Here is a 245,731-nt window from a genome sequence, read left to right as displayed (position 1 = left end):
GTTTATACTCCGAGTATAGTTTGGCAGGGGTATATTTTGAGCTAGTCCTGTTTATACTCCGAGTATAGTTTGGCAGGGGTATATTTTGAGCTAGTCCTGTTTATACTCCGAGTATAGTTTGGCAGGGGTATATTTTGTGCTAGTCCTGTTTATACTCCGAGTATAGTTTGGCAGGGGTATATTTTGAGCTAGTCCAGTTTATACTCCGAGTATAGTTTGGCAGGGGTATATTTTGAGCTAGTCCAGTTTATACTCCGAGTATAGTTTGGCAGGGGTATATTTTGTGCTAGTCCAGTTTATACTCCGAGTATAGTTTGGCAGGGGTATATTTTGGGCTAGTCCAGTTTATACTCCGAGTATAGTTTGGCAGAGGTATATTTTGGGCTAGTCCAGTTTATACTCCAAGTATAGTTTGGCAGGGGTATATTTTGGGCTATTACACCGGTACGTATCTTCTTTTTTGTTTCATATCAAATTCATTTTGAGCCACTACAAACATCAGGACAACCAGAAAGACATTGGATTTGACAAAATTGGTAATTTAACTAAAACGTAAGTTCCTGTTCTGAATCCCACTGGCTTTTGTATCTATTAAAATTACCAATGTTTTGTGAACATTTTAAGCCCATTTTAACAGTCTATTAATAGAATTAATTTTATCTTGGAAAAACTCCAAGACTATTTGTGTTTCTTTTGTTTGGTTAAGACTGCCTGTAATAATTATCGTATGTTCCTTGGCTTTTTATCTTGAAAGTGGGCGGGATTGAATGCACCACAACTGGTCAAAGACCATGGTATTTGCTTTCCTGCCTGGGAAAGTGCATATAAAAGATCCCTTGCTGCTAATGGAAAAATGTAGCGGGTTTCCTCTGATGACTACGAATCAGAATTATCCAAATTTTGACGTCCAACAGCCGATGATTAATTAATCAATGTGTTCTAGTAGTATCGTTAAACAAAACAAACTAACTTTTTAAATATTTAAATTCAGTGTGACTCATTCAGCATCTCATGTTTATTCGTTATAAAACAGTTTTAAAGGCATACTGTCACAGATTTAAGGACCTTATTTCTCTAAAAATGGGTAATAAATAAAAATTACATTAATTGTTGGAAACCAAATCTACCTATTGCATCACCTTACCTGAACCATGATGGAGTGAAATCCATGCCATCCCTCGCGACAATTTTAGTTTTTGAATTATGAACCATTGCTATAATTCAGTTATTTTTACAAAATGAAATTAATAAATGGAGTATGGTGGTTATGAAGATGGTTGAATAAAGTACATTTAGGGACAAATCAAGTTATTTTTATTCAGGTAATACTTTGTTAGACCATTAAATAGGTCAGTGGTCTGTGACAATATGCCTTTAATATAGGGATGTCTTCAGAAATAATTTGTACCCTTTATTAGTTCCAACCCGATTGGACTTTAGGTTTCAGCTCCATCCTTTGTCCATCCGTCTGACCCACAGTTTTCTGGAAAAAAATTTACAATGCCTAGAGATATTGAACTGAAATTGTGTGTATAGTTTTATCATGTACTGTTAAAGATCAGGTTTGACTTTCATAGAGTTATGGCCCTTGAACTTAGGAGATATGAAAATTTGTTTTGTAGAATTCTTTTTAGCAATGCCAGAAGATGTTGAGAAGTTTTGTACATATATACATATATATATATATATATATATATATATATATATATATATATATATATATATATATATATACACATATAGCTTTATCATGTACTGTTAAAGATCAAGCTTAACTTTCATGGTAAATTTTACAGTTATGGCCCTTGAACTTAGTTGATACGGAAATGTTTTGGGCCTGGTACGGTATAGCTTTAGTAGTTCTCTAAGAATGAATGCAGGCGGGACCTAACCCAGTGATAAAGAGTCGGCTTGATGCATGGTCGGTCTAGGATTGATCCCCATCTGTGGGCTCATTGGGCTATTTCTCATTCCAGCCAGTGCACCACGACTTTTATATCAAAGGCTGGTGCATATAAAAGATCCCGGGTTTCCTCTCTTAGGATTATGTAAAAATTGCCAAATGTTTGACATCCAATAGCCGATGATTACTAAATCAATGTACTCTAGTGGTATCGTTAAACAAAAACTTTTTTTCTCAGAATGCTTGTTTGATTTAGCCATACACACACACACATACATATGTTCCATTTATTTTGTTGCCTTTGTTGTCTCTCTCCACTGATTTATTTGTTTAATGGTCTGTTATTTGGGTTGTATTAAAATTGTAATAATTGCTCTGGTTATATATGAATCACTTTAACAAACAGAATATATTGGCACCAGTTGGAATGATAAAACAACATTGACAAAAATTATTCTGGGATGTCCAGCTGTCATACATAGTATCCTTTGATGCAATTTTGTCATGCCTCAGTAAAAATGACAGATTGAATCTGGGACCTCGCAGCGTGACGTCACACATCAATTCAACGTCCACAGAAACATTATATGGCACTTATGGCAAGATATCAACAAAACAACCAGGTCAGGGACCGTTCCCGTAGCAGCCGACCACCCGTGACAACCCCTTGCCAAGACACATGGATCCGAACCACGCATCTGCGAAACCGGTTCCAGCCAGCAAACCTCTCAGCCCATACTATCCCTTTCTCCAGTGTTCAGTGGCCTGAATGAGATGATGGTGCCAGGCCTGTATCAATGGTCAAGGTGGACACACTCACTACTGACTGTGTAAACGTCGCTGTGGACCCCCTCTAGTGATGTGCTCATTTGCATATAGCAGCTGTGTCCTTTTCATGGACTTGTTCGTTTCCATACCTTCGGACATTTCTCTTTCCATGTTATAATGTTTCATACAATGCAGTAAAAACTTATCATCAATTATCTTTGTCTTTTGTGTTTCACAATAACTTTTGCCTTTTAGTATACATGTATTTTGATGAACTGATCAATGTACAAATAACTTCCTGAAAGACTTTAAAGTTTATTTTAATAATGAATTCAATATAACTATTTCAGAAAGCGACCCTTAATGAAATTGACAACAGAATTACTAAACATTATACACTTCAACAGTCAGTAGGATTTTTTACATTTAGCTTCAGTCACGGATGTGGTCACTGGTCTGGGCTAGACCACTATCTCAAAGCTTGTTGCACGATTTTGTGGGGCCAGTGTTGCTTCAATACTTGACACTTAATTATTATCTATGAATAGGTATTCCTCAAGTTCTTTGCCATTTGTCCATGACAGTACAATGCACAAGATCAGTATTTTTACAAGGCAACATCAATTTCATTGACAGGGCAAAAATGTGTTTTGTTTAATCACACCATTAGAGCACATTGATTTTTTAATCATCAGCTATTGGATGTCATACATTTGGTTTTTCTGACGTAGTCTTAAAAAGGAAACCACCTACATTGTTTTATTAGTATGTTAATAGTAGCAAGGGATCTTTTATATGCACTATCCCACAGAAAGGATAGCACATACCACTGCCTTTTGATATACCAGTCGTTTGACAAGGCAAAGTCTAGCTGATTAAAGCAAAGTTTTTGCCCACAGAACATGATACATTGATGGATTTGGATGGAAGGAAGAATGGGTGTATGGATGGAAGGATGCAGTGGCGGATCCAGGGGGGGCCCCAGTGACATGAGGTGGAATACCAAGGGAACTTTGGAGGGGGGCTGTTAAAAAATTAAAATTATAATATTAAAATATAATAAAATTATAATTATTGCAAAGCCGCCTCTGGGATGGATGGACGAATACCAAGATGAGACCCTACGTATGTCCTGGAAGCATTCTTCATTTTTTTTTTTTTTTTTTTCCAACTTGCTAAATTCTTCTGCCCTGGGGTGGGGGAGAAAAAGCCATGAGGTTACCATACTATTTAACAGTTAACTAAAAACAGGCAAGCTAAAAATTAAAACAAGCTGTCTCAAAGTCACGTGATATAAACAGGTCAAGATGGCGGCTGGAATAGCAAGATGTGGAACGTTCGAGGTTTATATTCGGCAGCAGTGGTGTGGCGTGAACGTGACTCTCAACGAAGATTCACTGACACTGTCTCTCACCGAAAATCCCGAACAATCAAACGCACTAAATGGTACAACCGATAGTCAACAGGGACTTGCAAACGGCAGCCCCGAAATGCCAGAAAACATAGCGGGCCAAAAACGAAGTGTCAAAGTTGTAAAAGAGGATCAGAATGGATTGGGTATTAGTATCAAAGGTGGGAAAGAAAACAAGATGCCGATTTTAATAAGTAAAATATTTAAAGGAATGGCAGCTGATAAAACTGAGAAACTTTACGTGGGAGATGCCATTCTGTCGGTGAATGGTGAAGACCTAAGGGAGGCAACTCATGATGAAGCTGTCAGAGCATTGAAACGAGCAGGGAGAATTGTGGAAATGGAGGGTACGTGTTAAAGTTTGTTTTGTTTAACGCAACTACAAGAGCACATTGATTTATTACTCAGTGGCTGTGCACTGGCTGGAACGAGAAATAGTCCAATGAGCCCACCGACGGAACGTGCATCGGGCAAGTGCTGTACCTCTAGGCTACGTCCTGCCCCAGTAGGTATTAAGGGATTACAGTATAAGGAAAAATATCCGCCGGGTCCCCACCTCCCCTAACCCTAACCCCCAAACCCCACCTCCCCTAGCCCTAACCCGAACCCCCACCTCCCCTAACCCTAACCCTAACCCCCACCTCCCCTAACCCTAACCCCCAAACCCCACCTCCCCTAACCCTAACCCTAACCCCCACCTCCCCTAACCCTAACTCCCAAACCCCACCTCCCCTAACCCTAACTCCCAAACCCCACCTCCCCTAACCCTAACTCCCAAACCCCACCTCCCCTAACCCTAACTCCCAAACCCCACCTCCCCATACCCTAACCCTAACCCCACCTCCCCTAACCTAACTCCCAAACCCACCTCCCCTAACCCTAACTCCCAACCCCACCTCCCCTAACCCTAACTCCCAAACCCCACCTCCCCATACCCTAACCCTAACCCCCACCTCCCCTAGCCCTAACTCCCAAACCCCACCTCCCCTAACCCTAACCCGAACCCCCACCTCCCCTAACCCTAACTCCCAAACCCCACCTCCCCTAACCCTAACCCGAACCCCCACCTCCCCTAACCCTAACCCCCAAACCCCAAACCCCAAACCCTAACCCTTACTAAAAATAATAAAGGAGGAGGGGGAGACCGGGCGGATATTATACCCAGTATTAACTGACTTGTGATAGCAGTACACAAGCTACTATTTCTATTGATATGATCAGTTAACTCAATCTGATTATTTAGATGTGTACTAGTCAGGTTCATTTTTGAGGGCTGAGGGATTTGAGCACCTCTGTTTAATCTGACAGATGTAAAACAACCAGTACCCCACAACATGTATCAAAGGTTGTGGTATATGTTGTCCTGTCTGTGGGAAAGTGCATATAAAAGATCCTTTGCTGCATGTGGAAAACGTAGTGGCAGACCTCAACATGAAACTAAGTGAGAGAGAAGTGATTAATTTCTCACCTAACTTAGATTATGTGGAGATATTTATAATTATCATTAAATTATTGACATAATATGTCTAGCTAAAAATTATTCTCTTTGAACTAGGGGATGGGGAGTGAATCATAGCTCCTTAAATGGCAAGGTCTGTAGCAGGTTTCAGTTGACTTAGCGTGAGTCCTTCCCTTATTGATATCTTGTAGGGGATCGAGGGCTAGAGAGGAATGTGTGTAATACTTCGGCAATTGTCAACGACCAATGGTAAACAACTATTGTGTTTAAGATACAAATTGTTTCCTAAATTTGATGCCACAGAGCTTTAGTTTAATTATTCTCGAGTCCAGTCATGACATTAAATGTATATGCTGTTAACCAGTACCAATGCTATATGAAGAAACCCAATGCCTGTATGCAAAACGAACCCGCACTGTAATTTTGACATATAATTTTGAGGAGATCTATATGTGATTCTGATCTGATTATGTTGAGGTGTGTGAATTTTCCTGCTGTAATAATTTAACGAGTTCAGCTTTTCACTCTCCAGGGATTTTTATACACAAAAGTCTTGACTATAGATACACCATTGGTGTGGTTTCAGAATTTTTTTTTAAACAGTTCAATACTTAATTATTTCTATATCATGTTAAATAAAATCGGATATCTTTTACCATATAATCATGCAACATATACAAACATTGCACTGTAAGAAAGTGCTTATAAAAATCCATTGCTGCATTAGGAAAAATGTAGTGGGTTTTCTCTGAATAACTACGAGTCAGAATTATGAAATGTTTGACATCCAATAGCTGATGAGTGGTGTCGTTAAACAAAACAAATCAATAGCTGATGATTAATTAATCAGTGTGCTCCAGTGGTGGCTTTTAACAAAACAAACCTTAAACTTATGTGTAACTGTTAGTTACTATTTAGACATTTGTGTAATTGATACAAGAGTTCATGATTTTGGTGTGTTGTTTTATCATCATTTTCATCATCATTATTAAATATTAAAATTCATATATTCTATTTTTTTTAATTTCAGTGAAATATCTAAGGGAAGTAACTCCATACTTTAAGAAATCGTCTCCCCTGAATGAACTAGGATGGGGAGCTCAGGAAGCTCCTAAAGACAGCTATAGAGCCAACTGGGCAGAGTCCAAGACAATCCCTCTAAAACAGTGTTACCTCTGTCGCAATCTTAACATGGTCGATGCAGAAAAAAGAATTTTAGAACTTCATTCACCCGACGGAAAAAGTTCTTGTATTCTGCGATTTCCCGACCCGTTAACCGCGAGCGACTGGTTTAATGCAATACACTCAAACGTCACTGTCCTCACGCAGCAAGCGATCGAGGATGCTAACCTCATCATGAGTACAGCGCCAAATCAAGGGGAGATAAAACATATGGGCTGGTTGTCCGAACAAGTAGGTCATGTTTTTAATTTCCCCAACAAATTTGTTAAGACAAAGTATAACATATTAACTGTGGGCCTTTACATGTATGGTAGGGCTCTTTTAAACTTCTTTCTTTTAAATTATTTTCATGCTTATATTCAATTAAGGTTCAAGCACACTGTCCTGGGCACACGCATCTCGGCTATCTGGATTGTCTGTCCAGGACAGTGGGTTAGTTGTTAATTGTTAGCAGTTAGTGAGAGAGCTGAGGGTGTAGTGGTCTTGCACCTACCCACTGAGTTGTTAAAACTCACTCTGGGTGGGAGCCGGTACCGGGCTGCAAACCTTTATGTCCACTGAGGCCGGCTTTTAAACTTAAAAAGTTTCAAGTTTAAATAATTTTATTCTATTTTAAATAATTATAGTTCAGTTTCAGACCTGATTATGAAAAACAACTGTCGAGTGATTAATTGCTCCCGTAACTTATATTATGGGGAGCCATATATATATATATATATATATATATATATATATATATATATATATATATATATATATATATATATACCATATGAATTCACATGCTAAGGAGATATTACTTTCCTTGAACTTGTCTCAGGGGAGTTATGGGGAGCGAGAATGGTAACTCCCCTTAAATAGTGAGGTATGCGGTTCATGTACACATACCAGGTATATAAAATCTCAGTTGGTTGAGTGATCGCTTGAGGTGCTTGCATCGCAGGATCGAACCACCTCAGTGGATCCATTCAACTGAATAGGTTTTTTCTCGTTCCAATCAGTGCACCACAACTGGTTAACGGCCATGACATGTGCTTTCCTGTCTGTGAGAAAGTGCATATAAAAGATCCCTTGTTGCATTAGGACTAATGTAGCGGGTTTCCTCTGATGACTACGTGTCAGAATTATCAAACGTTTGCCAACCAATAGCCAATGATTAATTAATGTACTTTAAACTTTATAAAATTTAACAGCAAAAAGCTAACCACTTCTTGATTATATATTTTTTTTTTTAAAGATAGATATGTAATGAGTGTTCAGTTGTTTGAAATGTGAAATATAGATTCCCTATTGATTTACATTACCTCTCTGTCTGTTGTCTGTCTTTATCTTTGTCTGTCTGTCTGTTTAGCTGTGATACTCATACCGTATGTGGCTTAATGTTTGAAGTTTTCTTTCCTTTTGACTTTAAAAAAATCTGTTTCTAAATTCTTAATATTTATATATTACAAACCAGAATACATAATGTATTTTTTTGATTATGAAAAACAGTTAGCGAATGAACAAGGGACGGGTAGCTTCAGCTGGAAACCGGTGTTTATTGCTCTCACCGACAAAGACATGCTACTATACGACACCGCGCCCTGGAGCAAGGAAGAGTGGGCCACACCATTCCAGAGTCATCCACTTCTTGCTACCAGGTCAGAATTATGTAATGCAGAGAGTAGATTCGTGAAAAATAATTCACGAGCCCCGTAGTGGTGAGTTAATTATTTTTCATGAATCTACACTTCCAAGTGCATTCTCCAACTTAATCCATTATTCATTAAAACAAATTACGTGATTGCTGAATTAACTTCTATTTTATATTTTTTAATGAAAATATTGGTTAAAATGGCAATGACTAATAATTCAAAACGATAGGATCATTTCGGACCTAACCAGAACGATTCGGTCAGGAATCTGCAGCAGTGGATGGCTGGCATTTAGCATGATGTACGTACTAAGCGTGTAATCTCTAATTCCCAATTTTGTTTCCGACAATCTTCACTGTGTTCCGCCAGAATACTTAACTATTACAAGTATCAGGTTTATGAGGCTTAAATTACATAGTTCAAATTGCATTGTTTCGTAAGTGTTGATTCTTGAAAAATAATTTACACCTAGAACAATAAAAAAAAGTAAAGTTTGTTTTATTTAACGACGCCGCTAGAGCACATTGATTTTTTATCTTATCATCGGCTATTGGACGTCAAACATTTGGTCATTCTGACACTGTTTTTAGAGGAAACCCGCTGTCGCCACATAGGCTACTCTTTTTACGACAGGCAGCAAGGGATCTTTTATTTGCGCTTCCCACAGGCAGGATAGCACAAACCATGGCCTTTGTTGAACCAGTTATGGATCACTGGTCGGTGCAAGTGGTTTACACCTACCCATTGAGCCTTGCGGAGCACTCACTCAGGGTTTGGAGTCGGTATCTCGATTAAAAATCCCATGCCTCGACTGGGATCCGAACCCAGTACCTACCAGCCTGTAGACCGATGGCCTGCCACGACGCCACCGAGGCCGGTCCTAGAACAATAGTGTGACATCACAGGTATGGATTATTCAGTTATACACAGTTAAAGGTCAACTTTATAATAATGTAAAGTTAAAACCAGACAAAAATTGTTTTTGCCAAGTTGTAGTCAAATATCAGGAGACGACATTTCGTGTGTTTTCATTTCCAATAAAGGCTATTTCATTTTCATAAAAATGTATATTGAAAATCCTGCATTAAAAATTGCTTTTTTGGCTAAAAGATAAAAGAACCAAGAGTTAACTCTCTTGAATAGTGACCGAGTCCATATGATTTTCTTTTGAATGTTGATATAATTTCTGTGTTTTGCTGTATAATGCACACACTGAAAAGATTATAAATGACTTCAAATTTAAGGCATCCTTCTTTTCAGATAATGTTTGAAATTATTACCTGTCCTCAAACAAGTGCATCCCCACCCCCCCCCCACACACACACACTAGTGGACTGGTCCGAACATCCCAACAGTGAATGGGATGGCCTAAATCTTCTACTGTATGCTCCCTTGTAGTTCTGGTCATGTGACTATAGCTTCCTTCTTTTTCTCTTCGCTGTTACGGTTCAGACGTCTTTTCTTTAGCTCTGTTTTTTAATGGAGTCATATTTTTTTGGTAAGACACTTTGCAGCACTTATATGAAAGTGAAAATAGGAATATCACGTTTTACATGTTATTGGGAATACAAAGTACTAGTATACAGTAAAATAGATTTGAACCGTACAACTCGTATTTCATAATTATATTAGTTAAAGTTATCATTTAATATTATGCAGTGTTCTAGAACATGTATATGTTATGTCTTCTTTGGAAAGTTTATTCATAGACATAACTTATTACATGTCTAGTATCCATAGCTTTACATCCAACAGTGGATGATTAATTATTCAATGTGCTGTAGTGGTGTCGTTAAACAAACCAAGTTTGTGTTTGCACCGTTGTATTTTTGTGTGTTTCAGACTTGTCCATTCTGGTCGTCAAAATAACCGCACATCAGGGGCAGACATTCTAACGTTTGGAACGCGTTCTGGAACACGGAACGGTGTCGAGACGCATATTTTTCGTGTGGAAACACAGCGAGATCTGGCGTACTGGTCTCGATCTCTGGTCCAGGGGGCGCATGGTGCTGCCAGTCTTGTCAAAGAAGTCTCTTCACGTAAGTGAAAGGCTGTTTCCATTTCTACTAGCCATATGTAGCTTGTTTTGGTATAAGGCCTGGCACTCTACCACCCTGGTGGGTCTCCTGAGTTTCTCTTGTTATCTGTAATTATTATGAGTGAATGTGCACTGAGCTGCAGGTAGACACCTCTTTACAAGTAGTTTGGCCCAGCTTATCTGTCTTCAGCCATATTAGTCTAGTCACTACCCTTTGACTGATCTAGCTTGAATGACCAGGAGTGATCCATATTAGTCTAGCTGCTACCCTTTGACTGATCCAGCTTGAATGACCAGGAGTGATCCATATTACTATTATTAGTCTAGCCGCTACCCTTTGACAATCGAGCCTGGATGACCCTACCAGGAGCCAAAGCTCCTGCTGATACAGCTCTCTGGATCACTGAGATATACACGCTACCACACACACGTCAAGAAATGCACCATGAGATACACTATGATTAAAACTAAACACTGTCACCTTTGTAAATGATTTGTGGTACATACTGTTAACAGTATGTAAAATGTATATGTATGGAAAAATGTATAAAAGATCCCTTATTGCTTGGTCATAAAGAGTTTAACCATATTAGATACCAAATAGCTATAGTTTAAAATGTGTTGATGTGTTGTTAAACATTACTTTTGTTATGTAATGTACATTTATTGTATCATGATGATTTCAGAGTTTATGGGAACCACTTTTTTATTTCTCTGTCCTGTGATTGGAAACTAAGTGGGTTTTTGGTAATTATGGTGATGGTTGATTATGTTTAGTTGATAATAACACTGTCTTTTGTTCACAACTATAGCGATTTAATAGAAACAAAAATTAAGATTTTGCAAGACGTTAAATTTCGATTTAACACAAAAATTAATCAATGAAAAATAGCTCAGGTCAGGTCATAGGTTTTAACATGCACATTCAGAACAAGTTGTTCATGGGTGCAGGTATTGACTTTCGCCAGCTCCTCCGTCCAGGATGAAAAATAGAAATATAATGCTAGTAGAATTAGAATACATGATAAATGTACATCAGACTTTTGGCACCTTCTATGCCAGTTTAGTCACTAATATCTCCAATCTAATTTTTCGTTTAGCTGTGATCTGGCAAGGTAAAAAATGCAAACTGATTCTGCACTGTGATAGTGGGTTCGTGTTGCTGGAGGAGAAACCTGCGGAGGAGAGTGCGGAGACGCAGGTTCTGTGGTCGCACACCCTTGACCAGCTGCGCATGTCGGCTGATGACGGCCACCGATTGTTGTGGCTCGACTTTGGTTCTGATGGAGAACAGGTATGTACATGTGACCCCCTCGACCAGCTGCGCATGTCAGCTGACGATGGCCACCGATTGTTGTGGCTCGACTTCGGTTCTGACAGAGAACAGGTACGTATATGTGACCCTCTCGATGGCCACCGATTGTTGTGGCTCAACTTCGGTTCTGATGGAGAACAGGTAGTACTTGTGACCCTCTCGACCACCGTCGATGGACATCAATTGTTGTGGCTCGACTTCGGTTCTGATGGAGAATAGGTGACCCTCTCGACCAGCTGACGATGGTCACCGATTGTTGTGGCTCGACTTCGGTTCTGAAGGAGAACAGGTACGTACATGTGACCCTCTCGACCAGCTGACGACAGCCACCGATTGTTGTGGCTCGACTTCGGTTCTGATGGAGAACAGGTACGTACATGTCACCCTCTCGACCAGCTGACGACAGCCACCGATTGTTGTGGCTCGACTTCGGTTCTGATGGAGAACAGGTACGTACATGTGACCACCTCGACAGCCACCGATTGTTGTGGCTCGACTTGGGTTCTGATGGAGTACAGGTACGTACATGTGACCCTCTCGATGGCCACCGATTGTTGTAGCTCGACTTGGGTTCTGGTGGAGAACAGGTACGTACATGTGACCAATTGTTGTGGCTCGACTTGGGTTCTGATGGAGTACAGGTACGTACATGTGACCCTCTCGACGGCCACCGATTGTTGTGACTCGACTTGGGTTCTGATGGAGAACAGGTATGTACATGTGACCAATTGTTGTGGCTCGACTTGGGTTCTGATGGAGTACAGGTACGTACATGTGACCCTCTCGACGGCCACCGATTGTCGTGGCTCGACTTGGGTTCTGGTGGAGAACAGGTACGTACATGTGACCCTCTCGACGGCCACCGATTGTCGTGGCTCGACTTGGGTTCTGATGGAGAACAGGTACGTACATGTGACCCTCTCGACGGCCACCGATTGTCGTGGCTCGACTTGGGTTCTGGTGGAGTACAGGTACGTACATGTGACCCTCTCGACGGCCACCGATTGTCGTGGCTCGACTTGGGTTCTGGTGGAGAACAGGTACGTACATGTGACCCTCTCGACGGCCACCGATTGTCGTGGCTCGACTTGGGTTCTGGTGGAGAACAGGTACGTACATGTGACCCTCTCGACGGCCACCGATTGTCGTGGCTCGACTTGGGTTCTGATGGAGAACAGGTACGTACATGTGACCCTCTCGACGGCCACCGATTGTCGTGGCTCGACTTGGGTTCTGATGGAGAACAGGTACGTACATGTGACCCTCTCGACGGCCACCGATTGTTGTGACTCGACTTGGGTTCTGATGGAGAACAGGTATGTACATGTGACCAATTGTTGTGGCTCGACTTGGGTTCTGATGGAGTACAGGTACGTACATGTGACCCTCTCGACGGCCACCAATTGTCGTGGCTCGACTTGGGTTCTGGTGGAGAACAGGTACGTACATGTGACCCTCTCGACGGCCACCGATTGTCGTGGCTCGACTTGGGTTCTGATGGAGAACAGGTACGTACATGTGACCCTCTCGACGGCCACCGATTGTCGTGGCTCGACTTGGGTTCTGATGGAGTACAGGTACGTACATGTGACCCTCTCGACGGCCACCGATTGTCGTGGCTCGACTTCGGTTCTGGTGGAGTACAGGTACGTACATGTGACCCTCTCGACGGCCACCGATTGTCGTGGCTCGACTTGGGTTCTTGTGGAGTACAGGTACGTACATGTGACCCTCTCGACGGCCACCGATTGTCGTGGCTCGACTTCAGTTCTGGTGGAGAACAGGTACGTACATGTGACCCTCTCGACGGCCACCGATTGTCGTGGCTCGACTTGGGTTCTGGTGGAGAACAGGTACGTACATGTGACCCTCTCGACGGCCACCGATTGTCGTGGCTCGACTTGGGTTCTGGTGGAGAACAGGTACGTACATGTGACCCTCTCGACGGCCACCGATTGTCGTGGCTCGACTTGGGTTCTGATGGAGTACAGGTACGGAGCAGGATGTAGCTCGGTGTGGTGGAGCGCTTGTGTGATCGATTATCTTGTACGGGTTATGGGTTTGTTCTGTCCCAACCAGTGGTATGTACTGTATTGTTTATGTTTATAAAAGATGCTTTGCTGTTTTATTGGTAGGAGTAGCTTAAGTTACAGAATTGGGTTTCGTATTTCTTTCAACCAAATGTCAAAACAACCCTATGTTAGACACCAAATAGCCATCGTTTAAAATGTGCTGAGGTGTCATTAAATAAACATTCCTTTCTTTTCCTCTCAGGGTTGTTGTTGGGGGAGGGGGTTGTTAGCACTTTGACATCATCTGTTTTGACAATGTCATCTGCTTCACAGAGTTTTTAATTACAATTCTTGGATTTGTTTTTCTATAAAAGTACAAAATGGATTACTAACTAGTAGAGATAGATTAACAGAAGAATAATCAAATACAGAGTTAGATTAAACAGTCAAGAAAGTATAATTAAAAATGCTGTGGAACTCTAAATATAGTTTACCTATTTTTAGATTTTATTGATGCTTATCATCTATTTTTTTTATTCATTTACCTTTGATTCAAACCTAATAGCCAATACATTCTGCATGCTGGGGTGTTTTTAATCATTCATTCGTTCCAGCCAGTGCACCACGACTGGTACATCAAAGACTGGTATGTGCTATCCTGTCTATGGGATAGTGCATATAAAACATCCCTTGCTGCTAATCGAGAAGAGTAGCCCATGAAGTGGCGATAGCGGGTTTCCTCTCTCAATATCTGTGTGGTTCTTAACCGTATCATATGATATGTCCGACACCATATAATTAAATAAAAATGTGTTGAGTGTGTCGTTAAATCAAACAGTTGCTTCCTTCACTCCTTCATTCATCAGTTTATCCTGTTTCTGTTAAACGTATGTTTATATTTTTCAGGAACTCGACCTGAACACTTGCCCGAAGCCGCTGGTATTCGTCCTTCACACGTTCCTCTCTGCCAAAGTTAGTCAGCTGGGCCTTATAGCTTAGAGATGGCAGATCTCCGAGCATTACCACGAAATTGCCAAACAATAACCACAGTCAGCCTGACTGGAACTTGTCTTTCCATGATGTATAAGCCAAACAACAATCAGTCACCAAATTAGACCCAGCTTGCCTTTAAAATACTGTCTGTGGCATAATGAATCAGTAAGGATGTTCTTAGGCAGTATTAGGTTATATGTATTTGTTAAAAAAATCAAGTCATTATATAGTTTGTCACAAATTCAGCTTATGTTCGCTAATTACAAAATGAATAGACAGTAACATTTACCAGATTTTTTATCATCGGTTTATCCCAACAACATGGGGCGGTATTTCCTCAAACTTTGGGCTTTGTTTCCCCAGCATCATTGTGATGTGTTTCCAAACAAGGGGCTGTATTTTCCAACATCATGGGTACATGTTTTCTTAAAACAACAATAGGATGTGTTTCTGGACAACATGAGGTGGTATTTGCCAACAATATGTGTCTGTGTTTTCCATTAATTTGAAGATGGGTTTTTTTCTAACAACGTGTGTGTTTTCCAATAATTTGAAAGGTTTTCTTTTTCTAACAATGTGAGTCTGTGTTTTCCAATAATTTCCAGCTGCATTTACCAACAACATAGGTCTGTATTTCCTCATAATTTGGGGCATTATTTACGAATGACGTGGGGCTGTTTTTCCCAATAATGTGAGGCTATATTTACCAAGAACATGGTATTTCGTAGTAATTTGAGTCGGTATTTACCAACAACTTGGATCTGTATTCGCATAACATATGGAGCTATTTTGCAAAGAACATTGTTAGCAGACGTCGGGCTGTATTTCCCTACAGTGTGAGGTTGTACAGTGAAACCCTTCTAAACCGGACACCCTCGGGACCAAGTAAAATGTCCAGTTTCAAGAGGTTTAGAGAGGTTAATTTCTGTACCGAGGTTTTAAAAAGGACAGTGAAAAATGTCCGGTTTACAGAGGGTCCAGTTTTGAGAGGTTTCACGGTACATGTATTTCAGTTCAATATGAGGTTGTACATGTATTTCAGTTCAGTATGAGGTTGTACATGTATTTCAGTTCAGTATGAGGTTGTACATGTATTTCAGTTCAGTATGGGGTTGTACATGTATTTCAGTTCAGTATGGGGTATGTATTTTATAACATGAACTAATACATGTGATGTCCATTAGATAGGACTAGTCCAATTCTAAAAATAAGAATACTACCTCACTGGAAAAGAATATTCTAATTTTTTGGTCCATATAATGAACAGTTGTGTAGTGCACAGTATTACTGCTGAAGATGCTGCCACAGATGTTCAACAGTATATATTGCTGGTTTAAAAGTTATCTACTTGTTCTTGAATCAAGGGTCACACTGGAACGAAATTTATTTTGTCCAATTTTCGGATATGTAAGTTATTTGTTTGAAAATAAATAAAAAGTGGCTAATTTAAACAACTTTTTTTTTTAGCCAGATACTAAATGTTGTAGCCACTTTGCCAAATTAGCCAATTGCTAATTTTTATACAATGTACAGGGTGAGCCCAGATTAATTATATGTCTGGCATTTGAGGAATCTTTTTAAATAATTAAGACCTGATTTATAATATATATCATTGGAAAATAATTCAGGTTTTACATCCTTTGAAAAACTGAAACAAATGATAGTTTCTCCTGAAACACAGAAATAACTTGTAACTATTAAGAAAAGTTAAAATTGGTTTTGTTTAACGACGTCACTAGACCACATTAATTTATTAATCATCGGCTATTGCATGTCAAACATTTGGTAAATTTGACATAGTCTCAGAGAAGAAATCAGATAAATTTTTCCATGAGTAGCTAAGGATCTGTTATTTGCACTTTCCCACAGACAGGGCAGCACATACCACTTTTTTGATATACCAGTCATGGTACACTGGTTGGGATGGAGGGGGGGGGGGTCCACTGATTTGATACTACAACGCAAGCACCTCAGGCTAGTGCTGTACCAACTGAGGGAGATCCTGCCACAACTTATAACTGTAGTCTAAAGATTGTTAATCTTATATGTCATGTATGGTAAATATAAAATTAGTCACCATAATAACAGTGGAAATGTTTATTCTTTAAATACCTATTAATGTACTGGTATATATTAAGCTTCTATTGTAAACGAAAAGCATAGTTGGAAAAATATATCCAGTCAAAATATTATGTTGTAGACTTAGTTATACAGTTTTTGGTAATGTATGATGTTGAAATAATTAAAATGCATGTAGATCTACATAAATAGCTGGAATTGTAAAGGGTATTTAACAGCAGTATGTTTTTACTTAACAAATTGCTGTTCGAGTTTTGCTATGGCACTTATTTTCAAACCTTTTTCTAATTCAGTGTTTGCAATGTATTGTACAAAAGGTTTATATAATTATGTTTATTTATTTTGTGTGCACGTCTGTTTAAAGATTCTAGTCAAAATGTTGAACTTGCGAGTACAGACTTTTTTTATGTGTTTGTGGTCTTTCCATTGTTGATGTTGTGTTTTTTTAACAGCCAATCATGTGGCCTTTTGCATTCATTGTGTTGTGCTTTTTGACAGCCAGTCACAGCTTTCAGTATATTGGTCAACATCCAATCATTTTCTTTGTATGATAGCAGTCTTTGTGCGTGTTCATGATCATAGATTTCATTATTTGTAAACATAATGGGCTGAATTTGCAAAGCCTGTTTTTCTTAAATGCAGGTGTTTTAAGCATTGCAAATGTATGGAGTTACATGTGTATAATAAGCCTGTTTTTCTTTAATGCAGGTGTTTTAAGCATTGTAAATGTATGGAGTTACATGTGTATAATAAGCCTGTTTTTCTTAAATGCAGGTGTTTTAAGCATTGTAAATGTATGGAGTTACATGTGTATAATAAGCCTGTTTTTCTTAAATGAAGGTGTTTTAATCATTGTAAATGTATGGAGTTACATGTGTATAATAAGCCTGTTTTTCTTAAATGCAGCTGTTTAAGCATTGTAAATGAATGGAGTTACATGTGTATAAGACTTAGACAGGCTTTGTAAATTCGGCACAATGTATTAAACAAAGCTTCTTCTTGTTTTTTTTGCAAACTTAATGTGTTTACTGTGGTACCGGTAATTAGTTTTTTGATTTGATAGCAAATACATAAGATAGTTTTTTCCCCAAAATTAATTTTTATAATAATTATTCTGCATAATATTTGTATATTAAAGATGCTGACCCTAGGTTCAATCCATAGAAAGGGACACTAAGTTTGGTTAACCTGGGCCCCGCTCCACGAAAGAATTGTAGCTAAGGTTAATTGTAGTGACGTACGGTGAATTTTACAACTGGCACCGTAAACTTTACAGCCGTTCCACAAAGCAACCTTATGGTAGTCATAAGTGCCACTTTAATGATTAAAATATTCTTTACGAAGAAGTATGAATTAGTTAAATAATGAATTGGTTACCGACTTTTCAGAACATCTTAGATGTATTTATTGGTATTGGACATCCATGAAGTAACTTTGTCAATTTATTTGCAAAGCGATAATTGCCCAGTGCATTAGACGTGAGAGTTATCTCCCGTATTTTCGTGTGAAAGTCGTATGGCCTAGAATGTTTTTTCATCGAAAAGGTATTTGCTTATATTAGATCCATTTTAATACAAAAAGTTAGTATCTTTCTTAGAAAATGTTCATCATTCAACTGCCAAAAGGTAGTGGCTTACAACCGGCTCGTACCTATAAATTAGATTTACAACGATAGTTACGCCGCGTCATGGATACGAAAAAAAATTAGTATGGTTATTACAGCGAAAATGACCAAAATCATCATTCAAGCGATGCCATTTGAACGGGCTGGCGATCGTAGACAAACATACGTTATGGTAGGCGATTACAAGATCGCCGGGAACTGGTACAAACTATCGTGATGGTAAATTTACAGCGATAGTAGTGCTAAGATCGCTTCGTGGAACGGGCTGGCGATCGTAGACAAACATTAAGGTCGTGATGGTACGTATTTACAGCGATAAGCTACGCCGCGGGCTGGCATGGAACATTAAGGCGTGATGCGATCGTAGTAGTGCAAAAATTAAGGTCGTGATGGTAGGTATTACAGCGATAGTAGTGCTAAGATCGCTTCGTGGAACGGGGCCCAGTAACACATTTGAATAAAGTTTGTATGAAACAAGAGTGTGACATTGAAACAGGGAAAATACCCTGAAACATAGACTAAAATTTGACTCCATAACCTTTACTTCTCAGACACATGTGCATTTAAAAAAAACAAAAAAACAAAACATTTTGTGGTATTAGAAACACCAGGATGACCAGAAACATTTCAGTTGTACGGAAATGGATAACCTAAACAATGTAGGCCTATTATCTAAGTAATGTTTGATTATATGATCATAAACAGTTCTAATAGTAAAAAATATGCCTTAGTGTTTAAAAACTAGGGTCTGTCACTTTAAAGAAATGTGGTCATCTTACAACACTTCTGCGTGGAACTTGTTTTCTGATTTTACATTCACTTCTGTACACCCACACAGCTTTAGTAAAGTCTCCAGATTTTAACTACATTCTATTTGTAAGACTGTATTAAAGCAGTTTGTCTAGCTTTTAAAAAATTGTTAAATGTGGGGCCTATTTGGATGTCTGGGCTTTAAAAATATGTTCTCTTTATTTAAAGACCATAAAAATAAAAGTGTACCATATGTAAGAGTTTTTTTGGGGAAAAAATTCTTTTTATTTTTTTATTAATTTTGTTTTTGGCAAGGCAGCTTGATGTATGTTTAGCAAGGTTGTATTTGATTATTCCATCCAAATATTTATTACTGAAAAGATGTATTTGATCATTGCTTTTGTGTACAAAGGTGTATTAAGAGTGATAGTAACTGTGATAATTTACGAGTAATAAAACATGTTACATTATTTCATCTACATCGCAGGGCTCGACCATAACGGTAGCCCGGGCTGTTTTGGCTACCAATATCTCCCCCGGGATACCAGAATTCTAAGCCCGGTAGTCCGCCAGGCTACCACTTTTTTTCTGCCTGTTAAGTGACTACAGTTTTCACGACGCTTCGATGATCGGGGCTCACACTAGAAATAAGTTAGTTTTAGCCATTGTTAAATATCTACATGTATAGAGTATTCCTTGAAAATTATTGAAAAGTGGCACATTTTGGCTAAACAAAATTGTATTAGCCAAAACTTATGTTGCAGCCACGTTATATACTGATGTATCATTTGGCTAAGTTGGTTATGGGCAGGGTGAGCCTTGCTCAGTGTTAACAGAGTGAACAAGTCTATAGTCCGTCCCATCCTCCTACAAAAATTATTTTAGTTTGGTTTGACATAAGAACAAAGTAAAAGTATTTTGGAAATAACAAAAAAAAAAATTGTGTGCAAGTTACAAAACAATTAGCTGAGAAATAACTAACTTGTAGTATGAAAAAAGGCATTCTCTGTGGGATGGACTATAGAATATGACATTTGTTTTTTAACCATTGTATACCGTGTAGATTTACACACATCATCAAATGGTAAAGCTTGCATTCATTATTTTACAGTCTGTTGTCAAACCATATGTTAATTGTCGACTTTTAGATGTTGTATCTCATAACCGATACCAGCTAGAATTTTGTATTCTGTTTTGCAATTTGTTGTGGATTATCCTGACAGGGTTTAAAACATTATTTTCTAAGAAGGAATGTAGGAATGTTTAATGACACCCCAACACAGAAAAATAATTGGCTACTGGGTGTCAAAGTTGTCAGGAATGGAATATGTCATTCACCTAATACAAATGCAAATTTAAGTTATTTATTTACCAAAAAGCTGAATTAAATTTAAAATAAGATAAATGTATTAATGTATCCCCCATTGTTAAGTTAAAAGCTGAGAACTTCCAACTGATTGCTCTTAGAATTCATTTGGAACACCTCAGCCTCTGATACATTTAAACATTTATTTGAGATACTGTAAATCATAAAATATTAGCGATCTTAAAATTTAACGAAATCCAAATAAGTGATATTAACAACATAAAATGTTAGCTAGATCGTCATATCAGAAACTGAAAAAAGAAAACGCTCAAGCTGTAGGATCAGGTTAAATAATACTGTTGATCTATTTTAACGTTATGCAGCTTACAGACAGCTGAATTGAAGTAGTAAATTGCAGAATGTGCATGCTAATTAACTATTGTTTGCTATCCATTGTTGTGTGTTCAGTTACATGTAATTGCCAGCAATTTAAACAAACATCTTTTGGAACAGTCTGTTGTACGTCTCTTTAAATTTAGCGTCACGAAATATTAGCGTCTTGTATGGCCTCTCTAAATTCGCTAAAGTTTTGTGCTTGCTAACATTTCCTGATTTACAGTATCAGATATATGGAAACACATTTCTTTATACATGTATATCTTTATTGTTATATTTTATTTGACCAATTGAAATCTGAATTTGGCTAAAGATTTTTTTACCACGTTCACCATTTAGCCAATAGGTTTTGTGCCCCAACTGGAACATTGCACGTGCTGTCAAAATGATGTTTACAAATTATTTTGACCTTCTTGCTTAATCCCTCCACCACAATGGCAAATAGAATAGTACTGCTGGATTCAAAATGCAAAATTGTGTGATTTGTTTGTTTGTTAAATATTCTTTTTTGCAGTTGTGAAATATTTTTAATTTTGTGTGCATGAACCATTTGTTGTGTCCTAACCTATACAATCTTCTGCAGAGTATGAATTTGTAATCACCACTGTCCATTTTATTTATTGTACCTTTTTATAGCAGCGAATAAATATTTTTATGACAAAGAGAATAGTTTTGTTCATTATTTTCTTAACATTACTTAACCAGACTTGGGGGTCGTTCAGCAATTACATAATTGATTACGGTTGTTTTTTTATAAATTGATTTTACTTTCTTAAATCTAATTTATTAATAAAGAAAACAAAAGGAAAATACAAACAGAAAATGGTATAACATGACAAGTGCAGCGAGGGTATTTAGGAGTTTCGAGAGGGGGATGGTATATATATATAAAAAGAAGTAGATTTTGCAACAAGCATTTGTTAAATTATCTCTTGGAGACGTTTTAGTCTATCCGTTCCTGTGAACTTTCCGTTTGATCATACCACATTTGTATAACTTTTTAAAAGAAAACTTTTATAAATCAAGGGAGATAGTGTAGTGTTGAACAAATTTATTTAGGAACAAATTTTCCAGTACCCCGTAAAATAAAGTGAGTCAATTATTTATTAGATACGAGGTGATACGTAAAATAAAATCTTACTTTTTAAACTTATATGCAACATGGAACATTGAACGCAGAAAAACAATTTATTGTGGGGATGGTTGGAGCTTAGTGGTAAAGTCCTCACCTGATGCACCAGGTGTTGTATCGATCCCCTTCGGTGGCACCATTGAGCCATTTCTCATTCTAGCAACTGGTGTAACAAAGGCTATGGTATGTACTATCCTGTCTGTGGGATGCTGCATATAAAAGATCCTGTGCTGTTAATCAAAGAGAGTACACCATGCTATGGTGTCAGCATATTTCCTCTCTCATCTGTGTAGTCCTTAATGATATATCCGACACCATACAACCATAATTAAAATGTGTCGAGTACGTCTTTAAATAAACATTTGTTCAGCCTAATTCACAAAGCTCTCTTGAGCAACATGGGATCATCCTTGCAAATCTTTTTTAATTGGACTACGATTACAAAGTTAAAACACTTTAGTGCAGTAGGTCCCAGGTTAAGCATTCATGGAAAAGAGATAACACCGAAAGTTTTCTTCAATTCTTTTTTGATATAAAATGACACAATAAATCACACACTTGTCTACACATCAATGTTCTTGCAAAGTTCATAGGCCTTGGCATTAACAAGTTTCATCAGTGTCCCCAGCTGCTTTCCGGGTCCTAATTCGTACGTGAACGGGAAGTTCTCTCCCTTGTCACGAGAGTACAAAATGTGCATGGTCTGTTCCCACTTCACTGGTTTATAAATCTGTTGTCCAAGAAGATTTATCATCGACTTGACGTCACGGTAACGGTTACCGTTTACATTACAGTGTACGGGTACGAGCGGTTTTTCAAGCTGTATTTCCCTGAGCGTTCTAACCAGAGGACCTCTTGCTGGCCGCATCAAGTCCGTGTGGAACGCACCGCTAACCGGAAGACGTTTCAGACGGCGAATTCCAAAGTCTTTGTAATTATTCTCCAGGAAATTCAGTGCCTGCAAAACATTAACGACTAATTTGAGTACAGTATTACCAAATGCTAGAGAGAAAAAAGAAAAGAACTATTTAATGACACCAGAGCACATTTTAAAGTGCTCGTCTGATGTGCAGTCGGTCTAGGATCGATCCTTGTCGGTGGACCCATTGGGCTATTTCTTATTCCAGGCAGTGCACCATGACTGGTTATCAAAGGCTGTGGTATATGTTATCCTGTCTGCTGTGGCTACATTTTTTTTCTTTTTTCCTCAATCAAATTAATGAGAGAGAAAAAACACCAAAAAAACCAACATATTTAGTAAAGGCTGGGACTGGCTATAGCTATATTTTTGTTGATTTCTCATCATAGTAGAGCCTAAGTTATCCAGTGTTGAAAAGATCACAAATGATTACCTCATCATGGCCCGCGATGACCTTACAATCAGCATACAGGTAGTTGGCGACACAACACACAGCACCAGACAGGCCCAGTTTGCGTTGACAGAACTCACGCGCTGCAAGTAGGGCAAAGTTCAGTTTCGTGTCGTGACCAATGAAAACGCTCATCATTCCACTCGGCTCCGCCTCTGAAGCAGTCTGCATGGCCTCCGCTCTCACCTTCACCACCCTCACGGCTGTCAACACAAAAAACATTCGTGAAGTTCATCAAGTAGTAACTGCTTCCATAAAATGTCACATACATGTCTACTGTTAGTACTACTAGCGAAATACTTTTTTTATTTCATACAAAGTTGTAATACGCCTTCAATATAGTATGGAAAAAAACACTAATGGATTGCACAACAGACATACAAACAAGTTTAAAGAAACAAGTGATGAATAAAATTACCATCTTCAAATGTCAAGGATCCAGCAAAAACCAGAGCTGCATATTCACCCACACTGAATCCTGCCGTCCCCACACAGTTATCAACAGCCTGGAACACAAAATATACCAATTTGAAATTTGGTCATCTCGCAATGTCAATACTGTACCAAAATAACAAAGCAAATACTGGTATCCAATGTCAAAATATCTTACGGGCTGCTAGTTTCTCAAATTATATGGGCTAATCTATAAAGTATGAACACCCAGGGGAAGGGCATTACGTTGAAATGACAGAGCACATTCGTCGGTGTTATAAAATAGTCATTTATTCTAAAACAGACTTTTAAATCCCAATCAAAAGACAATTTTGTTTGCAACATTTAAATATTTTAAACTTAATTTTTGTTATTCCAGGCATGTCTAGAGATTAGGGACATAATTATATCAAATGTACAAAATGTGAACATACAGGGATTTTGTGCAGGTACATACTTCATGCATGGCTCAATAAAACTCTTCAAGATTGAACTCATTTGGAACATCAATTGACTGGTCATCACAAAACATTATCTAGGCAATGGGGGGGGGGGGGGGGGGGGGCAAATATCAGACTGTTGCCCTCCTATTTTGGTTAGTATGGTTAGGGTTAGTTTTAGGGTTAGAGTGAGAATGTAGTTAGGGTTACTCATTAGGTTACAGTGAGCTATGTTCCTCTTTATACATGTATCAATATGTGGGGTAACAGGTGGATATCTTTCTGGCAATGGATCACATCAAATCTATGCAAAGGAAAGACTGGCAAAAACATCCAATTTTAATCAGACTGCCACCACCCTTAAACCCGATGGCATACACTTAACTATTATGCTGTCAGACAGGCAGTAAGTTATACATATTTACTACAGGGCACAATATTTCACGAGAACCTCTGTTCGCGTGTCGGTTACGCAACTTTAAAATAACGAGAACTGCCAATCGGTTACGTGGTGAACGATTACATTCTAAAATTAAAAGTACCATATATCAGTCATGAAAGTGAAAATCAGTTTGTTTTAAATACATTTGAATCACTAATGTAATACAGAACCATAGTTCAAGTGTTTTAGGATTAGGTAGGCATAACTAATCGGTTACAAGAACTATATTCACGTAACCGAACAAGCGGTTACCTAAGTAAAACTCATGTGAACTGATTTCCGGTTACCTAAAATTTTGAACTGTTGTCCCCTGTTACTAGCGCCTCCAAAGAGTCCTCGAGGGTCAAACTCGGCTTAGCGCCTAGTACCCAACACTTACACTAGATGATAATGAGACCAAGGAACAAAGTAAAATAGCATTATGCATACTGATGTACTGAATTCCACATATTCGACTTTTGTTTTCCCTCCATGTCTTATAGCCCTATAATGTAACCGGCTACAAGCATATGGCAAAATGAGGTAAAAGTTCTATAAATGAGAGTGCTCTTCCTGTAAACAGACTCTAATCATGCTAGACTTGGCCTGTGCCAGAGTACTTGTAGAGACCCCAAGGGCAGGACGTAGTCCAGTGGTAAAGCGCGCACTCAATGTGCATTTGGTCTTGGATCAATCCCCATCAATGGGCCCATTGGGCTATTTCTCATTCCAGCCAGTGCACCACGACTGGCATATCAACGGCCACGGTATGGGCATGTACTACCCTATCTGTGGGATGGTGCATATAAAAGATCCCTTTTGACAGCTGGTTTCCTCTCTCAATATCTGTGTGGTCCTTAACCAAATGTCTGATGCCATATAACCGTAAATAAAATGTGTTAAGTGAGTCATTAAATAAAACATTTCCTATTATGGAGACCCCAACGTTTACTAGTAGTATATTCACATCTAACTGTATGTACAGTGTGTACCTCTGGATAGTCTTCCTTCAGTTTTTCTATTGCAGCAATGGACGTCACCATAACCGCTGGTTGACAGTGAATGGTTTTATCAAGGACATTCTTGGGTCCCTTTATGCAAAGTTGTAACAAATCGTATCCAAGAATATCACTTGCAACTGCATACAATCGTTCCACACCATCATAAGCAAGGAGTTTCTCCCCCATCCCTACAAACTGACTTCCCTGCCCCTGGAACAAAATAACTGATGTTTTTTTAGGGTCAACTTTTGGCCGCATTGCTTTTCGACCTTGATTTCTGAACCAGTTTTGATCTTTTATAACATCAGATGGAAACTCTGGTATTCTGGCTTGTGTGTCAGGCTCAGACTTTAAGCTTGTTACAAGATGCTCAATGTTCTTCGAAGAATGCAAAAATTCATTGTGATCCTCAGTCTGTTCAGGTAATTTGTTGTGTTTATTGTAACATTCAACATGTTTTTCAGACAATCCAAGTTTTGATACTCTTTTAAGAATTCTTCGTGGAATTCTGGTTTTACGTTCCGTTTTGTCAATGTCAGTGTTAGCTGACTCATCGTTTTGATTGAGTAAACAAGGCGAGCTTGAAAAGGATTTATTCAAAGAACATTGATATTTTTTTCTCGTCACCGATTCCAAGACAGTTTTGACACATCCATTAAAATTAGAAGTACAAATATTTCGACAAAACTCTCCAGGTAGAACTCTGAGAAACATTTTAAATATTGGAGTATTTTAACGATTGCCGCTTTTTATGTCAATAAATCGAATACTTCAATTTTCCCGTTTCTTATTAAATGATAAAACCATGACAAACACCAACATGTGCAATCGACACACGTTAAGAAGTTTGCCATAAATTGTTTTAGTTGTCGTAAAATCAATGTCGTAATATTCTTCTTGAAAAATATTAGAGATTTTTAAGGATAATAAACATATTAAACAACTAATTTAGTACCTAGGGCGTTATCAATGCAAATACTTATTTTACATACATATTAATCGAAAATAAATAATGAACTATGGGTTATTATAAAAATCGGCGAACCAATAAATCGAAAGCAAACCTTTTTCTTTGGCCGTTTTGACTTACATGTTCAGGGCCGTTTCATCATGGGGCCGTTTTGACTGCATACCAACTAACGTCTCTAGACGGCTTTCCAGACGGTTCGTCCACTGGACAATTTGTCCACTCACCTCGGACAATTCGTCCACTCGATGACTGCATTTTTTTTCAAACATATTAATAGTTATTTCTTTGACATTGTAATCGTTTCTTAACATTATTTTGTGGTACACTATAACCCAAAAAAAAAGTAAAATAGAGTTAGAATTCAACATTAATATCTAGTTTTTATTAACTGTTTGTATTCATTATTATGCGAACGATTCGTCCACTCGCTTGTACATTATCAGCGCCTCTCCCGGTCTGACGAAGGCATGAAAATCAAATGCCGCTGTTCGTTTATATAAACGGACCCCTGAAAGAATGTCTCTCACTCCTGCCAGTACTCGCAAATATGTCTTCGTTGAGAGCAGACGTCGTTCTATGCACTCTCGAGCTCCCCCCCCCCCCCCTCCGGGGGAGATGATCGCCTCGTACGGCAAATTGATTGAGTACAAAGTCGCGTACACTGGGTCACGGGCAACCGTGACCCTAGTATACGGCGACCCCAAGAAGAAGAGAAGGAGGACCGGTTTCAGAAAGAGGCCGTGCGCGCCAGGAGCGGCCCGGGAGGAGGCAAAGCCAGCAGCTAAACTGCTGGCGGCGGCTCCTTCTGTGTCGCTGCCCCCGACCCGACAGAGTTGCCAGATCTACTGACAAACCCGCCAAGCCAGCTGTAGTCCCACATGTTGTTGTGGTCGACCCACCAGCCAGCCCGGACCCGACTCCACCAGCGGCTCGAGTTGTGACTTCCCTACATCAGAGGAAACCACCAGTCGAGCCGGCCCGTCAAGCGGCCGTTGGGAAACGAAAGGCCACCACTCCACCAACAACTAGACAGGAAAGGGACAGGCCTCCCCCACCACAACAGGAAACGGACAAGTCTACCCTCTGGTCCCTACAGACAGCCAAGTTACGTCACCCATACCAGCATTACCTGGTGGCGGACACCAGTGACACCTCTACACTGCAGCCCGGCCTCAAGGAGAGTAGGTGACTTTGCTTACCACCGCACGGTGCCTGGTGCCAAGACTCCTGGAGTGATCCTCACCTTTCGCCAGCAGGGAATCTATAGACAGGGCCTGCTAGTAGCGCAAATGGACAGTGCGACTATCCACAGGATGATTAAGATTCTCTGCGGCAAGGCATCGTCTTTTGTTGCGAAATATCTGGTGGAATGGAACAACTACCTACCCTACTTCGTCTTCCAGGAGTTCATCACCACACCTTAGACAACTTCCCTGCCAACCTCCCTGCCAACATCCTTCGCCTCCGTGAGTATGGACTTATTCAGACTTTAATTTTTAGGTCGCCATTTCAAAAACTTTGTTTATTTTTTTTGTAAACAGTCTGTAACCTTTTATTGTTGGCAGTCCGTCCAAATTGCTCAAATCACCTTAAAACCTTTTCGGCCGAGCAGTCAAAACTACTTTTGGGTTTAATTTTAGAGTCCAGACATGTTTGGATGCAGTTATTCTATGTAGACTTAGGTTTTTGACAGGTTTTGCCAAGGAATCGAACTTCAGCCAATCACAGCACGGCTATCACTTGGTGTCTGCTAATCGGTCCGCGCTCTCGCTGGACTTCACTAAATGGTTTCATTCCAAATTCCGCCCACCTCAAAATCAATCCTCCCCCCCCCCCCCCCCTCCTGTCCCGGAATTGGTCACTGGCAAAGTCAGAAGCTAAATCCGGGGTGGGCGTGCCTGAACCTTGATTGGATAGGGGCACGTAAATAGAGTTCCACTTCCACTTCCACTCCTGCCAGAAACTTCGGAGAGTGAGGTAGTGCTTTTGATGGTTTTAGGTACATCATAGGTCACAGTATGTTCACTCGTAGTACAATGGGGGGTCACATGTGGTATTTGGCTATTTACATCATACATATCAATGGTTTTGGGTACATCATAGGTCACAATATGTTCACTTGTAGTACAATGGGGGGGGGGGGGAGGGTCACATGTGGTAATAAATAGAAACGCCAAAGAATTATGCCTGCAGAGCATTGTTACAAAAACATCTACCAAGCGTAATCTAATGCAATATAATTTATTTTCACCTTTGTACATTTATGACACAACAAAAAAAATACGGGGTAAAATATATCTAATAATTTATTTAGCCCCCACGTACATGTAGTACACATTATTTAGTCCGTGGACGAAATGTACTGGGGAAATAAAAACCCAGTGGACGAATCGTCCGGAACTGATTTTTTTTGTAGTGGACGAATCGTCTCGAGTTCCTCAGTGGACGAATTGTCCAGTGGACGAATCGACTGCATCCCTCTAGACGTCGGCATTCTTTGAACCACTGCAAGTGCCTATAAAGTATACATGTTTTATTTAAAGTTATATTGATTACTGGATATTAAACATCTGACACAGAGTCTTTAAAATTTCTATTAGCAGCGATAATCTTTCATTAGTGCAGTGCGTACATTAAGGCAATACTTTTGTTAAGAACCACACTTTAACGTCCGTTCGGACTAATCTTTCAGATGCTGTTTCCTACAGACACGACAACACATACCATGACTTTTGCTATAGTAGTATTGAGGAAATGATCCAATCACATCAGACGAACGCATCAGACCGTGCCATGATTTTTTTTTTTGAGGAGTGAATTAGGAAACCCACTATACATTTTTGCATTAGCACTATCAGGAAGGGGTCTTTAATTAGCCATTTTCCTATCGAAAGAATGGTTGAGACTGGAACACTCCAATTACTGAATGAGTCCACTGAGGGGGTTCGATCCTCCGACCCAAACACCTCAGACGAGCCCTCTACAGATTGAGCTGTAGACTACGAATCATAATTACCAACTGTTTAACCTCCAAAAGCTTATGATTAAACAGTACTAACTTTAAGTTTTATAGAGATCCTATTTCGTTTGTTTGTTGTGCTCTAAATTTCATGCATACCCTTTCCCGCGTTTTTTGAACACGTGATATTATTGCGGGAAAGTTTATCAAGGTATTTACGATTTATTTATAAATTATTATGAAATGAATGTAATATTGTCCAAGTATTAACATCAAGATTTGTAGTGACTTTCTGAATGGTTTGTTTTATACATTCCAGGCGTATTTTGTTGCGTTTGTTTTATTGTTTTCATTGACCATTAATTTTGACTAATTTTTGTTATCCATGGCCTAAGCTCTTTGTTAACTTCAAAGCAGTTAACATGCATTCGAATTATTAATTAAATTTGTTACACTAATCGAGTTTAATGTTTTGTTAACAATGCATTATTTTCATTAATCATTATAATTTTTGTGATCAGTGCATCTTGATACTCGAACCATATTGGTCATCCGATTAGGCCGACTGTCAATATAATGAATATATTTTTTTTCTTCTAAATGTGTTCTTCTAGTTCTAAGTTCTAACGGAAGATGTCATCGCCAGGTACAACTCCTCGTCGTAGCAAACGAGGCAGATCATCGGAACCAGGGAGTCCAAATGAAAATCAAGATCATGAAGATGGTAACAAAACACGTAAGATATATTTTAAACAAGATGTTCAAGCTGAATTTTAGACAAAAACTGTAAGGAACATGTATAATGTGCAAAATTAACAATCCAGTTATTATGCTAATAGGATTTATGTGCTCTTTTTTGTCTGTCCCATTTTTTATAAGATTTGAAAAATCAATGCAATTGAGTCATTGGGATATGTTTTTTTTAGAGATGCGGTGAACTCGTATGGAAACTAACTCATATGAACGGAAAACTCATATGGAAAAAATAACGGTGAACTCGTATAGGGATGTATGGATATGCAGATATACTTTTATATTTCTCTTAAATGTGTATTTTGACACTTGTTTTGTATACATGCTTTTTATTTATGTCACCATCAGTCAACTATTTGCGTGTCAACCGCAGTTTGTGTGTCAACGACAGTCACCTATTTTCATGTCACCCGTATGTTCAAAGTTAGCCCGAGTACTCTGACTGTAAGAGAGCTAGACGGACATTTGGACATAAATACGCTCTAATGATGTCCAAATGTCCGTCTAGCTCTCTTACAGTCAGAGTACTCGGGCTAGTTCGAAGTATGTTCAATCATGTTTAATTTATTCTGTAACAAGCATCCAATGAATAATAAATAGTGGGCTAGCGGATTTGTCGAACTCTGCATAAAAACTACACACAAGTTCTTGAAGTTGCTATATAGTATACAGTATTGGATATATCAGTTTGTAATTTCCTTACGAGTTCACTGCATTTTCCCCCATACGAGTAAGTCTTCCATACGAGTTCACTTGTGGATTTCCATACGAGTTCACTGCATTTTCCCCCATACGAGTAAGTTTTTCATACGAGTTCACCGCAAGCCGGTTTTTTATGCCATTGAATAATACACAATAATAATGAATATGATTCAAGTTAGAAGGAGGCGGCTAATTTCACATGGCTTGCGGTGAACTCGTATGGAAAACTTACTCGTATGGGGGAAAATGCAGTGAACTCGTATGGAAATCCACAAGTTAACTCATATGGAAATTACAAACTGATATATCCAATACTGTATAGCAACTTGTGTGTAGTTTTTATGCAGAGTTCGACAAATTCGCTAGCCCAACGTCCGTGGCTAGTGGTTTTTAAGTTTGGGCTAGTGAGAAACGCAAAACATGCATGCATTGTTTACGGTTTCTGTCGCAGGAAATAAGTCTAATGACATGCATGTTTTGATTATAGGTGACTGCCGTTGACGCACAAACTGCGGTTAACACGCAAATAGTTGATTGATGGGGACATAAATAAGAAGCATGTATACAAAACAAGTGTCAAAATACACATTTAAGAGAAATATCAAAGTATATCTACATATCCATACATCCCCATACGAGTTCACCGTTATTTTTTCCATACAAGTTTTCCATTCATACGAGTTAGTTTCCATATGAGTTCACCGCATCCCATTTCACACACTGTGGCCGGCATAAAAAACGTAAATTTTTTGGCATGAGTTCGACCCATTGCCCCTTTCAACGATTACAGTTTGTTTTAAGGTTAGGCTTAGGGTTAGTCTTAGAGACTTTGATATAGAGGGGTACAGGTTGAACTCTTTCTAAAAAAAATTATAGTTGTAAAACTGAATTGTAATACACAGACATATATTTATAGGATATTAAACAAGCTTCCGTTTCGTATTATGTTTATTCCATGAGGGACATAAACATGATACAAAATGGTAGCGAGTTTAATATCCTGTTTATTACTCATGATGGATCTCAATTTATATTACTCGTTTTGGTTGACGGCCCTGTAAGGTTGTAGGGCATCAATCAGTGACGTCGAAGTATTGACGACGTCCTACTTAGTGTTTTGGTAGGACGTATCACTTTAATATGTATCAAGATATTTTTAACCATATGGGTAATAAATTTGTTTAAATATTATTTTATTGATTTATATATTTTGTTTTACAGCATCCAGACGCAGTACAAGGTCTGCAGCCAGCACACGTAAGAATTATTATCATAAGTTAAATCTCCCTTCACACCCTATCCACCCATCAAAGTTAAATCTCTTCACACCCCACCCTCCCATCGAAGTTAAATCTCTCTTCACACCCCACCCACCCATCGAGGTTAAATCTCTCTTCACACCCAACCCACCCATCGATAAACTGACCAGCAGGATATAGTCTGTGATTTGTTTTTGTTTTATAAAATCCCAGATAAACCATGCCATGCATCAATCTTTGCCAGCAAATACTCCCGCTTTCCTCCACACTTGCCCCGAAAAAAAAGAAAGCAGCAAATGTATCGCCTCGGAATAATTTTTTTTAATAACTTTTATTTCAAACTTCGTGAAACTGCTTGCCTTGCATTATTTTAGGAGAGTGATCTTCAGCTCATCTTGATTTTGCTCATGACAAAGACTGATGCTTTATATATAAATATTTCAAAAACTTGATTTTGAATCCTTGCATTTTGTCCCTTCTTTTTTTTACTTCACCTGAGGCCGTCATGGATGTATGAATATTTACCTGAAATTTCTTTGACCATTTATACAATAACAATAATACTTTGTTTTCTAGCATCGGGTCGAAGTACAAGATCAGGGGCCAGTACTCGTAAGTTGAATATCTGTTTTCATCAGCAAAACATTTTTTGCAAAATATAGTATTTATTTATATTTATTTAGGTAAATGACCATTACAGGGCTCAAACTTAAAATATTTTTATCAATAGTAATTTTGAAAGGTTTTTTTTTATCAAATTGTGAAATGTTTTTGCCATAAGCAAAATGCTCACCAGTGGCAATTTTGGTCCTGCCTAGAGGAATTTTAAACAAATAAGGTGTAACAAATAAGTTAGTAAAATATTAAAACAAAACAATTATCTTATCAGTCGATGGCATTAATTTTGGTTCAGCTGCAGAAAACTATAATCAGTAAAGCCCCTGAACTATGGCAGTTCATATCGCAGCTACAGCAGTTGCTGTTGGGGCCTAAGTTAAGTTCTGAGTCCTGTATTAATGAATGACAGGTCACAACATAAAGATTAAATGCTTAAAAGCTCATATATGACCACATTTCCACTTGTGTTTTTGCCTCTTGTTTACAGACATCAATTTAAATAGCATATCTTGCATGTTCTCAGTTTTCACAGAAACAATTATTTCCGGTACCGTGTCGGTAAAATCATGGAACCAAAATTTCGTTTCCCATGATTATTATATCGAGTATGATTATTTAATGAAAATAAAATATACTTAATTATTTTTAAAAAACAGTTTTCGATGGGTTCCCATTATCACAAGGCACGGAACCAAAAAATATTTCCAGATGAAATTTGAAATCCTATGGCCTGATCTTGGTAATATTTTAGGATACATTTGCAGAATTGTATTCAGTTTTAAGCATGTAAATTGAAATTTCTTTTAATTAGCATCATCTTCCCGAAAGAGTGCACGTAAAAACAAGAATGACGAGGGTGCCAGCTCCCCACCGTCGCAGAGGAGACGTGTCGATGCGTCACCCGGCAGTGAACTCGCACAGATGCCGATGACCCCGTTGTCCGGGCAACAAGGGGAGGAGTCGCTGTTTTCAAGTCCTCAAAATAGAGGTTTGTGTTGTACCATAGTTATGCTTGAGTCAGACCGTACCATTTAATGGGAGCCAACATACTTGCTCCCTCTTGTCTCATACTGGAACTCATTTAGTTTGAGCCAGTTTTCAGATATGTAGAGTATTTCTTAGAAATTTTGTGAAAAAAACCCAATATTAAATGTGCTCTGTCCCAATCACTCTCTCCTTTGAGTCTATAGTTCAAGGAGAGTAATTTTTAGATTGCCATACCATGTGAATTTATATGGTATCATTATGGAAATATCTTAAATATTTAATATATATAAACCCTTACAGCAACGAATCCCTCTGTATCAGGATCTGCGATTGTTAAAACTGACGACGAATCCCGCTATACCGGGATTAGGAACTTGCTTTGAATTTCCCTCCAAATTAGTAATAACATTACACACAATGACTTCCGTTTTATACTACTTCCGTTCAAAATAAGCATGGCCGCGTACTGAGAGAAATTCTTTATCAAATTGGTGTATTTTTCGATTTTTAATGATATTTTTTTCACAAAGTGTTAAAAAATTGTCAACAATGTCTGAATCCGAGGACAGTACATCAGACAGCGAATTAATGAGGATTTTGTTTTATTTCGTGATGAACAAGACGTGGGGTGAAAACATATTTTGGCCATGTTGGAAGACGACGATGAGGAAATTAATTTTGATGGGTTTTTTACCGGACTTTGAGAAGGATCCGCATTTTGATTTTCGTAATGAACAATCGGATGATATGTCAATTGTTTATTCAGGATGACCAGGTCCAATGCGGATTTTCGACGGAAGCTGCTTGGCACTTCAGTACTTTCAGTTGTTCTTTACTGATGAACTTTTTGAACAAATATGCGACTGGACTGACAAAAATGCGTGTTCCAAAATAGCTACCGATCCAGGAAACAAAGCTGAATGGATTCAGCCATCTTTGCTGGAAATAAAAAGCTACTTTGGTATCCAACTTGCTATGCTGATGTGTGTTGACTGCCCCAGAATTGAGAGCTATTTTTGTGAAATACCAGACAGATGGATCTTTCATACACCAGGTTTTGGAAAAGTTATCACGTACCGCCGATACATTCAACTCGGTCGATATTTAAATTTTTGTGATGAAACTGTTGCAGACAAAACTGATGTATGAAGTCGGACCTTTCCTGTCGTACATTCAAGATAAGTTTGAGTCTGAATATTATCCCTCCCAACACATATCTATTGATGAATGCATGATCCGTTTCAAGGGCAGACTGGGGATGAAACAATACATCAAATCAAAACCGACAAAATGGGGAATAAAGGCATTTTTACTTTGCGATTCTGCAACAGCATACTACTACAGGTTTGAAATATATATTGCAAAGAACAGTATTTTTGAAGGAGAAAATATTGGCCTAACAACAGCTGTTGTTCTCAATTTGATGAAAGGGATTGAAAATACGGGACATATTCTGTTTTATACAAACCCTGTCCTTGCTCACAATATAAAGTGTCGTGCAATAGGAATTGTTGGAACTGTTTGCAAGAACAGAAACGGTTATCCTCAACAGCTGGCCGATGTCAAAGATAGATACCTTAGAAGGGGCGAAAGTAAGTGGATGATGTCAGATGGAATGTCGATGTTGGTTTGGAAGGATAACCGACTGGTGCACCTTCTTTCAACAGTGCACCAGCCAGATATTTAAATCGTTTCGCATCGAAACAAACGAGGAATTTTTGAAGAAATTTGCTGTCTGAAACTAATAAAGGAATACAGTGCAAAAATTGGAGGCGCTGATTGGAATGATCAGATGTGTCATTATTGAAAATCTGCAAAACAGTACAGGTGGTACATCCGTCTGGTACTGAAGGGGGATTATTGTGGTGTGTTTTCAATGCTTATGTCATCGAGGGTCATGTGATCAACCACACACCTGACAGGGGAAGAGCAAGAGATTTTCAGCAGTTCATTGATGAATTGGTTCATTCTCTGGTTGGCGAGAACAGAGCTGTTCGGAAAAAAAGGAAAAGAGCAAGTGTGGATAATGAGATTCCTGGTTGCCTGCTGGATGTAGGCTCTCACTTTCCAACCACAGATGATACAGACAGCACAAACCACACCTGTGTCGTTTGTACAAAGAAGCACCATGTGCATTCAAATGCACATGGAAGGTTATCCCGAAAAGATAACCCCTTCAAACTAACGAAGACAGTTTTCAAATGTAGTGGTTGTAACACCTACCTGTGCATCAAGAAAGGTGCCACATGCTTCCGTGATTTTCACACCAAAGTGGTATACTGGAGATAGTTCACCTGTGAACATTTACCTGTATAGTTCACGTATTTACATGTACAGCTACTTTTTTATGTTTCTAAACTGTGACTGTAATTCTTATTGATACATGTACCTATATATACTAGTGTAACACGATTCTGTGATATTTGGATTGTTTATTCACAATGTGAACAAATTATGTGTGGAGACGCTAATTACAGTTCTGCTGTTGATGTTTACCTAACAACTTTTTTGTGTTTCTAAACTTTGGCTATATAAAATTCTTATTGGGACATGTGGCTGTTTCCATGTTATAACAAATACAGTTCTGACTGTATAAAATTCTTATTGGGACATGTGGCTGTTTCTATGTTATAACAAATACAGTTCTGACTGTATAAAATTCTTATTGGGACATGTGGCTGTTTCTATGTTATAACAAATACAGTTGTGTGAAATTTGGATTGTTTATTCATAATGTGGACATGTGGCTGTTTCTATGTTATAACAAATACAGTTGTGTGAAATTTGGATTGTTTATTCATAATGTGGACATGGGGCTGTTTATATGTTATAACAAATACAGTTATGTGAAATTTGGATTGTTTATTCACAATGTGGACATGGGGCTGTTTCTATGTTATAACAAATACAGTTGTGTGAAATTTGGATTGTTTATTCATAATGTGGACATGGCACTAGTGTGACCTCGCTAATTACTTTTCACCTGTTGGTATTTACCTGTTCAGTTCACCTGTTTACCTTTTTGCAGGGTGCTTCTAAATTGTAACTATGCAATTCTTACTGATACATGTACCTGTATTATATATATAACGAACACAATTCTTACTGATACATGTACCTGTATTATATATATAACGAACACAATTCTTACTGATACATGTACCTGTATTATATACTCTTCAAAAGAAGAAACGCAAAACCACATTGTCGTAACATTTGGAGAATTGATTTAATTATTGAATGGTGAGTCCGATAATTACCAAATGTTGCAGGATTGTTCACAATTCACTCTAGTCCATTGTGAGTAAGTGATAGGACACACCACCAAGGTCAAGGTCATCTGGAGTCAATACCGGGTGTGGCCTCCGCGTGTGTTGACAACTGCCTGGCACCGCCTGCCCATTGAAGCAACCAGAGTACGGATGACGTCCCGGGGGATGGTGGCCCACTCGGCCTGCAAGGCTGCTGCCAGCTCGGGCAGGGTCTGGGGCTGTGGTTGTCGCTGTCGGAGGCGTCGGTCCAACTCGTCCCATAGATGCTCAATTGGGTTCAAATCCGGTGATATCGATGGCCAAGGAAGGACATTAATGTTGTTGTTCTGTAGGAAAGCCGTTGTGAGACGTGCTGTGTGAGGCCTGGCGTTGTCATGTTGGAACACTGCGTTGGCGTTGGCCATAACTGGAACGATGTGTGGCCGGAGGATCTGGTCAATGTAGCCCTGTGCATTCAGGTTGCCCTGCACGTGGACCAGGTCAGTTCTGCCAGTGTGTGAGATGGCTGCCCACACCATGACACTACCCCGCCGAATCTGTCCACTTCCTGCACGCAGTTTGCCGCATAACGTTCACCACGACGCCTATACACGCGACATCTTCCATCATGACGTCGGAGCAGAAATCGGGACTCGTCACTGAACCACACCTGTCTGCATCGCAGTTGAGGCCATTGTCGATGAATCTGGCACCACTGCAGTCGGAGTCGACGGTGTTGTGGTGTTAAGATGACACCTCGAACTGGACGTCTGGCACGAATTCCTACCTCACGTAGGCGGTTCCGTACGGTCTGGTCGGATATCCTGCGCAAACCTGGTATTGCTGCGGCTGTGGAGGTGGCAGTAGTCAATCGTTCCCGAAGGTGGCGTACCCGGATGTAGCGGTCCTGCCCGGGGGTAGTGACCCGTGGTCGACCGGATCTAGGGAGGTCACGTGTTGATCCATGTTGCTGGTAATGGTCCCACAGTTTGGAGATGGTGCTTGGGGACACATGGAATGCCCTGGCAACGGCCGTTCTGGATTCGCCTGCGTCTAGTCGGCCGATGGCATTGTTTCTCTGCGGTTCACTGAGACGTGGCATGTCCTGGATTGTCAACTGTCGGCCAGATACAGAGGCCAGGCAAGCGAACACCCTGCACTTTTATACTGTCGGTGTTCATGTTGCACGTGCAGACAACGCACGTGCAGTGGTGACATGGTTTGCACGTGACTGCGTTTTTGCGAATATTCACATTTTGGAACTTTATTGTACAGTAGCTGCGTTTTATCGAATGTAACCGTGGGAATGTGTTTGGGACATGCAATGACCTTATATTCACAAAGCATGAACCGGTAGGAAACATAAAATCGGAGTTATAACCCATTTGTACCCTTTTGCGTTTCTTTTTTTGAAGAGTATATATATAACGAACACAATTCTTACTGATACATGTACCTGTATTATATATATAACGAACACAATTCTATGACATTTGGATTGTTTATTCACAATGTGAATTGGACAAAATGTGTGTACTTTGATTTCAACTAAACACAGGTAAAAAAAAAATTAATATAATAAATGTGTTTCTAAATGTATACACTGGATAAAAACTATTTGAAATGTATTTATATTCACTCATATTAGAAATTGGACTTAAATTTAGTTAAAAACAGATTGATTTTGTGTGACTTTTTTTTTTTTTACATCACTAACTCTCTTATCCTTCCATCCTACTAAATCCAAAAGTTTGTGCATCTACGTACAAAATTTAATCTATGACAGCCAAATTAGTAAAGACAATCAAATTATGCTAATTAGGTCAAGGAAGCCATCGTCAGGGGTTAGCCAATTAGCCGGGAGCAGTCCGTGAAAAGGTTAAATGGCAATTATTGTTTGTTATATCTAAATTAAGAATAACTGTTTAATATATTTTAAAGAAAGTTTGTTAAATTTTCCAGTGCCCACGAGCGAGATAGATCTGAGTTCTCCGTTGAATTACGGCACCCCGAGTTCCCGTGGGGGTCTTGGTACTCCAGGCACGCCCGGCTTGGGGGCCACACCAGTGAGACAACGGACCGACATCAGAAGCACAAAGAAGATGAAAACTGTCGTCATCGGAGGGTCAGAACCATCGGTAAACTAACAGTTTGAAAATTTATTAGAAACTACTGTTTAACATTTTAAAGTTGTGTAACAATCTCTGAAATTTGTATAGCAAATAAACTGATCAAGATGTTCCCCGGAATTGTTACTAACAGGTTTTATGATAACAATGTTGGGAACTGGTTGGATGTGCTATTCTGTCTGTTGGATGGTGTATATAAAAGATTCCTTGGCAAATTACTACTAATGGAAAAATGTAGCGGGTTTCTTCTCTAGGACTATGTGTCAGAATTACCAACTGTTTGACATCCAACAGCCGATTAATAAATCATTGTGCTTTAGTGGTGGTGTTAAACAAAAACAATGCAATCATCTTGAGCAAACTAGGAAAGATATATTTGATACAAAAATGTGATGAAATCGTTTTGATTCCATCCTGAACTTTTGTTGAAATTTCTTCGTAATACTGAATTATATTCAAAATTTTAATTTTACTTATCTGTGATATTTGTATTTTTGCACAGTTCTGTACATTGCATTTTAATTTAACTGTTGACTTTTTATATTGATGTTTTAACTTTATTTTTGCATTTACCATAGTTTGACACCCAATAGCCGATATATTTTTTCTGCTGTGGTGTCAACAAACATTCATTCATTTTCTTCCAAAATAAACTTTTAACTTTTGAGTTTGAATTTCATCATCAATCATCAGTTATGCTCAGTTTGCACCAACTTATTAAACTTTTGATTATACTATTGGGTTAAACTTACACTAACATAATATGGACTTAAAGTATTAGGATTGGACATTTTGTTGCATTTATCAAGATAGTCCCTACCGACTGCTAATTTTACCTCTAATACCTTTTCAAGAGGCGGAACGTAGCCCAGTGGTAAAACGCGTTTAATGCGCGGTCGGTGTGGGATCGATCCCTATTGGTGGGGCCATTGGGCTATTTCTCGTTTCAGACAGTGCACCACGACTGGTATATCAAAGGCTGTAGTATGTGCTATCTTGTCTGGGATGGCACGTGTAAAACATCCCTGCTACTAATGGAAAAATGTAGCAGGTTTCCTCTCTAAGACTGACAGAATTACCAAATGTTTAACATCAATAGCTGATAACTAATAAATCGGTGTGCTCTAGTGGTGTCGTTAACCAAAATTAACTTTAACTTTAATATCTTTTTAATATTTGTTTGCTTTATGTACATACTCTAACACTAGCACATGCACATCATTTAAACCACATAAAGCATTACAGTTAACATGTCGTCAACAATCCATTATGAATTTTTATTATCATTCATCACATTGGTGAAGCCCACTTGATCAATTGTAATCCATTATCTCCAGCTATTTGGTTTGGTCCCTTTAACACAAAACTAACAACTTTTTACTGGAAGTAAAAATGTGTTTATTTGACTATTTTTCAGGAGCCGACACGTGTGACAAGTGAACTGGGTTCCGATGTGACCGCCGGTCCGCAGCTTGTTATCTGGGGGACTGATGTCGTCGTCAGTCACTGCAAGGAGAAATTCCGTCGATTCCTCACACGGTTCGTTGATCAGTCCATTGACGAGGATGAGCAGTTTGAAGGGATGGACATCAATGAACCATATTATCTACAGAAACTGGCCGAGGTTTGTTACAATCATAATACAGGATGAATCAAACAGTGATTTCAGCTTGTAGGTGTACTTTATAGATGTAATTATTGTTTTAAATACTTATAGTATTCAGTCGTTAGATGAAACTTCAAAAATATTAGCAATATGGCATATTTGGACAGAAAAATCTTGTCTTGAACATTTTAGGAGAGTGGCAAATTGATCATCTTGTAATAAAACTTTAAAATAAATTTTATTTAACAGGGCTAGCCCTGGCACTTGCTAACTTGGTTGGGATCGATCCTCGTCGGTGGCCCATTGGGTTATTTCTCCTTCCAGCCAGTGCACCGTGACTGGTATATCAAAGGCCGTGGGTATATACTACCCTGTCTGTGGGATGGTGCATATAAAAGATCCCTTGTAACTAATGAAAAAATATAGCGGGTTTCCTCTCCAAGGCTATCACAATTGCCAAATGTTTGACATCTAGTAGTCAATGATTAATAAAGCAATGTGCTCTAGTGGTGTCATTAAACAAAATAAACTTCTTTTTTTTTCCGCCTTTTAAATTACAAATTTTAAAAACATCCACAGCTTGCCTTGATTTTACTCATGGCAAAGACTGAAATAGAGTATTTATATTAAAATAAAAAATCATCATGTTGTATTATGGTTGATTGTAACGACTTGAGAAATCAATATTTAAATCTTTGGCAATTTATATTTAGGTGTACAACATATTATGCAACCATTCTTTCACATCTGAAGATGGAAATAAGCTTATCAAAACTTTTAGCTACTATCAGATTTATAAGCCACTTTTTGTCTCACTTTTGTGAGATATAGGTATTACGTTTTTGGTGCAGACTGCAGCAACTTTTGCCTTTAAAGTTCAACATTGAAGTTTTCAGTTTTTTCATTAATTATGTATGTTATGTCCTGACATTAATTCTGTGGAATTCTTGTAAAGTTGCCCATGGTTATAGTCTATTTGCGTTAAAAGGGAACTGATGAATTGGCATATAAATCTATAATGAATAAAGTTGAAACTTATATTAAAACAATTCTGAGTTTTAAACCCATACCAACTCCAAATTTTAGTTTTTTTACAAAAAAATTCATTGTAAATATAAAGGTTTCTTTACAAATTGCCATCAAATTACATAGATTAATCTCATTTTCATACCAGTATTGTAAAATAACATTTACACGGAATGTTTTGCAATTTTTTTTATCTCAGTTGGTACAGACTATAATGAGTATGACTATTTACTTATTTGTGTGGCAGATTAACGTGATTGGAGAGCCGTTCCTGAACATAAACTGCAAGCACCTGAATGAGTTTGACAGCGAGTTGTATCGACAGCTCGTGTGTTACCCGCAGGAAGTGATCCCCACGTTTGACATGGCCGTCAACGAAATGTTCTTTGATAAATATCCCGACACCGTTCTAGAGCACCAGATTCAAGTTCGGCCGTTCAATGCGGAGAAAACGAAGAACATGAGGTCTCTTAATCCAGAGGGTAAGTGTTAGAGGATAAGTGTTGGAGGTTGAGTGCTGGAGGGTGAGTGACGGAGGGTAAGTGTTAGAGGATAAGTGTTGGAGGTTGAGTGCTGGAGGGTGAGTGACGGAGGGTAAGTGATTGACGGAGGGTAAGTGATTGACGGAGGGTAAGTGTTAGAGGATAAGTGCTGGAGGGTGAGTAACAGAGGGTAAGTGATTGACGGAGGGTAAATGTTAGAGGATAAGTGTTGGAGGTTGAGTGACAGAGGGTAAGTGATTGACGGAGGGTAAGTGATTGACGGAGGGTAAGTGTTAGAGGATAAGTGTTGGAGGTTGAGTGCTGGAGGGTAAGTGACGGAGGGTAAGTGATTGACGGAGGGTAAGTGTTAGAGGGTAAGTGTTAGAGGATGAGTGCTGGAGGGTGAGTGACGGAGGGTAAGTGATTGACGGAGGGTAAGTGTTAGAGGATGAGTGCTGGAGGGTGAGTGACGGAGGGTAAGTGATTGACGGAGGGTAAGTGTTAGAGGGTAAGTGTTAGAGGATGAGTGCTGGAGGGTGAGTGACGGAGGGTAAGTGATTGACGGAGGGTAAGTGTTAGAGGGTAAGTGTTAGAGGATGAGTGCTGGAGGGTAAGTGATTGACGGAGGGTAAGTGTTAGAGGGTGAGAGGATGAGTGCGGAGGGTGAGTGACGGAGGGTAAGTGATTGACAGAGGGTAAGTGTTAGAGGGTAAGTGTTAGAGGATGATTGACGGAGGGTAAGTGATTGACGGAGGGTAAGTGTTAGAGGGTAAGTGTTAGAGGATGAGTGCTGGAGGGTAAGTGATTGACGGAGGGTAAGTGATTGACGGAGGGTAAGTGCTGGATGGCGTTTCTGAATTTTAAAAATCTGTTTCAGTTTACAAACAAGTACCTTAAAATATATTCACATTTTTTGTTCCAGCAAGTGCTCTTAGGGGGTAATATTTAAAAATTGTAGATAACGGGAAATTTGTTCATGTGATTTTTAGCTACATAACTTAATCAGTTGTCTCAAAATTGCATTTGAATTAGGTGTCTTCTGAAACCTTGAACTTTTAATTTCAGAATGTAATTGTCAACTACTTAACTGATTGGTGGTTCATTTAAATTTAAACTTGCATAACTGACCTGTTGACAGAATGAATGTATGTATGAAATATTGTGCTCCGTGTTCCGCAACTAGTTTAGTAAAGGTCATGGAATGTGCTATCCTGTCTGTAGGATGGTGTGTATAAAAGACCCCTTTCTGTTAATAAAACATGTAACCATGGTGTTGCACCAACAGGTTTTCTCTCATCTGTGTGGTCCGTGACCATATGTAACAGAATTTCATTTTTGATGTTTGTACACGCTCCTCGATGTAATCTGAGATAGGCAAAACACTGCACCACCTTCGTTAAGGGCCATTCCTTCAGTCGCGAAAAAAGCTATTTATTGATATACAGTAAAGTACTGTTATAATGAACAAGAAGGGACCCTGATAATAAGTTTGTAATAGCCAGGGTTCGTTTTACACATTTGCACAAGTTGGTTATTAATGTATAGGGAGATAAAATGGGACTTCACAATCAGTTCATTCTAAGCAATAGTTCGTTCTAAGCATGTTCGTTATTAGTGTACATTACTGTAATTGCAGACCAATGCGCCTTTATAGGGAGTTATTGTTCTTGCTCCACATCACTTCCCTGAGACCAGTACTGGGAGAGTAATTGTTAACTCCTCTTAGCATGGGAATTTATTTAATTTGCCATCAGGATCACACAAAGTAATTTTTAGTGGCCCGAATCTAAACACCACTGGTCTCGGGCATTAGGCCACCATATTCCAGAGCTTCTGAGTATGGTAACTTCTTAAATGGCTCCCCATAATCTAAGTTGGTGGAACAAGCGATCACTCCCCTCATTTTTGTTTACAGTGAGACCTAATTGTTAAGAGGACACACTAATCTATAGTCCATAGATGGACGGACTACAGTTTTAGCAGAGCTTCTCGATTATAGTAGCCCCACTCCCATAGCTAGTGATATTCAGTGTTGGGCTAGTAAATGACTAATATCGCTATGCCCGACAGCTAGTGAAAAAAAGAAAAAGTCAAATGTTGCAATTGTCTATTTTGTAAATATAAACATCCTGGCGCCCCCCCCCCCCCCCCCCCCCCCCACACACACACACACCAATGTTAGTGTTTTTAAGCTATACCTCTCTCTTTAGGTGACATATTCAATATTTACTATTCATTAGTAAAATTGTATGAACTTAAAGTAAAGTAGGCCTAGTGAATTTTTTATCATGGCTAGTAAATGTTTGAATCACTGATCTCACGGCTAGTGTATTTTGTAAAAATTGTAGAAGCCCTGGTTGTTAGGTAAAACCAAGTGTTGTGGTGTTATTTCCAGACATTGATCAGCTGATTTCCATCGCGGGTATGGTGATCCGCCTGTCTCCGCTGATTCCGGAGATGCGCGAGGCGTTCTTCCAGTGCAACGTGTGTGGCAACAGCACGATGGTAGAGATTGACCGCGGCCGCATCATCGAGCCGACGCTCTGCCGAAACTGCAACACCAACCACGCGTTCATGCTCATCCACAACCGGTCCCACTTCAGCGACAAACAGATGGTCAAACTACAGGAATCGCCAGGTACTGTGACTCATGTGACTCAAAATTAGAAGTAATATGTGGTCTACTTTTTTCTAAGATAACATAAAATTAAATAATCTGTCCTGCTAACGAAAAATGGTGCTGGATAAGTTACAGTAGGCAAGACATTTAATTCTGCGGAATTCTTGTTTTGTGTTAAGGTGTTATTAAAGAAATATCATTTGTTTACTTTCTCTTTCTACTGAAGTTTAAAACTTTATGGAGGTGTCTTTAAGCTTTCCTTCTTTGTTGTAGAGGACATGCCCTCTGGGCAGACCCCCCACACAGTGATCTTGTACACCCACAATGACCTGGTTGACTCTGTCCAGCCGGGCGACCGCGTCACAGTGACGGGGATCTACCGTGCGACACCGCTCCGTGTCAATCCACGGATGAGCAACGTCAAGTCCGTGTATAAGACTCACATCGACGTCGTGCACTTCCGCAAACTCGACCAGAAGAGACTCCGCGAACAGAAGGATGAGGATATGGGGTGAGATAGCAAGTTTCTTTGGGGTTTTTTCCATCTTCACCATCACCTTGCATTTTTAGGGGCATGACCATGAGGGTATATACCACAAAATCAAATCCTATAGTAACATACGTGGCTAAAATTCCTACCTGTGGCATATCAATCGATATACACATGATGGATATAAATATTACCACTCCTCGCCCTTAAAGTAAATCAGAAAAAATTGGGGTTACGCTGCTCATTTCAGAAATAACTGGTAGCATCTGTAACTACCCTAGCTCCACACGAAAGTTTAGTACTTTTTTTTCAAATATAGGTATCCCATGTTTCAAGCACACAGCTGCTTGACATAGTGGTACTAGATGAAATAAAATTGCATACATTCTTTGCCTAGATTAAACTAAAAAAAATTATACAACAAATACACATTTATCACCATTGATAAGACTTAAAAGTTGGGTGCATTTCGAACTTTGACCCAGCCAGATTTTATTTAGTTTAATACTACCATGATTGTGCCATGGAGCCCCTATAAATTCAATCCAAGGAGTGTGAAATATCAAACCCCCGTTGTTGAACAATTCACGTATCCTCTCTAACTCCCAAGTATTTTGAGAAGTTGCATTTTCGAAGCACACATTGGTAGTTGATAATTTTCTCTTCAGAAAGGACATGCTGTACCCCCCTGACACGGTGGACATGATCAAGGAGCTGTCACAGAAACCTGACATCTACGACAGACTGGCTCGGGCTATCGGTGAGTGCTTGTAAAGATATTGTGGAGATCATATCAGTGTCACACCAGGCATAGTGCCGGCTAACAGGTTGCCACAGGGCTCAAACTTAAGAATTTGTCTCCTGCTGCAATTTTTTAAACAGATACCATGGGTCAAATGGCTTAATTGTGGCAATTTTTAAACAAATATCATAGGTCAAATGGCTTAATTGTGGCAATTTTTTAAACAAATACCATAGGTCAAATGGCTTAATTGTGGCAATTTTTTAAACAAATACCATAGGTCAAATGGCTTAATTGTGGCAATTTTTTAAACAAATACCATAGGTCAAATGGCTTAATTGTGGCAATTTTTTAAACAAATACCATAGGTCAAATGGCTTAATTGTGGCAATTTTTTAAACAAATACCATAGGTCAAATGGCTTAATTGTGGCAATTTTTTTAACAAATACCATAGGTCAAATGGCTTAATTGTGGCAATTTTTTAAACAAATACCATAGGTCAAATGGCTTAATTGTGGCAATTTTTTAAACAAATACCGTAGGTCATATGGCTTAATTGTGGCAATTTTTAAACAAATGCCGTAGGTCAAATGGCTTAATTGTGGCAATTTTGAGCCTGCCAATGGCAATTTTTACAAGTGACATTTGCAAGAAATAAACATGACTAAAAGGTTATTTTGCTGTATGTAGACCTATTTCAAATGTGCAAATGTTAAATATTGGCAGATAGGTGAATACATTTTGCCATTGTTGAGGAGCTTTATCGATGGTACAAAAGTGCTGTCGGTGATGCTTTCTACCGACGTCAATTTATATCTCTGTGACAAATTGCCGTTGTTAAGTTCGAGCCTGGTTGCCATGAATTACAGACCTGGAAATCCATAGCTTACGACACATTTATCAAGATTACAATTTCCATTATCATCCATTCACAGACCTTTCGATACTTTATTCATATAACTATTTTCATTGAACTGATACGTGTGTGTGTGTGTGACTTATAATGAAAAGGAAACAATTGTTTAAAATTTAATTGGTGTTTTTGAAAACATGGCTTTTGCAACAAGTTTAAAAAGAGGTTTAAGTTTAAAAAAAAAAAAAAAAATTCTCTTCAGAATATGTAAGTTAAGGTAAAAAGTTTGTTTTGTTTAACACCACAACTATAGCACATTAATTAATCATCGGCTATTGGATGTCAAGTATTTGGTAATTTAGAGGAAACTTGCTAAATTTTTTCGATAACTCGAGGGAACTTTATGTGCACTTACCCATAAACAGAACAGCACATAACATGACCTTTGATATACCAGTAGTGGAGCACTAGTTGGTCCACTGAAGAGGTTTGATCCCATGACCCAAGCAAGAGCTCTACCAACTTAGCTAATTCCATCCCTGAGTACGTAAGAAATAGAATATAATGGTTGAAGTGGTAAGCTATTGCAGTTTTTATCACAAATTATTTCACGGGTATCTCGATTTTTTGTTTCAGCTCCAAGCATTTATGAAAACGATGACATTAAAAAAGGAATATTGCTACAGCTCTTTGGTGGATGTCGTAAAGATTTCACTAATTCTGGACGAGGAAAATTCAGGTATATTTTAAAATGGATTGCTTGAAGGAAGGAAATGTTTTATTTAACGATGCACTCAACACATTTTATTTATGGTTATATGGCATCGGACATAAAGTTATGGGCTACACATATATTGAGAGAGGAAACCCGTTGTCGCCACTTCATGGACTACTCTTTTTTCGATTAGCAGCAAGGGATCTTTTATTTGCACTATCCCACAGACAGGACAGCACATTCCACAGCCTTTGATATACCAGTTGTGGTGCATTGGCCGAAATGAGAAATAGCTCAATGGGCCCACCGACTGTGCATGAAACGAGTGCTTTACTACTGGGCTACGTCCAGTCCCTGGATTGCTTGAGGAGTTGCAGGTCCTGGGGTGGGTGAGGAGTTGCAGGTCCTGGGGTGGGTGGGTGAGGAGTTGCAGGTCCTGGGGTGGGTGGGTGAGGGGTTGCAGGTCCTGGGGTGGGTGGGGGAGGAGTTGCAGGTCCTGGGGTGGGTGGGGGAGGAGTTGCAGGTCCTGAGGTGGGTGGGGGAGGAGTTGCAGGTCCTGGGGTGGTTGCGTGAGGAGTTGCAGGTCCTGGGGTGGGTGGGTGAGGGGTTGCAGGTCCTGGGGTGGGTGGGTGAGGGGTTGCAGGTCCTGGGGTGGGTGGGTGAGGGGTTGCAGGTCCTGGGGTGGTTTGAGGAGTTGCAGGTCCTGGGGTGGGTGAGGAGTTGCAGGTCCTGGGGTGGGGTGGTTGCAGGTCCTGGGGTGGGTGGGTGAGGAGTTGCAGGTCCTGGGGTGGGTGGGTGAGGAGTTGCAGGTCCTGGGGTGGGTGAGGGGTTGCAGGTCCTGGGGTGGGTGAGGGGCATTTCTGATTAACACAGGCTTCTAACAATAGTTTCATCCATATGTTGCTTGTATGAACCTAATTTTGTGTAACCCAGTTTTTATTCGACATTAAATTCAGGACATCATTTACATGGTTATATGGCAAGTTATGCAATAATGAAATGGGTTATTTCAACTTGGTTTTTAGAATATCAATGTGAATTTTTTCTGTGTTTCTGATAATCTTAATGTTATTAGTATCACAAACAAATGTGAACCAGTACCAGAATGTTAACCAGTAGTCTGACCACTTCGGGGAGTGTTCAGTAATTACTTCTGGCATTGTTAAGAGGCACTTGTAATCACCTACTATGCACCCCTACTACAGCGGTTGTTAGTGCCGTGGGACAGACCAGCTTTATTAGCGGCAGAGGATGTGGGTGCAGGGAAATGCACAGAAACTGCACCCGTGGAGGAAGTTGAGACAGGTAGCCGATGGTGTGGACAGCTCAGAAGACAAAGTCGGAGGAAACTGACAGAAAGGGTTGAAACAGATTGAAATGGTGGAAGAAATTGGAAAGTTATTTTTATATTAAGATAATGAGAATGATAGGCAGGGGGTGATAGATGAGAAAGATTAATGAAAGTGTGAGCCAGCTTTGACGGGATTTGAACCATCTGTGGGTTTTTTATATGATGTCCAACGCCGTATAAACCTGTTTCTTCCTTGCTGTGTTGCAGGTCTGATATCAACATTCTATTGTGTGGAGACCCGGGCACCAGCAAGTCTCAGCTGCTGCAGTACGTCCACAACCTGGTCCCTAGGGGCCAGTACACGTCCGGCAAGGGATCCAGCGCGGTTGGCCTCACGGCGTACGTTACGAAAGACCCCGAGACCAGGCAGCTAGTATTACAGACGTAAGTGAGCAAGATGTTAATAGTGTAGGCAAGATATCCTGGTCCGTATTTAAATAACGGCAGCAATAGTTAGTAACAGTGAAGAACACCGTCTGCTCCATGAGTTTGAAATCATATTTTCTTGATTATCTATGTATTTTTACATGCATAAATATTTGCAGGGCTAGCTTTGTGTGAGCTAAACAATTCGCCAAATTGTTTATTAAACTTCAGAAATTGTCAGTTATTTTCTCAAAAATATCAATTATTACATGTAATTATTTCGCCAAACTAAAATAAATTTGCCAACTGCTTTCAAAATTTGCAGTTGGCGAATTTGGTGAGTTCCAGAGCTATCCCTGCTTTGTTATTAAAAATTTGTGCATGTCAAATAAAATAATACAAATATATTTTAAATATTTGTTATTCATTACTGCTACTTACACTGGGTTTTTTTTTACAAAATAATTATTTCAACTTTTAATTTGTTTATATACTTTTGTTTGACCCCAATGGGTGATGTTCCGTAAGCATTCATTCATTCATTCATTCTTTCATTCACCGTAGTATGTACTGTCCTGTCTTTGAATATAAAAGACACCTTGCTGCTAATGAAAAAATGTGGCATGTGTTCTCTAAGACTGAGAAATTACCCAATATTTGACATCCAGTATCTGATAATTAATACATCAATGTGCTCCTGTTGTGTTGGTAGACAAAAGTATTGACTTTTAACTTCCTTCACAGAGGCGCTCTGGTTCTGAGTGACAATGGTGTGTGCTGTATCGACGAGTTCGACAAGATGAGCGACAGTACGCGATCAATTCTACATGAAGTTATGGTTAGTAGCAGTTCTCCGGTTTTTATTAGGAATTTTGAACATACAGCATTATTAAAACAGAAAAATATCACATTGCAGAAGAACCTTATTTTAAACACTGAAATCATACAACAGACATCTTTTTTGTGTTTGTCAAAAATTACAGTTTGAGAACAGAGAATATTGATTTTAGATTCTCTTCCACCTCCATTGGCATAAAATATTTAATGTACAAACTTTTTTAGTTTTTTTTGTTTAATGCATTGATCGCCAGTTTCAAGATGATTGTGTGCCATTAAGAAATAAAGTATTGGATTGTAGCTGGACTCTATATGGGAGTAATATTCATGCAGTGTGCGATGTTGGTTTAAAAAATATATGTGTCACAAGGACTCACTGTTTGCAAATCTTTAGAGCCCGCCACCAACCCAGCAAGCCCTGCCATGCGTCTCCAGTAAAAGATTGCTATTCAAGACTGGTTTCCCAGAAGAATCAATGTAATGTGTACAAATAATTTTTATGAGCCATGCGGGCTCGTATGCTAGCCAAGCTAGAGAGTCCTATATTATTTTTGCGAGCTTCAGGCTCCCAGACTCCTCAAAATCGCACACTGATTCATGCATATATATAACTGGAAAATATCACTGTATTTTGTCTCTTCTTGATAAAGTTAAACGGTGAGATACAGGGTGTACTCAACTTCTGCATCGTTCCAAAGGTTGTGGTTTGTACTATCCTGTCTGGGATTCTGCATATAAAAGAAGAGCCATATCTCCAACGAGATATAAATATTAATGTGTTGACTGTCTTTAAATAAAACATTCCTTCCTTCCTTTTGCATACAGCATCATTACGTTTTCATATTTAGCTCCATTTCTCACGAACCACAAGTCCTAGATCAGATAATAGTTGTATCTATCACTGTCCATCTTAATGCATGTTTTAAAAATACATTAATATCAATTTATTATGATTATTAATTTAAAAACATTTAAAGTAAATTATGTTGAATGTTACATTAAAATATTCTCTATATCAACTTATGGCAGGAGATTTAATTCTGTAAAATTCTGATTCTTCAGGAACAGCAAACCCTGTCGATAGCGAAGGCGGGTATAATTTGTTCTCTGAATGCGAGGACGTCCATCTTGGCAGCGGCGAATCCCATCGAGTCGCAGTGGAACAAGAACCGCACGATCACCGACAATATCCAGCTTCCTCACACACTGCTGTCCAGGTCAGTCTGCCGGGAATTCTCTTCTGTGTGCGGGCCAGGTCATAGCCAAGTGGTACAGCATTCGCTCGATGCGCGGTCGATCTGAGATCGATCCCCATCAGTGGACCCATTAGGCTGTTTCTCATTCCAGCCAGTATATCAATGGTCGTGGTATTTGCTGTCCTGTCTGTGGGAAAGTGAATATGAAAGATACCTTACTACTAATAGAAAAATGTGGCAGCTGTCCCCTAAAGACTGTGTAGGAGTTGGCAAACTGTTTACATACTATAGCTGATGATTAATTAAGCCAGTGCACCATAACTGGTACATCAAAGGTCGTGGTATGTGCTATCCTGTATGGGATGGTACATATAAAAGATTCCTTTTTGCTAATTGAAAAGAGTAGCCCATGAGGTGACGACAGCGGGTTTCCTCTCTCAATATCCGTGTGGTCCTTAACCATATGTCTGATGCCATATAACCATAAATAATATCTGTTGAGTGCATTGTTAAATAAAACATTTTCTTCCTTAATGATTAATTAATCAATGTGCTCTAGTGGTGTTAACCAAAACTCTCCACTTTTAAACTGTAATGGTTATAATAGAAATTTTATTATATCACCGTTCATTTGCAGTTCAAATAAGAAATATTTGTGTTTTCAGATTCGACCTGATCTTTTTGATCCTCGACCCTCAGGATGAATTGTTCGACAGACGTCTTGCAAACCATCTCGTATCTCTGTACTTCCGCAGCCCGGAGGAGGACAAGGATGAATGCATGGTATGACCAACACATAATTTATTAAAGGGACATACCCTAGTTTTTAAACACTAAGGCATATTTTTTTCTATTAGAACCGTTTTTGTTAACTAAATTCATACTTTACTTAGATTTTATCGTTTAGATTATCTATTTCCGTACATTCGAAGTGTTTTTGGTCATCCTAGTGTTTTTAAAGCATTTGTCATATTTTTAAAAACACGTGTGTGTCTGAGAAGTAAGAGCTATGAAGTCCAGTTTTAGTCTATATTTAGAGGTTATTTCACCATTTCAAAGTCAGACTCGTGTTTCACTCAATTGTAACTTATCCAAATGAACTTAGTGTTAATTTTCACAGGTTGATAAATAATAAAGAAAGTGACATACAAAATTCTTAGTTCCACCACAAAATAAATGCTGTGTAAAATTGAAAACACTGCGACATTGCCAACTGCCATGGTTAACCTTTAGACTACTGGATTACTTTTTAACAAAAACCACGTTGAGTGGGTACAAGTTTATAATTTTTACTCACATATATTCACTTAAATGTTTTATAAATACATGAAATAAAGTTCATATATGAATCTGTAAGTATTATTTTTGTGGGTTTTTTGTCATTTTTATTATTTTTAGATCAGCTAATGGTGATTAAAATTAGGCAAAAAAAAGAGAAAAATTGTGTTTACTTACGGGCATTTGTGGCCAGCTGTCCAGTATTTATGTCCATTATTCCCAATAACAGTGGTTTTCTGACCAGAATTTTTTTTTAAACCTGAACTACGATTCATATTGCAATATTTGGTGGGGGTTTTTTGTTGGTAAAACGATCAAATTTATTATCAAATTAGCTGTCACAATCAGCTATCGATCCCTGAAAATTACGGCGACGTGCCGCCATTGTTGTCAAGCGAAAATACTTGCCGAAAACCACTTTTTGAACTCAAAATTTCAAGGTATTTTCAATTGAAAAAATCAAATCAAAAGCCACCATTTTGAAAACAAATCTTTTTTCTTTTATTATATTTCCGTTTCCGGGGAGTGTCGTGTGCAAAACTGCAGGAAATATGAATTGGGGAATGCACTGTATACAGTGTACAGTATGTCGACTGACGTGATGTCGGGCGAGATATCTCGCCTGCAGTACTCGGAAGGTTAATGAACAAGACCTATATGCTTAGCAAATCTTTTGTTGTTGTTGTTGTCAGGACATGAACATTCTGAAGGAGTACATTGGCTATGCCAAGCGGTACATCCAGCCCAAGATAAGCGAGGAGGCTGGGCAGGCGTTCATTCAGGCGTACGTCGAGATGAGGAAGGTGGGCAGTAGCCGTGGACAGATCTCCGCATACCCTCGACAGCTGGAGTCGCTCATTCGACTTGCTGAGTCCCACGCCAGAATGAGGCTGTCGGAAGTTGTTGAAATAGCTGATGTCGAAGAAGCTAGGAGGTAAGCACATTCAGTGCACAGTTTTGGGGACATTACCAGTCTAGTGAGCCCTACCAATCATAAAAAACTAGCATACATTAATTTTATATTGTAAACTTGCAATACTGTTTTAAAGATATACATCAATTATATATTGCCATCAGACTTGATAAAAGTTTGAATGTGTGACATTATTTTCCAGACTAACCTAAACATTTAGTTTGGATGTTGCCCACTAATCTTTAGTTTTACTAACTTGCACATCAGGTGATTTACAAATTAAAGAAAAAGCAGAGTATTTTGTATCGGTTTTCTCAAAGAATCCAAGAGGTACACATAAGAATCCAAGAGGTACACATGTTGATATTTTGGTTTCCGATTAGTCCTTAATTTTGATAGCATGTGCATTTTGATAGCATGTGCATTAGGTGATTGACAATTTACAAGAAAATGGTGAACATATCTGTTCCTTAAAGAAGGTACAGTTCAATCAATCATTACTGGTGGATAAATCTTCAAAAAGGTAACAGTGTGGAAACCAACAGTAATTAGGGGTACACTGCTGGTATGTTTTATCAAGACACAGAATGATTAACCAGAGTTAAAAATTATTTGGAGCGAGAAGTGACTTTTCCCTGGGGGGGTTTCCCCCGATATGGTTTCAACTAGTGGAGAATATAGATTTTGTCTTCATCTCTCTGTGTCTGTCCATCTGTCTGTCTTAGTTTTCCGGATTAAATTTTGTTTATAAAAATGCCTCAAGATAGCTGAAATATTGTGAATAGCTAGAGATAATATTAGACTTTCATGGCCATTTACCAGTTTTTTGACAGAGTTATGGCCCTTGAACTTAGAAAGTGAAAATAGTTTGAGCTAAATAAGGGACATGTATGGCCTTTGCATCACTTTGATAATGGGTGTTTTTTTTCCTAGACTGTACAGAGAAGCTCTAAAACAGGCTGCCGTTGACCCGTCTACTGGTAAGATCGACATTACGATCCTGACGACGGGAATCAGTGGAGCGGCGCGCAAGAGAAAGGCCGAGGTGTCGCAGGCTCTCCGGAGACTCATACAGGAAAAGGGAGAAAAGGGCAAACTGGTCACGCTCAAACACCAGAAACTCTATGAAGATTTCAGGGAGAAGTCCGACTTTGTAAGCATAAATGACGTCGTATATGGGCTGTGAATTTATTTTGGTAACTTAAGAATGAGACGGAATCCTAAATGATCTGTATTACATAATTTTTTCACTGTAGCAGAATCCTAAAAACAAATCCTAAATTCAAAGCCTGATATTTTCTTTTCAACATTACCTGTCCTCAAACAAGTGCACCCCCCCCCCCCCCCCCCCATGGTTAGTAGTCTGGTCCAAACATCCAATGGGATGGCTTAAAATTCTTCTACTGTCATGTGACTGTAACGTAATGTAGGAATTAAGTAATATTTTTAATTTTTAAAACTTAAATATAGTAGGAGGTGAATATACAAAATTTAAAGTTTGTGTGTACGTTTGCATGTATACATCAATATACACACACATCTTCTACACTATTCATAGTTTTTGTCAGTTTATAATTTTGGAATTTAATTTTCACAGTTTGATTAGATTTTCTTCCCAATAAAAAGGTGCAGGTGTTTGTGGTAATCTTAAGAAAAATAATTGTGAAAATCATTTTAGTTTTTTTGTTGTGTTCAATCCTTTAATTATTAATTTGTTATTTCAGCCAATCACGAAGGATATGTTCGATGATGCCCTACGTGAACTTCAAGATGAAGACTTCCTGATCGTCACTAACAAGGTCATACGACTCTGTGCATAGTTCAAAACAAAAGAAAGAAATCTGCATTGCAGATTGAAAGAACAAAGAAGAAATTTAATTTAGTAAATTGAAACATTTGAGAAATAACCAAATTGTTATTTCTGTCATAATTAAAAAAAGAAAAAATCCTCAGGGATATAAAAAAAACACCATTTAACCATTTGACAAATAGCTGAATTGCTATTTCTGTATATAGCTCACGTAGAACACTTGAAATAATGGACCCCAGTTAAAATAATAAAAGTTAAAATACTGTCTTTATATTCTTACTAATAGCGTCAAATACCAGAACATTGCATTTACTTGTAAATAAATATTAAAATTGGAAATTGTATCGACTTTTATTTTGTTGTTTGTCAAAATATTTCATTAAAAAGTTTGAGGAAACAACTCTATATATTGCTTGATGCAGCCTAAGGGCAGTGGATTAAAGTTACGAGCGCTGAATTTAGCATTTTTGCTAATTTTAAAACCAAAACCGATTCAAGTTTATGTAGTTTAGAAATTATTCCTCGTCCCAGTACTGTAGATCTTCAGACATTTCCATTGTTTATATAAATAATTACATATTTATAGGATATTAAACGAGCTTTCATTTCGTATCGTGTTTATGTCCATTGTGACATAAACATGATACGTAATGATAGCGATTTTAATATCCTATTTATTACCCATATTCAATCTTAATTTATATCACTCGTCTCATTTCATTGACGTTCCTGTAAGGTAGTACGCCAATCGATGACGTCAAAAGTGGGACATATCACTTTGATATGTACCAAGATAGTTTTAACCATATGGGTAATATTAATCGATTCAACACTAATCTGTGGTTCAGATGCAATCTGTCTCAATTAAATTACAGGCTGTACAGCACACCCTTATATATAGCAAAAGTAGGAAAATGGAATGAAAAAGTAATGTAGAGCAATTGACAAATTACACTGAATTTGAAAATTATTAATAGCCCTTATTTTCACACTAGCAGACAAATTTATAAAGCCTGCTTTTGTCTTACACAAGTGAACTACATACATTTACAATGCTTAAACACCTGCATTTAAAGAAAGAAAGACGTGTTTTATTTAACGACGCACTCGACACATTTTATTTGCGGTTATATGGTGTCAAACGTGGTTACGGACCACACAGATAATGAGAGAGGAAACCCGCTATCACCACTTTATGGGCTACTCCTTTCGATTAGCAGCTAGGGATCTTTTATATGCACAATCCCACAGACATGATAACCAGTCGTGGTGCAGTGGCTGGGATCGATCCCAGACCGACTGCACAGCGAGCGAGCACTACGACTGGGCTACGTACCGCTCCACCACCTGCATTTAAAGAAAAACACTTCTTTAATAACACTAGCAATATGTACTCTTTACAGAAATTTGTGGCAAACTAGAAAATAAAATGGGCCAGAGACTGAAAAGTAGGATCACTGGTCGGCCTGCATTCAGGACTTCAGATTACTGGAGCAGCCAGATAATTCACTGATTGGAAGAGGGTACATATGCCAAATGCTTACGGACATCAATTCACTCATGTACAATAAGCAGCATTTCTTAGTCTTCGAGTATGCCACTTGGTTTAAAAAAAAACCCACCTAACAACAATACCATCCATCCATCTCACAAATACATTTCAATGAGTAGAACAAAAATCAATGTAGGTCCCTACTCTAGATATATTTGGCTATACCAAAAATAAATTACAAAATGCTCATAAAAAACTGGTAATTTTTTTATTTAATATAAAAATAAGGCTCATCTATTGTTTTACCTTGTGGTACCAATACACATTGCTGTCGAGAAGTCTTGGTGATTAATAAAAAGCTACTGCACAATATACCAGTGATAACTAATAACTAGTCATTCTCAGAATTGTCTTGGTGGCTCTAGTGATACAGAAATTTGCACAATAATATTGTCAATATACCAGTAAATACTACACATTCTCAGAATTAACTTGGTAGCTGGTGATACATGAATTATTTGCACAAAATACCAGTGATTACTAGCAACTAGTTCCTGTTAGCTCTGGTGATACATAGATTTGCACACTACACCATTGATTATTAATAACTAATTTGTGGAACTGTCTTGGTAGCTCTGGTGATACATAGATTTGCACACTATATCAGTGATTATTAATAACTAATTTGTGGAACTGTCTTGGTAGCGCTGGTGATACATAGATTTGCACACTATATCAGTGACAACTAGTAACTAATTTTCAGAATTGTCTTGGTAGCTCTGGTCAAACATGGATTTGTACAATATACCAGTGGGAACTTGTAACTAATTCCCATAAATGTCTGGTTAGCGCATGACACACAAACATTATTAGATTTGAATAGTGTATCATAACTAATCACTATTTTTCTGGTAGCTGATGATACACACACGGATTTGCATAACATTGGTGATTGTTAATAAATAATTCTCAGAATTGTGTTGGTAACTGGTGGTAAACACATGGATTTGCATAACATTCCAGTGATTATAGTAACTTATCTTAAAGGGTTTTGGGACTTGTATTGGCAGTTGTGATCATTATAACCGTGTTGTACCCTGGCAGCTGATAAAACTAGTCTGGCCTCTTCTTCAGCTGGTATTGCTTGAAGTAAGCAGAAACCAGAATAAGACAAAGTTGATTATCTTGTACGCTTAGATTTTTTCAGCATTATGTAAACCAATACAGATTTCAACAAATATTAGGTTTGGGCAATTTTCTAGGAATTGTGCCATTAATGGGACAAATCTTTATACGGTCCCGATTCCACTCTGGCATTTCACACCATATAAAATGAGTTTGCAAATTATTTGTAATGATAAATTTTTCACCTTGAATGGATTTTTTTTTAGAAATGAATAAAAGCATTTTGAGGTACTTTTTTGTTCAGCCAATGAAATTTCTGTATTTGGGACCAGGCCTGGTGCTTACAAGTCTTTTAGAGTCTAGACCGAAGACTCCTATTAGAGTCTAGACCGAAGACTCCTAATAGAGTCTAGACCGAAGACTCCTAATAGAGTCGACGTGAACGTCATGGCAACGCAATACAAATTGTATGCGTGTCATGTCATTAGAGATTGAGTCTGGACTCGAGTGTTATAAGCACGGGCTCAGGTCATCTCATGATTGATGAACAGCAGAGGTTATCCTACCATATTTATTGCCAAGATGGAAACTGCCGACCGGATTGCTGAACAATGCTGGCTCTTTAACGTCGCATGAGCCCAACATAAAATGCTTAGGTGAAATCGGAGCCCGAACATTAGCATTTGAAAACTTACAAATATTTCTTTTCTTAACTTTTAACAGACCCTTCACAGAAGAAATAAATATATTTGAAAGAGTAAAAATAAGAAGTAAAATATAAATAGAGATGGTTCAACAAATATTTATTGTTAATATATACTATTAAAAAAAATATAGGGGAACCTGAAATATTAATGTTAATATCAACTATTAGATAGAACATAAGTTTTGACCACAGACATCCTAGTAAAGAACGTTCAGGTCTGTTTATCAACACACCGAAACACATTCCATAGTTTGCACGTGCATCACGCAATTGCCCCGTATACATGTGCGTGGGGGGTCATTCTTGATTTTGACAATTTCCAGGAAGGTTGATTAATCATTGCGGAACATTATTTCTGTCAATCTTTTTCATTCTGTTGATCATACAGTTGATATTGTTTTGTTTTTAGTAATTTTTATTGTTTTAATTTGCGATTTACTGATAAAAAAACATCAACTTTAAAATTTCACTTCTGACTCCAATCGTCCTTAAAAATCTTTGGTGGTCATAAAACCTACTGTAATACTGAACTACCGGTTGTAATGTTTGCCCAATTAATTCACTAGTATCATATAACCATTCCCCACAGCTAATATACCTTACAATTTTGGCAATTGTAAATTCTTATTAAGAGTTCCCCTACTTTTTTTGATGAGTATATATTAAACATTTTGAGTGGCACGGTTGGTCTTCTGTGTGGCCCTAAATGTGAATAGATTTATGCTAAATAGCATCCCTCGTTTGAACAAACTGCTCTTACTAACACTAATTAATTTGCAAAGTGCAATTACCCTGACATTTTGTTAAGTGTGATTTTACGTGCTCCTGAGGTTTTTAAAAATAGTAACCTGAAATTTTGTGAAAGACTTGCAGTGACTTGAGTAGAACATTAAAATAATCCGCTGACTAGCCTACTTGTGTTGACACAGACAGTCTAAGTAGAAGGAAAATGTAGTTTTGTGAAATCTACATTAACATAATGTGGATATTTTAATAGCATACAGTTAACTTTTAACAAATGGAAATTTCCACTGGTGTAGGTTTTAAATTAAATTAAAATTCATAATAAAACTTGATCATGGAATTTTTATTTTAATTCAAAGTATTCAATAACCATAACCAAAATGGGTGTTAATTGGATCAAGAAGGGCAGGTAAGAGGTGGAATACCTTTTTAAAAATACAAATGAGTTGTAGTTAACTGTTTCTGCTACAATGTCATACAACTGCCTCATTCCCCTACCTCCTCCCATCTGTCTTCCCCTCCGCTATAATAACACAGGAATGTAAAGGGCACGATCAACAGTGGCGTCGGGGGGGGGGGGGGGAACCAATCTAAACTAGGAACACAAACGACACATGGGGCCCAATTTACACAGCAGCCTGGTTTTGTCTTACACCCGTGTGAATACATGTACAATTATACATGTATTTACAATGCTTAAAAACCAACGTTTAAGAAGAACAGGCTTCATAAATTCAGTCAATGATTTCTATCACAGATGATATGATTACCATACCGAATTTTGAATAAGCTTCACCAGTTGCTAATTTTTAAAATAATTGGCGAAGAATTTTAATTTGGCAAAATAATTTTATGTAATAATTGATGTTTTGTTAGTAAATATACTCAAAGGCAAAAGTTATTGTGACACACAAAAGACAAAGATAATTGATGATAAGTTTTTACTGCCGTGTTTGAAACATTATAACATGGAAAGAAAAGGTATGTATACAAGCAATAGTCCATGAAAAGAGCCACATCACTAGAGGGGGTACAGCGCGAAGTTCACGCAGTCAGTAGTGAGTGTGTCCACCTTGAACATAGATATAGGCCTGGCACCGTCGTCTCATTGAGGCCACTAAATGCTGAAGAATGTTCCTGGAAATGCCATTCCAGATCTGAGGATCAGCATGGTTTGGATCCATGCGTTTTGGTGAGGGGTTGTCACGGGTGGTCGGCTGCTACAGGGACGGTCCTTGACCTGGTTGTTTTGTTGATATCGTTGCCATAAGTGCCATATGGTGTTTCTGTGGACGTTGAATTGACGTGTGACATCAAGCTGTGAGGTCCCAGATTCAAGCATCCCTATGACTTCGCCAACTGTCATTTTTACTGAGGCATGGCATGATGAAATTGCATCAAACAGTTCACTAATGGTGTTTTTCTGACTTCTGAAGGCTGCACAGAGTGCTAATGATTTGCGACTGAATGTCTGGCCTTGTTATGGTGAACACTGGACAGGACTTCTCCCGAATATTCCATGTCTCTTGCACAAAGCATGCAATCACTGCAACAACTGCTTGGTTGCATTTCTTCGAGCTGTTTCATGCACATTTTCTCTGGTTTACATCCATAAATCCATTTACAAATTTATTACCCCAAAACAATCCATGTCACAATAACTTTTGCCAATGAGTATAAGAGGATATCTGTAATTTTTGAAGATTTAACAGAAACTTTGTCGAAATGTTCACTCCGAGCTAGCCTGCTTACCTGACAACAAAGCTTATTCAAGATTCCAGTCCAAACTGGTCACACGTTGTTCTCAATGTAAACGGTAAACAAAACTGATTTATGTACAAAAATTATCACAGGTGATTGCTTATAAACACAACTGAACACACTCGCACCAACCATTCATTCCTTTCATCCAGCTAACACGTAAACATTAGGTGGGAAAATCAATATTTTTGCATAATTTAAAATCACAGGTAAGAATGAACAATACTTGATGAATGTTTACTTTGATTCTCACTGTTTGGCCATCCTTGAAGAAAACATTGCTTTGTTGTAACCTGAAACATGGACCTTTCGTCCCTTTCTGCTCCCTGCACCCCCCATCCTGACCACCACAACATATAAATATTAACCAAGGCAGTATCCAAAAGTATATGTATACCATGGGGGAAGAGGGTTGTGGTTCGGACATAACAAAATGAATCGATGTGGGGAAGGGCATCACCAATTACGCTGCTACTGTTGTGGGTCAGGTGACTGCAAAGCAAACTGTTTTTATCAAGGAATGCCATGGCAGTATTTTCAAACTACCTCAGAACAGTAAACTAATATCTGTACAAAATATGCATAATCGACAATAAAGTAAAGATGTTTCAATATGAAACAATTTACACTTAGTCTTAAAATGTAATATCTTTGTCATTGTTACTATAGACATTTATTAGCTTTTATTTCCTATTTTAAGGGTGTAGAGTTTTCCACCATTTCTAAATTATATTTTGACTTTTATTAAAATAACTGGAAATTAAAACCAGTTGGAATAATTAAACTAGCAGAGTTCCAGTTCACTAAACACGAATTGTGAGTTATATTTGACGAATATACTTACTACAGTAAAACCTGTCAAAACACGAATTGTGAGTTATATTTGACGAAAATACTTACTACAGTAAAACCTGTCAAAACAGGATCTGGCAATTAGAGGGTAGCATTTTATCATTTAGAAAATTCAGGACGATGAATCTTGGCCAGTTTTGACAGTATTCTGGTTTGTACAGTGTCCAGTTTAGACAGGTTTCAGTGTATTTTTATTGTTTATTATTTGTGTACCAACTTCAACAAGGCTAATGGTTTATGAGATGATATTCGAGGCCATTTCTGGTTACAAATTCCGATTATTAAGAAATAATAAATATTAGGATACCTGTTATAAACATAAACTATAACTGTGTAAATATTGTGCTAAAAGGTATTTTTTCACCTGAGTGAACAGGCAAATAAGTAATGTATAGTGGATAACAAAATATAAATTAGGCATCCTGTTCAGTTCAGGTTATAAAACATAAATAAACCAAACAAAACTTGCTAAAAAAAGCAAAATATGGTGGACTAACTTAAAATCAACATGAAATGATAAAATATTTTTCTTGTATAATAACATAATAACATAACATAATTTAACAATTTTTTTGTTTAAATTAAATTTTAACTTCATAACCAATGTTTTTTTTTGTATTTTGTTCTGCGATTCAATAAAACGGTCATATAAAATTATTTTAACATTTTATTTCGACTTGCCATGTCTATCATCATGTTTTGGCAGAAAGTACAGTTTTAAATAATGATAACAAAACAAATGAACAAAAAATTTGTTTCATTAACTTAGGTGAAAATTCTGGTACTTTTGTGCTTTCTATCATAGTCACTGACAAAACATGTAGGGCCGTGACCCCAGTATTCGACCAGTACCCAGTATTCGACCAGTGTATTTAATTAATTACCATACTCATTTAAACTGAATAGTATATAGATTTTCCCAACATATTTTGAACATACGTGACAGGGTGAACATTCTTACTTCTGTAAACACAATAGCAGACGATAACCATGTGAATGAACTTAAGTATATATTCATCAGCTATAGTGATAATATGAACGTCGGCCATTTTTATAGCATGCTATTACACCATCGAACATTCCGTGAACATTTGCAATACTTTTAATCCATTTGAAATCTTTGAAAATGTCTTTAATGTTTTTATTTATAATCAAATGAAGCTGGCAATGCAATGTGACCTCAGTCATTATAATTTCAATAACGTGACCCCGTGATCAAATAATGGCATATGATAAAGAGGATTACCCCAGTATTCGACCAATAGAAAAGCTTGAGGATACATTCCCAAAATAAAATCCCAAAGAACCACAAATTTACTACTTTTATGTCTTTTGGTGCTGTGTGTTAGGACTTACACAATTATGTTTTCTTTTATTTTCAGTCTAATATCATTATTTGTAAATTGAGATAGGACCAAAGAGACTGTTCATCAGAAAGTAATTGTGTGTGTGTGAATATGTATATAAGCATGTGCGTGTGTGCATAAATGCATGAATATGACATTGTGTTACAGTTGTTAAAATCAAAACTTTTTGGATTTAGTTGTTTGACATATGCTGCATTTACTATAAAATAAACTTCAAAGTTTAGTTTTATTAGTTAATTAGAAAGTGGTCAAATACTGGGTCAGCTGGTCGAATACTGCATACACTTCCTTGCGGCACTCAAACCTACTGTAGTTGGCGCATATCGCATCAACAAAACATTGGTCTATTCAGTGAATAGCATTGCCAGTAAGTATTTACGAAGAAAAACAAATATTAATAAATGCCAATAAAATGAATCTGTTATAATCCTTTCTTTCATAAGTGGTCGAATACTGGAGTCGTTGCCCTACCAGAATTTATACTTCACAACACCCTCAATGTATATATTTTTATCTATAACTTTTCACTCAGTAAAATATACTGGCAACATTAAAATAGTTTTGAAAATATGTAGTGAAAGTGAAAATTTATAACTATCAGATATTTAAATATGTTTTTTAGGCTGGTTTTTTTTTAAAGTTAATTATGTTTTAACTTTGCAGCCGCCATTAGTGTTCTCATTATGCGATTAGTCACACAGACAAAAATTAGAACATATAAGACTAAAGTTGTTCCGATTTAGGTGTTCTCACAGCAAGATTTGATCACATGCGACAATTCGGTGCGATTAATCGCGTAATGAGAACGGCCCTTAAGGTGGAAATCGCAGAACGTAAAAAAAATTCTGGATTAAAATAATTTTATATTAAGTACATCTTCTAAATGCAGTTAGTGTGTGTTTGACTCTTATTATCCATTAAAACCCTACTGTGTTGGTTCAACTTGGCAGAAGAACCCACATAAATAGATCTGGAATATTCCCAACAGCTTGCAGCTCAAAATGACAGCCACAATCTGCCTCATGTTTACCAGGTTTTCAGTCCTCATAGCGGTAACCGTCTCTTAGATGAAGTACTTCTGCAAGTAGAGTTTGTTTTGTTGTAATTGTCCTATCCAGCCCTACCATAACCTGCATGGCCAGGGTTTGAGAAAGTTCCGGGTCACACACGATGGGCGGCCTTTCTGTCAGTCCACTATAGGCTGCTACATTTCCGATACAATCGGTTACACAGTCGGGATCATGTCTCCTGTTAAAAACAAACCCCAGTAATAATTATAAAAATGTCATAAATTAAAAAAAAATATTTTCCACTTTATTTTGAGAATAGATGGTAAAAAAAGAAAGAAAGAAATTTAACAAAAGAAGTGAAGTAATGTCATGCCTCCTGTATACTGACACTGCAAACTTAAATAAAAATAATATAGAGTTTTGATGTGTAATGTTTGGTGTTATATTCCATGCTTGTGAGGTTAAATATCTTCTGTCTTGAGATGTTCAATTCACATACATGGTTACAAATAAATGCTTGTGAGGTTAAATGTCTTCTATTTTGAGATGTTCAATTCACATACATGGTTACAACTAAATGCTTGTGAGGTTAAATGTCTTCTATTTTGAGATGTTCAATTCACATACATGGTTACAACTAAATGCTTGTGAGGTTAAATGTCTTCTATTTTGAGATGCTCATTTCACATACATGGTTACAACTAAATGCTTGTGAGGTTAAATGTCTTCTATTTTGAGATGTTCAATTCACATACATGGTTACAACTAAATGCTTGTGAGGTTAAATGTCTTCTATTTTGAGATGTTCATTTCACATACATGGTTACAACTAAATGCTTGTGAGGTTAAATGTCTTCTATTTTGAGATGCTCATTTCACATACATGGTTACAACTAAATGCTTGTGAGGTTAAATGTTCTCTATCATAACATGTTCATTGTATATGAATGGTTGTCTCATCTAAACATTTATGAGGTCAAATGTCTTCTTGAGATGTTCTTTGTACATACATACATGTAGTTAAGTCTAACTGTGAGGTGAGATGTAAAGCACCTGCTTGGTGTGCGGTCGGTGTGGGATCGATCCCCGTCAGTGGGCCCATTAGGCTATTTCTTGTTCCAGCCATGCACCACACTCGTATTATCAAATGTTGTGGTATGGGCTATCCTGTCTGTGGGATGCTGCATATAAAAGATCCCTTGCTGCTAATGGAAAATTGTAGCGGTTTTACTCTCTAAGACTATATATGTCAAAATTATCAAAAGTTAAATGTCCTCTATCATAACATGTTAGTTGTACGTACATGGTTATGTCTTGTCTAAATGCTTGTGAGGTTAAATGTCTTCTATTTTGAGATGTTCAATCTTCAGCATGCCTCGTTTTGATTCAGCACGGAATTTCGCAAGGTCTTTTCTTGTTACCATGCCAAGAGGCTGAAACAAAAAAAATCAACAACTGTATTATGTGTACTTTAAAAAACCAAACAAAAAATTAAAAACATAACTTGACAAACCAAGTTATAAATACTGAACATGTTCACATATATTTGTGAAGGTTTATCTGCCAGACTGATTATAAAGTACGATTTGGCAATGTACACCTCTTAAACTTTGATTATAAACTTGGTGTTTAAACTTTCATAATGTCTTGTGACAAGTGGCTGCTCAACATAGGTCAGTTTATACTAAAGGTAGTACTCAACCAAATAACTGGGTCAAAGTTCGATGTGTACCCAATTTTTGATAAAGCAGTTAAAACCTCAAGTCCTGTAATTGGTGATAAATGTGAGTGTATTGCTTGTAAAAAAATATTAGTTTCATCTAGGCAAGAAATGTATGCAATTTTATTTCATCTAGTACCATTGTGTCAAGTAACCTTGTGCTTGAAACATATATTGGGTAACTGTAAAAAAAAGTAGGCCTACTAAAATTTTGTGTGGAACTAGGGTAGTCATAGACGCTACCCGTTATCTCTGAAATGAGCAGCTTGACCCCTAATTTTCTCTGATTCACTTTAAGGGTGAAGGGTGGTAGTATTTATATTTGTGGTGTATATGTAGCTGCAGAGTTTTAGCCACATGTTACTATTATCGTCTATGGGATTAAATTTGGTGGTATAATACAAATCTGGCTTAATATAATATACATCCTCATCACCATATTATTAATCAAAATAAGCCAACTTATCATGACACTTATTTAATAATCCATGCTTGAAATGGCAATAACTATTATGTCATTCCTAATATTATAGACAAAATACATGCACCAACAAAATAGGAAATGCTTACCTCATATCTGTCATTGACAATGATAATATGGCGTAACCCGAGACCACGGAATAGTCGGAAAACTCGAGGCATTGAAAACTCCTACACAAAGCAAAAACAAAACAAAACAAAGTTAACATATTAATTATTTCTTATTTCATTTAAAGGGACTACGGTACCCTGAGTTTGCATCCACTGTAAGATGTTTTTGACTAATACTTTTTGGCGACTAAAATTGCATATTAAATATATTTTCTTGTTTATAACACCAGTGTCTGCATATCCAATGTGTTTGTGGTCATGTGCTAATTTTTGAAGCAGTCATTGTCACTTGTTTTCTCAGTATATATTTGTTTTCGTACTTAAAAAATCATTGGAAGATAAAATCTGGTTTGGGCTGCTACAAACACTAGGAAGATAACAAAACACCTTGTTTATACAGACACTGATATTGTAAACACTAGGAAGATAACAAACACCTTGTTTATACAGACACTGGTATTCTAAACACTAGGAAGATAACAAACACCTTGTTTATACAGACACTGGTATTCTAAACACTAGGAAGATAACAAACACCTTGTTTATACAGACACTGGTATTCTAAACACTAGGAAGATAACAAACACCTTGTTTATACAGACACTGATATTGTAAACACTAGGAAGATAACAAACACCTTGATTATACAGACACTGATATTGTAAACACTAGGAAGATAACAAACACCTTGTTTATACAGACACTGGTATTGTAAACACTAGGAAGATAACAAACACCTTGTTTATACAGACACTGGTATTCTAAACACTAGGAAGATAACAAACACCTTGATTATACAGACACTGGTATTCTAAACACTAGGAAGATAACAAACACCTTGATTATACACACACTGATATTCTAAACACTAGGAAGATAACAAACACCTTGATTATACAGACACTGGTATTCTAAACACTAGGAAGATAACAAACACCTTGATTATACAGACACTGATATTCTAAACACTAGGAAGATAACAAACACCTTGATTATACACACACTGATATTCTAAACACTAGGAAGATAACAAACGCCTTGATTATACAGACACTGATATTCTAAACACTAGGAAGATAACAAACGCCTTGATTATACAGACACTGATATTCTAAACACTAGGAAGATAACAAACACCTTGTTTATACAGACACTGGTATTCCAAACACTAGGAAGATAACAAACACCTTGATTATACAGACACTGGTATTCCAAACACTAGGAAGATAACAAACACCTTGTTTATACACACACTAATATTCCAAACACTAGGAAGATAACAAACACCTTGTTTATACAGACACTGGTATTCCAAACACTAGGAAGATAACAAACACCTTGTTTATACAGACACTGATATTCTAAACAAGAAATTATTTATAATATGTACTTTTAGTCACCAAAAGGAATCTTTCATAAACACATTACAATGGCAACAAACTCAGTATAATCCATATGACAGCTATACAGTTGCCAATTTTTGTATTGACTTACTTCTTTTAACGATCTTCATAGACCAAGGGTGGATCCAAAATTACACATTAAATACTGATATCTTAACCAGGAAAATATCTTTAATATGTAATTTTAGTCATCAAAAAGGCTTAATTTGTATATGTAGTTGTAAAATATTTTCAATGGTAGAGCAGTCCCTTTAATAAACAATAGATCATAAAATATTACTACTGTAACTCAAAATACTTGCATTTTGAATCTTACGAAATTTAGTGAAGCAAAGCAAAGCAAAAGTAATATTTCCTTGCACAATGTTAGAAGTTAAAGTTTGTTTTGTTTTAAACGTGTTCATTCTATGTGCACTTTGCTGTACTTACAGGAGACACTGTGTACGGTGTTTTGTTCATATAGGGACGGAAATCAATCACACACTCTTTTTCTTCATCCGTCAGCTTCTGATCGATGTCCTGGAAACAGATTAACATAAATAAGTCTCAACAGGTGCCAGTAAGTCTTAACAGGTGCAAATAAGTCTTAACAGGTGTAAATAAGTCTCAACAGGTGCAAATAAGTCTCAACAGGTGCAAATACTTCTCAACAAGTGCGAATAAGTCTCAAAAAGTGCGAATAAGTCTCAACAGGTGCAAATACTTCTCAACAAGTGCGAATAAGTCTCAAAAAGTGCGAATAAGTCTCAACAGGTGCAAATAAGTCTCAACAGGTGCAAATAAGTCTCAACAGGTGTGAATAAGTCTCAACAGGTGCGAATAAGTCTCAACAGGTGTGAATAAGTCTCAACAGATGCAAATCAGTCTTAACAGGTGCAAATAAGTCTTAACAGGTGTGAATAAGTCTTAACAGGTGCAAATTAGTCTTAACAGGTGCGAATACTTCTCAACAGGTGTGAATAAGTATCAACAGGTGTAAATAAGTATCAACAGATGCGAATAAGTATCAACAGGTGCGAATCAGTCTTAACAGGTGCAAATAAGTCTTAACAAGTGGGTAGGTTGGGTAAAAACCTGCCTTCTCAAAACAAATTTTCTTTTTTAATTTATTGTCCAGGGGAGCATGACTCGAACCCCTCCTTAGAAATTGTAGTTGCCACAGTTTAAACTTTGCACTACAAACCGACAATTGTACTTCTTTGTATGATATACCAGTAACTGCACTTCACTTCAAACTATGGATAATTTTACTTCATTCTATCTCAACAGTAATTGCACTTCACTTCAAACTATGGATTTTTTTTTACTTCATTCTATCTTAACAGTAACTGTACTTCACTACAAACTGCTGACAATTGTACATCTTTGTATCTTACCAGTAATTGTACTTCACTACAAACTATGGAAAATTGTACATTTTTGTATCTTACAAGTAACTGTACTTCACTACAAACGTCTAACAATTGTACTTCTTTCTTTGTTCCCAGTAATTATACTTCACTACAAACTACTGATATATTTTGTACGTCTTTGTATGTTACCAGTAATTATACTTCCCTACAAACTACTGATATATTTTGTATGTCTTTGTATGTTACCAGTAAGTATACTTCACTACAAACTACTGATATATTTTGTACGTCTTTGTATGTTACCAGTAATTATACTTCTCTACAAACTACTGATATATTTTGTACGTCTTTGTATGTTACCAGTAATTATACTTCACTACAAACTACTGATATATTTTGTGCGTCTTTGTATGTTACCAGTAATTATACTTCACTACAAACTGAAGATACGTTTATGTACTCACTTCTATTTTAATTAGTTCTGTAGGGAAAGGATCATTGAAATCTTTCATTCTCACGTTACTTGGACACGGCATCCCTTCTGGTGCAAAATTCTGTAGAAACGAGTTCAAGATGAATTACAAAACACAAAAATATGGATAATACACACCAAATCCAGTTCAGCCTTTTGTGACATTACAAAACAATGAAATGTGGATCATTTAAAGATTGTCTGTTATTTCTTTTACGTTCATCGGGGTATGATAAAAACAAATCATCCGCAAACTGTGTGAAATGGCAAAGCCATTCTCACATAAGTCTGGGATTTTTATTTTTTATTCCCAGATGAACATAAAAGAAATAACAGACAATCCTTATAATTAAATCTGAAACATATACTTACTAACAATAGCACTAAAAGCAACTTGCCCACATAAAGTGACATCATCAGATATGATCAGTGCTGGATTTATAAGGAGGCAAAGGGGGCAATTGCTCAGGGCCCCCCTGTCAGAGGGGCCTCCCAAACTAGGACTTCATTTATAAAAAAAATTAATAATTATAAAATTAGTTCATTTTTTTATTTGTCATGTAATTTAATTTCTATGTTGAGGGTCCCCCCAAGGTTTAAATATGACATTCCCTGACAACATTATTTTTACATTCATCGAGAAATGAACAAACTCGTGATGCTATGTGTGGATCAATGGGATGGCGTTACATTGTAATGAATGTAACTGAAATTTAATCATGGGAGTAAGTTCAAAACATTTTTTATTACATTACAAAACTGAACTGAAAAAGAAAAAACCATTTCAGGTTTAATAATGAAAAAAGAATCAATGTACAGTGAAATCGCTCAAGATCGAATGTTTTTCATGGACTGTTTTTAAATATCAGTACAGGACAAAACTTCTCTAAAGAGAATACCTCTTAAAACCAGACTTTTTACTTGGTTCCTTGGCTGTCTGGTTTAGAGAGTTTTAACTGTATTTCAGAGCTAATTAGGTTGGATTGGGTTTTTTGTTATTGAAAAAAGGATTCTATTTTCAGGATTAACCATTAAAATATATCTGGGAATTGTTTTGGGAATGAAACAAACGTGTACATAACACAACAAACACAACTTACCTTTTTATGAAGTAACGTCAGCAGCTGACTGGATAATATTAAACCTAAACACAACTTACCTTTTAACGAAGTAACGTCAGCAACTGACTGGATAATATTAAACCTAAACACAGCTTATCTTTTTACGAAGTAATGTCAGCAACTGACTGGATAATATTAAACCTAAACACAACTTACCTTTTTATAAGTAACGTCAGCAACTGACTGGATAATATTAAAACTAGGTAAACACAACTTACCTTTTTACGTAGTAATGTCAGCAGCTGACTGGATAATATTAAACCTTTCAACTTTCCTACCGATTGGTCTCGCTTCGACTGCAAACATAACGAGCAACATTAAAATCAATCAGTAAGTATGCAATAAACATGAATAGAAGCAACGTAAAGCTATATAATTTGAATAAATTAATAAAATTGCAGTTGTAAAAAAAAATGTCTTTAATTTGTTCATACATTAAATTAAACTTTTTTTTCATATTTTTTTTGTCTTCTTTTTTGAAAAGCATATCTTTGGACCTAATCAGCTTTGGTTAGCCCTCAATACGAAATATGAATTTCTCTCTCATTTGACTACAGTACTGTAATTTATTCATATGTCATAGTGCACTAGGAAATCAAAAACAAATGACATGTTGCTATTCTAATTTTGCCTCTGTGGCATGGTGGTTAAGTCATTAAGTCTGAAAGGTACTGGGGTTCACATTCCAGTACCCGCTCCCACGTAAAATTACTTTTAAAGACTCAAACGAAAGAGTACGGCCAATACACCAACTTCTCTCACTAACCATTAATCTTCTTCTTAAAGGAAAGGACAATTAAGGCATTTGGCCTGGTATGCATAGTCAACGATATATAATGCACATTATTGCTTAATATCAACATGTATAATCGTATAGTTAATTAATAAAACGGTTAAATGTGATGGCGCAGCCATTTTGTACCATCCCAGTGAAGATGCCCTCTGGTGAGATGGTGGTTACATAATACCTAACGTGTCACGTCAGGAATTAGTTTTCGAACATTGAATAACAAAACATACTTGATTTTTGCGGATGCATCGCAATGTTCGGTAATAATATCCAACCCAGTAAGCCAGCAACAAGTATATATTATTTTTCAATACAAAATAAACCACCATTGTCAAAGTGTCGAAACAACGGTATTATGTTTTGTACATAAATTAACCCATGTACTGAAATAATAATCGGAGTGTTTTCTTGGTTAATTGGTCTTTTCTTTCTGTGGCCTGTACCTGTGGTTCCTGATTGGCAGGTGTATATTTAGACTGTCCCCAGACACTGTGTCTAGACATACTAAAAAGACGTGCCTCTTTTATTAAGATCACAGGGTATTGTGTGATAACCGCACGGACACCCCTCAAATCATAACGGACATTATCAGCCGTCCTGCTTTATTACTGTAAGTAATTCTGTAAAATCCTTGATTAAGTAGATTTTCCCCATCTAAAATCACAAAACTGACCAATTACGTAGTCCCAAAGAAAAGAAAATTACCACTGGGGTATCGTGAGTGGTCGTTTTGGCTCAAACATACCCTACCAATAGGCCTAATAACATGTATTTTTTCTTTGGATTTTTTAAAAGAGAAAAATACTATGACTCCATTTCGTTCTATTGATGCAAGTTAAAATATATTTAGTTAAATAGTTTATTATATTCTCAAGTCATTTATGTTGTTTTACAAGTCAGGTTGATGAAAGCGAAGTGCCTTGTCTTAAATTAGAGCGTTTGTTTAAACTGTGCATAGAGGAGTTGGACAGACCTGACGTCACTTTGCCCCAAGCTATACCACCCGACACCTGACGTCACAAAAACAAAACAAAATGGCTGCCCCCAGTTAGCAAGAATAATCATGTTTTTTTATTAACTCTAAAATTACGAGTTTTTCATTTATTAAAGTGACAGTATGTGTTGGTGGTCCGGGTATGCATCTTTCCAACACATAAGGCTCTTGTTTGAGTTGACTGTCCCTTTAATTTGTCTAAAATCCTGTTTATATCCAATTAAGATTCAAGAACACTGTCTTGGGCTGTTTGTGCCATCTTTCCAGGACAGTGGGTTAGTGAGAGAGAAACATCACGAGTAAATTCAAGGTGAGCTACAGGTCACTCTTCTAGGCTAGGCGAGCTATCGCATGAAGTTTCAAATAAAACGTATTGCCACTCTCCTAAAATTGTCCACATGCGTTTGGACGAGAACGTGAAGACTGAGTGTAGTGATCTTACATATTCATATTGAGTCATTCAAACTTGATTTTGGATGGGAGCCGATACTGGGGTGCGAACCCAATACCTCCTAGCCTTAAGTCTGATGGCTTAACCACTACATCACTGAGGCCACTGTCCAGGACAGAGAACCCACATAGCTGAGGTAATTAATGCAATAATGTATCGGTTAAAAACGTAAAGTCATGTTTTTTTACTCACACGAGGTTCTATTATGGGAAATCCAGAAAATGTTTCAGCTATCAGCACATCGATGATGTATCCAACCTTCTCTTTCGGGTACAGCGACAATACGGGCTGGCTCATTACCTCACTGGAATAAAGTTAAAATTTGTTTGTTTAAGTTTAATAACACCACTAGAGCATAATAATTTATTTATCATGGGCTACTGGATGTCAAACATTTGATAATTCAGACATATAGTAATGAAAAGGAAACCTGCTACATTTTTCTATTAGTAGAAAGGGATCCTTTATATGCATCATCCCACAGACAGAATAGCACATACCACATAATGGTCTTTGACATACCAGTCGTGGTGCACTGGCTGGAACAAGAAATAGCCCAATGGGCCCACCAACAGGGATTGATCCGAGACTGACCTTGCATCAGGCGAGTGCTTTAACCACAGGGCTACATCCCGCTCCGTCACTGTATTAAAGTCATGAGTAAATATCTAGTTTTCTCTTTTGCTTTTCATGTGTAGATCCAGGATTTTATAAAGCAGGGTGGTGGTCACAAACTTCCAAAAGGGGCAACTTTAAGTTTATTGAAGGCAAATAAGCTGAGCTCCCCAAAAGAGTAGATTGGTTATGGGGTGGGAGGGGAATGCTCCCTAGGAAATTTTGAAATGAAGATGCTCAGAGATGACCCGCAGGACCCTGAAGAAAAAACCTGTAGTTTCCTCAGTAGAGGACTATAAAAAGCTCTGTTAGTCAGAAACCTCTCAACAATGGCAGAAAACTGGGGACAGTCTCTTTAACAATCAACTTACCTCACTTTGAGGTATTCAAACATGGGTGGAGGTTCCGGCATTAATAGAGGAAACACACTAACCTCGATGTTTAACAATCGACTTACCTCGCTTTGAGGTGTTCACACATGGGTGGAGGTTCCGACATTAACACAGGAATCCCACTAACCTCGATGTTTAACGATTGACTTACCTGGCTTTGAGGTGTTCACACATTGGTGGAGGATCCAAAATTAACAGAGGAATCCCACTAACCTCAATGTTTACGACTTATGGCTTTGAGGTGTTCACACATGAGTGGAGGTTCCGGCATTAACAGAGGAATCCCGCTAACCTCGATGTTTACGACTTATGGCTTTGAGGTGTTCACACATGGGTGGAGGTTCCAGCATTAACAGAGGAATCCCACTAACCTCGATGTTTATGACTTACTTCGCTTTGAGGTGTTCACACATGGGTGGAGGTTCCAGCATTAACAGAGGAATCCCACTAACCTCGATGTTTACGACTTACCTCGCTTTGAGGTGTTCACACATGGGTGGAGGTTCTGGCATTAACAGAGGAATCCCACTAACCTCGATGTTTACGACTTACCTCGCTTTGAGGTGTTCACACATGGGTGGAGGTTCTGGCATTAACAGAGGAATCCCACTAACCTCGATGTTTACGACTTACCTCGCTTTGAGATGTTCACACATGGGTGGAGGTTCCAGCATTAACAGAGGAATCCCACTAACCTCGATGTTTATGACTTACCTCGCTTTGAGGTGTTCACACATGGGTGGAGGTTCTGGCATTAACAGAGGAATCCCGCTAACCTCGATGTTTATGACTTACCTCACTTTGAGGTGTTCACACATGGGTGGAGGTTCTGGCATTAACAGAGGAATCCCACTAACCGTGATGTTTACGACTTACCTCACTTTGAGGTGTTCACACATGGGTGGAGGTTCTGGCATTAACAGAGGAATCCCGCTAACCTCGATGTTTTTGACTTACCTCACTTTGAAGTGTTCCCACATGGGTGGAGGTTCTGGCATTAACAGAGGAATCCCACTAACCTCGATGTTTAACAATCGACTTACCTGGCTTTGAGGTGTTCACACATGGGTGGAGGTTCCGACATTAACACAGGAATCCCACTAACCTCGATGTTTAACGATTGACTTACCTGGCTTTGAGGTGTTCACACATGGGTGGAGGTTCTGGCATTAACAGAGGAATCCCACTAACCGTGATGTTTACGACTTACCTCACTTTGAGGTGTTCACACATGGGTGGAGGTTCTGACATTAACAGAGGAATCCCGCTAACCTCAATGTTTATGACTTACCTCACTTTGAGGTGTTCACACATGGGTGGAGGTTCTGGCATTAACAGAGGAATCCCGCTAACCTCAATGTTTACGACTTATGGCTTTGAGGTGTTCACACATTGGTGGAGGTTCCAGCATTAACAGAGGAATCCCACTAACCTCAATGTTTACGACTTACCTCACTTTGAGGTGTTCACACATGGGTGGAGGTTCCGCCATTAACAGAGGAATCCCGCTAACCTCGATGTTTATGACTTACCTCACTTTGAGGTGTTCACACATGGGTGGAGGTTCTGGCATTAACAGAGGAATCCCACTAACCTCAATGTTTATGACTTACCTCACTTTGAAGTGTTCACACATGGGTGGAGGTTCTGGCATTAACAGAGGAATCCCACTAACCTCAATGTTTATGACTTAGCTCGCTTTGAGGTGTTCACACATGGGTGGAGGTTCTGGCATTAACAGAGGAATCCCACTAACCTCAATGTTTACGACTTACCTCGCTTTGAGGTGTTCACACGTGGGTGGAGGTTCCGGCATTAACAGAGGAATCCCGCTAACCTTGATGTTTATGACTTACCTGGCTTTGAGGTGTTCACACATGGGTGGAGGTTCCGGCATTAATATAGGAATCCCACTAACCTCGATGTTCATGTCGTACAATCCCTGGGGAAACAAAAACACAACAATACCATGGAATTAAATATTTCATCTACCATAAACGTATTCGGTGTCGCCAATAGTTGCATCCATAGATGTTCATATTTGTGGGCATGGCAAACAAAAAGTACGGAAAATAAATTTTCACATCTCCTAAGTTCAAGAGCATGTCAATATATATTTCAAAAACAAGCTTTAATTGATCTAGGATTATAGTTTGATTATAGAAAAGAAATATATCCTGCTAACAAAATAGTGGCCTGCTGGCAATAAGACAGCACTGGATGAGTAGAGGGTTTGTGACAGTGTGTGGATAATTAGGACCTCCAAGATGTATTATAGAGCAGTATGGAATTAAAATAAGACAGAATCATAAGCTAAATAGCAGATAAGACAATCATACATACAAAATGTATATATATATATATGTGTGTGTCTTGAAAAATTACCTGCAATTGTTTTTTAGCAGGTGAATTTCTATTTAATCCTCACGCCAGCCAGTGCACCACAACTGGTATATCAAAGGTTGTGGTATGTGCCATCCTGTCTATGGGATGGTGTATATAAAAGATCCCTTGCTACTAATTGAAAAGAGTAGCCCATTAAGTGGCAACAGTGAGTTTCCTTCCTGAATATTTGTGTGGTCCTTAACCATATAACCGTAAATAAGAATGTTGAGAGCATCGTTAAATAAAACATTTCTTTCTTTCTTCTATTTAATCTGCTAGGTCTAGAAAATGGAACTGCTTTTCGCTGTTTCGAGCCCTGGTTTTGAGATTATTCTTTCTTGTTTTCCGTTCTACTGACCGTGGTGAAGAAATCTCCGACCCACTTGGAGACCATGAGGGCGATCATGATACACAGGCCGAATGAAATGTCCCCCGTGCACTCAACAATGATGACAGTCAGACTGATTGTTGTGCGCAGAATCCCTCCCAGCTGGGCGGCAGCACCAATCAATGCGTACTTCCCCAAATCCTTGGCCTGAAAAATGAACAAACAAATGACAAAAACAACTTAAATCTGAGAATCTTTGACAGAACTATTTCTTTAACATATATAAACAGCTTTAAACTGAAATCAGTTATTGAATTTGGTGATTTAAGTTTACAATTCCACTGGAATCGTAAAATGATTTAATATAGATATTCTGGGATCCCATCTTATAATCTTACACTTCTGACCCAAAATCTGAGATTCATGGAAGCCTGAAAATATAAATTAACACTGTAAATTGTAGAAAAAAGAAGAACTTTGTTTTGTTTAATGACACCACTAGAGCACATTGATTTATTCATCATTGGCTTTTGGACGTCAAACATTTGATAATTTTTGACATATAGTCTTAGAGAGGAAGCCTGCTACATTTTCCCATTAGTAGCAAGGGATCTTTTATATGCACCATCCCACAGACAGGATAGCACATACCATGGCCTTTGAAATACTAGTCGTGTTGCACTGGATGGAACGAGAAATAGCCAAAAGGGTCCACCGACTGGGTTCGATCCCAGACCAACCACACATCAAGCGAACACTATACCACTGGTCTACATCCCACCCCTTGTAAACTGTAGAAGTACATACAGGTGTTCTTTTTTGTCTTAATGTACTCATTCTTTTCATTTTGTGTTAATGTTAATTGTCTTGCTCAAATATTCTTGCAACTACAAAATCACCAATATTTTATTGACCTTGACATATGACATAACATATTTCCAAACTAGAAAATGGTAGTATGAATGGAAATTAAGACAAATCCTATTTATAATAATAATTATTATTAATAATAATACACTGTACATGTAGCAATAACAATAACATTAATAATAATAAAAAGTTCTTAAAAACATTAATTTTTAACAATAAAATAAAATAAATTTAATAAAAACATTCAACTGAAAATACACAAAACAAATTCATTCACTGAAAATATAACATATAAGAACTGCATGCCATGAAAATACAGATTTTGTGTTATTTTATGAAACAAATACTGTTTAAGTCTATATTTAACAATAACAAGATTGACTAGCATATTAATACTGTTCAGCTTTGGATGCTGATTCCATATTACAATGAACTACCGGTAGACCAATGAGAGCTCTGTCATCAAATATATATGAATATGCATAAGGCAACCGCAACATAAAAGTGAGTTGAAGTACCTGCATGAGTCTATCATATATAGCAGACTTCTACGTAAAAAAAATAATTGATGACAGTGATGATTTGCTCCCTTAATTAAGGCATTTAAGACACATGTCTTACTATACTTATAGCATACAAATTCACATGCTAAGGTGGGTTAAAAATCACTCTCCTTGAACTAGTTTCAGGTGAGTGATGGTGAGGTGATAGCTCACCTAAGATGGCAAGTTCTGATATAGCAAACATTTTTAGTTTTTTAAAGACTAGCCTCATTGTGCCAAAACTCCAAACCTCTAAAATACTAACATTCCTAGACTAATAACTAAACATTATCTCTGTATAATAATGAACAAAAACCCAACAACCATTAAACACTGGAAAAACACAGCTAATCATTGCTAGTCTGCATGAAGGCCAAACATCACATGTTGACAGCCTCATATGGCTGTTTCCATCTATCTTAAGCCCCGGTCACACTGTCAAAGATCAGGACACCGGGTTAGCTACGGATACGATTCGGCATCATTTGTGACAATCCGTTGTGGTCCGTACTAAACTGTACTGATCCTTAGCGATCCTTAACGATCTGTAGCGACCTCTAGCGACCAATAGTGCTCTCCGTTATCAACTAACTTCTATCCTTAATAATCCTTGGTTTATCCGTCGAAAACCGTAGTTAAACCGTGGTATATCCATAGATAGACCACTATCCAGGGTCATCCATGAGGTTTTCATCCATAGTGGATCCGGCCAGACGATCTTTGACAGTGTGACCAGGGCTTAATACAAAAAAACACTAATACAATACAAAAATACAAAAGCAATTTTATTCGATAATAATTTGTACTGATGGCAAAGGAATATTCATTAAATTACGCTGCAATAAAACTGATTTTTTTTTAATTAGACTACAGTTCTGTTGATAGTTACTGGTACATATGATTTTATCACAAATTTGGGTTTGGGGATGAAACCAAAAACCTAAATTTTTTATGTCAGAATTAAATAGTTAACAATGAAAATTAACATAAATATCCCTATATGCTAATACTATAATTTTCTTCCTTCAGAACAACAATGAGGATACTCTGTTCTAAGTTTCCCTGGCAACAACATATTTACCATAAACCAAATCAGATCAGCTGTGTTTGGGTACATTTTTCTAATATGTGTGAAGGTAAAAAAAAAATTTTTAAATTCACTTACAATTATGACAGCCAAAACAGCCAAAATTAAATTGAATTAAATTAAAAATAAAGTTTAAATTAAAATAAAATAATTATAGTATATTAAACGAGCTTCCATTTCGTATCATGTTTATGTCCTGAGTGAAATAATTTTCAATTCTCATGAGCTTTAGCGAATGACAATGAAAATTATTTCAAGAGGGACATAAACATGATATGAAATGGTAGCGAGTTTAATATCCTATTTATTACCCATAATCGATCTTAATTTATATCACTCAACTCGTTTCGTTGATGCTCCTGTAAGGTTGTGCGCCAACTGAAAGTGTTACGTCCCTCTTGGCGTTCTAGTGGGACGTATCACTTTGATATGTACCAAGATATTTTTAACCATATGGGTAATAAATTAAATTAAGGCACGAACAGGCAGAACAATTAAGATAAAGCAACAATAACTCAAATAATTATGTCTTCATGTTACTGCCACTACTAGATTACAGGGAAGTGACTCATGTGGAACATCTGAAATGACCGAAACAGTGTGATTATTGCATTTTCATTTTTTAATCATAATTTCATTGCTAGGTTAAAGGTGCTGCCCTGAGTTTATTGCCATGGTAACATGATTTTTTAATGGCTACAATTACATAACTGAATGCTATAACTGACAGTGTTTCTGCCAGAAAGACATTTTGGGTATGGTGCTATGGAATTGAATGCAACCAGTCAACGGGGGTATGGGGCACATCCCCCAGAAAGAAAAATGGGTTATGTTTAGGGTTAGGGTTAAGACAAGCATACAGCAATGATACGAGTAATTAATTTTGTTAAAAAGTTCACTTAAAAAAATATACTCTGCCAAAAAATGTGGGTATTGCACCATACCCGTTTTACCCTCTGTCAGAAACTCTGACTGAATATCAGTATATAAGTATAGAGACACTTAAATGAATTGAATTATTTGGACTAATACACAAAATGTTTGGTTTAAAAGTTTGGTTTGTTTAACAACACCACTAAAGCACACTGATTAATTCATCACCAGTATTGGATGTCAAACATTGGTAATTCTGACATGTAATCATCAGAGGAAACCCGCTTCATTTTTCCTAATGCACTATCCCAGGAACAGGACAGCACATACCAAAGCCTTTGATATACCAGTCGTGGTGCACTGGCTGGAATGAGAAATAGGTCAATGGGCCCACCGACAGGGATCTTTAACATTTATATTTTACACAGCTGGCAAACAAACTTCAAAAAGAAGAAAAAGGAAATGTTTTATTTAACGACGCACTCAACACATTTTATTTATGGTTATATGGCATCAGACATATGGTTATGGACCAGAAAAATATTGGCAGAGGAAACCTGCTATCGCCACTTCATGGGCTACTCTTTTAGATTAGCAGCAAGGGATCTTTTATATGCACCATCCCATAGACAGGATAGCACATACCACAATCTTTGTAACACCTGTCGAGGTGCACTGGCTGGAACGAGAAATAACTCAATGGGCCCATCTATGGGGATCGATCCGAAACCGACCATGCATCAAGTGAGAGCTTTACCACTGGGCTATATCCCGCCCCAACTTCAAAAAGAAGACACCAGTTTTAATCCTGGAAAACAGAAACCTTCATTTACATGTACCATGTTTTATATCACTACCTGAATGTTCACCCCCCAAAAAAAACACAACCACAAAAACAACAAAAAACAACAACAACAACAACAACAAAAAATAACACAAAAAAAAAGCACAAAAAAACCCACACACCAAAAATACAAAAAAGCAGAAAAACAAAACAAAACAAAAAACACATGAATAAGGCGTGGCTGCTGGTAACAGTCCAAATCCATTAACCAGAAAGCATCAGTTATTACCTCGTTAGTAAAAACATTAAATACACTTCGCCTTCAAAATAATTTTAGCAATATGTCTGTAAAACGCTTACAGTTCCTTACTAAAAATATTATTGTGCACATTCAGACATCCCTTTATATGCGGAAGCTGTCGCAAACAATTTTGTCGCCTGTACTGATGCATGTTATAAAGTGTCAATCCTCCTACAGATGGAGTTGGAACTGTATATCATGGTCAAGACCAGATATCGTCAAGTTCTATAGACAGGGAGTCATGGCTACATAACCTTGATCACGACTATCATAACTTGTTTTTGAATTCGTCTTGTACAGAGATGTAGTATTGAATATGCTACAGAAATGGTTTTGGTGGCAGTCCTCCTACAGACAATGTTGGAACCATATATTCAGTCTTGAATAGAGGTGTGGTATTGAATATGCTAATTACAGATCATGATTAATGTTACAGCTTCTATTATATAATTTTAAACTTTCATATTGTTTTGGTGCATTACTGGTAAATATATTCAGTCAAATTAAAAACTTGTAATGGCAATGTCTACACTCCATTTGAAGCCTATCACAGCCCACGTGACCCGATCCATAGCACGTGCACAGCACCATTGAGGCAAAAGTGTTTTTGCACGTGCCACTGGTCACGTGACTACAATAGCACATGTGTTTTTATCGTTACTTGCTCACAGTAGTCTGACAAAATGAAAAAACACATTAAAACGAAATGTGCAGCATGAATGTGACTTCAGCATGTTGTATGTGGGAATGTCACTAGCTGATGTTGCAAGGGTGTTGGGTTGCAGTCGACGGGCAATTTATGATCTGCGGACACGAATACAACAAACAGGCACCATAGCTGATCGCCCCTGACTGGGTAGACCACATGTGACGTCACAGGCAGATGACCGTCATATCATGTTACATCACCTCTGCAACCGTTTCATGACAGCTACAGCAACCAGTAATGAATTTTTCAGATGTCGGGTGTTCGCGCAAATGATCCGAATGGTTGCAAACTGCTCAACTCCACGCATGGCACCCATATGTTGGAACCATTTTGACCCAATTTCATTGACGTCAATGTCAACTGTAGGCACAACACCACTTGTGATGGACTCAGAGGGAATGGAATAGAGTCGTGTTTAGCGATGAATCAAGATTCACAATGTGGTGAACGTCATGCTCAGTGTTGTGTCAGTGAAGTTGATAGATTCGGAGGTGGAAGTAATGGTTTGGGGTGTTTTCTGTGGAAATGGCCGCAATCTCAATGTTGCTGCATACTGCGACCAGGTGCTGACCCAAGAACTTGTGCCCTTTATGACAGCTCATGGTCCAGGCCTGATTTTTCAGCATGACATCGCCAGACCACACATGGCCATCTTGACAAGGGATTACCCGACCTAAATCCCATCAAGCACGTCTGGGATGTGCTGAGAAGACGCCTGCACACTCTCGGGAACCCTCCACAGACTTTGCAGGAACTTGGTGCCTCATTAGTGGAACAATGGCACCGTATCTCTAATGCAGTCTTTACATGCATCAGGCAGTCAATGAGGAGGCGTTGCCTTGCAGTTGTGGGTACACATGGAGGGCATACACGCTACTGAACCTGTGATTTGATCAGATGACCCTGCTTGTTAATTACCATTTTGACTATTTGTGGTCTTGACGAATGCTGTGGGTACATCGAACAGATTTTTCACTCAACATTTATTCCTATTCTTTCTTTGAATGTCATACAAATGCCTTATTTAACACGTTCTTCGTCATATTTGCTAATTGGCCAAGATGAAACCGTTGTGAAGTTTTTAATTTGATTAATTGATAGATTGACAAATATTATTGTAAATTTTCTCAGGGTAAAAAAACCCATACCTCCATTTAAAAGGCGAAGTATCTTTAACACAAGACTTAAGTGATCAAACTTGTACACAGGTTCTCTATAAAAAAAAAAACTAAACATGCAAAAGTGACACATAATTAACTGCAAACACAGTGCCTGGGACGACTAACACACCAATGTCAGTTTTATCAACAGTATTGAAGTGTACGAAAAACATATAGGACATCTGGTTTTAGTTTAAAAACTACAATGTTCTTGGTGGTGTAGTGGTTACGCCATCAGACTTAAGGCTGGTAGGTACTGGGTTCACCTCCCGGTACCAGCTCCTACTCAGAGCAAGTTTAACAATTCAATGGGTAGGTGTAAAGCCACTGCACCGATTTCTTTCTCAATAACCATAAACAACTAACCACTACTCGTGGGCTACTCTTTTCGATTAGCAGCAAAGGATCTTTTATATGCACCATCCCACAGACAGGATAACACATACCATGGCCTTTGATATACCAGTCATGGTGCACTAGCTGGAGCAACACTATGAATGGAGTAGCGTATTAGAGTGAAGCTTGTTGACTGTAAAACTCTTTACTGCCAAAAGCAGAAGAGTTAAAGCATTCTTAAACATCTTTGTATAGCCTTCGATATTGCAAGGATTTCCTACTGCAAGAAGTCTGATGATGTTCATGGATTTCTATTGGTTTTTAAAGTGGACCAAACATGGATTTTCTTTTCTTTTTGTTAACATTTCTAATAGAGGTGCACAAACATACACACACTCACCCACCAAACTCACCCACACTCACCCAACCAAACTCACCCTCACAACTCTCTCTCACTCACACACACACACACTGACACTAACCCACTAAACTCACTCATCCACCAAACTCTCTCTCACTCACACACACACAACACTAACTCACCAAACTCACCGACACTAACCCACCAAACTCACTGACACTAACCCATTGACACTAACCCACCAAACTCACCCACACACACGCACGTGCACACACACACACATACTCGCACACTAACCCACCAAACTCTCTCACTCACACACACACACACACACAGACACTAACCCACCAAACTCACCCACACTATAAATAAAGTCAATGAGTGTTGAAAGCAGGTATTTTTCAGGAATAAATATTGTAATGGCAATGTCTACACTCCATTTGAAACCCATCACAGCCCACATGACCCAATACATAGCACGTGCACAGCACCATTAGGGCGAAAGTGGTTTTGCACGTGCCACTGGTCACGTGACTACAATAGCACACATGTTTTTATCGTTACTTGCTCACTGTAGTCTGACACAATATAAAATACATTAAAACGATATTTGCAATGTGCAGCGTGAACATGCTGTCGGTATGTTGCATGTGGGAACATCAGTAACTGACTTGCAAGGGTGTTGGGTTGCAGTCGATGGGCAATTTATGACCTGCAGACACGAGTACAACAAACGTGCACCACAGCTGATCGCCCCCCAACCGGGTAGACCACGTGTAATGTATTGTGTTATGTCACTTCCGCAACCATTCCATGACAGCTACAGCAACCAGTAGTGAACTTTTTAGACATCGGGTGTCTGTGCAAATGATCCAAAATCGGCTATGAACCGCTCACCTCTACGCATGGTGCCCATATGCTGGACCCATTTTGACCCAATTTCATCAACATCAATGTAAACTGTTGGCACAACGCCACTTGCGATGGACTCAGAGGGAATGGAATAGAGTCGTGTTTAGTGATGGATCAAGATTCACACTGCGATTTGCCAATGGCAGGCAGAGGGTTTGGAGATGATGTGGTGAACGTCATGCTCAGTGTTGTGTCAGTGAAGTTGACAGATTCGGAGGCAGAAGTGTAATACTTTGGGGTGCTTACTGTGGAAATGGATGTTCTTGACTTCTTGTCATCCGTGGCAACCAATACGCTGCTGCATACTGCGACCAGGTGCTGGCCCAGGAACCTGTACCCTTCATGGCAGCTCATGGTCCAGGCCTGATCTTTCAGCATGACAATGCCAGACCCCACATGGTCATCTTGACAAGAGATTACCTGAGAAACGCGGGCATCAATGTCATGGATTGGCCTTCAAGGTCGCCTGACCTGAATCCCATTGAGCACATCTGGGATGTGCTGAGAAGATGCCTGCGCACTCTCAGGAACCCTCCACAGACTTTGCAGGAACTTGGTGCCTCATTAGTGGAACAATGGCGCCGTATCCCTAATGCAGTCTTTACATGCATCAGGCAGTTGATGAAGAGGCATTGCCTTGCAGTTGTGGGTACAAAAGGAGGGCATATGCGCTACTGAACCTGTGATTTCATCAGATGACCCTGCTTGTGAATTACCATTTTGACTGGGTTTTTTTTTTATGAATGCTCTGGGTGCATCGAACAGATTTTAGACTCAACATTTATTCCTATTCTTTCTCTGGATATCATACAATAAAAAAAATACCTGATTTAACACGTTCTTCTGTCATATTTGCTAATTAGCCAATATGAAACGGTTGTGAAGTTTTTAATTTGACTCAGTATATATTCTTTGGTGGTACGTCTCACTAGTCAAGCCAGATTAATAAACAGCTGCCTCTTTTAACCCTTTCAATAACTTCAACCACTGGTCCACACACAGAATCAGGGCTCCGGATTCCACAGAAACTTTCATTTCTGGTAGCATGCATGTGAGCAAAATCACAGAACTGAAAGCCTGCAACATACTGCACCATTACCATGACTACATAAAACCAGTTTCCATGGGCTCCAATCATCACAGGTCATGCAATCAAAAGAACTGTTAACAATAAAATATGAAATCTTAATGCTATCTGGGTATTCTGGGTATATATGATTTTATGCCTGTGTGACACAATATTCAGTCCACACACACTCCCCCCTCTATTCCTCCCTCCCTCTCTCTATCTGTGTGTCTCTCTCTATATGTCTATCTTTCTCTGTGTGTGTCTATCTGTCTGCCTGTGTGTGTGTCTCTCTCCACCCTCCCCCTCTCCCTCTCTGTCTGTGTCTCTCTCTCTATAAGCATATCCGTCTGTCTCTGTGTGTGTGTGTGTCTCTCTCTCTGTCTGTCTGTCTCTATCTCTCTCTATCTATCTCTCTCTGTCTCTCTCTCTCTCACTCTATCTCTCTCTCTCTTTCTCTGTCTGTCTCTCTCTGTCTGTGTCTCTCTCTATTTCACTCTCTCACTGTCTATCTGTCTCTCTATTCTAAACATGGTCTGTTATTAAAACAACATGTGGTGAGTGGCAACAAATGCAGAAACCAGAAACCAAAAACCAAAAACCAACATGGAATACATTAGCTTACCTTGCCCAAATGTAGAGCAGGAAATGCTTTCGTTATTACAACAGTTGCGTTTGGAAGCCTGGGGGACTATTTAAAGATAAACCCATTCCATTAGTACAAATGGTAATTAACAAGTTTAATCAATTGTACACAATGTTCACACTCACTCACACACATGCATACATGCATGCACACAAACATGCACACCAGAGAACATTTTGTTCAGTATCACATGGCACTTAGCTACAGAAATTTCAGATATCGCTACACGATTATAAAATGTTAAATAATAATTGCTACTCAATTTTCAAATGATCACCACCCATTGCTAATCAAATTTAAAAAAACTAAATGTTCCCTGCACACACAATTTGATAACCAGTGTCCCATTCCATGAAGCGATCTTAGCGCTAAGATAACCTTAAGTGCATAAGGTGGTTCTGTACCTTAATGTGATCTCACGGCTAAGATCGCTTTGTGGAATGGAGCATTGAACTGCTGCTACTGAGAGAGAGGACGAACCAGGCAGAAGGGGCAGTTGTAACCCCTACAGAAAATTAAAGTTTCTTTTGTTTAACAAAACCATTAGAGCACACTAACTTATTAATCAATGGCTACTGGAAACCCACTACATTTAGTCTTAGAGAGGAAACCCGCTACACTTTCCATTAGTAGCAAGGGATCTTTTATATACACCATCCCACAGACAGGATAGCACATAGCACATGCTTTGATATACCAGTCATGGGGATCTTTTATATACACCATCCCACAGACAGGATAGCACATACCACATGCTTTGATATACCATTCGAGAAATGGGCCCACTGAAGAGGATTGATCCTAGAACCGACCACACAACAGGCAAGTGCTTTATCACAGAAAGTTCCTAGACCGACCACACAACAGGCAAGTGCTTTATCACACAAAGTCTCCAGGTAATTATTTACCTCATTAAATATTATTTGTAAAAACATGTGTAAATAAAGACAACATTTATGGCTCATTTCTGCTATACACTCATTTAAAATACTTTGCTATCTGTGTCCCATATACTGATCCCTGGTGAAACCAGGATACCACCACCCCACCTCCGAGAACACAGTTACAGGCCTACTACTCTGGAGAAACCAGGATACCACCACCCCACCTCCGAGAACACAGTTACAGGCCTACTACTCTGGAGAAACCAGGATACCACCACCCCACCTCCGAGAACACAGTTACAGGCCTACTACTCTGGAGAAACCATGATACCACCACCCCACCTCCTAGAACACAGTTACAGGCCTACTACTCTGGAGAAACCAGGATACCACCACCCCACCTCCGAGAACACAGTTACAGGCCTACTACTCTGGAGAAACCATGATACCACCACCCCACCTCCTAGAACACAGTTAGTTACAGGCCTACTACTCTGGAGAAACCATGATACCACCACCCCACCTCCTAGAACACAGTTAGTTACAGGCCTACTACTCTGGAGAAACCATGATACCACCACCCCACCTCCGAGAACACAGTTACAGGCCTACTACTCTGGAGAAACCAGGATACCACCACCCCACCTCCGAGAACACAGTTACAGGCCTACTACTCTGGTGAAACCAGGATACCACCACCCCACCTCCGAGAACACAGTTACAGGCCTACTACTCTGGAGAAACCAATACCACCACCCCACCTCCGAGAACACAGTTACAGGCCTACTACTCTGGAGAAACCAGGATACCACCACCCCACCTCCGAGAACACAGTTACAGGCCTACTACTCTGGAGAAACCAATACCACCACCCCACCTCCGAGAACACAGTTACAGGCCTACTACCAGGATACCACCACCCCACCTCCGAGAACACAGTTACAGGCCTACTACTCTGGAGAAACCAGGATACCACCACCCCACCTCCGAGAACACAGTTACAGGCCTACTACTCTGGAGAAACCAGGATACCACCACCCCACCTCCGAGAACACAGTTTTACAGGCCTACTACTCTGGTGAAACCAGGATACCACCACCCCACCTCCGAGAACACAGTTACAGGCCTACTACTCTGGAGAAACCAGGATACCACCACCCCACCTCCTAGAACACAGTTACAGGCCTACTACTCTGGAGAAACCAGGATACCACCACCCCACCTCCGAGAACACAGTTACAGGCCTACTACTCTGGAGAAACCATGATACCACCACCCCACCTCCTAGAACACAGTTAGTTACAGGCCTACCACTCTGGAGAAACCATGATACCACCACCCCACCTCCTAGAACACAGTTAGTTACAGGCCTACTACTCTGGAGAAACCATGATACCACCACCCCACCTACTAGAACACAGTTAGATACAGGCCTACTACTCTGGAGAAACCATGATACCACCACCCCACCTCCTAGAACACAGTTACAGGCCTACTACTCTGGAGAAACCAGGATACCACCACCCCACCTACTAGAATACAGTTAGATACAGGCCTACTACTCTGGAGAAACCATGATACCACCACCCCACCTACTAGAATACAGTTAGATACAGGCCTACTACTCGGGGGAAACCATGATACCACCACCCCACCTCCTAGAACACAGTTAGATACAGGCCTACTACTCTGGAGAAACCATGATACCACCACCCCACCTCCTAGAACACAGTTAGATACAGGCCTACTACTCTGGGGAAACCATGATACCACCACCCCACCTCCTAGAATACAGTTAGATACAGGCCTACTACTCTGGAGAAACCATTATACCACCACCCCACCTCACAGAACACAGTTAGATACAGGCCTACTACTCTGGAGAAACCATGATACCACCACCCCACCTCCTAGAACACAGTTAGATACAGGCCTACGACTCTGGAGAAACCATGATACCACCACCCCACCTCCTAGAACACAGTTAGATACAGGCCTACCACTCTGGGGAAACCATGATACCACCACCCCACCTCCTAGAACACAGTTAGATACAGGCCTACCACTCTAGGGAAACCATGATACCACCACCCCACCTCCTAGAACACAGTTAGATACAGGTCTACCACTCTGGGGAAACCATGATACCACCACCCCACCTCCTAGAACACAGTTAGATACAGGCCTACCACTCTGGGGAAACCATGATACCACCACCCCACCTCCTAGAACACAGTTAGATACAGGCCTACCACTCTGGGGAAACCATGATACCACCACCCCACCTCCGTGAACACAGTTAGATACAGGCCTACCACTCTAGGGAAACCATGATACCACCACCCCACCTCCAAGAACACAGTTAGATACAGGCCTACCACTCTAGGGAAACCATGATACCACCACCCCACCTCCGAGAACACAGTTAGATACAGGCCTACTACTCTGGAGAAACCATGATACCACCACCCCACCTCCGAGAACACAGTTAGATACAGGCCTACCACTCTGGGGAAACCATGATACCACCACCCCACCTCCTAGAACACAGTTAGATACAGGCCTACTACTCTGGGGAAACCATGATACCACCACCCCACCTCCTAGAACACAGTTAGATACAGGTCTACCACTCTAGGGAAACCATGATACCACCACCCCACCTCCTAGAACACAGTTAGATACAGGCCTACTACTCTGGAGAAACCATGATACCACCACCCCACCTCCTAGAACACAGTTAGATACAGGCCTACTACTCTGGGGAAACCATGATACCACCACCCCACCTCCTAGAACACAGTTAGATACAGGCCTACCACTCTAGGGAAACCATGATACCACCACCCCACCTCCTAGAACACAGTTAGATACAGGCCTACTACTCTGGGGAAACCATGATACCACCACCCCACCTCCTAGAACACAGTTAGATACAGGCCTACCACTCGGGGGAAACCATGATACCACCACCCCACCTCCTAGAACACAGTTAGATACAGGTCTACTACTCTGGGGAAACCATGATACCACCACCCCACCTCCTAGAACACAGTTAGATACAGGCCTACCACTCTGGGGAAACCATGATACCACCACCCCACCTCCTAGAACACAGTTAGATACAGGCCTACTACTCTGGGGAAACCATGATACCACCACCCCACCTCCTAGAACACAGTTAGATACAGGCCTACTACTCTGGGGAAACCATGATACCACCACCCCACCTCCTAGAACACAGTTAGATACAGGCCTACTACTCTGGGAAACCATGATACCACCACCCCACCTCCTAGAACACAGTTAGATACAGGCCTACTACTCTGGGGAAACCATGATACCACCACCCCACCTCCTAGAACACAGTTAGATACAGGCCTACTACTCTGGGGAAACCATGATACCACCACCCCACCTCCTAGAACACAGTTAGATACAGGCCTACTACTCTGGTGAAACCATGATACCACCACCCCACCTCCTAGAACACAGTTAGATACAGGCCTACCACTCTAGGGAAACCATGATACCACCACCCCACCTCTTAGAACACAGTTAGATACAGGCCTACCACTCTGGGGAAACCATGATACCACCACCCCACCTCCTAGAACACAGTTAGATACAGGCCTACTACTCTGGGGAAACCATGATACCACCACCCCACCTCCTAGAACACAGTTAGATACAGGCCTACTACTCTGGGGAAACCATGATACCACCACCCCACCTCCTAGAACACAGTTAGATACAGGCCTACTACTCTGGGGAAACCATGATACCACCACCCAACCTCCTAGAACACAGTTAGATACAGGCCTACTACTCTACATCAGCAACAGGTACTACAAATATCTAACATTAAAAAACCCAACAAAGTTTTAATATAACAACTGTATCTTAAAATACCACATTCTAGAACTGTTTACTATGTAGATAATTTTATTTTCTATCAAATAGGATGCATTTTTGGAAAAACTGCAGATAGAACTTCGTAATTTTCAGGCCACAAACTACAAATATCTAAGATTAAAAAACACCACAAAGACTCAAAACAATTCTGATCTCCTACATTCAAGGGCCATAACTCTGTACAAAAATTGGGTAAATCGCCATGAATGTCAAACTTGATTTGTAATAGTACATGATAAACACAAACACAAAATTTCAACTGAATATCTTGAGGCACAGCAAAAACAAAATTTGAAAAACCGAATGTTCATATCTTCTAACTTCAAGGGCCATAACTCTGTCGAAATTGGGTAAATTGTCATAAAAGTAAAACTTGATTCATAACAGTACACGATAAAGCTATAAACAAAATTCCAGTTCAGTAGCTTGAGATATTGTGAAGAAAACGTATGTTAAACGTATGTATGGGAGACATGGACAGACAGACAGACAGACAGACAGACAGACAGGTAGACAGGTAGACAGGTAGATAGAAGGATGGAGATGAAACCTGTAGTCTCCTCTGGTTGGACCAGTAGAGGACTAATAGAAAAGAAGTGCACAATACTAAGATTTCAGTCTGTATTGTAGTAAACTGTGTTCAGCCATGCAGAACTTCTCAGTCAGTGACGAATGCACAACCATGAATGGACTATATTAACTCATCATTAAAAATAACTGGTCATCACATTTTGGCATATGGTCTATTCATCACGCTATATATCTAAACAGTAAAAGTATTTGAATGTTTTGGTGGAAAGATCAGGGGCAGATACAGTACATGAATTTGAAAAGGTGGGATATATATGAAATGTTTAGTGTGCTATCTATACTAAAAAATGACCCTATATACATTGGCGTAAAACATCAAGAAATAGAAAATATGTCAAAAACGTGGTGTGTACAATCTGTCTATGGATATATTAGTAAGTTAAAGTTTGTTTTGTTTATCGACACCACTAGAGCACACTGATTTATTAATCATCAGCTACTGGATGTCAAACATGTGGTCATTTAGAGAGGAAACCTGTTATATTTTTTTTACTTACAATTTTGAATCTGTTGCTATTTTAACAATATTTGACCTATGGGTCAAACATTTTCTGTGAAGGTGTCAAATATTCACATACAGGTAGTAATGGGTGTGAACTATCAAAATTACAAATAAAATAATTCTGTGGTCAGAAGGGTTAATGTTTTATGGGGGGGGGGGGGGGGGGGGCACCTGATATATGTATCCAACACCAAAATTAGATGACAAGTCAGTTTTAAGATATTATTGAACAGGTGTGTGTAATGAAGGCAACATGTAAACCAAAAAAAAGCTGTACGACCCTGGACTTTATTTGGTGGACCAGGTCAATGTTTACATGCTGCAGGTCAGACATAACGTAAACAAAATGCAACATTGAGTGGATCCATGAATCGTGGCAGTACTCGGAGAATCTACAGTGACCAAACTTCCACAAAGCTCTATGAAGCTAACAAAATAAGCAGACAACGGAACGACATCACGTCCTTAATGTAAGATGACAAAAATATGACACGGGGTGTGCAGTGGGGGTGGGGGGATGTCATGTCATCCCATTCCAGTTTCCAAAAACATTCAGACATTTAACCACCATTTAAGCCATTGCTGTTATGAAGACCGAACAAAACTGACTGCAAACTAATGTTTAAGCAAAATATTTCTGCTTCATAGTCCAATAAAATTTAACCTTGTATGTCTATTCATAAAAATAAATTGTTATGGTGATAAAGGTGCCTTCTTAAAGATGCAAGTGTCATATTTTGTTATTTTTACCTATATTTGTGATAAAAAATTACAAATTAATCAATCCAATACACACTCAGTAGTATTTGCATATTTTGTTATTTTTACCTATATTTGTGATAAATATATTATAATTATAAATTAATCAATCCCACATATCTAGAATTTGCATAATTAATTCAAGAACATCAAAAGTATAATGTGCTGCCACCTGGCATAAACAGTGATTTCATGGAGAATTGTTTTGTGAAAAAAAACCTAACTAATAATTTGTATACAGAAAATATTCATCGCATAGCCATTAAAATAGCAACCAGTTCTTTGTCATCATGCATTTCAACAGAAAAACAAAAAATGTTTTTCTTCATTATGCAATTTTGAAACTACCCCTTTAAATTAAAAAAAAAAAAAAACCCAGACAAATTTATATATCCAGTATATTCATGACATGTTTGTGATTTTCAGGTTCATATTTCATACAGAACACATGAAAACTGTTAATTTATTTATGACCAGGACATTATAGTAAAGTAAACTTTGTTTTATTTAACGACACCACTAGAGCACATTGATTTTTTATCTTATCATCGGCTATTGGACGTCAAACATATGGTTATTTTGACACTTTTTTTTAGAGGAAACTCGCTGTTGCCACATTGGCTACTCTTTTACGACAGACAGCAAGGGATCTTTTATTTGTACTTCCCACAGGCAGGATACCACAAACCATGGACTTTGTTTAACCAAGGACATCATAGATGACCATGCATGAAATGGTCGCGTATAACATTACATCGTCTTACATTAAGGACTCAACATTAAACAATACATTACCACACAGGAACTGCCAGTGATATTTATGACCTATTCAAACATAATTGTCAACACTTTAACACCCCAGAAATAAAGAATATCCCTCATTCGATGTCAAAATTCTAGATGTCATTTTAATCTACTACTTAAATTAAAGTTGACAGACTAAACGATATCAATATACTCTCTCTCAACTCTCCCACCCTCACCCCCTAATTATATTGATAAATAAAATTAGAACAATCTTCCTTGTGGAAGGAAGGAAGGAAATGTTTTACTTAACGACGCACTCAACACATTTTATTTACGGTTATATGGTTGAGGACCACACAGATATTGAGAGAGGAAACCCCCTGTCTCCACTTCATGGGCTACTCTTTTCGATTAGCAGCAAGGGATCTTTTATATGCACCATGCCACAGACAGATAGTACATACCCTGGCCTTTGTTACACCAGTTGTGGAGCACTGGCTGGAATGAGAAATAGCCCAATGGGCTCTTCCTTGTGTATTGATCGTTCATTGCACCACTGAGTATCCAGTACCCAACCTCAATTACTGCTGTAGATCATCAACACCAAATCTGTATCACCTGCCATGTGGATTATCTTCAATGCTGACAACTGGTGCATCAAAGGTCATGGTATGTGCTATCCTGTCTATGAGATGGTGCATATAAAATCGAAAAGAGTAGCGTATGAAGTGGCGACAGCGGGTTTCCTCTCTAAATATCTGTGTGGTCCGTAACCATATGATGATGATCATAGAGCTTGGTGCATGTACAGACATTTCCTTTCGGTTTCCATGCTAATGTTTATGCATAGCTTCTGTACTCTGATTTCAGTGGACTTGGTTTGATTTTGGAGTTTTCCTTCTCCTAGGAGTTTCCTTACTAGGATTCTGGCTCTGTATTCATAAACGTACTTAAGTCAATGTATGATATTTATTGACATACTTAAAGTATATATGTAAGTATTATACTTTGACTTAAGTATGTTCATGAATATGAAGCCTGAGCCTCTCAAGCCCAGTTTTGATTTTGGAGTTTGCTTCTCCTAGACAGTTGCCTTTCTTGACTCACGTCCTCTGTCTGTCCGGTCCATATTATTCTAGTCTCTACCCTTTGACCAGTCCAGCTTGGGTGACCCTACCAGGAGCTGATGCTTTAGCTGGCATAGCTCTCCGAGTCATTGAGACATGCAAGCTACCTCACCATATCAAGGAATGGACCATGAGATAGCCGTAACCATATGTCTGATGCCATGTAACCGTAAATAAAATGTGTTGAATGCATCGTTAAATAAAACATTTCCTTCCTTTGAATGCTGACACCAATGTCCAATGTTTTTGTATTGGCATACCATCAAATATGTTTTCACTGATTTCTTTCATCTACTAATAATATCTACATTTATTACATACTAGTCAAGCTAACACATTTCCCATTGTAAAAATGTTATTGTTATGGTGACATGTTAATGGGAGAAACATTATTTAAACTGGCATGCAACACTACATTTTATTTATTCTTTTCCAACTGTTCACCATGGTTCAAACCACCGTTTCATAGTCAATTCAGTGCTTTTGAACCAAAAACAATATAAAACTTTTGACACAGCACAAATGTTTTAAGTCATAACAATCAGTGTTTAGTGGCATCAAGAGACTTGCATTAAGCGTTTTGTGAATAAAGTTAAATTAACAGAAGTTATATAGATGAAAAGAACATTTGATATTTTCAGTCAAATATGACCTGTATCTCATCTCAAGAAATCTACAGTTTCATATGATCACTTGTCACTCGGGGAAGGTGTGACCTGACCGCAGTCATCATGAGATGAAATAGAAACCATATCAGACAGAGAACACAAAATTATACACGGCTCGACATTAACGCTTGTCCACTGCCTGCCCACTTAAATTTACAATATATTGAGGTCATTACATGGTGAATGACATTATATTTTTTAGCCAATTTTTAAATTTCAAATACCTGTATTTTCATCAAATCATAGCTTGCTGTTACGTTTATATCAGATGTCTAAAAGATACCTAATAGGCTACTAACAGTAAAATTCATAGACAAGGGTAGACATTTAACTGACAGTGACTGATGTTACAAAAAAGTAAAATTTCTGTAACATTAGTCACAGTTAATTAAATGGCCACTAAAGACCACTTAAGGCAGCTTGATGCATTTTTTATTGCACAATAACTTAACCATGGTCTTCAGATATGAGACCTGCCCCGGAACCACCCACTGGCTGGATCCGTGGCAGATGTGCCTGAACCTTCATTGGATATGGGCACGTAAATAGTTTCCATTCCCATTCAGATGTGAGCTTAACAGAAAGACATGTTTAGATACAAAAGTAACCAAAATGCAGGTATTTCTAAATTCAAAATTGCCTGAAAACATAAAGTCTGTCATTGTGCAATTTGCTGATAGACAAAACAGTCATGAATTTATTCATGAATTTGACACTGTGTCATATGTTTAACAGTTCTGTTTTGATCAAACAGATGTTTTGTTGTGTGACGAGAGACCATTAAAATACTGCTCACCTTTTTCAGTGGAAACACTTGGGTGGGTCAGGCATATTTGAAATAGGACAATTAAAAGTGGACAGACATATGTCCTATAGTACAGGCTGATGCTAAACGTTAAGGTAGAGCTCTGATATATCCTGTACACTGGCTGAAGGTGGGTTGTTTTTAACCTAAAGCTGTAAGCACACAATTAGCCCTAGTACGTCTGCCATTAAAGAGCTAGATGGACATTTTGATGGTTATAATAGCTTTCTGCCAAGAGATAAACTCTGTAAAAAATTGATGGGAAATTTTTTCCAATCACCGAGTAGGCAAAGATTCCTGCTCTAATATAATAAAAATCCTGTTTGATGTTAAATACAATTACACTGATCATTTTTTAATTCACCAGTAACAAATATTTGACATATTAACTACTAATACACAGACCATAGGAAGAAACCCAACAGCATCCCTTTCAATAATGTTTTGGTTAAATACATAGTTATCTCTGATGGCAGAGAGCAACAATAACCGTCCAAATAACATACCTGTCAACTCTCACGTATTTGGCAGGAGTCTCACGCATTTGTAACAAACATCACGTTCTCACGCAACATTACTATAATCTCACGCTTTTTCTAAATTTATAATCGTGATTTATATTTGAGAGCTGAATGGAATTATATACTGATTATGCAGGTCTCTGAATTCGTTTCCTATTAATAATAATACAGCATATCGGATCAAATACCAACAATGACTCATGGGTGCTACCGATGATCGACTTGTATGGTTTAAATTAACCGTATTAATTAGTAAAACTTGCACTCGCTCGATTTTTGTTTTGATTTATTTTGATTTTTTTGTTTTGAGATTTCCATTTTGGATTTAAACAAACAACAACAAAAAACTTCGCCCTGAACCTGACCAAGAGCCTACAGTCCCTGGACCCCGACTTCTAACTTTCCCACACCTAAGAATTGTCACAGGTTGACAGCTCTGAAATATTCGTCTACCTCTCAAATGACAGAATACTCTGGCTAGCACACAATATGGATATACATACACACACACACACACACACACACACACACACACACACACACACACACACACACACACACACACATACATATATATATACACACATACATATATATATATATATATATATACTGCTATACTATACATACAAATATATATATATATATACTGCTATACTATACATACAAATATATATATATATATACTGCTATACTATACATACAAATATATATATATATATATATATATATATATATATATATATATATATATATATATATATATATATATATACACACATACATACACACTGAACATTATTAGACTGTTGATGACTGACCTGATCAGGAAAGAGCTGTATGACGCCCATGCCGACGAGGCGGCCCCAGGCGGCACCGATGGCAAGCGAGGGGATGAAGACACCGCTGGAGACGCTGAGGCCGTACGTCCACACGCCCAGCATGAAGAAGACGACCACAAAGGCCACCAGAGACGTCGCACTGAACGAATCTGTCAGGACATACAACACACGGGTATAGGCATTTAATGAGTTATTACGTGTCGCACTGAACGAATCTGTCAGGACATACAACACACGGGTATAGGCATTTAATGAGTTATTACGTGTTGCACTGAACGAATCTGTGAGAACACACAACACACGGGTATAGGCATTTAATTAGTTATTACGTGTCGCACTGAACGAATCTGTGAGGACACACAACACACAGGTATAGGCATTTAATGAGTTATTACGTGTCACGCTGAATGAATCTGTGAGAACACACAACACACAGGTATAGGTATTTAATGTGTTATTACACATCGCGCTGAACAAATCTATGAGGACACACAACACACAAGTATAGGCATTTAATGAGTTATTACGCATCGCACTGAACAAAACTCTCAGGACACACAACACACAAGTATAGGCATTTAATCATTTATTAATAATAATTTTCTAATGCAACCACAGTCATATTATTTTGTATTGTAAAAAGAACGCTGTTATGCCATGACATCAGTCACATTACGTCATGTAATGTGTGTAACATTAGATGACATAATGGCTGATGGCTTTGTAGTAGACATCAGAAGAAGAAGTTTGTTTTGTTTAACGACACCACTAGAGGACATTGATTTATTAATCATCAGCTATTGGGATGTCAAACATTTGGTAATGTTGACTTATAGTCTTAGAGAGGAAACCCGCTACATTTTTTCATTAGCAGCAAGGGATCTTTTATATGCACAATCCCACAGACAGGACAGCATATATCACAGACTTTGATATACCAGTCGTGGTGTATTGGCTGGAGCGAGAAATAGCCTGTAGACATCAGAGGAATTTTTATATTAAAAACCAGTTAAAAGTGACAATGAGTAATAAAGAGAATAACCAACTCGCTGTGAGGAGTTATAAAATTACCTGTATCAGAGACTAGAGTTTACAACATTCATTCACTCGGGACAAATAATACATAGTTCAGTCATTAACAAACCTGTAGGAGATTATTTAACAGGTTACATTTACTTATAGGTCTACAAATGTTCTGAACATTTCCAACATAACAATACAGACATCGAGAACATATCTTTAATATAGCTCTTTTTTCACACCTTAACAGTCTGCAATATATTACAATACATACTGCAATACACATAAACATGTCGCAATATATCACAATATAAAAATTACTGACAATACCTAATCTAAGTTTTAACACCGTTAGCAATGAAGAATGAAATAAAACCTATTAAATCAAATCTAAAGACAATACGTACCAAACGGATCGTGAAGCAAGGCTTTAAGACAACCTTCTGGAGTTGTTAAAAACAGAGAAGACATAGAGTTGTATTTTTTGTCTTCACAGAACATCTGCAACAAAATAACAACAACACATCATGTCTTTAATTTCTGTGGTTACCAGGTATTCATGCTGACAAAGGTTAACACAACAGCCATATTTCCATGCAGGATTGTCTCCTCTTAACAAAACAACAGATGCACAGGCATTCCTGGTATCATTTTAGAAACACTTTTTAAAGTTTCTGTAATCTTCATGATATGAACCATAGCATGTTGTTTTATTGACTTATATTGACTTATATTTTATATCAGTTAAGAAATATGCTCCTTTCTCAAAGTGAAATCTATTTTAATTTATACCGGTCTGTCTATTGATCAGACGGCATATACATTTTTCGTAAGTATCTGTGAGGTATATTTTACATAATGTTGCCAATATTTGGCAATGGGATAATTATGAATAAGATGAGATGTCAAAAAAAAGGAAACACACAGACCATTTAAATATATATATTTACTCTGTCCTTTTTTTACGGTGGTAAGGATTGGTTGACATGGTTTCTGCCAGATGGTAAAACGGGTATAGTGCCATACCCAAATGCTTTTGCAGATTTTGTTTTTAAGTAACTTTTGACAAAATTAATTACTTGTAGCATTACTGTATTATTTTCTTAACCCTAACCCATTTTCTTTCTGGGGGAGGCCCCCATACCCCCTGTTGACTGTGGTTGCATTCAATTCTATAGCACCATACCCAAAAATTTCTTTCTGGCAGAAACTCTGAGCTGCATATATTAGGACCTTTCCCCAAAAATTTAGAACAGATACATTCATGTTAACAAGATGATGGTCTATAGTAACAACAACTGAAAATAAAGTAGTCAGTTATGATACAATATTGACTGCAGATTATAGAGAAACAGGAAACAAAGAAGAAGATCAGATGGAGAGACATGAAGAGATAAACGAACAGCTACTAAAGGGACATTCCTGTTTGCTGCATTGTAAGATGTTTCCGACTAATAAAATATTTCTACGATTAAACTTACATATTAAATATATTTTCTTGTTTAGAATATCAGTGTCTGTATATTTAATGTGTTTCTGGTCATCTTAATATTTGTAAGAAACCCAAACTGGATTTTGTCTTCAAATAATTTCGTACATAAGAAAAAACAATATTTTAGGAAATAAAATAAAATTTAACCTAGTACAAATATTAGAACGATCAGAAACATGTTTAATATACAGCCACTAATATATTATGCAGAAAAATATATTTGATATGTAATTACAATCGTTAAAATGTCTCTGTTAGTCGATAACATCTTAAACATTGCAGCAAATTCAGGAATGTCCCTTTAAGTTTCCAAACGTTTACGCTTGCAATAAACAGACCTTGCTGGTGAGGGCGTGGTGACTGCTGGGTTTTGACTCAACACAATCATTCAGGCCGTACATCATCATGAAGCCGATGATGGCGCTCACCACGGCAACCAGTCCCGCCTCGGAGATCTTGATCCACTTGTATCTATGCAGGTATCTGCAAACACAGACAGGAAGTAAATATCTGCGTTAACAACACCTCAACACCATGGTAATTATGTTCAACTGCAAGCAGCATCTTATTCTCGATACTGGTTGTTAACGTTAATTAATTGATTTTATTTATAAATTATTCAATTAAAATAAAAAAATCAAGGTCATGAAGTCAAATATCACAAGTGGAATTTGCTGTTGTGAAGTCACAAGTTCAGAGTTGATGTCATGTGATCAGCAGATTCCCGATTGGTATTAATAATGCATAAACACGAAAATAAATTGGATTTCTTACTGAAAGCAAATATTTAGAGAAGTATATATTCACTTCTGTCTAAAGACTATGAATTATACTTACTTCTGTCTAAAGACTGCTGGTTTATAGTTGAATAAAATATACTCACTTCTGTCTAAAGACTGTGAATTTATAGGTAAGTGAAGTATTCTCACTTTTGTCCAAAGACCAAGTTTATAGTTGAGTATACTCACTTCTGTCTAAAAAATGCAAGTTTATAGTTGAGTATACTCACTTCTGTCTAAAGACTGTGAGTTTATAGTTGAGCACCACAAACAGGGCACCGATGAGACCTCCTATCACAGCCATCACCATAAACACGGGGATCTCTATGAGGTTGAACGACAAACTCTGCAACAAATAAACAAAAATACTTAATTTCTAGTGGCAGAAGTTCAAACAATCAATTTCACAAAATATCAAAACCAAATTGGCAAATCACAATATTTGCAAGTTGACTGCCAACAGCTTGACAGGGCTGTCAAACACAGATGAGTTGCATAAAGACAGCAAAATTGTCAGCAAAAGCAACCTGGAATAATTATCTTACCCACTACAGATCCTTCAATTAAAAAAAATTTCTTCTATTAAGTTAAATTCTTCTATTAAGTTGTAATTTTTTATGGCTTTATAGATGACGGAATAATGTTTTACATTTCAAAACAAAATTAAGTTAATAAATAATGTTGGTGTAAAGCCATCATTATGCAAGTTAAAACTGCATCTTTAGTATCTAGTATTTAGTATCTACTAACAATTGCTAATCTTGACCATTTGACAGCAATTAAAAATGGATTAAAAGGGCAATCTCAAACTCTACAAAAACACCACTTTGTTTTCTAATGGCAGATCATAGTGAAGTTCAAACAACCAATTTCACAAAATATCGAAACCCTACTTTTGCATATAAATGTAAATGTTATCAACTGTCAAATTCACAATAACTAGTGACATCACTGCTTTATGTTTTAATATTGTAGTTTCAACTTTGACATAGGACCTTTAAAACAGTGTATGGACTTATCTGATAGGACCTTTAAAACAGTGCATGGACTTACCTGATAGGACCTTTAAAACAGTGCATGGACTTATCTGATAGGACCTTTAAAACAGTGCATGGACTTATCTGATAGGACCTTTAAAACAGTGCATGGACTTACCTGGAATGTATCAAATCGGACGAGACCTGGATTCGATAAATGCGTCGGGTCACCATTGAAGGCACTAATTAACACGTTGGTCGTAAAGCAGGCAACCATGGCTGAAAAAAACTAAGAAGATGCACATATGAGTGACATACGGTGTCTTCGCTATGGATACACTACAGTATACAACACTGCTTTTTGTCCATAATTTTGTTGAATTTGGATTGTACAGGGTTTTGTCACCCAAATTGCTAGACTCCAATATTCACCACAATAAGCCAAACACAATTCCAATTTTTATTCCCAATGTTGAAAAAAATAAATAATAATAATCATTCTGTGAGTACTGCTAAAGCAATACATGTCCCTTACTGGGTCCCACAAATTTTCATATTTCTTAAGTTCAAGGGCCATAACTCTGCCCAAAATGAGGATATCGCCAAATGTGATATGTAACAATATATAATAAAAGCTATACACAAAATGTTAGCTCCATATCTTGTAAAAAATGTCTGGAAAACAATATGTGCGACAGACAGACAGACAGACCAATGGCCGGTAATGAAATGTATAATCCCCTCCGGTTGGACCAGTAGGGGACTAGTAACAATACTCGCCCATAAAGAAGAATGTCATCTGCTCATGCAGTTAGAATTGTTATTTATTTATTACCGTATACGCAAATATGTTCGCGAATAAAATATACCACGAAAATCGCTAACACTTTGACAGCACGAACTAATTACGCGCGAACTTATTTCCAATTTGGTATAATATTATTTACGTTATAATATATAGTGTTATCTCTACATGCCCAACCCATATCAGAATCAAGCAGTCAGAGATCCACAAGGTCACGTGATTCTGTAAACCTGCCTGGTCACGTGGATTTGATCGAAGTGACACACAGTTGTGCGTAAGTCTGTTGTTATGTAACCTCAGTTTTGTTTGTTTTCTTTGTAACCTTGAATGGAAGTTTTTGGGTATCACCAATAATTAAAAGTTATTTCTTCTGATATTTGTGTTTTTCAATTTTCTGTATCGCATGTGCGTGTTACATCAATAACATGTCTTATCAGACATACATACAACATTGACGTCTCACTGACAGCATGTGCGTAAAATCATCATTGAAAAGAGTTTGGCAAATGAAATATGGGTAATTTTATTATCGGGGGACACAATCGCGAAAATAATTCCTCGTGAAAATGTAAAATGAAAGGCCGATCGTGAATTATTTTAGCCTAGAAAATATTTGTGTATACAGTAGTCTATCTTTTTATACTCTATATATATAATTCTTTATTATTATTTTGTTAATCTGTCTGCTAATTAATTGGAAATCTGTTTTATGTGTACATAGCTTTAGAAGACAAGGGAAGATTACATCTCCTACTGAACTGACATGATTTAGTAACCAATATGCAAAATATATTAAAAAAAAAAAAATGCCCATCACTGTAAATGTGGCCTGGTACGGAATTTGTAAACTACAGAAATACGCACCACTCTCCACACGAGTTCTGTGTTCCAGAAGCTAGCCGCCTCCTCTACACTGAACAGTGTGCCCCCGACCGGCGCACCAAATGCTGCGGACACACCCGATGCTGCCCCGCCCGCAACGAAGTCACGGATTTCGTGATCAGACCGGAAACTCTCGTACACCTTTAAAATATAAAACAAGACTAAAGTGGCGTTCTCATTATGTGATTAGTCGCACCGACTTGTCGCATGCGATTTGTCGGCCCTACACAAACTGACACAAATTGGGACATGTGAGACTTAAAAGTCATTCTGATTTAGGTGTTCCCACAGTATGATTCGACCGTATAAATGAGACTAATTGCATAATGAAAACGTCCCCTAAACAGCACACTTGAAGGCCAACACAAACTGCATGGAAAACAAATTAGGAAAACAAAAAAGTGAAAAAGCTCAGTGACAAACGCTTACTGCAGACGGACTATATGAATCTTAAGAGTTATGTAACAACCCTATTAGTCTGTATCTGCAATCTGCTTTCATCAAGATACAGTTAGAACCTACTCTCCATTAGCGTTAAGCATTAGTTAGAAATTCATCATCGATTATTGGTTAAAAGAGTATGAATATCATAAGAATTTGAATTATAAGCATTATGCATTTATATTAACCGGAAAAGACCATACAAATTGCTAATTTCATATTTAAGTTGTTGTTTTTTTCCTTTATGTACACAAGGAATCAAACATGATCCCCAACATATTTACATCAATTCCATCATTTAAACTCGAGGAACAATTAGTTAACATTTTCCCACATAATCGATTGTGGATTTTTATAATCAATCATCACATCGGTAGAGCGAAACCAATCAATTATTTAAATATTAATCTATCACTGGAACGTCACTACTCTCCATTTAAAAAAATTATAATTTAAAAGCAGATTGTTGTTTGGTTAAAGGTTATTAAAGGTATAACTTTATAATAAAGAAAAGTTAAAACCAGACAAAAATACTTTTTGCCAACTTGTAGTCAACTACCAGAAGAGAACATTACAATGGTTTTCATTTCCAATAAAGGGTATTTCAATTTTGTACAAATTATTGAAAATCCTGCATTAAAATAACTTTTTGGCTAAAAGGAAAAAGGACCAAGAGTTAACTCTCTCGAATAGTAACGAAATTCATACAATGTTCTCATAAATGGTGACATAACATATATGATTTACTGTATAGTGTACATATTAAAAACATTAAAATGACATCCTTGTTTTCGGATAGTTTGAAACATATTTTGTAAAACATTTTGCAGTGCTTACATAAAAGCACAGTAGGAATAACGCTTTTTACTCATGGGGAATACAAAGTATACAGTTAAATAGATTTAAACTGTACAGCTCCTATTTAATTATTTTATTTTATTCAGACATTAGAACATAATTATGTGACCGCATCTGCGAAGAAGAATACAAATAATGCATGTTATTAGCAATAAATATGTGAAATGAGGTCATGCTGAGTGTCCATGTGGAAACAATGTTTGTCCCATCCCTAGCCATGCAAAACAGACCCATTCCATGACGCCAGCCCATGCGGAATAAATCGGTCTTGCATGGGCTATGACGTTATTGAATTTAACATGGGGAGTATTACGGTGTTGGTAATATATGACATCATATTAATGCGAGTTGGTTAGTTTTAGATCAATATTTTGTTATTAAAACCTTCATTATAAAAGCTATCTTGTTAATTTGTAGTGTTTAATTATATTTAAATACAAAGTATATTATATTTAACACATAAAAGAGATGCAACAAATATGATAGTGTAGTTTATTTATGATAAAACGGTCAAATAAAGATGTTACTTTTTCAGCCATCTTTGTTTGTTCGTGTAAAATAATGTTTTATTTACCGAATGAATGAGAGAAAAAAGACTCCATCATATAAAAGTATACCCTTGGTAGTGGAAATTTCGACCCTGCGACTCGGCAAGCCTCATCCCGAGTCAAAACTTCCACCACCTTGGGTGTACTTTTTCTATCCCACATGACCTCATGTGATGTAGTCTATTATTCAGGTACCTGATGGTTGGAAATGTTATCTGATGTATTAAATCAAAGGAATGTTACTATTAGTGGTCATCTATTTATTATATTTTAATGATGAATGATGTTTCATTATAAATGATGTTTCATTGTATTTTAATGATGAAATGATGTTTTATTGTATTTTAATGATGAAATGATGTTTCATTGTATTTTAATGATGAAATGATGTTTTATTATATTTTAATGATGAAATGATGTTTCATTGTATTTTAGTCACCGGAAATACAGATAATTAATCTCTTTGCACTCTCGACTCTTTTAAAAATAAAGACAATTATAGTACTGTCGGAAATAGAATAAAAATGATTTTCGTCGATTATTTCTTACATATTAAACTGACAAGTAAATATTTTGAAAATATCTATTTAATGATAGTCTACCTAATTTAGCATTTACTTGTTTGGACGTTCATTGATGTTCAAAGTGGTGTTTACTCTTGAAATTAAAAGAAAAATGTCAGTAAACAGGTGATTTGTGCACTTAATTTGAACAGACTATAACAATTTTTGGTCAACATGTGTCAATTTCATTGCTGTTATAATATGTGAAGGACTGTTTCTGATGATGGTTTGCCCCTATCCCTCTCAAAAACAAAATATCTGTAGTCATTTATAAGTAACTTTTGAGCAAAACTGTCAAGAGCCATTATAACGATCCATTATTCCGGTATTAAAGGTGCTATCTCAATATTACCCAATGACAGCTATTGCAAATTAAAAAAAAAAAAATTTTTTTTAAAATTAACTTTTGATTTAACATCTAAAGAAAACACCTTTAACAATATGCCCTTAAATGATTATAGGAAATAACTTTATCTACTGGTAGAAAATACTTTTTTATTGGAGAATCTTTATCACAGCTCCCATTATATAGCACCTTTAAATTGTTTCAAGATTGTGTAAATTTCTAATGTACTTATATTGAATTTATATTCAATAAATATGCTTGTCATAATTAAACATGTATGCTGCAATTCAAAATAATCAGTTAACTTACAGTTTTAAATTAAAAGTTAAATGAAATTAACACATATCGATCAAAATGTGTTATAGTCTGTTCCAATAAAGGTCACAAATCACCTGTTTATTGACATATTTAGTTTAATTTCAAGAGTAAACACTACCTTGTACATCAATGAGAGCCCAAACAAGTACATGCTAAATTAGGTAAAGTATCATTGAATCAATATTTACAAAATATTTACATGTCAGTTTAATATAAAAGAAATAATCGACGAAAATCATTTTTATTCTATTTCCGACAGTACTTTAACTCTCATTGTTATTACAAATTCAAGATTCCTAAGATGTGCAAAATGCAATATACATCAATTTCCAAATTTTGGAGTTAGCAGTGAAGATATACTAGCTGACATTAGTACAACTCAGCAATACAACAATAAAGGTTCCATCAAAATATCGTCTATGCTGATTGAACAGAATCTTAAAAGTGAGCTTTGTGTTAAACACTACATAATATTACAGCAAAATCATATTTCTCTCAAAATGACAGAAATGGATACATTTTAAAAATTAAAGGGACAGATCCTCGTTTCAGCGCGTGAATATTAACACTAAGTTTAGTTAATCTACAAACCTGTAACACATTTGGATAAAGTTACAAATGAGTGAAACATGAGTCTGTGAAATTGTGAAATGCCATCTAAAAATAGACTAAAACTCGACTCCATAACTGTTACTTCTCAAACGCATGTGCATTTTTAAAAACATGAAAAATGCATTTTGTGATATTAAAAACACCAGGATGGCCAAAAACACTTCGAATGGATAATCTAAACCATAAAATCTTAAGTAAAATATGATTTCAGTATATAAGTAAAATATGCCTTAGTGTTTAAAAACTAGGGTATGTCCCTTTAAGTTTTCTTGTATCTTTGAGCTGAAATACAAATGTAAGTAGACATCATACTCTGACTAACAATATATATTCTGCCAAATTTCCTCACATATGGTCACATATTATAATATGAATATAATATTGGATTTTCATAAATAAAAAAAGTTTAAAAAAATTTGTTTAATGACACCACTAGAGCACATTGATTTATTAATCATCAGGTACTGGATGTCAAACATTTTGTAATTCTTGACATACAGTCTTAGAGAGAAAACCTGCTATGTTTTTCCATTAGTAGCAAGGGATCTTTCATATGCATCATCTCATATAGAACATAGTACATACCACAGCCTTTGATATATCAGTCGTGGTGCACTGGCTAGAACAATAAATAACCCAATGGGCCCACCGACAGCGATCCCAGACCTGTCAACCCTCCCGGATTCCGCGGGAGTCTCCCGGTATTTGATCAAATCTCCTTTCACCTGTGCGGGAGACAGTTTCTCCTGTTAAATGACATTTTTGTAAGCATAAAAAAAAATCGATCCTCTTTTGTCAAAATAACATAAGGGAAGTAACTCTACCTTTTTTTTCTCATTCGGAAAATGTTGACTACTTTTGGTTTCTGAGAATGTAACAGGCCGAATTGTCCTGACTGTTTAACCTTTGCCGAAGTGAGAATTGTGGGATAGCCTATTTATATTGTTAAAAAAACACATGGCGTTTATAAAATGACGTATTATTATGTTTGTTGTCATCGTAATGGCTACGAAGCGTGTTTCCGCTAATTCAACAGGCTGTGTATTGACATTCAGTGTTGCATAAAAACAACAACAACTATCCAATTTAGTTCTAATAACACCTCTGAATTGTAAAATGTCTTCCCACTGGATTACATAATGCAACTATGACGAATCTGAACTGCCAGACTCCCGAGTTGACAGCGATACACACGATGCATGTTAAAATCACATGTCACAGCAAGACAACGAAAAGACCAATTAGATGTATAAACATACTTGTGTCAGTTAATTTTGTATGTTTGTGCAGTAAAATGTTGGTTATAAGGGTACTCTTCAAGAAATTATTTTTGTACAATAAAAAAATGTTGTGTTTGACATTGACATAAAGTTACTCACGGAAATGGGTATAATTCCGGTATATTTCATACGATGTCCGTAATGAGGTTTTACTTATGATTAATAAAAATACAATGTTTATTGCATCATTATAATGATTTTAAATAAGTACCACGCCACCGTTCCTCATTATAGTAAAAACTGAATATTAATTTATAAGATTTATATAAATTTGTCTTTGGTACTTAGGTACACTAACCACAAATGATAATGTAACGCAACCTGTAAGGCTGTAAATGTAATACCGTAAATGTACTAATTAAAAATTTTATTTCTTGTTCATGTTCTTAATTTTTTTAAATGCCAAGATCTAAGGTTAAGAAGTATATATGACATTATATAGTATTCATATAATTTATTGTAATAATGTTTTTTTTAAATCTTGCAATTTTGGGTTAAATTGTGTGAATTTAAGAAATCTCCTGCTTTTTGACAAAATCTCCTGCTTTTTCAACACACACCTCCTGCTTTCTCTTGACTAAAGGTTGACAGGTCTGAGCGATCCTAGACTGACTGCGAGTCAAGCGAGTGCTTTACCACTGGGCTACGTCCTGCCCTTTGATAAATAAGTGCAACCGAAAAGAGTTAAGTTGGATGGGGATCATGATTAAATCAGAAAACATCTTGATTTACAGACCATTAACAGAAAATTCAGTGAGAAATTTGAAATGTGACTGAACTACAACATGACTGTTCTTTTTATAAATGGACAGACTTAAGAAACACAAATAAAATGCAGAAGAAATTATCAAAATCATTCTTTTATTTCATTTCCTATGAACTGTTTTTATATTTTTATTTTAGCCTGTTTTAATGACTAGTCACATATAAACCATCACAGTTTGTAAAGAAATATACTGGGTGGGGAAGACAAAACAAAAACCAACAACAAAAAACCCCAACATAATTCACACGTCCTTTTGTTTGAAGAGTGAACGCATTTGTGAAAATTAATATAATGAAACTCAATATGCATAATTAAAAATATATTTTAAACCTTTTTGCCTTTGGACATTGTACAAACAAACTGAAAATCAGGAACTTATGAAACAATACCACTAATAACAACACCACAACATCTTGTACCTTCACCAAAATATTAGTAAAACTACGGTACATAAATTAAAGTTTTAAAGAATTAATTAGTGATGTTATGCTAAGAAAGTTACTATCAAACAGGGTTATCTGTAGTGCAAGACAAACTAACAACTACGGTAATAATGTGAAAAATATAGTGCAGTCACCAAATGATTGAGGTTGAGTGAAAACCGCTTGCTGTAACCACACAGTTAGGCAATCATTCTGATTGAGGCACCTTTTTCTGTTCTTTATCTCATTTTATAAAATGCATGTACATGTAAAACACTAAAAAAAGTTTAAAAAAAATGAAATTAAACACTTTTTACTTCAAGAAATAAAACTGTTTACCTAAAACTAAACTTTCAACTAAAATAAAAAGGTAAGTTTGCCTAAATCTAACCTCCTGTATATTTTAAACCATGATCAACAGGCAGATTTAAATTAATATTATTCTAGTTTTCTTCTTTTTTATCACTGAATAGGTAAAGTATTAAAGGTTAAAAATCAATAACTATATAAACTAAACAAGAATTTTGCACAATTAAATGTCTTACCTACCATAAACCTGTTGGCGTACTATGATGAATGTCCATAGGTGCAACTATAAACCAAGTTTTATTGACCTAGGACTCATAGTTTTTTGAGAAACTGATCTAAACTTGAAATGTTAACTTTAAAGTTTAACGCAAAAGTTGATGCCATTGCCGCAAACACTGCAAAAGTAATATCTCTACCGGTATATCAACTGTTTACTTCATGAAGGCAGGCAAGACAAAATTTAACTTGCCTATTTTGTTTTCAATGATTCAGTCATGCTAAAATGGTGGTTACAGCAAAGCAACATCATTTTTAAAAAGAACCACTCACATGCAAGTTGTTAAGTCTCGTTCTAACTTGCACAACAACTAGTCTTCCTACGTCAGTTATAATGTGAGGGTGGCATACGAGTGAAGAAAAAAAAAAACCGAACATAACAAAACTAAAACATTTCTCAAATATGTGTGCAATTCTAAAACCAATAAAATGTTTGACTATGTTAAAACAAAAGGATAAAATGAAACTGAAATGCAAAACGTGAACCAAATAGAACTGTATCAAACACTGCTGTCGAAGCAAATGGGTTAGTAACATAAACCAATTTCCTCTATAATTACAATTCCTATCAAATCTACATTTCAAACTGTCATATCTAATAAATGTTAATATTCCACACCAATGACAACAAATGCAATTCTAAAATTATTTTTACTTTACTGAGGAATGTAAGACACTTATTGTTTAATTCTAGGTTTTATATTTTCCCAGTAATATGAATTCAAAATGTGCCTGCAATTTCAAAACCAATTTATTGACAGAACAGTCTTCCTGAGAATGAGTTCAAGAAATACACTGAGTAAACGTTTTTGGTCTGAAATCGATTACTATACACAACCAGGCAGGAAGTAATTCATACAAGGTAATAATTGCAGCATTTATGTTGCATTGAGTTTCCGTCTATAGGAAGGAAGGAAATGTTTTATTTAACTACGCACTCAACACATTACGGTTATATGGCGTCGGACATATGGTTAAGGACCACACAGATATAGAGAGAGGAAACCTCCTGTCACTTCATGGGCTACTCTTTTTGATTAGCAGCAAGGGATCTTTTATATGCACCATCCCATAGACAGGACAGTACATACCATGGCCTTTGATATACCAGTCGTGGTGCACTGGCTGGAGCGAGAAATAGTCCAATGGGCCCACTGATGGGGAATGATCCCAGACCGACCGCGCATCAAGCGAGCGCTGTACCACTGGGCTACATCCCGTCCCTTGCTCTATAGGATTTTGTGTTTAACGGATCCAGTTGATTTTATGTCACTTTCTTTGTGCTTATATCCAATTACTGTTCAAGCACGCTGTCCTGGACACACACACACACACACACACACACACTCACTCACTCACTCACTCACTCACTCACTCACACACACATACACACTCACTCACTCACTCACTCACTCACTCACTCACTCACTCACACACACACACACACACACACACACACACACACACACACACACACACACACACACACACACACACACACACACACACACCTCTCAGCTATCTGGGCTGTCTGTCCAGGCCTGTGGGTTAGTGGTTAGTGAGAGAGAGACACACCTCAGCTATCTGGGCTGTCTGTCCAGGCCTATGGGTTAGTGGTTAGTGAGAGAGAAGTCGGTGTAGTGGCCTTATAACTACCCCCTGAGATATTAAAATTTGCTCTGATATACAAATCAAGTACACTGTATCTATTAACCTCAACTCTGATAGACTAACCACTGTACCACTGAGGCCGGTTAAAACAAATATACCCCAACCTACACCTAGTTATGGTTTACTTTTGTCAATATCACTAATTATAATGACAGTAAATTTTGTCATAATTGCATAAACCTCAACCCATACATAGCTAAGGTTTATTTATATCACTACCAGTAATTAAAATGGCAGTACATTTTTAAAATAAATTACTGACTTTAAATCTTGTCATGATTATATAAAACCTCAATCTATTCTCAACTAAGATTTATTTTTATCACTAACAGTAATTATAATGCAGTAAATATTTGATAAATTACTGATTTGAAATCGTGTCATAATTAGATAAACTTTGACCCATACATAGCTATGATTTATTTTTATCACTACCAGTATTTATAACGAAAGTAAATTTTAAAAAATAAATTACTGACTAGAAATCAGGTCATAATTACAAAAAAGTCAAATTATACTTAATATACATGTACCTGCTGTTTATTCTGACCACTACCAGTATTTATAACAGTAAAAACTAATTATATAAATTACTGATTTGAAATCTGGTTATAATTATATGTAAAAAAAACCTCAAAGTTTACTCACTGGAGATTTACCTTGATAAACTAATAATAACAACTTTGGTTGTAATTATAGAGGAATTACAGTAATACTGCACAGGACTACTGTTAACAAAACTAATCTTACCTCATCTGACCACATGACCAGCTAGAAGAAAATCATGTTATTTATCAAATCAAACGGAATGTTCTGTTTATCGGATGAAAGACTCAGCATATAACACCGTGTACCTCCATTTTCATATCACTTCGTTACAGGTTCTGTCTTGAGCTTGCAGCCATCATAAGATGTTACTGACTAATGGAGATTTTTTGGCAACTAAAGTTACATATTAAATGAATGTTCTTGTTTGGAATACCTGTATCTGTATATTCAAAGTGTTTGTGGTTGTGTCATAATGTATGCAGCAGTCATTTTTCATTTTACTTTGTCAATAATGTTTTTCATATGTATGAATGAAATTATTGGGAGGAAAAGTCTGGTTTGAGCTAATATAAACATTATGATGACAATAAACACTTTTTTTTATTACAGACACTGATATTGAAAACAATATTATATCTTTAATATGTAGCTTGAGACATCAAAAAGGCTCGGTTAGTCACAAACATCTTACGATGGCTGCAAACTCAGGACAGTCCCTTTAATAGATATATCACGACATGTTCATTAAAATTAAACTTTAGATGCATATAATCCCATACCCCTGCTTAGATACCATTCATTTATAAAACTACCTTTCATAAAAGAAATTAAATTCTATTATTATTTATATTATGCTTGAAAAAACAAATAAATAAAATAAAAAAATAAAACCAAAACACAAGCCTATCAGTTTTTTCATTGACACCAACTTCCACACAAATTATCCATCAGGATTCATCCACTGTTCAATTTTTAACAAACATTTTTTTTTCATGAAGAACACGTTCTGTTAGTAGCCAAAAATAGTTTGCACTGTTCTAATATCTAAAAAGAAAAGGAATGCCATCTCAGCACATTTTAAACTGGCACAGTTGGCCACAAGACACAAGCTCCTGTCACAATTGGAGAGACAAGGCCTCGGATGTAGAGGTGGACAATAGAGAAGTTTAAAGTTAGGAGGAGCTGCCAGATCTAGAAGAAATAAGATGAAATTCAAAAAGAGAAGAAGGAAAGGGGGCAATGGAGGGAGGAGATAAAAACAAAGAAGATAACTATTACCTTAATTTCCTTTCTTTTTTTGCCACACCAGTGTATTCTGCCCTTGCCCAGCCCTGCTGCTATAATACTTCCCGAGTGAGCCATAGGTCCTTCCTGAAATACAACAAACACATACAGTCAAGGGAAGTAACCCACTTGAAGACGGGCTGGAACGAGAAATAGCCCAAGGCAGGTGAATGATATAGCAATTTGTAGGAATAAATTAGTAATTTGTGGGAATGTATTAGTAATTTTTATTTTTAAAAATATAAAAATATTACAAGAATTTTCTGCTGAGATGACATGTTAACAAATTTAATAGTGGACTTTCAGACATACAGGGGGTGGGGCGTAGCCCAGTGTTAAAGTGGGATCGATCCCAGTCAAGTGGGGCCCACTGGGCTATTTCTCATTATGGCCAGTGCACCACAACTGATATATCAGAGGCCCTGGTATGTACTATCCTGTCTGTAGGATGATGCATATAAATGATACCTTGCTACTACCTAACCGTATATGTCAAAATGACCGTATGTTTGACATCCAATAGCTGATGATTAATAAATCAATATGCTTTAGTGGTGTCATTAAACAAAACAAACTTGAAAGTTTTTTTCAGACATCCATTGTATAACTGCAAATCAAACACTTACTAGACATATTTGGTCAGTTTTGCTAGAGCAGAAAATAGTATCATTGGTTATGTGTGTGAAACAGTTCACAATGTCCTGGAGGTTTAAACGCTCATACGGTATTTAATACAGTCGGCCAATTTTTTTTTATACACACTTAGCACTTAAGATGACCATGTACAAATTCGGTTTTATCAAACTTTGTAGAAAATCTTCCTCACATTTTATTTCATTTCAACTTATATCCAATTAAGGTTCAAGCACACTGTCCTGGGCACACACGTCAGCTATCTGGGCTGTCTGTCCAGGACAGTGGGTTAGTGGTTACCTACCAACCTTATGTTTGATGGCTTAACCACGACACCACCGAGACCAGTTCTTCCTCACAAAAACTCTTTATTCATACTTTTCTTAAGACCTGGGCCCATATTTTCCAAGCTATGATATCGTAAAACAATTGTACATCACCACGATATGCACTGCAGGGTGTACACCACCAAATCAAATCCCATAGACGACAATAGTAACACGTAGCTAAAACTCCTACCTGCAGTGTATCAATCAACATAAACATCATGGATATAAATAAAACCACCCTCACCCTTAAACAAAATCAGACAAAATTGGGAGTTTACTGCTCATTTCAGAGATAACGAGTAGCATCTATGACTACCCTAGTTCTGCAAAAAATTTGAGTCCTTTTTTTTTTACAGGTATCCCATGCGTGTTTCAAGCACAAGGCTACATGACAAAGCGGTACTAGTTGAAATAAAGTTGCATACATGTTTTTGCCCAGATGAAACTAAATGAATTTTACAACAAACACACATATTGATCACCAATGACCGAACTTGTGGTGTTAACTGCTCTATCGAATGTTGGGGTGCACCTTAAACTTTGACCCAGCCGGAAGTTATTTTCAGTTTAGTACTACCTGTGGTGACATCATAGCTTACAATGGTTTTATGATATCGTAGTGCTAAAATAACTGAAAATTTCTCTGTAGCAATTAAGAAAATGCCCACGGCAAAAACAAAAAAAACAACGTAGAAACATACGTCACCATGGCATTTTTCATGGCAGTTTTGCAGTTAATGTGTACAAGAGGAATTTAATTCATCAGCATTACAATAAATAAATAATTAAGTGAAACGGAAAGTTCCACGGAAAAATAAATGCAGCGTAAAATTGAAAACATGGAGGCAATCTCCACCGCACTGCCAAATGCCAGGGTTGAATAATATCACCAATTCCATACTGGGGGTTTTGATGATTTTCAGACTGCTTACAAATCGCGAGATAACCGTTTTGGCTCTGCTTACCTTTCCACAGGCCAGCCCACCGAGGATTGACAGGACCACGCCCACCGTCTTGGCTATAAAACACTGTAGAGACAAGAGACCTGGAATCTTCACACCGTTGAGGTAGGATTTGATGAGGGGAATTCCACTGCCTGCTGCCATTGGCTGAAAGTTAAAATCAGTACTTTGTTAAATAGTAAATGATTGGTTAAAAAAATATATATACATTTATGTGACAGCTGTTGTGATAGGTTAAAAAACAATTCCTAAAGATAAAGATTGGGTTAAAAACATATATATATATATATATATATTCATGTAACAACTGTTGCAATATGTTAAAAAAACAATTCCTAAAGATAAAATAAAGATTGGGTAAAAAAATATATGTAACAACTGTTACAAAAAAATACAATTCTTAAAAATAAAACAATGATTAGGCCAGACATTTAAAAAAAAATGTTTTACAGGATAATTATTACACAAAAGAATATCGGGAATCGCAATGTAATGTAACATGTTACTTTTTTCACACTACATTCATCTAGTGAAAACAGTGTCTAAACAATGCTAACTTGTTAAAAAATGTTTATTTGACATGTGCAGGTAATAAATTGATGGTATCTACGGCAATGAAAATTTTAACTTTTTCAAATTCATTTTAAGAAAATTCATGTCGCATTGTCAGGTGGATCTGAATAAAAAAAAAACAGTATAAAAAAACTTCTGACTTTAAATTTAAAAAAACTTAAAATAAAAAACCCATTCATATCAAGTTATACAGTATTATAAGACAATGCCTAAACACAAAAGTTAAATGTTGCTCATTTTTTCAAACTTCTTTTTCTTCAATACCACTCAAATCTCTAAACAATAGGTGACCGACTTTGTTACTCTTTAAAACAGGGTTCACAGCCTTAAAGACCAAACAAATTGAAAGACTTTCAAAGACTTTTACAGTGGTAAAAGACAATAGAATGCGATAAAAATACCAAATCAGTTTGTTTACGTTGCTGTCTATGGCAAAAAATTGAGCTTTTATACATGCATCATGAAAGATTAAAGATTGTAATTGGAAAATATCAAGTGCGTGCAGCTGTAAAAGATGTTATCACTGCTTTGCCATGATTTGTGAGAATTTAAAGACTTTTAAAGAGTTTTATTACAATGCAAAGACTTTCAAAGACCTAAAAAGTTTAGTTTTTTTCAAATTCAAAGACTTTCAAAGAATTTAAAGACAGCTACGAACCCTGTAAAAATATACCAATATGTTACAAAAAACTAATTTGCATGAGAAAACTAGAAGCCTGCCTTGAATAGAAGAAGATCTCAAAGCATTGTGGAAAAAACAGAAGCCTAGGCTTATATCCAAGGATTTACGGTATACTTATCATAGATAGGTTATCAGAGGTAGATCCAGGATTTTGTAAAGGGGGTGGTTAAAAAATTCTTAAAAGGGCAATTTGAGTTTGTGAAACAGAGTGGGGGGTTTGGGGATATTCTCCCTGGGAAATTTTGAAATAAAGTTGCTCAGGAATAAGTTTTCAGCATAATTTAGTGTGGCATATTGTGGATGATAATTTTGTTTTAAAACAAAAAAGTAATTAAAAAGGACACTTTAAATGAGCAGGGGGAGGGGAAGGGTCAAGGGACCCTTGTGAACTTACTCTGGATCCACCAATGGTGACATATACTCACTAACAGACAGATGACAAAATAGACTGACAGACAGATACAGTGGCATAGGAAGGTGCCAAAAAGTGGGGGGCACACTTTTATATTTACACACTTTTACACTGTTATAAAGCAAATATAATACAAAATATCTGAAAAGTGGAGAGCACATGCCCATCCCCACCCCACCCACTTCCTACGCCAGTGAGATATAAACACACACAGATGGACAGAGACAGACACACTAATACTTAATAAACACAGACACACATAAAAAGACAGACAAAAACACAGACAGACAGACAGGAACATACAGAGATAAACAGGCAGACACTTACTCACAGATAGACAGACAGACAGACACAAAAAACACAGATACAAAAACTCACAGATGGACAGAGACAGACACACTAATACTTAATAAACACAGACACACATAAAAAGACAGACAAAAACACAGACAGACAGACAGACACTTACTGACAGACAGACAGACATTCACTTACCGACAGATACGTGACGAGAGCTGCAGCTAAGAGAGATACCACTAGATTAATTCCTGACCAAATTAGCACTGGAATGATTAAACAGTTTTCTTTGGCACATTTATCTATATCTGAAACAACCGTCAAGGAAAAAACTCTCACTCAGATCAGCAGCTGCTGCTATTTGTCTAATATAGATATATGTTTGAGTTTCACTTCATTCTTTTAACCTACTGTGTTTTTAGCTAATTAACATTATGACAGACAAACAAGGAAACAAGGAAACAAGGATGGAAGGAATGTACGTTTTATTTAATGATGCATTCAGCACATTTTAATTAGTTTATATGGCATTGGACATATATAATTAAGAACCACACAGATAATGAGAGAGGGAACTCACTGTTGCCACTCAATGGGCTACTCTTCCCGATTAGCAGCAAACAGGATAGCACATACCATGGCCGTTGTTACACCAGCTGTGTAGTACTGGTTGGAATGAGAAATAACCCAACGAGCCGACCAACAGGAATCAATCTTAGACCGATAGTGCATCAGGCAAGCGCTTTACCACGGGGCTATTTCTCACCCCCTTACAAACAAGAAAACTGAATCTCTACGATGTGCTATCAATTTAATAACCAGCCCCATCTACTTTCTACTCTGTGTTGATATATATATACCTTGTTGGTATACAATGAACTATCACCAAGACAACTGTCCACAAGATGAAAGCCAAAACCACACTGTTATATATGGATAACGTTGATCCGGACATCATGGAAATCATACAAACGCAATCCACAGGGAGTTCATTGGCTTTGAAAGCAGCCCTGGCAATTAACCGCGGCAATCAGCAATGCCGTGGGAATTGTTGCGGGGTTTTCAATTCTTTGCAGCACATTTTCTCTCTCTTTTTGGCCACGGAAACCTTTATTAGTTTTGATTATGTTATCTTTTTTCATTATTGTTGAAAATAACTTACACCTTATGAATAGGGTAAATATACGGTGAATAAAAAATATACCAGTAAATACACAAGAGAAATAGCCACTAACTAATGCCAGATGCAGGTTGGCTCGCAGTAAATACACAAGAGAAATAGCCACTAGCTAATGCCAGAAGCAGGTTGGCTGCAGCAAGTTGAATGTTTACTGTATTCTTGTTGGAACATACCGTGTCTCTATCTTGGCTCCGTATATAAAAGACAAATCAAATTCCACTGCGGAGATTTGAACCACAGACCCTTTATAAGAGTCTGGAACTGTACTGAGCTAGTAGGGATGTTCAAACTAGCTACTGCCAGTAGGAGCACTTTATACAGATGTAACAGGTACATCAACTTCAACTGAAGGGATTTGAACCATGGACCATCAGTATGAGAGTCCAGCACTCTACCCACTGAGCTATTTGAGAAGTTTCCACTAGCCAGTAGGAGTAATTTATGCAGACAGGGGCGGGACATAGCCCAGTGGTAAAGCGCTCGTTTGATGTGCAGTCGGTTTTGGATCAATTCCCAATGGTGGGCCCACTGGACTATTTTTAATTCCAGCCAGTTCACCACGACTGGTATGTCTAAGGTCGTGATATGTGTCATCCTGTCTGTGGGATGGTGCATATAAAAGATCCCTTGCTACTAATGAAAACATGTAGGGGGTTTCCTCTCTAAGACTATATGTCAAAATTACCAAATGTTTGACATCCAATAGCCGATAGTTAATAAATCAATGTGCTCTCTTTTTTGTTGTTGAGTGGAACTGTTATCAACCCTGACTGGGTTTTAATTGTATTCTTGTACTTAGTAACAAGCCCAGTCCCTACGTCAGCCCCAAATGTAGCAAATAAACCAACTTCCACTAAGGTGGTTTGAATCACAGGCTCTCCGTGTGAGCATCCTGGGGCTTAATTCACTAAACTTTCGCAACTTTGCAATCTCGCAGTGCAATGCCAAAAGACTTGCAAAGAGGATGCTTTGTTGTCTAACAGAGCCTAAGAGACCTTTGTGAATTAGGCCCCAGCACTCTACCAACTGAACTAATAAGGAAATTGCCACTAGCTACTGCCAGTAGGAGTACTTTATGCAGACATCAACTTTAACCAAATGTTGATGGTGGACAGACAGCTGGATAGACAGCTGGACAGACTCAACACTGACAGAATTGTTATTGTGTTGGTCCACAAAACGTTCTGCAAGCAAGCTGAAGATCAATCACTCAGATGTGTTATTATCCTGCATGTTCCCGATCTGACGTTACAATACATCATAAGAAATTACTGTCAGATTCGAGCTTATAAACGTTATTATCAAAACATTCGCGAAGGAAAAAAACCAGTCAGCAATCAGTCGAGTTATATTCTATATTTTTAGTAGCCACACGGCACAAAATAAATACAGCTGTGTTTGGTTTGTTATTGGTTCTTCCTCTTGGGTTTTTTATGAGATTTTCTCAAGACCCAAGAGAACTTTACAAACTGATAAGCAGTTGTCAGTTTAAATCCGAAATGAGTCTCTCCTGGTCTTACCAAATGTCTTCTCATAAAGAATAAATCACAAATAAAATACAGACCTGAATAATTAAAAATCTGTGATATTCGTTACAATTTAACATCATCTCATTGGTCTAGCCATAGCAACACAAGTTTGTTGATTTCTCGACAACGAACATGAAAAGTACATCATTAGTAAATGACATCACTTAATATTGATGACATCACTTTATATTGATGGCTTTATATTGATGACATCACTTTATATTGACGACATCACTTAATATTGATGACATCACTTTATATTGACGACATCACTTTATATTGACGACATCACTTAATATTGACATCACTTTATATTGATGATATCACTTAATATTGACATCACTTTATATTGACGACATCACTTTATATTGACGACATCATTGATGACATCACTTTATATTGATGACATCACTTAATATTGACGACATCAAGTAATATTGATGACATCACTCTATATTGATAAATTTGTATTATTGAGCATTATTGATAAAAAAAAAAAAAAAAACCTCATTTCAAAATAAAATATGATCTTGTTTGTTTTTATTAATAAATATGATTAAAATTTTCTTTCTTTCCGTGCTTATATCCAATCAAGGTTCAAGCACGCTGTCCTAGGCACACACCTCGGCTAACTGGGTGTCTGTCCAGGACAGACGGTACTTAACGGTTAGTTGTGTGTAGTTAGTGATGTAATTACAAGATTGTATGTTATTTCTTTTACATTCATCAGGGTAGGTACCCCGCAAAAAGCCTGACAAATGTTTGTGTGAATGGCTTTGCAGGTTCACACAGTTTGTAGCTGGTGTTTGTTTTGGTCATACCTCAATGTATCTAAAAGAAATAAGACAAATTTTCTTAATTACCGGTAATAATGTCTTTATATATATATACATATATATATATATATATATATATATATATATATATATATATATATATATATATATATACACACACACATATATATATACGTATATGTATATGTATACGTACACGTACACACATATATATATATACATATACACATACACATACACACATATATATATACATATACACACATACACATACACACACACACACACACACACACACACACACACACACACACACACACACACATATATATATGTATATACAGTCAGACCTCGTTACAACAACCGTTGTTACTATGACATTTACACCATCCGACCACAAATTGTCGGGAACAAACGTACATCAGTGTTATTCTGTTTATTCACACTTTTCGACAGAGCAAATTAGGGAAAAAAAAGTGCATCCGACGTCTGAACACACCTCTTTACAACGGCATTACATAATCACAAATACCATAGCATGTATTGCTTTTGCAAATATGCCTTTAGTTAACCAATTAAAGGATTAACTTTGAACAATAAAATCTTCTCTTTTCGTGATATTTTGTAAACGAAACAGGTACCAATCGTATGTGTCTTGATTGGACGGACGGTGAATGCACCTTGTTTAGCATATTTAATGATTTTTTTAAAAACATATTTAATATATGTACATGTATTTGTTGTTTTTGATAATAATTGTAATGCATTAATTATTTAAATGCTATTCAGTTATCAGTTAATATTAGTTACGTTATTTTGGCAATGGAGATAACTCATGACAATTCGATACACCAGCAATTTCGATATAATGACAAAGTGTCCCATGGACGAACGTGGTCGTTGTAACGAGGTCTGACTGTGTGTGTGTGTATGTGTGTATATATATATATATATATTTTATATATATATATATATATATATATATATATATATATATATATATATATATATATATATATATATATATATATATATATAAAATATATATAATACATATATATAATAAATATATATAATACACTACTGTCTGTTGGGCTCTTTTTGAATAAGTACATGTCGTTTACCTAATGAAGATGCCTATCATTGTCATATATTGATTGTATTAATAGACCAAACTGCGTAGCACACCTCATCATTTATACTACTCGTGTGTTTATGAATGAACTGAATCGAACTGAACAGACTTGACACACACCATGATAGAGCTATAGAAAACATCAGCCTTATGGTTGGAGAAATCAATCGGCAAAATACAGAACTATCTGTGTGCATATGTGAACAATTCAGCATGATCTGTTACTTCATCAATACAGTCCCACGCGAGTCTCGTCTTTCCGGAAGACTGGCATCATGCATGTCTATCGTGTACCGGTTCCAGCCTCCATGTCATGGTGATTAAACACCAGGGGCCTGTTGCTCAAACATTAGTTAAAAGTGACAGACCCTACAACGTATTTTTGACTATTACAGTGTGTCCACAGACTTGAAATGAAAATAAAGGAGATAAAGACGTAGGTTTTTTTTTGTGGCTGCAACATGGCCGTAGGGGTGAGTTTGAGAGGTAGTGGAATTGCCCTCCCCCCCCCCCTTAGTCTGTAGAAATCTTTGAAAAAAAGAGTGACCTGAGATGCATTCTGACAGCATCTAGAGTCAACATTTCAAGGTTTACCCTGAAGAAATCTGTCCACAATCTATAAGATTTTAACAAGATATTGTATTAAACTATCACATAACATACTATAAGTCAGATATTTAATAGCTGTTTTATTTTAATGAATGGCCTCCTCCTTTACCCCTCATAATCTTGAAGGCTATTATCATGATTCAGCCCTGCCTACCCTTTTTTTAAAACCTAAGGACTGGTGAAGACCTATTTTGTTACACCATAGATGGAGAGCTATACACTTATAATATAGACATGAATGGGAAAATAGATAATACACTCTTATAAACCAGTGTTTTATTGCAGAAGGAGCTCAATTTGAAAGTATAAAAGTCACTTGAATACAATTACACATTCAGTTGTGAGGAAATAAGCCAATAAAAATGCAGACAATCTCCTTTTGTCAAAAAAAGGAGAAAATAAAGGAGATCTAGCAGAATCGTGAAATAAAGGAGATTCTTTGAAATAAAGGAGACGTGGACACACTGTATTAGCATAAGCCTACAAGACTGGGGGTTGAGGGGAGACTGCCCTACCCCACCCCAGTACTGGAGTAAATTTGAGCAAAAATTATAGAAATATTCAGGCAAAATTTGCTGCCCTGAAACCTTTTATTTCCTATAATTTATATTTCCACAATTCTACGCATAATATTAATTATAATCCATGTAAAAATGCATAGTGATTTGTTTGCAACTATAAGTAACCATTTGGCAGTAATGTTAATATGAATAAATGTTGTTATCCAGATTCGTGCATTTTTGTCTTAAATCAGGCATACAAAATGTGCTGTAGTCGTTAAGCAAAACAGACTTTAAATTGTCATGGTAAGACAAAATCCATTAACATTTTGGCTGTATGTATCCTATAAGAATTAACTTACAGCAAACTACAGAGATAAGGTCACATACGAAAGAGCAGACGTCATGATAACGTGTGTGCGTTAATAATACAAAAGGGCATAGATCTTGATCTCGTGTACTAACAGGATTAATATTTAATATCATTATCACTCGTTATTGTAGTCTGACATTCAAGCATTTTTGTGTGAGAATTCAAATGCTGTAGAACATAGTGCCATGACCTGATTAATTACATCTAATATGCATCTAATCTGCAAAGTTATAAAATTATGAAAGTGTGTGATCTGAAAAATATCACATACATTGATTACGTTGGATATGATACCTATTAGTATTATATGATAAAATGCCAACCTAACTGAAATACAGTTCTTTTTGTTGGGATGTATTACAAAGGATTCAGAATTAACGAATGTTTAACGATACCCCAGCATACAAAACACATTGGCTGTTGGGTGTCAAACAAAGGTATATGATGATCAACATAAATTTAAATTAATAAGAATGGTATAGACAGATATGAAAGAGTCACGTTTATGAAAGACTCCATGAAGCATATTAATATTAATTAAACATCAAAACATTTTTTTTTCAAAAAAGACAAAAATAAAACATTGTGGTGAGACCGTGAAAACAGTGTATGGAGAAGACAAAATAAATGCTATGGTGAGACCATGGGAAAAAGTATATGGAGAAGACAAAAATAAACATTATGGTGAGACCATGGAAACAATGTATGAAGAAGACTAAATAAACGCTATGGTGAGACCATGGAAACAGTGTATGGAGAAGACAAAAATAAACGCTATGGTGAGACCATGAAGGCAGCGTATGGAGAAAACAAAAATAAACCTATGGTAAGACAATGAAAACAGTGAATGGAGAAGACAAAAATAAATGCTATGGTGAGACCATGGAAACAGTGTATGGAGAAGACAAAAATAAACGCTATGGTGAGACCATGAAGGCAGGGTATGGAGAAAACAAAAATAAATGCTATGGTAAGACCATGAAAACAGTGTATGGAGAAGACAAAAAATAAATGATATGGTGAGACAATGAAAACAGTGAATGGAGAAGACAAAAATAAATGCTATGGTGAGACCATGAAAACAGTGAATGGAGAAGACAAAAATAAATGCTATGGTGAAACCATGAAAACAGTGAATGGAGAAAACAAAAATAAATGCTATGGTAAGACCATGAAAATAATGTATGGAGAAGACAAAAATAAATGCTGTTGTGTGACCATGAAGGCAGTGTATGGAGAAAACACAAATAAACGCTATGGTGAGACCATGAAAACAGTATATAGAGCTGTGGTAAACAAGGCAATACTTCTCAGAACTATGAAGACAAAGCTAAAACCACAAAGGATACATTTCTGTATGAGCCCGAACTTCTTGTGCGCGACGACCTCGACGATGATGTGTATACCAGCCGCCAGCACAGCCGCGCCAATCCCCACGATGAACATGATCACCCAACGGCTGACCGTCTTCAGCAGATACTTCTTCTGGATAGCGTGAAAGAAAAAGAAAAAGAAAAACAATGTAAAACAGATTGATATATTTTAAATATAAATATACGAAAACCCTCAAAACCAGACACTGAAGTAAACCCTCAAAACCGGATATTTTTCATGTGCCCTTTTTAAATATCAATACAAAAAGCAGGACCTCTTTAAACTGGATACCCCTTTAAACTGAATTTTTTACTTGGTCCCGTTAACACGAGGTGTTAATTTCAATGTATATAATTAAAGTGGTCAGAATTATTTGCATGCTTTCTTTGTTGTTTTTTTTAATTTTGAAATTAACAGTTCCAATAAATAGTTTTTCGCATGGAAGGGGAGGATGGGGATCCTCTATAAAAAGTATATATATAAGACGACATCTCAGCACATTGTAAACTATAGCTATTTGGTGTCTAGCATCTGGTTATTTTGACACTTGGTTCAGAGAGGGAGAGGGAGGGAGGGAGAGAGAGAGAGAGAGAGAGAGAGAGAGAGAGAGAGAGAGAGAGAGAGAGAGAGAGAGAGAGAGAGAGAGAGAGAGAGAGAGAGAGAGAGAGAGAGACAGAGACAGAGACAGAGACAGAGAGAGACAGAGAGAGAGAGAAACAGAGAAAGATAGAGACAGAGACAGAGACAGTGAGAACAGAGAGAGAGAGAGACAGACACACACACAGATACAGAGAGAGACAGACAGAGACAGAGACACAGAGAGAGAGAGAGAGAGAGAGAGAGAGAGAGAGAGAGAGAGAGAGAGAGAGAGAGAGAGAGAGAGAGAGAGAGAGAGAGAGAGAGAGAGAGAGAGAGAGAGAGAGAGAGAGAGAGAGAGAGAGAGAGAGAGAGAGAGAGAGAGAGAGAGACAGAGAGAGACAGAGACAGAGACAGAGAGAGACAGAGAAAGATAGAGACAGACAGAGACAGTGAGAACAGAGAGAGAGAGAGACAGACACACACACAGATACAGAGAGAGACAGACAGTGACAGAGACACAGAGAGAGAGAGAGAGAGAGAGAGAGAGAGAGAGAGAGAGAGAGAGAGAGGAAACTCATTGCCACCAATAAGGCTACTCTAACTGATAAAACAAGGGATACTCTTTAAGCACTTTCTCATAGACAGGACAGTACATACCATGGCCTTTGAGTTAGCAGTCATAGAGCACTGGTTAAGATGGGGGAAAAACTGAGTCCACTTAAGGTGATCGATCCAGCGACCCATCACCCATCAAGTTAGCTACATCCTGGACATAAAAAAACATTCTGCATACGTTGTCATTGGTGTTTTTTCTTCTTCTCGTAGCCCAGTGGTAAAGAGCTTGCCTGATGCGCAGTCGGTCTGTGATCAACTCCTGTTTCAAGTCCAAGCCAGTGCACCACGACTGGTATGTGCTATCCTGTCTGTGGGATGGTGCATATAAAAGTTCCCTTGCTATAAATGGAGAAATGTAGCAGGTTTCTTCTCTAAGACTATATGTCAGAATTACCAAATGTTTGACATCCAGTAGACGATGATTAATAAATCAGTGTGCTCTAGTGGTGTTGTTAAACAAAACACACTGTAACTGATGGCAAAGTGCATACAAGCGATTACTTGTCACTTTATCAGTAGGAGTAGCCTATGTGACAGAAGCAAAGTTTCCGTAGTTTAAAATGTGTTGAGATACCATTAACAAATATTCCTTTCATCCCTTCCCTCTGTCTCTCCCTCTCTGGCTTTCTCTCCCTCTTTCCCCTCTGTCTCTCCTTCTCTGTCATTCCCCTCTCTGTAGCTCTCTCTTTCCCTCTCTCTATCTCTCTTTGACCTTCTGTCTCTTTCTCTCTCCCCCTCTCTCTCTCTATCTCTCTCTTGCTCTCTCTCTGTATCCATCTCTCTCCACGTCTCATTTCTTTCCTTCTCTTTCCCTCCCTTTCCTCCTCTTTCTTTGCCCTCTGCCCCCCCCCCCCCCTCCCCCTCTCTCTGCCTCTTCCCTTTCTCTGTCTCCCGTTAACTGTCTCTCTCTGTATCTTTCCCTCTCTCTCCCCTCTGTCTCTCTCCATCTCTCTCCACATCACTCTGTCTCTTTCCCTCTCTCCCCCTTTGTCTCTCTCCACCCTCCCCCTTCTCTCTCCCCTCTCTCTGTCTCTCACTCAATGTGTACCCACACACATTTTGAGTGTAATGAAAACATTTAAATGTTCACTGTTATGAGTTACAAAAATCGGAGATGTCGGTCGTCAGTTTTGTTATATTCACCTTGGACTGATTGTCATGTTCCTCTTCACAATACAGGTCACACTCGTTCTTGTCATAATTCAAACTCTGAAAGACAAAAATAGACAAATACATGTCACACTCATTCTTGTCATAATTCAAACTCTGAAAGACAAAAATAGACAAATACATGTCACACTCATTCTTGTCATAATTCAAACTCTGAAAGACAAAATAGACAAATACATGTCACACTCATTCTTGTCATAATTCAAACTCTGAAAGACAAAAATAGACAAATACATGTCACACTCATTCTTGTCATAATTCAAACTCTGAAAGAAAAAAATAGACAAATACAGGTCACACTCAGTTTTGTCATAATTCAAATTCTGAAACACAAAAATAAACAGTTTGAAATCATTTTAACTATTAACAAAACAAACTAATTTGTAATCAGTGAATAGGACTCATTTGTAGCCACTGAATAATTCCACAAAATAGAATTACATATTTGTAACCAGTGAATACGTATTTTCATAAAATATAAATACTTAACTGTAACCAGTGAATTATTTTTTAAATATAAATAATTAAATTTCCGTTACATTCCTTACAATATAACATCATCCCATTGGTAACAACAGGAGTTTGTTCATGTCTCAGTGAACATAAAACTTACATCATCAGGGAACGTCCTATCTCATGACATCATGTTACATGAGCAAGTTGTCTTATTGAGCATTATTGTTTATGGACCAAAAATAATTCAAAATAAATATGAACTTCTAGTGTTATTATTAGCAAGTATGATTCAAATTTAATTATAAGTGTTGTCTGCTATTTCTTTTACGTTCATCTGGGTATGAAAATAAAAAATCAGCAGCAAACTTATGTGAGAACGGCTTTGCCTATTCACACAGTTTGCAGATGATTTTTGTTGTTATCATACCCTGATGAACACAACAGAAATAACAGACAATGATTTATTATATTTTTGTTATCAGTGACTATTTTCACAAAATATAATCACTGATTTGTAACCAGTTAATATTTTTAGAAAATAACATCACATGTTGGTAACCTGTAAATATAATCACTGAATTGTAACCAGTGTTCAAACATTTAGTTTTTTTTACAAAATATTACATTATTTGTAACAAATCAATATTTTTCTCACAACATAATTAGTAAAACTATTAATTTGTAATCAGTTAATTTTGTTTACAAATAAGGTAGTTTGGTTATGTTTTGGTTTTGCCATTTATGAATCCATGATCAGCTTACAAAATGGATGCAAACAAACCATGATAAAATTCTTCAGGAAAATAGTACCGGTATCTCTGGTTTACTGTATACCTGTCTGACAGCAGGTAAGGTCCATTTCCCAACAGCTGTTTAAATACACTGTGTGCCAAGTTAATTCTATACTCTGTTTACCAACACTTAGACTAGGTTTGGGAGAGGGGGGATGTAAGGACTTCAGGGCAAATGTGAATAAATACTGTATGCTGAATCTCCTATAAAGGGCACCTTTGTATAACATAAAGGAGAAATCAGACATGCTTCCCCTCTATATAAAGACCACCTGTTTATACACAGGCCACTTTTCTTTCCTAAGACAGGCTAAACAGCAGTCAAATCTGTGTTAATCAATCACCAAACTGATCACCAAAAATGGTCTTTTAAGACATTTGGCTGCTTAACACAGGTCAGGTTATACTATATTAGATTAAATAAGGGAATAAAATGTGGCCTCTTAACACAGGTGGTTCCTTAATACAGGTCAGGTTATACTATATTAGATGATTTGGGAGAATACAAATATGGTCTCTAAACATAGGTGGCTAATTAATACAGGTGGCTGCAACAGCAGCTTTGATTTTATCTTCAAGGTACTGTCTTCCTAACAACAAGTATTGATCAACATTAGTTTGATGATGTAATATATAAATCAACCTTCACCAAGAGGATTCGAACCATGGACCCTTTGTACGAGAGTCCAGCAATCTACCAACTGAGCTAGTACGGCTACTTCATTCATTTCATTTATCCTTATTTTTTGTGTTCATGTCCAATTGAGGTTCAAGCACGCTGTCATGGGTACACACCTCAGCTATCTGGGCTGTCTGTCCAGGACCAGAGGGTTAGCAGTTAGTTGTTAGTGGTTAGTGAGAGAGAAGTCGATGTTGTGGCTTTAAAACTCACTCTGGCTGGGAGCCGGTACCAGGTTATAAGAATACTGCTATATACCAACTGAGTGAATGGGGAAATCTCCACTAGCTACTATACTGCCGGTAAGAGCACTTTATACCAATATTAGTCTAACCTCCACTGAGAGGATTTGAACCATTGACCCTCTGTATTAAAGTCCAGCTCTCTACCAACTGAGCTAATAGGGAAATTAGGATCTTTTAAACCAATCCTACTGCAATAATATTTGAATTCCAAAGTTTACATTGAGAAGATACTGAATTCCAAAGTTTACATTGAGAAGATACTGAATTCCAAAGTTTACATTGAGAAGATACTGAATTCCAAAGTTTACATTGAGAAGATACTGAATTCCAAAGTTTACATTGAGAAGATACTGAATTCCAAAGTTTACATTGACAAAAATCCTGAATTCCAAAGTTTTTCTTGGCCAATGAACTCCAGGAATGAACTACACCTCCAGGTACCCCATCACCTGGCAACAGAACATTACTCTGACCAACATAGTGCCACTGCCAACAGTGAGCATGTTTTCCCACTTGTATAATGCTGTAGCACATACTTACACCAACACCATCAACATAACTGGTTTCTTCAAATTAGCTAGATCCTTAACACAAGAATGCACAAGTGGTTTCAAGGATTATTATTTTTCTCTCTTTTTTTTCCCTTTTTTTTTTCTTCATGAATATACAAAAATTCTTCCTGGTATTTATAATGGTAAATTTGACACAAGCGTACTTTGATGTCAGTGACCTTTCAGGACAAGTATTCTGAAAGATAAAAGTGTCAGAGATTCACAGAGCCACCCACCAGGACTGTTTGCCAATGCATTATTGGGGGAGAAAATGAATCATGGGAACACGACATGTGTAGCAATAGGAAAACATAAAGTGAGGGTTGTAAAAATTCTCCAATAAATGTCACTATCTGAGATGCAGATAGCAGGTACTGTTGGAAGGTTATTAGCAACTGAAGAATGCAAAACACAGCAGGATACAAAGTCTCAAACTTCCAACCACAGAGATTGAACTTACGAATAATGTTACCATGGCAATTTTGAAATGTTCTTGCTGAAGACAAGATGGTGGTACATCGATCAAGGACAGTGAATTCCAAATTAGCTTGATGGCTTGACTTAACATTTGGTTGTTTGGTTTAAAATAACAGAATATTGAAAAGTTTGTTTATTTATTTATTTATTTATTTATTTATTTATTTATCATCAGCTATTGGATGTCAAACATTTGGTAACTGCGACATATACATGTAGTCTTAGATAGGAAACTCGCTATATTTTTTTCCAGTAGTAGCAAGGAATCTTTTATATGCACCATCCCACAGACAGGATAGTACATACCATGGTCTTTGGTATAGCAGTCATGGTGCACTGGCTGGAATGAGAAATAGTCCAATGGGCCCACCGACGGGGGTTGATCCTAGACTGACTGCGTATCAGGCGAGCACTTTCCCACTGGGTTACATCCTGCCCCCTCAGAACACTGGCTAGCATAACAGTACCGTACAATACAATACAATACAATACAATACCTTACCTTACAATACAATACAATACCTTACAATACAATACAATACAATACCTTAACTTACAATACAATACCTTACAATACAATACAATACAATACCTTACAATACAATACCTTACAATACAATACCTTACAATACAATACCTTACAATACATGCAATACCTTACAATACAATACAATACAATACAATACAAAACAATAGAAAATGCTTTATTATGGTGCTTACAATGATGAGCCAATCGATCATCTGCCAGTAATCCATCACTGAAGACTCTTTCATTATGCATCATCAGAGGGAAAGACGTCCTTTAAAGTTACAGACTCTGGTTTCTAAATACTATGGCATAGTTTTCACTATTACGACTCATTTTTGATAATTAAAATCGGACATTACTTAGGTTTTATTGTGTAGATTATCCATTTCCGTACATCCGAAGTGTTTCTTGTCATCCTGGTCTTCTAACACAGGGAAATGTATTTTCTATATTTTAAAAGATGCACGTACCTCTGAGAAGTAAAGGTTATGGAGACAAGCTGTAGTCCATGTTTAAGATTACTTCTTTGTTTCAATGTCACAGACTCTTATGTCACTCAGATGTAACTTTAGCCAATGTGTTACAGGTTTGTACATTGACCAAACTTAGTGTCCACTTTAAGGTGTTTAATACTGACCGACTTTAATTAATATTCATTGGCCTATTTTTCATTCCAGCCAGTGCTCCACAACTGGTTAACAAAGGTCATGGTATGTACTATCCTGTCTGTGGGATGGTGCATATAAAAGATCCCTTGCTGCTAATCGAAAAGAGTAGCCCATAAAGTGGCGACAGCGGGTTTCCTCTCTCAATATCTGTGTGGTCCTTGACCATATGTCCAATGCCATAATAACCGTAAATAAAATGTTGAGTGCATTGTTAAATAAAACATTTCCTTCCTTCCTTTCTTGTAACAACAGCAAGACATTTAACCCTTTCATATTTCACTTTGTTTACTGTACCATCAGCTTGTTGAAGTTTTCTGGTACAAAGAGATTAAAAGGGTCAATAGTTTTGGGTGTTCATTAAGGTGGCTTGGCTGTATATTGGTCAGGGCCCCGTTCCACGAAGCGATCTTAGCACTAAGATCACCTTAGTGCATAAGGTAGCTATGCACTTACGGTGATCTTAGGGCTAAGATCACTTTGTGGAACGGGGCCCAGGACCCATCTAAAGTAGTGACTTTAAGCAAGATCCCAGCCTCTATTTCTTGTCCATTCCAACCAGTGCCACACAACTGGTCAAAGGCCGTGGTATGTGCTTTCTTCTCTGTGGGATGTGCATATAAAAGATCCCTTGTTGCATTAGGAAAACTGTAGCGGGTTTCCTCTGATGACAAGGTCAGGATTTAGCTCAGTCGGTTGAGTGCTCGCTTGAGATGCTTGTGTCGCAGGATCGAACCACCTCGGTGGATCCATTCAGCCGACATGAGTTTTTTCCCCATTCCAGCGAATGCACCACAACTGGTCAAAGGCCGTGGTATGTGCTTTCCTGTCTGTAGGGAAGTACATATAAAAGATCCCTTACTGCATTAGGAAAAATATAACAGGTTTCCTCTGATGACTACGAGTCATAATTACTAAATGTTTGACATCCAACAGCTGATGATTAATTAATCAATGTGCTCTAGTGGTGTCATTAAACAAAACAAACTTAACTTTAAACTTTTCCTCTGATGATGTGTCAGAATTAGTGTATGTCTGACATCCAATAGCCGATGATGATTAAATGTGCTCTAGTTAAACAAAACAAACTTAACTTTAAACTTTTCCTCTGATGATGTGTCAGAATTAGTGTATGTCTGACATCCAATAGCCGATGATGATTAAATGTGCTCTAGTTAAACAAAACAAACTTAACTTTAAAATTTTCCTCTGATGATGTGTCAGAATTAGTGTATGTCTGACATCCAATAGCCGATGATGATTAAATGTGCTCTAGTTAAACAAAACAAACTTAACTTTAAACTTTTCCTCTGATGATGTGTCAGAATTAGTGTATGTCTGACATCCAATAGCCGATGATGATTAAATGTGCTCTAGTTAAACAGAACAAACTATTTCTGGTCCAGCTTAGACTATTTTCTTTTAAAATTTGTTTATTTATTTATTTTTAAAAGAAAATAAGACAGAGACAAACAATTTTTTTCACAGACATGTTTGACCTGATCTGTGCGTGCGACCCACTTCTACTGAATATCCAAAGAACTGCTGAACCTACCTCCCATTTGGACACCAGCCTCTTTCTGAAACGTGGCGACGCCAATCCATACTGCTTCATCTTCTTGTGAAAATCCTGAAAAATAATTAATAAATAAAAAAGTTGAATAACAAAAGCTATTAATGTAGTACACATGGGTTTTAGCATAACGATAAGTTTTAAATGTAAATAATTTATTTTATATACCGGTAACTAATGTTTTGCTTCAGGTCGTTTGTACCAAAGGCTAACTAACAGTTAAACTACCAAATATGTTTTAAGCAATTAACCATTTGTTTTCAGGTTATATTAATTAATTAATTAATTAATGTTTAACAACACCCCAGCACGAAAAATACATCAGCTATTGGGTGTCAAACTTCAGGTTATATAGAATACCGGCTGTTCGTATATGTAACATTGTACACATTGTATGTCAGTGAAAGTAATATGAACTGAGATTAAAGTCCAAGTTTCACCAAGCTCTCATTCTTTATTTTCTATTGGCTTTCAGGGGGCGGGAGTAGCCCATGAAGTGGCGACAGCAGGTTTCCTCTCTTAATATCTGTTTGGTCCTAAACCATATGTTTGACGCCATATAACCGTATTGACCTCACCACTAAATGCACTGACCTCATTACTAAATGCACTGACCTCATTACTAAATGCACTGACCTCACCACTAAATACAATGACCTCATTACTAAATGCACTGACCTCATTACTAAGTGCACTGACCTCACCACTAAATACAATGACCTCACCACTAAATGCACTGACCTCACCACTGCCCTCACCACTAAATGCACTGACCTCATTACTAAATGCACTGACGTCACCACTAAATGCACTGCCCTCACCACTAAATGCACTGACCTCACCACTAAATGCACAGACCTCACCACTAAATGCACTGACCTCACCACTAAATACAATGACATCACCACTAAATGCACTGACCTCACCACTAAATGCACAGACCTCACCACTAAATGCACTGACCTCACCACTAAATACAATGACCTCACCACTAAATGCACTGACCTCACCACTGCCCTCACCACTAAATGCACTGACCTCATTACTAAATGCACTGACGTCACCACTAAATGCACTGACCTCACCACTAAATGCAGACCTCACCACTAAATGCACTGACCTCACCACTAAATGCACTGACCTCACCACTAAATACAATGACATCACCACTAAATGCACTGACCTCACCACTAAATGCAATGATATCACCACTAAATGCACTGACCTCACCACTAAATACAATGACCTCACCACTAAATACAATGACCTCACCACTAAATGCACTGACCTCACCACTAAATACAATGATATCACCACTAAATGCACTGACCTCACCACTAAATACAATGACCTCACCACTAAATACAATGACCTCACCACTAAATGCACTGACCTCACCACTAAATACAATGACATCACCACTAAATGCACTGACCTCACCACTAAATGCAATGATATCACCACTAAATGCACTGACCTCACCACTAAATACAATGACCTCACCACTAAATGCAATGACCTCACCACTAAATGCACAGACCTCACCACTAAATGCACTGACCTCACCACTAAATGCACTGACCTCACCACTAAATACAATGACATCACCACTAAATGCACTGACCTCACCACTAAATACAATGACATCACCACTAAATGCAGACCTCACCACTAAATACAATGACCTCACCACTAAATGCACTGACCTCACCACTAAATGCACTGACCTCACCACTAAATACAATGACATCACCACTAAATGCAGACCTCACCACTAAATGCACTGACCTCACCACTAAATGCACTGACCTCACCACTAAATACAATGACCTCACCACTAAATGCAGACCTCACCACTAAATACAATGACCTCACCACTAAATACAATGACATCACCACTAAATGCAGACCTCACCACTAAATGCACTGACCTCACCACTAAATGCAGACCTCACCACTAAATGCACTGACCTCACCACTAAATGCACTGACCTCACCACTAAATGCACTGACCTCACCACTAAATACAATGACCTCACCACCTCACCACTAAATGCACTGACCTCACCACCTCACCACTAAATGCACTGACCTCACCACTAAATGCAGACCTCACCACTAAATGCACTGACCTCACCACTAAATACAATGACCTCACCACTAAATGCACTGACCTCACCACTAAATGCAGACCTCACCACTAAATGCACTGACCTCACCACTAAATACAATGACCTCACCACTAAATACAATGACCTCACCACTAAATGCACTGACCTCGCCACTAAATACACTGACCTCGCCACTAAATGCACTGACCTCGCCACTAAATGCACTGATATATTAATCATTGGCTATTGGATGTCAAACATTTGGTAATTCTGACTCATAGAGACTATGTCGAGAGTTGAAATTCTTAATACATGTAACAGGTTAGAAATAAAACTTAATCCATATAATTATATCATAATGAACTTAGTGGTGTGATTGAATGGAAGATGTTTAGGGGATAACAATGTTGTATTTGACCATTTGCGGACGTTCATGCTGCTTTTACAGTCGCAAATTGACTTTTACTAGCGACGCAGAGTAATGGTTAATGACTTGACATCGAATATACGGATAAATGGTAAATATTGATTGTACCTATGATAACCATAGATCTGAATCATCTGTACTTTTTCTCCAAAATCACTACGAAAAAGTAAACCTTTACATCAGTGCATTCGCGAGAAATGCTGTCGAATCGTATTTTTCGAAAGTTAACAATGTTGGCGTTTTTGCCCGTATGGTAGGCCTACCTATGACACTTGGTTTAAAACTGAAAGTTGAAACCTGCTGCCACTATACTTACAGTGTTCCGATGTTGATTACGGAGTCTTATATTTTACTTTCCCACAAACTGATTTCTACCCCACCCCATCCTAACCAATGCCCCACGATTGGTATATCAAAGGCTGTGGTATGTGCTGTCCTGTCTGTGGAAAGTGCATATAAAAGATCTCTTACTATTAATGGAGTTCCCTTCTGGTCTAATTAATTAAATTGTAACAAAATTGTACCTGTATAAAAGGCATTAAAACAAGTTTTAATTTACATTTAATGGAAAAATGTAGCGGGTTTCCTCTCTAATATATAAGACTATACATGTCAGAATTGAAAAATGTAGCGGGTTTCCTCTCTAATATATAAGACTATACATGTCAGAATTGAAAAATGTAGCGGGTTTCCTCTCTAATATATAAGACTATACATGTCAGAATTGAAAAATGTAGTGGGTTTCCTCTCTAATATATAAGACTATACATGTCAGAATTGAAAAATGTAGCGGGTTTCCTCTCTCTCTAATATATAAGACTATACATGTCAGAATTGAAAAATGTAGCGGGTTTCCTCTCTAATATATAAGACTATACATGTCAGAATTGAAAAATGTAGCGGGTTTCCTCTCTAATATATAAGACTATACATGTCAGAATTGAAAAATGTAGTGGGTTTCCTCTCTAATATATAAGACTATACATGTCAGAACTGCCAAATGTTTGACATCCAATAGCCGATGATTCATAAATCAGTGTGCTCTAGTGATGATATTAAATAAAACAAACCTTCAACTTTTAACAAACCCGAAACCCATGATAAACTCATGACACACCCATGACACACCCATGACAAAATCTGGGCTACAGCTCATTCGGTGATGTTGGGTGTAGACAATTCCCCGCTAGACTCTACACATTGGCCAGCAGGCGTAGAACTTTATCCTCAAGTTAAAACAGAACTAGAAAACATTTTGCTAAAGCTTGCACACAAGTTTATATTTCAATAAACTGTAGTGCAAAAAACCCAGTAATTTAATTATAATAAATTACTCGACTTCATCATGGAGGTTAAAAAAAAGTATAAAAAATCAATAAACATTGAAGATTAGCGGTGCTTTTAGAGTGAAAACTTTAATTTCCTCTGGGACTCTGCAAATGAACAGGGCAATTTGCTGTGCATACAGTGAATAATGGCGTTACTCGCAGTAGGTCGTGTATCAACATATGTATGGTATACTGAAGGCACTGTAATGTGGAGGGGTGGTAAGTAGCCCAGTGGTAAAGTTCTCGCCTGTTGTGCGGTCAGTCTAGGATCGATTCCCGTCAGTGGATGTTCCAATCTTTTAAGATATAAATGTACAATGAAACTCCTCTAAAGCAGACACAACTCGGTCTTTGTGAGGAGGAGAGATGAGTGATCACTCTCGCTCCCCAACATGTAATTGTAGTCATTACGGAGCGGGACATAGTACAATGAAACTCCTCTAAACCAGACACAACTCGGTCTTTGTGAGGAGGAGAGATGAGTGATCACTCTCGCTCCCCAACATGTAATTGTAGTCATTACGGAGCGGGACATAGTACAATGAAACTCCTCTAAAGCAGACACAACTCGGTCTTTGTGAGGAGGAGAGATGAGTGATCACCCTCGCTCCCCAACATGTAATTGTAGTCATTACGGAGCGGGACATAGTACAATGAAACTCCTCTAAACCAGACACAACTCGGTCTTTGTGAGGAGGAGAGATGAGTGATCACTGCCGCTCCCCAACATGTAATTGTAGTCATTACGGAGTGGGACATAGTACAATGAAACTCCTCTAAAGCAGACACAACTCGGTCTTTGTGAGGAGAGATGAGTGATCACCCTCGCTCCCCAACATGTAATTGTAGTCATTATGGAGCGGGACATAGTACAATGAAACTCCTCTAAAGCAGACACAACTCGGTCTTTGTGAGGAGAGATGAGTGATCACTGCCGCTCCCCAACATGTAATTGTAGTCATTACGGAGCGGGACATAGTACAATGAAACTCCTCTAAACCAGACACAACTCGGTCTTTGTGAGGAGAGATGAGTGATCACTCTCGCTCCCCAACATGTAATTGTAGTCATTACGGAGCGGGACATAGTACAATGAAACTCCTCTAAACCAGACACAACTCGGTCTTTGTGAGGAGGAGAGATGAGTGATCACTGTCGCTCCCCAACATGTAATTGTAGTCATTACGGAGCGGGACATAGTACAATGAAACTCCTCTAAAGCAGACACAACTCGGTCTTTGTGAGGAGAGATGAGTGATCACTCTCGCTCCCCAACATGTAATTGTAGTCATTACGGAGCGGGACATAGTACAATGAAACTCCTCTAAAGCAGACACAACTCGGTCTTTGTGAGGAGAGATGAGTGATCACTGTCGCTCCCCAACATGTAATTGTAGTCATTACGGAGCGGGACATAGTACAATGAAACTCCTCTAAAGCAGACACAACTCGGTCTTTGTGAGGAGAGATGAGTGATCACTGCCGCTCCCCAACATGTAATTGTAGTCATTACGGAGCGGGACATAGTACAATGAAACTCCTCTAAAGCAGACACAACTCGGTCTTTGTGAGGAGAGATGAGTGATCACTGTCGCTCCCCAACATGTAATTGTAGTCATTACGGAGCGGGACATAGTACAATGAAACTCCTCTAAAGCAGACACAACTCGGTCTTTGTGAGGAGAGATGAGTGATCACTCTCGCTCCCCAACATGTAATTGTAGTCATTACGGAGCGGGACATAGTACAATGAAACTCCTCTAAAGCAGACACAACTCGGTCTTTGTGAGGAGAGATGAGTGATCACTGCCGCTCCCCAACATGTAATTGTAGTCATTACGGAGCGGGACATAGTACAATGAAACTCCTCTAAAGCAGACACAACTCGGTCTTTGTGAGGAGAGATGAGTGATCACTCTCGCTCCCCAACATGTAATTGTAGTCATTACGGAGCGGGACATAGTACAATGAAACTCCTCTAAACCAGACACAACTCGGTCTTTGTGAGGAGGAGAGATGAGTGATCACTCTCGCTCCCCAACATGTAATTGTAGTCATTACGGAGCGGGACATAGTACAATGAAACTCCTCTAAACCAGACACAACTCGGTCTTTGTGAGGAGGAGAGATGAGTGATCACTCTCGCTCCCCAACATGTAATTGTAGTCATTACGGAGCGGGACATAGTACAATGAAACTCCTCTAAACCAGACACAACTCGGTCTTTGTGAGGAGAGATGAGTGATCACTCTCGCTCCCCAACATGTAATTGTAGTCATTACGGAGCGGGACATAGTACAATGAAACTCCTCTAAAGCAGACACAACTCGGTCTTTGTGAGGAGAGATGAGTGATCACTCTCGCTCCCCAACATGTAATTGTAGTCATTACGGAGCGGGACATAGTACAATGAAACTCCTCTAAACCAGACACAACTCGGTCTTTGTGAGGAGGAGAGATGAGTGATCACTCTCGCTCCCCAACATGTAATTGTAGTCATTACGGAGCGGGACATAGTACAATGAAACTCCTCTAAAGCAGACACAACTCGGTCTTTGTGAGGAGAGATGAGTGATCACTCTCGCTCCCCAACATGTAATTGTAGTCATTACGGAGCGGGACATAGTACAATGAAACTCCTCTAAAGCAGACACAACTCGGTCTTTGTGAGGAGAGATGAGTGATCACTCTCGCTCCCCAACATGTAATTGTAGTCATTACGGAGCGGGACATAGTACAATGAAACTCCTCTAAAGCAGACACAACTCGGTCTTTGTGAGGAGAGATGAGTGATCACTGCCGCTCCCCAACATGTAATTGTAGTCATTACGGAGCGGGACATAGTACAATGAAACTCCTCTAAAGCAGACACAACTCGGTCTTTGTGAGGAGAGATGAGTGATCACTCTCGCTCCCCAACATGTAATTGTAGTCATTACGGAGCGGGACATAGTACAATGAAACTCCTCTAAAGCAGACACAACTCGGTCTTTGTGAGGAGAGATGAGTGATCACTCTCGCTCCCCAACATGTAATTGTAGTCATTACGGAGCGGGACATAGTACAATGAAACTCCTCTAAAGCAGACACAACTCGGTCTTTGTGAGGAGAGATGAGTGATCACTCTCGCTCCCCAACATGTAATTGTAGTCATTACGGAGCGGGACATAGTACAATGAAACTCCTCTAAAGCAGACACAACTCGGTCTTTGTGAGGAGAGATGAGTGATCACTCTCGCTCCCCAACATGTAATTGTAGTCATTACGGAGCGGGACATAGTACAATGAAACTCCTCTAAAGCAGACACAACTCGGTCTTTGTGAGGAGAGATGAGTGATCACTGCCGCTCCCCAACATGTAATTGTAGTCATTACGGAGCGGGACATAGTACAATGAAACTCCTCTAAAGCAGACACAACTCGGTCTTTGTGAGGAGAGATGAGTGATCACTCTCGCTCCCCAACATGTAATTGTAGTCATTACGGAGCGGGACATAGTACAATGAAACTCCTCTAAAGCAGACACAACTCGGTCTTTGTGAGGAGGAGAGATGAGTGATCACTCTCGCTCCCCAACATGTAATTGTAGTCATTACGGAGCGGGACATAGTACAATGAAACTCCTCTAAAGCAGACACAACTCGGTCTTTGTGAGGAGAGATGAGTGATCACTCTCGCTCCCCAACATGTAATTGTAGTCATTACGGAGCGGGACATAGTACAATGAAACTCCTCTAAAGCAGACACAACTCGGTCTTTGTGAGGAGAGATGAGTGATCACTCTCGCTCCCCAACATGTAATTGTAGTCATTACGGAGCGGGACATAGTACAATGAAACTCCTCTAAACCAGACACAACTCGGTCTTTGTGAGGAGAGATGAGTGATCACTCTCGCTCCCCAACATGTAATTGTAGTCATTACGGAGCGGGACATAGTACAATGAAACTCCTCTAAAGCAGACACAACTCGGTCTTTGTGAGGAGAGATGAGTGATCACTCTCGCTCCCCAACATGTAATTGTAGTCATTACGGAGCGGGACATAGTACAATGAAACTCCTCTAAAGCAGACACAACTCGGTCTTTGTGAGGAGGAGAGATGAGTGATCACTCTCGCTCCCCAACATGTAATTGTAGTCATTACGGAGCGGGACATAGTACAATGAAACTCCTCTAAAGCAGACACAACTCGGTCTTTGTGAGGAGAGATGAGTGATCACTCTCGCTCCCCAACATGTAATTGTAGTCATTACGGAGCGGGACATAGTACAATGAAACTCCTCTAAAGCAGACACAACTCGGTCTTTGTGAGGAGAGATGAGTGATCACTCTCGCTCCCCAACATGTAATTGTAGTCATTACGGAGCGGGACATAGTACAATGAAACTCCTCTAAAGCAGACACAACTCGGTCTTTGTGAGGAGGAGAGATGAGTGATCACTCTCGCTCCCCAACATGTAATTGTAGTCATTACGGAGCGGGACATAGTACAATGAAACTCCTCTAAAGCAGACACAACTCGGTCTTTGTGAGGAGGAGAGATGAGTGATCACTGCCGCTCCCCAACATGTAATTGTAGTCATTACGGAGCGGGACATAGTACAATGAAACTCCTCTAAAGCAGACACAACTCGGTCTTTGTGAGGAGGAGAGATGAGTGATCACCCTCGCTCCCCAACATGTAATTGTAGTCATTACGGAGTGGGACATAGTACAATGAAACTCCTCTAAAGCAGACACAACTCGGTCTTTGTGAGGAGGAGAGATGAGTGATCACCCTCGCTCCCCAACATGTAATTGTAGTCATTACGGAGCGGGACATAGTACAATGAAACTCCTCTAAAGCAGACACAACTCGGTCTTTGTGAGGAGAGATGAGTGATCACTCTCGCTCCCCAACATGTAATTGTAGTCATTACGGAGCGGGACATAGCCCAGTGGTAAAGCACTCGCCTGATGCACAGTCGGTCTGAGATTGATCCCAGCCATGATTTCTCGTTCCAGCCAGTGCATCACGAGTGGTATATCAAAGGACATGGTATGTGCTATCCTGTCTGTGGGATGGTGCATGTAAAAAGATCCCTTGCTACTAATGGAAAAGCATAGCAGGTTTCCTCTTTAAGACTATATGTCAATGTGCTCTAGTGGTGTCATTAAACCAAACAAACATTCAATTTTTGTAGGACTGAATGTAGGTCAGTGGTAGAGCACTCGTCTAAAACTATAGATTAAAGGCCATAGTATGTGCTGTCCTGTCTATGGCAACGCGCATAAAAAAAATTGATTGCTGTTTTATTGATTTAACTGCCAGAAAAGCTAATGTTTGTACGCTCCGCTACACAATAAACAATAGGGGCTAACAATGTCATTTTCAATTGCTGTTGTTTGTTCCACTAAGGCACACACTACATTTACATGCTTCACCTTATAACAATTAAATTTCCATTATTGTTTAGAACCAAACTTTTGTTTTTGCCTATTCACACAGTTTGTGGATGATTTTTTGTGTTCATACTTCATTAAAGAGCTTAGAAAATTGAATGCAATGAGCCGTATGATGTTGTCATTTCTTTTACTCATGCATTTAGTTAAAGTTTGTTTCACTTAATGACACCACTAGAACACATTGATTTATTCATCATCTGCTATTGAATTCTGATATATAGTCTTAGAGAAAAAACCCGCTTCAAGGAATCTTTTATATGCACCATCTCACAGATAGGATAGCACATACCATGGCTTTTGATATACCAGTTGTGGGGGCATTAGTTGGAATGGGAGATAAAAACAATCGTGGAATGTGTCCACTGAGAGGGGTCTATATATACTGCTACCAAAACACCTCAAGCGAGCGCTCTACCGACTGAGCTAGTACAGATCCCGCCCAGCCTCGATCACACTTAGTGACAAAAAGATATACATGTAAGGACATTGTCTTGCAATTGTCAGTGCTCAGTGTATCCAGACATAGCACAAAGTAAAGTTTGTTTTATTTAATGCCGGCACTAGAGCACATTGATTTTTTATCTTATCATCGGCTATTGGACGTCAAACATATGGTCATTCTGACACTGTTTCTTAGAGGAAACCCGCTGTCGCCACATAGGCTACTCTTTTATGACAGGCAGCAAGGGATCTTTTATTTGCGCTTCCCACAGGCAGGACAGCACAAACCATGGCCTTTGCTGAACCAGTTATGGATCACTGGTCAGTGCAAGTGGTTTACACCTAACCATTGAGCCTTGCGGAGCACTCACTCGGGGTTTGGAGTCGGTATCTGGATTAAAAAATCCCATGCCTCGACTGGGATCCGAACCCAGTACCTACCAGCCTGTAGACCGATGGCCTAACTACGACGCCACCGAGGCCGGTCTCAACATAGCACAATGCAAGCATGAGTCGATCTCGTATTCAAGATAATGCCTTATTACCCACGTGGTTAACATGTTCTTGGTACATATCAAAGTGATATGTTCCACTAGAACGCCAAGTGGGACGTTAACACCTCAGTGTCATACAATGACATCATTGATTGGTGCATGACAACCTAGAACATCAACCAAACGAGATCAGTGATATAAATTAAAATCAATTCTGGGTAATAAATAGGATATTAAACTTGCTACAATTTCGAATCATGTTTATGTCCCTCATGACAATTGAATATTATTTCACTGGGGACATAAACATGATATCAAATGGAAGCTTGTTTGATATCTAACAATACTCTGCCCATTTCTGCTCATATCTTCACAAAGTCCTAGCGGTAAACAACACAGAGGAATACAGATGAGAAAAGCTAATAAAGTTGTTTTTTCCCCCCACACAAAGTGAATTGCTTATGAAACATTAAGCAGCTTCTGATGAAATATTAATCGAGGTTGTGGGCTGAGTCAGTTTTTATAATCGGAGATCTTGTCAACTCTGTTCAATAGTTGATCGTTGTATAACAACAGAGGCATTACCCAAGAGCTAGGGATGTCCGTCAAAAGAAAGTATTGTCTATCGAGGGAAAACCGAAACACATATAAAATTCGGCTTAATGTAAATGTGATCATCAAATGTTTTAAGTATGCACTGCAGGGAGGACATAAAGAAGGGGTTTTAGTATGCACTGCAGGGAGGACATATAAAAGGGGTTTTAGTATGCACTGCAGGGAGGACATATAGAAGGGGTTTTAGTATGCACTGCAGGGAGGACATATAGAAGGGGTTTTAGTATGCACTGCAGGGAGGACATATAAAAGGGGTTTTAGTATGCACTGCAGGGAGGACATATAAAAGGGGTTTTAGTATGCACTGCAGGGAGGACATATAGAAGGGGTTTTAGTATGCACTGCAGGGAGGACATATAGAAGGGGTTTTAGTATGCACGGCAGGGAGGACATATAAAAGGGGTTTTAGTATGCACTGCAGGGAGGACATATAGAAGGGGTTTTAGTATGCACTGCAGGGAGGACATAAAGAAGAGGTTTTAGTATGCACTGCAGGGAGGACATATAGAAGGGGTTTTAGTATGCACTGCAGGGAGGACATAAAGAAGGGGTTTTAGTATGCACTGCAGGGAGGACATAAAGAAGGGGTTTTAGTATGCACTGCAGGGAGGACATAAAGAAGGGGTTTTAGTATGCACTGCAGGGAGGACATATAGAAGGGGTTTTAGTATGCACTGCAGGGAGGACATAAAGAAGGGGTTTTAGTATGCACTGCAGGGAGGACATAAAGAAGGGGTTTTAGTATGCACTGCAGGGAGGACATATAGAAGGGGTTTTAGTATGCACTGCAGGGAGGACATATAAAAGGGGTTTTAGTATGCACTGCAGGGAGGACATATAAAAGGGGTTTTAGTATGCACTGCAGGGAGGACATATAAAAGGGGTTTTAGTATGCACTGCAGAGAGACATATAAAAGGGGTTTTAGTATGCACTGCAGGGAGGACATATAAAAGGGGTTTTAGTATGCACTGCAGGGAGGACATATAAAAGGGGTTTTAGTATGCACTGCAGAGAGACATATAAAAGGGGTTTTCTCAGAGATATTATTGTTATGCTACTTTGGTTCTACAGACTTCGACATGAAAAACAAATGAGGGGAGTGATTAATTACTTACTTAACTTAGATTATGGGAGTCATTTAAGAAATTACCAAACTGATATATAAATTCAAATTCTAAGGGGAGCTATAGCCTATAAATTACTCTTTTCTAATTAGTCTCAGGGGAGCTATGGGGAGCAAGAGTGATATAGCTGCCTTTAAATGGTGAGGTCTAGTTTTTTCTACCAGCATTAATACATGCATTTTGTTTTACAATCAGAATAGTATAAACATTTAACACCAAAAGAAACATGAATAAAATGTTCAGCTGTTACATTAAATTTAGTATTTAACAAAAGATTAACAACATTAAATTTAGTTTTTAACAAGAGATTAACAACATTAAATTTAGTACTTAACAAGAGATTAACAACATTAAATTTAGTACTTAACAAAATATTAACACAGATTGATATTCAGGAGAATTACAGGTTAATATACCAGTTATCATCTCCCAGAATTGAAAGTTTGTTATCAAGTAAAAGTATATGACTCACAAACAAACCATAATCCTGATTTGTGTATCTTTTGGTGTTCAGTATAACATAGCCTTTAAAGATGTGTACTCCTGTACTGTATGGTACGTCTCGTTCAAACGAACAGTTTCCTACTTACGATATTAAAGGGACAGTCCTGAGTTTGTTGACACTGTTATGTTGCCGACTAACAGGGTCATTTTAATGACTACAAATCCATAATGAGGAGTTGGACTGATCGCTCACCTCACCTGGCAAAGACTGAGTTGTGTCTGGGGTTTCATTGTATATTATATATTAAAAGATTTGAACAACTAAAAGTTACATATTACACTGACCTTGAACTTGAAATTGAGATCTATGCTAGAGACTAACCTTGAACTTGAAAGACAGCAGAGTGGTGATGCTGACTGACCTTGAACTTGAAATGAAGGTCTAGGCTATAGACTGACCTTTAACTTGGAAGACAGCAGTGTGCTGATGCTGACTGACCTTGAACTTGAAATGGATGTCTGTTTTACAGACTGACCTTGAACTTGGAAGGCACTGCAAAATGTTGGGGGAGGCCTTAATATACGCTGACACCTTTTGGCCAATCCCCAGACCACTACTGTTTTGGAACGGCAATAAACATTGTTTAAACCAACTTGGAAGACACCAGTGTGATGATGCTGACTGACCTTGAACATGAAATGAAGGTCTAGGCTAGAGACTGACCTTGAAATGAAGGTCTATGTAACAAACTGGCCTTAAACTTGGAAGACAGCTGTGCTGTGATGCTGACTGACCTTGAATTTGAAATGAAGGTCTAAGCTAGAGACTGACCTTGAAATAGAGGTCTATGCTACAGACTGACCTTAAACTTGGAAGACAGCTGTGCGGTGATGCTGACTGACCTTGAATTTGAAATGCAGGTCTAGGCTAGAGACTGACCTTGAAATAGAGGTCTATGCTACAGACTGACCTTGAACTTGGAAGACAGCAGTGCAGTGATGCTGCTCTGCGTGAGGAGGGTGTCGGAGGGGGTGGTGAGTGTGCCCAGCGTGACGTCGTCCTGCTCAAACTGCGTGAAGGCGTCAGAGTACTTCCTGTTGTGCGGCCGCGGCACCAGCCCATCGTGGTTCTTAGTCTCATCTTGACTTGTTCGAATCAGCGGGTCCAACTTCACGGGGGTTACCGTAAACTGAAACAACACACACATTCAAAATAAATATTTAATCAAAGGAACAGAACAGGAATATTTAAGGAAAGGAGAATAACAGGAATATTGGTAAGGAAAGAAAAACAGGAATAGTCAAGGAATGGAAAACAGGAATGTTTAAGGAATGGAAAAGAACAGGAATATTAAAGGAATGAAAAACCGCAATAATTTCAGGAATGGAAGAGAACAGGAATATTTAAGGCATGGAAAACATGAACATTTAAGGAATGGAAAACAGGAATATTTAAGGAATGAAAACCCCCAGAAATATTTAAGGAATAAAAAAATATTTAAGGAATGGAGAAAAAGGAATAATTAAGAAATTAAAAACAAGAATATTTAAGGAAAATAACTGGAATATTTAAGGAAAATAACTAGAATATTTATGGAAAATACCAGGTATATTTAAGGAATGAAGAAAACAGGAATAATTAAGAAATAAAAACTAACATATATTTAAGGAATTGAAAATACCAGGAATATTTCAGGAATGGATAAGAACAAGAATAAATAAGGAATTGAAAATACCAGGAATAGTTAATGGGAAATAATAGGAATATTCAAGGAATGGAAAAGAACAGGAATATTTATGAAATGGAAAAAAACAGGAATCTTTAAGAAATTAAAAAAAAAAAAAGGAATATTTAAGACATGGAAATGAACAGGAATATTTCATTAATGATAACTCCAGACATTTTAAAGACATTCTCAAAGCTGCCAGTGTCCTATCTGGATAATTTATACAGCTATTTGTGTTAAGTAGTGATTACAAATTAACACATGATCTTTCCCATTGTTTTGTTCTTTTCTCAGTAAACATAAAAATGACATCATCAGGAAATGTCATCAGACCTGTCAACCCTCCTGGATTTGGCAGAGTCTCCTGGTATTTGATCAAATCTCCTGACAACCTGTGCAGGAGACAATTTCTCCTGTTAAATGACATTTTTGTAAGCATAAAAAAAATATCAATCCCCTTTTGCCAAAATAACATCAGGGAAGTAACCATGACGGATCTGAAGTGCCAGACTCTGGCCCAGGGTTGACAGCAATACACACTATGTATGTTAGAATCACATGTCACAGCAAGACAAGGAAAAGACCAATTAGCTATATAAACATACTTGTGTCAGTTAATTTTGTATGTTTGTGCAGTAAAATGTTGGTAACAAGGGTACACTTCAATAGATTTTTTTTCGTACAATTAATAAATGTTGTGTTTGATATAAAGTTATCCACGGAAATGGGTATAATTAAAGTATATTTCACACAATGTCCATAATGAGGTTTTACTTATGATTAATGGAAATACAATGTTTATTGCATCATTATAATGATTTTAAATAAGTACCATGCCACTGTTCCTTATTATAGTAAAAACTGAATATTAATTTATAAGATTTATATAAATTTGTCTTGGGTACTTCAATTTGGGTACACTAGCCACAAATGATGATGTAACATAACCTGTAAGTGTAATGCCGTAAATGTACTAATTACATTTTTTAATTTCTTGTTAATGTTCTTAACATTTTTGGATAAAAGAGATTTAAAAAAATTTTTTTATTAAATCATAATATTTAAACTTTGAAAAGAAATATATACACACATTAAAAAAAAAAAATTAATTAATTAATCAAAAACAATTTAATGCCAAGATCTAAGGTTAACAAGTATATATGACATTATGTAGTGTTCATATAACTTATTGTAATAATGTTGACAACAACCTTGCGATTTTGGGTTAAATTGTGTGAAGTTAAAAAATCTCCTGTTTTTTGACAAAATCTCCTGCTTTTTCAACACACACCTCCTGCTTTCTCTTGACTGAAGGTTGACAGGTCTGAATGTCATATGGGATGATATCACTATTACTTTATATTTCGGAGTGTTATTGTTCAATCAAAAAAAGAATTCAATCTTGTGTTTTTATTAATAAATATGTTTCAAATTTAATTATAGGGATTGTCTACTATTTCTTTTAGATTTATCAGAATATGAAAAAAAAAATGAAAAAAAAAGAGGAAGCATGGCTTCACAAATGAACATAGTTTGTACATGATTTTGTTGTTGTTCATACACCGATGAATCCAAAAGGAATACAAGACAATGATAACAGTTAAAGGAGCAGACCCTAGTTTTAACATGTAAAAAAACAAAGACTAAGTTCAGTTAATTTACAAACCTGTAACTCAATTATATAAAGTTACAACAGAGAGAAAGAAGAGTCTGTGACATTAAAACAGGAAATATCCTTAAAAATAGACTAAAACTCGAATCAATAAACCGCTACTTCTCAGACACACATGCATTTTTAAAAGTAAGAAAAATGCAATTTTTTAATATTAGAAACACCAGGATGACCAGAAACACTTGAGTTCTACAGAAATGGATAAACTAAAGAATAAAATGGAGGTAATGTTTGATTTCAGTGATCATAAATGGCTCTAACAGTGAAAAATATGTTGCAGTGTTTAAAAACTAGGGTCTGTCCCTTTAAGGATAATTGGAAGTGTATTCGTATATTCCAGACATGAATATACTGTGGTTGTCTTGCACCTCCCCACTGGGCCATTAACACTCACTCCAGGCTCATGTGCAGGACATTATGCAATTGGGGGGGGGGGGGGGGGGAGAGAGCTGGACTGTTGCAAGAGAAATTTCACTGTAGGGGTTACGGTCATGCTTTTTTAAAATTCACTTTGACAGAAACTCCTCCCTGCACAAACACTTGCCTTTTGTGTGGGAGCTGGTACCAGGATGTAAACTGAGCACCTATATACAAACCACTTCTCTCGACTCCCTCTTTTATTTATTTTCCTGCTCCTGCACTCTCCCCCCCACCCCCCACCCCAATCCCATTGAGGGTGCCCCTTCAATATAAATTCCTGGCTGTGCCAATGCTACCAGCCTTTTAAGCCAATTGCTTAACCATCTTAAGTTCCTAAGTCTTTTGCACGGACATTTTCTCTGAACTTCCATTTAGCACATGCACTTGTTGATTTAGTGTTCCGCTTGAGTGAATGGAATGCACACCTCCGTGAGCGGCAAATCGGGTTAAGCACTCGGACACCTGTCTGCAGTAGGAGAGTGAGAAAAACACGTAACACGGTCGAGTACCACATGCATTTTTAACCAGTGGTGGTCAAAGATAACACCCTGCTAACACCCACTGTCTAAAAAGCCATGTGCAAAACACAACACTCACGTAAGTGTTCACACAAAAATCTTTCTGGAACTCATTTGGGAATTGTTATCATACCACTCACTCACTCATTCACTCATTCACTCTCTTGCTCTCTCGCTCTCCCTCCCCCGCTCTCTCTCTCTCTCTCTCTCTCTCTCTCTCTCTCTCTCTCTCTCTCTCTCTCTCTCTCTCTCTCTCTCTCTCTCTCTCTCTCTCTCTCTCTCTCTCTCTCTCTCTCTCTCTCTCGTCTATTCAATAAAAATGTTATGACACTCATGCTCATGTTTACATAATTAGGGGATAACCGTACTGCGTTTTCCGATTAGCCGACATATACATGTGGTTTTACTGGTGCAAATGTAGTTTTACTGGTGACGCATTGGTCAACAAATGAAACACACAGTTACTGTTACTGTCTTTATAATGGCAGAATGGATGTTTTAATTACCTTTTCATTTTATGTGAGCAAATAGTGATGGAATATCAGAAGTTTAAATCAATATTTCCGAAATAAAGTTTCAGTTATGATAGTAAAAAAGTAAAGTTTGTTTTATTTAACAACGCCACTAGAGCACACTGATATTTTATCTTATCATCAGCTATTGGACGTCAAACATATGGTCATTCGGACACTGATTTTTAGAGGAAACCTGCTGTCGCCATATAGGCTACTCTTTTATGACAGGCAGCAAGGGATCTTTTATTTGTGCTTCCCACAGGCAGGATAGCACAAACCATGACCTTTGTTGAACCAGTTATGGATCACTGGTCGGTGCAAGTGGTTTACACCTACCCATTGAGCCTTGCAGAGCACTCACTCAGGGTTTGGATTTGGTATCTGGATTAAAAATCCCATGCCTCAACTGGGATCTGAACCCAGTACCTGCCAGCCTAACCACGACGCCACCGAGGCCGGTCAGTTATGATAGTGACAGCACAAATAAATTGTATTTTGAATGTGAGTAAAATTACATTAATGTTTGAAATATTGGCAATTTTTACTACTAAAAAGATAAAAAATACTACAGTCAGTTGTTACAATCAATGTATGCATCATCGCAAACCCTGACAGTAGGCCGGGTTATCACTATGCTAATTCAATTGGGTGTTTTTATCAACAAATTGTCCACTTTAGTAACCAGCCAATGATGTGTTGTTATTTCCAGCCTTGCAGAGACTGTAGTGTAATCACTCAGATTGACAGACGTCATTGTGGTGTCAGAGACTGTAGTGTAATCACTCAGATTGACAGACATCGTCGTGGTGTCAGAGACTGTAGTGTAATCACTCAGATTGACAGACGTCGTTGTGGTGTCAGAGACTGTAGTGTAATCACTCAGATTGACAGACGTCATCGTGGTGTCAGAGACTGTAGTGTAATCACTCAGATTGACAGACGTCGTCGTGGTGTCAGAGACTGTAGTGTAATCACTCAGATTGACAGACGTCGTCGTGGTGTCAGAGACTGTAGTGTAATCACTCAGACTGACAGACGTCGTCGTGGTGTCAGAGACTGTAGTGTAATCACTCAGACTGACAGACGCCATTGTGGTGTCAGTGGGATTTAGCTCAGTTGGTAGAGCACTCGCCTGAGTTGTGATGGCTTGCATGATCGACCACTCTATATGGACTTGGGTTAATTTCTGTCACAACCAGTTCCCCACGACTGGTACATCAAAGGCCTGTCTATGGGAAAGTTCACATAAAAGATCCCTTGCTGCTTTACTGGTAGGAATAGCCTATGTGGCAGCAGCGGGTTTCATATCTCTCTCTCTCTTCTCTCTGTCTGTCTGGGGTGGGACATAGCTCAGTGGTAAAGCGCTCTCCTGAGGCGCGGTCGGTCTGGGATCTTCTTCCACCCAATGCACCATGACTGGTATATCAAAGGTCATGGTATGTGCTACCCTGTCTGTGGGATGGCACATATAAAAGATCCCTTGCTACTAATAGAAAAGTCTCTAGTAGTAGTTTCCTTTTAAAGACATGACAGCACTACCAAATGTTTGATGGTCAACAGCCAAAATTAATGTGCCCTTGTGGTGTTAACAAATCTCTCTCTCTCTCTCTCTCCCCTTGTGTGTTAACAAATCTCTCTCTCTCTCTCTCTCTCTGTCTCTCTCTGTCTGTATGTCTGTCTCTGTCTCTCTCTCTCTTTCTCTGTGTCTCTCTCTGTCTTTCTGTCTCTGTCTCTCTCTCTGTCTGTCTGTCTCTCAATCTGTCTCTCTCTCTGTCTGTCTGTCTCTCTCGCCCTCTCTGCCCTCTCTGCTCTCTATGCTCTCTCTCTCTCTCTCTCTCTCTCTCTCTCTCTCTCTCTCTCTCTCTCTCTCTCTCTCTCTCTCTCTCTCTCTCTCTCTCTCTCTCACCACACACACACATTCACACTATTACCGTAACCATGGGCGTTTCCAAAATTGATAATTTATGCAAAAAGCGGCAAGTAATGTATAAATTAACCATAACACCAAACTGCCTAATAATGGAAAGTGAAAGCTGTTTGCAATATCCATTATCAGAAAACATATTGTGTGTTTTGAGTGACACTTTCCTCTTGTTCCTTGTCAGTTGTGAGTCTTGATTAAAACCAGTTATGTGGCTGCAGCAATATTGTCTCACATTAATCTGCCACCAGCCATCCTAGGATAGCCATGTTGGAACCACAGAAGCCAGGAGGGCACAGCCTCCCCCCACCCCCACTCCACCATCAAGATTTATTTTGTCTCCTATTATATACAGTGAAGCACCTGTAAAAAACCCACCCTAAATGACCAATATTACTAAATGGCCAAAACACACCTCACTGGCATTTCCTATTACTCAGCATCGAATAATTGTCTCTGGTACCAGGTAAATTGGATTACCCACCTTGCATGTAACACTTGACAGAAACACAGCTCACGACTTGTAGCCGAAACAATTAACGTTTCTTCGCCACTAATGTGACGCTCATTAGTAAATAGTAGAGAAAAACGTGGCTGGAAAAAAAGTCACAGGAAAAAAAGTCACAATTTAGTATAGGAAAAAAAATCACAGGAAAAAAAGTCACAATTTTTATATAACAAAATGTATGGGTTTGTAGAGTATTGAATGTGGCATCATACTCATAGTATGCATGGGGTCATTGTTAAGTAGGTCAATTAGGCTAGATTAAAGAAAGAGGCCTCATATTGTGCATGGGTGGTGACTAATTGTTACACTTATTAATTAGGGTCAATTAGGCAGGATTAAAGAAAGAGTCTTCATATTGTGCAGGGGTGATGCTTGGGTCTAGCTTACTGATCAGTCGATTCTTGCTATTTTCAGTTGCGCAGTCGATTCTTGCATTCGATTCTTGCAGTCGATTCTTGCCATTCGATTCTTGCGACTTCGAAATTGATCACGATGAGGATGGACGTATGTCAGTGTACTCTCGCGTTACCCCCCCACCTGGGGGGACTTATGGTCTCATACGGAGCGCTACTGGAATACCGGGTCACGTATACCGGGTCACGGGCTTCCGTGACCTTGGTGTACGGGGACCCGGTACCACCGAAGAAAGGAAGGTGGAGGAAGAGGAGACGTGCGCCAGCGGCGGCGCAGGGGGAGACAAAACCGGCGGCTAAACCGCCGGCAGCGACTCCGTCTGCTGGATCGCCCAACGCCACTCAACTGAAGAGGAAGACGAAGATGGAAGTGGTCTCGGCCCCAGTCATCAACGTCCCCTCTACAGGACCCGAGGAAATTGACATGCCGGACTCAGTTATCTGCAGTTCATCATACAACAGACCCGATCCGCCTGCCTTTACTTCTGGGTTTCCGGACTTGTCGCCGATTAAACCGGTGTCACCCGTTGAGACCCAGGCCCGGAAGACGGCTGTGGTTAAGAGGAAGGCGACCACTCCCCCGAGTGCCACCCCAGCCAAGCCAAGTCGCCCGACTCAACCGCCGAATCCAGAGAAACAATCAGAGGGACCATGGTCACTTAAGGCCGGCAGACTCCATCCGCGGTTCCAACAGCTGATGAAGATTAACATCGAGGACGTGCGCCAACTCATTAGTGAGCCGAAGCACAGCGCATATCATCCGCTACCGACCGAGCCCGATGAAGGGGAATTTGCTGTCCATCGAGTCCAGGTTGATGTGGATATCACCGCAGTTTGCGTCACCGTTCGCCGGAAGGGAAGATATAATCAAGCGCTGCTACTTAAGGAGATGGACAACCCGTCACTACATCGTGTCCTCAAAATCCTTGCGGGGAGTGATTACAGTCACATCACAAAGATGGTAGCAGCCTCTCCCTACCGGCATGATCTTCCACATCTGGACGCCACCGACTTCATCGGCTCGCCGTAGCCCCCAACCTCCTAACAACCTTTGCTTCCGTGAGTACTAACCTCTTTTATTGGGCTAGTTAGACTTTAAACGTTTTGGAAGCAGTTCAAAATTCTTATGTTTATTTTTTTATAAATAGTCTAACGCATTTTATTTTGGCGCCCGTTCAATTGCTCAAAATCACCTTAAAACTTTTCGGCCGAGCAGTCTTAACTATTTTTGGCTAAAAATTTAGAGTCCAGACATGTTTCGGTATGCAGTACTCTTTGTAGACTTAGGTAAAAAACAGGCTTCACCGAGGAATCGAAATTCAGCCAATCAGAACACGGCTCCCACTCGGTGTTACTTCAAGTTTATGAAGTGTCTGCTATTTGGTCCGCGCTCACTAAATGGCTTTTTTCCAAATTCCGCCCACCTCAAACTTACCCCCCCCCCCCCCCCCCTGCTCCGGAGTCAGTCACTGGCGAAGTCAGAGGCTAATTCCGTAGTGGGCGTGCCTGAACCCTTGTGGATAGGGGCACGTAAATATAGTTGCCCGTTGCCCGCTTACTGATTAGGATAGATTTAAACTAAGGGCTTCCAACTTAAGTAAGCTTGTTCAGAAACCTGTTATTTTTGCATTATTTTGAGTTTCATTTCCGGAATGAGAGTACTGAAGTGCAAACGTATGTGAAGTTTTTATCACAGGGTGGAGAAAGGCTGGAATAATTTAATTACATATTGTGTCTAGCAATTCAGGACAAACATGAGTATTAAACGGACATTAGTGGTCACGATTTATAATAATTATTGTGAATTGGCAAAACGGAACATGTTAGTGCTACCTAATTACTAGTATTTAGTATTTCTGAACATGTCTGTTACATCAATAAATTGAATGATAATTATTATGACTGTGTTTTGTTTGTTTTCTTTCATGGTTTACTGGTTTATAGAAAATCAGACACCACCTAAGCACACTCTAACCTGGACAATAATGCATGTGTATAAATTTCGTGACTTGAGGTTGGGCGTGAATGACGCAAAATTAATACACAAGCAATTTTTGTCCCCGTTTTACAGTAAATACATGTATATTGCAGGGGTTGTCAATCAGGTCAAAAGAAACTAGTTGTATGTTTGTTTATTTTAGCTTTCTCAATGTTTATTCTTATTTGTATTAGTTTATTTCAGTCTTCTCTATGTTACAAGATTTATCCATCATTGTATTTGTTTATTTTAGGTTGGGATTTTTTTATTAGAAGCTTTATATCCATAATTGTATTTGTTTATTTTAGGGTTTTTTATTTTTATTAGAAGCTTTATATCCATAAATGTATTTTAGGGGTTTTGGGTTTTTTTTATTAGAAGCTATATATCCATTGTGGTATTTGTTTATTTTAGCTTTCTCTGTATTTCAATCTTCATCCACCACAGTTTCTATCCGCTGGTTTGGTATTCTCAATCAATAATTAAGACGTATTGACACCAACAGATTTATATACTTCGGTTCGTAATTACAAGGGGAGTCGAGAGGGCTGGATTTCCTTTTGAAAGTGGAATAAATAATGAATTAAGCACTATTGAAAAATGTGATGTGATGCCAACAACAACATGACCACGGTATAATGAGAAATAGATGGAACTCTGTCAGTTTTTTTTATAAATATTTCAGAGCAATCATGCATTTTGCCTAATCTCAGCCTCTCGCTGTCTTTGAGGGGGGATGAGAAGGGGGAGGGCACGGGAGTTAGCTCAGCTGTTAGAGCGCTCATCTGAGGTACTCTGATCGCAGGTTCTAACATCCTCGGAGGACCCATTCTATGATTGTTTTTTCCTCCATCCCAACCTGTCACCCACAACTGGTATATCAAAGGCTGTGGTATATGCTGTCTTGTCTCTTCAAGAGTGTATTAAAAAATTGTAGAGGGGTTTCTTTGAAGACTACGAGTCCAAATTACCAAATGTTTGTTATCCAATACAGTCGATAATTAATAAATCAATGTGCTCTAGTTGTATCGTTAAATAAAACAAACTTTCATTTTAACTCACTATCTTGGGAAATTTAATTGATGCAAGCAGTAAACTAAATATGTTTGTGTTGAATAGCGTGTCACCAGGTCAAAGTTAAAAGTTCACCCAACTTAAGTGCCCAATTAAAGACTTACTCAGCACATTTTTATTTACTGTTATATGGCTTCGGACTTAATTATGGTTAAGGACCACAGCGATAACAAAAGAAACTTGCTACAGCCACTCCATGGGCTCTTTTTCCATTAGTAACAAGGGATCTTTTATATGCACCATCCCACAGACAAGACAGCACATACCATAGTCTTTGTTACACCAAATGTGCTGCATTGGCTGGAACAAGAAATATGCCATTGGGCTCACCGATAGGAGTTCACAATTATACAATACACATCCTGTAGGGAAAATACCTCAAGTGGGGGGGGGGGGGGGGGGTGCACAAACTGTGGAGTATCGACATGAACAAGAAATATGTCCACTGACAGGGATGCACAATTATTAAAAAAGGCCTTTAGGAAGGATATTAGAAGTGGCAGGGTGGGGGTGGGGGATGTTGCACAATCCAGATCTTTATATCTTGTATCTTTATATAGAGTAGGACAATAAAAAACACATACATTTTCATCCTCAAGTATGTGTGTGTGTGTGGAGGGGGGCTTGTGCCGCCCCCCCCCCCCCACCCCTACTCCCTGATGCACAATTAAAAGAAGTGCACTGCACCAAGGATCCTCCTGCTGGATGACAGGTGTTTCGAATCATCAAGCCGGTCTTCCCATCACCCACTGGTAACGAGAACAGCTGAGCACGGCTATTTATAACCCTGACGGACCTGGTGTAATCTGCAGTTTGGAGACTCCGCCAATAACTGACATGTAATGCGTACATCTGGTAGTGCTTTTCAATCACTACATCCGATGGTGTCAGTGGAGGTAGTTCGTTAAGCGAGTCAGGTATCGTCATATAGGCTGTGTTCGTTCAATACACTTTAAGTGATCCTACAGGATCATGACAGTTCCACATGCATACTAAACATCTTTGGAACACAGATTATCCGAGGAATTCAACTGTGTAGTTAACATGGCTATAAAAAAAAACACCTTTAAGACCTAATACAAAAATAAATAAATAAATAAATAACTAAAATAAACAAATAAACAAATAAATAAATAAATACACAAACAAATAAATAAATAAAATAAAAACAAATAAATAATTGACAATAATATTGGTCTTTTTATACAGAGAATACACAGAACTTATACATGCATTTGTTTACTGAACCACAAAAGAAAGTTAAAGTTTGTTTTGTTTAACAACACCACTAGAGCACATTCATTTAGTAATCATTGGCTATTGGATGTCAAACATTTTGTACGTATGACATATAGTCTTAGAGAAAAAACCCGCTAAATTTTTCCATTAACAGCAAGGGATCTTTTATATGCACCATCCCACAGACAGGATAGCACATACCATGGCCTGTGATATACCAGTTGTGGTGCAATGGCTGGGACGAGAAATAGCCCAATGGGCCCGACTATAGGGATCGATCCTAAATCGACCGCGCATCAAGAGAGTGCTTTATTCACAATCTTTGTAACTAAAATTTGCAATTTAAATTGTAAAAGCTCAGCCTCCTGCTAAATTTGCAGCCTATTAAAAAGTCTGTTAACCGACTCAATTTTGAATTGTGTTAACCAAAAAAAAACCCAGAAGAGTATAAAACTGTTATGGATAGAAAATGACAAACAACATACAGAGCAATTCGCAAGCCATGATCATATTATTTAATTTAGCTTACAGCATATAAGTCATTATTTATACTGACAAAGTCAGTGGTTTGTAAACTCCAAATTATCTAATACAGGTAATATTGTATGTTACACCAATGCATTGAGAAATTATGATTTTTATTCCCCCTGCGATATGAGTGCCCACTGGGGTAATAAAAAACGATACTACACCAGACCCAAACAAGGCTCTATCCTCCCTGACCACTCACCTGGACTTCCCACTGGGGTAATAAAAAACAATACTATACCAGACCCAAACAAGGCTCTATCCTCCCTGACCACTCACCTGGACTTCCCACTGGGGTAATAAAAAACGATACTACACCAGACCCAAACAAGGCTCTATCCTCCCTGACCACTCACCTGGACTTCCCACTGGGGTAATAAAAAACGATACTACACCAGACCCAAACAAGGCTCTATCCTCCCTGACCACTCACCTGGACCTGTCCTCGCTTCTTGCACACCTTGAAGGTCTTTAACTCCATCACAGCCATGGCAGAATGAAGTCAGACGAAGGGCCCAGCTGCCTCGTACAGCGATAACATACAGACCACAACATAGCACGTTACTGAGCACTAGTCAACACTTTTCAACACACCTCCTAATTGAAGACCACTTTTATGGTTTCTATTGGCAGTTTTTTGTCTTACAAATGTCATGGATTTCCATTACCTGCATCCTAAACTCTGACAGGAGACAAGACAGAAGCCATTTGAAGATGTACAAGCCATACGTCTGTTGGTCACATTGGTTAAAGGGACATTCCTGAGTTTGCTTCATTGTAAGATGTTTCGACTAATAAGATATTTCTCGATTGAAATATTATAACGACCAGAAACATGTTTAATAAACAGCCACTAACATTTTATGCAGAAAAATATATTTGATATTTAATTACAACTGTTAAAAAGTATCTGTTAGTCGATAACATCTTTAAAATTGTAGCAAACTCAGGAATGTCCCTTTAAAACAAATATCTTGCTGCTGGTTTTCAGGTTAGAGAAATCATTTTATCTACAACATGATCAACATCTCTTTAGATTATGTGATGAAATTTTCTCTAGAATTATGTGTTTAGCCCGTGATGATAATCATCTCGCCTAGGCAGGGGAATTTTGGTTTCAAAATCTCGATTAGCAATATTTCTAGTCAACTGAAAATTGATTTATCAACTACTGTTTAATGTTTTAAAATTGTGTAGCAATCTCTGAAACTTGCGTAGCCAATACTGAACAAAGTGCACCCTGCAAGAATGTGTAATAAGCATTTCTTTAGAATGTCATGGTTATCATGTCTAGACCATGATGATAATAATCTTATCTAGAATATAATGAGCATCTCTCTAAAATCACCATGTTTAGACAGATAATAATAATTTGATCTAGAATGTGTAATGAGCAAGTGACTATAGCTTGTATATCTTCAAATGTACAAACGCACAACATAAATATGTACAACCAGTCACGAACATTACAAGTGACATATGAATCCACCTAATGGCAGACTATTTATCGAATCTTGTCTATCCTAACCAGTTGTATGTATAATCACAGCAGACACTGACAGAATCAACATCAACCAATGAAGCAGATCAGCTGACAGTACATCATACATCTCACTCGGTGGAAGGACATACATCATACATCTCACTCGGTGGAAGGACATACACCACACATCTCACTCGGTGGAAGGACATACATCACACATCTCACTCGGTGGAAGGACATACCCCACACATCTCACTCGGTGGAAGGACATACACCACACATCTCACTCGGTGGAAGGACATACACCACACATCTCACTCGGTGGAAGGACATACATCACACATCTCACTCGGTGGAAGGACATACACCACACATATCACTCGGTGGAAGGACATACACCACACATCTCACTCAGTGGAAGGACATACACCACACATCTCACTCAGTGGAAGGACATACACCACACATCACACTCAGTGGGAGGACATACACCACACATCTCACTCGGTGGAAGGACATACATCACACATCTCACTCGGTGCAAGGACATACACCACACTTAGTGGAAGGACATACATCACACATCTCACTCAGTGGAAGGACATACACCACACATCTCACTCGGTGGAAGGACATACATCACACATCTCACTCGGTGGAAGGACACACCACACATCTCACTCGGTGGAAGGACATACATCACACATCTCACTCGGTGGAAGGACATACATCACACATCTCACTCAGTGGAAGGACATACAATGGAAGGACATACACCACATATCTCACTCGGTGGAAGGACATATCCTACACATCTCACTCGGTGGAAGGACATACACCACACATCTCACTCGGTGGAAGGACATACATCACACATCTCACTCAATGGAAGGACATACATCACACATCTCACTCGGTGGAAGGACATACACCACATCTCACTCAGTGGAAGGACACAGTGGAAGGACATACACCACACATCTCACTCAGTGGAAGGACACAGTGGAAGGACATACACCACACATCTCACTCAGTGGAAGGACACAGTGGAAGGACATACACCACATATCTCACTCGGTGGAAGGACATACACTACCCACCTCACTTGGTGGAAGGACATACCCCACACATCTCACTCGGTAGAAGGACATACAGTGGAAGGACATACACCACATATCTCACTCGGTGGAAGAACATACAGTAGGACATACACCACACATCTCACTTGGTGGAAGGACATACTCCACTCATCTCACTTGGTAGAAGGACATACCCCACACATCTCACTCGGTAGAAGGACATACAGTGGAAGGACATACACCACATATCTCACTCGGTGGAAGAACATACAGTAGGACATACACCACACATCTCACTTGGTGGAAGGACATACTCCACTCATCTCACTTGGTAGAAGGACATACAGTGGAAGGACATACACCACACATCTCATTCAGTGGAAGGACATACATCACACATCTCACTCGGTGGAAGGACATACGCCACACATCTCACTCGGTGGAAGGACATACAATGGAAGGACATACACCACACATCTCACTCGGTAGAAGGACATACAGTGGAAGGACATACAATGGAAGGACATATCCCACACATCTCACTCGGTGGAAGAACATACAGTGGAAGGACATACCCCCCACATATCACTCGGTGGAAGGACATACAGTGGAAGGACATACATCTCACTCAGTGGAAGGACATATCCCACACATCTCACTCGGTGGAAGGACATACACCACACATCTCACTCATTGGATGGACCATTCGTTTAACAGCACCTCAACACAACTTTAAACTACAGCTATTTGTTTCGACATTTAGTCATGAGAAAGAAAAGAAATCCTCTGCCACCTTATAAATCAACAAACAAGCAAGAGATCTTTTATATGCACTCTTCCATAGGTAGAACAGCACATACCGTACCATGGCCTTTTATGTACATTCTCAGTGGCATGGTGACTGACAGATACTTGGACCCTGTACCATGAAGTGATCTGAGAGCTAAGATCACTAAAGTGTATGACTACCTTATGTACTTAAGGTGATCTTAGCGCTAAGATCACTTCGTGGAACAGGGTCCAGGTTCATGCCCACATAAGGAGTTACATATAATACACATAATACATATGACTTAATGTCCCCATCAATATACACATGACTTAATGTCCCCATCAATATACATGTGATGCATATGACTTAATGTCCCCATCAATATACATGTGATGCATATGACTTAATGTCCACATCAATATACATGTGATGCATATGACTTAATGTCCACATCAATATACATGTGATGCATATGACTTAATGTCCCCATCAATGATACACATGACATAATGTCCTCATCAATATACACATGATACACATGACTTAATGTCCTCATCAATATACACGTGATGAACATGACTTAATGTCCTCATCAATATACACATGATGCATATGACTTATGTCCCCATCAATATACACATGATGCACATGACTTATGTCCCCACCAATATACACATGATGCATATGACTTATGTCCCCATCAATATACACATGATGCATATGACTTAATGTCCCCATCAATATACACATGATGCATATGACTTAATGCCCCATCAATATACACATGATGCATATGACTTAATGTCCCCATCAATATACACATGATGCACATGACTTACGTCTCCACCAATATACACATGACTTATGTCCCACCAATATACACATGACTTATGTCCCACCAATATACACATGACTTATGTCCCCACCAATATAAACATGATGCATATAACTTAATTTCCTCCAACATGCACATATATAATACATATATTAAAGTTTGTTTTGTTTAATGACACCACTAGAGCACATTGATTTATTAATCATCGGCTATTGGATGTCAAACATTTGGTAATTTTGACATATAGTGTTAGATAGGAAACCCGCTGCCATTTTCCATTAGTAGCAAAGGATATTTTATATTCATCATCCCAGACAGGATAGTACATACCACTGCCTTTGATATACCAGTTATGGTGCACTGGATGGATCAAGAAATAGCACAATGGCCCATCGATGGGTTGGACCTCAAATCAACCGCGTTATCAAGCAAGCGCTATACAACTGGGCTACGTCCTGCCTCCCATAATACACACGATGCATATGACTTAATATCCCATCGACACATATAATATACATGACGTATATGACTTAATATCCCATCTACACATATAATATACATGATGTATATGACTTAATATCCCATCGACACATAATACACATGATGTATATGACTTAATATCCCATCTACACATATAATATACATGATGTATATGACTTAATATCCCATCGACACATATAATATACACGATGTATATGACTTAATATCCCATCGACACATATAATACACACGATGTATATGACTTAATATCCCATCGACACATATAATACACATGATGCATATGACTTAATATCCCATCGACACATATAATACACATAATGCATAGGAGTTTATGTCCCTATCAACACACTTATAATATATGTTATGTATATGACTTAATATCCCATCAACACATATAATACACATAATGCATAGGAGTTTATGTCCCTATCAACACACTTATAATATATATTATGTATATGACTTAACATCCCCACCATCACACACACACATACATCACCTGTATTGGTGGGATGTTAAGTCATGGATAACTTAACATCCCCACCAATACAGGTGATGTATGACCTAACATACCCACTAACACACATATAATACAGGTGATGTATGACTTAACATCCTCACCAACATACACATAATGCAGGTGATGTATGACTTAACATCCTAACCAACACACACATAATGCAGGTGATGTATGACTTAACATCCCCACCAACACACATAATACAGGTAATGTATACAACTTAACATCCCCACCAACACACACGTAATACAGGTGATGTATACAACTTAACATCCCCACCAACACACACGTAATACAGGTGATGTATATGACTTAACATCCCAACCAATACACATACAGGTGATGTACGACAACTTAACAATAACATCCCCACCAACACACACACATATAATACCAAGTGTGCACGTGACTGTAAGAAACAGAAAGAACCCTCCTCCTCCGTGCAAGGGGAGGTGACCCCGGGGTCGGCGCTCTGGTAGACACGTATCTCACAGTCCCCCTGTCTGACAGAAAGGGCAGGCCACCGATATCAATACACCGCAAACACACACACACCGTTCCTCCACCTCAAGATTTCACGGCCAGATTACATCAAGAATAGAACATCCCCTCGACCACTGTACACCACTGAGAATAAAATATGCACCGGACTATACTATACACTACTGAGAATGCCGTGTGAACCGCAGGAATAATTCCACTCTTTTAAACTGCAGGTGAATTCCACGCTGTATTTCCGTGCTGGCAGAAACCGAAAGCAATTCTCAAGAGTATATCAGGCATGAAGTGTGATGACTGCCACTGCTGACAATCCGCAACACTGCAGATTATTCGACCAATTACCTCCGAGGCGAAAAACAACAGAAACTAGCCAAAAAACCCCACACAACCAACCACACACTCTCTGTCAGTTGTAGGACAGTAACAGACCATGATGGAACACTGAAGATTATTCGGCCAATTACCTCCGAGGCAAGAAACAGAAACTAGCCCAAAAAACCCACACAACCAACGACACTTTCTCTGTCAGTTGTAGGACAGTAACAGACCGTGATGGAACACTGGCAGAGCTGTCCACATATCGGTGGTGTGTTTTGTTTTCTCCACAAGAATACTGTAGCAGCAAGGCAGTGGTTATACTGCTAGGTGATAATCATTAAGCTATCAAAGAGGCTGATGCAACTGATAAAAACATACCGCTTCAGTTGACCAATACCTGGATCTATTATTTATGGGCAGGGCTTATATCGAACACCACCAGTTAATCTAGTTCAGCACTGTGTTCAGCACTGTATTCAGCACCGTGTTCAGCACCGTGTTCAGCACCGTGTTCAGCACCGTGTTCAGCACCGTGTTCAGCACAGTATTCAGCACAATACCTCTGAGGTGATTTCGTGTTAACCCTTTTAGTGCTGTGAATAAACCAAAATTTCAATAACCTGATAATTGTGGATCCTTAAAGATAAAGTTTGTTTTGTTTAATGACACCACTAGAGCACATTGATTTATTAATCATCAACTGTTGGATGTCAAACATTTGGTAATATTAACATATCATCTCGGTATGTATTATGGCATGCTATCTTTAAATAACAATTGTGCATCATCAAAGAAAAGCTAGGACATCAAAGGCAGACGTTTTTGTTGACAGAAATATTTTTTATTGATAAAAATAAAGCAATATTTACAATTTGCCAGTTTGCCGTATGTATAAACAATTAAAAATACCATGTAACTAAAAGTACTATTTTCTGTAAGGCACTTTTTAACATACATAAACATCCCTGTATCTCCAAATTTCACAATGAATTTTACTCATCTGCTGCACAAGATATTGTCGACTGCTACCAGTGAAATAAACACAAGGTAATTACACCACCGCTACATCAATCTATTTTTATGGACATCTGAATGAGTCCCCTGTCCTTATTTTACATGCACTGTATATGATTATATTGGGTCAGGATTAAATGACGTTCAAGTGCATATTACATCTTAAAATAATATCTATTCAACATGAAATGTGTAGTGGATATTGTTTTGAATAATAGTAATAATCAACAAACAAAACACCTCGAAGTGTTGACAAATTTATCCCATCCTATCAATGTACAAATAAGAACTGTTTGCAATGGGCTATATGGTTTACATGTGACGATAAGGTTAAAAATTATTTTAATGGTGTTATTTTTTACGTGTATTATTAATATGGAATTTATGGACTACCACACATCGTTTCCAGTTGTTTGGAGTTATTGTTCATGAATATTGGTGTCACGGAACATGCTCTTAAATTTGTTTCGCCTGTGGCGATTTTAATTGTGTTAGAGGGCCGTGTGCAGTTTATTGCCCGTAGCCCAGATGGGCAACTTGTTACGTAAGACTTCTGCGCGACCGTCCTCGATCGGTACGCCTAATACACACCCTCAGCCAGGTGCGGAGGCCATGTGGCTAGTAGTTACGTAATATCTCCGGTAGTGCTGTTTATGGCCAGGAGATTGCTCGCAGTTGGCGACAGCCAGACTGACGATCAGAGAGAAATATACCGACTCTAGTAGATGTAGAATATGAGATGATACGTGAGGTACCACCTTGTACCCCCAGGCAAAATCCTGATTTATAATAAATAGCTAGTGTTTTAGAGATATCGAGGAGAACGAATAGGAAGGCTCCGAGGGAACGTTAGTCCGTTTGGACTTTGGTAAATATATTTTCTGCTCTGTGTATAACCTTGATGTGATTGATGTGACTTTAAATATTTTAATACTGTATTATACCAATATTCTTTAGACAGTGTCTTCGGTCATCTGACGAAGTAAATCGTAGACTTTTTGTTCTAACATTATACGAGTATTTGGTAATATAAAGCTTAGCCAGTCATCCTAGCGGACCTAGGTACACTGTAGGTTATTGTCTTTATTGTGATAAGTATTAATTCTGTGTTACAAGATTACTGAAAGAGTAGTTAAGGGTTAATTAAAAATTAACCCGTTAGGAATAGAGCTGTAATTCCTTTATTAATTAAGTTCCCCTGCAAGCGTTTCTAAATTATCACACGTTACTGAACGAGTAGTATGGGTTAACTAAAAATTAACCAGTTAGGAATGGTGTTGTAATTCCTTTATTAATTAACTTCTCCGGGAAGCGTTTCTCAATTATCACACGTGTGGGTGAGGTGTAACGGAGAAGTGATTCGCATATTGTGTAACTAGACACCTAGAGATTAACTAATTAAGTGATCAGTTCTGGGTTGTTATTATTGCTGTTATTCATTAACTACTACGGCTGTACATTTGTCAGCGTAGATTAATACAGATTCCAAAGTGTATTGTGTTTTTGTTGTGTTTTCTAGAGAACTAACGTGCTATAATAATATATACTTTATATAAGATCGTATCTCTGATCATACCTAGAGACGAGCCATACTAGGGTTTAACAGCCTGTTACAGAGAGATCTAATAGATATACAAGTAGGAGAGACATTTTGATAATCATGTTTTATTCGGTTACGGGAATTATAGAATCCCCGTGACAGGAGTAGAAAATTGGGGCACTCGTCCCGGATCTGAAACGGGACATGCATATTTTAAAAAAGTATTGTTTGTAAATGGGGGCTTTATAAATTATTTTTACAAATTTACCAGAAGTAGCACGTTGTTCACTAGAAAATTAATTAATAATAAGTGCGTCATATCTAAACATGGATAAGAATTTGCTGGATAGGCCTACGCTCAGTGTAGTGGAGATTAAGCGAGCACGTAAGGCCGAGTTAGTTGAAATCGCGGGTGAGCGAGAAATTGATTTAACATCAGCAAAAACCTTAGGTGATATAAAGACAATTATTATCCAGGAAGTTTTTGGTGATAGGCCTGTTATGGAAGACAGTGAGATTGTTCCAGAGATAGAGATAAGTGACTTGAGTATCGAACAATAGTTAGCTTTTAAAAAGCTTGAGTACGAAAGAGAAGAACGTGCATTAGATAGAGAGAGAGAGAGAGAAAGAGAAGAGAGGGATAGAGAGAGGGAGAGAGAAAGAGAAGATAGAGATAGAGAAAAAGAAGATAGGGATAGAGAAGATAGAGATAGGGATAGAGAAGATAGAGAGAGGGATAGAGAGAGAGAGAGAGAAAGAGAAGAGAGAAATAGAGAAGATAGACATAGTGATAGAGAAAGAGAAGAGAGGGATAGACAGAGAGAGAGAGAGAAAGAGAAGAGAGGGATAGAGAATTCCAGTTAGAAAAATTAAAAGTGGAACATGAGTTAAAGTTGAATACTGAAGAAGTCAGACGAGAAGCCGGAAATGGGTTTAACATGTCGGAGGCTTATAGATCAGTGCCGGTATTTGATGACCAGGAGGTAGATATGTTCTTTCAACTTTTTGAACGGGCCGCTAAGCAGCTAAATTGGCCGCAGTCTAAGTGGACATTGTTAGCCGTGTCTAAGTTTAAGGGGAAGGCTAGTATAGCTTATAATTCAATGAGTGATGAGCGAGCAAGTCAGTACGACCTGGTTAAGGCTGCGGTGTTAAGGGCGTATGAATTACGACCTGAGGATTATCGTTTACAGTATAGCGAGTTGAGAAAAACGCAGGGTCAGTCTTATAGTGAGTTTGTGGCTAAGAAGGCAGGGATGTTTGATAAATGGGTTGTTTCTCATCAGGCAGAGTCATATACCGAGTTACGGGAGTTGTTGATCTTACAGGACATTAAAAATGGATTACCAGTTAGCTTACGTATTCATTTACAGGATCGTGATGTCAAAAAGATAGAGGAGGCAGCCATAGTGGCAGATGATTACGTGTTAATACACAAAGCTCAGGCAGTACCGGGTAGCTCTTTACAACAGGGTGATAAGAAGAAATTTCAGCCAGGTTTTTCCCGGGAAAGTAACTATCAGGGAGAGTCATCTAGTTGGTCAGCTAGTCAGGCAAGGAATGCACCTGGTGGGCAAAGTAAGGATAGGCCTGCATTATCAGCCAATGCACGAACTTTTCGTCCACATTGCAGTTACTGTAAAAAGGATAACCATCTTATCGAAGACTGTTTTAAAAGGAAACGCGATAATGCGCAAGTGGTCGGTTTAGTGAGGTCAGCTCTGTTAGCGAGAGAGTTAATGGTTAGTCCCATGGCAGAGAAAGTAAACCCGTATGTGTCCACTGGTATGGTTTGTGATGTGAAACAAGAGTTGTGTCCTAAGGCAATATCAATCTATAGAGATACCGGGTGTAGTCAGAGTCTGATAACGCAAAAGTGTTTAGCTGGTATTGAAAATTCAGACATAGGACATAGTTTGGCTTTAACCTCGGTTACTGGAGAAAAAATTGTTGTCCGGTTACATAAGGTTTTCTTGTGTTCGAAGTTTGTGACGGGACCAGTCATTATGGGTATTGTGAAGGACTTGCCTGTTGAAAACATAGGAGTTTTGTTGGGAAATGATTTGACTAGTCAGTGTTGTCAGCCGAAATGTGACCAACTGTTAATTAAAGACAGCACGTTACCAATAGAAGAGTGTGAGGTTGATGAGATTAAATATCCTGCGTGTGTAATGACTAGGGATATGACCAGTAGGTTAGCACAGGATCTAGAGGATATTTGTGATTTGTCTGATACGTGTGTGAGCCATGAAATTGGAGTGGATGAGGTTATCAGTAAAATGGTAGATAAGTCAACTGACAAATTAAATGTGGTGGAACCTGTTGATCTCCCGCAGAGCGGAATTGAACCAGTTGTGTTTGATAGAGGGGGCTTACCTTGTAATAGACAAGAGTTAATCCTAGAGCAGGGGCCTGATCCAAATTTGTTGGCAGTTCGCACTACCTTGTTAACTGTGGACAAGGGAGTATTAATAAATAAGAGAGTTAGAGATCGGAGGTTGCCGGTGACCGAACTAGCTAGGACGCAACTGAGCCATGCTCAGAACAAAATAAAATCAGAGTTTGATAGGAAGGCTAGGAAGCAACTGAGCCATGCTCAGAGCAAAATAAAATCAGTGTTTGATAGGAAGACTAGGAGTCGGGAATTTAAACCAGGGGATAAAGTGCTGCTGTACCTTCCCATTAAACGGGGTTCATTACAGAACAGGTATTTCGGTCCCAATGTTGTGCACAAACGGGTTAATGAGACAGGGTATGTGATAAACACTCCTGATAGGGTTAGGAAAAGTAGGTATTGTCACATCAATTTGCTAAAAGGTTATTTTGACAGACTGCCGATAGTTCCAGAGAGACCGGTCCAAATTGAGAGACACTCAATTTCCTGTAATGACGTCAAGACTGCAGAGGTCAAGTTGGCCAACAGCCAGATTATAGCAGACTTGAACCCCCAGCGAGCAAAGTTGACTACGTTGAAACAAGACAATGTTTCCATTGGTCAGAACCTTCCTACGGTTACCAATACCTTAAGCCAAGATGTGCGCTTGGAACCCAATGCTACACCGCGTCGACAGCATGCCTATCGGAGAAAACCTGGAAAACGTGCGACGCTGAGAAAGAAGGAAACGAAGTTCCATTGGTCAGGTGAATGCGAGAAGTCATTCAACCGTCTCAAGCAGAGGCGCTACTCGTCTCCCGTGATGGCAGCACCAGACTACCGAATGCCGTTCAAGCTAGCTGTGGGTGCCAGTGACGTGGGTGCTGGAGCTGTACTGTTCCAAGAAGACGAAGACGGACTGGACCATCCTAATGAAAGCCTCCAACCAGAGAGTTTTGAGATGGAGTCTTCCTCTGCAAGAATACCCAATTACCATTGGACATATCAAGGGCACATCCAATGTAATCGCTGATGCCCTGTCTCGAAGTTGAACGTTATGATAATGTGTTGACATTCTTTATTTCTGTTTTGTTTATATATATTTTATTTGTATACCAGGGACTCAGAGACTCAGTGTGATTACTGGTAGTCACCTTATTATTACATGTGTTATAAATGCCCGTATGCGTCGGTTAACGCACCTTTTTGTTTTAATGTAGTATATTTCCCTATTCCTAGAGTAGAGGAAATATCCCTTTTGAGGTGGGGGTGTGTCACGGAACATGCTCTTAAATTTGTTTCGCCTGTGGCGATTTTAATTGTGTTAGAGGGCCGTGTGCAGTTTATTGCCCGTAGCCCAGATGGGCAACTTGTTACGTAAGACTTCTGCGCGACCGTCCTCGATCGGTACGCCTAATACACACCCTCAGCCAGGTGCGGAGGCCATGTGGCTAGTAGTTACGTAATATCTCCGGTAGTGCTGTTTATGGCCAGGAGATTGCTCGCGGTTGGCGACAGCCAGACTGACGATCAGAGAGAAATATACCGACTCTAGTAGATGTAGAATATGAGATGATACGTGAGGTACCGCCTTGTACCCCCAGGCAAAATCCTGATTTATAATAAATAGCTAGTGTTTTAGAGATATCGAGGAGAACGAATAGGAAGGCTCCGAGGGAACGTTAGTCCGTTTGGACTTTGGTAAATATATTTTCTGCTCTGTGTATAACCTTGATGTGATTGATGTGACTTTAAATATTTTAATACTGTATTATACCAATATTCTTTAGACAGTGTCTTCGGTCATCTGACGAAGTAAATCGTAGACTTTTTGTTCTAACATTATACGAGTATTTGGTAATATAAAGCTTAGCCAGTCATCCTAGCGGACCTAGGTACACTGTAGGTTATTGTCTTTATTGTGATAAGTATTAATTCTGTGTTACAAGATTACTGAAAGAGTAGTTAAGGGTTAATTAAAAATTAACCCGTTAGGAATAGAGCTGTAATTCCTTTATTAATTAAGTTCCCCAAGAAGCGTTCTAAATTATCACACGTTACTGAACGAGTAGTAAGGGTTAATTATAAATTAACCAGTTAGGAATGGTGTTGTAATTCCTTTATTAATTAACTTCTCCGGGAAGCATTTCTCAATTATCACACGTGTGGGTGTGGTGTAACGGTGAAGTGATTCGCATATTGTGTAACTAGACACCTAGAGATTAACTAATTAAGTGATCAGTTCTGGGTTGTTATTATTGCTGTTATTAATTAACTACTACGGCTGTACATTTGTCAGCGTAGATTAATACAGATTCCAAAGTGTATTGTGTTTTTGTTGTGTTTTCTAGAGAACTAACGTGCTATAATAATATATACTTTATATAAGATCGTATCTCTGATCATACCTAGAGATGAGCCATACTAGGGTTTAACAGAGAGATCTAATAGATATACAAGTAGGAGAGACATTTTGATAATCGTGTTTTATTCGGTTACGGGAATTATAGAATCCCCGTGACAATTGGTCATTCAGAAGTTATCTAGAAGTTATCTAGATGTTCTCACTATATATTGAATATAATGTTTATATTTTAATGATATATATACATTAGGTTATATCTCTCAAGGAAAACATTATTATTTTTACACTATGCGAGATTTTTTTTTATCCACACCAAAACCTGCTACATTTTTCCATTAGTAGCAAAGGATCTTGCACCATCCCAGTGACAGGATAGCACATACCACAGCCTTTGATATATATATCAGTCGTGGTGCACTGGCTGGAATGAGAAATAGCCTAATGGGTCCATCAACAGAGATTGATCCTAGATCCTTAGGTCAGGAGTTAATCTATTTCACTATTATAAGGATGTAGAGATGTGGGAGGGGTTGGGGGGGGGGGATCAGTATTATCTTTAAGAGATTACAGTGGCCTTGAAGTTTCTTATACAATCATGTATAAAGATTTTTTTTTTTTAATTGTTTGAAGGATAAATTTAATTTTCTACCACTAAAAATGTTAAATGGCTATTTTTCTTCCAATAAGATAGCCTGTTACAGTCACTAGGGAAAGAAAGGAATGTTTGTTTAATAACACCTCAGCACATTTTTAAAGTACTAAGGTAGTGGGTCAAAATTAATCTTGCTAAATGAGATATTGCATCATCATTTAAATCCACAACGGCCATGAAAATAGATGCAATGTGTAAGAAGTAATCATATCTTACATTGTATTTTACCCCAAACAATAATTTATACTTCCAATTCAAGGCTTTAGGGTGCAAGGAATTCAATTCTCACATTCACTTTCTAATATAAAAAAAATAAACAATCTTTCATTGCTTGAATCCAAGATGGCTACCAAAATAGTTACAAAATAACAAAGATATGACCATCAAGACTCACCCGGCCGATAGCCAAATTTACCAATTGCTAATTTTTATACAAAATGGTTATAGTATTTAGTCTTTGGCTAATAAAATATTCTTAAGGATTGTGTTATTTCTTTTATGTTTACCTGGGTATGAACCCCCAAAAATCATCCGTAAACTTCTGTGAGAATGCTTCACACACTTTGCAGATTTTTTTTTTTTTTTATACCCTGATGAACAGACAATACTTATAATTAAATTTCAAACATATTTACTAGTAATAGCACTAAAAGTTCATATTTTATTTTGAATTATTTTTTGGTTCTTCAACAATAAAGCCCAGGAAGACAAACTACCAATATAAAGTGATATCATCAGATATAACGTACCCCGACGTTATTTTCGAGTTCCTTTGTGTACATGAAAAAACCTGACAGCACTCGATTTAATAATGTTCCAGTTAAATATGCAGTTTAACAGGTTTCTTCCTGTGGTGTATTATCGAAACATGTGAAACATGTTGTCAGAGAACTCTAAACTGATCTATGTAAAGGTATTTAACGTCAAACATTGTTGTTGTATTCGAGTGGGAATCTTTTACTACCATTTGGTAGGCAGTGATTGCACAGAATTTATATACATTGGTCTCTGACAGTTAGAGAACTTTGATAAGTGTCAAAATGTCTGCCTAGCTCTCTTACCATACTCCAGCTGTCATGTACGTAGTGTGTGATTCACGTGATGGTGTATTCTGTAGTGACACACCTGACCATACTGGGCTGCATGGTGTCGCCTGTCACGTACGTAGTGTGTGATTCACGTGATGGTGTATTCTGTAGTGACACACCTGACCATACTGGGCTGCATGGTGTCGCCTGTCAAGTACGTAGTGTGTGATTCACGTGATGGTGTATTCTGTAGTGACACACCTGACCATACTGGGCTGCATGGTGTCGTCTGTCACGTACGTAGTGTGTGATTCACGTGATGGTGTATTCTGTAGTGACACACCTGACCATACTGGGCTGCATGGTGTCGCCTGTCATGTACGTAGTGTGTGATTCACGTGATGGTGTATTCTGTAGTGACACACCTGACCATACTGGGCTGCATGGTGTCGCCTGTCATGTATGTAGTGTGTGATTCACGTGATGGTGTATTCTGTAGTGACACACCTGACCATACTGGGCTGCATGGTGTTGTCTGTCATGTACGTAGTGTGCGATTCACGTGATGGTGTATTCTGTAGTGACACACCTGACCATACTGGGCTGCATGGTGTTGCCTGTCATGTACGTAGTGTGTGATTCACATGATGGTGTATTCTGTAGTGACACACCTGACCATACTGGGCTGCATGGTGTCGCCTGTCATGTACGTAGTGTGTGATTCACGTGATGGTGTATTCTGTAGTGACACACCTGACCATACTGGGCTGCATGGTGTTGTCTGTCATGTACGTAGTGTGTGATTCACGTGATGGTGTATTCTGTAGTGACACACCTGACCATACTGGGCTGCATGGTGTCACCTGTCATGTACGTAGTGTGTGATTCACGTGATGGTGTATTCTGTAGTGACACACCTGACCATACTGGGCTGCATGGTGTTGTCTGTCATGTACGTAGTGTGTGATTCACGTGATGGTGTATTCTGTAGTGACACACCTGACCATACTGGGCTGCATGGTGTTGTCTGTCATGTACGTAGTGTGTGATTCACGTGATGGTGTATTCTGTAGTGACACACCTGACCATACTGGGCTGCATGGTGTTGTCTGTCATGTACGTAGTGTGTGATTCACGTGATGGTGTATTCTGTAGTGACACACCTGACCATACTGGGCTGCATGGTGTCGCTTGTCATGTACGTAGTGTGTGATTCACGTGATGGTGTATTCTGTAGTGACACACCTGACCATACTGGGCTGCATGGTGTTGCCTGTCATGTACGTAGTGTGTGATTCACATGATGGTGTAGGCCTATTCTGTAGTGACACACCTGACCATACAGGGCTGCATGGTGTCGCCTGTCATGTACGTAGTGTGTGATTCACGTGATGGTGTAGGCCTATTCTGTAGTGACACACCTGACCATACAGGGCTGCATGGTGTCGCCTGTCATGTACGTAGTGTGTGATTCACGTGATGGTGTAGGCCTATTCTGTAGTGACACACCTGACCATACAGGGCTGCATGGTGTCGCCTGTCATGTACGTAGTGTGTGATTCACGTGATGGTGTAGGCCTATTCTGTAGTGACACACCTGACCATACAGGGCTGCATGGTGTCGCCTGTCATGTACGTAGTGTGTGATTCACGTGATGGTGTATTCTGTAGTGACACACCTGACCATACTGGGCTGCATGGTGTCACCTGTCATGTACGTAGTGTGTGATTCACGTGATGGTGTATTCTGTAGTGACACAACTGACCATACTGGGCTGCATGGTGTCACCTGTCATGTACGTAGTGTGTGATTCACGTGATGGTGTATTCTGTAGTGACACACCTGCCCATACTGGGCTGCATGGTGTCACCTGTCATGTATGTAGTGTGTGATTCACGTGATGGTGTATTCTGTAGTGACACCACTGACCATACTGGGCTGCGTGGTGTCGCCTGTCATGTACGTAGTGTGTGATTCACGTGATGGTGTATTCTGTAGTGACACACCTGACCATACTGCACTTAAACTGACACCAGCACAACTGCAGGTTCCATTGGACCAAATCAATTCTATTGCCGATAATGTTAAAGTTTACTAATAAAACTGAAATCAGATGGTCACATACCATTTAACTTAGCTTAGTAACTGGTTTAACGTATACCACTAGGGTTTCGAACACGCCTATCCGGAGTCCGGCCTCCGATAGGATCGGGGGTCTTACTCAGGACAGGGATACCATTTAAGAGATTTGATGAATGTTTTTATTAGTAACTTCACAATTGCTAAAAATTGCAGTTCCATTTTAATGATGTACCCTGCACTGGTTTCAATCTTTCCTGTATACTGCATAACAACTGCGTAACAACTGCGTAACAACTGCATAACAACTGCGTAACAACTGCATAACATAACAACTGCATAACATAACAACTGCATAACAACTGCATACTAAGTGAAACCGTATGTCTTTACCGATTTGTACAAATAATCAATGTCACATATAACCAATCACAGCTGTGTGATGTTTTTTTACTCCATAAATATTTGACGGTGCACCTCAACATTTGACAGGGCACTTTCTGCTTGGGTATACATGTATGTACAATGCAGCATGCAGTTTGACACATGACCACACTGCACCAAACTGACAATCCAACTATATAGGAGGAGCGTCACGTCGACCCAGAATGCAGCCAATCAGCCTGCAGTGTTCAAGAGATGATTGGCCACATCATGAGTTATTCGCCGTGTAATAGTTACTGACTGCGTGTAATAGTTACTGACTGCGGCTCACTGTAATTGACTGCTACTTACAATTCTTATTCACTGTCTGCTGCTACAAGAGTGATGGATGTTTCAGGGAACGGAGCCGATCACAGACTTTTTGTTAACTCTCTAAATCATGATGGTACAGTTTACAACATGATGGATGATTCCAACACAAGTGTATTCATTAACATTCACTTTTTCAATTTAAGGCTAAAAAGATGATTATTAGGGTACCTTTTTTTATTTTTATTTTTAATTAAAGTTTCCTAAATCATGGTTTCTGCCGAGGGTAAAATGGGTATGGTGCCATACCAAATTTTTTGGCAGATTTTGTTTTCTAACCCTAAACTTAACCCTTTTTTTCTGGAGGAGCCCCCCTCTCCCCCCCCCCCCCCCCCCCCCCCCCCCCCCCGACACCATACCCCGTTTATTGTGATTGCATTCAATTCCATAGCACCATACCCAAAAATTTCCTTCTAGCAGAAACCCTATACATATACTTAATAAAATGGGCATATATGGATCTATGCCACCATACAAAGTTTATTTTAGTTGGAAGGATGGGTGGTAGGGAGGTTGGTACCACTTTGTTTTTCTCTTTGTTTTTCCCAACCAGTTCAATTTATAATTAAATTCACTTTTCGACTCCTACACAATTTCCAGTGTCTCTGCACAATCTAGAGTCAAATGGGCTTTTGGCAAAATAGTGGTTCATTCGATGAATCTATCTAGGGCCTCGTCTATAGGACAGCCACTCCCGAGGAGATCTTTTACCAGACCTTGCTTTTTAAGGTGTGCGGGTGCGATCGCGCTCGTACAACGCACATAATTTCAGTCTGACAGCACACGTTACACTCAACAAACGGCGCATGTAAAATAGATGGATATATTTATTTCCAGTTTACAAAAATCAACAGCTTTCATAGCTCATTTAGTTGATAGGAAAGTCCTTTTATTAAAAAGAATAAAAATTAAAAACAAGGCAGTGACTTCCATGCAGTCGTTAAAATGGTATTTCTCTTTGTTGAACAAAACGGGAACTATTGGTTTCATAGACAATTTTGTAGATGTACCAGTCAAAATCCAATCGGAGCTACACTGCCTATTTTATTTATTTTGGAGAGTGATTTTTCACGTCCTTAGCATATTGAAGCGTGCGATTTTTCACTCGCCTATAATTTACAAAAACCAAGGACTGCTTTACTGCACAATACATCCTTCCAGCATCACCAGAGGACTGCCACTCCCTGACTAGTGTACTGAATCAAACATCCTTCCAGCATCACCCAAAGAGGACTGTCACTCCCTGACTAGTGTACTGAATCAAACATCCTTCCAGCATCACCCAAAGAGGACTGTCACTCCTGACTAGTTTACTGAATCAAACATCCTTCCCACATCATCCAAAGAGGACTGCCACTCCCTGACTAGTTTACTGAATCAAACATCCTTCCCACATCATCCAAAGAGGACTGCCACTCCCTGACTAGTTTACTGAATCAAACATCCTTCCAGCATCACCCAAAGAGGACTGTCACTCCTGACTAGTTTACTGAATCAAACATCCTTCCCACATCATCCAAAGAGGACTGTCACTCCCTGACTAGTTTACTGAATCAAACATCCTTCCAGCATCACCCAGAGGACTGCCACTCCCTGACTAGTTTACTGAATCAAACATCCTTCCAGCATCACCCAAAGAGGACTGTCACTCCCTGACTAGTTTACTGAATCAAACATCCTTCCAGCATCACCAGAGGACTGCCACTCCCTGACTAGTTTACTGAATCAAACATCCTTCCAGCATCACCCAAAGAGGACTGTCACTCCCTGACTAGTTTACTGAATCAAACATCCTTCCAGCATCACCCAAAGAGGACTGTCACTCCCTGACTAGTTTACTGAATCAAACATCCTTCCAGCATCACCCAAAGAGGACTGCCACTCCCTGACTAGTGTACTGAATCAAACATCCTTCCAGCATCACCCAGAGGACTGCCACTCCCTGACTAGTTTACTGAATCAAACATCCTTCCAGCATCACCCAAAGAGGACTGCCACTCCCTGACTAGTTTACTGAATCAAACATCCTTCCAGCATCACCCAAAGAGGACTGCCACTCCCTGACTAGTGTACTGAATCAAACATCCTTCCAGCATCACCCAAAGAGGACTGTCACTCCCTGACTAGTTTACTGAATCAAACATCCTTCCAGCATCACCCAAAGAGGACTGTCACTCCCTGACTAGTTTACTGAATCAAACATCCTTCCAGCATCACCCAAAGAGGACTGCCACTCCCTGACTAGTTTACTGAATCAAACATCCTTCCCGCATCACCCAAAGAGGACTGTCACTCCCTGACTAGTTTACTGAATCAAACATCCTTCCCGCATCATCCAAAGAGGACTGTCACTCCCTGACTAGTTTACTGAATCAAACATCCTTCCCGCATCATCCAAAGAGGACTGTCACTCCCTGACTAGTTTACTGAATCAAACATAGCAGGGGACAGTATTCATTGGATTAAATACAGATGTGATAACATGCATCCGCGAATCACTGTCAAAACAGTGATGATGTTCTGACAGTGATGATAACAGATGTCAGTGAAGTAGCCTATATATAACAACTCTTACTCTCAGTCAAGCATCAAAATAACCATATCACGGCATATGTTAGACATTTTGGTGTAACCAGGGGCCTAATTCATTAAACTCTTGCAACTTTGTGATCTCACAGTACAATGCTGGACAGACGGAGACAAAACCTATAGTCCAGCTGGACAGACAGAGACAAAACCTATAGTCTAGCTGGATAGACGGAGACAAAACCTATAGTCCAACTGGACAGACGGAGACAAAACCTATAATCCAGCTGGACAGATGGAAACAAAACCTATAGTCCAGCTAGACAGATGGGGACAAAACCTAGTCCAGCTGGACAGATGGAGACAAAACCTATAATCCAGCTAGACAGATGGAGACAAAACCTACAGTCTAGCTGGACAGACGGAGACAAAACCTGTAGTCCAGCTGGACAGACGGAGACAAAACCTGTAGTCCAACTGGACAGACGGAGACAAAACCTGTAGTCCAGCTGGACACACAGAGACAAAACCTATAGTCCAACAGGAGACAGACGGAGACAAAACCTGTAGTCCAGATGGAGACAGACGGAGACAAAACCTGTAGTCCAGATGGAGACAGACGGAGACAAAACCTGTAGTCCAGATGAAGACAGATGGAGACAAAACCTTAGTCCAGATGGAGACAGACGGAGACAAAACCTGTAGTCCAGATGGAGACAGATGGAGACAAAACTTGTAATCCAGATGGAGACAGACGGAGACAAAACCTGTAGTCCAGATGGAGACAGACGGAGACAAAACCTGTAGTCCAGATGGAGACAGACGGAGACAAAACCTCCAGTTGGACCAGTAGGTCACAAAACATTGGTATGGGTTTACAACTTGATATGCTTTAATGTGCATGTTGTCATTATTCATTATAATGATTGAATTATTTCTAGACTGTAGTGTTGCCATTATTATATGTTAATTAGCCTAATAGCTGCTAATTAAAGAAACATTCTTTAAAACATTTTTTGTTTGACATGGTATCATTGTCTGATAAACATCATCATACCGGTACGTAACAATCATCCTGCTGCCAATAAAAACAATGAGCCAGATACTAAACATTTTCTTTCAATAGTTGTAACTCTCACCGGGCCCTACTTCTCACTCCAGCCAGTGCACCACGACTGGTACATCAAAGACTGTGGTATGTGCTATCCTGTCTGTGGGATGGTGCATATAAAAGATCCCTCACTGCTAATCGAAAAGAGTAGCCCATAAAGTAGCGACAGCGGGTTTCCTCTCTCAATATCTGTGTGCTGAGTGCAGACTAACCGTATACAAAATATTGTTTAAGCAGTTACTTAACCGACTTGTGAAAATCACTGCATCACTTGTACACTTTTTTAAATTCTTCATTGGGTTATACATTTATTATTGCAATTTATTATTACATCTCAAGCAAATGTTGTCTACACTATACCATTCCAAAAAGTAGATAAAAATTATCTTAAAGGATTTACAGCAAACCTCAGACAGAAACGAAAAGGCCGCAGGTTGTTTATTATTATTATTATCATCCCTCCACCCTACCCTCAATCACACCTACTCTCATTAACCTCCACCCTCATTTACCCCACCCTCATTAACCTCCACCGTCACTCACTCCTATTCTCATTAACCTCCACTCATTTACCCCTACCCTCATTAACCTCCACACTCATTTACCCCATTTACACCTACCCTCATTAACATCCACCCTAATTTACCACACCCTCATTCACCTCCACCCTCATTTAACCCTGCCCTCATTAACCTCCATCCTCATTTACCCCTACCCTCATTAACCTCCACCCTCGTTTACCCCACCCTCATTCACCACCCATTCGAACAGGGGTGCAGTGTGGTCAGAGGTGGGGGGGGGTATCAAAGATGATTCTAGAGGACTCTTGTTTTCAAATTCACTGAACATCTATATGCATAGCTTAATAGTAATATTGCACTGTAAAAATTGTTTAGTGTCAGCATTCAAATACCACCAACCCCTACAGCCTCTGCTCCTACTGAATCAGGACGAGTACATGTACTATATACAACTACAAGCAACTTACAATTTGACCTACCTCTTCTTTAGCAGTTTTCTTGAAGACCACTGCGGTTTTGATCATCCTGAGCCGCCCTGTACACAAGTCTCTATCTCCTTATTGTACAGCTGAGAACACTTAACATCGTAACTGTCAGTCATTTCAAACCTTATCACATGTAAAACTGCAAGGATTTAATTTTTTCCTTTTTTTTTCAACGGGGCTGTCCTGTGTATGCAATCACATTAAATGCTAGTTATTTTCAGTACATTCTAAATAAACTTTCCACACAAAAAAAATATCATCTGAAAATTGTAAAGGATAAATGTTTCCCATGGCTGTTTTCCCAGTGAGAAAAAATTTAAAATGTTAGCCGTTTTCAGCTTGGTATAAATTCAATGTAATCGATTTAAAAATAACAAATCTTCTGGCCTGTCCAGTACTGAATGCCTTATCAAATTAAATGCTAGCCATTTTCAGAAGAGTATAAATCCATTCTCAACAAATAATAAATAAATAAAAAATAATAATTTTAATAAATAAATAAATAAATAAATAAAATATATTAATAAATAAAACAAAAATTAAAAACCAAATACCCCCACCTGTAAACCAATCTCAAAAAAAATAATACTTTTAATTAATAAATTAATTCCCCAGCAAGTATCACAGTAAATAAAGAAAAATGGCATCCATTTTTAACAGCAGCATATAAATCCATCCAGTGCGAATGGAAAGAAAAACTCTTTTCTTTGCTTTGGCCTGTGTGGTAATTCTCAGCACTATAAATCTGTCACAGCCCAGGTAAGAAGTTCTTGTTTTAGGATTCGCTGACGTCCACCGAAATTGTCTGCTAATTCCCTGTTAACAGTCAATGATTTGCTCATCCATGTAACACCAAGCCACTTCTACATGTGTGGCAATAGGATAAATCAATCCAGTCAAGATGTTCCTGCAAGCTTCATGAAATAATAAGAACGCTCTCTGCCGAATATTGCATGGGCAAATCGACCCGTGCTCTGTTGATATCATCAAACAGAGTTATCAAACACCGTTTCCCCAACACACCTTCCCAGCAGATAATTCAATGTGCATCATTAATTGACAGCAAGTTTTTAAAAATAAAAAAGTAAAAAAATGCCCCCAAGAAAATCAGCAAATCAATTTCGTACATAAGTGTATCAGAAGAGAAGCAAAAGAATGTTTTTAAAAATAAAAAAATAAAACCAACAAAACAATTAAGGGTTAAGAGCTAGCAATTGCAGTACTGGAATTTTTTCCAGATGTCTTGCCATTTCCTGTTATATATAGAGCTAACAAAAGTTATGAGTTAATGTTCTTGTTAAGACCATCATGTTAGTCATGAAAAAAAAAAAAATTGATTAACCACAATGTTTTTGTTTTTTTTAAATGCAGAGATTTAATTATAACCGCTGAAAACAATGCCATTTTAATTAAATAACACATTGAAGAAAATCTTCTATAAATTAGAATTTCATTCAAGACTGAAAATGTCCCATCAACTATTTCAGTCTTCAAAATAAAAATAAAATAAAAATAATTGTTTGGTTTTTTCAATTAAAAACAGATCTAAGAGTTAAAAGTACATGATTGCACCTGTCACACAAAAACTCTTGTAATTTGATAACAATTCCATTTGAAATAAAACATCGTTAAAAAAAAAGCTCTTAAAGTTTACAAACAAAATTGAATAGACAATGTCAACATTCTCGCAAGTTCAAAACAAACCCAGTTTTTAAATAATATACTGATAAATAGAAAATCTCCTAAGAATTATCACACAACAAAATACGTCACTGGAGAATTCTCACAAATTCAAAGCAATCCTATTTTCAGGTAATATATTGCTGTAAACTTCTTACAGGATCCTCAACCTATCTGAATTACGAGCAGAATGTATTTATATTGACTGAACAACCGTGCTACAAGAACTTATCATCCTTACCAAAAAAAAGAGTGCCGAATTGTGCGGATAAGAATGCCTGCCATGCTGACCTATGATGCACTGGGGATTAATCGTCGGTTTTCAAATGTGAATGGCATGGATCTTCACCTGTTGTAACACTAGGAATGTATCTATCTGTAAAAACCACAGTTTAACACTTACCGAGAACCAGCCTGTCTGAGAACATTCCGGTCTAAATCTGAACTGTTGTACAACATTTCATGATCCATCATTCTGGTCTAAATCTAAACTGTTGTACACCATTTCATGATCTATCATTCTGGTCTAAATCTGAACTGTTGTACACCATTTCATGATCCATCATTCTGGTCTAAATCTGAACTGTTGTATACCATTTCATGATCCATCATTCTAGTCTAAATCTGAACTGTTGTACACCATTTCATGATCCATCATTCTAGTTTAAATCTCAACTGTTGTACACCATTTCATGATCCATCATTCCGGTCTAAATCTGAACTGTTGTACACCATTTCATGATCCATCATTCCGGTCTAAATCTGAACTGTTGTACACCATTTCATGATCCATCATTCCGGTCTAAATCTGAACTGTTGTACACCATTTCATGATCCATCATTCCGGTCTAAATCTGAACTGTTGTACACCATTTCATGATCCATCATTCTGGTCTAAATCTGAACTGTTGTACACCATTTCATGATCCATCATTCTGGACTAAATCTTAACTGTTGTACATTTCATGATCCATCATTCTGGTCTAAATCTTAACTGTTGTACATTTCATGGTCCATCATTCTGGTCTAAATCTGAACTGTTGTACAACATTTCATGATCCATCATTCTGGTCTAAAACTGAACTGTTGTACAACATTTCATGATCCAGCATTCTGGTCTAAATCTGAACTGTTGTACACCATTTCATGATCCATCATTCTGGTCTAAAACTGAACTGTTGTACAACATTTTATGATCGATCATTCTGGTCTAAATCTGAACTGTTGTACAACATTTCATGATTGACTGTTCTTGTCTAAATCCAAACTGATGTACAACATTTCATGATAGACCGTTCTTGTCTAAATCCAAACTGATGTACAACATTTCATGATAGACCGTTCTTGTCTAAATCCAAACTGATTTAAACTCTTTTATAGCATTTCATGATTGACTATTTGTATCTAAATCATGACAGATCATTCTTGTCTAAATCATGACAGATCATGCTTGTCTAAATCTAAACTGTTGTGTGGAATATTTCATGTTAGACCATTCTTGTCTATGCCTAAGCTGTTGTACATGCATAGCATTTCATAATAGACCATTCTTGTCTAAACCTCATCTGTTGTATAGCCTTTCATTATGGACCATTTCTGTTTAAATCTAGTCTAAACCTAAACTGTTGTATAGCCTTTCATTATAGGATCATTTCTGTTTAAATCTAGTCTAAACCTAAACTGTTGTATAGCCTTTCATTATAGACAATTTCTGTTTAAATCTAGTCTAAATCTAAACCATTGTACGGCATTTCACAATGGACCACTCCAGTCTAAAAGTAAAGCCACATGTTAAGACCACGATGAATCAAAAACTAGTTGCGTAACATTTCAGGATCTAAACTGTTTAACTCCAGTCTAAACTGTTGTACAGCATTTCACAATAGGCCACTCCAGTCTAAACGTAAAGCCACACATGTTAAGATTAGAAGGAGAGGAGAACTAGATGAATTACAGCAACACAGCTGTTTGACTAACAGATCTCCCAAACAGTATTCCAGCAATGTTTGGAAACCAGAACTAAAGAAAATACACAAAATGTATCTGGATGCCATGGTGAAATGAAAACCACTCTTTATACCAACAACATCAGAAATCATATAGAAAAACAAACTGTCCAAACATCAGCCATACTTTCTGTTGTTCAACATTTCATGATCCATCATTCTGGTCTAAATCTTAACTGTTGTACAACATTTCATGATCCATCATTCTGGTCTAAATATTTTGTACAACATTTCATGATCCATCATTCTGGTCTAAATCTGAACTGTTGTACACCATTTCATGATCCAACATTCTGGTCTAAAACTGAACTGTTGTACAACATTTTATGATCCATCATTCTGGTCTAAATCTGAACTGTTGTACAACATTTCATGATCGATCATTCTGGTCTAAATCTGAACTGTTGTACAACATTTCATGATCGATCATTCTGGTCTAAATCTTTGGTACATTTCATGATCGATCATTGTCTAAATCTAAAATGTACAACATTTCATGATAGACCGTTCTTGTCTAAATCCAAACTGATGTATAACATTTCATGATAGACCGTTCTTGTCTCAATCCAAACTGTTGTACAACATTTCATGATAGACCGTTCTTGTCTAAATCCAAACTGTTGTACAACATTTCATGATAGACCGTTCTTGTCTAAATCCAAACTGTTGTACAACATTTCATGATAGACCGTTCTTGTCTAAATCCAAACTGTTGTACAACATTTTATGATCGATCATTCTGGTCTAAATCTGAACTGTTGTACAACATTTCATGATCGATCATTCTGGTCTAAATCTGAACTGTTGTACAACATTTCATGATCGATCATTCTGGTCTAAATCTTTGGTACATTTCATGATCGATCATTGTCTAAATCTAAAATGTACAACATTTCATGATAGACCGTTCTTATCTAAATCCAAACTGATGTATAACATTTCATGATAGACCATTCTTGTCTAAATCCAAACTGTTGTACAACATTTCATGATAGACCGTTCTTGTCTAAATCCAAACTGATGTATAACATTTCATGATATGGACCATTTCTGTTTATAAATCTAGTCTAAACCTAAACTGTTGTATAGCCTTTCATTATGGACATTTATGTTTATAAATCTAGTCTAAACCTCAACTGTTGTATAGCCTTTCATTATGGACCATTTCTGTTTAAATCTAGTCTAAACCTAAACTGTTGTATAGCCTTTCATTATGGACCATTTCTGTTTATAAATCTAGTCTAAACCTAAACTGTTGTATAGCCTTTCATTATGGACCATTTCTGTTTATAAATCTAGTCTAAACCTCAACTGTTGTATAGCCTTTCATTATAGGACCATTTCTGTTTAAATCTAGTCTAAACCTCAACTGTTGTATAGCCTTTCATTATGGACCGTTTCTGTTTATAAATCTAGTCTAAACCTCAACTGTTGCATAGCCTTTCATTATGGACCATTTATGTTTATAAATCTAGTCTAAACCTCAACTGTTGTATAGCCTTTCATTATAGGACCATTTATGTTTATAAATCTAGTCTAAACCTCAACTGTTGTATAGCCTTTCATTATGGACCATTTCTGTTTATAAATCTAGTCTAAACCTCATCTGTTGTATAGCCTTTCATTATGGACCATTTCTGTTTATAAATCTAGTCTAAACCTCAACTGTTGCATAGCCTTTCATTATGGACCATTTCTGTTTAAATCTAGTCTAAACCTCAACTCCGTCACACCCATATGAAATTCTGGTTTTGTCCTCCTAACTCAGACGTTGTGCATACATACACGTGTGCATAGATACATCCCACTGTGTTTCTGTTGTACAACTGCACATCATTACATGACAGGTGATGATTTAGTTACAGAACTGCCATGGAAGCGATCTTGGAAGTACACAGTGCCAGGAGGACCATAGAAAAACACCGAGATGGCAATCATACTTTAGAAACATCACTGCAGTATGCTGCAGTACGACTGTGTGTCTGCATAGATGAGACACTCTATCGGGAAAGAAAGGAAAGGAATGTTTGTTTGGGGTTATTCTGACACTAGATTGAGAGAGGAAAGGAAAGGAATGTTTGTTTAACGATGCCTCAGCACATGGTTAAACTATGGCTTATTTGGGGTCTTACATATGGTAATTTTGACATCAGAATGAGGGAGGAAAGGAATGTTTGTTTAACGACACCTCGACACATTTTAAACTATGATTATTTGGTATCTAACATTTGGTTATTTTGTCACTAGATTGTGAGAGGAAAGGAAAGGAATGTTTGTTTAACGACACCTCGACACATTTTAAACTATGGTTATTCAGGCCTTTCCCCAGGATTTTTTTAAAGCGCTTACATATTTAGCATCATTATAAGACAAAATGCGTGCGTGCTCACGACCATAGGTACAAAATTAACAAAGACAAAGGAAATAACCGAAACTGCAGTTAGGTATTCATTGATGCCAACAACTATTGCTTTTCTACAAATTTACATCAAGATTTACTTCTGTGTAACTGTACTGTTTAATGTCCGCAACGATGTCTCTTGACACGTGGGTATCAGCTGACTCTGAAGCGTGACGTATATTACGCCAAGAGCTTTCCTCAGTTCAGCCAACGAACGTTCTTCCTAATGTTCGCGAACTATTTGATTGGTGTCTGTCGTGTCCATTTGGTTTACCGTGAAGCACACAAACCAGTGTAGCGAACGTTTTGTTTTCGCTCAGTCTGGCTGAACTCAGCCCTTGGGATAACCTGTACCATGTGACCAGCACAAGCCCGCCGACAATTAAAACGGTGTGATCAATGGACCTCAAAGTGAACATCTAAAGAATTGCAGAGATACCAAATGGAAGTGTGATGTGTGGTGAATGACATTACGGATCACAGCTCCATTGTTTTGTATACATGTTACAAATTAAGCCGACACGGTCCTGCAGTTAAGGCGCTTACCAGACAAGAAGGCGCTTACTTGGCTGGCTAAGGGAGCACGGGCCGTGTCGGCTTATCGCTCTAGAGAAACCCCTGGTTATTTGGTATCTAACATTTGGTTATTTTGTTACTAGATTGTGTGAGGAAAGGAAAGGAATGTTTGTTTAATGACACCTCAGCACATTTTTAACTATGGGAGAGGGAGAGAGAAGGGGAAAAGATGGAGAGGTAGGGAGAGAGGGAGGGGAATGGAGGGAGAGAGAGGGAGACGGATGGAGGAAAGACTGAAAGAGAGAGAGAGAGAGAGAGAGAGAGAGAGAGAGGGAGGGAGGGAGGGAGGGAGGGACGGACAGACAGACAGACAGACAGACAGAGACAGATAGATAGAGAGAGGGAGGGGGGGGAGAGACAGAGACAGAGGCAGACAGACAGAGAGAAACTGGGAGAGACAGACATGGAGACAGACAGAGAGACAGACAGATGACTGAACAATCCTAACAAAGAATGAATAGATATGGCACAGATGCATGTAGCTATATGCTTTGGCAGTCGTGTTTACACCAAGTGATAAACAAAATAATCTAATCTCCCAAACATCAACTGATTATTGTCTTCAAAGGGAAACAGTGAGTGGGAGCTTATTTATCTCAGCTTCAGTTGCAAGTGTCAGAGTTTGTAGTTTCAATTCCCTTCAACTGACCCATTCTAATTTGTTTCTAAAGGTGCTTTATTAAATTAGGTGGAATTTTCTGCTCCACAAGTAAAAACGTTCTCTTAAAATCAGTACTGATCAATATGAAGACTTATTGCTAACTATTATTTTAGAACTGTGTAGCGATCTATTCGACATGCAGAGCAAATTGCGAGACGATCCTGAACAAAATGTTGCCTAGCTGCTTTAAATAACACACAGGTCACGCTTTAAATAACACACTGGTCACGCTTTAAATAACACACCAGTCATACTTTAAATAACACACCGGTCACGCTTTAAATAACACACCGGTCACGCTTTAAGTAACACACCAGTCATGTTTTAAATAACACACCAGTCACGCTTTAAATAACACACCGGTCATGCTTTAAATAACACACCAGTCACGCTTTAAATAACACACCGGTCATACTTTAAATAACACACCGGTCATGCTTTAAATAACACACCGGTCATGAGCCACTGGTTGGAATGTGACAAACGTTTTACACTTGAGTCCATCAATGATGAAAAAAGGAAAGGAATATTTGGCCACCCATTTTAAATTCGGGCAATTTAGTGTCTAACATCCGGTTATTTCGTCACTTGGTTCACAGAGAAGAAGGAGTATTTCTTTCATGACAACTCAAAACAGTTTGAACTCCAGCTGTCTGGTATCTAATGTTTGGTTATTTTAATATTTCTTTAGACAGAAACAAAACCCACTGCTGCTACCCTATAGGCTACTGCTAACAAATAAAATAGCAAGGAATCTTTTATATGCCAGGGCTTCTGGAGTTTTTATAAACCCACTAGCCATGGGATCAGTGATTTTTACTACATAATAATAATAATAATAATAATAATCAGATATGTCACCTAAAGAGGGAGATAGAGCTTAAAAACACTAACATTGGGGGGTGGGGGGGTGGATGCAGGATATTCATATTTACAAAATAGACTACACTGCAACATTTGACAAAAAAAATTCACTAGCCATTGGGCATGGCAATAGTAGTTATTCACTAGCCCAACATTGAATATCACTAGCCATGGGAGTGGGGCTACCATAATCTAGAAGCCCTGATATGCACTTTCCAATAGACATGATAGTACACACCACTACCTTTGGTGAACCAGTGAAGTTAGGACAGAAAATCCCCCAAGTGGTATGTGGTATGTGCTATCCTGTCTGTGGGATGGTGCAGAGAAAATATCCCTTGCTATTAATGGAACAATGCAGATGTTTCCTCTTTAATATTATGTCAGAATGACCAAATGTTTGACACCCAATAGATGATGATTAATTAATTAATCAATGTACTCTAGTGGTGTCATTAAAAACAAAACAAACTTTTTTCTATTCTCACAGTCACCATTAGCAGTGTCATATGTGTGATACATATACAGCATGCATGGATGTCATTAACTTATTAAGTTATTCCTTTTAATTTCAGACATTGAATTTGGGGGATTTTATTTAGGATTATGCAATGATGTACCGTAATATAGATTATTTTGGGATTTAATTTCATAATCTCGTACGTTTCTGACACACAATCGGAGATTCACAGACTCACAGAATCATGCTAAATCCACAGTCTGCATTCCCTTCTTTAACCAGTGGTCATAAATTAATGCCAAGACACCGACAATAAATTGTGGAACAGTGCCAAGCTGTTTTATTTCATAATCAATTATTATTCCTTCTCTGTCGTGAAGATAAACTGTCATTCTTAAACTCAACTATTGTGCAGAAAAGAGAAATCATTACTAAATAGATTATAGATCTTCATGAATAGTTTCTACACCAAGGAAAGGTATATTTGTTTAATGGAACCTCAGTGCAGTGTTTAAATACTCAGATTTTGCTGTGGTAACTGTAAATGATAGAGAAGAAACCCACAGACATCACACTGAATACTTCTTAAAAAATAGGAAGGGCTGGATGTAAGATCAATTGCCCTCAAGGGACACCAATTGTTTTCCCATCAAACTAGTGAGCCACAACTGGTGCATCAAATGCTGTGGTATGTACTGTCCTGTCTGTGGGAAAGTGCATATAAATGATCCCTTGCTGCTTTATCAGTAGGCGTAGCCTATGTGGTGGCAGCAGCAGGTTTCCTCACTTTTTCGGTCAACAATATGTCGGAAAAAAATATGTTTAAATTAGCAGGGCTTAATCTTATGAATTTGTCTCTCACGACAACTTAAAAACAAAATTGCCATGAGTGAAATGCCCAAGCATAGCAATTTAAAGCGTGCCCATGCCAATTGAAAACAAAAAAGACTTTTGCAGCAAATAAACATGACTGAAAAGTTATTTTGCTGTATGTAGACAGATTTTAAATGTCAGTGTTTCTGTCAAAAAGAGATTTTTGGGTATGGCTCTATGAAATTGAATATTTACAATGTGTGTGCTGAATGCAATAAGGGGTATTGGGATCTCCTCCAGTGAAAGAAAGTGTTAAGTTTAGGGTTGAATAAATCATACAGTAATGACAAAAGAGTCATTAATTTTGTCAAAAGGTCAACTTAAAACAAACAAAATCTGCCAAAACTGTTACCCTCTGGTAGAAACCCTGATTATTGTACTAATGTTATATACTGGCAGATAATGTACACCAGGTGTAAACATTTTGCTATCATCGATGAGCTTTACTGACGGCACGTTTTGTGCTGCTGGTGATGCTTGCAAGCTACGTCAAGTTACATATCAATGCTGGTTCCATCGTCAAGTTCGAGCCCTGTGTTAAGACACCAAGACATTTTTGTTCTTAAATTCTGCCCAAATCTGCTGAGGTGTCATTCAATATTCCTTTCCTTTCTAACTAACAGCCTCGGGCAAAAATGTTTCAATGATGATTAGAAGAGAAAATTGATTAGCTGGGTTCTAATGATCAATTATGAGATCCATAATCAGCGGCTGTGAAAAATGTCTATTGTATTTATTCCTAGTGTACGTGTAGATAATAAAATGCAGATATGAAGTATGCTGGGGTGGGTGCACATTTGTTATCATGCACAACATACGTATATTTTGAAAAGCTATTAAAAATAGGGGCTCACCCAGTGAATACATCAAGAGGTATACAGTCCTAATAGTTACAATCCTTCCTATATTTGTCTATATGTACTCTGACTGGCTAATCGAAAGTTGATTACAAAAGCCAATGATTGCATAAAACCATTTATCGAGGGGTGGGATTTAGGTCTGTCAGTTGAGTACTCGCTTGAGGTGCTTGCGTCGCAGGATCGAACCAACTCTATGGATCCATTCAACTGATCCATTTCTTGTTCCAAGACCATGCTATGTGCTATCCTGTCTGTGGGAAAGTGCATGTAAAAGATCCATTGCTGTATTAGAAAAAATGTAGCAGGTTTTCTCTGATGACTACAAGTCAAAATTACCAAATGTTTGACATCCAGTAGCCGATGATTAATTAATCAATGTGTTCTAGCGGTGTCCTTAAACAAAACAAACTTTAAAGACATAATATTTTTATTCCCAGTCAGGGATTATTTAAATGTATTTTCCTACAGACAGAACAGCACATACCTCACCCTTTAAGAAAGTCGATAAATTAAACCGGCTGAAACAGACCTCCACCCCATCAAGGGTGAGACGTAGCACAGTGGTAAAGTGCTCGCTTCATATGCGATCAGTCTAGGATCAATCCTGTTGGTTTGCCCACTGGGCTATTTCTCATCTCAGTGCACACACAACTTGTATATCAAAGGTTGTGGTATGTGTTATCCTGTCTGTGGGATGGTGCATATAAAAGATCCCTTGCTGCAAGTGGGAAAAACAATCTTGTCCTAGAGGGAAGAGCCGGTAAAAGTCGACACCTGCGCCCATGACAGGTGTGTGCTACAATACCTTGTTCTGAATGTACACGTTGAAACCTATGACATGACCTGACTTCAATGGAAAATGTAGCAGGTTTCCTCTCTAAGACTCTATGACAAAATTACTAAATGTTTGACATCCAATAACTGATTATTAATACATCAATATGCTCTAGTGGTGTCATTAAACAAAACAATTTTTTTAATTTTCCACCCCGCCACAACCAGTACAGTGAACTAGTTAAATAAAAATGTAGTTTGTTAAATATCTGATAGTACACAAGGTCTACAGAGACTGAGGCTATACATGCAAATGGGCTGTTTTGTGTACTATCCGCTCCGATTGTGCAGCATCAGCTCAGATTGTGTAGGATTTTTATAACAGCTGCAATATAAAACATTTTCCTAATATAACCACAAAAACACTATTCTCTCAAATTATCTAATTAATTTTTCCATTTACAACAAGGCAACTTTTATATGCACTTTCTCATAATCCAGACAGCACACACCACATCCCTTGATGTATCAGTCATGGGTGCACTTGTTGGGATGGGAAAAAACCAACATCCAATGACAATGCTTGATCTTCTGACCCATCACACCTCAGATAAACATTACCACTGAGCACCATCCTGTAATGGTAACTGAGTGACAAAGAAAGTCTGTTATGTTTAACAACACCACTAGAGACTACCACTGAGCACCATCCTGCCAAACCTTAGAGCAATGTAATGGTAACTGAGTGACAAAGAAAGTCTGTTATGTTTAACAACACCACTAGAGCCCATTTATTTATTAATTATCCGCTATTGGATGTTAAACATTTAGTAATTCTGACATATAGTCTTAAAAGAAAACCTGCTACATTTTTCCATTAATAGCAAGAAATCTTTTATATGCACAATCCTACAGACAGGATAGCACATACCAGGGCTTTGATATACGTTGATATATTTGGTGCACTGGCTGGAATGAGAACTAGCCCAATAGCCCGACGGGGATCAATCCTAGACTAACCATGCATCAAAGCGAGCACGTTACCACTGGCCTACGTCCTGGCCCCTGATTGACAAGGTCGGAAAGCATGTAGACAGCATATGCGTTCATTAACCCATTAAATATAAATATGTCCAACGTTTTAAACACCAGTCAAAGATGTATCTACACTCGTGTTACCTGTCAATGTCGTTAAGACGTACCTGCAGAATCAGTCAAAGAGGTATCTACACTTATATCTACACTCATGTTACATGTCAAAGCTGTCAGATATGCATGCGGATAAAAAAAACCTGGTTGCCAGGATTCTTTGGCATTCGTCCTAAAGTGTGCTTTGTTTCTACACTCATTTAAAGGACAATTTGGCAGTCGCTGTCCAACAAATTACTGTGTTTGTTCTTGAGATTATTATTCAGAAACAATACAAGAACAGCTTTATTTTGACACCTACATTGGTTTTTTAGTGACATGTCATTGTTTTTGTTGTCAAAGACAATGTTCCTGAAATTTGGCTGGTTTTATTTAGAATGTAAATTTTTGTAGTTGATACGCATGTATTACATGCTTTAATAGATATATAACATGCCTTAGTGCACTTAGGTGGATGGGACCATGTATTATGTGCTTTAATAGATATATAACATGCCTTAGTGCACTTAGGTGGATGGGACCATGTATTATGTGCTTTAATAGATATATAACATGCCTTAGTGCACTTACGGTGGATGGGACCATGTATTACATGCTTTAATAGATATATAACATGCCTTAGTGCACTTAGGTGGATGGGACCATGTATTATGTGCTTTAATAGATATATAACATGCCTTAGTGCACTTAGGTGGATGGGACCATGTATTATGTGCTTTAATAGATATATAACATGCCTTAGTGCACTTGCGGTGGATGGGACCATGTATTACATGCTTTAATAGATATATAACATGCCTTAGTGCACTTAGGTGGATGGGACCATGTATTATGTGCTTTAATAGATATATAACATGCCTTAGTGCACTTACGGTGGATGGGACCATGTATTACATGCTTTAACAGATATATAACATGCCTTAGTGCACTTAGGTGGATGGGACCATGTATTACATGCTTTAATAGATATATAACATGCCTTAGTGCACTTAGGTGGATGGGACCATGTATTATGTGCTTTAATAGATATATAACATGCCTTAGTGCACTTAGGTGGATGGGACCATGTATTATGTGCTTTAATAGATATATAACATGCCTTAGTGCACTTACGGTGGATGGGACCATGTATTACATGCTTTAATAGATATATAACATGCCTTAGTGCACTTAGGTGGATGGGACCATGTATTATGTGCTTTAATAGATATATAACATGCCTTAGTGCACTTGCGGTGGATGGGACCATGTATTACATGCTTTAATAGATATATAACATGCCTTAGTGCACTTAGGTGGATGGGACCATGTATTATGTGCTTTAATAGATATATAACATGCCTTAGTGCACTTACGGTGGATGGGACCATGTATTACATGCTTTAACAGATATATAACATGCCTTAGTGCACTTAGGTGGATGGGACCATGTATTACATGCTTTAATAGATATATAACATGCCTTAGTGCACTTAGGTGGATGGGACCATGTATTATGTGCTTTAATAGATATATAACATGCCTTAGTGCACTTACGGTGGATGGGACCATGTATTATGTGCTTTAATAGATATATAACATGCCTTAGTGCACTTGCGGTGGATGGGACCATGTATTACGTGCTTTAACAGATATATAACATGCCTTAGTGCACTTAACGTGGATGGGACCATGTATTACGTGCTTTAACAGATATATAACATGCCTTAGTGCACTTAACGTGGATGGGACCATGTATTACGTGCTTTAACAGATATATAACATGCCTTAGTGCACTTGCGGTGGATGGGACCATGTATTACGTGCTTTAACAGATATATAACATGCCTTAGTGCACTTAATGTGGATGGGACATAGCCCAGTGGTAAAGCAATCACCTGATCAATCCCCATCAGTGGCCCATTGGGCTAATTCTCATTCCAGCCAGTGCACTACGACTGATATACCATTGGCCGTGGTATGTGCTATCCTGTCTGTAGAATGGTGCATATAAAAGATCCCTTGCTACTAATGGAATAATGTAGATTACCTCTCTAAGACTATGTTTGAATTACCAAATGTTTGAGAATCCAATAGCCAATGATTAATAAATCAATATGCTCTAGTGGTGTCATTAAACAAAACAAACTTTAAACATTTAGTGGACCAACAAGAATTCCGCAGAATTAAATGTCTCGTCTACCTAACCTTTTCAGTGCACCAACAGTCTGTGACTGTGATCAACATCCATAGGTGCAACTATAAACCCAGTTTCAGCTCACTGTGATCAACATCCATAGGTGCAACTATAAACCCAGTTTCAGCTCACTGTGATCAACATCCATAGCTGCAACTACAAACCAAGTTTCAGCTCACTGTGATCAACATCCATAGGTGCAACTACAAACCCAGTTTCAGCTCACTGTGATCAACATCCATAGGTGCAACTACAAACCCAGTTTCAGCTCACTGTGATCAACATCCATAGGTGCAACTACAAACCCAGTTTCAGCTCACTGTGATCAACATCCATAGGTGCAACTATAAACTAAGTTTCAATGACCTAGGACTCATAGCTTGTGATGAATGAATCTAAATGCGAACCTTTAATGCAAACGCTGATGCTGTCATAGATACCGTCATCGAAAAAGTAGTACCTATATCTCACAGTTTTATTTTGGAAAGATAAGACGTTGACACCGTCATAGACACCGTCATCGAAAAAGTAGTATCTATATCTCATCATTTTACTTCATAATGGAGAGACAAATATTAAGTGATATGTGCCTGCACTTGCTGTGAGGTTAACAAGAGGAGATAATCACCATGTTGGGCCGTGGTTTAGTTGTCGAGTTTTTTATGTGTTCTTTTTCCTTTCCTTTTTAAAAAGATTTTTTTCAATTGAATCATTTCATTATTTTACGCAGCACAGAGATAACATGTATTACACCAGATCAGTTTATCAAGTCAGTCGGCACGGGGCATGACGTAAGCAAGCGGTTGACGCATTAAGATAAAATTCATGTTGATATCAGCATCATACCAGAGTAGTAATGGAGAAAAGAACATTAAAAAACAAAACAAACATATGAATCACTTGGGTAGACATCAAGATGTCATGTCATAGGGTTTTACGTGCACATTCAGAACAAGCTGTTGTAGCGCACGCCTCCGTTCATGACAGGAAAGGTGGGGGGAGGGAAGAGGAGGGACCGCCTGCACTGGCAGGTGCAAGGGAGCACCAGCAGCCCGATCAAAGTGGTAGCAGGCGGGTGGGGGTGGTGATGGTGCTATGGAATTTGAATGGAGCAGTTAAATGCCAAAGAGAAAGGGTGCGCAATTTTGATTGAGGGAATTTGGCGCAATTTTGAACGGTCGGTCGAAAGGTAAACGGCCGAGCTAATATAGGTTTTGATATTAGTGAATCGAGAGTAGCTCGTTAATTTTAGACCTCTACGATGCTGTGGTGTCTCCCTAGGTTGCCCATAGGACCCTTATAAAGGGCCTGACCGTTTCTGGTTGAGGCATCACCAAGATAAATACTGCCATTCTTTATATTACCAAATCCAAACTCAAGGCGAATTTTAAAAATATGGTGAATGTATATTGTAATAAAGGCCCATACGCAGGATTTGTAATGGGGGGCGGGTACGAATTCCTTGTGATGGGACCAACAATGGCCAAATTTTTTTTAAAAATTAAAAAATTAAAACAAGGTTATCTAAATTTGATAGAAAAAATGTGGACCCGTCACCCTCACACACACACACACACACACACACACCCACCCCTTCATTCGGGCCTGTAATATATTTAAATTTACTCTGAAATAATTCAAAAATCAAAAGTAAATGTTATTTTAGCAAGCATTGTATATGGTTTGGCTTGGACAATTTGGGCCCTTCCAAGACAAGAATTCTGTGGAATTAAGTGACTCACCAACCATAACAGGCTTTCTGTGACTCACCAACTATAACAGGCTTTTTGTGACTCATCAACTATAACAGGCTTTCTGTGACTCACCAACTATAACAGGCTTTCTGTGACTCACCAACCATAACAGGCTTTCTGTGACCCACCAATCATAACAGGCTTTCTGCCAGAAATTAATTTGAGGGTACATAAGACCATGAGTGCTTCTTTCTAGGTGGTTATGTCTTTGAAATATTTTGAAACTGGACACAGCATTTCATGCATTTTAACAAATTTTAAGCAGCAATTCTAAAACTATCTGCATTAAATTCCACTCTTTTAGGGTACATAATTTTACCCTCAGTACCTCTGGCAGAAACCCTGCATAAACAAGCTTCATCTCAATACATTTTTAAAATAATACTTTTTTTTCCCAATGAAATTTTAATTTAAAAATAAAAAACTTTAATTTTAAAAATGCAATTAAAGTGTTTAATTTTTTTTTTATGTGCATTGTGATGAACAAACATAGGTGCAACTACATATATAAACCAAGTTTTATTAATGTAGAACTTATAGTTTATAACATTGAGCTAAATGCAAAAGTTGATGACATTACTGTCTTGGCTACCACCGCTTCCATCAGAAAAGTTAAAAGTTAAAGTTTGTTTTGTTTAACAACACCACTAGAGCACATTGATTTTTTTATCGTTGGCTAGTGGATGCCAAACATTTGGTAATTCTGCCATATGGCAGGAAATCTACTACATTTTTCCGTTAGTAGCAAGGGATCTTTAATATGCACCATCCCACAGAAAGGACAGCACATACCACAGCCTTTGATATACCAATCATGGGTATCTCCATCAGAAAAAAAAAAATATCTATCTCGCCTACTTACTTTGTAAAGGTGAGAATCACACACACCCCAAAGGGAAAATGGTCTTGAATATTCTTTAAACTGAATTTTCACATATTTTTTAACTTTAATGATGGGATATAGGCCTAACCTAACCTAAACCCCACATTTAATTTCTGTACACTGTATTATTATATATAAAATTCCAACATTATAATAAAATGTGCTGAAATGACAAAATTTCATTCAACATATCAGTTTCAAGTAATTAGCTCCAACAGATTTTCCCCCCCAATACAGTAAGTTCATTATTTGATATTATTTCATGAGACATTAGTGTAGTGTACTTGGTCAACAGAAACAGGCTGGTAGGTACTGGGTTCGGATCCCAGTCGAGGCATGGTATTTTTAATCCAGATACCAACACTAAACCCTGAGTAAGTGCTCTGCAAGGCTCAATGGGTAGGTGTAAACCACTTGCACCGACCAGTGATCCATAACTGGTTCAACGAAGGCCATGGTTTGTGCTATCCTGCCTGTGGGAAGTGCAAATAATAGATCCCTTGCTGCTAATTGAAAAGAGTAGCCCATGTAGTAGCGACAGTGGGTTTCCTCTCAAAATCTGTGTGGTCCTTAACCATATGTCTGACGCCATATAACCGTAAATAAAATGTGTTGAGTGTGTCGTTAAATAAAACATTTCTTCTTTTTTTTGGTCAACAGAAATTCCAAACCTATTTGGACTTTTTGAAAAAGGGTCTAAACCAGGTGGTGACGGTGATGAAAACAAAACTCATGAAATAGGGATTATTAGTTTTACATTGAAACCCGAAACATTAAAACTGCTAATTACAAATATCATCCTTTTGTTTATAGCTAGCAAATTGATATCAACAAAATCCGTATCTCATCCATAAATAAAAGCCCAATATCCCTATTACAATTGTATGTGTTCTTTTCTGGTTTTTGTTTCAAATAAATGACAAGTCTAGAAACAGGTTCATACACCACGAGGCACCACAAGAAGTCAAGAATGGTCGTTAAGGTTACCAGGAGGTTATCACATGTCAAGAAAGATGAGAACGGTACTTTCATTTCTCCACAAAATCTTATTAAACAAGAGTAACACCACATAGAGTTTTTAATTGTTATTCAAAGATCAATACATTTAGGACAGTGATATGAATGAAGAAAAAATAACATTTTGGCACTATGAAGGGTTTTTGTAAACTTGATAAATGTGTTGCAGCCTACAGGTTAAACAACATTTTGGCACTATGAAGGGTTTTTGTAAACTTGATAAATGTGTTGCAGCCTACAGGTTACGTAAGTGATCTTAGAAAAGTGGTTTATAAAACATTGTCCTCCTCATAACGGCATTGTCCAAACCGATCCACCCAACCCCATAACAAGACAATATCGCACTTATTGCCTGTTGGGCGGAATGTAGCCCAGTAGTAAAGCACTTGCCTGATGCATGGTCGGTCTGGGCCTATTGGGCAATTTCTCATTCCAGTCCGTGCACTACGATTGGTAGATCAAAGGCTGTGGTGTGTACTATCCTGTCTGTGGGATATGCTGCATATAAAAGATCCCTTCTTACTAAACTGAAAAATGTAGCATGTTTTCATAGGGCTTGAAGTTAACAACAGCACTGACAGCAATTGCAGTAGTTGTGAAATGAATAGCCGTCAGTCGGGGCTTCACTGAATGTAGTTTTTTGCCGATGGATAAAACATCGGTTAAAAGGACTAATTTTGGCGTTTATATTTGTTGTAAAAGTTACTGGTTTTAAAATTATCGTAGGAAGGCTCAAAATTACCAACGGTGAGCATTTTGCCCATGGCAAAAATATTTCCCAATTTCCATAGCTAACAGATTCTTAAGTTTGAGCTGTATGTCAAAATTACCAAATGTTTGACATCCAATAGTCGATGATTAATTAATCAATGTACTCTAGTGGTGTTGTTAAATAAAACAAACTTGCTGTCCAATCCACCTCCTTTTTTTTGCATTTAAGCCCTTCATGTCCACCCACTCCAGTAGTTTAAGTACTGTGTTAGTTATGTACATTTGTTTTGTGTTTGCCCGTGATTGCACTATGCACCCATATTGAAATATCATTGAGAGAGTTAAGTACGGATTAACAACAAAGGTTAACTGGGGTAAGATCAATGGAGTCTTTATCAGTTTGACCATGGTTAGGTACGGCAATGACCTGCTGACCTGGACACAAGTGCAGAAAACATGTCAGTGTAAACACATACTGGAATCAGTTAATAGAGGTAGCACACCAACATTTAATTAGGTTTTGGGGTTTTTGTTTTGTTTTGTTTTGTTTTGTTTTTCAATTAAATTTTTTTAATGATACTATTAGAGCACACTGATTTATTAATCATACGCTATTGTATGTCAAACATTTATGGTAGTAATTCTGATATATAAAAAGTTTGTTTTGTTTAACAACACCACTAGAGCACACTGATTTATTAATCATCGGCTATTGGATGTCAAACATTTAGTAATTCAGATATATAAAAAGTTTGATTTGTTTAATGACACCACTAGAGCACACCAATTTATTAATTGGATGTCAAACATTTGGTAATTCTAATATTAATTTTTTTTGTTTAATTTAACATCACCACTAGAGCACATTGATTTATTAATCATCAGCTATTGTTTTTCTAGAATATCTAGATGGTTTTTTCTAGAATGTCTAGATGGGTTTGCTAGAATGTCTAGATGGGTTTGCTAGAATGTCTAGATGGTTTTGCTGGAATGTCTAGATGGTTTTTCTAGAATGTCTAGATGGTTTTCTAGAATGTCTAGATGGTTTTTCTAGAATGTCTAGATGGTTTTGCTAGAATGTCTAGATGGTTTTGCTAGAATGTCTAGATGGTTTTTCTAGAATGTCTAGATGGGTTTTCTAGAATGTTTAAATGGTTTCTCTAGAATATCTAGATGGCTTTGCTAGAATATCTAGAATGTTTTGCTGGAATATCTAGATGGTTTTTTAGAATATCTAGATGGTTTTACTAGAATATCTAGATGGGTTTTTTAGAATATCTAGATGGTTTTTTAGAATATCTAGATTGTTTTGCTAGAATATCTAGATGGTTTTCTAGAATGTTTAAATGGTTTTTATAGAATATCTAGATGGTTTTTATAGAATATCTAGACTGTTTTGCTGGAATATCCAGATGGCTTTTATAGAATATCTAGACGGTTTAGCGAGTCTTACCTTTCTACCAGTTGATTTACCTAGAATGACCATTTCAGAGTGTGGACGGAACTGGGATATATTCAAAACAAGCAACTGAAGTCACTGTTTAAACTTAATTTCAGTGGTATGGTATTGTAGTATAAAAAGTATTTATATTAGGCTTGTAGAAATGATGCATGAAATGGAGGGTGCACAAGCTATAGTGGGAGAAGCACATTTAATGGATTTATATATATATATATATATATATATATATATATATACTCTTCAAAAAAAGAAACGCAAAAGGGTACAAATGGGTTATAACTCCGATTTTATGTTTCCTACCGGTTCATGCTTTGTGAATATAAGGTCATTGCATGTCCCAAACACATTCCCACGGTTACATTCGATAAAACGCAGCTACTGTACAATAAAGTTCCAAAATGTGAATATTCGCAAAAACGCAGCCACGTGCAAACCATGTCACCACTGCACGTGCGTTGTCTGCACGTGCAACATGAACACCGACAGTATAAAAGTGCAGGGTGTTCGCTTGCCTGGCCTCTGTATCTGGCCGACAGTTGACAATCCAGGACATGCCACGTCTCAGTGAACCGCAGAGAAACAATGCCATCGGCCGACTAGACGCAGGCGAATCCAGAACGGCCGTTGCCAGGGCATTCCATGTGTCCCCAAGCACCATCTCCAGACTGTGGGACCATTACCAGCAACATGGATCAACACGTGACCTCCCTAGATCCGGTCGACCACGGGTCACTACCCCCGGGCAGGACCGCTACATCCGGGTACGCCACCTTCGGGAACGATTGACTACTGCCACCTCCACAGCCGCAGCAATACCAGGTTTGCGCAGGATATCCGACCAGACCGTACGGAACCGCCTACGTGAGGTAGGAATTCGTGCCAGACGTCCAGTTCGAGGTGTCATCTTAACACCACAACACCGTCGACTCTGACTGCAGTGGTGCCAGATTCATCGACAATGGCCTCAACTGTGATGGAGACAGGTGTGGTTCAGTGACGAGTCCCGATTTCTGCTGCTCCGACGTCATGATGGAAGATGTCGCGTGTATAGGCGTCGTGGTGAACGTTATGCGGCAAACTGCGTGCAGGAAGTGGACAGATTCGGCGGGGGTAGTGTCATGGTGTGGGCAGCCATCTCACACACTGGCAGAACTGACCTGGTCCACGTGCAGGGCAACCTGAATGCACAGGGCTACACTGACCAGATCCTCCGGCCACACATCGTTCCAGTTATGGCCAACGCCAACGCAGTGTTCCAACATGACAACGCCAGGCCTCACACAGCACGTCTCACAACGGCTTTCCTACAGAACAACAACATTAATGTCCTTCCTTGGCCATCGATATCACCGGATTTGAACCCAATTGAGCATCTATGGGACGAGTTGGACCGACGCCTCCGACAGCGACAACCACAGCCCCAGACCCTGCCCGAGCTGGCAGCCGCCTTGCAGGCCGAGTGGGCCACCATCCCCCGGGACGTCATCCGTACTCTGGTTGCTTCAATGGGCAGGCGGTGCCAGGCAGTTGTCAACACACGCGGAGGCCACACCCGGTATTGACTCCAGATGACCTTGACCTTGGTGGTGTGTCCTATCACTTACTCACAATGGACTAGAGTGAATTGTGAACAATCCTGCAACATTTGGTAATTATCGGACTCACCATTCAATAATTAAATCAATTCTCCAAATGTTACGACAATGTGGTTTTGCGTTTCTTCTTTTGAAGAGTATATATATATATATATAGTAGGAACAAAGAGTAAATATTTGAGTCTCAAGTGGGGACCACAGGCACATTCGCCCAGTTTGTTCAGACATACAGTATATATCCATTATGCGAAGTCTATATATATAAGTTTGTTCTGTTTAACAACATCACTAGAACACACTGATTAATTTTTTAATCATCAGCTAAAGTTGAAGTTAAAGTTTGTATCTCGCAGACAGGACAGCACATACCACGGCTTTTGATATACCCGTCATGGTGCACTGGCTGGAACGAGAAATAGCCCAACGGGCCCACCAACGGGGATCAATCCCATACCAACCGCACATCAAGTGAGTGCTTTACCACTGGGCTACGTCTCGCTCCCAGCTGTATATATATATAGATATAAATATATATATGCAGACTGATTGATTGCATGTAGCAACTGTAATCATATACATCATCACTGCCACCTACAACTCTACCAATGTACAACATCCCAGCCCTTACTTCGTGGAACGCACTATATATAGAACAGGGCTTGAAATAGCAGGTACAATACATCCTGCTGGTACTGTTTTCAGCAGGCCAAAATAAATATGTCCAGCTAAGAAAAATAATATGGCCTGCTGGAAATAAAACAGCACAGTGTGGGGGGAGACTGGAGGGAGATTAGGACCTGTGAGATGTATTATAGAGCATTATGGAATTAAAATATCACAGAATCACAAGCTAAAGAGCAGATATGAGATAACTGTACATATATCAGTCTCTTAATAAAATTACCTGCAATTTGGGGGGGGGGGGATGATTTTAACAGGTGAATTTCTATTTGGTGTGTTTTTGTTTATGACAGGCCGCTATTTCGAGACTTATATACCACCAGTAACCGTTTGCACAATTGTGAATCCGTGTTAAACAAATGTGTATTAATTTTTTGGAAACAGATAAGAATATTTGCACAAATAATCAATGCCACATATTATACCAGTCGTAGTCGCAGCTGCTAAATAAATATTTGACGCTGATCTTTTCACTGTAGTTTTATGTTGATTGATCAAAACATATTTTAATACATTTAAAAACAAGCAACAAATGGATTGGTCACATGTTTTCCAAGCTACCGGGCTCTGACCAGACAGATGTACATACAATATTGACAACAATATTTTAGTCTTAAATGAGAATGAGAGAGAGAGAGAGAGAGAGAGAGAGAGAGAGAGAGAGAGAGAGAGAGAGAGAGAGAGAGAGAGAGAGAGAGAGGGGGGGGGGGGGGGGGGGGGGGGGGAGATAGAGAGAGGGCTGGCAGGAGGGAAAGAAAGAAAGAGGGCTGGCAGGAGGGAAAGAGAGAGAGAGGGAAGAGAGAGAGAGAGAGAGAGAGAGGGGGGAGAGAGAGGGGGAGATAGAGAGAGGGCTGGCAGGAGGGAAAGAAAGAAAGAGGGCTGGCAGGAGGGAAAGAAAGAGAGAGAGAAAGGGGGGAGAGAGAGAGAGAGAGAGAGAGAGAGAGAGAGAGAGAGAGAGAGAGAGAGAGAGAGAGATTTGTTAACACCACAAGAGCACATTAATTTTGGCTATTGACCATCAAACATTTGGTAGTGCTGTCATGTCTTTAGGAGGAACTTACTACAAATTTACATTAGAAGCAAGGGATCGTTAATATGTATTTTTCCACAGACAGGATACCACATATCACAGCTTTTGATATACCAGTTGTGGAGCTCTGGTTGGGAGGGGGAAAAAAACCCAGTGGAGGGTATGTGCTACCCTGTCTGTGGGATGGTGCATACAAAAGATCCCTTGCTGCTAATGGAAAAATATAGCTGGTTTCCTCAAAGACCATATGACAAAATTATCAAATGTTTAATATCTAATAGCCTATGAGTAAGAAATCAATGTGCTCTAGTGGTGTCGTTAAACCAACATTATGTTTTTTAACAATAGACTCGTTCTCTCAAGTTTTCTGATCTGAGATCAAATATTTATATTTTCTGAAGGCCACTTCTGTTCACCTAACACTTTATAATACAGACAAAGTAAAGTTATCTTAATGATTCAGGTTTTCCACCACACTCCAATGACTCCAGTTCAGTTCACATAATCAGGAATTCATCGACAAATAATAGCGAACACATTAAATTACACACCCGATCACCCGAGTTCTTGTTTGTTTAAGAAACGGCATAGTGCCAACAGTCTTTGTTAAACGTCACTGCTCTACCGACTTTTCTGAATACCTGTAGCTTAACAAGAACATGTTGACCAAAAAAATCACAATGAATAACCGAGACATGCAACTATTGACACATTTTAAAGAATCGATCGGGCTGAGTTAGACATTTTTATAGCATGATTTTGGCCAATATAGCCTTGGTTTAATGATTAAAATAAGAATATAAATTATATGCTAATATTTTACATTTCTCAATAGTAGTTATTTACTAGCCCAACATTGAATATCACTAGCCATGTGAGTGGGGTTACCATAATTTAGAAGCTCTGCTAGCCATCGGGCATGGCAATAGTAGTTATTTACTAGCCCAACATTGAATATCACTAGCCATGGGAGTGGAGCTGCCGTAATCTAGAAGCTCTGCTAGCCGTCGGGCATGGCAATAGTAGTTATTTACTAGCCAAACACTGAATATCACTAGCCATGCGAGTGGGGCTACCATAATCTAGAAGCCCTGTCAGGAATGGCAATGGTAGTTATTTACTAGCCAAACACTGAATATCACTAGCCATGCGAGTGGGGCTACCATAATCTAGAAGCCCTGTCTGGCATGGCAATAGTAGTTATTTACTAGCCAAACACTGTATATCACTAGCCATGCGAGTGGGGCTACCATAATCTAGAAGCCCTGCTGGCCGTCGGGCATGGCAATAGTAGTTATTTACTAGCCCAACATTTGTATCACTAGCCATGCAAGTGGAGCTACCATAATCTAGAAGCCCTGAATTAATACTGACATGTACTGGTAGTCTTCAAAGAAACCCACTACATTGTTCATTAGCAGCCAGGGATCTTTTATATGTACTTTCCTATAGACAGGACAGCACATACCTCAGTCTTTAACAGACCAGTTGTGAGACACTCCCCAACATACTGAATTCAGATAACTGGTTCGTCTGCCACAAGGCTGATGACTACACACTGCCTCATAATTAATTATCGTAATTAGAGGTTCAGTTAATTTAGAGCTAACTTTGAGTAGGTTTGTCTTTAAAAATATATTCATTTAAATAAGGGCAGTGGAGAGGCAAATAATTATGTTTATGTAAATATCTAGTATAAATAATGCAAAAAATTTGTACTGATTTCATAAAATTCAAATTTCAACGAAAATTATCTAAAAGTGACTTATTGGTTAAACTTTAGGTTACGTAATGGCTTTTATCAAAATTTAATGTAACAGAAGGAAAGTGCAGCCCTTCGGATCGCATGGAAACAACAGTTCCCGGTATTGTCGGTACCATGTTTCCTTTCATGTAGCGTGTCGGTAAAATCACGGAACCGAAATTTCGTTTTCCATGATTATTATATTGAGTACGACTATTTAACAGAACCTAAAGACAGTTTCCGATGGGTTCCCGTGATCACAAGTCACAGAACCAAAAAATTGTTTCCTGTGAAATTTGAAATCCTATGGCCTGCAGTGCTGTGTATTTCAGTATCTATTGTGTTTCCAACTGAATAAACTAAATGTTTATATAATTTTCACATTATAACAGCTAGTTTAATTTAAAAAGCTCTCAAACGAACTGCTACATATTCTCGATGACAATTACACGTAACAAACCAACAATTTCTTCGTGACCCACCCAAACTTTCCTTTTTAATCTAATAATAAATAAAACACTTGTCTTTTCGAGACAGTTTTACACATGTATTTAATCTATGAAGAACTCCGATAACCCGACCTGCCACGAAGATAACTTGTCAAGTCAGTACTAAGCGTTCGAGTGCTGCACAGATTACTAGTGTCTTTCTACGAGTTGCCGTGAGTCGTACAACATGAAAAAACCTTCAGCTGTCCAGTATTGTTTCAAGTGTATAATACTCCAGTCAATAGATCATTACAGTTCGGTTTTATGTTACACTCAGTCAAATAAAATAAGCTTTACACACACACACACACACACGTGACTTAATTTATTATACACATAGCCATGAAATATATAGATCTACAGAAACAATGTAAGTTAAAATCAGAGGGAAGTCGTATGTTACTGTATGTTAGCTGCACTGATGATAAAGAAATGGTATTCAGATTATTAACTAATTGTTAAGGTTGATGACAGGACTTTTGGCACCTTCATTTTTCCTTTGTATATAATTTTAAAAAAAGAAAAAAGTTTTATTTAACAACGCACTCAACACATTTTATTTACGGTTATATGGCATCAGACATATGGTTAAGGACCACACAGATTTTGAGAGGAAACCCGCTGTCACCACTACATGGGCTACTCTTTCCAATTAGCAGCAAGGGATCTTTTATTTACGCTTCCCACAGGCAGGATAGCACAAACCATGGCCTTTGTTGAACCAGTTATAGATCACTGGTTGGTGTAAGTGGTTTATACCTACCCATTGAGCCTTGCAGAGCACTCACTCAGGGTTTAAAGTTGGTATCTAGATTAAAAATACCATGCCTCGACTGGGATCCAAACCCAGTACCTACCAGCCCGTAGACTGATGGCCTAACCATGACACCACTGAGGCCAGTTTGTATATAATAAACGTAACATCTTAAATGATTGCATGAAAATAAGTTTTTTTCACATCACTTTTCAACACAAAATTCATAGTTTAAAAAAAACATAGAATGAAATAGCCTCTATATATAAACTATGAGCTGACCAGTATAAAATATACTGTCATGACATATGTATGGATGGTTATAATTGTTAAATGTAATTCACCACATTGTTAACAACAAATCTGATTGGATCTTTGTTAACTATCACATTTGTTTTCAGCTTTTAACATTTCATTTCAACTTAGTTTGTGCTTATAATCCAATTAAGGTTCAAGCACGCTGTCCTGGGCACACACACACACACACACACATCATCTATCTGGGGCCTAATTCACAAAGCCCTCTTAGGCTCTACTAGACAACAAAGCATCCTCTTCGTAAGTCTTTTAGCATTACACTGCGAGATCGCAAAGTTGCTAGAGTTTGGTGAATTAGGCCCCAGGGCTGTGGTTAATGAGAGAGAAGAGGGTGTGGTACTCTTATACCCTCCCATTGAGTTGTTAAACTCACTCTGTCCAGGACAGAGGGTTAACTGTTGGTGGTTAGTGGCTAATGAGAGATAAGAGGGTGTGGTACTCTTATACCCTCCCATTGAGTTGTTAAACACACTCTGTCCAGGACAGAGGGTTAATTGTTGGTGGTTAGTGGTTAATGAGAGATAAGAGGGTGTGGTACTCTTATACCCTCCCACTGAGTTGTTAAACTCACTCTGTCCAGGACAGAGGGTTAACTGTTGGTGGTTAGTGGTTAATGAGAGAGAAGAGGGTGTGGTACTCTTATACCCTCTCATTGAGTTGTTAAACACACTCTGGGTGGGAGCGGGTACTGGGCTACAAACCCTGTACAGGGGCAGCACAGACGGTACGACTGGTATAACCATTTTTTAAAGAGGTACTGGTACAACCGTACCACTTTTTTATTTTTGTGTGTGTTATATTTGTTGTATCTGGTAAAATGTCCTTCACAGGTGAATTTGAAAGGAGTCTGGAGACCTCGAACCGTACCACTATTTTTTCCACTGTGCCGCTCCTGCTATACCTACCAGCCTTATGTCCGATGGCTTAACCACGACACCACCGAGGCCGGTGGCTTTTAACATGTATGGTGTGCCCTTTATAGCCACATAAAAGTTCCCTTTCAGTTTAAACTAAAGACAGACTTCAGTGGTGTAGGGTGTATACTACCAAATCAAATCCCATAGACGACAATAGTAACATACGTGGATAAAACTCCTACCTGCAGCATATCAATCAAAATAAACACCACGGATATAAATACTACCAACCATCACCTTTAAAGTGAATCAGAAAAAATTGGGGGTCAAGCTGATCATTTCAGAGATAACAGGTAGTGTCTAGTTCCACACCAAACTTGAGTACTTTGTTTCTTACAGGTACTTCATACAAGGCTACTTGACACAGTGGTACTAGATAAAATAAAACTGCATACATTTTTTGCCGAGATGAAACAATTTTTTTGTACAACCAACTCATTCACATTTATCATCTATCACAGGACTTGTGGTGTTATCTTCTCTATCAAACGTTTGGTGCACCTGCACCTCGAACTAGGTTTAGTACTACCTATAGGTAAAAGTTTCTTTTGTATAATAACATCACTAGAGCACATCAGTCGTCAAATATTAATTTATCATCGACTTGTGAAGGACAAACATATGGTACTTATGGCAGTCTTTTAAAGAAACCCAGTGCTACATTTTTGCATTAGGAGCAAGGGATCTTTTATATGCAATTCAACACTGACAAGACAGCATATACCACAGACTTTAATATACCAGTTTTGTTTAACGACACCACTACAGCAAATTGATTTGTTAATCATTGGCTATTGGATGTCAAACATTTGGTAATTTTGGCATTGTAGTCTTAGAAAGGAAACCTGCTACGTTTTTCACTTAGTAGCAAGGGATCTTTTATATGCACCATCCCACAACTGGTATATCAAAAGCTGTGGTATGTGCTATCCGATGATTAGTTAATCAATGTGTTCTAGAGGTATTGTTAAAAAAAAAAAAAAAAAAATTGTGTAATTTTTCTACATTGCCAATTTACAATCACAAGCATATGAGACAGGGGGGTCAGCGGGCCATCTGCACACACACAGCTTGCCATCCCCCCTCCCACCACAACACAATAATCAGTCTGCCACTCTCTCCCCCTTCCACCACCACACAAAAATCAGTCTGCCACCCTCTCCCCCTCCCACCACCACACAAAAATCAGTCTGCCACCCTCTCCCCCTCCCACCACCACACAATAATCAGTCTGCCACCCTCTCCCCCTCCCACCACCACACAATAATCAGTCTGCCACCCTCTCCCCCTCCCACCACCACACAAAAATCAGCTTGCCACCTCCACTCTCACCATCACACAATAATCAGTCTGCCATCCTCTCCTCACTCCCACCACCACACAATAATCAGCCTGCCACCCTCTCCCCCCTCCCACCACACTCAATAATCCCCACCCTCTCCCCCACCTACACCACAATAATCAGTCTGCCACCCTCTCCCCCTCCCACCACCACACAATAATCAGTCTGCCACCCTCTCCCCCTTCCACCACCACACAATAATCAGCCTGCCACCTCTCCCCCCTCCACAGTAATCAGCCTGCCACCCTCTCCCCTCTCCACACAAAAATCACCTGCCACCCTCCCCCCTCCCACCACCACACAATAATCAGCCTGCCACCCTCTCCCCCCTCCCACCACCACACAATAATCAGCCTGCCACCTCTCCCCCCTCCACAGTAATCAGCCTGCCACCCTCTCCCCTCTCCACACAAAATCACCTGCCACCCTCCCCCCCTCCCACCACCACACAATAATCAGCCTGCCACCCTCTCCGCCCTCTCACCACCACACAAAAATCAGCCTGCCACCCTCTCACCACCACACAAAAATCAGCCTGCCACCCTCTCCTCCCACCACCACACAATAATCAGCCTGCCAGCCTCTCCCCTCTCCACACAAAAATCACCTGCCACCCCCCCCCCCCCCCCCACCACCACACAATAATCAGCCTGCCACCCTCTCCGCCCTCCCACCACCACAAAAATCAGCCTGCCACCCTCTCACCCCTCTCACCACCACACAAAAATCAGCCTGCCACCCTCTCCCCCCACCACCACACAATAATCAGCCTGCCAGCCTCTCCCCTCTCCACACAAAAATCACCTGCTACCCTCCCCCCCCCCTCCCACCACCACACAATAATCAGCCTGCCACCCTCTCCCCCCTCTCACCACCACACAAAAATCAACCTGCCACCCTCTCCCCCCACCACCACACAATAATCAGCCTGCCAGCCTCTCCCTCACCACACAAAAATTAGCCTGTCACCCCCCCCCCCTCCGTCCCACCACCACACAATAATCAGTCTGCCATCCTCTCCCCCCTCCCACCACCACACAAAAATCAGCCTGCCACCCTCTCCCCCCTCCCACCACCACACAATAATCAGTCTGCCATCCTCTCCCCCCTCCCACCACCACACAAAAATCAGCCTGCCACTCTCTCCCCCCTCCCACCACCACACAATAATCAGCCTGCCAGCCTCTCCCTCACCACACAAAAATTAGCCTGTCACCCCCCCCCCTCCGTCCCACCACCACACAATAATCAGTCTGCCATCCTCTCCCCCCTCCCACCACCACACAATAATCAGTCTGCCACCCTCTCCCCCCTCCCACCACCACACAATAATCAGTCTGCCATCCTCTCCCCCTCCCACCACCACACAAAAATCAGCCTTCCACTCTCTCCCCCCTCCCACCACCACACAATAATCAGCCTGCCACCCTCTCCCCCTCCACAATAATCAGCCTGCCACCCTCTCCCCCCCCCCCCCCACTACTCCCACCACCACACAATAATCAGTACCCATAGTTGTATCAAATCAAACAGACACTACTAAGAACTGTATACTGTCAGACAAATCTTGCTGACTAAGTTGAATGCTCTGATGACAGAGGTAGAAATCAAAAGCATACCAAGACTGGACTGATTTGAGCCATTAAGTAAACAGACAGTGACACATATTCATAAGCGAGTGGACATGCAAGATCGTAACCGCCCAGTTTGTCCGATAGCCACAACAACAAAGCTATGATGATTGCTCTGATGTGGAGAACGATGTTAAATGTAAACTGTGTCAGTGCTAATCTCCACAAGATAAACTAAATACACCGTAAAAATAATAAGATATGTAATATATATATATATATTTATATATATATGTATGTATGTATTTTTTTAAACAGATTTCATGAAAAAAATATCCCGAAAATGATGAGTAAATGCTTGTGTTTTGATTGTTGAATGTTAAAGTTATGAAAGTGGTAACTAGTGAGAAATATCTCCACTCTGACTTCAATATTAGACTTCACGGCACTTCAACCTAATGTCCTTGCCATTATGGGGCTCAAACTTAACGGTGGCATGGACAGTAATTCTGCAATATAAATTATCATAGGTTAGAGGCTTGATTTCATACCACTTTAACTAGTATCTCCCACTCCACTTGAACCCTTGATTTCATACAACTTTAACCAGTATCTCCCACTCCACTTGAACCCTTGATTTCTCCACCAATAACTAGTATCTCCCACTCCACTTCAACCCTTGACATCCATACCAATAACTAGTATCTCCCACTCCACTTCAACCTAATGTCCTTGCCATTATGGGGCTCAAACTTAACGTGGCATGGACAGTAATTCTGCAATATAAATTATCATAGGTTAGAGGCTTGATTTCATACCACTTTAACTAGTATCTCCCACTCCACTTGAACCCTTGATTTCATACAACTTTAACCAGTATCTCCCACTCCACTTGAACCCTTGATTTCTCCACCAATAACTAGTATCTCCCACTCCACTTCAACCCTTGACATCCATACCAATAACTAGTATCTCCCACTCCACTTCAACCTAATGTCCTTGCCATTATGGGGCTCAAACTTAACGGTGGCATGGACAGTAATTCTGCAATATAAATTATCATAGGTTAGAGGCTTGATTTCATACCACTTTAATTAGTATCTCCCACTCCACTTGAACCCTTGATTTCTCCACCAATAACTAGTATATCCCACTCCACTTCAACCCTTGACATCCACACCAATAATTAATATCTCCCACTCCACTTCAACCTAATGTCCTTGCCATTATGGGGCTCAAACTTAACGGTGGCATGGACAGTAATTCTGCAATATAAATTATCATAGGTTAGAGGCTTGATTTCATACCACTTTAACTAGTATCTCCCACTCCACTTGAACCCTTGATTTCATACCACTTTAACTAGTATCTCCCACTCCACTTGAAACCTTGATTTCATACCACTTTAACTAGTATCTCCCACTCCACTTGAACCCTTGACTCCACCAATAACTACTCCCATCCACTTCAACCTTGACCATATAACTAGTATCTCCCACTCCACTTCAACCTAATGTCCTTGCCATTATGGGGCTCAAACTTAACGGTGGCATGGACAGTAATTCTGCAATATAAATTATCATAGGTTAGAGGCTTGATTTCATACCACTTTAATTAGTATCTCCCACTCCACTTGAACCCTTGATTTCTCCACCAATAACTAGTATCTCCCACTCCACTTCAACCCTTGACATCCACACCAATAATTAGTATCTCCCACTCCACTTCAACCTAATGTCCTTGCCATTATGGGGCTCAAACTTAACGGTGGCATGGACAGTAATTCTGCAATATAAATTATCATAGGTTAGAGGCTTGATTTCATACCACTTTAACTTAGTATCTCCCACTCCACTTGAACCCTTGATTTCTCCACCACTTCAACCCTAACTAGTATCTCCCACTCCACTTCAACCCTTGACATCCACACCAATAATTAGTATCTCCCACTCCACTTCAACCTAATGTCCTTGCCATTATGGGGCTCAAACTTAACGGTGGCATGGACAGTAATTCTGCAATATAAATTATCATAGGTTAGAGGCTTGATTTCATACCACTTTAACTAGTATCTCCCACTCCACTTGAACCCTTGATTTCATACAACTTTAACCAGTATCTCCCACTCCACTTCAACCCTTGATTTCTCCACCAATAACTAGTATCTCCCACTCCACTTCAACCCTTGATATCCACACCAATAACTAGTATCTCCCACTCCACTTCAACCCTTGATATCCACACCAATAACTAGCATCTCCTACTCCACTTCAACCCTTGATATCCACACTAATAACTAGTATCTCCCACTCCACTTCAACCCTTGACTTTCACACCAATAACTAGTATCTCCCACTCCACTTCAACCCTTGACTTTCACACCAATAACTAGTATCTCCCACTCCACTTCAACCCTTGATATCCACACCAATAACTAGTATCTCCCACTCTACTTCAACCTTTGATATCCACACCAATAACTAGTATCTCCCACTCCACTTAACCCTTGATATCCACACCAATAACTAGTATCTCCCACTCCACTTCAACCCTTGATATCCACACCAATAAACAAGTATCTCCCACTCCACTTCAACTCTTGATTTCCATACCAATAACCAGTATCTTCCATTTCAAGTCTGTAATACATGTGTGTGAATGTGTGTACAAAGTGCTTTCTGGGGCAGATCCCTGAATTTTTGGGGGGTATGGACAACTAATTAAAATGGCCTCTCAAACTATTTCTTGCAGCTACAGGTACTACTAAACAAGGCTCAAGTTTCTGCTACATATTTCTTTTCCCGCTGTTTCAGTGGCGACTATATTTATATAAACCAAATTCTACTCCTTTTGAAAAGACAAATGGACCAAATACGGTGGGATTTTTATTTTTCCATTTGGAAATATTGTTTATTCAAACCAAACTCGTAATGTTTTCACACGCTGATCTGGATGTCATGTACCATGAGTTTAATGTCTGCCAGTGTTTATGACTATAGTACATGACACATCGTAACTGGACACAATGGTTTTGAATTACTAAATAGACCGTCATTGAGATCACAAGAGCAAATATGTGTACATACTAATTAGCAGGCCTGTAGGCATGCTATCTGGAGTGAGGTGTGTGTGTGTGGGGGGGGGGGGGGGGGCACCTCTAGTGGAGGCAGCACAGCACTGGCATAGGAAGGGGGCAAAGGGGTAAGTGCCCCGAACTTTGTAGCAGGAGATGGTTTTTATATATTTATACCTTTATATATATGTGTGCCCCCACTTTTTGGCACCTCCCTACTCCTGTGCAGTCTCTAGTGGGGGGGGGGGGGGGGCATAAGCCAGATTTTAATAATTATTTATATAGTGTAGGACAAAAAAACCTAATATTTTCATCCAAATGGAGGAGGCACCAGACCGCCCACCCCACACACCCCACACACCCCAAGATCTTATAGGTCTGATTAAGCTACTTTATTTTTAATAAACAATAATATTGTTATGCCTTACTTTGATAATAATAATAAAAAAAAAATAATAATAATAAAGTTTTATATCTAATATTACTGTAGAACTATGAATTATTAAGCAAAAATTAGGGGGCCACACTTTTATATTTACACACTTTTACACTATTGTAAAGCAAATATGAAGCAAAATGTCTGAAGTGTGCCCCCCCCCCCCACCTCCCCCACTTCCTACGCCAGTGCAATAAGTTATTGGTGATTCAAAGAAAGAAAAAGTTAAGAATCATTCAGTACCTCCATAGTAGAACGGACATGAATCATACATGAACCTCTCCTCTACATCAAATAGCCTAATAAGAAAACAGTTCTCCATTATTATCATTATTTACGTGAAATAATACGTTCTTCCCAAACGGTATCACTACAATTATTAATGAACGACAAACACGCACAATACACTGGCATGCAGTTCGCGGGCTTTGTAAAAAAATTTAATAATAAACAAACAACAAAAACCCGTTATATTATTGAACACAGACAACGTTAGCAAGTGAATGCAACTGACACCCACTGTAATAACACATTGGTATATTATTGGCACAACAACAAGCGCGCATTTAATACCCTGGAACATTCTGCAAATGTTCTAAAAATAGATCAGTGTACTCACAATCGGTAGCATATCAACAGGATAATTGGGCACTGTTTGTGTTTACGACGTTTATTTTACTCGATAACTTACGATTTGTTTACAATAATTTGGAAATAAAAAAAGTTAAAAGTAAAACAAATAGAAACAAATAATAATCTACCTTTACTTTTCTTGGATTTTCTACGTCTGGCTCGGTCAAAGTAGTCTCACGCGTGTCGGAAACCAGAAATTCGGTTACATGTGCAAGGGGACTGACGTCGCCGTCGATGGATGCCATGCCGTTATACACTGATTTGACGCGAACCGTCTCGCGCTATCAGCTGATGTGGGTAAGACGTCGCCTATAGTCTGTTCTTATATTTCTTTTGCGGGTAGATCTATATACTATTTACACAAAGTACAAAGCTACACTGAACACATACATATAATGAACGCTTCAATAATCTATTTGTACTGATTAAAAACGTACACGTCTAAGACTAAGAAGTCCTCTGGTGGACCCCACGTGGTTTATAATAGCCCAGGTCGATTTCCGGACGATTCTGCGTTCGTAGCAGGCGTAATCGGGGATGAACATGACCAAAACCGCTACTACAAGCATTTAATAAATTAATTATCTTCGTACAGTATACCCGATACAATATTCGACAATTTAGCCAAACGAATTTAAAAAAAAAAATCTTTTTATAGGCCTAGGGTTTTTTTTCTTCTTCATGAAAAAAATAATAATAATAAAATAAAAATACTATAAAGACAAGATTATTAAATGAAGGAAGGAAGGAAAGAAATGTTTTATTTAACGACGCACTCAACTCATTTTATTTATGGTTATATGGCGTCGAACATATGGTTAAGGTCCACACAGATATTGAGAGAGGAAACCCGCTGTCGCCACTTCATGGGCTATTCTTTTCGATTAGCAGCAAGGTATCTTTTATATTTACCATCCCACAGACAGGATACATGGGCGTACATAGGATTTTGAAAAGGGGGGTTCCAAAATAGATTGCAGAGATATTGGGCATATATTTCTATGTTGAGTAAATATAATAATGTCAGATATCAATGTCAGATATATTACATTATAAATTAAGCGATTTCAGGGGAATCTAATCCCCCCCCCCCCCCCCATGTACGCCCATGGGATAGTACATACCACGGCCTTTGTTACACCAGTTGTGGAGTACTGGCTGGAACGAGATATAGCCCAATGGGTAGATTATTAAATGATATGACATTGTATATAAAACATTGTTTCAATGTAGAAAAATACAAAGTAATTCCACTGTACTACAGTGTGATGTTACTAAGCGATTAAGATACATTTACATTAAATAAAACGTTGGCATTTAGTCCATGTGGTATTTTAGTTTGTAATTCGTGTATTCGTGTATACGCTAAGTAACATCACAATGTAGTACAGTGGGATTACTTTGTATTTCTCTACATTGAAACAGTGTTTTATATACAATGTTAGATCACTTATTATTACCCATATTGGCTCAAATATACGGGGTAATATTTTTTTCGATCTCTGCACAGTGTGCAGATTGCTTCTACAGTCACTGATTGGCTGGCTTTAAAAAGACAAGATTTGATTGGCAATTACGATACGAACATTTACGGAATTAAAAATCAAAATATATGTACAAATGTTTAATAATGTTTTTATTTTATTATTTTGACTGGAACTATTCTTTGGTGGATACTGTTGGGTGTGCACCGGTAACGGCGCGTATGAATATATTGTTATGGCTGGTAGGCTTGTTAGTTGTTACAGCAGCGAGAACGTAAATATACTTTTAAAATCGTTAAAGATTGACAATGGGTAATAATGAGAATAACCAACTCACTACGAGGAATTACGGATTATCTGTCCCTCGTAAATTAATGCTGTAAAACCCTTGCCAGAGGCTCGGGTTTACAACATTAATTCACTCGCGACAGATAATCCGTAATTCCTCGTAGCTCGTTAGTTATTCTCTAAATAATCTTGTATTTATAGTTTTGATGTTGTTGTTTTTAAATTGATTTTTGTTTTTTAAATTGCTAAGAAATGCATTTAGGCCTATGCACTACTATTATTTTGTTATATACTTGAAATGTGACTAAGTATTTTACAATTTCAAAATGTTCAGTTAGGGTCTCTTCTCACGGCAATTTTCATCAAAAATGCTCTGTCGTGAACGTGTTATAAAAAGTAGTTTGTTTTATTTAACGACGCCGCTAGAGCACATTGATTTTGTATCTTATCATCGGCTATTGGACGTCAAACATATGGTCATTCTGACACTGTTTTTAGAGGAAACCCGCTGTCGCCACATAGGCTACTCTTTTTACGACAGGCAGCAAGGGATCTTTTATTTGCGCTTCCCACAGGCAGGATAGCACACACCATGGCCTTTGTTGAACCAGTTATGGATCACTGGTCGGTGCAAGTGGTTTACACCTACCCATTGAGCCTTGCGGAGCACTCACTCAGGTGAACGTGTTATAATGGCAGCACACAAAAAGTATTTTCATCCCGATCCTTCCTCGGCCAGGTCAGGTCAGGTCAGAGGGTTTAACGTGCACATTCAGAGCAAGCTGTTGTAGCGCACGCCTGTCATGGGCACAGGTGTCGACTTAGCCGGGTCCTCCGTCTAGGACAGGAAAGGGGTGGGTGAAAGATTCGAGAAGGACCGCCCACATATGGCAAGTGCAAGAGAGCACAAGTAGTTTCGGCCAGGGTCGGTAGAGGGTGGGTGGGGGTTTCCTCCACCCTCAGAATCGCGTTTAAATGTTATCGGTACCGATTACGACATGTATCACCAATGTTGTGACAAGGCACGGTTATAACATGTGTACCATTGGTGACATTACATTTGTCAGAACTGTCGTCTACACTAAAATATCTAAATAGCACCAACCACCTTTCATATTTGCCTATCGCCCAAAACACGTCACATAGACGGTATGGGTCCCTTTCATGCCGGCATGTAAAACTGAAGAATTGTTAATCTTTACTAAAAAAAAAAAAAAAAAAAAAAAAAACCCCAACCAAACCACACACTATTCTTGGTTGGCACACCGATATAAGATTCTATTTGTGCGATTTTTAAATGTTGAGTGAGTGAGTGAGTGAGTGAGTAAAAGTTTTACACGTGCGTATATACCACGAAGGTTTCACGCACGCCTGTCACGGGCTTAATCTCTGACTTTCGCCAGTGACTAAGTCCGGGGCAGGGGTACGTTTGAGGTGGGCGGAATTTGGAATACACTTCTACACATGTCCGGACTAAGAATTTAAAATCGAAAGTTTTTGACTGCTCGGCCTAAAAGGTTTTAAGGTGATTTGAGCAATTGATCGGGCACCAAAGTAAAGTGCGTTGGACTATTTATATAAAAAAATAAACATAAGAATTTTGAGCCGTGGCCGAAAATTTTTAAAGTCCAATTAAGCCCCCAAAAAAGAAAAAGGAGGTTGGCGTCTACTTTGGCGAGCCTGAAGATTCCCGGAGTAGAGGCAGGAGATGTTGGCGTCGTAGCAAAGTACGCACTACAGCACCGTAGTCGGGGCCACAGACCGCCCGGATCATCTTGTGGATGTTCTTGTTGTTCAACTTGGCCGGAAGTATGACTTGGCGGTAGGTCTTGTCCCTCTGGTGCGTCACGACTACGGTGTCATGAGTTCCAAACATCTTGTTGTGGAGTTCGTATTTGCTGCCGTCCTCCAGGTATCTCCAGTCTGTGTTGAGGTGGCTGCCTCGTAGCTGCGTCGGGTCAGTCGTGTCCCCCTGCATGTACTGGTGAAGTTGTTTATTCAGTCCGTTCACAGCGACGGTCCATTCGGACTCTTCAGGGGGAGCGACTACCGGGGCTGGTCTCTCGGCCTTGGCTGGCCGGTCGGTCGGTGATGTTGCCTTCCTTTTTTCTCCAATGGTGGTCGATCGGGCCGATGGCGAGGCGACTGGCTGTACCGGAGATACTGGCCAGTTCTTCCTGGGCCATGTGACGGTCGGTGATGGAGGGTCGTTGGGCGTCTCACACACCGCAGTGTTGAGCTCGTCCAGTTCGGTGGCCGACGGTTCCCTTGGGGCTGGTCGCGTCGTCTCAGGTTGGACTGGGGGCGGCGTCGCAGAAGGGACCGCCACTGGCGGTTGAGCCGCCAGCTTAGATCTCCCCCGTGCCGCTCCTGGCGCAGGTTTCCTCTTCCTCCACTTCCGATTCCTTGTCTTAAATGTTGAGGGTTTGTTTTTATCACATTTGACCATATTTGGTTGGGTGGGTTTTTTTTATCTCTTGTCATTCCTTTTAAGGAGTATCCGAGTTTTCGGCGTATGTTAACTGTTAATAATGTCGACCTATAGACTTTTTAACGACTGTAATTACATATTAAAGCTGCAGTGTCTGGAATATTTTGATTATTTAACCATTTAGAATAGATGATCCAGTTCTGTTTGGTACATAAAAGGCCCACCACATCGCTATAGTTTGGCAATGCTGGCTTATCAATATTATCTAGGTCAACTGCAAACCCAATGGCCAGCTTGTTTTTCTTCAATTAGTGGGACACCAGTAGAACTGGGAATTTACGCGATTTGCGCAGGCGCTGAGCTTCTCACGTGATTTTGAACAAATTTAACTGTCTTGATTTGAGGGGTCGTCACATATTTTTCAAAATAAAATACTAGTGACTGTATATTAAACATGTGTCTGACCGTCCTAGTGTTTGTACTAGGTCAAACTTCACTTTATTTCTTAATATATATTTGTACCATTATATATATATATATATATATATATATATATACGTATATATTATTTTTCGTGGTTAGGCCATCGGTCTACAGGCTGGTAGGTACTCGAGACATGGGTATTTTTAATCTAGATACCGACTCCAAACCTTGAGTGAGTGCTCCGCAAGGCTCAATGGGTAGGTGTAAACCACTTCCACCGACCAGTGATCCATAACTGGTTCAACAACGGCCATGGTTTGTGCTATCCTGCCTGTGGGAAGCGCAAATAAAAGATCCCTTGCTGCCTGTCGTAAAAGAGTAGCCTATGTGGCGACAGCGGCTTTCCTCTAAAACAGTGTCAGAATGACCACATGTTTGACGTCCAATAGCCGGTGATAAGATAAAAAATCAATGTGCACTAGTGGCGTCGTTAAATAAAACAAACTTTATATCTTATTTTTTTTTTTTTTTTTTTTTTTTTGGAATGTGCTGCCATTATGACACGTTTACGACAGAGCATTTTTGATGACTATAATTATGTATGGAATGCATTTTCTTATTTTGAATATCATTGTCTGTATATTAGTATACAAACGTTTCTGACTGCCTGGATGTTTACAGAAGCAGAGACAAGATGTGATTTACTACAAACATGAGGAAACCGGCCCCGGTGGCGTCGTGGCAGGCCATCGGTCTACAGGCTGGTAGGTACTGGGTTCGGATCCCAGTCGAGGCATGGGATTTTTAATCCAGATACCGACTCCAAACCCTGAGTGAGTGCTCCGCAAGTCTCAATGGGTAGGTGTAAACCACTTGCACCGACCAGTGATCCATAACTGGTTCAACAAAGGCCATGGTTTGTGCTATCCTGCCTGTGGGAAGCGCAAATAAAAGATCCCTTGCTGCCTGTCGTAAAAAAGAGTAGCCTATGTGACGACAGCGGGTTTCCTCTAAAAACAGTGTCAGAATGACCATATATTTGACGTCCAATAGCCGATGATAAGATTAAAAATCAATGTGCTCTAGTGGCGTCGTTAAATAAAACAAACTTTACAAACATGAGGACGACCAGAAACACAACAGTACAGTACAGTACAGTACAGTGCAATACAATAACTTTATTTCCATGTTCATATATGAATAATAAAAACATAGTCTGGTCGACCAGCAAAAATAAAGTACATAAAATATTAATCGCTAACAACTAAAAACTGAACTGAAACTGTATCTAATAAAGTACATGTAGTGTAACAGATTCTATCGTCTTTTGTCTGATCTTCGATACTCCGTACATTAAAATAAATATTATCAAGTGGCAGGAGGTCTGGGGCCTACTTCATTAAACTCTCGTAACTTTGCGATCCCGCAATGCAATGCTAAAAGACTTACAAAGAGGATACTTTGTTGTCTAGCAGAGCCTAAGAGACCTTTGTGAATTAGGCCCCTCCTGGTTAGCAAAGTAGTTCGTGCTGTGTTACACTGAACATACAGACACTCGTATCCTAAACATGAAAATATATTTAACAATTTTATAGTTGTCAAAAAGGGTCTGTTAGACAGACACACTTTACAATAGCGGCAAACTGGGGATAGTTATTTACATGGGCGTACATAGGTTCGATGGGTTCGACCGAACCCCCCCCCCCCCCCCCCTCGAAATCGCTTTTTTTATAATTTAATATATCTGACATTATTATATTTACTCAACATAGAAATATATGCCCAATATCTCTGCAATCTATTTTGGAACCCCCCTTTTCAAAACTCAACATAGAAATATATGCCCAATATCTCTGCAATCTATTTTGGAACCCCCCTTTTCAAAATCCTATGTACGCCCATGATTTAATCGTCGGATATCAAACATTGGGTAATTCTGAAACTTAACGGAATCACGCTACATTTCCACATTACCGGCCAAGGATCTATTATCTACTTTACCAGGTCAGGTCACAGTGTTTAACGTGCACATTCAGAGCAAGCTGTTGTAGCGCACGCCTGTCCTGGGCACAGACCGTATCTCTGCACAATGTAGTCAAATGGCACTTTGGTAAAATAGTGGTTGATCCTACGAATCTCTATCAGAGTGCCTTGTTTATAAGAGGACTGCCTACGAATCTCTATTTAACACATGTCAGCCGTATCTCTTTAGTCAAATGGCACTTTGGTAAAATAGCCACACGAATCTCTATCAGAGTGATATGTCATTATGTCATTCCTGCACGTTTAACACCCAATAGCCGATGTATTTTTCGTGCTGGGGTGTCGTTAAACATTCATTCTTCTTGCACCGCCAAAGAGGACTGCCATTCAGACTAGTTTACTGAATCAAAACTAGCACTGGGCAGAGCTGAATGGAATATGTATAATTGTGATGACATACATTCATTAATCACTGTTATAAGAATAATTATTGCATGATACTCAGGGTTTTGTTGTTGTTGTTGTTGTTGTTGTTTACACTCGCTATTATATATAGTATGTAATACTAGTCGTTAAAAATTTTATTAGTCAAAAATATCTTACAGTGCAGCAAACTCGGGATATTCTCTTTAACAGAAACTACGCATATTCTTAAAATATTGAAAAAATAAAGTAAAATGAATGAATTAATAAAAGTTTAACTATGAAGTAAAATATTTAAGTAAAGTAAAGAAAGTAGTAAATTAAAGTAATGTAAAGCAAACATGCAAATAATAATTACCTGACATTCTAAGTTTGAAGAGTATTAGTAATAAGATCGGATCTCACATGTTTCTTCCTTGAGAACAGACGAGATTTAAAACGGACAGCTAAATTCATAGCTTAAGACAAAAAAAAGACGTTTGTTTTGTTTAACGACACCACTGGAGCACATTAATCATCGGCTATTGGATGTCAAATATTTGGTAATTCTAACTCATCAGAGGAAACCCGCCACATTTTTCCTAACGCAGCAAGGGATCTTTTATATGCTCTTTGCCACGGACAGGAAACCACATACCACGGCCTTTGTCCAGTTGTGGTGCACTGGTTGGAACGAGAAAAAGCCCAGTCAGCTGAATGGATCTGCCGAGGTGATTCGATCCTGCGACGCAAGCACCTCAAGCGAGCACTCATCTGACTGAGCTAAATCTCACTTATAGGAACATACGGAATGATGTTGGAGTACCGTGTCGCCTACACCGGGTCTCGGGCAACCGTGACCTTGGTGTATGGCGACCGACTCAAGAAGAAAGGAAGATATAGGAAGAGGAAACGTGCGCCAGGGGCGGTTCAGGGGAAGTCAACACCAGCAGCTCCTTCTGCTTCGCCGCCCAACGCCGCCACCCCAGGGATCGTCGATGGGACTGAAAAAATACCTGCCACAACGGACTCAGCTACGCCCACGGCCGAATCAGACGAGTTGAACGCAGCTACTTGTGAGTCACCGCGACCGGCCCCACCATCATCGACTTCTGCGTTTTCGGTTGTGTCGCCGATTAAACAGGCGACACCCGTAGAGACGGTGGCCCGGAAGGTAGCTTTGGCGAAGCGGAAGGCAACCGCCCCCCCCCCCCCCCCCCCCCCCCCCCCCCCGGGCGGTCAACAAGCCAGGCCAAGCCGACCGACTTCTCTGCCGCCGCAACCGGATCTCCAACGAGCTGAACAGTATTCACTGCAGGCCGGAAAACTACAACAGCGCTATGTTCAGCTCGGTAGACGAACGTGGAGGACGTCAGACGTTTGATCAGTGCACCGAAGCACGAAGCTTACCATCAGCTTCCAAGGAATTCAGACGAAGGGGAGTTCACAATCCACAAAGTCAGACTGCGTGAGGGACAAGAAGCGTGTGTCATCACCGTTCGCCGTGCGGGACGCTACAACCAAGGACTGATGTTGAAAGAAATGGACAACCCGACAATACATCGTGTCATGAAGATGATCTCGGGGAAAGATCACCGTCCGCTTACCAGGCAACTCACGTTCGACCCGTACCGGCAATTATTCCCGCAGCTCGACATCTAGTATAGACGTCATCCACCCCACCAACCTTTGCCTCTGTGAGTATGGACTTAGCCAGACTTAAAACAATTTCGGCCACCATTCAAAAACTTTGTTTATTTTTTAGTAAACAGTCTGGCACCCTTTATTTTTGGCAGTCCGTCTAAATTGCTCCAATCATCTTCAACTTTGGATGAGCAGTCTAATTTTTTGTTTGGCCTTAATTTTAACCGGACATGGTTATTCTCAACTTTACTAAGTTTTTCCAAATTCCTCCCACCTCAAACTTACCCCCCCCCCCCCCCCCCCCCCCGCCTGCCCCGGAATTGGTCACTGGCGATTGCAAAGGCTAAGTCCGGGGTGGGCGTGCCTGAACCTAAGTTGGATATGGGCACGTCAAAAAGTTCCCGCATCTCGCATCATTCATTGTTGTTGTTACCTATTTGTCATCTCCTGTTTTTACCCAGTATTGTTTTTAACTTCCAGGCTAGTCTTCTGTATGTTATACCATACTGGCTTGTATACCTACCTTTCTTTCTTTTTTCTTCTTCTTTCGTGCTTATTATTATAAGGTCCAAGCATTGTGTCCTGGGCACACACGTCAATCATCTGGACTACCTGTCCAGGCCAGTGGGTTAGTGGTTAGTGAGAGAGAATCTGTGTAATGGCCTTACACCTATCCATTGATTCGTTAAACTCTGGCTGGGTGGAAGCCGGTACCGGGATACGAACCCACCAGCTTTAAGTCCGGTGGATTAACTACTAAACCACCGAGCCCGGTGTATTGTTTGTTTGTTTGTTTTTTTTGTTTATTCTCCTGATGATATTAGTTTTACATCATACGAAACGTCGAATATTATAATCTTTTTGGATCTACCGAAAAGGTATAGTGGACTGTTGCACATTAATTAATTATGGACGCACAATTTAGAATGGGCTTTATTTTGAGTGAGAGAGTGAATACTCTATTTTAATTACTTGTAAAGTTACAATTAAACTTAATTATTAGCTATATTATATGTTCTGCTGAAGGTTGGCGAAGGATTGAATTTGCCCACAAACCGAGCACCAGAGTTTCCGAGTGACTGAACTGAACTGAACTTTATTTACACCCAGGCCGTAGTCTACGGCATATGATGATATATATACATACAGCAGTCAATATAATTGTAACAAGATGGTGGGTGTACATAAATGTACATAAATACAATAAATACATATTAATAAATACAAAAAATACACAGAATATCAGCTAGAGTATTTGAAAGTATTCATAATTAGATTACAAAATATAGAAAGTTTTCTAAGGACACCAGCTTTCTTAGAGTTGAATAATTTATAAAATTTATATATATTTGGTTTAGACTGACAGAAAGATGGTAAGTAACGCTTTCTTTCATTCTTAAAAAACAAACATGTAAATATATAATGAAACTCATCTCCGATATCGTAATTATTACACAATGGACATATTCTATTTAGTAGTGGTACATTTTTCCATCTGCCCGTTTCAATTGGAAGATTATGGTTTGATAATATGTATTTTTAAATAATTTATAATTTGAAGCTTTGGATGAGTTGTCAATATAAGTATACCATGATTGTAAGTATTGATCCGTAAGCTTTGTATTAATATACGTTTTCAACATGGAAGCACTAGTAATAGCATTGCATTGTGATAACCATATATATGTACAACCAATATCATCTAAAACAGATTTAACATACATAATCCATTTGTGATTATAAAAGTTATTATTAACATCATTCAGTAATAATGCGTACACCAATAATGACAACTTGGACTGTTTTCCAGTAATTAGTCGATACCAGAAAATTATCATTCTTATTTTTACGGTAATATACACCGGGTAACGTCCAAGTTCTCCATATAATATATACAATGGTGTAGATTTTCTTACAGGTAATAACAATTTTATAAACTGGTTACATAATTTTTCAGTTAATGACAAATTTTCAAAACCCCATATTTCGCTGCCATATAATAGGACTGGTAAAACCATGCAGTCAAATAATTTTAATTGGCACTGGATAGAAATATTATGACATCTACCTTGTCGTAGAATAAAAAACATTGCCTTTTATGCTTGTGTATATAACATGTTTCTTGCCTTAGTAAATCTATTCGATTTGTGAAATATAATACCAAGATATTTATAACTTTCTACGGTTATCAAGCTTTGATTTTCAAAGGTAAAACACCTTTTTGTAATCTTTCTTGTTCCCACTAAAGATTAAGACCTTTGTCTTTGTACAATTTACTGTTAGTTTCCATTTCGACAACGATACGATGATAAGACTATCGCCATCTAACCCGGAAGTTTGTAAAAGTTCAGCCTTAGGCAGGTCAGGTCATAGGGTTTTACGTGCACATTCAGAACAAGCTGTTGTAGCGCACGCCCGTCGTGGGCACAAGAGCCAGCCTTGGCCGGCTCCTCCGTCCATGACAGGAAAGGTGGGGGGAGGGGAGAGGAGGGACCGCCTGCACTGGCAGGTGCAAGGGAGCACCAGCAGCCCGATCGAATCGGTAGCAGGCGGGTGGGGGGTGGTGGTGGTGCTATGGAATTTTGAATGGAGCCGTTAATGCCAAAGAGAAAGGGGTGCGCAATTTTGATTGAGGTAATTTGGCGCAATTTTGAACGGTCGGTCGAAAGGTAAATGGCCGAGCTAATATAGGTTTTGATATTAGTGAATCGAGAGTAGCTCGTTAATTTTAGACCTTTATGATGCTGGGTGTCTCCCTAGGTTGCCCATAGGGCCCAGCATTAGGCGTACGGGCTCCCAGTTTTATAGAGAGGCAGGCTGGCTTTTTGCACGAATTAAACAAAAATGTACGAATCTAGATAACAACATTTAGTCATATTAGCATTACTGCCAAACAGCTATATAGGGTTGCAAACAAATTACTATGTATTTTTATTTTACATGGATTACAACTAACTTTGAGGATAGAATGATAAGGTAAAAAGGTCTCAGGTTAGCACATGTTTCCCGACTAATTATATCATTTTTGCCCGAATTCGAGGTTTTGCCCTGCCCCCCCCCCCCCCCCCCTCCGGTCGCTTATGAACTTCAGGATCATATACAAAAATAAAACATGTTTCAAAACAAAACTTCATATCTCTTTATATGTTTTAACTTGAAAGCGCTAATATTAAAACACGTTTATACATCCATATTTATAAGGCGTTTTAATGCTAAAACTATTTAACATGACCAAAAACGTGTTATGGTAAAACAACCAAGGGTCTTATCTGATTTTGGTTATGTTGGCCATTAAAGATGGAGATTCTGACAACTACATGATCAAGATGCCAACTTTGCCGTCCAATGGCTAAGCTTACAAGATAAATAATTCGATATACATGTACAGTTATATTGTGACTCAATAAGGATCGATCGTCTGCAGTAACAAATTTATTGCTTGAATACCAATAACTATTATAAATGAATTTAAGCTAATTTTTAAATTTATGAATATGTTAATTTTTTGTGGATAATTGTGTTGAGTTGGTCAACTTTCTGCAGGCAGTTGGCACTCTGAGCCTAGCAAAACCCGGAAAAATTTAGATAGGTGTGTGGTGGTCGTACACTGAACGTTTTCCAACCCCCCCCCCCCCCCCCCCCCCCCAAACAAAACAACGACCGTCGTGTAGATAGCCACTGCTATCTTAAGTGAAACGATGGCGACGTTCATTGTGGTTGTATTTATGAAATTCATCTTTGTATGCAACATTTAGTCGACTGGACCTGAGCGTAAAAAGATCCCGCGGCATCAGGTAAGTACAACGAAGACTGTCGGCGTCAGGTAAGTACAACGGAGACTGTCGGCGTCAGGTAAGTACAACGGAGACTGTCGGCAGTGCTTATCAAAAGAGGAGAAGCCGTCTAAAATATCATGGATCGTTACGACAGCGTAGCTCAAGACGATTCATTTGACACTTTGTTAGATGAGTGTATTAGAACGCCGTTTCGCCTTCATAGAAATACTGTTCGCAAATTGCAACTCTCATTGCGAAGAAAGGAATAGAATAATACAGACACTGACATTCTAAACAAGAAAACATATTTAATATGTAATACTACTCGTTACAAAACTTTAATTGCCAAAAACATCTTATAATGCAACAAACCCGAGATAGTCATTTTAATAGCTATATACTAAATAAATGAAAATAGAGAAGTAAAGGTACACGTGTTCTTAAAATACTGAAAAATAAAGGAAAGTAAAATAAACTAAATTAATGAATAAATGTTTAACGTTTAAGTAAAGTCAAGTAAAGTATGTAGTAACGTATGTTGTAAAGTATGTATTAAATTTAAGTCGTAATGTATGCTGTAAAGTAAAATATTGTCAAGTAATGCAAACATGCTAAAAAATAAAAATTAGGCCTACCTGAGACTCTAATGTTGAACAGTTTAGTAGGATCGGATTTGACATGTTTCTTCCTTGGGAACAGACGAGATTTAAAACGGACAGCTAAAATCTTAGCTTAAGTACCAGTAGTAAAAATTTATCCAAGACACATTCGATAAATTTATGATGTGACACAGGTCATTCTTAGTGATGCCTTATTTGTACGATTACGGTACGGTGTCGTAAACTCACTGGGGTAGGATACGTTGGTAGTGGCGTAGCCTGAGGGAGCCACTTAACTCTTGGATTTGTAAAGTTCAATACTGTGTTGGAAAAATGAAGTTTCTAAGGGGATATGCACACCCGGAAAATATATATATATATTTAAAAATCGCTTTGAGCGAGGGTTGGATCGATATTAGACCCCGCAGATGCGCCTGGTCGAAATGTGTTTGCTGAAATCATTCAACCAACCAACACGCTGTTTACACGTTTATATCCACTGAGGGTTCAAGCACGTGTCCATTCTGATTGTCACCTCCGACAATTTGTGGTATGGATCGATCGAAACAGAAAGAGGGTGGTGGTAAATGTTGGTGATAATTTAGATTGTAACATATAAATAATAATAAGTTTTATTATATGACATTTCGTGAAATATCTTAAAATATCAGTGAAATAAAAGAGTGAAAATTTCACTATTTCACTCTAAAATGTGTTATTGTCACTAGAAAGTGTTATCTTCACTGTAAGAAAGCCGGAACTATTTTGCTGCTGCTGGCATTTTAAAAATAAACCGGCCTCGGTGGCGTCGTTGTTAGGCCATCGGTCTACAGGCTGGTAGGTACTGGGTTCGGATCCCAGTCGAGGCATGGGATTTTTAATCCAGATACCGACTCCAAACCCTGAGTGAGTGCTCCGCAAGGCTCAATGGGTAGGTGTAAACCACTTGCACCGACCAGTGATCTATAACTGGTTCAACAAAGGCCATGGTTTGTGCTATCCTACCTGTTGGAAGCGCAAATAAAAGATCCCTTGCTGCTAATCGTAAAGAGTAGCCCATGTAGTGGCGACAGCGGGTTTCCTCTCAAAATCTGTATGGTCCTTAACCATATATCTGACGCCATATAACCGTAAATAAAATGTGTTGAGTGCGTCGTTAAATAAAACATTTCTTTCTTTCTTTTTCTTTCTTTAAAAATAAAGGTAAATTGCCAAAAGATATATAATAAATAGAACATTTTTCTCAAATTTTTGTCAAATATGATTTATATCTCATCTCGTGAAGTTTACAATCGTATCACACTCGTCGCGCAAGCACGACTCGTGAGATATGATTGCAAACTTCACTCGATGCGATATAAATCATATTTGACCCCCCAAAAAATGAAATATCCTCTATGTATATTTAAAATGGGGGAAGGGGAATTATTTAATAGTTTTTGTATCTGCCGAAAAGGTATAGTAGACTGTTGCATATTAATTAATTATGGACGCATAATTTAGAATGGGCTTTATCTTGTGTGAGAAAGTGAATACTTTATTTTGACTACTTGTAAATCACAGTTAAACTTAAATATCAGCTATGTATCCTTTTAAAGGTCAGCGAAGGATTGAATGTACTCACAAACCGAGCGCCAGAGGTTTAGAGGTTCAGAATGATAAATGTATGATAATAAGACTCCCACTGTCCAACACGGATGTTTGTAACTCAGGACCATATATAAACATAAGACATGTTTCAAAACGATATCCTAACCATGATCCAACAAACATTAATATCTATAAATGTGTTATAACTCTAAAGCGCTGATACCGACCTCGATGCTGTAGTGGTTAAACTATCAGACATACGGTTGGTAGGTAATGGGTTCGTCTCCCGATACCGGCTCCCACCCAGAGCGGGTTTAACGACTCACTGGGTGCCACTACACTGACTTCTCTCTCGCTAACCACTAACCTACTGTTCTGGACAGACAGCCCAGATGTGTGAGGTGTGTGCCCAGTACAGCGTGCTTGAACTGTAATTGGATATAAGCACGAACATAAGTTGAAATGAATGAATAAAGTAGCTAATGGAAATGTCCCTATTGACTCAGTTGGTAGTGAATTCTTCGAATGCCTCAGTGAAGATTGAATTTTTTCTTGCATGCTAAAACGATTTAACATGTCCAAAAACGTGTTTTAGTTAAAGTAACGAACTGTCGTGTCTAATGTCTAATGTTTAAAGATAGCACTACAAAATCATTAATATGGACATTATGGTAACCTCACCGTCCAATGACAAAACTCACTGTGTGTGGGGGTTTTTTTTACTTGATTTGAGAAAAAAAAAGTTCTACATGTGTACATGTAATTGTATTTTGTCGGATATATATATATATATATATATGTATATATGTATGTATGTATGTATGTATGTATGTATGTATGTATATACGTATCTACGTAGGTAGGTAGGCAGGCAGGCAGGCAGGCAGGCAGACAGGCATACAGGCAGGCAGGTAGGTATTTTTATGATATAATTAATTCGGTAATTACTGTCATGGTGGTTCTAAAAGGTTAACAAGACTTTGATAATTACAATAACACGAACTAATGAGATTCAAACTGAATACTCTTAAATCAGTTTAAAATAAATAATATTAATATAGGCGTTTCTTTTGTCACTCAGTGTATCTGTTCAACGATATATGTAACATGTGCATCGGTTACAAAACATACAGTTGGCGAGCTGTATTTAAAGTAAATAAATATATAAATAAAACAACTTGCCCACATGACTTTTGATATTCTTTCAAAGCAATAACATACAAGTTTGTTAAAAATGTAGTTGTGTTCGTATTTTGCATATTATAGGATGGAGAGGCGATACTATGACTGGTATTTTAAATTTACCTCTTCTATCATTTTATACCACGGTTGTTGAGGCCCATTTTGTAATAAACGACCCATTTTGTAATATGTACCCATTTTGTAATAAAAAACGACCCATTCTGTAATAAACGTAGGTACCCATTTTGTAATAAAATCGGACCCATTTTGTAATAATAAATAGGTGCCCATTTTGTAATAATAAATAGGTGCCCATTTTGTAATTAAAAAAAAATGCCCATTCTGTAATAAAGGCTTAAAACGTCAGATTACAACATAGGTATAGGCCTTTGTTTAATATATACAAAGTGAAATAATATTAAACTTTGTGTTTAGATTTAGTTCGATGGTCGATGGTTCGCCTGGGATACGAAATTTCTAACGCTAACCCCCTAAATATACATTGTTTTCTTATTCCAACCAGTGCTATTCGGTTGGGGTATGAAGAACCAAGTATGTTCTACAGCTGTGTATCAAAAATAGTAGCTTGTGTGGGTAGTCTGTATCATAATTATCGGAACAGCAACAGCTGATTAAAATACTTTGTGGTGGTGGGGTAGGGGTGGGGGTGGGGAGGGAGTGTCAGTGGGAAATCACTTTTGACGGATACTAGTTTAAGTGTATTTCAGCTTAAGTAGTTGTCGATTAAACCCACTGCTTTTAATCCGCTGCTACGGCTTTTACAACACATTCATGTAGGTTACTTTCTCTTACACATATCTACACTTAGATTATAATGTAACAGTCGTGGCATAATGGTGGGGGGGGGGGGGGGGGGGGGGGGGGGGGGGGGAGAGAAGGAACTGGTTGGAACGGCAAAAAGCCCAATTGATGTGTTCACCGAGGAGGTTCTATCCTGTTACCCAAGCCCCCCAGGCGAACGTTCAACCGATTAAGCTAGATCCCGCCCCGATCATGATAGATAATACCACACGATGGGTTACGAAAAACAGCAAGGATATTTTATATGCACTTTTCCATAGTCAGGATAGTACATACCAGGGCTTGTTAGTATACCAGTTTTAGGGGTACTGGTTGGAACAGACAAAAACCCCCAATTTGTGTGTCCACAGAAGTTCGATCCTGCGACACAAGCACCTCAAGCGAGCGGTCTGGAGTAATGGAGAATGAACGGAAAAACTGAAAATAGGTTCACTTACAGAATCAACCTTAAGACATATTCGTACCCCCTGACGAACTCCCAACCACTGAAAAAAAATCTAAACACAAAGTTTAAAATTATTTCAATTTGTATATATTTAACATCTATGTCGTATTCTGACGTTTTAAGCTTTATTACAGAATGGGCATTTTTTTAATTACAAAATGGGTACCTATTTTTCATTACAAAATGGGTCCGATTTTATTACAAAATGGGTACCTACGTTTATTACAGAATGGGTCGTTTTTTATTACAAAATGGGTACTTATTACAAAATGGGTCGTTTTTTATTACAAAATGGGTACATATTACAAAATTGGTCGTTTATTACAAAATGGGCCTCAACACACGGTGCGCAAATATTTTTGTGGAGGGGGTGGGTGGGGAGGGAGGCGGGTGGTAGGGCTGGGGACTTTTAACTATAACTATGATAATTATATTCTCTCTTATTAATTATTTAACCGATTGTATAATCAAAATTTACAAAATCGACTATAGCAAATATGCTGTAAGTGTAAATAAATTGCCAGTCGACTTACAATACGTACATGTATAGGCCTATAGAAGTACGTCGAATTCAATAGGTACACTGTCACCTAATATAAGTCGAAGTTCCATATACAAATAAACGGACTTATTTAAGAAGAGTTTTTGTTAATGAAAAAAATAATATTTAAAACAAAAATACTATTTCCTACCTCATCAAGTTCCATAGCTAGAACACTGTTCTCGTCCATTGTTGGAGATTGGCGGTATGCTTCGAGTTGAGATCACCTCCATAAGTCAACACTACCTAACTCTGATCGACACCGGCCAGTAACAATTTATTGCAATGTCTTAGATCAAAACAAGTTAAACAGTTACTGAAAGTCTCTACATGTTATCTTCTTGTTAAAAAAAACAACATTTACACATTGGATTGAAAGGGTTGTCCTCGTGTGATTAACTTGACCATTTCTGCTAATATGAACAAGTAATCCTTAGTTACAAAAATAAAATAAAAACGGATGGAATATTAAATTCTTTAATATTATTTGCAAATTGCTTTTCATTTATAAAACAACCATATCTTAACTTTACACATTTCAAAAGACAGTCATAAATTTCTGACATATTGTTTGAGTGTATTAAATGGGAAATGAATCATTCCCTCATTCAAGACATTTCTACATAAGTTTAAAGTCTTGCCTTCCTACGTTACCTCTCCGTTTGTTGATTGATTCATTCTTTCAGCTAAATTTGTTAAATTTGCTGCCTCGAAGGACTTGAGAAAATTATTTATTCTCTACTTCTTCTTCTTTTTTTAAAGTGCTTTTAAAGTTGCTTGCCATTGATGAAATTTAGTTATTGCAAGTTGGTATGGAAAACGGCCCATTGGGCTATTTCTCGTTCCAGCCAGTGCACCACGACTAGTATATAAAAAGATCATGGTATGTGCTATCCTGTCTGTGGGGTGGTACATATAAAATCTAAATGACAAAACCGTATTCCATGATCAAAATCATATATCTGCACAAGGCAGAGTCGAAAGGAGGTTTTAAGCCAAGTCGTGATTGCTGCTCATCCTTATCAGGAGGACCGCCACTCCCCTAGGCGATCTATGTCGTGATTGCTGCTCATTCTTATTAGGAGGACCGCCACTCCCCTAGGCGATCCAAGTCGTGATTGCTGCTCATCCTTATTAGGAGGACCGCCACTCCCCTAGGCGATCTATGTCGTGATTGCTGCTCATCCTTATCAGGAGGTCCGCCACTCCCCTAGGCGATCTAAGTCGTGATTGCTGCTCATCCTTATTAGGAGGACCGCCACTCCCCTAGGCGATCTATGTCGTGATTGCTGCTCATCCTTATCAGGAGGTCCGCCACTCCCTAGGCGATCTAAGTCGTGATTGCTGCTCATCCTTATCAGGAGGACCGCCCAACTCCCCTAGGCGATCTATGTCGTGATTGCTGCTCATCCTTATCAGGAGGTCCGCCACTCCCCTAGGCGATCTATGTCGTGATTGCTGCTCATCCTTATTAGGAGGACCGCCACTCCCCTAGGCGATCTATGTCGTGATTGCTGCTCATCCTTATTAGGAGGACCGCCACTCCCCTAGGCGATCTATGTCGTGATTGCTGCTCATCCTTATCAGGAGGTCCGCCACTCCCTAGGCGATCTATGTCGTGATTGCTGCTCATCCTTATTAGGAGGACCGCCACTCCCCTAGGCGATCTATGTCGTGATTGCTGCTCATCCTTATCAGGAGGTCCGCCACTCCCCTAGGCGATCTATGTCGTGATTGCTGCTCATCCTTATTAGGAGGACCGCCACTCCCCTAGGCGATCTATGTCGTGATTGCTGCTCATCCTTATGAGGAGGACCGCCACTCCCCTAGGCGATCTATGTCGTGATTGCTGCTCATCCTTATCAGGAGGTCCGCCACTCCCTAGGCGATCTATGTCGTGATTGCTGCTCATCCTTATTAGGAGGACCGCCCACTCCCCTAGGCGATCTATGTCGTGATTGCTGCTCATCCTTATCAGGAGGTCCGCCACTCCCCTAGGCGATCTATGTCGTGATTGCTGCTCATCCTTATTAGGAGGACCGCCACTCCCCTAGGCGATCTATGTCGTGATTGCTGCTCATCCTTATCAGGAGGACCGCCACTCCCCTAGGCGATCTATGTCGTGATTGCTGCTCATCCTTATCAGGAGGTCCGCCACTCCCCTAGGCGATCTAAGTCGTGATTGCTGCTCATCCTTATCAGGAGGTCCGCCACTCCCCTAGGCGATCCAAGTCGTGATTGCTGCTCATCCTTATCAGGAGGTCCGCCACTCCCCTAGGCGATCTAAGTCGTGATTGCTGCTCATCCTTATCAGGAGGACCGCCACTCCCCTAGGCGATCTAAGTCGTGATTGCTGCTCATCCTTATCAGGAGGACCGCCACTCCCCTAGGCGATCCTTGCTACTAATGGAATAATGTAGCGGGTTTCCTCTCTCTAAGACTATTTGTCAGAATTACCAAATGTTTGACACCCAACAACCGATGTTGAATAATCAGTTGTGCTCTGATGGTGTAGTTTGACAAAACAAACTAATTGTTTCACTAGTTTTGTAAATTCGTATTTGACCGTTTCTATATTTATTAAATATTTATAACTTTTGTTTTAATTTAAAAACAAACAAAAGAAACCCACTCCACCCATTTAGTGTGTCTTAATGAACATTCGATCTCTGTATGTATTTACATTCGATAATTTCATTATGTACATAGAGATATTGAGTCTTGTAGGGGTGGGATGTATGTGTTTAAGCCCCATAAGTTTTTAAAAAGATATATTCTTCTCAAACTAAATCAGTATAAATAAATTATATTTACAGTTTGTTTTCTTAAGGGCGGTCCGCGTTGCATTTTCATTTCTCTTTCGTGTTTAATAGTATACGACAAAGTACACATGTGTGGGCCTATCGTAAATTTAAATTCGCTGTGTGGTCGCTACTGTTTAACCGCGAAAGTGTTTTAACTGCAATGTTGTTTGAACGTGAAGGAAGAAAGATATGAACAATCCTTTTGTATAACGGTAATAAATTTGAATCGGGACAAAAGACATACAACTAGATATGTCCGCGACGAGTACTGGTATTTCGTATATTTGTTCGTCAAAATTCACTTAAACAAGTTATAAATTCATTGTCTAATTTTCGACTGTTTAGTACTGTTTAACATTCTTGTTTTAAAAACAAAAATAATTTAATTTTTCGTTTTAAAAAAATTAAATGACCATCAGCGTTACATAATCAGTATCATTATATTGGATTGTTAACCACGCTGTATTCAAGGGAGCGTTTTAAAAAGTTCGTTTTGTGAAACGATATCCACTTGAGCACATTGTTTAATCAATCATCAGTTGTTAGATGTCAAATGTTTGGTCATTCTGACAGACAAAACTTGCTATATTTTCCATCAGCCAGAAGGAGTCTTCTATAGAAGGGGTTCCTTAAAAGTCAAACATTTGGTAAATCTGACAGACAAAACTTGCTATATTTCCCATTAGCCAGAAGGGGTCTTTTATAGAAGGGGTTCCTTAAAAGTCAAATGTTGGTAAATCTGACAGAGAAAACTTGCTATATTTCCCATAAGCCAGAAGGGTTTTTTTATTTTATAGAAGGGGTCTTTTAAGGGTTCTCACGACCGTCGTAGTGCACTGGCTGTTTTGACGTCCATGATGATGAAACGATCAGGTAAAGCACCTGTGTATGGTGTAATTTAAAGATCCAGTATTTTATCCCTGTAGCGGACACCTGTCATTGTTTCTCAGAACATATAACATGGAAACTGGTTTTACCATTCCAGCCAGTGGCCAATCAAACCTTTTTTTCTTAAACTATATTAAATTTAATAAAATCATACATACATACATACATAGTGTGGGTTGCCCCCCCCCCCCCCCCCCCCCCCCCCCCCCCCCCCCCCACCCCCCCCCCCCACCCCCCCCCACACCCCCACCCCCCCCCCCATATGGCTTGCCGCCCCTCCAATATAAAATCCTGGTAAAGCCAATGATCCAAGCTGATCCTTCCCAAGACCGAACGATGATCAGTAAGTCTAGGCAATACCTGGATTAAAATAACTTTTCACATGGTAAAAAAATTAAAGATGTTATATCAGTGTTAAAACTACAATATTTTGTTATTTTCACAGATCAACTGATCCACCATTGCATAAAATAATTGCTATTCACATCTAAATCAGTACAGTCTGGTAATTGCACATAAAAATCCCTGGCTGATGTTAAAATATAGTGTATGTTTCAGAATTATCAAATAGTTGTGAATAAATTATGTAATCTAGTGCTCTCTCTCTCTCTCTCTCTCTCTTCTCTCTCTCTCTCTGGTCTCTCTCTCTCTCTCTCTCTCTCTCTGGTCTCTCTCTCTCGCTCTCTCTCTCTCTCTCTGGTCTCTTTCTCTCTCTCTCTCTCTCTCTCTCTGGTCTCTCTCTCTCTCTCTCTCTCTCTCTCTCTCTCTCTCTGGTCTCTCTGGTCTCTCTCTCTCTCTCTCTCTCTCTCTCTCTCTCTCTCTCTGGTCTCTCTCTCTCTCTCTCTCTCTCTGGTCTCTCTCTCTCTCTCTCTCTCTCTCTCTCTCTGGTCTCTCTGGTCTCTCTCTCTCTCTCTCTGGTCTCTCTCTCTCTCTCTCTCTCTCTGGTCTCTCTCTCTCTCTCTCTCTCTCTCTCTCTCTCTCTCTGGTCTCTCTCTCTCTCTCTCTCTCTCTCTCTCTCTCTCTCTCTCTGGTCTCTCTGGTCTCTTTCTCTCTCTCTCTCTCTCTCTCTCTCTCTGGTCTCTCTCTCTCTCTCTCTCTCTCTGGTCTCTCTGGTCTCTCTCTCTCTCTCTCTCTCTCTCTCTCTCTCTCTCTCTCTCTCTCTCTCTCTCTCTCTCTCTCTCTCTCTCTCTCTCTCTCTCTCTCTCTCTGGTCTCTCTGGTCTCTCTGTTTCGCAGGTTAGCTGTATCTGTATCTATCTGTCGTCTTTTTCCCTCCCCCGGGCGGGACGTAGCGCAGTGGTACAGCGCTCGCTCGATGCGCGATCGGTCTAGGATCGATCCCCGTCGATTGGCCCATTGGGCTATTTCTCGTTCCAGCCAGTGCACCACGACTGGCATATCAAAGGCCTTGTCTGTGGTATGGTGCATATAAAAGATTCCTTGCTGCTAATCGAAAATTGCACCTGCCAGTGTATTTTGTGGAGTAGCAAAGAAGATCTGTGATAAATTTGTCAGATATAAATTCTTGATTTTGTCTTACAACGTCACTGGTGCCAAAAAGAAATTATTGCAGTTTCACGTCAAATGTTTCTAGGATATACAAACACTTGTAAATAAAAACCGTGAACGCGTTTTCAAAAGAAAATCATCAAAGCAATGAACGTCTTTATTTTCTCTGAACTTCTGAAGCTTTTGAACGTTCAAAGACGTAATTGCAGCCAAATGGGCTCCGTTGTAAATTCTGAGTGTTGGCAATATTTGAACGAAATCTTGGAGGTGTAGTGTGGGCAAGGTACCAGTCACACACAACTGATAACAACAGTCGTAAATCCGACAAAGAATGACACAAGAAATTAATTTCTATAGGATTTACGTCAAAACACAATCACTTAGCATACAGAAATTAACAAGATGCCAACCCCTTTACCGCGTTACCCTTCTCTTGTGCGTGTGGGTTTAGTCTTATCTTATATATTCTTATATGTATAGGTACAAATATATAAATACTGGCTTCTCCGTTTAAGAAATATATTATTTTATTACCCATTATACGCATGTACCACAAAAAAGAAAAAGGGTACCATTCTCCTATACTCTACTAAGACATAACCCTACAATATACTGGTCATTTCTTTTCAAATGTGTCAATAAATTGTAATTCTGGTCTCTGGCGTAGACAGGCGGACATAGGGGAGTCACACCCCAGCCCCATTACACCCCCCCCCCCCCCCCCCCCCCCCATCTTTTATATTTGCTTGACGCCGCATAACACGTATAAAAGACCGTATCTAATTATTTGTTTGACGAGGAATATATAATGCGGGATTTAGCTCAGTCGGTAAAGCGCTCACCTGAGTTGATTGGGTCCTAAGATCGAACCCCCTCGGCGGACCCACTGGGTGTATTCCCTGTCCAACCAGTGGCAAATGACTGGTATATCAATAGCTGTGGTATCATATGTATTGGAAAAGTTAGTTTGTTTTGTTGAGCGCATTGATTTATTAATCATCGGCTATTGGATGTAAAAAAAAAGAGGGTAATTCTGACATATGCTCTAAGAGAGGAAACCCGCCACATTAATAGCAAGAGATATGTTATATGCACCATCCCACAGCTAGGATAGCACATACCACGGCTTTTAATATACCAGTCATGGAACACTGGTTAGAACGAGAAATAGCCCAATGGGCCCACCGACGGGGATCGATCCCAGACCGGCGAGCGTTTTACCACTGGGTTACGTCCGATTTCCTGAATGAAATTAGAAGGGTTGGCATTCCCAGTCTGGAGGGGTGGGACGTAGCCCTGTGGTAAAGCGCTCGCTCGATGCGCGTTCCGTCTGGGATCGATCCCTGTCGGTGGGCCCATTGGGCTATTTACCGTTCTAGCCAGTGCACCACGACTGGAATATCAAAGGCTGTGGTACGTACTATCCTGACTGTGGGATGGTGCATATAAAACATCTCTTGATACTAGCGGAAAAATGTGGCGGGTTTCCTCTTCAGGACTATCTGTCAAAATTACCAAATGTTTGACATCCAATAGGCGATGATTAATAAACCTATGTGCTCTAGTGGTGTCGTTAAACAAAACAAACTTTAACTTTTAGGGTGTTAACTTTAATTTTCTTGTTCTGTATGCCAAGACCTTGAGAAAATATTTGAGGAAGACTTCCGTGCTAAGTTCATTTTCTCTTCAGAGCCCATATATTGTTTTCGGTTGGCCGTCAAAGGTTAAAATGCCAATATTGGAGTTCCATGCAATAAAGCATTATTAGACACCCATATATTATACATTTTGATTCAGTTCAAGTGTTTGAATGTTACTTACAATGTTTTAGCATTATGCATTGTCATAAACTTGGGTTCATTGTAAAGAATGACCATATTTCACTTTTAACCAGAAATCGATTTCGATTTGAAAGCAGCTAAGTCTGATAGCTTCTCAGTAGACCAATTTTGTAAGCAGTGTTTCACAAATTGGCAAAACGTTTCCTTATTAAGTGCACTGAGCAATCCAATTTTTATTTTGATATCTCAGGTTGCTTGTGGGGCCTTTTGTAGCCCAAATGTATCCCTACCCCCAAAAATCAATGTTACGGCATATCGTCAAATTAGCATATCTCCTAAAATAAGTGTCACTAGAAGTTAATCTTTGTTTCTAGAAATATGTATTTGACTCCAAATAATTGACTGGCGCCATTACTGTGGGGTTTTTTTGTGTGTTGTTTTTGTTTTTTGGGTGTGTTTTTTTTTTTGGGGGGGGGGTTTGGGGATAGTTGACCTTTTCAGTCTAATTCAAAGATGGCGGCCAAAATGGTCGCAAGATACAAAACTGAATATAACTTCGCCCTACGGAAGAAAATGACTACTAGTGATATTCTATGAAATCAAGTATACGACCCCTCCCCCCCCCCACACACACACACACCACCACCACCACCACCAGGACACCCTATATTATCCCTCCTCTCCCTCCCCAGAATATATCCATAAAACAGCCAGTCAAATGCCATATTAATAAACAATTTTATGTTTCAATAACTGAAAAGATAGAACACATGTAGTTAATACAGTACAACTGAACGTTTTATGAATTATCATTATTTACCTGGTGTAGAATAGAAACGTATCTCTTTAATTAGCCTTCAGAACAATATAATATTGTTATAATACTAACTTTAAATTATCATTCTTTAAAACTATAAATGTTGAAACCTTTATATTATTTTCTCTTTTATACTGATATTAATTTTAAATGGATGAAACAGGAGTAATAAAGAATAAACAAAAGTAACCAGACTAAAAATAAACGCTTTATTTGTTTAGTCAAAAAAAAGGACTCGTGGTTATATATTTAACCCGCCCACACGAATTTTCACTGTCATTTGTCGAGCGGATTAATAATTTCCGCAGTCCTGAACTATTTGATAATTTCTACATTACGAGTACAAATGTATCAACCGTAACAAAATATATACATAGTAATTCGATTCTTTGTTATAATTATTATTTATAACATTTACGATTGTAATTGGAACGACTTATTTGCGTACAGTTGTTTTGTTTGTTTTGTTTTCTTAGATACCCGTGTAAGAGAACACCATTCGTTATTTATGATAACACATACTTATGACACATATAACATATACATGTCATAACAAGTTAAAGACACACGACAGCCATAATATCCAATGAAAAAATAGCACAATCGAAATTGATTTATTAGTGACGTATTGATTAACTTGTAAGAAAATATGTTTAAATTTGTTTGAAACCTTTTTCTTTTTGAGGATATGTAAGAAATAGAATATTACATTCGTGTCCGTTAGATACCATTTATCTTACAACTCGTAGTTTAAAAATATATTCAACTCGCTTTCGCTCGTTAAATAAATGGTATCTAACGGCCACTCCTGTAGTATTCTCTTTCTTAGACACCCGTGTAAGAGAAGACCCATTGGAGATCAATATCGTCTCCAATACAAAATATGATGCAGATAACTTTAAGACCTGTGACTGGGTTTTTGGCGGTGACGTCCCAGTCACCACAGCGATAACCATCCAATAAAATAAGCACGACTAGTGGTTTTCCTGGCTTCTTGTAGCATGATGCGGCGCCATGCCTCAAGTCTAGCAACATCTTGCCTTAATCAGTGCCATGCTGCCTTGAGATTAAACCAGCCTTTTTCAATAATTAATTCTAAAATTGCCTTTATAATAGGCCTACACTAATTAATAAACTATACCTTCTATATATTTTGCCATTCATTTATTAAAGCAAGGACTTACATTTTTCGTAAAGGAAAAAGTACCCTGAAAATGAAAGAAAGAAAAAAAGACATGTTTTATTTAACGACGCACTCAACACATTTTATTTACGGTTATATGGCGTCAGACATATGGTTAAGGACCACACAGATATTGAGAGAGCAAACTCGCTGTCACCACTTCATGGGCTACTCTTTCCGATTGGCAGCAAGGGATCTTTTATATGCTTCATCCCACAGACAGGGTAGTACATACCACGCTCGTTGATACACCAGTCGTAGTGCACTGGCTGGAACGAGAAATAGCCCAATGGGCCCACCGACGGGGATCAATCCCACACCGACCGCGCATCGAGCGAGTGCTGTACCACTGGGCTAAGTCCCGCCCCTCGGAAAATGGTGACAGTTCCCCCAATGTGTTTAATTAATGCCTTGCCCAATTTCTAGGGGAAACACCGACTAAAATTGACTGTTCTGTGACGTGTAAGTTAATCTGAAACTTATTACTCTGTGACGCACAAGTAACTGTTGCGCAAGTGCCGTAAATAAGTTGTGGTTGGAAAAGTCGTTTAACTTTAGTTTGAACCTGCTTTTTGAGAATATATAAGAAACAGCCGGTTGAGTGGTCGCTTGAGGTGCTTACGTCGCAGGATCGAACCACCTCGGTGGATCCATTCAACTAGGTGAGAGTTTTTTCGTTCCATCCAGTGCACCACAACTGGTAAAAGACCGTGGTATGTGCTTTCCTGTCTGTGGGAAAGTGCATATAAAAGATTCCTTGCTGCATTAGGAAAAATGCAGAGTTTTTTTTTTTTTTTATATAATTACGAGTCAGAATTACCAAATGTTTGACATGCAATAGCCGATGATTAATTAATCAATGTGCTCCAGTGGTGTCGTTAAACACAACAAACATCTTAATTCCAGCATTGAACAAGGATGCCAAATCATGCCATTGTATTGCACTCCACACATTCGAATTTTGTTTGATTTGATTTCAACTTATGTTCGTGCTTATATCCATTTAAGGTTCAAGCACGCTGTCCTGGGCACACACCTCAGCTATCTGGGCTGTCTGTCCAGGACAGTGGGTTAGTTGTTAGTTGGTTAGTGGTTAGTGAGAGACAAGAGGGTGTAGTGGCCTTTAAGAACTCGCTCTGGGTTGGAGCCGGTACCGGGCTGCGAACCCTGTACCTACCAGCCTGTAGTCCGATGGCTTAACCATTGCGCCACCGAGGCCGGTCCGACTTTTGTTTTTCCTTCACGTCTCATAACCCTGTAATGTAACCGGAGGCAAACATATAGGAAAATGACCTAAAACAATATAATTAAACGAGAGTGCTCTTCCTAGCACGAGTACTCGAGTCCTTTGAACGGACTCGAGTCTTGCTAAACTCGGCTCGTGCCCGAGTACTCGTGGAGGCCCTATCAGTGAGCCCTCCACCATCACCCAAATGTTTACTTACTTTCATTACAGGCCTTAGTAAAGCAAGAAGAAATGTTTTATTTAACGACGCACGCACTCAACACATTTTATTTACGGTTATATGGCGTCAGACATATGGTTAAGGACCACACAGATTTTAAGAGGAAACCCGCTGTCGCCACTTCATGGGCTACTCTTTCCGATTAGCAGCAAGGGATCTTTTATTTGCGCTTCCCACAGACAGGATAGCACAAACCATGGCCTTTGTTGAACCAGTTATGGACCACTGGTCGGTGCAAGTGGTTTACACCTACCCATTAAGCCTTGCGGAGCACTCACTTAGGGTTTGGAGTCGGTATCTGGATTAAAAATCCCATGCCTCGACTGGGATCCGAACCCAGTACCTACCAGCCTGTTGACCGATGGCCTAACCACGACGCCACCGAGGCCGGTAGGCCGTAGTAAAGTTAAAAAGTTAGGTTGTTTTGTTTAACGACACCTCTAGAGTACATCGATTTATTAATGATAGGCTATTGAATGTCGAACATGTAGTTTGTGGACACATGGTCTTAGAGAGGAAACCCGCTACATTTTATATACCAGTCGTGGTGCACTGTCTGTGGTGCACAATGGAACGTTATTGAAATAGTATTTAACCGGAATATGATTGAAACGGGGTACTGTGAGGTTTCTTCCTGTAGTGTGTGTATTAGTGATTAATATGTGAATTATTTGTTATCTGCGAACTCGAAAATTATCTATACAATGGTATTTAACGTCAAACATAGGGTTATTGTTGTATTAGAGCGGGAATCTGTGTCTACCCTATGGTAGGCAGCCATTCCGTGTTTTCGCTAAACAGTTATCTCTGACGGCGGGAGCGGGGGTGGGGGGTTAGCTGTCGGTGGAGTGCTTACCTGAGACACTTGCGTCGCAGGATCGAACCACCTCGATGGATCCATTCGACTGATTGTTGTTGTGTTTTTTTTCGTTTCAACCAGTGCACCGTAACTGGACAAAGGCCGTGATATGTTTTCTTGTCTGTGGGAAAGTGCATATAAAAGATCCCTTGCTGCATTAGAAAAAAATGTAGCGGGTTACTTCTGATGACTACGAGTCAGAATTACCAAATGTTTGACACCCAATAGCCGATCATTAATAATCAATGTGCTCTAATGGTGTCGTTAAACAAACAAAAACCTGACGGCAAAATGCGATCACCGTCCAAATGTCCCGTCCAGCTCTCGAACGGCTGTTTATGGGTGACAATAG

The 245,731-nt window shown here is 38.7% G+C and overlaps 4 protein-coding genes and 1 long non-coding RNA gene across 6 annotated transcripts; 3 read left to right on the top strand and 2 right to left on the bottom strand.

The window, feature by feature from the left end:
- Positions 1 to 3,978: 3,978 nt before the first annotated feature.
- Positions 3,979 to 17,536, top strand: LOC121387986 (beta-1-syntrophin-like). Its single transcript, XM_041519173.1, has 6 exons — positions 3,979 to 4,429; positions 6,572 to 6,954; positions 8,215 to 8,363; positions 10,200 to 10,396; positions 11,496 to 11,689; positions 14,629 to 17,536. Exons 1-6 carry the CDS (start codon positions 3,979 to 3,981, stop codon positions 14,719 to 14,721), a joined length of 1,467 nt encoding a protein of 488 aa, XP_041375107.1. The 3' UTR covers positions 14,722 to 17,536.
- Positions 17,537 to 18,627: 1,091 nt separating this feature from the next.
- Positions 18,628 to 21,534, top strand: LOC121388247. The gene is made up of 2 exons (XR_005959961.1): positions 18,628 to 18,708; positions 18,802 to 21,534. It is a non-coding gene; the product is annotated as an uncharacterized LOC121388247 (long non-coding RNA).
- A 978-nt stretch (positions 21,535 to 22,512) lies between these two features.
- On the bottom strand, positions 22,513 to 26,519 carry LOC121388470 (malonyl-CoA-acyl carrier protein transacylase, mitochondrial-like). Its single transcript, XM_041519819.1, has 4 exons — positions 25,658 to 26,519; positions 23,791 to 23,878; positions 23,355 to 23,575; positions 22,513 to 22,960 (listed from the first exon to the last, which is right to left on the bottom strand). Exons 1-4 carry the CDS (start codon positions 26,378 to 26,380, stop codon positions 22,565 to 22,567), a joined length of 1,428 nt encoding a protein of 475 aa, XP_041375753.1. The 5' UTR covers positions 26,381 to 26,519; the 3' UTR covers positions 22,513 to 22,564.
- Positions 26,520 to 29,779: 3,260 nt separating this feature from the next.
- LOC121388818 (DNA replication licensing factor MCM4-like) lies at positions 29,780 to 55,925 on the top strand. Its single transcript, XM_041520326.1, has 19 exons — positions 29,780 to 29,806; positions 30,210 to 30,331; positions 32,272 to 32,307; positions 32,886 to 32,921; positions 33,739 to 33,915; positions 39,128 to 39,303; positions 40,712 to 40,918; positions 42,174 to 42,408; positions 44,804 to 45,046; positions 45,302 to 45,539; positions 46,187 to 46,278; positions 47,752 to 47,854; positions 49,389 to 49,565; positions 50,292 to 50,385; positions 51,447 to 51,601; positions 52,246 to 52,363; positions 53,551 to 53,792; positions 54,705 to 54,924; positions 55,496 to 55,925. The coding sequence occupies exons 2-19, from the start codon at positions 30,229 to 30,231 to the stop codon at positions 55,589 to 55,591; spliced, it is 2,748 nt and encodes a 915-aa protein (XP_041376260.1). The 5' UTR covers positions 29,780 to 29,806; positions 30,210 to 30,228; the 3' UTR covers positions 55,592 to 55,925.
- A 5,270-nt stretch (positions 55,926 to 61,195) lies between these two features.
- Positions 61,196 to 216,714, bottom strand: LOC121388968 (H(+)/Cl(-) exchange transporter 7-like). 2 transcript variants are annotated; one of them, XM_041520526.1, is made up of 26 exons: positions 216,592 to 216,714; positions 147,575 to 147,793; positions 134,156 to 134,230; positions 128,181 to 128,246; positions 125,819 to 125,954; positions 118,545 to 118,654; positions 116,386 to 116,529; positions 114,453 to 114,545; positions 113,376 to 113,396; positions 104,198 to 104,356; positions 102,707 to 102,817; positions 101,782 to 101,897; positions 101,111 to 101,255; positions 99,688 to 99,781; positions 98,240 to 98,409; positions 94,346 to 94,375; positions 86,879 to 86,944; positions 77,283 to 77,459; positions 76,396 to 76,481; positions 73,725 to 73,836; positions 71,516 to 71,593; positions 70,169 to 70,258; positions 68,782 to 68,871; positions 66,929 to 67,009; positions 65,942 to 66,071; positions 61,196 to 64,876 (listed from the first exon to the last, which is right to left on the bottom strand). In XM_041520526.1, exons 1-25 carry the CDS (start codon positions 216,706 to 216,708, stop codon positions 65,973 to 65,975), a joined length of 2,685 nt encoding a protein of 894 aa, XP_041376460.1. In that variant the 5' UTR covers positions 216,709 to 216,714; the 3' UTR covers positions 61,196 to 64,876; positions 65,942 to 65,972. The 2 variants fall into 2 exon arrangements, with proteins under 2 accessions (XP_041376460.1, XP_041376461.1); XM_041520527.1 differs by lacking the exons at positions 86,879 to 86,944; positions 94,346 to 94,375.
- Positions 216,715 to 245,731: the final 29,017 nt, after the last annotated feature.

Source organism: Gigantopelta aegis, chromosome 14 (genome assembly GCF_016097555.1).
Source record: "Gigantopelta aegis isolate Gae_Host chromosome 14, Gae_host_genome, whole genome shotgun sequence".
NCBI classification, from domain to species: domain Eukaryota; kingdom Metazoa; phylum Mollusca; class Gastropoda; order Neomphalida; family Peltospiridae; genus Gigantopelta; species Gigantopelta aegis.
The sequence above is the reverse complement of the archived record's forward strand: the minus strand, read 5'-3'. Positions and strand labels throughout refer to the sequence as shown.

Excerpts from the sequence above, each read along its gene's own strand:
- LOC121388968 (XM_041520526.1), bottom strand. The coding sequence starts at position 216,708 with ATGGCATCCATCGACGGCGACGTCAGTCCCCTTGCACATGTAACCGAA. Across the intron at positions 128,247-134,155 it reads GGCTGGTGTCCAAATGGGAG|AGTTTGAATTATGACAAGAA; the intron begins GTAGGTTCAGCA and ends TTTGTCTTTCAG. Across the intron at positions 116,530-118,544 it reads CTCTCGTCACGTATCTGTCG|CCAATGGCAGCAGGCAGTGG; the intron begins GTAAGTGAATGT and ends TTTAACTTTCAG.
- LOC121387986 (XM_041519173.1), top strand. The coding sequence starts at position 3,979 with ATGGCGGCTGGAATAGCAAGATGTGGAACGTTCGAGGTTTATATTCGG. Across the intron at positions 4,430-6,571 it reads GAGAATTGTGGAAATGGAGG|TGAAATATCTAAGGGAAGTA; the intron begins GTACGTGTTAAA and ends TTTTAATTTCAG. Across the intron at positions 8,364-10,199 it reads CATCCACTTCTTGCTACCAG|ACTTGTCCATTCTGGTCGTC; the intron begins GTCAGAATTATG and ends TGTGTGTTTCAG.
- LOC121388470 (XM_041519819.1), bottom strand. The coding sequence starts at position 26,380 with ATGTTTCTCAGAGTTCTACCTGGAGAGTTTTGTCGAAATATTTGTACT. Across the intron at positions 23,879-25,657 it reads TGAAGGAAGACTATCCAGAG|GCTGTTGATAACTGTGTGGG; the intron begins GTACACACTGTA and ends TTTGTGTTCCAG. Across the intron at positions 22,961-23,354 it reads TCATCGCGGGCCATGATGAG|GCACTGAATTTCCTGGAGAA; the intron begins GTAATCATTTGT and ends AATGTTTTGCAG.
- LOC121388818 (XM_041520326.1), top strand. The coding sequence starts at position 30,229 with ATGTCATCGCCAGGTACAACTCCTCGTCGTAGCAAACGAGGCAGATCA. Across the intron at positions 39,304-40,711 it reads TCGGAGGGTCAGAACCATCG|GAGCCGACACGTGTGACAAG; the intron begins GTAAACTAACAG and ends ACTATTTTTCAG. Across the intron at positions 53,793-54,704 it reads GATGTCGAAGAAGCTAGGAG|ACTGTACAGAGAAGCTCTAA; the intron begins GTAAGCACATTC and ends TTTTTTTCCTAG.